General features: G+C 37.2%; 1 protein-coding gene across 4 annotated transcripts; it reads right to left on the bottom strand.

Moving 5' to 3' along the window:
* Positions 1-15,649: 15,649 nt before the first annotated feature.
* GRM3 (glutamate metabotropic receptor 3) lies at positions 15,650-238,873 on the bottom strand. Of its 4 annotated transcripts, XM_010370628.1 has the most exons (6): positions 238,391-238,709; positions 117,139-117,746; positions 93,529-94,384; positions 40,552-41,618; positions 30,027-30,201; positions 15,650-16,005 (listed from the first exon to the last, which is right to left on the bottom strand). In XM_010370628.1, the coding sequence occupies exons 2-6, from the start codon at positions 117,604-117,606 to the stop codon at positions 15,932-15,934; spliced, it is 2,640 nt and encodes an 879-aa protein (XP_010368930.1). In that variant the 5' UTR covers positions 117,607-117,746; positions 238,391-238,709; the 3' UTR covers positions 15,650-15,931. The 4 variants fall into 4 exon arrangements, with proteins under 4 accessions (XP_010368930.1, XP_010368931.1, XP_010368932.1 ...); XM_010370629.1 differs by lacking the exon at positions 117,139-117,746 and having other exon boundaries at positions 238,391-238,627; XM_010370630.1 differs by lacking the exons at positions 93,529-94,384; positions 117,139-117,746 and having other exon boundaries at positions 15,686-16,005; positions 238,391-238,873.
* Positions 238,874-241,510: the final 2,637 nt, after the last annotated feature.

The following is a 241,510-nucleotide window of genomic DNA, read 5'->3' as shown; positions in this document are numbered from 1 at the left end:
GCTTGCCTTATTTCATTTAACATGTTGTAGGTGTATCCATGTTGTCACAAATGATAGAATTTTCTATTTTTTAAAACAGGCTGAATAGTATTTCATTTGTGTGTGTGTGTGTGTGTGTGTGCATATGTATCACATTTAAAAAATCCATTTACCCATTGATGGGCACTTAGGTTGTTTACATATTGCGGCTATTGTGAATACTGCTGCAATAAACATGGAAGTGCAAATATCTCTTTGACATACTGATTTCATTTCCTTTGGGCATATACCCTGTGTGGGACTGCTGGATTATATGGTAATTCTAATTTTCACTTCCATACTGTTTTCCAAAATAGCTATACTAACTTACAGTACTACCAAAGTTCTCCTTTTCTCCACATCCTCACCAACACTTCTCTTTCATCTTTTTGCTAATAGCCAGGCCACCAGTGGTGAGGTGATATTTCATTGTGATTTTAATTTGCATTTCTCTTATAATTTGAGATATTGAGTATATTGGCCATTTGTATGTCTTCTTTTGAGAAATGTCTATTCAAGGCCTTTGTCCATTACTTTAATAGGGTTGTTTTCTTCTTGAGTAGTTTGAATTGCTTGCATATTTTGGATGTTAACCCCTATTCAATGAATAATTTGCAAATATTTGCTTCTAATCTGTGATTTTTCTCTTCACTGTATTAATTGTTACCTTTGTTGTGCAGAAGCTTTTAATTTGATGAATACAATTTGTCTATTTTTACTTTCATTGCCTATATTTTTGGGATTATATCCAAGAAATCACTGCTCAGACCAATGTCAAGGAACTTTCCCTCCATGCTTTCTTCTAGTAGTTTTACAGTTTCAGGTCTTAAATTTATGTTTTTTAAAAAATCTATTTTGAGTTGATTTTTGTATAAGAGGTGAGATAAGAGCCTAATTTCATTTTTCTGCATGTGGATATCCAGGTTTCCCTACACCATTTGTTGAAGAGACTGTCCTTTCCTCATGGTGTGTTCTTGGCACTTTTGTTGAAAAGTAAAAGACTGGAGGTGTGTGATTTCATTTCTGTAAATAGTCTCTCTATACTAATCTGTTGGCTGATGTGCCTGTTTTTATGCCAGTACCATGCCATTTTGATTACTACAGTTTTGTGCTATATTTTGAAATCATGTAGAGTGATTACTCCAACTTTGTTCTTTTTGGTCAAGATTTCTTTGGATAGTCTTTTGTGGTTTCATACAAATTTTAGAATTTTTTTTTTTTCTATTTCTGTGAAGAATGACATGGGAATTTTAGTGAGGATTGATCAAATCTGTAAATCGCGTTGGGTAGTATGAATATTTTGACAATACTTTTACAATCCATGAACACAGAATATCTTTCCATTTATTTGTGCCATCCTCAATTTTTTTCTTCAATGTTCTATAGTTTTCACTATGAACATCCTTCACTTCCTTGTCTAAATTTACTCCTAAGTATTTCACATTTTTCATGCTATTGTAAATGGAATTATTTTCTTAATTTCTTTTTTAGATAGTTCATTATTAGTATATAGAAACACTACTGATTTTTGTAAGTTGATTTTGTATCCTGCAACTTCACTTAATTCATTTATCAGTTCTAACAGTTTTTTTGGTGGAGTTTTTAGGATTTTCTATATGTAAGATCATTTCATCTGCAAATGGAGATACTTTCACTTCATCCTTTCCTGTTGAGATGCCTTTTCTTTCTTTTTCATAATTGCTCTGACTAGCATTTTCCAGTACTATGTAGAACAGAAGTGTTGAGAGTGGCCATCTTTGTGTTTTTCCTTATCACAAAGAAAAAGCCTTTTACTTTTTCACTGTTGAGTATGATGTTAGCTGTGAGTTTGTCATTTATGGCCTTTATTGTGTTGAGGAATATTTTTTAATTCTCTAATTTTTTTTCCAGCATATGTTGAGATGATCATATGGTTTTTGTCCTTGATTCTGTTAATATAGTGAATCACATTTATTGATTTGCCTACTTTAAATCATTCTTGCATTCGAGGGATAAATTCTACTTGATCATAGTAAAGTATCTTTTTAATATATTGTGAAATATGGTTTGCTAGTATTTTGTTGAGTATTTTTGCATCTAAGTTCATCAGTGATATTGGCCTGTAGTTTTCTTTTTTTGTAATGTCCTTCTCCAGCTTTAGTATCAGGATAATGCTGGCTTTATAGTACGGGGTTTGAAAATATTCCCTCCTGTTCTGTTTTCTTGCAAGAGTTTGAGAAATAACTGAAACTTAATTCCTTAAATGTTTGGTAGAATTCAGTTGTGAAACCATCTGGTTCTGGACTTTTCTTTGATGATAGATTTTAAATTACTGATTCAATCTCTTTACTCATTATTGGTCTGTTTGGATTTCAAATTTCTTTGTGATACAGTCTTGGGAGGTTATATGTTTCTAGGAATTTATTCATTTCTTCTAGATTGTTCAATTTGTTCATGTCTAATTGTTCATAGTAGCCTCTTAAGATCCATTGTATTCTGTGTTATCAGTTTTAAGATTTCCTCTTCTATTTCTGATTTTATTTATTTGAGTCTTATCTATTTTTTCTTAGCCTAAGTAAGGGTTTGTCAATTTTGTTTAGCTTTCCTAAATTTTTTCTACTGTTTTTCTAGTCTCTATTTCATTCATTTCTTCTCGATGTTTGTTATTTTCTTCCTTCTGCTAACTTTGGGCTTAGGGTTTTTGTTTTGTTTTGTTTTGTTTTTAAGTTCCTTGACGTGTAACATGGTTATTTATTTGAGATCTTTTTTCTTTTTTGATGTAGGTATTCATTGTTACAAACTTCCCTCTTAGAACTGCTTTTGCTGCATCCCTTAAGTTTTGGTATATTGTGTTTCCATTTTTGTCTGTCTCAAGATATACTTTTATTTCTTTATTATCATTATTTTTGAGATGGAGTCTCACTCTGTCATCCAGGCTGGAGTGCAGTGGCGCAGTCTCAGCTCACTACAACCCCACTCCCTGGGCTCAAGCAATCCTCCCACCTCAGCCTCCCAAGTAGCTGGGACCACAGATGCACACCACCACACCCAGCTGTTTTTGTATTTTTTGTAGACATGGGGTTTCACCACGTTGCCCAGGCTGGTCTCGAACTCCTGAGCTCAAGCTATCCGCCTGCCTCGGCCTCCCAAAGTGCTAGGATTACAGGCATGAGCCACTGTGTTGGGCCTCAAGGTATTTTTAAATTTCTCTTTTAATTGCTTCTTTGACCCAGTAGTTGTTCAGGAGCATATTGTTTAATTTCCACTTATTTGTTACATTTCTGTTATTCTTCCTATTATTGATTGTTAGTTTCATACTATTTTAGTCAGAAAAGATACTTGAAGTATCTTTTGTCAAGACACATTTTTTGGCCTAATATATGATCTAGCCTAGAATATGACCCATAAGATCAGTGTTCCATGCACACTTGGTAAGAATGTATATTCTGTTGTGGTTGGATGAAGTGTTTTGTATATGTCTTTTCAGTCCATTTGGTCTAAAATGTAGTTCAAGTCCAGTGTTTCCTTACTGATTTTCTTTTTGGATTACCTGTTTGATGTTGAAAGTGTGGTATTGACATCTCCTACTATTATTGTGTTGCAATCTATATTTCCCTTTAGATCTCTTAATGTTTGCTTTATATATGTATACATATATATTTTTTTAGGTGCTCTGATGTTGGGTGCATATATAATTGTTATATCCTCTTGATGAATTTACACCTTCATCACTATATAATGACCTTCTTTGCTCTTTTTCCAATTTTTAACCTAAAGTTCATTTTGTCTGAAATAAGTATAGCTATCACTGCTCTCTTTTTGTTTCCATTTATTTGGAATATCTTTTTCCATTCCTTCATTTTCAATTTATGAATATTCTTTTAAGGTGAAGTGAGTTTCTTGTGGGCAGCATATACTTGGGTCTTATTTTTTTAATCCATTCAGCCACTCTATGCCTTTTTATTGGAGAATTTAATCTATTTCCATTCAAAGTAATTACTGATAGATAACAACTTACTAGTGCCATTTTGTTCATTGTTTTGTAGGTTCTTTGTTCCTTTCATCATCTATTACTTTATTCCCTTGTGATTTGAGGACTTTTATAATGGTATGCTTTGCATCCTTTCTTTTGGCTTTGTGTATCTATTAGAGACTTTTGCTTTGTGGTTACCCTACGGATTTTATAAAACATCTTATAATGGCATATTTTAAGCTGATAAAATATAAATTTGATTGTATACACTTTTACTTCGCCTTCTGCCAACTTTTATGCTTGTGATATCATAAATTGTATTTTTAAAAATAGTTTTTATCTTTAACAAATTATTGTGGCTTTATTTTTAATAGTTTTGCCTTTTAATGTTTATACTAGAGATATAATTGTTTACCCACCATTATTACAGTTTTAGAGGGTTTTGAATTTTACAATGGACTTATCTTTACCAATGAGTTTTATACTTTCATATTTTTTTCATGTTACTAATTAACATCCTCTTCCTTCACCTGGGAGAACTCCTATTAGCATTTCTTGTAAGGCAGTTCTAATTGTGAGAAACTCTTAGCTTTTGTTTGTCTTAGAAAGTCTTTATCACCCTGTCATTTTTGAAAGATAAGATTGCTGAGTAGTGTATTTTTGAAATTTTTTTCCAGCATTTTGAATATCATTCTACTCCCTTCTGGTCTGCAAGATTTGTGCTAAAAAAAAATCCCCTGATAATCTGGGGGAGGTTCCCTTGTATGTAACAAATCACTTTCCCTTTGCTGCTTTCAGCACTCTGTTTTTGTCTTTAACTTTTATTTTATTTTTAATTTTTGTGAGTACATAGTAGATATATATATTTATGGGGTATATGAGATGTTTTGATACAGGCATGAAATGTAAAATAAGCACATCATGGAGAATGGGGTATCCACCCCCTCAAGCATTTACCCTTTTAGTCACAAATAATCCAATTATACGTTTAAAGTTATTTTAAAATATATTGTGTTCAACTTTTGATTATGATGTGTCTCAGTGTGGGTTTCTTTGGATTAGTTTATTTGGTATCCTTTGGACTTACTGGATCTATATTTCTATTTGTTTTCCCAGGCTTGGGAAGTTTTCTTCCATTATTTCTTTGAATATGTTTTCTTTCCCTTTCTCTGTGTCTTCTACTTTGGGTACACCATTAATCTGCAAGTTCTTACACTTGATGGTGTCCCCATAGTCTCTTAACCTATCCTCACTCTTTTAAATTTTTTTTTCTTTCTTTTTGCACCTCAGATTGTGCAAGTTCTCACTGATCCTTTCTTCTGCTTGATCTATTTTGCTATGAAATCCCTCTATTGAATTTTTTCAGTTCAGCAGTAGTATTCCTCAGCTCTTCTGATTTCTGTTTGGTAATTTTTTTTATTATTATTATACTTTAAGTTCTAGGGTACACGTGCACAACGTGCAGGTTTGTTACATATGTATGCTTGTGCCATGTTGGTGTGTTGCACCCATCAACTCGTCATTTACTTCAGGTATGACTCCCAATGCCATCCCTCCCCGCTCCCCCCTCCGCATAACAGGCCCCAGTGTGTGATGTTCCCCTTCCGGAGTCCAAGTGATCTCATCGTTCAATTCCCACCTATGAGTGAGAACATGCGGTGTTTGGTTTTCTGTTCTTGCGATAGTTTGCTAAGAATGATGGTTTCCAGCTGCATCCATGTCCCTACAAAGAACATAAACTCATCCTTTTTTATGGCTGCATAGTATTCCATGGTGTATATGTACCACATTTTCTTAATCCAGTCTGTCACTGATGGACATTTGGGTTGATTCCAAGTCTTTACTATCGTGAATAGTGCCGCAATAAACATATGTGTGCATGTGTCTTTATAGCAGCATGATTTATAATCCTTTGGGTATATACCCAGTAATGGGATGGCTGGGTCATACAGTATTTCTAGTTCCAGATCCTTGAGCAATTGCCATACTGTTTTCCACAATGGTTGAACTAGTTTATAATCCCACCAACAGTGTAAAAGTGTTCCTATTTCTCCACATCCTCTCCAGCACCTGTTGTTTCCTGACTTTTTAATGACTGCCATTCTAACTGGCGTGAGATGGTATCTCATTGTGGTTTTGAATTGTGTTTCTCTGATGGCCAGTGATGACAAGCATTTTTTCATGTGTCTGTTGGCTGCATGCATGTCCTCTTTTGAGAAATGTCTGTTCATATCCTTTGCCCACTTTTTGATGGGGTTGTTTGTTTTTTTCTTGTAAATTTGTTTGAGTTCTTTGTAGGTTCTGGATATTAGCCCTTTGTCAGATGAGTAGATTGCAAAAATTTTCTCCCATTCTGTATGTTGCCTGTTCACTCTGATGGTAGTTTCTTTTGCTGTGCAGAAGCTCTTTAGTTTAATTAGATCCCATTTGTCAATTTTGGTTTTTGTTGCCATTGCTTTTGGTGTTTTAGACATGAAGTCCTTGCCCATGCCTATGTCCTGAATGGTATTACCTAGGTTTTCTTCTAGGGTTTTTATGGTATTAGGTCTGACATTTAAGTCTCTAATCCATCTTGAATTAATTTTTGTATAAGGAGTAAGGAAAGGATCCAGTTTCAGCTTTCTACTTATGGCTAGCCAATTTTCCCAGCACCATTTATTAAATAGGGAATTCTTTTCCCATTTCTTGTTTTTGTCAGGTTTGTCAAAGATCAGATGGCTGTAGATGTGTGGTATTATTTCTGAGGACTCTGTTCTGTTCCATTGGTCTATATCTCTGTTTTGGTACCAGTACCATGCTGTTTTGGTTACTGTAGCCTTGTAGGATAGTTTGAAGTCAGGTAGTGTGACGCCTCCAGCTTTTTTCTTTTGACTTAGGATTGTGTTGGCAATAAGCGTTCTTTTTTGGTTCCATGTGAACTTTAAAGCAGTTTTTTTCAATTCTGTGAAGAAAGTCATTGGTAGCTTGATGGGGATGGCATTGAATCTATAAATTACCTTAGGCAGTATGGCCATTTTCACAATATTGATTCTTCCTATCCATGAGCATGGTATGTTCTTCCATTTGTTTGTGTCCTCTTTGATTTCACTGAGCAGTGGTTTGTAGTTCTCCTTGAAGAGGTCCTTTACATCCCTTGTAAGTTGGATTCCTAGGTATTTTATTCTCTTTGAAGCAATTGTGAATGGACGTGTATTCATGATTTGGCTCTCTGTTTGTCTGTTATTGGTGTATAAGAATGCTTGTGATTTTTGCACATTGATTTTGTATCCTGAGACTTTGTTGAAGTTGCTTATCAGCTTAAGGAGATTTTGGGCTGAGATGATGGGGTTTTCTAAATATCCGATCGTGTCATCTGCAAACAGGGACAATTTGACTTCTTCTTTTCCTAACTGGATACCCTTGATTTCTTTCTCTTGCCTGATTGCCCTAGCCAGAACTTCCAACACTATGTTGAATAGGAGTGGTGAGAGAGGGCATCCCTGTCTTGTGCCAGTTTTCAAAGGGAATGCTTCCAGTTTTTGCCCATTCAGTATGATATTGGCTGTGGGTTTGTCATAAATAGCTCTTATTATTTTGAGATATGTTCCATCAATACCAAATTTATTGAGAGTTTTTAGCATGAAGGGCTGTTGAATTTTGTCAAAAGCCTTTTCTGCATCTATTGAGATAATCATGTGGTTCTTGTCTTTGGTTCTGTTTATATGCTGGATTACCTTTATTGATTTGAGTATGTTGAACCAGCCTTGCATCCCAGGGATGAAGCCCACTTGATCATGATGGATAAGCTTTTTGATGTGCTGCTGTATTTGGTTTGCCAGTATTTTATTGAGGATTTTTGCATCGATGTTCATCAGGGATATTGGTCTAAAATTCTCTTTTCTTGTTGTGTCTCTGCCAGGCTTTGGTATCAGGATGATGTTGACCTCATAAAATGAGTTAGGGAGGATTCCCTCTTTTTCTATTGATTGGAATATTTTCGGAAGGAATAGTACCAACTCCTCCTTGTACCTCTGGTAGAATTCGGCTGTGAATCCGCCTGGTCCTGGACTTTTTTTGGTGGGTAGGCTATTAATTATTGCCTCAATTTCAGAGCCTGCTATTGGTCTATTCAGGGATTCAGTTTCTTCCTGGTTTAGTCTTGGGAGAGTGTAAGTGTCCAGGAAATTATCCATTTCTTCTAGGTTTTCTAGTTTATTTGCATACAGGTGTTTATAGTATTCTCTGATGCTAGTTTGTATTTCTGTGGGGTTGGTGGTGATATCCTCTTTATCATTTTTTACTGCATCTATTTGATTCTTCTCTCTTTTCTTCTTTATAAGTCTTGCTAGCGGTCTATCAATTTTGTTGATCTTTTCAAAAAACCAGCTCCTGGATTCATTGATTTTTTGGAGGGTTTTTTGTGTTTCTATCTCCTTCAGTTCTGCTCTGATCTTAGTTATTTCTTGCCTTCTGCTAGCTTTTGAATGTGTTTGCTCTTGCTTCTCTAGTTCTTTTAATTGTGACGTTAGGATGTCAATTTTGGATCTTTCCAGCTTTCTCTTGTGGGCATTTAGTGCTATAAATTTCCCTCCACGCACTGCTTTAAATGTGTCCCAGAGATTCTGATATGTTGTATCTTTGTTCTCATTGGTTTCAAAGAATATCTTTATTTCTGCCTTCATTTCGTTATGTACTCAGTAGTCATTCAGGAGCGGGTTGTTCAGTTTCCATGTAGTTGAGCGGTTTTGATTGAGTCTTAGTCCTGAGTTCTAGTTTGATGGCACTGTGGTCTGAGAGACAGTTTGTTATAATTTCTGTTCTTGTACATTTGCTGAGGAATGCTTTACTTCCAACTCTGTGGTCAATTTTGGAATAAGTACGATGTGGTGCTGAGAAGAATGTATATTCTGTTGATCTGGGGTGGAGAGTTCTGTAGATGTCTATTAGGTCTGCTTGGTGCAGAGTTGAGTTCAATTCCTGGTGAATCTGGCAATTATGTGTCTTGGAGTTGCTCTTCTCGAGGAGTATCTTTGTGGTGTTCTCTGTATTTCCTGAATTTGAATGTTGGCCTGCCCTACTAGGTTGGGGAAGTTCTCCTGGATGATATCCTGAAGAGCGTTTTCCAACTTGGTTCCATTTTCCCCCTCACTTTCAGGCACCCCAATCAGACGTAGATTTGGTCTTTTTACATAATCCCATACTTCTTGTAGGCTTTGTTCATTTCTTTTTCTTCTTTTTTCTTTTGGTTTCTCTTCTCGCTTCATTTCATTAATTTGATCCTCAATCGCTGATACTCTTTCTTCCAGTTGATCGAGTCGGTTACTGAAGCTTGTGCATTTGTCACGTATTTCTCATGTCATGGTTTTCATCTCTGTCATTTCGTTTATGACCTTCTCTGCATTAATTAGTCTAGCTATCAATTCTTCCACTCTTTTTTCAAGATTTTTAGTTTCTTTGCGCTGAGTACGTAATTCCTCCTTTAGCTCTGAGAAGTTTGATGGACTGAAGCCTTCTTCTCTCATCTCGTCAAAGTCATTCTCTGACCAGCTTCGATCCGTTGCTGGTGATGAGCTGCGTTCCTTTGGAGGAGGAGATGTGCTCTTATTTTTTGAATTTCCAGCTTTTCTGCCCTGCTTTTTCCCCATCTTTGTGGTTTTATCTGCCTTTGGTCTTTGATACTGGTGACGTACTGATGGGGTTTTGGTGTGGGCGTCCTTACTGTTTGTTAATTTTCTTTCTAACAGTCAGGACCGTCAACTGTAGGTCTGTTGGAGATTGGTTGAGGTCCACTCCAGACCCTGTTTGCCTGGGTATCAGCTGTGGAGGCTGCAGAAGATTGAATATTGCTGAACAGCGAGGGTTCCTGTCTGATTCTTGCTCTGGAAGCTTTGTCTCAGGGATGTACCCTGCCGTGTGAGGTGGGGGTGTCGGTCTGCAGCTAGTGGGGGATGTCTCCCAGTTAAGCTACTCAGGGGTCAGGGACCCACTTGAGCAGGCAGTCTGTCTGTTCTCAGATCTCAGCCTCCATGTTGGGAGATCCACTGCTCTCTTCAAAGCTGTCAGACAGTGTCTTTTACATCTGCAGAGGTTTCTGCTGCTTTTTGTTTACCTTAGCCCAGTCCCCAGAGGTGAAGTCTACAGAGACAGGCAGGCCTCCTTGAACTGCTGTGGGCTCCACCCAGTTCGAGCTTCCCTGTGGCTTTGTTTACTTAAGCCTCAGCAATGGCGGGGGGCCCCCCTCCCCCAGCCTAGCTGCTGCCTTGCAGTTAGATCTCAGACTGCCCTGCTAGCAGTGAGGGAGGCTTCATGGGTGTGGGACCCTCCCAGCCAGGTGTGGGATATAATCTCCTGGTGTGCTCTTTACTAAGAGCCTTGGTAAAGCACAGTATTAGGATGGGAGTTACCAGATTTTCCAGGTGTTGTGTGTCTCAGATTCCCTTGGCTTGGAAAAGGGATTCCCTTCCCCCTCACACTTCCCAGGTGAGGCGATGCCTCACCCTGCTTCAGCTCTTGCTGATTGGGCCACACCAGCTGACCAGCACCAATTATCCGGCACTCCCCAGTGAGATGAACCCTGTACCTCAGTTGAAAATGCAGAAATCACCCATCTTCTGTGTCGCTTGTGCTGGGAGCTAGAGGCTGGAGCTGTTTCTATTCAGCCATCTTGCTCCAGGACCCCTGTTTGGTAATTTTTAATATTTTCTATCTGTTTGTTGAAATTCTCAGTTTGTTCTTGCATTGTTCTCCTGTCATTAATGAGCATCTTTATGACTATTATTTTGAATTCTCTCTGTGGGTAAATCACATAGCTCCACTTCACTTGGGTCAGTTTCAGATGTATCTTGTTCTTTTATTTAGGATATATTCATCTTTACTTTTTTTTTTTTTTTTTTGACCCTCTGTGTTGGTATCTGTACATGAGATAAAACAACTATCTCTCCAAGTCTTGTCAAATTGGCTCTTGTAGAAGTACCTCACCAGTCCATCTAGCCAGAGATATTAAGTTACCTCTCAAATCTATGTGTTTGTCCAGACTGCTATTTCTGTTTCTGGTGGCCCCTGGAGCTTAGGATATGTCATATCCTGTCAGTACTCTGAGAAAAGTAAGTTAGAATCCAGACTCCCTAGATGTAGCTGGAAAGGTTGGGGTGTTGAATTTATGTTCCAGTTTTTTCTCTCTTCACTTTGAAGCTTGGCATGGATATTTATCTCCCACTCTTTCTGCAGTAAGCCAGGGAGAGGATCTGTGGCAAATGGTTGAACTCATATTCAGGCTGCACTCTCTGATTCTGGGGAGTTCGCTGCTGAAAGTGGGCCCATTGTATATTGACCATTTTCTTTTCTGTGGTTTAGGACCACTCATAAATGCAAATCCCCATTGGCTCCTAGAGCTGGATCATTAAGGAGACAGTAACTTGAGTGGGATATAGAAGTTGTGGCACTTGGTGCATGACCAAACTCCTTCCAAGAAGAATGAGTAGACCTGGATTTATTACTGGGTGAGCCAGAAGAAAGGCATATGAAGTTTCAAGCTTTGACTCTAGTTGTTGCTGAGGGCTGTTGTGTTTTTTTTCCCTGTTAACTCCCCAATGCAAGTTCATTAGAAGTCAGGCCATTAAGTGGCCACTGTCACTGTGTACGATAAGCCCCTTCTGAAGAGAAAATGGAAGCTGTATGTTCTCACCCTTTTCTGCATTGCTCCAAGGGGATGTAGCCCCTGAAAGTATTTGCATGCTCACTTAAAAACACTTCTTTATTCTGTGATCTATGGAATCTTGAATATGCCTGGTCCCTTTTCTTCCGCAGCTAAGAGGTTTAGAATGGAGTCCTTTGGGTGGTAGCTGTAAAAGCTGGGGCACTCAATGAAAGACATAAACCCCTTCCAGGAAGAAATAAAGACCTGCATATTTAGAGCCCCTTCTCTGCATTGCTTCTAGAGAATGAAGCCCCTGTAAGTGCTTACACATGTATATAAAATTGCCAGTTTTTTCTTTGGTCTAGGTAGACTCACATATACTTAGTACCCTCTGTTCCCAGAGGTAAGATGTTTAGGATGCAGTACCTTGGATAGAAGCTATAAAAGTGGGACACTCAATGTATGGACAAGCTCCTTCCAGGAAAAATTAATAGAACTGGAGTTAACACTGTGGTGAACTTGGAGAGAAGGTGCCAGAAGAGCCAGTGTGCTTCTCAGTCTGGTGATGGGTTAATATTTATCTGCCTCCTTAACTCCCTGATGCAAGTTAGTTGGAAGCCAAGCTGCCAGCTAGCCACTGGAAAAGTATGCTATAAACTGTTTCTTGAGAGAAACAGGGCTGAATTTAAGCCCCATTCTCTGCACTGCTCCTGTGAGACCAAGACTCTGGAAATGCTTGCATACTTTTATAAAACACTGCCTTTTTCCTGTGGTCCACAGAGACATATAAGCCAATCCCCGCTGCTCCCAGAGCTGGAAGGTTTAGGATGCAGTCCCTTGGGTGAAATCTGTAAAAGTTGGGGTGCTCAGTGTGTGAACAAATTCCTTCCAGGATAGATGAATAGACCTGGAGTTATTGCTGGTGTGAACTGAGGGGAAAACTGAAGAAATACTGGCCTGCTTCTCAGACTGCCAGTGAGCTATTTGTTCCTTTAACTCCCTGAAGCAAGTTAGTTACAAGTCAGACTGCCAAGTAAACACTGGGAGAATGTGTCCCTTCTAGGGAGACAAAGGGCTACATTTTTTAAGCCTCTTTTCTGCACCTCTCCTGGGGCATGAAGCCATTGGACGTGCTTGCCTGCTTGAGTAACACCGATGCTTTTTCACTGTGGTCTAGTGAGACTCTTATGTCTAATCCCTTCTGCTCCCAGAATTGGTGAATTTAGTGTCAAACCAAGGAAAATCTTAGAGTTAGGATGTTATATGTGGGTCCAAATCCTCCTCTCCACAGGGAGAAGCTGGGTGTTGGGGATTCCGTTCAAGATTTTATGGCTCAGTGCCTGGGGAGAGTCTGTGTCTGAGTGTGCTTCAGCTTTTCCTACTCGTTTGATGTGGGTGTTTTCTCAGTTGCCTGGTGGGTAGAAGTCTCTCAACTGGTATCTAACTTTCTCTCAGAGGGAATTGATCTGTGAATAGATGGTTTTTTTTTTTTTTTTTTTTTTTTTTTTTTTTGGTGGATTCGTGGGTAGAGGGAGAGGCAGGAGCTTCCTATTCTGCCATATTGCTGATGTCACCTTGATATTTTTTTTAATGAGTGGGATATATCATTTTGCTTGGGTTTCTTAAATTCAGGAAGTTTTTTGCAAAGATGGACTGGCTCAACCAGTTTTATATTGTGAACTGATGAAATGTTACTGGAGCAAAAAAATCAACCAAAAACCTATTTGCTTGAAATAGCTTATGTAAAAGATTTCATAGCTGCTATTTTTTGTACATATGTTGAATATTTTGAAAAATATTTCCAAAGATCACATGTTAGATGATGCACTTCCAATTGGAAATAAAGCTTGTGGCAAGGCAAAGGAAAATGACAAGAGCTGTCAGTTAATGCATGAAATTATATTTTCAGGGCATGAAATATAGTGTGCATAGATCAAAACCCAGCCCTCTCAAAAACAGAGTTTTCTGAAACTTGTATACAAATCTAATTGTCTTGTTTGAAAAGATACATAATCAGTTTGATTGTCTGAGGCATCAGCCATGTCTCTGCACAACCCATCTGATATTGCCTTCTTCAGACTGTCACATTCCATCAGAGGACTGAGTTTATTTTCTCTCCCATCAGCCTTGCCTCAGCCTTTATCCTGAGCAGATGCTCATTCTTAACACACTTATCTAGCACTCCTGTCAGTTTCAGTCACAGCAGAATTCATTTTTGTCATTTAGTGCTGTTGAATCTATTATCCAATCTAAGCCCCCCTCCCCAGATTCCAGGTTCTTATTTGAATATGGAAATTAGACACTGGTGAACACTATTGTTTTGAGCATCTGGTGAGTTTGGATTGCTTGATTAGGTTGCTGATTCAAATGCATCCAGAAGAAAGAGAAGAATTTCTAACATCTGACTCCTTTATTTCCTTCAAAGCCAGTCCTGTTGGCTTTTTGTGTACCTGTTACTTATTTTCAGGCATTTTAAAATAGTATAATTATGTTTGATTATTCAGGCCTTGACTGTTTAGCCTGTGGATACTTCATATCCTGATTCTCCTCATCTTTCCTCTCACTGTCTTCTTTGGGTCACAAACGTCCTCTCATCATAATATTTTCCAGTCTTTAAGCTTCTTAGAGGCAGGCACTACAACTTACTCATTTTTTTTTCTGTTGTGGGATAAAAAGTGGCCCCTAAAAGGATATGTCCACATCTTAATCCCTGGAACTTGAGAATGTTAATTTACTTGAAAAAAGGGCCTGTGCAGATATAATTAAGTATCCTGTGATGAACTCATCCTATAGTATCTACCTAGATTGGCCCTAAATCAAATGACTAGTGTCCTTGTAAGACACACGGGGGACAAAACTGACACAGAGGAGAAGATGATGTGATGATGGAGGCAGAGATTGGAGTGATATGGAGTGATATGGCCACAAGCCAAGGAAGCCGGCAACCACCAGAAACTAGAAGAGGCATGGAGTGAATTCTCCACTAGAGCCTCTGAGAGAGTGTGACCCTGCTGATGCTGACACTTCCCTTTCAGACTTTCAGCCTCCGTAACTATGCAAGAATAAATTTCTATTATTTTAAGAAACCCAGTTTGTGCTAATTCCTTATACCAGCCATAGGAAACTAAAGCACTCCTTAGCCGTGGCCCCAGCACAGAATCTAACACATAGATTCTCAGCAAATTTTCCTACATTCATAAATGATTTGTGAGTAAAAGGTTGATAAAAATAGGACACTATTTAGTAAGAATAAGCCAGTTTTAGCTTATCCGTGTTTTCCCTGTTCACTCCCTTACTTAGGTTAGTAAAATATTCAAGGTTAGTAACAAGCTGATGTGCCTGAGCATGGCTACTGAAAAACTGGAAAATAAGATATCCTGCATTTTATTGCCTCATTCAGCAGTGAATGGTGAGAGTGATTTTCTAATGGAATGAGGAGATACAATGCCAATTTCATAGTAATTAAGGTTGTTTTTGGAAATGAGAGCCATCAAATCTTCCCTGGCAGCCACAGTCTCTATATTCTGAACATAGCAACTCTCTTGTTGTCTCGTATCTCTATCTGGGCAATTCTTGGCTACCCCACAGATGTGGCTTTAGAAGATCAAAATGTGTATTGTTGCTGAAATGGTCTAATATATATGGTGTTGCTACCAGTCAATTTCTGATCATTGTGGACCACAGAGAAGTCTGACCCTGCACACAACTCTTCAGCAGGGTAACAACTTGAGTTTGAAGTATGTATAGATGTGAACAGAAACACAGTCAGACAGTTTCTTCTAAAATTAAATGTGGAAATGATTTGAAGTCATTCAAATTACCTTGAGTTATTCAAAAAGAACAAACCATTATCCACCATGCTGGAAAACCTTGAAGGTTTTATTCTCAGTATCTTTACATTAATACAGATGCTTTTTATTTTGTGCTGAGAAAATCAATGTTACACATAATGTAACTTTAATATACAACATAGAAACTCATCCTAAATTAGTTACAACAAGGACCTACAAAAAACTTCATAGGAAAAAAAGTTACGTAATATTGCCACCGAATTTTTTTTTTTTTTTTTTAGTAGACTGACCCTGTCAGACCCTGTCACCAATGCTTAGCTCTGTAAACAATGGTTATTTCCATGTTGTGGGGGAATTGTTAATAATAGGGGCACTAGAATCAGCCTAGAAAGTTCTAGCACATCACTATATACAGTCCTCAAAAATAATTTATCGTACTGTTTCTAAAAAAAGGTACTAAAGTTTTTCTCTTGCTCTGTTTCCATATTCTGGAGCTGCACATGAGCACTTTTGTCTAACAGTCTAAAAACACAAGAACTGAACTGCAATTCACAATCACAGAGATGAGGTGGTGGAGTCGAGGACTTCCCGCCCATTGCACACCGTTGGCACATACATGCTTGCAGAGGCTGGAAAACAAAGTGGGACAGAAAAGTTAGTCAAGTGGGACACAAAAATGGTGGCATGAAGGATACAACGGACTTTGGGGACTCAGGGGGAAAGGGTGGGAAGGAGGTGAGGGATAGAAGACTACAAGTTGGGGTTCAGTATATACTATCCAGGTGATGGGTGCACCAAAATATCACAGATCACCACTAAAGAACTTATTCATGTAACCAAATACCATCTATTCCCCAAAAACCCATGGAAATAAAAAATGTGAAAAAATAAAATTAAATTAAAAACTCATTTTAATTTAGCTTTGGAAAATGCTAAATGGTTAAAATGCTATTGTAGGTCAATTTCTAAATATGTTATGCTCAAAATTAGTTTGCAGCCTGGAACATACCTCCACTAATGTTATACCTCTTGGCGGAGAATTTATAAATATAATCATTGTTGAAGGAAGTCACTTGCAAGTTGAAAATTAGCTTTGGTAATCTATAAACTGATTAAAATACAATGTGTAAAATCAAAAGCTCACTGTAATTTTTATAGGTTACTAAATTATTTACCGTTTTCAGTACCTTAATTAGTTTTGTTCTATCTATACAGGGATGAGCCTTATATAGTCCGTGAGTCATCTGTGAACTCCACTGCCTTAGAGAATGGTTTGATATATTTTCATTGTTCAAGTGGATAACTTCAGTAAAAACACTAGTAAGGGCTGGGTTGCTAAGAGCTTCAATTTCATAACAGGTCTCAGAAAAGATATTCCAAATGGATGGTGCCCTTGTTAATGACAAATAGTGACAACAGTGTTATGGTATGGCCCTGATGATGCTTTCCTTTCACACTTGTAGCCTCCATAACTGTGAGAGAATAAATTTGCATTGTTTTAAGACACCCAGTTTGTGCTAATTCCTTATGCCAGTCATAGGAAACTACAGTACTTCCCAGCCATATTATATAGTATGGATTTATATTCATTCTTTTTATGGCACTCAGTTTTCTTAGATATAATTCTTAGCTATTAACTTGTTGTTGGTGAAGTTTTATTTCATGAGAAGTCTAGGTACAGATAAGTTATATATATTTCACCCTTAATGCTTTTTCTTTGCACTGAATGTGAACAAAAGCAAGGAGCCCCATTCTCCATGGAATGAAGCCATGTAGCCAAGAGAATAGGTTAAAGAGATGGTGTTCCATTACATTTAAGATATCTCTCATACAACTCCTTGGCCTGTCTATTTGTATATACTCTGACCAGTAGGAGCTGATCCTCTGGGGTACTTGATCACAGCTCAGATCAAATTGACCATCCATCTGTCCCATTCTTTAAGAGCATATCTCAAAGTAAACATGCAGATAAACTGGCTTCATGTTTGAATGTCCATGCTTGATAGTGGATATATAATTGACCCATACATTTTCATTATATTAGGCAAAATTCCTATTAAGTTCCTTAAACAGGAGCAACTATTTATGAAATATGAGATTATATGGCATTCAGTGGGGGAGCATTCACTATACTTGGGGCACTGAAGTCTATCAGCAGGTCCACCACTAGGGAATCTACAGCCCCTCAATTTTATGTTGATTACTTGGCTAGGTATGTAAGAAAATCTATGAAGTCAAGTTTGTATGGCTACCTCAAGTTACACTGGAGTCATGCGACATGCTAACTCTTTTGGAGATATTTTTTCATCTTATTAGGATCAGGTTCAATTTTCTTTACAATATGAGCCCATTAAAAGCTCTACAATGAAGAAATTGTTAACACAGTATGTGGCAGATAAATACTTGATGGAAAGTGGTCATAATCATAACTCCAAATGTGAGGGCTTTATTGTTTATAAATACTTTAATTAGAAAAATTATTTCCATATATTGTATCTAATTCCAGCTTCATCAAATGTAGGTAAGGTAAGAGAAAGGACAAGGCAAAGTGAGATTCAAAATAGGTTACTGGAAACCTAGGCGAGCACTCTAGGTCATTCAATATGTGCTTTTTCTGCAGCCTTTTGTATCCAACTGCCTACTTGACATCTTCATGTGGATGTTTAAAAGCCACTTCAAAATCAGTGACCAAAGCTGAACTCTTGATTCCCTAACCCGTCTCCATTTAGCTTTCCTTTCCTCAGTGAATGGTTTTGCCATCTGGCCAATTGCCCAAACCAAAAATCTAAAATGTATGTTTCATTCCTTTTTGTTTCAACCTTGCCCCATGTCAAACCTATCATCAGTTTCAGTCAACTCTAAATTTATGTCTAACTAGTTCTCTTTGCATCTACCACCCTGGGCAACCCACCATGATGTTTCTCCTGATCATTGCAAGAGCTGCGCCACTGGCCTGTCTGTTTCCACTTTTGCTTTTTTGCAATATATTCTCTATACAGCAGTGAGAGTATTTTAAAATATAAGTCACCTATATATGCACTTCCAGTGGCTTCCCTGTGTGCTCTAACTCTTTACTCTGGCTTATAAATCCCATCATAATTTGGACCATGTCTCTCTTTTTGTGTTCACCTCATTCCAAATTTTCTTTCCTTCTTTTTGCTTTTGTTCTCAAACACAGCAAGTCTATTTCTCAACTTTCTGCCCTTGCAGTAGCCTTTGCCTCTCTAGGAATGCTCTTCCCTCTGATCTACTCATGTCTGGCTCCTCCTTGTCATCCACATCTGAAATGTTACCTCAGAAAGGTAGTCATCAGCCCACTTAATTTAAAATAATAGCCAATCAGTTACTGTCACATCACCCAGTTTTGAAACTCAGCCTAGCCCAGTTGTTGCTGCCTGAGTTTTTTCTTGCTTATTATTATTTTTGGTGTATCATCCTATACCCTTGACTAGAAAATATGCCGGGGTTTTACTTATCTGTTTCATTATTTTATCCCTAGTGCTGGTCATGGAATAGACTGTCTATAAATATTTCCTGAATGATCATATAAATGTTTGCATTTCAAAGAATCAGGAAACCAATGGAAGTTTCAAGAAGGAAATAATCTTTTAAACTAAAGAAATGGCCAGCAAAGTGAGGCCTATGGGCAGTCTTATTTTGAGACAGGTGGGCTTTTGCTTCTCAAGCCACATTATGACAATGACTATCAACTACCCTTGCCAAGAGAACTGACTCAGGTTGTGAGCTCCCCATTCAGGCATGCTGCCTTTGACATTTTAACTAATCTCTTTATCTTTTCCAGGATCAAGTTGTATTATTTCTGTGCAGGATAAAAATGCAATTTTAGCGATTGAAGAGGAGTAATGTGTCACAGGGATAAGTCTAGCAGAACTAAGGCCTGAGATTCAAATACCCCCTCTTAAGTTTGTATCTGAAACCTACTCTGATGTTCCCTGTTCTCTTATGGAACTTGATGTAATGCTATTCTTTGGAGTGTACTCGTATAGTCAGCTTGCCTATTGCATTCTAATTTCTTGAAAATTAGGTAGCTCTTGCCTAGGTAAGAAGGACAGAGTCGCAAAAGATAGCTGCATGGAAAATCCTCAAGTTCTAATATAAAATAGTCATCTACTATGACCCCATGGACATCATTATGGAAGTTAACAGCACAGCTTTGTTTCATCTACCCCCTTCATAGGACATTCAAAGGAGCAACCTACGTCAGAATGTCTAAACTCTTTGAGAGGAAGATAATACAAATTCAAAGTCTTCTTACAAGAAATAGCAACAGCAAAAACCCACAAGACTCTTTCTGCAACTCCTTTTTCCCCTAAGTACTTTTTAATCTGTCGAAGGGAACTCTAACTTGTATTTTTCTGCTTCTCTTTTATTACTTCATCGGTAGCTTCTGCTGGTGCATTTTATTATGAGAAAAGTTCTCATTTTTGCACATGCTGTTGAATATAGTAAGGAAAATTATTGTTTTGTTGAGCTTACTATCTCAATTACTTTGCTTTTCATAAATATTTTACATATGCTTCCCATATTAGCCCATCTGTTATTCACCAAGGTAGTAAAATAGGTGGAAGGGCAAAGTACTATCATTTGTGTGTGTATGTTTGTGAGGAGCTTTTTCTATTATTCTGATGAAATACTCATGGGATTTTTAATGGCATAAGTTTAGCCCATTCTCTTAAGTGTGGTTAAGCAGATTTCTATAATCATCCTTTCTACCAGACATAAGAGGCATGTAGCCTTATTTCTGGCTTTCCTGGGACTTGGGGTAAGTAGCAACTATTGGATCCTCTAGGATAAGGTGTGCTTTTGCCATTCAAAGTGAAAATTTAAGGCAAATGGAAAAGGACCTTATAAATTCCACTATTGATCACAAAAGGGTAATTCACTGCTATCAAAAGGCATATTTTGCTTTACAAACTGGTGAAACATTGAAGATCAGTGTAACCAAGTGGCAGCTTTGTCTTGCTCCGTGAAATCCACTTCTCTTCCACCAGTAATGCATGGGCTAGGCAGACTTTGGAGAAAATTATTGTATTTTTTCAGGTAATTAGACCCTCAATCAATGCTAAATGTATTTATTTAATAGATTTTTATGGATGCCAAGTCTGTTAGTCAATTTCGTGGCTGAGACTGGTTGCTGAGAATCAGTATTACTTTAGCAGTGCTACTTTGCATCAGTCTCAGAAAAAAAAATAAACATTTCAACAGAACAGGCATTCCAGTTTGCTTCATCTGTTCCATTTCCTTGCTTCTGATGACCCCAAATAATTTTTTCCCAGGAAGTCTGTTTGTTTAGATATTTTACTATTATGGTTGTGAAATCCAGTTTCCACCAGCTGTTTGTTTTCTTGTGTCCTGCTTTGTCATTGAATCTGTTTTCTTACTCATCATCTTAATTTTACTTGTGCTAGGGTCCGTTGGTTCCATTTCAGGAGAACTGTATCTGGTAATTGATTAATAGATGTTATCTGGGCAGATGATGACACGACTACTACCCATTGGCTTTGTATTCTGGTTGTGTCAGAGATTTCACAGTGGAAGGCAAATAATTCATTATTAAGAAATATAGACTGGGCCTAGTGCAGTGGGTTGGGCCTGTAATCTCTGCAACTTGGGAGGCCAAAGTAGGAGGATCATTTGAGGCCAGTCAGGAGTTTGAGACCAGTCTGGGCAAGACCCCATGTCTAAAAAAATTTAGGTGGGCAGGATGGCATGTGCCTCAGGTGCTGAGGTGGGAAGATCACTTGAGCTGAGGAGTTTGAGGCTTCAGTGAGCTAGGATCATGTCACTGCACTGCAGCCTGGGTGACAGAATGAGACCCTGTCTGTCAAAAAAGGTCTCTTCAAAAAAAAAAAAAAAGAGGCCGGGCGTGGTGGTTCATTCCTGTAATCCCAGCACTTCTGGAGGCCGAGGCAGGTGGATCACGAGGTCAGGAGATGGAGACCATCCTGGCTAACACGGTGAAACCCCGTCTCTACTGAAAATACAAAAAATTAGCCGGGCGTGGTGGTGGGCGCCTGTAGTCCCAGCTATTTGGGAGGCTGAGGCAGGAGAATGGTGTGAACCTGGGAGGCGGAGCTTGCAGTGAGCTGAGATTGTGCCACTGCACTCCAGCCTGGGCAACAGAGCGAGACTCCATTTCAAAAAAAAAAGAAAAAAGAAAAAAAATATAGACTGAATTCTCAGTGACTGCTTTCTCTTTATGACCCAAGTAATGGTTTTAAATTGTTAACAGTAGATTTAAGATCATCATATTCATTATGCTATAGGATAAAAATCTGCAAATCCAAGATTTAGTTTCCAAATGGAGAGGTAGAACTGTATGAAAGTAATGACTTCTTCATTCAATGATTCTTTTCTTGTGAGACAAGATTTATGGAAAAAGAAGATATGTCATGACCCTTTTTAATGACCCATTACCTTACCAACAGAAATAGCACTTGGTCTTAGTCCATTTTCTGTTTCTGTGACAGAATATCACTTACTAGATAATTTATAAAGAATAAACATTTATTTAGCTCATAGTTCTGAAGGCTGGAAAGTCCAAGGGCATGGCACTGGGCATCTGGTGAGTGCCTTCCTGCTGTCTCAGGACATGGTGAGAGGCATCACATGGTGAGATAGAGTAAGTATCTAGTTCAGGTCTCTCTTTGTCTCCTGTTACAGCCATCAGTCCCACCATGGGGGCCCCACCCTGATCACCTTGTTTAATCCTAATTACCTTCCAAAGACACCACCTCCAATCAGGATACGAATTTGGAGATTAAGTTTCCAACACATGAAATTTGGAGGAAACATTCAAACCATCAGTCTTCAACTAAATACTTCCCTCCATTTTTGCCATATCATGTCACTTTAAAATATGTTCTTGGCCAGGCACAGTGACTCATGCCTGTAATCCCAGCACTTTGGGAGGATGAGGCGGGTGGATCACGAGGTCAGGAGATCGAGACCATCCTGGCTAACATGGTGAAACCCCATCTTTACTAAAAGTACAAAAAATTAGCCGGGCATGGTTGTGGGCGCCTGTAGTCTCAGATACTTGGAGGCTGAGGCAGGAGAATGGAGTGAACCCGGGAGGCAGAGCTTGTAGTGAGCCGAGATTTTGCCACTGCACTCCAGCCTGGGGGACAGAGTGAGATTCCATCTCAAAAAATAAAATAAAATAAAATAAAAATTTGCTCTCTTCTCCTTCCCTCAAAAAGTATGAAGAGGGATGCCCAATAAATATTGATAAATGAAAAGGTTCATTTTTCTGTGCTTTTCTACCAATTCTGCATTCTTTTCACTATCTTAGTTGGCCAACATCACTGGTTTTTCCTCTTTTCTATCAAAATATGTTTTCAAACAAGGATCAGAAACGTATTCACCCTGAGGCTCAGATAACTAATATGAGTTGCATGTGCTCCTATGCCTAGGGACAAAAGTCTAAACCAAAAGTGTTAAACTCTAGTAAAATTAGTTTTAGTCTCCTTTCTAGTGGAACTAACACTGTTAGTGTCACCATTAAATTATGTACAGTATCAGAACACTTTATTAGCTTCTACTGCTGTCTCTCACTCTGGTCTAAACCACCATCATTTGGACTATGCCTCCTAAATGATCTCTTTGACTGCTCCCTTTTATTTTGCCCACACAGCCAAAATTTATGCTTTTAAAGTCAGGTCATACCACAACTCTGATGAAACCCTTCTAGTGCTTTCTCATTTCTTTCAATCAAAGAGCAAATATCCTTATAATGACCTACATGATCTACTTCCTCTCTGCTCTCCTCTTATTTTCACCTTTATTCACCTTCCTCTACCAAATTCAAACCTAACTTGCTTGGCCAGGTTACTACGTAGTGTCATTATGGGACTCCATGAACATTATGAGACTACATGAACAAGTCTGTACCCAGGCTGATAGAACGAGATGCCATCAGGTATAGAGCTGAAAAGTAAGCTTTTAACTTAAAAAAAAAACAAAAAACAAACAAAAAAAACATTGAATTTGCAGATGCTAACATTCTCATTGTCAGAATAGTCTATGAACTGAATTTTGTAACTGAGCTGAGGCAGCAAATCCAGGGAGGCCAGAGGAGCCATACAGCAGCTTTTATAACTGCTGTATACCAAAATACAGCAGTTACCAAATTCCTAAAGTATCTCCAGTTACCAGATTCCTAAAGTATCTAGTAGATAGGGCCCTAGTTTTCTCATCTAGAAATGTGATTATTAGAATAAATGTTCCAAAGTGGCCCTCCCAGCTCTGACACTTGTGGTCACTGTTATTATAGAAGGTGGGCTATATTTACTTGGGGAAAACCTAGCAACATATTAGAGATAAAGAGAAAATGATTGAAGGGATGGAAAAAAGCAGTTGTGAGACAAACACAATGACAGTGTTAAACAGAAGAAAGAGGAACTAAACATCAATTCCCTAATACATGTAGAGTTACCTATTGTAGCTAGAGACTCTATTCTTCCATTGACAATGACAAAGGGAGAAAAAGGGGATGGAATGAGATTCTCAGGAGTGCTGTGGACTTTCTTTTTTTAACTTTTATTTTAGGTTTGGGGGTACATGTCTGTTACATAGGTAAAAGCATGTCACAGGGGTTTGCTATACAGATTTCAAGTGATGAAATAAGCCCAGTACCCAATAGTTATCTTTTCTGTGGACGGTTTTTTTTTTGTTTTTTTTGTTTTTTTTTTTTTTTTTGTGGAGGGCAATGGAGTCTTGCTGTCTCCCAGGCTGGAGTGCAGTGGCATGATCTCGGCTCACTGCAGCCTCCACCTCCTGGGTTCAAGCAATTCTCCTGTCTCAGCCTCATGAGTAGCTGGGATTACAGGTGCGCTCCACCATGCCTGGCTAATTTTTGTATTTTTTTAGTAGAGATGGGGTTTCGCCATATTGGCCACGCTGGTCTCGAACTGCTGACCTCAGGTGATCCACCTGCCTCGGCCTTCCAAAGTGCTGGGACTACAGGCATGAGTCACTGTGCCTGGCCTCTTTTCTGTGAAATTTCTAAAGGGAAAAATAGATTAACATTTATCTGGTTTGGATGCTTTGGGTATATTCTCCATGAAAGCAGCTGGCTTGACTTGCTGAATACTCTAGTTCTTCCTGCACTGCCCATTGAAGATTTATGTGTATGAGATACCTGTGGCAAGAAAGACCATCAATTCAGTCTGTATTGCTAAATACTTTGCTACTTTTCCTGGTCAGGCTAGTACATAGTGTCATGTGGGGCTCCCTGAACTTAGAGTACAGGCACATGATGCTGTTTTTCGGGAGTTGAACTGTAGAGAAGAAGCTTGGGCATTACGTGTTATGCTTTTATTTTATAAAGTCATATTTAGACTTCAACAATGGCTTGCCCCCTGTTAACTAGGCCATTGCCCCTTTTTAACTAGGCCAAAGTCTGGTCTCATGTGCTTGCTTTCTGTGGTTGTAGCTGTGTGGAAAATGATGCCATGACTCTAGAAGAGTGTTCACTTAATCTTTTTATACCATCACTTTCTTTTTATAATGTGAAGAAACTTTATGATAATAAGTAATTGTATTAATTGAACGGCTCACACATTACCACCTAAACAAGTGACTTTCTTGGCAGAGAAAATCAATCTCCATATCCCTACAACTCCTTGGGAACCAAAATCTGGGCATCATTACGTAGTTGAAGTTTCTGGACTGATTTTCATGATAATGACATACATACATCTGAACGATTGCCATGAGCAAGAGACACAAATCCTTGTAGGACCGAGTCTGGGTACATAATAGGTCTGAAGACTATGGGGCACACTTCATTTTTCACCTCTCTCTCCACAGTCTATGCTGATACAAAATCATATTAGTGTCAATATTCTCACCTGCATGACTGCTATAGGGTTTTATGCTATGTAACTTCGTGTGTACTTCCAGCTTTTCTCTTTAAATATTATGCAGTTCTACTTACATTCCCAACATATGTTATTGATTGCCTGTCCTTAGGAACTAGCTCTGGGAATCACTTTTGCTTCTAGAGCAGAAGAGAATAAAAATGACCTCTTTTTCATCCAGACACAAAGGATATTTGCTTATGTGTGTGGGTGTGGGAGTAGAATTAAAAGTACGAGTTTAGGATTTCAAGGTCTCTGAGTTATATTGCCATTAGAAAGAGCATGCCCACTTTTAGTAAATGTTTTCTGAGTGGCCAGGTTCTTCTATGCTGGAAATGCCTTCCCTGAAAGTTCCAGAGGGAGCCTGGGAAATCACTGCATGGGGATATGGCCATTGGCATTATGAAGCAAAGGGTGGAAATTCAGAATGCCACTCTGTCTCTGAAACCCTGCTTCCTCTTGATGGGCTAGAGAACCTCCCTGCACTGACTGCACTATCAGTGGATGAAGTAGACAAGGATGGTTTGGGTAGAGGTTCTCAAAATATTTCCCTTGGACCACTTCTATTGAAACAACTGGGGTATCTGTTATAAGCCAGATTTCTGGCCTTTGCCCCAGACCACATGAATCAGAATATCTACGGGTGGGACCAGGGCATCTCCATTTCAAAGGAGTTATTTTTCATACACAAATATCTGGGAATCATTGATCCATGGGTATTCTTAATGGAGAAAAATTAAGGTTTCATTTTTTTTTTTTACTCTTCTACTATCTACAGTTAATTAGGCACAACTTTAATTGTACTCTTACACATAGCAATATGTAAAACTTTTCAGTTTTCCAAGATGTTGTTAACCATGTTCATTCTTTCATGTCTGCTACTGAGTTTGGTCATGCTTTTCCAGTTTTTTTGGAGCAACCAGTCAGCTTTAAAAATTCAATACCAATACTCTTTCTGCTATCAACCACCTTGGCTGCCATCAGGAGGCTCTCCTAGGTTCCAAAGTAATGTGGTATTTCTCCTACTTTCTTGCCAGAGAACTAACTTGGAATTGATACGGTTGTACTTTCCAGTTGGGGTGACTTCTTGGTATCTACAGGATTGTGTCAAGTCACTGTAATTCTTGATAAGATGCAGTACTGGATTAATTGGGGATTTGGAAAGTGTGGCATAATTAAAATGGTCACAGACTCTTTGAGAGGTGGGGTCTATGCACCTCCCTTTGAATCTGAGCTTTGATAAGTAAGTATGGTACCAATTATGCTATACCAGTTTCCTGGCCAAGCCAGGTTTTACTTCCTTTTTTCATGGAATATGCTCTTTAGGAGCCAGCATGGACAGGCTTCCTGCCAGGATGCCAGGAATAAGAGTGAAAGCATCATGGCTCTTCCAGATCAGCTCCGTCTCTGCTTAAAACCATGGAAGAACCTCAGCCTCATGGAGCAGGTGAACCAAGCCCTGTCTGAATTCCTGACTTGTAAACTGTGAGAGATAATAATAAAAAGAGGTATTGTTTTAAGCCTTTAAGTTATGGAGACATTTGTTATACAGGAATAGATAAAGTGGAGGAAACGAGATAACCCTATTTCCGTATTAGCTTACTCTCATCTCTACAGTGGGTTGTTTTTACCTCTGAAGAGAAAGTCAGCAAACCAGCAGCAATATTAACAATCGACCAATGAAATAAAGTGCTAACATTATACTCACTGGAAGAACATAAATCGTGTACAACCCAAGAAAAACATATGCTTTATCTAATGAACTCAGAGCAGTTTAAGGAATGTTCTTGATTTCTAAAGCAACATACTTCCTAGTATTTAGGAGGGAAATGGATATAAATTGAACTGAATATACAATAGAGGAAACAGATACTAAGATATTAAATAATTGCTTCAATTCCTACCAAAGTGGGTCAGTAACATGTTCATACACAGAACTAAATTCTATAGACCACTGGCCTTTAAACATCTTTGATTGTGATCTATAGAAATAAATACATTTTACCCAGACCTGGTACACATATACATATAACTCTTCATGACTTACCTTTCATGCCTTACCTTTATTACATGTAATGCATTCTAAGATTTTCTATTTCTTTCTTTTAAAAAACACTGGCCAAAGATACTAGATTTCATGACCCAATAGTGGCTTACAGTCTACAGTATGAAAACCACTGTCCTAGACACCAGGCTTCATGGGGCCAGGGATTCTGTCCTATTCATTACTGTGTACACAGTGCTTAGAAATTTTTGGTGTGTAGTAGGTACTCAATAATTTAATGAATGAATAAATTTCTTGATATGAAATACTTCCAACTTATTAAAATGGGAAGGATTTTGATTGAAAGTCAGGAAATCCAGGGTCAACTCTTGACTCTTGTATCATTGTATATCCTTGAGAAGTAACTTCAATTCTCAATTTTCTTACCTATAAAATAGAACTTGTGATATCTGGTACTCATGAGGATAAAATGAATTCGTGAATATACAACTACTTTGAATAAAAGATGTAAAAATGCAAATAACAGGTGAATGTATTTGTTACTTATGCACGTTAAAATGCCAAGAGATGTTATATAAAATCTTCACTTTGTTACATGGTACTACTTCATTGATTTGGATTAATTAGGGAAATATTGCTGAAACAATGAGGTCTGAATGTAGACCTTTTTTAAAAAAAAAGTTTATAATTTTATTAACAAAACATTCCAAAAATGTTGTTCAAACACCTGTCTTCAAGTACTAATTGGGTCACTATCAGATTAGCATACTGAGTAATAGTTTAACAGTTCTGCTGTGGTTGCAGTACATTGGTTTTATGTAAATGGATATTTCTGAATTTCTAACAAGAGACCTGATTGGAGAAAGTGCCCTTGCTATCCCTTCTGGAATTTATTAATTCCCAGCATATGCATTAGAAAATTCTGCCATTTCTAAATTACTGAGGTCTGGATATATGCAATTTTGAATAATTTCTATATGGAAGACTTATGGACTCTGCTAAATTGTTCTAATAACAAGCAAAAGTTCTGAGCTAGCAATGAGACAATTTTGCTGGGATAACCTTCTTTTTATTCTCTCTGCAAAGTCTGCCAAGGACCTAGCATCAGGAGAACTTTTCCAGCTTGCTCTCTAGGAGAGGCTGCATGATACAGTGGTTAGATGCACTGGCTTTGAAATCACAGGAACTGACTCTAAATTCTGGTTCTGCCATTTTTAAAGTGTGTGACCCTGGGTGAGTTTCTTTACCTTAAGGGGTTAGGGCATTGAATAAAACAGCACACACATGCACACACGTGTGTAAAGTATTTAGCATGGTGCCCAGCATATGAAAAGCACTCAACAAATGAAAGTTCCTGTTAACTGTTGTTAATATTTTTATAAGTTATTGACAGTTCTCTCTGGTCTGGACTATGTAGCTGTTAAGATTAGTCTGCTAGAGAAGAGCTTTGTTTGCTCAAGAAATAAACATATTTTGCTAAGATCCGTGGAAAATGATCTCACAGGCTTTGCCATGCCCTGAAACTCAACTTTTATGACACGTTGGAGTTTAGCTGGAAAGACATGAAGGTGCAGCCTATCCCGGAACACATGCTCTCAGCCTGTCAGTCTTCCCTCAGTTTCCTGGGGGAAGGGCTGCCCTGTTAAATTCTGTACTTTGGTGGAGAAATTGGGGCACTTATGTGATTGCTGACCCTGTGATGCTGAGTTATTTTGAAGTATCCTTTCTAATCAACTCGAGGCAAAATTGTGAAGCAGTTATTTGTCTCTGTCACTTTCTGTCCTCCCTCCCCGTCTCATGGCTCCAGTTCTTTTCTTCCCCCTCATCCAGTGTCAGTGAATTGCTTCTACTTCATACCACAAGTTAGCTGAAAATGGCTTAAAAGGTTGTCCCCTTCAGGTACATTTGTGCTTTAGAGAACTCTAAAGAATTAAATCAATGATTCTCTGTGGATAGTGTTTCAGACATTTGCAGGCCAGTAGCAGAGAGAATTTGGGACTGGGAACTATTCTAGTATCCTTCAGTTCACACTGCCTTCTCAGCTGAGAAAACATTGTGTCATTGAAGTAGGAGGAAGATCTATTCCAGCATTTTCCAAGGTGTGTTCCACGGGATGTTAGTTTTACTGTGATAAAATATTTTAAAAAGTATTTTAACTTTGTTAATTTTTAACAAAGTTAAACAGGTTTTCTTGTGTAGAGATTCTCAAAACCTATAACACACTCATGTTAGAGGAAATGCTATAAACTTCCAAGGGGGAATTAGGAATGCAGCATTTTTCATTGTATTTTATTATCTTCCTCTTTTAATTTTTCATGAAGCTCCTTTGGCATCTGTGTGACATGGAATATACTTTATAAAACACCAATCTAGTCCAGTCCCCTATTTTAATTAGTAAAATGAGGCAGAAAGCAATAGAGTGACTTGTTCGAAGTTATCGATTAAATTGACTCCAGAACAGGACTAGAGACCAGGTTATCTAACCTCACAACATGGTCAAACCCCTAATCGCAGCTATGGATTTAATGTCTTTGTTCCCTGCTAGACTGTATGTACTGCCCAAACAGAAACTTTGACTTGTTTGCTCCTTACTGCATCCCCAGCACCTAGCACAATACCTGACTCACAGTGTTCAAATCCATACTTAGTAAAATCGAATTGAGATTGTTCACGGGGACAGACATGTGTTGCCTGTTCTTGGCAGGCTGGTCCTGACTACAGTGCTACATATGAAGGAGTTAGTGCTGAGTTCCATACTTACACTGAGAGTATGTGGTCCCAGTTCCACTGACACTGAACCTGTTGAGGTGCAGTCTGTGTGTGACAACATTCTTCTGGGGTTGAAACAGGATGATGTGAACCTTGGGTGCAAACAAACAGCCCAAGACCACAAAGCCACTCAGGCTGACAGAGATGCACATGGTTGTCGTCTGCACCTACAAGAGAAGGTTGGCTAGTAAGTGTCTGGCTGTACATTCAGTCAAATGGCCAACTAAAGAGAGTGCTGAAACAAGACCAAAATGAAAAACCCAGAATAATCGACAGCTCTATTCTGATTATAGCCAAATCAGCACAGAAATTATATTGAATCTTCTATGTTTGGGGTCTTGGAAATATTGCTTAGGATTTGTAAGCAAACACCATTTGTGTGGGGTGCTTTTGAATGCTTGCCAAGACTTCGCATGGATTTTGTTTGTTTTCTTTATATTTTTATAAAGATATTTCTGTAAAACCACAGAAGTTGGAATCTTAAATAGTAAAACATATTCAATGATGAAGTGGCCAGATTGCTGGTGATTTCAGTCTATGAACTTGGCTTTTTAAAGGTTTAAGGTTATTATAAACAAATTTGTTTTTCTTTTTTATATTTTTCTATCTCCCTTGCTTGCTGGAAGCTCTGCCTATCAAGTACTGGTTTACCCTATTCTTTGTTGGGGATCACTATCAGCTTTCTTCTGTGGTACCTTTGTTTTGCTTATCTTGTTGGCATCTCTCTGGAATTTTGATTCATCAGTACTCACTGTTCAATCTTCATGTTCTCTAGGCTTCTATACACCCATTCTTGACAGATAATTTTGACTTCTCCCTCACTGTTTTCCCTGAAAGTTCCCCAGAACCAGGGTTTATCATGTCTTCTCATTCTCATCCCAGAGTAACTTTAGATTTGTTTTCCTTTCCTCTTAGGCACATGCTATTATAAAGTAGCATAGTTTCAAATGCCCCAAATGACTTTAGGCATCTATGAAACATTTCTGTAAAGTCTCTGACCTTCCTCTCTAACCAAGGAAAGCTGAAGACTGAACACATAACTGGAGAAACCATATAATTTTAGAAGGCTTCATTTTACCTTTGATTTTTAAAAAAAATTCAGGTTGCCCTGTGGCATAATTCTTTAGACCTTGTTTGCTTTCAATCCTGAAAGCATAATCCATCCTCATCATTTTAAAGTTCTTGTCTCTCTTAACTATCCCAGTGCTCTCTGCCTTGGGGCCGCTAATCGCAGGCTCCTTTCTTGTCAGCTTCTCAGAAAACAAGCTGCTATCTGACTCTGTGATGCAAAAGCCTTCATAAATATGGGACAATTTGTTTTCTACATATATGTACAATATGATGTTAGAATTGTCCTCTTTCTGCCTCAGTTGCTGCCTCTGACTCTGAAGCCAGTGTGAAGGATATCAGAGATCATGGGAGGGGAAGACAAATCCAAATTTGCAAGATTTCCAGGAAATCTTTTCTGAAAGCATTTCTATAACCCTTGAAACTACTCACACACTTTAAGACATTACAAGAAGAGGTGAGAAGAGGCTTTTAGGAGGAGGGGATCTTGGGCAAAGCTGTACTGTGATTTTTGTCTCCTCACTGAAGCAAGGAATGCTTCAGTGTGGCCATTTACAAAAAGTCAGGTGTTTCTGCAGGAAGAGGATGCCCTGAATTGGGACCTGATTCCTGCCTTGGAAATCAAGAAGGTGGTGAAAAGGCTCATTGCTCTAGTGGCATTGCATAAAACTTTCAACTGTCTTGGGGTAGTCCTTTGTTCTGAGAATTTATCAAAGCAAAGGCTATGTGAATGGTATGCATGGACAAGATGGGCCACACAGGAGCCATTATGCATGGTCTTGGGCCTATGTCTTGGCCTGGAGACCTTCACAGAAAGAGGCTTGGGGTAGGATAGCTGGATGCCCTGAGAATGAGCATGGAGCCACCAGAGACAAATCACAAAAGAGAACTGCCTGTCAACTCACTCAAGGTCCTTCAGGGGAAAAGGCCAGAGGGTAACTTCTAAAGATCATGTGAAAAATGAAAACACCCTCTAGTTATCTTCCAGGCATCTGAAGGATGTATCTTTCCATGTGTGGACTTAGAGATCATAAAGTCATCTAGCCATGAAGAACTATCTTACTGCTTCCTTATTACTCTTTAATCAGGGCTGAGAGGGAAGTAGCAACTGGTGGATTGGGGAACATGAGCACCAAGGAAGATGCCAAGAGGACACAGTTTTGATTATTTTATAGGACTAGATATTTTAATTCCTTAATAAAGACAATTTTCAATTGAAAATGATGGTAGTACCGTATGTTACCTAAAAGCATATAAATTCATGGGTCTACCAAGGTCATGAACGTTTTTTCTCATTGTGCTATCCCCAGCACCAGAATGGAGCCTCGCATGTGGTGAACATTTGGTGTTTGAATATGTGCACAGGAATTTCCATCCCAGGGTGGGGGATGATTACCCTTGCTAAATACTGAAGAGATAACGGAAGGAGCATTAAAGTTGTATTTTTATCATAGTTTGTGCACCATGTTTATTCAGCATACCTGTTATAAATTTGAAATACCTTTTATTACAAAGCCCAAATATCAGTCTCATAGTTTCAGTTATCCAGTTCCATCAGTAAGTCACACTATTAAAAGTCTGCTTTTATCTGTAATTCTGTGTTCTGACCCTTTGAATACTACCAGCTCACGATGCTCTGTTTTCATCTTTGTCGAACTCACAGCAAAGTTAATCACTTCCTTCCTTTTGGATTCCTGGACACATCTTTCCCTTAGTGGTTGTTCTTTGTCTTAGTTATCTATTCTACTTGAACTTTAAGTGCTGGACTTCCCCAGAGCTCAGTTGTGAACTCTCTTTCTTCACCATCCCATTGAGTTTCATGGCTTAAATATTGATGATGTCCAAATTAATTATTACTGGTTTTGACCTATACTTTGGGCTTCTAGAATTAAATATTCAACTGCCATCATGACATATTACTTTGGTAATGAAATAGGCATATCATAATAATGTAATCCAAATTTGGTCCCTTTCCCCAAGTGTCACTGTTTGAGTAAGTGACACCAGATGCCACCCAGTGTGCAAGCCAAAGACCATCCTTGATTTTACCATTACACCCATACATCCAGTCCAACAGCAAATTCTGTTGGGAAATTATTCTACATGAGCTTCTCATGTTATTTTGTGAGCAAGGCTCTGCCTTTGTTCCAGAATGTCTTTTCAAGGATTCTGTGTAGCAAAGAGCTTTAGAAGATAGAGACAGTGACTACCTCTAGAACAAAGGGCAGCATACTATTCATTATAAAAGATTCAGGTTCCCTAGTCTCAGAGTTCCTCTCCTGTGATGTAACCCACTGATGGTACAGGGGTCACCTGGACTACTTTGTGTAGCCCTGTGAGAAGTGGCACTCAGGAAACCTGTGCAAATGCTGACACTCTGGCTACTACTATTGCTGTGAGTCATAAAATTCTTTTTGCTAGCATTAGTAAAACTGTGGTAGGCTAAGTTGTTGCCTTGTAAGTATAGTAAAATCTCAGGCACTACAGTCTTTGACAGTTTTGACAATGAGGAAAGAATGCCAAGAGACACATGGCTTTTTCAGAAAGAAAATATGAGGGCTTCAAGGACTGATTAAGAGGATTTGAGGAAGTACGTGGGAATCAGTAGCAAACATGTTGACCAAATTGTATGACTAAGCAGAATAAATACTGTTCCACTTTATTGCCTGTTAAGGAGGAGGATTTGGAGATGTGGTTGAAGGTTGAGTAACAGGAAGTAGGTTTAAACACAGCTCCTAGACTGATGCCCTGGCTGTCGTTAACTCTTCTTTGGAGGGTAGAGTGGGGTGAATTTCCTCCCCATTTGGATTCAGATCCACCTGATTCTAATAACTAGTACTAACATTTGTCCTAGGTAGGCATAAAATCCACTCTCTTTTACACAAAAATTGCAGAGACATGTACCTACGCTGAGCATTGAGAGACTTTCAGAGAAGGTAGAAGCCAGGTGAATCATTCGAACTTTGACTGGTTTCCTTGGGAGGTTGAGACATCAGGGGCACATATGCTTGTTAAGGAAGAATGGCAACAGCTGGGCCCTTGAAGGATTAATCCCCAGCTGTAGTCTCTTATTCCAAACTTAGATTCATTCCAAGATGACAGTCAAAGGATTCAGAGTTTTGTTTTGTTTTTCAGTGGAACTTAGCTTTCTGGGAAGCTATAGATGAGGCACTGATTTGTATTTGGGCACTTACTCACCTGGATTGGTTTACAGTGTTCACAAAGAATGAGAAAGGGAGGCAAAGAAATCTAGACAAATTCTTACCATCAGCGACAGCCCTGGAAAACTTCCCCAACCCTTATGCTAAAACAAGGCAAGACCCTAAGAGATATTATCATGATGAGAGAGCAAACGCCCTGTTAATTTTGTATCAAAAAGAAGCAAGTCACACTTGCTGTGTGAGTCAAGGCCAAATTAGTAAAGTGCACAAGCCGTGAGTTCCAGCCAGAAAGCTATAGGCTCTGGCTTTAGTCAATGGGTCACCAAAGTTGAAGCAAATAGTGACAGTAATGATGATCTTATTTCAAAATTTAGTCTTTTAGGTGCACAAAAATATTGGACCTTATATGGTTGAGCCATAGGTAGCTGCTGAGTGCTTAAAACTCAAAACAAATGTGTCTTATTTATTGGCAAGGAGCTGCTCTCTCACTGTGCTGCCCTACTCCCCTACCCCCTTCCTAATTTTAGCTGCTTTAAGGAAAATATTACTTAAGGTTAGATTAAAATTTCCCCATCCTGAAGGGTGGGTAAAGTCCATACACACCAGACTAAGTATGCTGAGGAACTTCAGAGAGGGGAGGAACTCAGAATTTTAAGCCTTGTTGGTGATAGACACCCAAATCACCATCCTAACCTATTAGGGGAAAGGCAGGGCTGGGGCTAGTGTAAAGCAAGTGAGGCACTTGCCTGAGATACAAATTTAAGGAGGCATCAAAAATGCATTAATCAAGACAATAATGCAATATTTAAAAAATCAAAAATAATGCTAAGTCCATGATGAACACAATGTCAACATTTTAAATAAGGATAGGATCAATAACAGCACTATGCTATTGTATATTTGATCCTAAGGCAAAAAGAAAATAAGTAACACTGATCCTCTTTTGAGTACTGCTTATGCAGGTGTCCTAGCCCACTCTGCACTGCCTTGTAGAAATCAGAACTTGGCTGGGTGTGGTGGCTCTTGTCAGCACTTTGGGAGGCTGAGGCGGGCAGATCACCTGAGGTCAGGAGTTCGAGACCAGCCTGGCTAACATGGTGAAACCCTGTCTCTACTAAAAATACAAAAATTAGCCCAGTGTGGTGGCACGCGCCTATAATCCCAGCTATTCGGGAGACTGAGGCAGGAGAATTGCTTGAACCCGAGAGGCAGAGGTTGCCTGAACCCAAGATCATGCCATTGACCTCTAGCCTGGGTGACAAGAGTGAAACTCTGTCTGGGGAAAAAAAAAAAAAGAAATCAGGACTCAAGGACCCTACACAAGTGTTGATACTCTGGGTACTGCTATGACTATGAGTAAGAAAGTTCTTTGTTTCTGAATCAGGAGTCTTATGTCTTCTGACACAAGGATTCTGAAACGGTGGCAGGCTAACCTGATAGATTGCAATGGGGTAAAAACCTTTCACAGTTCTTGACAGGTTCTACCTCTACTTCTAACCATCTCCATTGTTAACATCCTATTGTCAGATGGTTCTGACCCCAGTACCCACCTCAACTTCCTAACCAGTCTCCTCATTTATGCCTTTTTGCCGTATAGTAATAGAGTCTTTACAGCAGCCTGATTTTTTCTACTAAAATGTGAGATCGTAATCTCCCCTGCTTAAAAATCTTTCAGTGATTTTCCTTTCCATATAGAATAAAATATAAATTCTTTGCTATGGCTTATAAAGTCCTACATGATTTAACTCTCCTGCCTATTTCTCATATCAAATCACTCTTCCATTTAGTCATTAAACTGTAGCCATATGCTTTTCTTTTCTAAGATATTTTTGTTTAAGAGTGTTTGAACTTGCTGTTTCATCTGCATAGCACATAGAATTCCAATGTCTGGCTGCTTCCCTTCAGTGGAATTTTTTCTTCAGTGGAATATTATGAAATAGGTACCAGCAAAGTAGGGGTGACAAAAAATTGTTTAAAGAATTTGAGATATAATATATATTTTTGAATCTTCAAAATAGTCAGCATGGGAAAATAGGAATTTCTTTGTAAGTATTTGAACATTGTCAAAATTCTCGAGTCAATTTCCAAGACTCTGCCTACTGTAAGTAAATTGTTTCATGTGCTGCAACCCCCAAAAGAACCTAGAGTCTTGACACTCCAAGTATGGTCTTAGTCTAGTAGCATCTCCATTTCCTGGGAGCTTACTGATATGGAGATCCTTGGTCCCCATCCTTTCTTACTGAATCAGAATCTTTAGTTCAACAAGATCCCCAGGTGATTTGCATGCACAGTAAAATTTGAGATAAACTTCAGTAACCCACTTTTCAAGGCGATTTAAAAAAATCTCATTACAGCATTCACTACTGAATGAGCCTGCATTTTCATTCATTCATTATTTATGCTCCATCTCCATCTTCACCTTATTCCCACTAGACTGTAAGTTACAAAAGAGGAGAGACTTGCCTATGTTGATAACAGTATCTCCAAGGCCTATAATAAGTCCTCACATATTTTTTGGAAGACATGAACAAAACACTCAGTAATTACTATAAATGAATTTCTTTATGGATAACTTTCCACTCAAACATGGCTGAATTTTTATTTACACGATTTAAGCTATGTATTAGATCCCAATGACTCAGTGTTTGATTTTTAAACTATCTGAGAGTGGTTAGTTGCAATATAGCACGAGATGACTTGGATAGTTTCTCAAAAATCCTTTGAATTTTTTATTCTAACTGAATGTCTTGTTTGCTCTGTATTGAATTCCTATAATAGCTTCAATTAGTCCTCCTTGATCTAGACTCCACCCTTTCAAATTCATCCTTCATATTAAGGATACGTCTTTGTTACAGTATGAAGGGCATGGATTTGAATCAGAAAAAGTACTATTTCTTAACTGTGCCACCTGGGGAGTTCATTATCCTCTGTTTACTCATCTTTCTAATGGATAATAAAATTTGCTTCCAAATTTTATCAAATGAAGATAAGTGAGCTCATGTGTTTAAGCCATCTAGGAGAGTAAGTTGATCAGGAAGGTTTCTTTCCCTCTTGCCTTTCATCATGTCACTTTTTTGCCCAAGCAAATAACCAAAACAAAACAAACTCAAGACCTCAAAGCCCTTAAACATTATCTAAATGAACCAGCCCTGCCCCTGGCCCATTTTCCACCTGAGTAAGACTGATATGGCTTCCTTCTGGTTGGTTCATTCCTATCTAGTCTCCAGAATATTCCCTATATTCTCTAAATACCTTAGTTGTGTTTGCCCGCCAAGGTTATGGGGTAAAAATCCCGTCTTCAAGAAGTAATCCTGGAAAGATCGTGATCTTACCTATATAACTCTTATGGAGCCCACAGGTATTTAGAGTTTATCTCACCAATTTAATCATAAACTATTCTATTTTATAATTCTTGAATTCTTTCTTGTTTAATATCTTTCTTCCAGCTGAGATATAAACTTTGTGGACTGGAATCTTGCCTTATGTTTATTTATAACTCACAATGGGTGGCAAAGCACTGAGATATAAACATTGTTGACTGTTTGATGCTCAAAATTTTTTCAGCTGCTCCTCAATTATTGCTGCTGATTCTGTCTGAACCACATGATTTTCCTCTGGGAAATTTTAAATCTCAGTCTTGCTCTGGAATTTCTAGAGCAAGAGTCCCAAGTTCAAATGCTTGCAGGGTCTATGAAAGTTCGTAAGTGAAAGGGACCACGTGTGAGAATTCAGAGATTAGTGGGAGATAGGGGCAACAGGAGTAAGAGTGCTCTATCTTCAGGGGTGAGCACTGCTCAGGTCCAGCTAATTGTTGAGTGTAGGAATTTGGGCTCACGTTTTTACTTTGTTAAGAGAAACCGAGAATACGGATATTTATGTAAAGTTTCTCAAGTTTCTAACTTTGGTAAGTATTTCAAAAACAGTATAGGCCAAACTAGACATATTGGTGGGACAAGAAGAGCATGTGATTCATTAGGGCAGAGGTTTTCAATCCTGGCTGCAAATCAGGGTTACCTGGGAAGCTTTGAAAAATCCTGATGTCCAAGCCACAGGCCAGACCAATTAAATCAGAATCTCTGGGGCTGTGTCCCAGGTGTATTTTTTTTGATGCTACCCAGTTGATTCAATATGCAGCCAAATTTGAAAAACACTACATTGGAGGCTTCTGTCTTTCTCATTTCTTTTGTAAACTTAGGATTGGTATTATTTGTGAGGCTTCAGATGATCTTAGCGTCGCTGGATACCTTAATTATCACAGACCTTAAAAAACTCTATTCCACAACCTCTATCCCATTTCATTTGCCTTATGACTTCTTCTATGTGGTGAAAGCTTTGGTGTCTTCAGCCAATTCCATTCAGTCTGTTGTTCTACTCTATTGCTATCATGTAAAGAAGAAAGTCATTTTTTTGTGTGTCTTAGAAGTAAATGCTAATTCACTGAATAAAATTAAATTTTTATAATGTTATTTGTTTATTCTCAGTAGTATTTTCTGCTCTGTCATTTTTTTTAACCAGCTCTTTTGAGAATGAAGAATTTCAAATCATATGTCCAGGACAAAATAATTAGTATTACAACTATTTTGCCGTCTCAGTACTCCAAATCATGTCTGCTAAGGCTGGCTTCCTAAAAACTTAAAAAAAAAATCATGCAGATCTATGGGACTAGATGTATATATAAAGACAAAAGATAGAGATGGGGCATTACAATACATTAACTATAGTTCTCCATGTTAATCCCCAAATTCTAACACTCCAACTCCCCTGTGGTTCATATACTCTGCTCTTTGACTTTGCTGATCCAGCTCTGATGTTTCCTCTTCTTAAAATTTTCCAAAATTTTTATAGGTAGTCTTGCCCTACAACATTGAACTTAGGTTCTTCGTCGTTATTGTTCATCCCTTAATGTAGCCCATAGGTTTCAGTCACATGGTTGTGAATAATTTAGAGCGATTAGATACAATATAATTTGCCAACATCTTGATCCCATGCTTTAAACAGATTCGCCATTTTTTTTAACAAAAGTATTTATCTATTTTAATTGGCAAATAACAATTGTATACATTTATGTACAGCATGATGTTTTAAAATATGTATGCATTGTGGAATGGATAAATGGAGCTAATTAACATATGCATTACTTCACATACTTACCACTTTTTATGGTAAGAGCTCTTAAACATTGACCCTCAGTGATTTTCAAGAATACAATGTAGTCACCATGTTATACAACAGACCTCCTGAATTATTCTTCCTATCTAACTGAAATTTTATATCCACTCTGTCTTCTTTTTGGGCTGCAATTTTCTAGATTTTGGCAATGTAGGAATTGCTGGTAAACAACAGATTTGAGGATTTTTACAACCTATGGAGGCAATTCATTTTGTGAAATCATGGTGCAGCAAGTAAACCATTATGCTTCTGGAAAACTTGAATCTCTGACAAGTTAAGAAACATAGAGAATAAAAAACAAATGCCTGGAGAGAGAAACATTCTTATACTCACTCATTGTAAGGTACTGAAATCAGAATTATAAAATGCTACATTTTATGTAGCATTTTAACAATTTGGAATATTATAGTGGAATGATGAAGTTTCTTTCAAAAGAGATGGTAATTATAAGGGAGCCCAGAAATTTGAACTGTATATTACTAATAATTTGTTAATTAACATTAATTAGGTTACCTGGATATGCACAGTAAAATTTTTAACTATTTAAAGAAAAATATACATGTATATATAACTAAAGCTATAGAAAAGACAGCAAATTAACATTGTATTTTAATCTGTTTTAGAGAAGTAATGAAGCATGAGTAAAAGTTTCTATCTTTAAACTTATGCTGGCTTAATGTTGCAAGTGTATTTTAATTTACAGATTGATCCATGGTAGCCAAGTCCTCCTATATCTAATTTAAAGTATTCTCAAATAGATTCACAGTTAGATTCTTAGTTTAAGTCTTATTCTATTGTCAATCACTTTTTAAGTTTAATTAGTATTATGTGTACATGCATTACATTTTATATCCCACTAGATTATACATTGTGTAAATGTCCATATCATTTATATTTCTCTTCCCCTCTGTGCCTAGCACAGTGCTCTGTATGTGGTAGGTATGAATTAAATGCTCTCTACAGGTAGAATTAATTTTAACATATAATATACAGGCTCATCAGGGCATTTGAAATTACCCAACTCGTTGAGATGAAATAAAAGGAGTCTATTTTAAATACTACACAAGAAACACTGGCAGGAGAAAGAACAAGAAAAATAAGAAACAATCAAAGACTTACTCTGTAGTCACTTGATGTCACATAAAATATAGGGAGGAAGGCCAACCAGATGATGCACGTGGTGTACATGGTAAAACCTATGAACTTAGCTTCGTTGAAATTTTCTGGGCACTTCCGCGTTTTGAAGGCGTACACAGTGCATAAGATCACCAGGATCACATCGTAGGTAAGAGAGATCAACATGCTGGAATCTTTGACATTGCATTTTAGGATGACCGTTTCCCGCTTCTCTGCAAGGGTATACCTCCTGGTGCCTGGGGCCTCCAGGATGAGCCACACAGACACCATCACAATTTGCACCAGGATCAAACCCAGGCAGATGAAAACCTGAGAACTGGGGCTGATGAATTTTGGCCTCTGAGCGCCATTCTTGACCCCATCGAAGATGCGGGCAATGCAGTTTGTCTTGGTCAGCAGGGCTGAGTAACAGATAGCGAAGGAACTCCCCAGCCCAAGTCGGCGCAATGCACAGATGACTGGTGATGGCTTGGCAATGAAGAAGAATGTCATGCAGTATGACAGGCCAACCCCAAACAATAAGATGTAGCAGAGTTCTCGGCCCGATGCTTTGACCAAGGGTGTGTTGTTGTGCTTGATAAAAACAGTTATAACCATGCATGTACACATAAAACCCAGACAGGCAATGGTGACTGGGCCAATGGCCCAGGCGTCTTCCCACCTGATGTAGTCCTCAGGAAGGTCATAGCATCCAGTTAGGTCGGCAGTGGGCCACTGCCCAGGCCCACAATCCATACAGGTAAATTCATCAGCCAGGTATTCGTAGGATTCACAGGGGATGCAAATCCAGCAGCAGACATCCCCTGGTTGCATATTCTTCATTTCATTGGGGGCACAGGGGTCACTGCACTGGGAAGTGGGGACTGAGTTCCGGGACCAGTGGATAGAGTTGACATCTAGCGATAAGGTTTCCGCCCAGTGACCAACTTTCAAGTAGGAATACTTTCCACCTACATTTTGGAAATTGAACACGTTGTATCGCCCCATTCCATCTCCAAAAGTGTCAAACTTGACTATGCTATCTGCATCTTTATTTGGGTTGAATGGAGCTGTGATATGTAAAGTGAAAGAAAAAAAAAAGAACACTTGTTTAGGTGTCTTATGTGTGATAGTCAATTACTTTATGTCATACACTGAAATAACAGGAAATGGAGATTCAAGGCTGAAATAATTTATCAGTTACCATTGAAAGTTACACTTCAAAAGCTACTAAAGTGCTCATGCATTCATAAATTCATTCACTTACCATTACTGAGTGTCAAAGGGTGCCAAGTACCAGTAATAATCATGAATACAATACAATGCTTATTATGTAACAGTGGGATTTACAAACATGTGGTCATATGTTTTATGGTGGGCATGTATCCTCTTCTTGAAAGACTTCATGATAAGAATTGGACAAAATATTGTGTCTCATTGTTATTACATATTTATCTATATACAGCCAATAAAATGTTTCCCATCTTAAATATTTTCATGAAAACATAAAACAGGAAGAATTTTTCTCCTTCAAAATAAAGAACATTTTTTCATTACAGATGTATGATATGATTCTTTTCAAGTTCAGATGATTCAGAAAGAAAAAAATTTAAACTACCTATCATACTTCAACTCAATAGTTTAATATTTTGGATATTAAATTTAATATTGACATTAATTCTGACTACATATATGCATGTGTCTATATACAGCATGCTCATATTCATACAAATACATACAACCTAGCTGTATGTAGAATCTAGGTAAGCAGACTTTGAAATTTCCTAAGTGAACAGGGTCAGTAGCACTCAGTCAAATGGGTCACCCGCAACCCTGTCTCTTTCTTACAGCATTCTGCAAGTCCCTAAGAGCAGAAGCTCTCTGAGCATACATGCTTCCTCTCTTCCAGCTGCTGCTCATCATGTCTGTCTTTCCAACATACACCACCCCTCTGATCACCCATTTCTGTGCCACGTGCTCTGTTCTACTACTGTGTGCTTCTATTTCACTGCCGATCTTTACTCTTTTCTTAGAATTAGAAGACGAATGTTCCTGATACCTATGTGATACATAGAGAAATTCTATTACTCATGGTAGGCTTGCCTGTGTTGGTAAATGGACCCCAAACTGTTTATTTCTCCCTCATGTAGCAGTCTAAGATTTTGGTTGCTGGGTGTCTGTCCTTCACAGCGTGATTCAAAAACCAAGATTCCTTCCACCTTGAAGCTGTGCCACTGCTTAGCAAAGCTGTGCCACTGCCTAGGCCCTCCTCTTCATCAGCATCCACCCAGCAGAAGGAGAAAGAGAGTATAAAGAAGGTATGGCACATATTTCCATTCATACTTCATTGATTAGAAATTAGCCACAAGGACACACTCAACCTTAAAAGAGGCTGTAAAATGTAGTTTAGCTAATGTGCTCAGTTACTTCTGTACTGTGGAAAAAGAGACTGGAATTTAGAGGATGCTGCAGTGTCTGACCCTGTGAGTACTGGCTGTCTTTGTTGCCTCCCCTGTGAGCTTCATTCCACCTTCTCTGAGGTTCATTCAGGCTGCTCTCGTTTATAGGGAAACAATGTCCAGGAAACACTGTTTAGGGAAAACTGGATCCAGTTATTGTATGGGGTAAAATGATCCTTCAATGAATTACTTGGGCTCTTGGTAAAAGAGGACTTTATATTTTGCAAAATAGCCCTTTCTTGTCTGAAGGATATAGGTGCCCCTAGAGGACTGGGTTGGGTAGTTTACAATAAAACCTCATACCAGTTCTATTAGAAATATACTATGCCGAATTTATTATTCACTTATTGTTATTTATTTCTTTGTAGTGTTCTTGTTATCTCACCCTGCAATTTGACTTTACCAACCTCCACTTCCTTTCTGCCACATTTCACAAACCCATCACATATATCTGTTTCTGTCTGTGCTCCAGTTGTGAATTGGTTTCAAGTTAATTGTAAGAAAGGGTGATGTAGTAGTTGAGTGTGTAGTTTTGGGGTTAGATGGATTTTGTGTGATTCTTGTTTCTGTCTTTTAATAATTGTGTGTCCTTCAGCAAGGACCTTTCTGACTCTGTTTCCTAATTTTCAAATTGGGAATAAGAGTTCTATTGAAGATTTGATGAGATAAATCATATAACATGTTAAGCACAATGCCTGGCACACAGTAAGCACTTAACATATATGTTAGTGATAATGATAATAAAAATAATAAAAAGAACTTCATGGAAAAGGAAAGCTGCTTATAAAAGTGAGACCTACTGAGGGACAGGGAGGGAGAAGATGGGAGGAGAGAGATGTTATTCAATTCTACCTACTGCTTTATCCAGACCTCACTTCTGACCCAATCCAGACCCTGCTTCTCCATCCTTTACCCCACACTTCCATTAGTAAGCATGATTATACTTAGCTATTGTTTTGTAACGTATATTTGCAGTGAAACATTGAGAATTTTTTAAAAAAATTAATATCTTTCAATAAATTATCTTCATTTTCAATAGCTATATACTATTACCTTGTACATAAGTACTGAGCTACTTAAATATTCTTATAGTTTTAACATTTAGGTTGTTTCTAAGGTTTTCCCTTAATAAACCTCATTATCTAGTTATTTACTTAGAGCACATTCATAGAAGAAAAACTGTTGGGTCAAAGCGTAGGTTCTTTAAAAATTTAGCTACAGAGTACCGGCTTGCCAAGGAAAGGTGTTTTTTGTTTGTTGTTTGTTTTGTTTTGTTTTACCAACTAATACGCCCATGAACATTGTATGGGAATGTCCATTCTCCACAATCTTACTAACCTTGAGTATTTTTGTCTTTTTAATAATTGACAAACAGGAAACATATCTTATTTTAATCTTTATTTATTTCTTTGACTTTTAAAGGGTCTGGTTATGTTTTAATATTTTAAAAAATTATACATATTTATTTTGTGAATTTCTGGTTCACACATTCTTCACTGTTTTCTTTTGGGGTGTTTATATATTTTAAAAAATTAATATGTAGGCCAGGTGCGGTGGCTCACATCTGTTATCCCAGCACTTTGGGAGGCTGAGGTAGGTGGATCGCTTGAGCTTAGGAGTTCAGGACCAGCCTGGGCAATGTGATGAAACCTCTTCTCTACCAAACATACAAAAAGTTAGCGGGGTGTAGTGGCACATGCCTGTGGTCCCAGCTGCTCAAGAGGCTGAGGTGGGAGGATTATTTAAGCCTGGCAGGCAGAGGATGCAGTGAGCCAGGATTCTGTCACTGTACTCCAATCTGGGTGACAGAGTGAGATCCCATCTCAAAATTAAAAAGAAAAAAAGTAAGAGTTGTACATAAACTGAACATATTAACTGCTTGTCATATATGTACATATATGTTGGAAAGATTCTTCTAACTTTGTGCTTTTTCCCAGATTTCTAAAATCTTAGGTAACTGATTCAAACAATCTCTTTCTTATAACTACTAGTTTACTTATCAGTCCAAGAAATCCTTTCCTACTCCAAGATTATTAAAATATTTATCTAAACTTTTTTCTATTACTTTTATTGCTTTTTTTATATTGAAAAATTTAATGCACTTCAAATTTAAAGAATGAGTTAGGATTTCAATTCATTTTTTCTCAAATGGCTAACAATTTAAATACTAAATAAAATATAGTATAACTTTTAAAATGTATATTACCATACAATAATTTATAGGTGAAAATTATAAAGTACTAAATAAGTTAATCATTTTCCACTAATTTATAATACTTGTCATATATTAAATTCCCTGATAGTCAAATCTTTATACTATTTGTTGTTTCTCTTGGTCTCTTTCCACAGTTGTATGGTCATTTTACAACTACCACAGCATTATACTAAATTTTAGTATTGGTTAGGACAAGTGAACATAGGAGTTGAAACATTATTACTGTATTTTCAGGTATAGTGATCAATATCAGAATTCTCATGTCACATAAAACTAACTTTCTTTAATCTATGACTAGAGAAAGTTAATTAAGAATTTTAGGAACTCCTTTCATATGTTACAATAAGAAAAATATTGAATATTTTAACTCATTTTATATCAGATGTAAGAATAAGAACCCTCAGGTTCTTACTGTGTTACTAATTTAATTACTCTCAAGTATGCACCCAACCTCCACCAATGGTCAGTTGATGTTATTAGATAGTTTCTGGAAAACCCTTCTAAAGGAATATGTTTTATATCTTTAAATATTTCACTGTTCTCATATAAATTTTTGAATATAAAGTTCTTAAAATTAGTATATTTAACAAACAATAAAACTGATTGAAAGAGACTAAAACAACGAGAAAACTTAAAAAAAAGTGGAGAAAGCAGAGCAATGCAGGATGTGAAAGTCAAAGTCTTCAAAACACTAATATGCTCAAGAGAGATAAGTGAAGATATTGCATCCATGAGATAGGCACAAGATATCCTTAAAAATGAATATTCAGAGAACAAGAATGAGCTTTTGAAAGGGAAATAGCAGATATAGAAATTTAACATAAAGACTGAAAGATAAATTTGAGAAAAATCTCAAAGTTTGACCAAAATGCTGTGATGGCAAGAAGAAAATATAACAAGAAAATAATTACTCTGTGGAATGTCAACTTGTAACCAACAAAAGTTCCAGAAAGAGAAAATAGAGGGTGAACATTACTGAAAGGCAAATAAACACCAGTGAAGGGTAGACTTGGCTTAGGGAAGGGTGAAGCAAGAAACTTTTCTGATTTGTTATAAGTGTGTTATATTTATGTAAAAACTACATACGTGTATTATTTTGATAAAACACTAGTCCCAGCTACTCGGGAGGCTGAGGCAAGAGAATGGCGTGAACCCAGAAGGCGGAGCTTGCAGTGAACCTAGATCACGCCACTGCGCTCCAGCCTGGGTGACAGAGCAAGACTCTGTTTCAAAAAAAAAAAAGAAGAAAGAAATTATAAAGTTAAAATAATATAAGATAATTAAGCAAGGTCAGGCAGAGTAGCTTTAAAGTAAATAAATTACAAAAATAATGCTGCTGCAAATATTGGAACAACTGCTTGAAAAGTGAGTGGTGAATAAACAAATGCTACTTTTGGTGGAATTTTATTTTTTAATACATTTACCTTTTACTAAATTTGTTTTGTAAAATGTGTAAAATATGTAACAAAATTCAGTCTAGTTTCTAAATCCTTCAAACACATAAAACAAATTACTTCAAATGCATACATTACAAATTCTAAACAAAAAAAATCCATTTTTCAGAAGAAATGCCCTGCTCCTTGGCTTGTAATAAAGATCCTTAGGTTGCTGTGTCTGTACTAGAATGAGAAAGAATGAAATAAGAACCAAGAAGAAAAAGGTGAACCACAAATATTCCACATGTGAGAAAAATCCTGTTCTTGAATGGTTATTCTTATTGCAATGGCAATATTGACCTGGGTAATGAGGAGGCAAGTAAGAAAAGCAAGCTCTTAGGTGCTGCTGGAGTGGCTTCAAGTGGCAGAGAGCTTGAAGCTCTAGTGTATTGATGCTGTTGCCTTCCTGGTGCATTTAGAATTGCCTCTAAGTCAAATGACTCACTAGGAAAATAGAACCCAGTTAACCAAAACCATGATTCTCCAGCAATCAGCCGTATAGTTCTTTAGTGTGAAGAAACTTATTTGCTGTTTCTCAAGTTAAGTCTCACCATGGGAGTAAGCATCATTAGAAATGGAAAAATACATCACTTCACCTTTCATTGGTGTTGCAACAGCATGAAAGAACCCAAACTGGAAGGACAAAAAAAAAGAACAACCAGAAAGATGGAAGAATTTTTTATAAAGACTTACAACCTTCTCCAAAATCTAATTTCAAGCTCCTTGTCACTCGGGTGCTTCAAAATCAGGTCTCCACTTTCCGAAGGAATCAGATGTGGCCTTGGGTCAGGAGAATCGTTTCTCAGGTTAGCTCATTATCCAATTAGTTCTGACCCCAGTTTCAAATGGGAACTTGGCTTGAATACCAAGGTGACCAATCCTCCTAGGAATCATTTCATAGAGAGGCAGCAAGTCTATACCTTAAAAATATCATAGGTCAACAGGCAGGAGGAAATTAAATTCATTCTTTATTTTTTTCTTCTCAGACAGAAGTCCAATTAAGGTAAGAGAATAGTGTGACTCTTAGGCCTTCAGTAAAGGGAATATTGCCTCCACTGCTTGGATTCACATTCATAAACACTGATAAAGATTACAAAAGCTACTAGCAGTGACCAGGCACAGTGGCTGACTCCTGTAATCCCAGCACTTTGGGGGGCTGAGGCAGGCGGATCACTTGAGGTCAGGAGTTAGAGATCAGCCTGGCCAAAATGGTGAAGTCCCCGTCTCTACTAAAAATACAAAATATTACCTGGGTGTGGTGGCATGCCTGTAGTCCTAGCTGCTCAGGAGGCTGAGGCAGGAGAATCTCTTGAACCCGGGAGGCATAGGTTGCAGTGAGCTGAGATCGCGTCTTTGCACTCCAGCCTGGGCAACAAGAGCAAAACTCCAACTAAAAAAAAAAAAAAAAGCTACAAGCAGGAACATGGCTCCAGTTTTACAACTAGGGCCTTCTGTGAACTAATCTGATGAATCAGAATTAAGATATAGGTGAAAGATAGTGTCATCTCTCTGAAAAGACTGTGTTAGAAGTCAAGAGGTAAGGAAATCAAAATCTTTCAGTTAGAGCAAACAAAATCTTTTACAAGCTTCATGCAGCAAGAAGATAGGAAAGAAAAAGAATGAATCCCTGGCTGTCGGTAATTAGTTTACTTACTGATTAGGAACAAAATCACCGAAGCATTTCTCACAGTCATCAACTGAGTGTAACAGCTGGGACAAAGCACGACTTAGATGTCTTCGTTGCTCAGACTTATGTGTAGAAAACACTCAGTAAATACCTAACATGCCACAGTGAAAGTGAATGTTTGAGAAAAGATACTGAAATAGCTTTTTTCTTTTTTTTTTGTTTTTGTTTTTATGGTGCTATGACTTTTGCAGAGGACTCTCTTCAGTTCCTCTGAAATGTTAGCATGGCTAGTCTTCATTATAGATTTTACTGGTTTTCCTTTCTATATTCTATATATTATTGTTGAAATTGTCAATACTCCAGGCAACTCAGGAACAATCTACTCTCAGACTAAGAATGAAGAATGGGGAGGTAGGGGCATAGGGAAAACAGAAATGAGTGGAAATTATGAAGATTCCAATCCTCCTACCCGCAATTCAGGGGACAGGGCTAACTTGATTTATTTGAGCTGAAAGTCCATAGTGGTCATTGAATCTTTGCTTAGGGACCTTCTTTAATGTGAACTACAGATACTATCACATTTTTTTCATACCCTCTTTTCCCCAACTCTTGCCCTCTTCATTATGCAGTGTACTGCTTTTCTCTCATCTGCCCTAATAAGTGTTTAGATTTTTAAAAATTTTCATTGAATTTTAATGCATACTGAAAAAGTATTTTGAAAAAGTGGATTATTATCATGAAGTGAACACACACATGTAACGTTGTGACTGTTAAGAAACAGACCATTACCAGTTCACTTGTTCCTGTCCCTATCATTCCACCCTTCCTCAGCCCCAAAGGTAATCACCATCTTACTTGCTATAACCATTGTATTAGTTAGGGCTGCCATAATGAAGTACCACAAACTGGGTGACTTGAAATGACAGAGATTTATTGTGTCATGGTCTGCCTGAAATCAAGGTGTCAGCAAGGTTGGTTTCTTCTGAGGGCCGTGACAGAGAATCTCTCCCATGCCTCTCTCTTAGCTCCTGGTGGTACGCCAGCACTCTTCAGTGTTCCTTGGCTTGTTGATGCATTACTCTGATCTTCCACATTCACACAGTGTTCTCCCTGCGTCTCTGTGTTTATCTTTTCCCATTTTGTAAGAACACCAGCCATATTGGACTGGGGCCCATGCTAATGACTTTATTTTAACTTGGTTACCTGTATAAGCACTATTTCCAAATAAGGTCACATTGTGAGATACTAGGGTTATGACTTCAAAATATCTGTTTTTGGGGAACACAATTCAACCCATAAAAACCACAAACTATTTTGCCTGATATTGAACTTTATATTAATGTAGATGTGTATTATTTTGTCACCAACATCTTTTGCTCAAAATTAAGTTTTATAAAATTCAGTCATGTAGTGATGAGCTCTAGTTTATTTTTATTGATGCATAGTATTCTATCATATGATGGGCCACAACTTAGCCATTCTTTTGTTGATGAACTTTTAAAAAATTTTTTTCTTTCAATTTTTAGCTTATATAAACACTGTCTTTAGCTGGGTTATTCTAGAAGCAACCCCCAAGACTAAATTTAAGTTTGAGTAGTTGATTTGGGAGGTTATAGGGCAATGGAGAAATAAGACAAATAGGAATGAATCCAATACAGGATGTGTCAATGACCAAGTTACTGCTGAGGGCAAGTGGGTCTCAGCCTCACTGGGGCCCTGTGGGAGACAGTGGAATGGAAATTGGGAATTAAAACCCCAGCTTACTCATCAGCTCGGATGGGACAACTCTCGTTTGTCATTGGCTTATGGTAGAGTGGTAACTTCATGGCATTTTTGGTCTGTTCTCTATAGGCAGAGCCTGTCGGACCAGACAGAGCTCTCTGGCAGAGTCACAGATGCTTCTATTGAGAAGTTATTTGGCATGTCTGAGAATAGTGAGTGGTAAGAAGATACACGTGAAGCACTGACAGCATTTTCTGCATGCTACCTTGAAAATTCTTGTATATAAATGTTGGGATATACATATATAAGCATAGTTCATTTTATTGTACTTTGCTTTATTGTGCTTCACAGATATTACTTTTTTGTTTTGTTTTACAAATTGGAAGTTTGTAGCAACGCTGCAGCCAGCAAGTCTATCAGCACCATTTTTACAACAGCATGTGCTTACTTTCATGCGTCTGTGTCACTTTCTGGCAACTCCTCTTGCAATATTTCAACTTTTTCATTATTATTATATCTGTAATGGTGATCTGTGATCAGCGATCTTTGATGCTATTATTATAAATGTTTTCAGGTGCCAGATCAGATGGTGATCTTAATAAATGTTGTGATTGCTGATTCTGATTGCTTCACTGACTGGCCATTCCTCTATCTCTCTCCCTTGCCTCAGGCCTCCTATTCCCTGAGACACAACAATATTTACATTAGGCCAGTTAATGACCTTATGATGGTCTATAAGTGTTCAAGTGAAAGAAAGAATCGCTTAAAGTCAAAAGCTAGAGAGGAGTAAGTTTAGTCATGAAGGCCTGTGGAAAGCTGAGACAGGCTCAAAACTAGCCCTCTTGTACCAGTTAAGCAAGTTGTGAATGCAAAAGAAAAGTTATTGAAGGAAATTAAAAGTGCAACTCCAGAAAACACACAAATGGTAAGAAAGTGAAAGAGTCTTATTGCTGATATGGAGTAAGTTTTACTTGTATGGATAGAAGATCAAATCAGACACAAGATTCCCTTAAACCAAAGCCTATTCCAGCTCAAGGTCCTAATTATCTTCAATTACTTGAAACCTGAGAGAGGTGAGGGACCTGCAGAAGAAAAAGCTAGAAGAGGATGGTTCATGAGACTTTGAGGGGCCCAAGACTTTAGTGGAGGAAGTCACTGCAGATGAGGTAGAAATAGCAAAAGAACCAGAATGAGAAGTGGAGCCTGAAGATGTGGCTGAATTGCTGCAAACTAAATGATCAGACTAAAACAGATGAGGGGATGCTTTTTATGGATGAGCAAAGAAAGTGGTTTCATGAGATAGAATCCACACCTGGCAAAGAAACTGTGAACATTGTTGAAACGACAAGAGGATTTAGAATATTACATAAACTTAGTTGATAAAGCAGTGGCAGGATTTGAGAGAATTGACTCCAATTTTGAAAGTTCTATTGTGGGTAAAATGCTATCAAACAGTATCACACGCTACAGAGCAATCTTTTGCGAAAGGAAGATTCAATTATTGTGGCACACTTCATTGTTTTCTTATTTTCAGAAACTGCCACAGTCACCTCAGTCTTCAGCAACCACCACCCTAATCAGTGAGCAGCCATCAACACTGAGGCAAGACCGTCCATCAGCAAAAAGAGTATGGGCTTGCTAAAGGCTGAGATGATTGTTAGCATTTTTTAACAATGAAGTATTGTTAAATTAAGGCATATACATTGTTTTTAATACATAATGCTACTGTACACTTAATAAACTACAGTATAGTGTAAATATAACTTTTATATGCACTGAAAACCAAAAAAATTATATAACTTTCTTTATTGTGAATTTCGCTTTATTTCGATGGCCTAGAACTGAATTTAAAATATTTCTGAAATATGCCTGTATGTGTATGTGCACAAGTGTGTATATGTGTATATAGTGTGTATGTATTTGTATATAATAGTAAAATTGTATGTTTTAGTTGCTTCATATGCTTAATATTGATGTCATTTAATTTTAGATATTTGAGTGAAAATGTATTGGTATCTCATTGTGATTTTTTTGGTAGTTAATTTGCATTCCCCAATGCCTAATAATATTGAGCACCTTTTCATAAGTTAATCAAATGTCTAGAAGTAGTCTTTTGTAAAGTACCTTTTCCAGTCCACTTGTATTGAATTTTTCTTTTAAAAATTTGACGGCAGGCGTGGTGGCTCGTGCCTGTAATCCCAGCACTTTGGGAGGCGGAGACAGGCAGATCACCTGAGGTCAGGAGTTTGAGACCAGCCTGGCCAACATAGTGAAACCTCGTCTCTACTAAAAATACTAAAATTAGCTAGGCATGGTGGTGGGCACCTGTAAAAACAGCTACTCGGGAGGCTGGGGCAGGAGAATCGCTTGAACGCGGGAGGCAGAGGTTGCAGTGAGCCGAGATTGGGCCATTGCACTCCAGCCTGGGGGACAAGAGCGAAACTCTGTCTCAAAAAAAAAAAAAAAAAAAAAAAAGGTGATTTATAGGAGTTGTTTATATTTTCCAGATATGAGTAGTTTTCAGATATATGTGTTGTGAATATCTACTCTGTGGCTTACCTTTTCACCTGCTTCTTAGTTTTGTCCAATAAACATAAATTCTAAAATTTAATGCCTAGTACAGTCTTTATTTTTAATGCCCCCAAATTCTTAATTTTAATGCCCATTTCCAATTTATGAATTACTTACTTTATGGCTAAGACTTTTAGCATTCTGTTTAAGAAATCTTTACCTATTCTAAGGTTATAAATACATAATTCTAAAATGTGAGGATTTCAGGTACTGAAAAACATTTCAGAAGAATATTGTATCTTTAAGGCATCAGCTCTCCTTTTGTGCTGACGTAGTGTGCCGTGCATTTGACCTTAAGGAAATGGACTATAATATGTTGGAAAAATATTCAGTGTGTGCCCATCTCTTTGCTATTCCTAAGCCTCTCCAGAACAGGGATGATGTCTCATTCAACTTTGTACTCTCATTAAGGAACACTGGACACATACTAGGCATTAACTCTTTCCTAAACAATTAGACTCATTAGAATCATCTCAGGAACTTAAAAATCATGCTAATGCCTGAGTCATAATACAGGCCAATTAAATGTGAATCTTAAGGCCCTTGACACTTGTATATATTATTATGTAGCCAAGGGGGTGGGGGAATTGCAGCCTCTAGCGGGTGAGGCCAGGGATGTTGCTGAACATCCCACAATACGCAAGCCACACCCTCAGAACAAATACATATCTGGCCCAAAATGTCAACAGTGCTGAAGCTGAGAAACCTTGGTCTAGGGTAACAAATATTTGTATTTCTAGATATATTTTGAAAAGCTCAATCCTTTAGGAAAATGGAAAATATCTATGCCTGATAAATTCCTTATGGTGTCACCATATTGAGGTTACTATTACCTAGTCTTGTTTTCTCACCATAGTCATTTCCAGCTTATACACTTCCTTCAATATGTGGAGTCCTCTCCTTTCCCCATTCATCAGCTGTTTCAGTTAAATTTCACTCCTCCCACCTTACCCCAACAGTCACTACAGGCCCATTACACACAGATTTTCACAGTCTCCTTTTCTCCCCTTTTAAGAAACCAGTTACCCAGCTGCACATATTCTTCTCTTCAGTCACCTCTTAGGAAAGAAGCAAATTCTTGTCTGCAGCAGGAGCAGGAGAGATATAGTCTTCTAGAGCTAACGCATGAGCAAGAATATCTGTTATTAGTAAGAATTAAGTGAAGTCTGTATGCAAATTTTCTCCCTTTAAATTTCTATCCCCAGAACAAACCTGAGCACCCAAGAATACTATGTGACTTTGCAACCGTCTTCAAAATTTTCCAATTTTGTGAAGAGAAATTGTGAATTCTGACGACCAATTTAATCTGTTCTCATTTTTTTAATGTGACTGTCATATAGCACAGCATAGATTTTAAAATGTTTTAAAAAGGGGAAAAAAGGCTTTCTCCAAAGTTGGCTAGAAATGCATATCCATGACTTTTTAAAAAAGGCATAAGTATCCCATTGTTCTATCCTTAAATCACTTTTCCACCTGCTGTGCTAAAGATCTAAGTGCCGCAGAAGAGTGAAACGTGATATGGACAGAAGGTGTGAAAATGACTGGGAAAATCCCATTCAGAGATGCTCTCAGAAGCCAGCCGTGCAAACTATTAAAAAGTGCTTGAAAATTCGTACCAGGGTTAATATTCTGAAGAATGCAATCACAGTATCAAGGATACTTAATGAAACGAGCTTTCCTATGTTTAAGCAAACAAAAGACTTCTTTATATAAAGAAGCAGAACAGCAACATTTTATTCAGCCTTCAAGGATGAACTTTCCAAAGACAAGCACAGCAGCTAAGCATGCAGTAACTGAAATTTCCACGGGTAAGGCAAATTAATTTCTATTTTGTTGTTTTATGAATGCATGGACATGCATTTGACTTTCTGTGTAGTATCACGTAAAGACAATACAAGGTAAAATAAATGACTTCTCCTGCCAGCATGCTGGTCCATTGTTAAGTTGTCATGTGTTTCCTAAGCCACTGTAGCATAGCTTAGTCTTCTGTCTTCACAGAAAAGGCTGTGTTATTGAACCACAAGATTTCAAGTGACCTTGTCAAATCTTCAAGCATATCCACACATCGTTAAGAAATTCCAAAGCTACATCATCCTGCAAGGGTTTCTATTCCCCTGGAAATAATTAAGGTGATAAAATAAAATTAAAAAGTTATGATTTAAAAAATGTTCTCCTCTTTTTCTCCCTTTTAACGTAAGGGTTAATTTACTTAGAATAAACCAAACACCACATGTTCTCACTTATAAGTGAGAGCTAAACTTTGAGTACACATGGACACAAAGAGGGGAACAAGAGATACCAGGGTCTACTAGAAGGTGGAGGGTGGGAGGAGGGTGAGGATGAAATTCAAAAAAATGAAAAGAATAAAATTTTTCTCCTCTTCACCATAATTTCTATTTTGAACTAATCTGAAAATAATGTTGTTAAGGTTATGATAAACTGGTTATTTTGTCCCTTTGTAGAAAATCTCCCTGGAAATTGATCAACCCCAGAAATCATTTTAGCTCATATGTGTCTCACTATTCCTCCAACTGTGCTCAATTAATATGATAGATAAAATTAACTTGGTTATAGTACCCTAACATAATACCATATGGGTGTGTATATATATATGTGCATATATATATATATATATATACATAATATATATGTATATAAAATTTTGTTGCATAAATTTCCACGTTTCTCATATGATATTTTTACTGAAAAACCAGGAGATGGGGCATTGTTAACATCCAAAACTTCACCCACAGTCATCCTTGAAATAGATGGAGAAAGTTAGTAGTACATGTGAGAATTATGGTAATCACATATCCATCTAGGTGTGTAATCATGAAGTAGACACAGTTATCTTTAAGGCTCTTCCACTTTCTTTCCTAGCCTGCCTTGTTCCTGAGGCCCACTTCTCTCTTGTAACTCCAAGCAAAACAAATTCTCATCAAAGTACTACATACTGTATATGTTATCCCTTTCAGAAACAGTCATATTAAAAGATATCATAGTCAAAGGACAATATAAAATATAATCACAAATTAACTATTGATGATGGGATCTGATATCTCAGTGCAGAAAGAATTTTGGACAGGAGCTTTGTCTCGCTTTCCTAAAATGATATCTTTTGAAGAAGTAGGAATATTTTTGTTCTTAGATCAAGTTTTAGACTCAGTCCCACGGAAAGGGAAGTTTTGCTTCCTAACTTCCTTTTTTTCCCACCATCTTATTTTCCTTCCCCTCAGAGAAGCAGCAGGTCTGACTAGTGAATCTAACATTCACTGAACCTTCCTCCCTAATGGGCAGAATCATAGCTATTAAAAGATAAGGCAGGAGTTCTACCTTCACTGGCCGACTGACAGAGGAACTAACTTAGAACTGGCCTTGGTCATCTTCATGCACTCCTTTGCACTTCCAGTCTCCAGGCTATACAGGCTCTCTCTCCTCACTGCAACAGGTGGGGAAAGAAGATCTGCCATTCACTCCTCATACATAAGGACACCTGGGTAAGTAGGCTTGAAATCTGCTCTAAGGGAAACCAAAGCTTTCTTGGCTCCTAGCCTATGCTAGGGATCTAGCTGTCATATCAGAGAAGTCTTTTTAAGGGAGGGTGGTGGGAAAGATCAGGCATTAGTTCAGTTGTTAAGAAGAAATGAAATTTGTTTCCTCTTGGCTATTGATCCTTACATGTTTAGAACCCGGGAAAAGAAAAGGAAAAAGTAGGATTTGGGCACTAAATCCTACCCCACAGCCCCCAGCGCGCACCACCTACCCCCCCCCCCCCCCCCAAAAAAAAAAAAAAAACCTCACACAGCTAACCGCTGAATTTCTGTTAGTTCTAGCTAATAACATATCTTTCTAGAAAAGGGCAGAGAGCACTAAGATGAGGGGGATGAGATCACTTTTCAATAATTTGAAAAGTGATTTAGTGGCAGCATTCAAATTTCAAGTTTGTTTTCTTTTAAATTGGAGTTGTGGGGCATATGTACTAGGATTCAACAAAAGAAAAGCAGGGGTAGTAGAAAACAGAGAAGAGGAAAAAATGGAGATGAATCGCAGAGGCTGAGAGTGGGAATGGTGGATGCTGGCTTGTCCATCTTTGCCTCTCAACTAGATATTGATTGCTGCTATTATGCCAATTTTGGTTCTCATTACAAAACATATACAACATGAGCAGTACCTCAAATATGTCCAGCATATTGGCAGGTCTGTGTAATAGGAAGCCATTATTATTTCTATGGGCTATTGTGATAGCCTTGCAGCTGATTTTCTCTACCTAGTCTGTCCCCTTCTTCTCTGGTTCACAATTCTCTAAAAATGTCTAAGGTACCACAGATACCAGCATCCCATCACTTCACTGCATGAAGGTCTCAGTGGCTCTCCTGTTGCATTTAGTGATGTTGGCTGAAATTTCTGTCCTTAGGATAAAAACAAATGTTCTAAGAAAAGACAACAGTATAACAAGCTGGATTAACAAAGCTAAACAGTAACTTCATTACTGAATAGGGGTTAGTTCTTAGACTATCTACTTTGTGAGTCAGCTTTGAGGATCATCCAGAGATTGATATGGTAGGTAGCCTTCTCCAATTTTTGGACTATCAAATTTTATTTTAATTGATTTACTTTTAAAAAAGAAATCTAACATGTACTATATTGGTGTATCATGGAACTACATCCTACATAATAAAGTATCACTAAGTATGAATTTCACAGTCCCACAAAATCTGGCCCACTTCCCATTCACCATTCATATCTCTCGCTCTATCCCTTTGCAATCCATGACAGAACCTAAGTGCCCCCTTCCTCTTTGCTCACATGCAACATGCATTTTTTCCACTTGTGCTTTTTTTTTTGTTCTCTGCTTTATATGCCCTTTCTTCTCTGTACCATCTGTAAAATCACTCACATCCTTCAAGGCCAGCACAAATATTGCTTCTGCTTGCCCTTGTTCTGTCTCAGCTGAAATTGCTAACTGTGATCCCACATTCAATTTCTTTGGCATTTACTATCTTTCTCTCACATTATATGTATATTTTTTCTGTATATCTCTTACTATTACTATCTTCTTATCACTATATTGTAAGCCCCTTAAAGGCACAAATTGAACTTTATTATTTTTCAAACAGAAATTGTTACCTGGGAGCTATAAGTGAAATTCATCCTGAGAATTGTTTTGTTTATCCTGCACTGTATATTCATAATAGCTGTGTTAGTGTCCTTTAGTAAAATATTGAAAGAAAAAAATAGATGTCATTTTCTCTTGAAAGAGAGAAAGATCTGGTGCCACTGTGCTGAACACAGGCACAATCGGCATTGTAGTTAGCCTGGTCCCCACCTGAAGCAGACCAACCTGTTTGATGACTTATTTGAATTTTCACTTCTTTGAACAATGTTTTATACAAAATCTGTTCTCGAAAAAAAATGTTGTTCTAAGCCAGATGTAATTATTTCAAAAATATCAAGGAAGAGGGGAAAAATCCCATTAGTTAGAAAATTATGAAGGGAATGATTTTTAAATTTGATTTTCTTGTAAAAATGAGGAGAGAGGGAAAAAATTGAGGAAGTGTGGTGACAAAGAATGCTAGTAAACAAGTGATGCTTGACCATAAATAACCTCTTTTCTGGGATCTCAGGACCTTTGTTGTATACCTCCAGCAGAATATGATTCACTTTTGAGGAATCATTTATTTGCTCTGGGTCCCCCATCTAGACAGCGAGCTCCTTGAAGGCTGGGGCTGTCATGCATCATTTTACCCTGGAGTCCGACTGCTTGAGTTGGAATCTCAGCTTTACCATGTACTGTCCACTTCATTTTTTTGCATCTCATTTACCCATAGGGTTATTGTGAATGTTAAATTAAAAGGATTAGTCCAGTGTCTAATATGCAGAAAGTGTTTGAAAACTGTTAGCGTGACTGCTAGAGTACCTGCCATCTATCAGGTATTCAATAAATGTTTATTGAATGAAAGAGTTAATAAATGAGTGAGTGATTGAGTGACTCTGTGTCCACCACTGTGTAACCACTGTGCTGTTAGTCAGCTGGTTTTCTGAGCTTTGGTTAATGGTGTAGGTTCACAGAATTACATGAGCTATAGCAGTTCTTTATATTGCAGACTTCATTTACCTAAATTAGACTAAGTAAAATTAAACTGCATGTTTATGACATAATCTTTTTCTTTCTAGTTAAAAAAAAACTTTATTCCGCTTTTTTTCCGTGGAGCACATTATCTGCAATATTGTCCGTTTCCAACTTCTGCAAATCATTTGTGAATTAACTGAGCCCCACCCCAACCCCAAATTTTGCCTGACTACTACCTCTGCTACAGGGGTGTGTCAAAACACACACACAAGTAAAAAGCTATAAGTAGTGAAGAAGTATTGGAATTTGTCTGCAGGACATATTTTTGGCTTTGAAGTAAGAAATAAAGAACCTGTGACTTTGCATTTCTCCACCTTGGGGGTCATCTCTGCTGGAAGATGGGCACTGGGTGATGTTGAAGGGGAAAGAGCCTGGGAGGCTGGAAGCATTTACTTTGTTTCTGGTCTCAAGAAGCTTGAACAAGATTTTCTATTTCCTGTTGTTTTTAAAATTTTTTTATTTTATTTTTATCTTTTTTCCTCTCAGGGAACATAAAAGATTTTTGATAGCAGGGATTTTGTGTTGTTAATTTTAACTCTGGTGCCTAGCACTTAATAAATGTGTGCTGGAAGAATGAACAAAGGACTGAAAAAAAGAAAGAATGATTAATATGAGACTGAAGGCAAGGAACCTTCCTAAATATCAGCTGTTATTCTAAGTTAATAACATTTTTATAAAGATATAACACATTGTGCTATAAATATTATCATACCACTTTAAAGGGACCCAGTACCTCTGGGGTTAATACTACAAAGCTTTCATCTGAAAACTGAAAAACATTTGCAAGTGAAATAGATTGTCCACTTATATAAGGGACTCAATACATACTACCTGCTGCATTTATTTGAAATACTCAAGCTTAGGTACTCAGTTCTACTATCTCTTTAAAAATAATGACCTAGAGATAACAGTAATGTCCTCTCACCTCTCTACCCAGGCACTGTGATCCAAGATCCTGATGGAAGTCAAATGGTGCACCCTGTCTGTTGTAAATGCAAGGATGGGCTATTCCAACCATGAAAAGACATACTTACAGATATTTCTAGGCAAAAACATTCGATATTTGGGTTTCAAATAACCGGTCTCCTTTTCCACAACATTGCCATCCTTTCTATATGCTATGAGCCAGATGTCTTCTTTACATCAAAAACTGCCCACAAACTACAGTGTGATAATTGATTACAGAGACCAGAGTATAAACTTAAATCACTGTAAGAGGTCAAGTATAGGTTCAATTTGTACAAGTCTGAATTCATACTATCAAAAATGAAAGCTTTGTTCTAGTTAGTGGAATTTAATGTGGCCATCTGGGAACAGAAACTTTTTGGAAAGGTAGAAAGGATATATTCGAGGGTAGCAGAGAGTCTTCCCCATATCTAGGTTCACCTAGAATTTGGCAGACACCAACCTTACATATCCAACTTCTATTCCCCTTTTGTTTTGATTTCACAGTACCCTCTGTAAAGTGGAAAGATAATTTTTGACTATTTTCACTGTAGCAAGTGTTTTCACTTTTAGGACTAGGGACGGACAACTTTGGAAGGAGAAGGAGATGGTTTGTGATTCTGGCATTCATGGATTAGAACATTATATATCTTGAATCAAATGCCCCTGAGAAACTGCACTGCAGAAATTGCAGTTTTGACACAAATCCATTCTTTTGTTGCCGATCATAGCCATTGTGATGTGCTTGTGCCCCTAGTCCTGCTGGGCAGCATGGCATTAGCCTCAACTCGGGCTCTTCATCTCTGATTGTTGCTGCTACAGTGGCCAGTTTTCAGTACCTTCCTTCAAACAGTTTCAAAATTGTCCTTGGAGCACTTCTTTTGTTGGCTTTAGAATGTATGATTGTCCTTTTTGAATGTACTATATGGCAACTCATTTGAAACACAAGCAATAACAGTTTTAGGACATCAATTGGAATAAATGTAAAGTCCTTTTTTTCAAAGCTTTCCTTGATAATGTGTGATTTGAGAAGGAAGGAATTTGCAAAAACTTTGTTGCAGAATTAAGGAGAAAGGTGAAAAACGATTTTTTTCCATAGATTTATGACTTACCACACACCCACAAAGACATACAAACAATGATGGTTATTTCTTTCTTATTTTCATCCTATGAATTCAGCAAATGGCTTCAAGCATCTCTGGCTGTGATAATTGCAGTATAAAGGGAAGTACTCTTTCAAGTGAAGTAGTTGGAGCTGTTCAGGAGGACTCTGTGGGGATACATTTTACAAGCAGATTCATCTTACAATAAAGATGTCTGAGATGGAAGTTAGAGGTTCACTGTTTGACAATTGGGAAAGACATGAGGTTTCTCTGCCCAGTTCTGATCAGAGGTCTGGTCAGGGAGGTTTAAATTTGGAACCCAGAAAAGAAGTTTAAGGTCAACAGTGTACATCTGCATGTCCAGGAAATTGACCCACATCGTGTGGCATTGTTGGATTAGATATTTCTCTTCCCTTGCTAATTGTTGTATTTACTTTCTTGAATTTTGGGAATTTGGGGGATTTTGCTAGGAAGTAACTAAGACTGCAGGCATCTGCTGGCTATTGACACATTTGGTATATATGCACTTTAATTTTTTACTTAATAATGTCTTTAGTCTACTGGATACCTTCTCAGTTGTTCCTTCTAATCACATAAGGAATAAATCATAATGTATATTTATGATTATTGCTGCATATGCATCTACTTGAGTACCTACTATGTATCAGTGCTTGGGCTTTACATACATCATCTCATTTAACTTAACCCAATAAAATTGGTTCTTATTGATATTTTACAGATGGGAAAACTGAGCATACAAAAGGTAGAGCCATGTGACTAGTAAGTGAGTCTCAGAATCAAACTTAGGTCTGCATGACTCCAGCACTTGTGTTCTTAACTATGGTTGTTCTATTCTACCCTATTCTGATTCTTAGATCCCCCAGTCTAATTTATGTATTTGTTCCTAGTACTTCCATAGGCCCTAAGTGAGTTCATGTACCATAGTCATTATCACATGTTGATTTAGTTGACTTGAAGGTAGAGACCATGTTTTATTTATCATCAATATATAGCACAATAAGAGGCACATAGTAAGCATATTACAATTGCTTTGTGAATGAACAACTAGCAATGACAAGCAGAGCTAGTCTTTTAGGCAAAATAGATAAACGCAGTGTGATGTGAGGATTTCTGTAGATGGACCATTTGAGAAGGAATTCATTTTTCTTGTTACCACACAAAGCAGTGATCCAGACAAGAAGGAATGCCCTGGTCTGCAACATAAGATAATGTCTAAGGAGGTAGGCTCACGGTGTGTTGTGTATATGTGTGCATGTGTGTGTGCATGTATTGCACGATCTACTGCAGTAGATTCAAATTCTCTTTCTGCCTCTAAATTGCACCCCAGGTAGTTGCTTTTGTGGTATAAGTTGCTTCTGGATAGATTTAGTGGTGTTGTATTGATAATTTCATTTACCCATGTGTATTCCCTAATAAGATTGTAACTTCCATGACGGCAGAGCTGAAATCTTTCTAGTTTTAATATATGGTAGAAGGTATAGGGCCTCACATGTAGTATGTGCTTTAATATTACTGCATGAATAAATGAGTTCCGAAACCCAACCAGATGACAGCTGAGACTTGACAAGTCTCAGACAATCTGAGAAATATTTTCTCTTCTTTGCACTGATCTTCAGCCTTAGTTGTACTTTAAGTTTTCCATAATAGTTAACATGAAAAATGATCAAAAGCTAGTCCTAAACAGCTCATTGAATAGCATTCATTTAAAAAAAATAATGGACAACAAAACAGAGTTCTCTATATAGGATGGAACTGGGGAAAATGAGCTATATTTTGAGTTAATTTTGTATTCATAAATAAGATTGGAATTGTAGCCCAGCTTTGATCCACCTCATTGACAGTGAAAAGGGAGAACTGAGTATTGCCCCACAGGAAACTGAATACAGCATAGATGATAATGGTGTTTTTGCTTAACTTTCAATATAATTTTCAAATAAAACTTTCATTTTATAATTTAATAACAATTCTAGGGAGATAACATTAGAAGCAACACGTAAAGCATTTAGGGTTTCTTGGAGAAAGCTATTTATAATTTTTAAATTATTGTGATAATTATTGGATAATGAGGAAGATTAAAGTTACATCTGATCTACACCTTGACAAGCTTCATTTCCCCTAAACTCTGCCCGTATTCCCAAATTGGAGAAAATAACAAGATTATTTTTCTTTTCATTTTACTCTTACCATACCAACTGTTTTTTTTCAGTATCCTTGGCTGAGAATTTCTTCCTCTTATTTCTGAATGTGGAGAACCTCAGGGTTCTGTTCTGTGCCTTTTTCTTGTTCCTCTCTTCATCTTTTCCCTGAGTGATCTTAATCTATTTCCTGTAAGTTTAAATATACTGCTAATTCCCACACTTATCTCTAATTCAGAAATGGCCTTTCAAATACAGACTCATAAATCTTACTGCTTATTAGGCTGTAAATTCCTGAAGGTAGGAATTGATGTCTGCAGTAGCATAAAGACACATGAAAGCGTATGTTCATTGCAGCACTATTCACAGCAGTGAAGACCTGGAACCAACCTAAATGCCTATTAACAGTAGACTGGATAAAGAAAATGTGGTACATTTACATAATGGAATACTATGCAGTCATAAAAAGGAATGAGATTATATCCTTTGCAGTAATATGGATGGAGCTGGAGGCCATTATCCTAAGCAAACTAATGCAGAAACAGAGAGTCAAATATGCATGTTCTCACTTATAAGTGGGAGCTAAACATTGAGTACATATAGAACACAAAGAAGAAAACAACAGATACTTGGGCCTACTTGAGGGTGGACGCTGGGAGGAGGAAGAGGATCAAAAAACTACCTATTGAGTACTATGCTTATTACCTGGGTGATGAAATAACCTGTATGCCAAATCCCTGTAACATGCAATTTACCTGTGTGATAAATCTGCACATGTACTCTTGAACCTAAAATAAAGGTTAAAAAAAAAAAAAAAGCAACAAGTGCTTGATGCTTAGTAAGCTTCAAGGAATGTTTTTGAATGGCAATAATAGCCACTGGATGGGGGAGCACTATATTTTTCTTTGTTTACCTGTTTAATTTTTGAATGCTTCTGCCTTGGCTGGAGTGCCTACTCTGCAAATGCTACCTCTCTGTCAGTGCTTAATTCAGAGGGCACCTTCTCCACGGAACTATGTATTCTTCTAGCTAGAATGACTTATACCTTCTAGGTACTCATGAAACTTTACCTGGTCATTCTTATGGTACTTAACCATGGATGAATTAATATACGAATAATAGAATCAAATAATCTCAATGCTGAGCATATTTGCGATGAAAACCACATCTTACTCCTCACTGCTCCAGTCTGGAATCTTTCTGCTACACTGAATCATTTCATCTCTTTATGTTTGTTCTTCTGTAACATGAGTTGGCAGTAGATATAGACTAAGAGATGATTTCTGTTTCTGATATTTGATTACCTATAAATAAAGAGACATAAAATGAGGAGATAGGATAAAGTCTGGTTTGCCCAAGAAAATACTAGTTCATGCATGTTCTGGCATAATTATTCATAATGCTCCTTTTCACCCTCATAAGTGGCTGGGTTGGACGATAAAGTATATGTTCACTTAATCTATAAGGGTGTAGTAAAACACAGCCTGTGACAAATTTCAAGGTGCATTGTGTACTGAAAGTAAAAACAGACAATAGTAATATGAAATTGTGTATAATGTAAATAATTTCCCCAGAATTTGTATTTGCATATCATGGTAGAAACTTGACTACCCTTATTTTCTTTTGTATAACTTTGGGGAATGGTATTTATTTCCTTAACAATCTATGGTGTTACATTTGCAAAGGGAACATAGCTCAAAATCAAACATACCAGCCAAAGGTTATCTCTTGCATGGCTTGACAAAATCATCTAAGGGGGACATTGGCATTTGAATATGGTGTAGGTGTATTCACAGATGAGCTTCCATATATATCTCAGCCCTCTCATTGGTTTTGTCCTTATGAGGCTTCTAAAGCATTTTCCTAACGTGAAGGCAAGCTCCTGTAAGTAGATACGTGTTCTGTCCAGCAGATAGTGCATTTGCCGCAAATTGTTCTTTTTTCCATCCCCCGCCTCCTTTTCCCCCTAAGAAATTAACCACCAGGTTTCTGCCAGAACCTGCCATGTTCAGGGTGACATATGATGCTGTTAAAATAAAATATAAAGGTTAGAGAAAGATCAGTAATAAGTCCTAAATTGAACATAGATTTTAAGAAACTACCTCTAAAAGAGTCTAGAAATTAATAGTCCATAATATGATGAAAAACCCCAGCTGACATCAAATAAACCTCTTGCCTTCTTTTTAAAGAATTCTGTTTAATGCATAATTCACTGAGCCCATGAAACATTCTGGGAAACTTTTGGATGGATATCAGCCTTTTAATTCAAAATTATGCACTCTGGGAAATGACTGGCGCTGAAAGTGGCAAGCCTACTAGGTAATTTACACCAGCAATCAAATTGCAATTACAAAGAAATTAAAACATGACTTTAAAGAGCCTAACTCCACCCTCAGGGCTACTAGCTATTTGGTAAACATAGCAAAGGAGGCTGTAATTAAAGAAAATGTATAATTAAAAATTTTGACCCTCTTCAGCTTTGTTAGAGTGACACTATAAAATTCCAAGAAAAAGTGAAGAAAGCCTCATTTCAAAAAGTCCTTGGCAGTTAGCTTTGTATCTTCAAGAGAGTGTATTTCTTCTGATATTGTCTACCACATCTTCTACTAGTCTTTTTTTGAAGTTTATATTACCCTTGGTTTTTAGTTCTCACTGATATATAGGAGCTAAGCTATGAGGATGCGAAGGCATAAGAATGATACAATGGACTCTGGGGACTTGGGAGGAAGAGTGGGAGAAGGCAAGATATAAAAGACAACAAATATGGTGCAGTGTCTACTGCTGGGGTGATGGGTGCACCACGTTCTCACAAATCTCCACTAAAGAACTTACTCATGTAACCAAATACCACCAGTGCCCCAATAACTTACGGAAAAATAAAATTAAAGAAAAAGAATAGCTTGAAGTATTTTCAAATCCATCACTGGAGAACTGCATATACAGGAGGTGAGTACATTCAGACTGTGACCGCAGCAGAACCATTTAATTGGGGGTGCTAACTCCAAGGCATAGCCCTATGAAGAATCAGTGTCTTCTCTGTGTATCTTTTGATCGTGCTTGTAGATGATTTTTAGTCTACTTTCCTCCAAGTTTAAAAAGCTGTCTCGTCTGGAAAATTTGGGATTAGGGGATAAGCTCCAGGTAGGAAGCTAGCAAAATGATTTAGTGGGAAAGGTGATCTTAGCCTTTTCTCCTGGGTGCCAATTCCTCTACACACTGTCTCTGTATGCATCCTTTAGGTTCTTGCTCTCAGCAAGTCTTGTTCAATTGGGGTTCTAGCTGATAAAATGTCACCTCTCTTTGGAGGTCTTAAATTGCCAAGGTATTTTCCTTAAGAGAGGAATAAAATTAACATGACCGTATAGCAGGTGATGATGCCCAAGAGTTCTTGCCACCATGACCTATCCATACACATCTTACCTAACATCTGGAACATGAATAGGAACCAATGTGTGGCCTGTTAAACAACACATCTGTGTAGTATTATACATTTTTGCTGTAAACTTCCTTCAGTGCTTAATTCAATACTTCATTACTATCTTTGATTTCAACCAAACCAGCATGCTAAGGTGAACTCAGATGATCAGGCTAATGTTGACAATGATTTAAAAATAAAAGTTGATTAAAAATTCAACTGCTGTCCTCTGTATCCTGAAGTAAATGACTGATTAAATGATGAGAATATATAGGCTTCATTCCAAGGACATTTAACTCTGCTCCTTGTAGGAACTTGACTGGACTCTAAGCAGATTGAGAGATTAAGATATTTTGGATGATGTGCAAGATGTTTCATTTCTAAAGACCCATGAAGCTGGAAAAGTGTTTTCAGAGACTCCCAGAAACATAATTAATTACTGAGTTAGGCCCTTAGAGACAGGAACTGCTAAAAGACTGATATGAACCTTTTATCTAGTTAATTAGCTTTACGGGGAGAGTTTTGCACATTTAGCAGATGAGTACAGATTTTATTACTTGAAACACAATACAATTTATTTTTATGTTGTATTTTTAATATAGAAGATGAAAAACAATATTGGAACTCTGAAATAACTCTAGAAGATCTGATAACAATGAGGGGCACTGTGACTAGACATCATTCTCTCAATCATATTATGTCTCCGAAGGAAAACAAAAATTTAAGTGTAGTGCCCTCCAAATAGGCCAACTCATTCACGATAAGAAACTTGTGGTGTTACTGAGAAGTTTAGTTGTTCATTATGTAGAGCAAACTGGATCTCTAGATACGAACGAACTGGGCTCTAAAAAGCTATTCATATATTCCTTTGTTCCTAAGTCCTAAGGGATTGAGAGGAGTTTGTGCCAACCATCCTATCATTTCCACTGAAAATATGAAGTGATAAAATGACAATATTATTTTCTTCCCAAATAGACCAATTTTTCCACAAGCAAAATCTGCCAAGATAGAATTACCTTTGCTATGCCCAGCAAATGCTGTGAGGAATTTCTTAGCAGTTATATTCTCCTTCACAACCTCGATGCTCACTTTAATTCTGTTCAGATTCTAATGGGCTTTGAAACCACTGGATCATCAGTGGCTTGGAACGAAAGTCTCAGGAGTAATGTTTTTACTGAGAGTAGATTTTAAATTCTTAAAGTTAATCCTAACCTTTTTTTGGAATTAACACCTGGTTAACAGGCATCAGAGTTAATACTGATTCTGTAGCCACATACTCTAAAGTTTCTCCCTTTTTTTCAGTTGCTTTTCTTAATGCACAAGCATATCTGCACAATTTCATAGGCCTGTCCCACACTGTATCAGGCAATCCCTTGCCTTGCCTTGAGAATTAACTAAGCTCTCCAAAACTTAATCTAATATATGCATTGCAAAATTCATCACTTTTCTCAGCACTTAAAATTATTTCACATCTCTTTTCTCTGATAGTCATATGTATTTTCTTACTTGCAGTTTTAATAGTCTCATTACTTTTACCTCTCATAATGGGGTACATAATTTTCATAAAAACATTTCAAACTAACAAACTGCAATGGTTGTGAACACCATGACTACAGACAATTGCTCATGCCATCATTTGGTTCAGTCGAGTGGGTAGAATTTTTGTTCTTTATCATACTTTTGCTAAACTTAATAAAAATTACTAAGTGTGCAGTCTGTAAGTAGAGAAACTGCTATTATATAATTTCTATTATATATAAATTATAATCTATATATCAACAGATGATTATAAGTCTATTACATAAACTTTCTGTTACATGGATAGAAATATCACACTAGCTTTCTCATTTAACAAATGAGTACAATAGGTTGAGGAAGGGGAAGAGAAGAAAAAGAGGATTATACAGATGATTATCAAGGTATTCCACATCTGAATTCAATCAAAGCGACTCCACTTTTGATCAGATTTAAATGTTTTTATTCTTAATATAATATTGTGTAAGAAATAGTTATGTTACTTTAAAAAACAGATTGCAAACTTTGACTAAGTGATCTCTAAGATTCCTTTCAATTTTGCCCAAATATTTCATCCAATGAGCTCTTTGAAAGCCTCTCAGTGTATGGGGTCAGATGGATGTGAGGTTACAACAAGGACACAGTTTAGGCTTTGGGGAATGTTTGCCACTGGTGGTGGGGAAAATACTGTCATCTAAGCTGCTGCATCTCTATTCATCTATGCTGTATGGTACCCCTAGAGATGATACTTCCTGGTGAGTGGAGACATTGCAGGAAAGGAAAATCATACACCTAGGATGGAGAAAAACAAAATGGTCCATGAAGTGATTTAGTTGCTTTTATTGCTTCTTTTAGGGCTGGTCTAAAAATGGCTTAAGGTTCTAAAGTTGACTCTTTATATTAGCAATCTGAAAAAAAAAAAAAAAAGTGAAAAGAAATAAAGCTAAATGTTTTTTCCAGCCCTTCAGCAAAACTTTATTGTTGTTTCTTATCTTCAACTTTTACTCTAATGATGGTGTATGAAGCAATTGGATGACACCTCATGTGCTGTAAACAAAAATTTATGGTTCACATGAGTTGCTGTCAGTTCCTGCTCTGCCTTCCCTACTTTTTACCTGATGTTTCCCTTACAGAGAAATTCACATGAAAATTGATGTTTTGGGAAATTTTATTATGAACTTCAAACAAACAGGAAAAAATGACATTCTGGCCAGTGTCAATTAAAAATGGTCCCCCAGGTCAAGAAACATTATTGACTAGATGAAATTTTGATGAAGTGGGAAAAATGATCCATGGTGATTTTGTGAAAAAATATGGGAATTTATTTTATTGTGTATATTTGCATGCAATGTATACATGTAGATATGTCTATCACAAATGAGTATTTTAAACACAAATTTTCAAGAAAAACAAAATTCTTTTTAAGAAATATTCTTTCATTTGATAGATGGCATAATTGAGACCTAAATAACTTGAGTGACTTGCTAGTCAATATAACCATTTGGGGCAGACCTCACATCCCCTGATTCTCTGTCCAGTGTATTTTATTTATATTGCAATACTTGGGCTGCATGCAAGTTACCTTGAATTGGAGTTACCTCTATGCAAAGCCATTAAGCAAAGATTAGATTCAAGAAAGAATACAGTTTTAAACTTATAAAGGGAACGTTTTTGGTCAATATATTACGTGAAGTGGTTTCCAATTTGGAGGAACCATGTAAGATTACCTTGTTATTTTCAGTGAAGTGGAACAAAAGTATAAAACTCCTGATGACATGAGGTATATCAACATTTTTTTCAGAATAAAAGCAGTAACTATTCATGAATTGCTAGCAGAATGCCATCTTTTCATTTAATATTATATCCATGTTATTCTTAAAAAGTTTGTGGTTGCTATGTTCCTAAATATTAGTGATGACCACAACTATATAGTGGATTTCAATATTTTCTTTCTTTGGCAATATTGAACCAAAGTTTCTATTTTCTTGACCTTTTGACAAATAATGAGATTGAATAAACCATCCTGTGATAGAATTTATGTGGTTTTCTTTAGGAATAAAGACGATTTAAGGTCATCACAAACCAAAGAGCAGGAGGTCCCACCTTCGGGTGAAAAGGCAACAGTGCTAGTTTTGAGGATCATTAGAGTTTTCTACATTTTACACTTATGCAAATATTTATCCGATTAAAAAAAAATTTATCCATCACGTTCTTGTCATGAGGTCTTCCTTGAGCTACTCCTGTTCTTTCCTTAATCTTTAGTTGAAATTTACATTGCCTTTGACTACGTTTAAGAAGCATTGATTGGGAATGGTATAAATATCAAATAAGATGCTGTTTGTGAAAGAATTTTTTTTAAAATCTAAAGTACCAAACCGATGATTTTATTGCCCTAATAATCCTGTGACAGCTCGTAATGCATTCTGCATGTTACCTTTCAAAATACATGCTTGCCTTTCCCAGGAGACTAGCGCTTGTTGGAGGGTAGTCTCCTCAACAACCTTTTCCTTTGTACTTTTCCCAATATCTGACATAAGAGTGGTGCTTCAGTAATTGTTGTGAAATGACATAACACATTCATCAATGAAGCCCACAACGTTTCATGGTGGTTCTATCATTAATAATAAATTATTATGGGGAAAGAAGTAGGCCACCTTACTATCCCTATTATGAACAGGATGTGCAAGAGGCTAGAGCAACCCGAGGATTGCCTGAAGTCACACAATTAGATTAGAGACATTTCGCTGTGAGGAAGGCAGATTTACACAGAGAAGAATATCCTATTATCACCACGACATTCAGGGCTCAGCAAATATCCCTCAGTGAATTTTTAAAAACATGATCTGCAATTGTACGATGGGAAGTCTGGATAAGAAGTATACAAATTTCTATAGAAACACTTTATTATTTTGATAAGTACTGTATTTGAGTTTAGTTGAGTCTTGAATATAAAAATTACAATTTAACATGAGAAGTAACTTTACCTGTGCTTAATTTGGATTGTATAATAGAGAATTGATTATGGTTCTAGTTGAGTGGCTTGGAGACTTTAAAACATCTTATTCTCTCTGAAAATTTAAATGGCAGAGGAATCCTCAGTGTTTATAGAAGATATGTATTAGAATGTCAACATTGATAAGTCTCTTTAGGTTTCTTTATTAGCTTTTTCTGATACATAATCATAATTTTAAAATGTTCCTTATTAGAAATCTTTGATATTGTTCCTGTCACATCTCAGAGTCTCTCAGTGTCCAATCTCACTCGGAGTAAAGTCCAAAATCCTTACGAGGCTCTCAGCACTTCTCCGACCTCATCTCTTCTGTCTCTTCCATGCTAGCTCCATCCAGCCACACTCATCTCTTTACTTCCCCTTAAACATAATAAACAGGTAGCTCTCACCTTAGGCCTTGTTATTCCTTGCTGTAAAAGCTCCCTCCCATATTTCCTCATGGGTTGCTCCCTCACCTCCTCAGGTCTCTGTTCATTTGACCTCTGGCTCAAACTGTCAGTGAGGTTTCTTTTGATTACGTTATATAAAACATTAACCTTCTACCCCCTCCACCCCAGTTCTAACACACACACACACACACACACACACACACACACACACACACACACACAAACACACCCCTCTACCTGGGACTCCTTATTCCTCTTGGCATGCTATATTTTTCTTCATTGTATGGATCAGCATGTGACAATCTATATCTGTACTAGCTTATTTGTGGAAAAAAAAAAAGCTATAGAGGAGGGTGGGGCCATTGCTAGGTTTCACTGCTTAATTTTCAGAGTCTAGGGCTGGGACTTATGTAAAAAGGTCAGCAATACCCAACAAAAAAGTCCAGGACGAGACGAATTCACAGCCTAATTCTACCAAAGGTACAAAGAGGAGCTGGTACCATTCCTTCTGAAACTATTCAAATCAATAGAAAAAGAGGGAATTCTCCCTAACTCATTTTATGAGGCCAGCATCATCCTGATACCGAAGCCTGGCAGAGACACAACAACAACAAAAAAGAGAATTTTAGACCAATATCCCTGATGAACATCGATGCAAAAATCCTCAATAAAATTCTGGAAAACTGAATCCAGCAGCACTTCAAAAGCTTATCCACATGATCAAGTTGGCTTCATCCCTGGGATGCAAGGCTGGTTCAACATACACAAACCAATAAATGTAATCCATCATATAAACAGAACCAAAGACAAAAACCACATGATCATCTCAATAGATGCAGAAAAGGTCTTCAACAACATTCAACAGTCCTTCATGCTAAAAACTCTCAATAAACTAGGTATTAATGGGATGTACCTCAAAATAATAAGAGTTATTTATGACAAACACACAGCCAATATCATACTGAATGGGCAAAAACTGGAAGCATTTCCTTTGAAAACTGGCACAAGACAGGGATATCCTCTCTCACCACTCGTATTCAACATAGTGTTGGAAGTTCTGGCCACGGCAATCAGGCAGGAGAAAGAAATAAAGGGTATTCAATTAGGAAAAGAGGAAGTCAAATTGTCCCTGTTTGCAAATGACATGATTGTATATTTAGAAAACCCCATCGTCTCAGCTGCAAATCTCCTTAAGCTGATAAGCAACTTCAGAAAAGTAACTTAGGATACAAAATCAATGTACAAAAATCACAAGCATTCCTAAACACCAATAACTGACAAACAGAGAGCCAAATCATGAATGAACTTCCATTCACAATTGCATCAAAGAGAATAAAATACCTAGGAATCCAACTTACAAGGGATGTGAAGGACCTCTTCAAGGAGAACTACAAACCACTCCTCAATGAAATAAAAGAGGACACAAACAAATGGAAGAACATTCCATGCTCATGGATAGGAAGAATCAATATTGTGAAAATGGCCATACTGCCCAAGGTAGTTTATAGATTCAATGCCATCCCCATCAAGCTACCAATGACTTTCTTCACAGAATTGGAAAAAACTACTTTAAAGTTCATATGGAACCAAAAAAGAGCCTGCATTGCCAAGACCATCCTAAGCCAAAAGAACAAAGCCGGAAACATCACACTACCTGACTTCAAACCATACTACAAGGCTACAGTAACCAAAACAGCATGGTACTGGTACCAAAACAGAGATATAGACCAATGGAACAGAACAGAGCCCTCAGAAATAATACCACACATCTACAACCATCTAATCTTTGACAAACCTGACAAAAACAAGAAATGGGGGAAGGATTCCCTATTTAACAAATGGTGCTGGGAAAACTGGCTAGCCATATGTAGAAGGCTGAAACTGGATCCCTTCCTTACACCTTATACAAAAATTAATTCAAGATGGATTAAAGACTTAAATGTTAGACCTAAAGCCATAAAAATCCTAGAAGAAAACCTAGGTAATACCATTCAGGACATAGGCATGGGCAAGGACTTCATGACTAAAACACCAAACGCAATGGCAACAAAAGCCAAAATTGACAAATGGGATCTAATTAAACTAAAGAGCTTCTGCACAGCAAAAGAAACTACCATCAGAGTGAACAGGCAACCTGCAGAATGGGAGAAAATTTTTACAATCTACCCATCTGACAAAGGGCTAATATCCAGAATCTACAAAGAACTTAAAAAATTTACAAGAAAAAAAATCAAACAACCCCATCAAAAGTGGGTGAAGGATATGAACAGACACTTCTCAGAAGAAGACATTTACACAGCCAACAGACACATGAAAAAATGCTCATCATCACTGGCCATCAGAGAAATGCAAATCAAAACCACAATGAGATACCATCTCACACCAGTTAGAATGGTGATTATTAAAAAGTCAGGAAACAGCAGGTGCTGGAGAGGATGTGGAGAAATAGGAACACTTTTACACTGTTGGTGGGACTGTAAACTAGTTCAACCATTGTGGAAGACAGTGTGGCAATTCCTCAAGGATCTAGAACTAGAAATACCATTTGACCCAGCCATCCCATTACTGGATATATACCCAAAGGATTATAAATCATGCTGCTATAAAGACACACGCACACATATGTTTATTGAGGCACTATTCACAATAGCAAAGACTTGGAACCAATCCAGATGTCCATCAATGATGGACTGGATTAAGAAAATGTGGCACATATACACTATGGAATACTATATAGCCATAAAAAAGGATGAGTTCATGTCCTTTGTAGGGACTTGTAGGGACATGGATGAAGCTGGAAACCATCATTCTGAGTAAACTATCACAAGGACAGAAAAGCAAACACCACATATTCTCACTCATAGGTGGGAATTGAACAATAGAACACTTGGACACAGGGTGGGGAACATCACACACTGGCCTGTCATGGGGTTCAGGGGGGTGGGAGAGATAGCATTAGGAGTTATACCTAATGTAAATGATGAGTTAATGGGTGCAGCACACCAACATGGCACATGTACACATATGTAACAAATCTGCACATTGTGCATATGTACTCTAGAACTTAAAGTATAATAGTAATAATAATAATAAAAAGAAAAGATATGATGGAATCTTAAATGTGTATTGCTAATTGAAAGAAGAAAACTTGAAAAGGCTACATACTATATGACTACAGCTATATGTCATTCTGGAAAAGGCAAAACTGTAGAGACAGTAAAAAGATGAGTGGTTGCCAGGGGTTTGGGAGGAGGAAGAGATGAATAGGTGGAGCACAGGGGAGTCTTAGGGCAGTGAAACTATTTTCTGGTACTATAATGGTGAATGGATGTTATTTTACACTTTAAACCCATAGAATGTATAACACAAACAGTGGACCCTAATGTAAAACGTGAGCTTTGGTTGATAATGTGTCAATGTTGGTTCATTAACTGTAGCAAATGCACCACACTGATTGGGATGTTGATGGTGGGAAGGTTGTGTATATGTGGTCAGGAAGGAGTATGTGGGAACTCTCTGTGTTGTCCATTTAGTTTTGCTTTGAATCCAAAACTGCTCTAAAAAGAATAAAGTCTAGTTAAAAAAAAAAAAAAACAAAAAACAAAAAAACAGGTCTGCAATATATATTGAACAACTACATGAATTTTCCCTGGTTCTTCAAAGTCCATTTCTAATCCAATTTCCATTAGGAAATCTCATTGTGAGTGGAATGTATACGACCATCCTCTTTATTTTCTTTTCTACTTTTATTGGAGATAAGGTCTCACTCTGTGGCTCAGGCTGGAGTGCAGTGGTGTGATCATGACTGATTGCAGTCGCAACTTCCTGGGCTCAAGTGATCCTCCCACCTCAACCTCCCAGGTAGCTGGGACTACAGGCGGCTCCACCATGCCCAGTTAGTTTAAAAAAAAGTTTGTAGAGATGGGATCTCAATATGTTACCTAGGCTGGTCTTGAACTCTGAGCTTAAGCAATCTTCCAGCCTCAACTTCCCAAAGCATTGGGATTATAGGTATGAGCCACCACACTCCTACCTACCATCCTTTTTAAATACAGAAGGATATCCTATTATCACTAATAGAAATCAGCTCTATGCTTCCCCAGAAACAGAAATACCTGTCATATGAAAACCAAGGACAACAATACCACATGTGGGCTGGGCGTGGAAGTTGAAGGGACATATCACTGTGCAAGGATCAAAGAATGTGTATTCTACTCCAGGAGGGGTTCTTTTCCTTTGACCGTAGTTGAGTGACTCCACCTCATTCTCTATGTTCTCATCTATAAAATGGTAAATAATAATATCTGCTTGACCAGCTTCACAGGGTTGTGATAAAGATCAAATGACTGTGATCAGAAGCAATTTAAAAATGATAAAGTATTAAGTGACATACATCTTCACAACTATTACTAAAATTTTAGGATTCTGAACTTTTGACAATATCTTTATTTTAGCTTCATGACTGAGTGAGCTCTTGTGGTGGACCATCAAACATGAAGGACAAACAAACAAACACCTCTTGCCACACTGGGGCTTGGGATGCAAAGAAAGGGCTGTGCCTGAGCTCAGGGAATCATGCTAGTTAATTCGATCCTTAGCTAAGTAACTTGGATGACTTAAACTTAAACCGTAGGTGGCAGCAAAAAGTAGAAGGCTGGGAGGGCAGCCTCTTGTTTTCCTAGTTTTGTTGTCAAATTAATTACTCTTACTTTATTTCTAAAAGTGTCTATCAGCATCCTAAATATTGCTACGATATTTTAAATAAAACCATGAGATCATGCTCCCAAGAAAAACAAAACAAAGTATACTTTCCTGTTTCTTTTCTACAGTTTAGCCATTGGATTAATTCAGCCTTAAAAGACCCTTGCAACACAAAAAGGCAGAAAAGGAATTTGACAAATTTCTCTACTGAAAAGAAAGGATTCAAATTGAGGAAGGATTTGCCACAGGGGAAGTTTTAAGGGTGAATTGAGGTAGACAAAAGATAAGGAACTCATCTCTGGAAGTTGGCTTTACATTTAGACATATTTTGTTTATATATCTGTTGTTTAAAATATTGCTAAAGATTACACATAGTGAATGGAAATGAAGATATAAATGTCTTCTTTATCTAAAGGCTTGCTTTTTGATGACTGAGAAATGATAAATAAATTCTCTTTGTTTTCTACTTTTATTACAATTGAGATAATCATGGTTGAAGGTTTTATTAGACTATAAGCATTTAGGGATAGAGAAGATTTTGTTAAGTACCCCAAGAAACTGGTATATTGCTAAAATGTGATAATTGGTGATTGAGTACCTATCAACAGAACTTTGTGATAGAAAACTCAGAAGATGCTCTAACTTATGAAGGTATTAACTGCATTTAAAATTTTTAACGTGATTTGTGATGTGTGCTATAAAACAAACTACTGCTACCACCCCTTAACAACATGAACCCAACAAGAAAAGCTTTTAAACACGTTAAACAAACCCACAAAACTATTTTGATCTTGGATGGAAACCTGGAAGGGTTTCAGACCCAGTGTTTTTCTCATTTCTTCAATCTGTTTACTTTTAATTAAATACATGGAGGTTTGTAATTAGAGCGAGAGAATGGGGTGATAGGGAAGAGAAATGTGGTCTTCAACAGCACCAAAGACATGGTGATCTGTAGCCTGATTATTATTATTATTTTTTTCAATTTACTATTGATTCTCGGAAATAACAGTATGATATCGCAAATATTGATCTGATGCAATTTGATGCTCTCAGAGGAAGGAGTGAAGTATGTAGTTGGAGGCCTTTCCTATGAGTCATTCTTTATTAAGACATTATTGTAACAATTAATGAGTTAACAAATACCTTCTTGGATTATTAAGATTTTGAAACAATATTTTATTATTACTGCAAATGCACATAGGTAAGCTGAGCCCAATGGCAACGAGACTGCATCCTTTTTCTAAATACAAACCTTGTTTTTTTTATTTTCTGTTTAGGAAGCAGGAGCGGAAAATAATGTGTGAGTAGGAAACAGATAGACTTGGGTCTCCAAGTCGCTAAAGCCACTTAGTTTTGCAAATTGGAAAAAGACATTGAACACTTTTGAGACTCATTTAAATTCATAAAATAGAGGGAAATAATATTTACCCACCTGATGGATTTTTGTGAGAATTAATGAATAAAATACATAAAATGGTTATGTCAGGCCAGTGGCAATCAATAAATGCTAGTTTTCTTTTTTCTTCTTTTCCTTTCAGATTAAAATTTAATTGGTTTTAACTTAAATTCAGGGTGAAAATGATAGACCAATGATCACAGCCAATGTGGTTTTAGAGAAGTTTATATATTTTTTATACAAGGGGACTAAAACACACATTTTATATTTAATCTATAAAATCAAAACAACACTTTATGGTTTCAATTTAATTTTGAATTTCCCAAGGAATTCTGAATTTGTTAATGAAATCTTAATTGTATTCTAAAAATTACAACTTTTAGGAAGCCTTTTCTGACCCTCTGCTCACTGTGATCCCTCTTTTGTATCTAAATACTATGCAACTTATAGCTCTCTTAAGAGGCCAGTGATGAGCTATTGTGTATTGTAAAAGTTATATTCTCTTATTGCCCTTACTAGTTGCTAAGATACTTGATGGCTGAAAGAATTTTTTACTCTTTTTATCTCATCTTTTGTAGTACCTGACACTGTTTCACACTGAATACTAAAGATTCTCTGAAAAGTTTCATAATTATAGCATTGTGTTGTTTTTTCTATGTACGTATGTCACCATTGCCCACAAATCCTCTTCATATTAAAAAGGAAAATTCTCTAGCAGCGCTAGTTCTAAAACACTGAATTCCAAATTCTGTCTTTGCTTTATCATGAAGAACAAATTTGTAAGAAGTTTGCTATGGTGACTGTGCACACTGGCTCACACCTATAATCCCAGCACTTTGGGAGGCTGAGGTGGGCAGATCATGAGGTCAGTAGGTCAAGACCAGACTGGCCAACATAGTGGAACCCCGTCTCTACTAAAAATACAAAAATTTGCTGGGCATGGTGGCATGAACTTGTAGTCCCAGCTACTTGAAAGGCTGAGGCAGGAGAACTGCTTGAACTCGAGAGGCAGAGGTTGCAGTGAGCTGAGATCATGCCACTGCACTCCAGTCTATGTGGCAGGGCAAGACTCTGTCTCAAAAAAACCCAAAAAACCAAAAAAACAAAGAAAAGAAGTTTGCTATGGTAAAACATAAAACAAGAGACTAGTTGCTAGCCAACTTGTTTACTATAGCGGTAGAAAGTATAATCTTGTCTCAAAGTGCAATTTAAATAACTTAAATAACTTAGACAGTGGCAGATATGCTTTTTGATGTGCTGCTGGATTAGGTTTGCCAACATTTTATTGAGGATTTTTGCATCAATGTTTTTCAGGAATATTGGCCTAAAGTTTTCTATTTTTGTTGTATCTCTGCCAGGTTTTTGTAACAGGATGTGCTGGCTTCATAAAATGAGTTAGGGTGAAGTCCTTCCTTTTCAATTGTTTGGAATAGTTTCAGAAAAAAATGATACCAGCTCCTCTTTGTACCTCTGGTAGAATTCAGCTGTAAATATATCTAGTCCTGGTCTTTCTTTAGTGGGTAGGCTGTTTATCACTTCCTCAATTTCAGAACATGTTATTGGTCTATTCAGCAATTCAACTTCCTCCTTGTTCAGCCTTGGGAAAATGTATGTGTCCAGGAATTTATCCATTTCTTTTGTATTTTCTAGTTTAGCTGCATAGAGATGTTTATAGTATTCTCTGATGGTTGTTTGTATTTCTGTGGGGTCAGTGGCGATATCCCCTTTATCATTTTTTTATTGTGTCTATTTGATTCTTCTCTCTTTTCTTTACTAGTCTAGCTAGCAGTCTATCTATTTAATTATTTTTTCCTGAAAACCAACTCATGGATTCATTGATATTTTGACTGGTATTTTTTGTCTTTATCTCCTTCAGTTCCTCTCTGATCTCCGTTATTTCTTGTCTTCTGATAGCTTTTGGGGTTTGGTTGCTCTCGGTTCTTTAGTTTTTAGTTGCAATATTAGGGTGTTGATTTGAGATCTTTATAGCTTTTTGATGTGGGAATTTAGTGCTATAAATTTCCCTCTTAAAACTGCTTTATCTACATCACAGAGATTCTGGCAGATTGTCTCTTTGTTCTCATTGGTTTCAAAGAACTTTTTGATTTCTGCCTTAATTTCATTATTTACCCAGGAGTCAGTCGGGAGCAGGTCGTTCAATTTCTATGTAGTTGTGTGGTTTTGAGTGAGTTTCTTAATCTCCTGGGATGCGAGCCTGGTTCAGCATATACAAATCAATAAGCATAATTCATCACATAAACAGAACTAAAGACAAAAAACACATGATTATCTCAACAGACATAGAAAAGGCCTTCAATATAATTCAAAATCCCTTCAGGTTAAAAACTCTCAATAAACTAGGTATTGATGGAACATACCTCAAAATAAGATCCACTTATTATAGACCCACAGGCAATATCCTACTGAATGGGCAAAAGCTGGAAGCATTCCCTTTGAAAACCGGTGCAAGACAAGGATGCTCTCTCTGTCTACTCCTATCCAACATATTATTGGAAGTTCTGGCCAGGGCAATCATTCAAGAGAGAGGAATAAAGGGTATTCAAATAGGAAGAGAGGAAGTCAAACTTTCTCTGTTTGCAGATGCCATGATCTTTAAAAAACCTCATCATCTCAGCCCAAAAGCTTTTTAAGCTGATAAGCAACTTTGGCAAAGTATCAGAATACAAAATCAGTGTGTAAAAATCACAGGCATTCCTATACACCAACAATAGATGAGCAGAGAGCCAAATCATGAATGAATTTCCGTTCACAATTGCTAGGAAGAGAATAAAATACCTAGGAATACAGCTAACAAAGGAAATGAAGGACCTCTTCAAGGAGAATGTATTGTCTGCTCTCACTCTGCTAATAAAGACATACCCAAGACTAGGTAATTTATAAAGGAAAGAGGTTTACAGACTCAGAGTTCCACATGGCTGGGAGGCCTCAATCATGGCAGGAGGTGAATGAGGACCAAAGTCACACAAACACGGTGACAGGCAAGAAGAGGGGAATTCTCCTTTATAAAACCATCAGATCTTGTGAGACTTACTCATTATTAGGCGAACAGCATGGGAAGGATCTGCCCCCATGATTCAATTATCTCCCACTGGGTCCCACCCATGACATGTGGGAATTATAGGAGCTACAATTCAAGATAAGATTTGGGTGGAGACACAACCAAACCATATCAATCCACCCCTGGCCCCTCCCAAATCTCATGGCCTAACATTTCAAAACCAATCATGCCTTTCCAAGAGTCCCCCAAAGTCTTAACTCATTTCAGCATTAACTGAAAAGTTCACAGTCTAAAGTCTCATCTGAGACAAGGCAAGTCCCTTTGCCTATGAGCCTGTAAAATCAAAAGTACATTAGTTACTTCCTATATACAGTGGGGGTACAGGCATTGGGTATACACACCTATTTCAAATGGGAAAAATAGGCCAAAATGAAGGGGCTATAGGACCCATGCAAGTCCAAAATCCAGCAGGGCAGTCAAATCTTAAAGTTCCAAAATGATCTCCTTTGTCTCCATGTCTCACATCCAGGTCAAGCTCATATAAGAGGTGGGTTCCCATGGTCTTGGGCAGCTCCACCCCTCTGGCTTTGTAGGGTATAACTCCCCTCCTGGCTGCTTTCATGGGCTGTGTTTTCTGTGGCTTTTTCAGGTACACAGTGCAAGCTGTAGGTGGATCTACCATCCTCAGTTCTGGAGGATGGTGGCCCTCTTATCACAGCTCCACCAGGCAGTCCTCAGATCTGAAGGTTTTATAAAAGAGCCAGTCCCCTGTGAATGTTCTCTTGCCTGCTGCCATGTAAGATATGCCTTTGCTCCTCTTTTGCCTTCTGTGTTGATTGTGAGATTTCCTTAGCCATGTGGAATTGTGAGTCCATTTTTCTTTATAATTATCCGGTCTCAGGTGTGTCATTATTAGCAGAGTGAAAATGAACTAATACAATAAATTGGTACCAGTAGAGAGGGGTGTTGCTCTAAAGATACTTGAAAATGTGGCAGCGACTTTGGAACTGGGTAACAGGCAGAGGTTGGAACAGTTTGGAGGGCTCAGAAGAAGACAGGAAAATGTGGGAAAGTTTGGAACTTCCTAGAAACTTGTTGAACAGTTTGACCAAAATGCTGATAATGATATGGACAATGAAGTCCAAGCTGAATTGGTCTCAGGTGGAGATGAGGAACTTGTTGGGAACTGTAGCAAAGGCAACTCTTGTTATGTTTTAGCAAAGAGACTGGTAGCATTTTGTCCCTGCCCTAGAGATTTGTGGAGCTTTGAACTTGAGAGAGATGATTTAGGGTATCTGGCAGAAGAAATTTCTAAGCAGCAAAACATTCAGAATGTGACTTGGGTGCTGTTAAAGGCATTCAGTTTTATGTACTCACAAAGGTATGTATTGGAATTGAAACTTACGTTTAAAAGAGGAGAGTATAAAATTTGGAAAATTTGCAGCCTGACAATGCGATAAAAAAGAAAAACCCATTTTCTAAATAGAAGTCCAAGCCGGCTGCATACATCTGCGTAAGTAGTGAGCAGCCAAATGTTAATTGCTAAGACAATCGGGAAAATGTCTCCAGGACATGTCAGAGACCTTCACAGAATCCCCTCCCATCACAACATCCCCTCCCATCACAACCCAGAAGGCCTAGGAGGAAAAAATCGGTTTTCTGGGCTAGGCCTAGGGCCTCAGTGCTTTGTGCAGTCTCAGCACTTCATGCCCTGCATCCCAACTGTGGCTAAAAGGGGCCAAAATAGAGCTCAGGCTTTTGCTTCAGAGGGTGCAAGCCCCAAGACTTGGTGAATCTGTGTGGGGGCTCACACTCCACTTTTTCCTTCTCCACTGCCCTAGAGGAGGTTCTCCATGAGGGCTCCACCCCGTAACATACCTCTCCCTGGATACCCAGGTGTTTCCATACATCCTCTGAAATCCAGGCTGAGGTTCCCAAACCTCAATTATTGTCTTCTGTGCACATGCAGGCCCAACATCATGTGTAAGTCACCAAGTCTTGGGGCTTGCACCCTCTGAAGCAAAAGCCTGAGCTCTATTTTGGCCCCTTTTAGCCACAGTTGGGATGCAGGGCATGAAGTGCCGAGACTGCACAAAGCACTGAGGCCCTAGGCCTAGCCCAGAAAACCGATTTTTTCCTCCTAGGCCTTCTGGGTTGTGATGGGAGGGGATGTTGTGATGGGAGGGGATTCTGTGAAGGTCTCTGACATGTCCTGGAGACATTTTCCCGATTGTCTTAGCAATTAACATTTGGCTGCTCACTACTTACGCAGATGTATGCAGCTGGCTTGAACTTCTATTTAGAAAATGGGTTTTTTTTTTTTTTTTTTTTTTTTTGAGGCGGAGTCTCACTCTGTCGCCCGGACTGGAGTGCAGTGGCCAGATCTCAGCTCACTGCAAGCTCCGCCTCCCGGGTTTACGCCATTCTCCTGCCTCAGCCTCCCGAGTAGCTGGGACTACAGGCGCCTGCCACCTCGCCCGGCTAGTTTTTGTATTTTTAGTAGAGACGGGGTTTCACCGTGTTAGCCAGGATGGTCTCGATCTCCTGACCTCGTGATCCGCCCGTCTCGGCCTCCCAAAGTGCTGGGATTACAAGCTTGAGCCACCGTGCCCGGCCGGGTTTTTCTTTTTTATCGCATTGTCAGGCTGCAAATTTTCCAAATTTTATACTCTCCTCTTTTAAACGTAAGTTTCAATTCCAATACATACCTTTGTGAGTACATAAAACTGAATGCCTTTAACAGCACCCAAGTCACATTCTGAATGTTTTGCTGCTTAGAAATTTCTTCTGCCAGATACCCTAAATCATCTCTCTCAAGTTCAAAGCTCCACAAATCTCTAGGGCAGGGACAAAATGCTACCAGTCTCTTTGCTAAAACATAACAAGAGTTGCCTTTGCTACAGTTCCCAACAAGTTCCTCATCTCCACCTGAGACCAATTCAGCTTGGACTTCATTGTCCATATCATTATCAGCATTTTGGTCAAACTGTTCAACAAGTTTCTAGGAAGTTCCAAACTTTCCCACATTTTCCTGTCTTCTTCTGAGCCCTCCAAACTGTTCCAACCTCTGCCTGTTACCCAGTTCCAAAGTCGCTGCCACATTTTCAAGTATCTTTAGAGCAACACCCCTCTCTACTGGTACCAATTTATTGTATTAGTTCATTTTCACTCTGCTAATAATGACACACCTGAGACCGGATAATTATAAAGAAAAATGGACTCACAATTCCACATGGCTAAGGAAATCTCACAATCAACACAGAAGGCAAAGGAGGAGCAAAGGCATATCTTACATGGCAGCAGGCAAGAGAACATTCACAGGGGACTGGCTCTTTTATAAAACCTTCAGATCTCGTGAGACTTATTCACTATCATGACAACAGCATGGAAAAGACCTGCCCCCATGATTCAATTGCTTCCCATTGAGTCCCTCTCATGACACATGAAAATTATAGAGCTATAATTTAAGATGAGATTTGGTGAGGACACAGCCAAACCATATCAGAGAACTACAAACTACTACTCAAGGAAATAAAAGAGAGCACAAACAAATGAAAAAACATTCCATGCTTATGGATAGGAAGAATCAGTATCATGAAAATGACCCCACTGCCCAAAGTAATTTATAGATTCAGTGCTTTTCCCATTAAATTACCATTGACATTCTTCACAGAATTAGAAAAAACTACTTTAAAATTCATATGGAACCAAAAAAGAGCCCATATAGCCAAGACAGTCCTAAGCAAAAAAAAAAAAAAAAAAAAAAAACAAAGATGGCAGCATCATGTTATCTGACTTCAAACTATACTACAAGGCTACAGTAACCCAAACAGCATAGTACTAGTACAAAAACAGACACATAGACCAATGGAACAGGATAGAGATCTCAGAAATAAGACCATACATCAACAATCATCTGATCTTTAATGAACCTGACAACATGCAATGGGGAAAGGAGTCCCTATTTAATAAATGGTGCTGGGAAAACTGGCTAGTCATATGCATAAAATTAAAATAGGATCCCTTCCTTGTACCTTATACAAAAATTAACTCAAGATGGATTAAATACTTTGATGTAAACCCCAAAACTATAAGAACCCTATAAGGAAAACTAGGCAATGCAATTCAGGACATAGGCATGAGCAAAGATTTCATGATTAAAGCATCAAAAGCAATTGCCACAAAAGCAAAAATTGACAAATGAGATCTAATTAAACTAAAGAGATTCTGCACAGCAAAAGAGACTATTCTCAAAGTGAACAACCAAACGAAATGGGAGAAAAATTTTGCAGTCTATTCATCTGACAAAGCCAGAATCTACAAGGAACTTAAACTTATTAATAAGCATTATTTAAAAGTCAAGAAACAACAGATGGTGGCAAGGCTTTGGAGAAATAGGAATGCTTTTACACTGTTGGTGGGAATGTAAATTGGATCAACCATTGTGGAAGACAGTGTGGCAATTCCTCAAAGACCTTGAACCAGAAATACCATTTGACCCAGCAATCTCATTACTGGGTATATATCCAAAGGAATGTAAATCATTCTGTCCATTGCAGCACTATTCACTATAGCAAAGACATGGAACCAATCCAAATGCCCATCAATGATAGACTGGATAAAGGAAATGTGGTACATATACACCATGGAATACTATGCAGCCAAAAAATGGAATGAGATCATGTCCTTTGCAGGGATATGGTTGGAGCTGGAAGCCATCATCCTCAGCAGACAAACACAGGAAGAGGAAACCAAACACCACATGTTCTCAGTTATAAGTGGCAGCTGAACAATGAGAACACATGGACACAGGGAGAAGAATAACACACACTGGGGCCTGTCAGGGATGTGGGGGGAGGGAGAACAGCAGGATCAATAGCTAATGCATGCGGGGCTTAATACCTAGGTGATGCATTGATAGGTGGGGCAACCCACCATGACACACATTTACCTATGCAAGAAACCTGTACGTTCTGCACATGTATCCTGGAACATAAAATAATAAATAACCTAGTCCAATGGCTCTTAAACTATCCTCCTATACTTCAGTTCTGTGTGTGTCAACCCCACTCTAAAACTAAAAGAGAAACAATCATCTTTTCCAAAGTGGCTGATTAAAGTAATACATTAAACTGCCTTAATTTAAAAAAAAAAGATACATTTGAGAAACTTCTGTTACTTTACTTCTTGTGTGCTAGGAAGAATGAATTGGACAAGTAGTAGGTTAATATTAGTGGAAGTCTTAGAATATCTAATCATACTTGGTCCAGCAGCTTTGTGTGTATGAATATGATTTTGTAGTTGGTAGTTGAGATGTTAATTTGTAAATTGAAGTTATGGTCAACTCTGTGCTGGTAAAATTGTTTATTTTTTTAAAAAGAAAAAAGAGAATGGAATCTTTGAATATTCTGGAATGTTATTACTATAACTTTGGAGGAGTTTGCCACGTTAACAAATTCTAAAATACTTTAGACAGTAGAAGCAATCCTTTGATTATCATAGTTTGGAGTGTAGGTACAGTAGCCCCAGGAACAGTGCTAGGGGTTCAGGGAAGAAACATAAAGACTGACTAGCTAACCTTGCTTGCTGATGTCACATGAAGTGATAAGGAGCATTGTGGACCCCTGCTAAGTGTTTATGGTAAGAGGCAGGTGAAAATGGTGACTAGTTTTCAAATTCTTTCGCCATCCTTCTCAATGCCTGTTCCTCAGAGTATAACATCAGCATCCTTAATCTTTAGGATGTATGCTCATTGTTCAGGCATTATGAAAATTTTACTAAGTTTCTGTGAAGGCTTACTAAACTCAACTTTAGGATAGACTTCCCATACTCTCATGTTCCATTAGATAATTGTATAATCTTTTAAATTTCTTTAGAGAACATTCCTCTATTTCAGTATGTGATTGCTATCCTGGTGAGTACAGCAATCTGATAGCTTTTCTGACACACTGAAAATACTTCCTTTCTGTATGTTGGCTTCTCAGTGTCCTGCTCAGGATGAGTAATAACCATAAAGGTATACAGAAGTGGAAAAAACATATGTTTTCAACTCTACTATGATGAAGTTTCCAGAGTTTAGAAACCTTTAGAAGATTATGTTGTTGGGATAATACAAGCTATCTTGAGAGGAACATAGATAAGGTAAACTGATTTCTAAACAGGATTTTAGTTACATTAAAAAAATACTTAGAATATTTTTTTTCCAATCTCCAGATACCTTTGCAAGTGATATTCCTGTAAATATACCACAGTGTGCAAAAAAGTCTGGAAACAACAAGGAAATAGTATATTATACTTTTTTCTGACTAGCCGGTTGGTATGATCCATTTCTTTCATACTTCATTGGGGATGATTACTTTTTTCTGCCTCACACACAGGATGTTTAAATGATTCATAGTAAATTAAGGATTATTAAATAATAAAGACAATAATAATAGCAACTATAATGATAATAGTAAAAATAACAAGCAGCAGCAGCAGCAGCAGCAGCAGCAGCAGCAGCAGCAGAAAGCACAGGCCTAAGTGGAAAATTAGGTTTCCTAGAGGCTCCTGTTCTCCACTGCATGACCTTAAAATGGGAATCATTTCTCAAGCCTCTAAGACACCAAAGCACAGATGCACGGTGCATAAACAAATAAGTGACCACATTAGTGGTGCCCTTTGGGGGTTTAAATCTTATTCTTGTGACCCCAGGAAGCTGACCAGAGAGAAAGGGGAAGAAAGAAGTACAGGATATTTATCTTTACATTTGGGAAATGTTTTTGATCAGTAGAGCTGGAACAAGTTTCTGTGCTTTTGTGGGAACTACAAATGTTCCAGGGGAGGAAGCAAGATCAAGAGCAGTTTGCTCTTTCAGGGACTTCAAAGCCCATTCATCTAAAGATGTGGCCATTACCATTTTGGCTTCCTCACTGTGCCTTGGATGGCCCTGTACTTTTCAAGAGGAGAGACTTGCTGGGTTGGGGCCAGCTAAAACGTTATTCCTTGGAGTGCAGTGTCCCAGAAAATCTGCCCTTCCTGGCCTGTGCTCTGTGATTATAGTCCCAACCAGGAGTGATCCTTGTTCCTATTGGATGAATCAGACACAGAGGTGAGTAGGGTGGCAAGGCTGGACTACCCATTTTCTGCCTCTTCTCCTCTTCCAGGTGTAGAGAATTGTAAAAATAAGAAGGTGGCTGGACTGTCTCCACCAGGCTCTAGGTCTCTGATCTCAGTAGTCTGTCTCTTCACTGGTACCAAAAAAAAAAAAAAAAAAAAAAAAAAAAAAGGCAACCAACCAACTAACTAAGCCAACCAAGCAAACAAATATAAAAGAAAACCGTCTTAGCTTAGCTGTGCATACTATTCAGTCCTGTTATGGTCACCAGTCCATCAGTAACACGGAATTGTCCTCTTCACATATAAGTGAAGTCCTGGGAGTCAGATTTCTTCAGGGATCCTAGATCTTTTCTGGGCATAAGATACATTATAATTTCCCAATCCAAACCAAAGCAGAATAAAAATCCTAGGGCAACAACCTAACGTTGTAGGCCATAATAATCATGCTTTTATACCTTAGAATTGTTTTTGGTAGTTAAATGCTGGTGTAAGCTCTATGAAGCAGGAAATGCATCTGTCTTATTTACTGTTGGGTCCTCAGGTCCTAGCATGACATCTAAACGTATCCTTGAAATTAATGACTAAATCAGGACCTTGGCAGTTTACTCTGAAACCTATTCATTATGTGAACTTGGATGAATTTTCTTTTGTGTTAAGTTCTAAGTATCTCCATTCTCACACAGTTTAGCCTAACCCTGAGAACTGCAGAGAGGAATGGCATGAATGTTATTCCTGAGATAATGCCTACGTGACATTAGATGTGTCTTGGGGCACTTCTGGCAGTTATGTTTAGCAAATGGAAGCTCTTTTTTTTTTTCCTTCACACTGAGTGTACTTCAGTTACCACATCACCTTGACAGTTGAGTTCACTTTTGTGTGCTTCAGTAAGTGAAGATAATAATGCTGACATCCTGAATTTTCACCTCTGTCAAGTGAGAAGTAGGGGCAAGCTCATCTTTGAGGAAGGCCTTTTGTAACTCTATGATTTGATTCTATTCGACTTTCTGGAACTGGTTTCAGAATAAAAAGTGAGAGAGAATGTACTGTACTGTGAACACAATCAAGTGGTATCCCATTTCTTTAGATGTTTCACAGACCTCTCCACTTCCTTTTCCTTAACTGTATTGCATAGTTTAAGCTTTCTTTTACATCATAAACTCATGAAATTTTACTCAAAGTAAGTTTGAAAATTCACATGACACCAAACATAATTCTCATTTAAATATTTACTTAAGGATTCTGGATGACATCACTCTTACACATGGAAATATTTTTACTGAACAATTAAACATGATTTGAAGCTTTATTTATTTTTAAATATAGTAAGGTTTGGAATCCAAGGCTTAGCGTTCAAAGTTTGGCTGTTTGATGAACCACCTTTGCGTCAACTGAAAAAGTGGACCAGGAGCATTAAACATATCTTAAAAAGAAATAAGAAAAGGAAACATATTATAAACCTATTGGTTATCTTTCATTCTGTCAATAGCATTTCATTAATATTTAGAATGGATCAGAAACTGTGGTAGATGTTTGGGATCAAATACATCAATTTCCCACAGTCCTTGTGCACATACAAAAACAGCACTGGGTCAGGTGACATGAATTTCACCTGGACCCTGTTACTAACCAGCTAACAGTCCTGGCCCCTGTTGCTAACCAGCTGACTGACCTTGGGCAAATCACTTTCAATTCTTGGGATTCATCTGTAAAACAGTTATGGGTCTCTTCCAGCTTTAATGATATTTGGTCACATTTATCTCAAATGAAATGATAGAATATAACTAAAAGAGAGTACTTAGGTAAAAGCAAGTCACTCTAGAAGTCATAGCACTTTTCTTTCTTGACATTCATTTGTTAATAAAATTTATATGTTAAAATGTTTCCAAAGCAATCATATTATAAATCAATTGATTGATTGCTTTTTATAATTTCTCACTCCTTTAGTAAACATTTATACAGTGTCTGCTCTATGCCAGAAACCATGCTGAGTATTTGAGATCAGAGATGAAATATATGTACTATGCCTTGAAAGAGCCCACAATCTAGTAATAAAGATAGAGAAGAAAACATAAGTTTGGGTGTTAAGTGCTATTCAAAATCAACAAATATTTACTGAATGCCTATTATGCTTGGGATGCATTTGTGAACAAAATTGATAATGATTTCTGTTTTTGTGGAGCTTATATTCTAGTGTGAGGATCAAACAATAAAGAATAAATACGAAAGTAATAGATGATGTAGTATGATGGAAGGGGAAAACGTCATGGGGTAAAAAACCAAAAAGTAGAGCAGGTTACAAGGGAAATAGGGGCATCTGTAGTGGGCGTTGAGGGTAATGCATTGCGCTGTTAAAAATGGCCAGAGTAGGTCCCACTGAGAAGATAACATTTAAATGAAGACTTGAAAGAAGTAGGGAATGGATTAACCACAGAAATATCTGGGGTAGGGGCAATATAGGCAGAACTGGCAATGGAAAAGCCCTAATGTTGGAAACAAGGGTGGCTGGAGTGACGTGAGAAAGAAGGAGAGTAAAAGGTTAGGAAAGGAGAGCAGTCAGGATAGGTAGGGGCAGAGCAGGGGGGGCCTGCAGGACATTGTAAGGATGTTGACTTTCATTATGAGTGAAACAAGAGAACTCAAGTGTTTTTGGGTAGAGGAAGGACTTTGACTTAGATTTTAATAGGGCATCCTGGCTATCATGCAGATAATAGATTGTGGAGGCTAGGTTGGAGGTAGGCAAGAATAAATCAATTAGGAGGCTATCACAGAAATATAGGCTGGAGATGGTGGTGTGGACCAGGGTGGTAGCAGTTGAGATGATGATAAGTCATCAGATTCTGGATCTATTTTGAAGGTAGAGCCAACAAGAGATTTTGGTGGATTCGATATAAAGTATGAAGGAAGACAAAATCCCAGATGGATATGGGAATAAGAAGGGGCATTTATCTCAGTTTGGGAAGTATAGGAATGATTCCTAAAGGAACTGTCAATTAAATTGAATCTCGAAGAGACACAGGAATAACTGAAGATGCCAGATAAGGCAGGTGGGGTTGGAGAGAGAGTCTTCTAGATAAAGAAATAGCATTAAACAGGAAGTATGCAGGCAAAAATAGAGGCATGGCATGTTTGGGTCACTGCAAGCAGTGTTAATGGAAGGAAGAGTGAATGTGGAGCATACAGCAGGAAATGAGCCTAGAGACCTGGGCAGTGGTTAGCTCCTATGCCAGGAGAGATTACTATTTAGAAGAATTTTTAGCAAGGCATAGCTCTAAAAATCTGTTTTTCGAAAGGAATATTTAAATTGGGTTAGCTTCAAATAAGATCCATGTTGACCAATGCTGGAACTAGCTAGTGGGAACACATTTGAGTACCAGAGAGTATTTTAATCTATTTTAAAATTCTCAGGAGGCCTAGTTTTTTAATGCTATAATGATGAGAGCTATTGGGGAATTGGCTAAAAGTGTCCCTTGTCAGAAGAATCTTGGAGTAAATATATTGAGTACATGCAAATGGCCAGAAGAAGACTTTTTCAGCCTAAATGAACAGATTAACAGATTTAGTGTCTGCTAAGTGTGTAGTATTGTGCCTAGTTTATTGCCACAATATTCGAGTTAGAAAAACAATGATACTGTTTCAGAAAAAAAGTAAAACAAATCTGCTTTTCAATAGCTAGGAAAAAATATTCCATAGTGCATCTCAAGCTTAAAGCAGTAATAATGCATACATACTTATAATCTTTTACCTAGTTCTAAGTTAAAAATATACATATATTTAGTAATATACAGGTTACTGTAAACTGAAATCTGCATTCTATTATTATAGTCAGTTCTTTGACTTATTTTTTAAATGTACCAGTTAGCTAACTTAGCATTGTGGTATCCTCCCTTAGTAATGTATTTTCTTGCCCAATTCTCACTGCTAAGAATACTTACCTTGTGGCTGGTCTAAATTCCCTCTCTTTTATGTAGTTTAAATCTGTTTTTCACCCTCCTACTCTCTTCAGAGATGGAGAATGACTGGTAATGTCTGACAAATTGAGAAGGCTAAAATAGCACTTTGTGGTCAGGTTTGCACAGCCAAACTGAATGGTAGACTTGAAACGAGTAATTGAACAAGATAGACAAAAAGAAGATACTTTTGTTTTGTTTATCCAAATAATGCCCTTATTTCTTTACTTTTCTTTGCCTTTTAAGACCCAAGAAGTCACTGGAATGAAGGAACATGTTTTGGTTACATAAAACACCTTGCAAAGGCTCTCTGAATTCTAAGAGTTCCTTTTATTTTAGCTGCTGATGAGTGAATATATTTGTATATTTGCATACTAAAAAGTAAGAAATGAACTAGAATAACAAAGTTAATTAATATATGTGGTGAGTAAAGATAAATAATACCCTGAAGGGTAGTCTGATGGGGAGTATGTGCTGAATTCTTATTCATCTTTAAGTATTAAGTGCATTGCAGATGGCTTTTATGAATACCTGAGAGTTCATTTATTTTTAGAGTAAAGATATTCTTTTTTTACTGACTCCAAGGTCCATTCTCACTTTTTAGAGATGTCAATAGGAACTGACCTGGGATTTGAAGATGAATGCTGATTTATTACTCTATTTATTTATTTACTTATTTATTTGTTATTTCTATATGAAATACACTTATGGGAATACAGGGCACAGAAAAAGTTTAATCTTTACCACTTTTAGCAGTCATTCTAATGATAAGAAGTGGTATCCATCAGATGAATTGGAGGAATTACTGACATAATTGATTTTGACTACTTTTGGCCCTCTTTGGGGAAAGTAAAGAAGTTATGCAATATGCCGGCTGGTAATTATTTTGTGCTTATTTTCAAGGCTGCCTTGCAGGTAAGAATTATGGAATAGAAGCCAATGGTCATGAGGTCTTTTTTCATTACTACCTGTGATTTCATAGACCACTTGACTTCTGAGTGACCACTTATAAGGGAGATGTGAGAACTGCCATTTGTGCCAATGGTAGTATGATTTGAGCCTACAAACTTTCACATCTTGGATGATAATTCCATGGAAGCAGACTAGACATTGTGCAGACTGGAGCGATGCCTGAGTGGCATGAGAGGTATTAGTAATTTAGGCTGCTGAAAGCATTTTATCACTGTAATGTTTTTAGTATCGAAATCTTTGTGCCCCCAATTGTTACTTACTATTTTATGATTTGGGATTAAGCTATAGTTCCCAGAACAAGTGCTTTAATAAGCAGATATTCCATATACCCTAGTAGAGAATGTAGACCTAAAGATTTTGTGCTTTTTATGTAGTAATGCACTCAATGCAATACTAGAGTTAGAGAAATATTTAGACTGTATTTAGAAATAAATAAAGAGGCAGCAAAAGTCACTTTGAATACACCTTTGTATGCTGTTCACTATTGTATCAGAATGACTTCCATTAGTCTTCAACCTGCTTATACTCAAGCTTCCAGAAAAAGAGTTTCATTTCATATTTTGAGAAAATCCCTAACTACTAATAATATATAAATGTTTTGGTATAGCAGAAAAAGAAACTGAATGCCTAGAAATCACTGTGGTCTGGGTATCTTTTCTGTTTTGCCCCCAGTTAGGCTCTGGGAGAACAGTGACTATTTCTCTCTCTCTCTCTCTCACCCACTGTGAAAGTTATGAGATTCTTTTGCTCAAATCACTCACAAGGAAGGCTTGGAAGTTCATGTTCCCTAGAGAGTTGCCAATTCTGCTAAAGAAGATTAAATGCCCATATCACACATGCCATAATCCTGTAGCCAACAACAACAAAGAACTCAAATCTAGCCTGGTCCTAATCTAGGGAGCTACCACAGTGGGCTGTCAGACTCACCTGAGGCCCCTTTCATTGCCATGTCGTTTACCAGCCGAGACGTTCATTCAGAAATGAGTAAGAATATTAGAGAACCATCCTATCGCATCCTGGAATATTTGGTTAACAGTTTGAACCCTTTTATTGGCTCTGAAACAATTATTTCTGAGTTGGGCACAGAGGCATTTGGTTCCTATTTGATTTCACCTGTTTGCACCTGAGAAGATGTTTAAAGGCTGTTGGCTTACCCGTGAAGTTGATTTTCAGCAAGTAATCCTTGTACAACTTCTTCCCATCCAGGATCTTCATAGCATCACAAAGCTTGGTAGTGTTGGGACAGAGGGTGCGCTGCATTTTGTGCAAAGCGTGGGCCATGGCATACACCGCGTTCACCACAAACATGATCTTGGACTCTTGCTCGTAGTTGCTGCTGTCGATGGCCAGGTGCTTGTCGCAGACGCGCCTGTGGTTGCGCTTGTTCTGGAGGCTGCACTGGAACTTTTGCTCCCAGAAGTCCCGGAACCAGGGATTGCGGTGGTTGTTGTAGGGGTTGAGGCTCTGGAAGTAGCGGTCGAACTCGCGGACAGGCTGCGAGGCCAGCTCCAGGGTGATGGCGCCATAGGCCACATGCTCGCTGCCCTTGATGATGCTCTCCTGCGCGCCCCAGCCGTCGCTGGCCACCCAGGTGAAGGAGGCGTTGGCGCGGCTGGCGGCGGCAATGAGCTCCCGCGAGTCGTCGCTGCGCATGAAGAGGACTACCACGCGGGCGTTGGGCTTCTGCAGCAGTTCTCGGATCACGCTGTCGTAGGACTTGCGGATGTTGGAGCGGCCCACCTTCTCCGCTGTAGCGATGCAGATGTTGCGCAGGCGGGCTTCCTGCTCGAAGGCCTCGATCCCTGTCTCCCCGTAGTCACCCTCAGAGGCCACTGTGGAAACGTAGGTCCAGTTGAAGAAGCGAAGGATCTCGGCCATGGCTTTGGCCTGGTAGAAGTCGGGGGGCACGGTCCTGGCAAAATAATCATAGCGCGACTTGTCACTGAGTTTGGCGCTGGTGGATGCATAGCTGATCTGAGGGATCTGGAAGAGCCGCAGCAGGTTTGCCACCTGGGGGAGGGAGAAGAAGGACCTTTGTTAGAAACCCAGAGATAAGTGACTACATGAAAATGAATAATAGCATCCCCACCTTTTGCTGACTCCCTTTCCCCCTCTACTCTAGATGGCTACATTTTTCTGATAGTTCTCAAGATGAATACCAGATGCTTCCTTGGATTCTGTATTTCGGACACTGGGAAGCAGGTCTCACACGGGTAGTGTGTGCTTCAGGAAAGGACAGAGGAGAGAAATGAGAAGGGCACCACACTCTCTTCTATACTCTGTGTTAGACTCTAGACTAGGATAAACCTGTTCAGGGGCTCTCAGGTTGCTTTAAGTTTCTGGGGTCCTGCTATAGTTCAAGCAATGAACTACAGTGAATTGGCCAAACTCGGTTTTTGACTGCACTTGTATAGAAAGAGCAAGGGTGTTGTCTAATTCTCACTTCCCCCTCTTTTGCTAAAAACGGCAGTCACTGAAAGAGTTTAATTTGGAAACTGCATGCCACATGGGCAGTCCAGATTAGACATTTATCATCTAGGTTAAGCAAAAAAAAAAAAAAAAAAAAAAAAAATCAATTATATTTAGTCCACCACCCAACATTTTAGGCATACACTTTTCCAAACTCCTGAAAATCTTGACCAATATTTTCTTTACTTTCTTTTTCTTTTTAAAATATTTTTCTGCTTGGACTATGTGAAAAGAAATCATATAGAATTCTATTCTTATGTCATTTTTGAGTAAACAAATCAAATAAAAAGGTATTGAGGACCTTGTCAAGAACAGATCACCTACTTTCAAGTATTTAAACCTGAATCTGAATAAAATATTTAAATTTTTTATAATTGACCTATCAATATATTTATTGTTTTTATTTATTGTAGAATAAAAAGGAAAGTGACATTTGTTTATTGAGGAACATTTTATGCGTAGAGTATTTGCAGAGATATATATTTACAAATATCTAAACAGATTATATGCATACTGAATAATAAGGTTTTAAAAAGAATTTCTCCCGGCTACCTCATGTAGAAGAGTTCTTTCTCTATACTGACTTAAGTTAAATTATGTAACATACTAAGTAGATTTTAATCAGAAACGACATTGAATTTTACAGTATGCTTTATCTACATTGGCATGAATATTAGTACTTTGAAATTCTTCCTTTTGGAGATTGTGGTTTCACATTTATATTTGACATGTAGGAAGTACAGCTTGAAATAGGCAGCTGTTAGCAAAGAGCACAAGCAACATAAAACAACTGACATCTGAGCCCTGATTAATCATAATTTCATCTGGCAAGAGAAACCAACAGCCAAGTTCATACACAGCTACACAGCATGTTCTTGAATATCTGGCCTGCTATTAAAATCAATACTAGATATAGCCCAGAGCTATCAAAAATATTTCTGTATCTTTTCCAATCCTGCTACCTCTCAACCACAAATAAGACAGCTAGAAATCCAGGGCTTAACACATAATATAATGCAAAATTAAAACTCCAAATCTTGTTTGCATTTAGTATTCTTGAATCCGGGGGAATAGAGGTGAATGGGTGGATGAAGGGGTAAAGGCTAATATATTATTTATTTCTTCTCTTCTCAGGACTAGGAGACTCTGGACAAAATGGCCTATACTGACTTATTTAGGCATAGGGATATTGCTTCACTCAACCTGATTGAAGTGGCAGGTGTCACCAAACAGGTACTGTCATTACTTCTAGAATGAGTGCCTGGCTTCCACTGGATTTATGTACCACTATGGAAGGCTTGGTAATAGGAGCCCTGTCTGTGCATAGCTTGACTTTGTTAAGAGGTTTCTGGCTAGCACTGGAGACGCCATCTCTTCTTGATACAATAATTTTCTCATCTTCAAGTTATATTAATCAGGACCTGAACCCCTCAGGGAGACAGAATGAAAGGACCTAAAAAATATCTGGACATTATTTTCTGGCAGCGAAGAATCACAGTGAAACGATCCTAAACTGCTGAAATTTCCTCTCCCATAGGGGTAGGAGTAATGAGAAGCTGCTAAAAAATAAAAAAAAAAGTTCTTGTTTTTCAATGATAGGCTTCATGTCTAACTCTCCAGGATGTATGAGAATAATTTACAATCAAGGCAGGCTTTGCAAGAGAACGAACTAGCCATAGAATAACAGCAATGTGGAAAAGATTCTCTGCATTGGAAAGGGACACGATGAGCTGTAGCTTTGGGGAAGGCTGTGGGCTAGAATAAAACAACTATTGCCAGCATTTTAAGAATAATTTTATGATCCTCTGTGTGTATGTGTGTTTAATGAGGATACCACAACCGACTCTAGAAAAAGGAGGCACAGGCCGGGCGCGGTGGCTCAAGCCTGTAATCCCAGCACTTTCGGAGGCCAAGATGGGCGGATTACGAGGTCAGGAGATCGAGACCATCCTGGCTAACACGGTGAAACCCCGTCTCTACTAAAAAAAAAATACAAAAAACTAGCCGGGAGAGGTGGCGGGCACCTGTAGTCCCAGCTGCTGGGGCGGCTGAGGCAGGAGAATGGCGTAAACCCGGGAGGCGGAGCTTGCAGTCAGCTGAGATCCGGCCACTGCACTCCAGCCTGGGCGACAGAGTGAGACTCCGTCTCAAATTAAAAAAAAAAAAAAAAGAAAGAAAAAGGAGGCACATTTAGTGAGTTGAAACATGAGATTGGAACACAATAAGTATTATCTCAATTGTATCACCTATATTGAATAGCATGGGGTGATAATATAGTCAAGCTTCTGATATTCAGAGTTACATTAGAAACACATGTAATACAAATGAATGATGGAGTTAAGTGTTGAAGTAATTTTATCACAATGAGCTGCTCCTTTTAAAATTAGTTTATTTAGATTATAAGGGTTAAAAAGCTTAAAAGTAAATACCATGAGAGGCAGTAGGTAATAAGTCTCTCTCCTTTCTCTTTCTCATCCACCCCAGCCTTATCTGTACCGAAGAATGTTACTTTGGTTTATTCATTTAAAAAAAATGTGTTTATTCTGTTGTAAAGCCAGGTACCAATGTACTGGGTATGTACACACACACACACACACACACACACACACATATTTTGTTCTTTTGATAGTCACAATAACTTTTTATGGTGGATATTATCTCTAATTTAGATATGCAAAAACAGTTCTGCTAGGTGAAGAAACTTGTTCATAGTCATATGGTTAGAATGTGTGGGTGAAATCAAGGTGTAAAACCAGGTGTTTTGACTTCAAGTACTATGGCTATTCCCTGACAGCTTCCTCTCTAACTTCTACTGTGTGACTATAAACCTGAACCTTCAAACTCAGAAAGGCATCCAGGTAGAAAGAATAAGAGGAACAGAAGCAATATTATGGTATACACCATAGACTACCTAGTTGCTGTTAGCAGGAACTTTCTTTTTAACACAAATTTAAAACTAGGGTTGGGGAATATCCAGGTAGTTGTTAACTGGGTTCCTGTCTCATTTGTCTAAAGCTTGGTTCTGGTATATTCTTGACTCACTTTACTGGCCATATGGTTTCTCTGAGAAAGCATAAAGAAATAAAGGAACTCCTACATTGGACATCATTTTGAATGATAAAAGAAAAAATGTTTTAGAATGGAGAAGTAATGTAAAATTTTGGAAGAAAGTTACCCAATTATGTTATTATTAGATAGAGTGGAGGAAGGAAAAACAGGATGTAGTTATATATGCTTTGGAAAAAAATACTTTAAAAGAGATATGCTTCATATAAATTAAGACTCTAAAATGGAATACAGGAGGACTTAAAAAATAATTCATACAATACAGAATAGTCTCAATAAGAAAGAGAAGATGAAAACTCTAAAGAATCCCCTGGGTACTAGGCTACATTTTTGGGGATTTTGGTGTTAGAACTAGCAACACAGAAAGGGTGCTGTCTGTATGTAGGTTGGGGGTGTCCCCATATACAACATAAAAGATTGACATCAGCCTGTAAAAATAAGGGACACTAAAGCACAGAATGTGAAAATGCATCAACGTGATTTTTGTCATTGCTATTGCTTTGATTTGAAATTATGTTTCAGGAGAAGATGTGGCAGGAAGATATAGAATCATCAGATGGGAAAGTTGGTTCTATATGAGTAAAAGAAAGATGCTGCTCTATCCCTCTTGCTTTCTCATTCTCTCCATTGGGAATGATTTCTAACATGGAAATGGTAGCACAGATAATATGAAAAGGTTACCACACTCAAAAGTAGGAGAGAATACAAAAAAAAAAAAAAAAAAAAAAAAAAAAAACCAAAAAACAAAAAACAAACCCATAATCAGATGGATGGAGTTTGTCCACAGTAATGAATTCTGGAAGAAATTGCAGATGACGTTTTGAAATCACTATCAATAATCCTTGAAAAACACATAATGGGAGGACTCCCAGAGGGTGAAAGGGGAGGAGGAAGGGCAAATTTGGGATATATAAATCATGAAGAAATATAAATAAATAAGCATGATGTGCTTTGGTAATCTTCTAGAACAAAGTTTGCTAACAGAGAGCATGGAAACACTTAGAACTGAATGAGGAAAGTACTAGGAATCAGCATGGGTTTAATAAGGGTGAATTTTACGAGGGGGCCATCTTTACAACATTATATAAGGAAGAGTTGCAGCCTGGAGGACCATGACTTCATTAAGTTATTGGTGACATTACTTGGACTCTTGTGGAAAAGAGAAAGTGATAGGAGTTGGATAATACAGTTAAACATACTCAAAGACAGCAGCTTGGAAGAAAGTCTTATATTTGTTCCAAGTCTTTATATAAGTCTTATATAAAGTCTTATATTTCTTATATTCATAGTGGCCAAATAAAATTAAATTTGTATGAATGCCATTGAAAAAAGTATAAATAAGCAATAAGATCATTACATTGTAGAGATGAAAGAAACCATGAAGATGATCTAAACCTTCTGTTTTATATGTGAGGAAACAGAAGCTCACAGGATGAAGTATGGATAAGGCTGAAACTCAGAAAGTTTACATAACTTATCAAGCGAACACAGTAAGTGATAAAGCCAGACTTCATGACATAATTCCTTTGCTCTAATTGTGATGTTTCTACATTCGTTTATTCGAGAAGTGTTTATTGTCTGATAGGCACTTTTGATGTATCACTGAAAGTTACATTTCAGTGGATAGTATTAATGGCTAACATTTAGTGCTTCCAGTGTGCCAAGAACTGTTCTAAGAGTTTCCATATATTTGCTCATTTAATCCTCCTAACCACCCACTGAGAACAGATGTTGTTATTATCATCACCATTTTTAGGGTAAGGAAGCAAAGAAGCTAAGTATTTTGGCCAAACCACAAAGCTAATAAATATTAGAGTTAGCTGTAGAGTACTCGGCTTGAATCCTTGGCCAGTGCTTTATGCATTCTTCTATAACACATGCTACTGTATTTAGCAACAGTGATGATAAATGGGCCAAAGACTGGGAATCCAGGCATGAAAATTATCCTTTGGGATTCTGCATAGATGCTACCTTATACCTACAGTATTCTGAACTGAACCTGCTGTTGCTTCCTGGGGTCTCAGAGCTGTCATACCTCTTTCATTTAATACACCATAGGAGCGCGAAGGACAGCAGACTTATATCACTGGTGCTTAAACTTGGATGCATGCTGAAATCACCAAAACAGCTTAAAAAATATTGATGCCAGGGCCCTATATCCAGAGATTTTGATTTCATTAGTTAAAGATGTGGCCTGAGCTTCAATATTTAAAACATCTTCTCAGGTGACTCTAATATGCAGCCAAGTTTGAGAACCAATGACTTAGATCAATAGTTCTCAAAGTGTGTTCTACAGACTTCAAGAAAGTCCTTTCAGGGAGTCCATAATTTATTTTCATAATAATATGAAAATAAAAATTTTCATAAAAACATGGAAGCACTAGATTTCTTTTTGACTATGTTGACATTTGTACCGATAGCACAAAATCAATGGTGGATAAAAGCCCTGGTGCCTTAGCATGAAGCAAGGCTGCAACACCAATTTTTACAGGAACATTGTATTTTTCACTGCCACACAGTAAAAAAATCAGTTTTGTTGAAAAATTCCCTCAGTGAAGCAGTAAGAGATATTAATTTTATTAAACTTTGAACCTTGAGTATGTATCATTTACATATTCTGGGTGATGACATAAGAAGTATGTGTAAAGTACTCTGCTGCACATTGAAGTACAATTCTTGTCTTGGGGAAAAGCAGTTATGCAATTGTTTGCGTTGTGAGCTAAACCAGCATAGACTTTCTCTCTCTCTCTCTCTCTTTTTTTTTTTTTGTGGAACAGTATTTTTTACTTGGAAGTGTGACGGCCAGAAAAATTATGGTTGTTTAAACTTGGGTATTTGGCAGATATTTCCTCAAAAATGAACAAAGTAAGACTCTCCCTTTAGGGAAAACAACTGACAATTTTCCTTTGTTTGTTGCCAATAACAAAATTTCATCTTATAAGTGAAAATTAAAACTTGCATCTGCCACTGTGAGCTTGGCTGCTTCCTTATACTTAAAAACATTTCTGAAAGGGTCAATGGAAATATTTAAAAAGTGTTTTTTTGATAGTAGATAATGATATGTTAATATTCAAAACAATGAATCAACATTTTCTAAATGATTGATACATGATAGAAGATCATGCATGGGTTAAAGTTTCATTCAATGTGCAAGATAAACCAATAGATTTTAATGTAACACAGTATGATAAGCACAATGATATGTTTCTAGATTCCACAGCAATTAACCTGTAAGGAACCAACACTTGTTGAAATTTGGTGTAGTATCAAAGAAGACTATTCACAGTTCTCTGAAAAGACTATTAAAATACTTCTCCATTTTCCAGTTACATATCTGTAAAAGTTTTTCTTCATGTCCTTCAAATAAAGCAAAATATCCAAAGAAATTGAATGTAGAAATCAATGTGAGAATCCAAATGTATTCTTTTAAGTCAGATGTCATACCTCTTTCATTTAATACACCATAGGAATGTGAAAGACAGCAGACTTATATCACTGGTGCTTAAACTTGGATGCATGCTGAAATCACCAAAACAGCTTAAAAAATACTGATGCCAGGGCATCAGTATTTACAGATTAGAGAGATTTGCAAAAATGTAAAACACATTACTTTTTTCAAGTTTTATGTTTAGGGTTGGGCAATGTAGCTATTTTTCATAAGGATAATATGGAATAGATTTCTTGATTATTAAGTGAATAAATAAATCTGTTTAAATTAAAAAAAAATTTAGACAACCAATAGGCAGAAAGGCTAAGATTAGAGCTTAGTCTCTTGATTTCTCAGAGGACTAGGCTCCCTCTCTGGAAACAAGGTGATATTATATAGGAAGAGATGTAAATTGCTGAGTTTAAGTTAAAATTACACAGGTGAAGAAAGAAGAAAAAACTAGAAAAAATGAAATTTTAAATGCAAAATTCAATATTGCAGTTCAGCAAGTGCCAGAAATCTAAGGGTGGCTAAAGTCAAAGAATTATTATTAAGTGGTTTATCCTGTTTAGATTCCAATTCAGAATTCCTCAAAAGTGAACAAAGAAGAGCTATTTCAGTTTTCCTATTCTCTAAGTTACTGTTTTCAGACTACCTTTCTTGGGCAAGGCTTTTTTGGGGAAGCCTTTTAAAGATCCCTAGCATTTTCAATAGTCGTAATATTTTTGTGCCAGCTACTGTTCTAATTGTTGCAGATGTGTTTTCTTATTTAATCCTCATGGCATTCTTACAATATAGATACTACCGTTATCCCATTTTATAGCTTGAGAAATGAAGGTAAAGCGTGCATAGAGATCTTACTAAGGAACCCGTGAGTGGTAGGTATTCTGGGACCACTCACTATACTCACTTTTGTCCTATTTCTTCAGTCCGTTCTGCAATACAAGCTCGTAATGGATTCCTCTCACTATAATGATGCAATGATATATTTCAGGTTATAACGTTTGTCTGTTTTTTGTTCTGAAGCCATAAACTCTTTTATTTGAGGACCATGACCAATCATCCCTTGCTATCAAAAGTATGCTTTTCATTTGTCAGTCTATGCTTTGTGGTGACTCCATAAACATTTGTTTTCTGACTGGCCATCAACAGAGATAACAACGATAGTCTAAGAATCTACTGGGAAATTTCCATGCGGGGAATGAAAGCTTCAAGCTATAAATATCAGTGTCAGATTTGGCTTTATGATTTATGTGAGAAACACAATGACCTTAGAGCAGAACCCATTGGGCCTGAGAGGCTGCATGCAAGTAAGTGATGTTTAGCAGAAGCTCTTTCCATGTGTAGCATGTACTGTCATTTGATTTTCAATGTTCAAATACTATGAGGTACCCATTTTCTTGGTGGTTTGAATTTATCCAGGACTTAGGTGTTGCAATGTTTTCATTGCAGACTATCAAGTCACAGATGTGACTAATTTTGCTCAAGAAGAAATGCTGGACTTGGCCAGATACAATTATGTTTGCCAGCAGGTGCGATGTTATAAAATTAGTATTTTTGCCTTTTTCCCATTGTTGTAGTTGTAAGCTGGTGTAATTTAGAATGGGCTTTACTTGCAGTAGTTGTCCAACAAACCATTGTTAAATATTATTAAATATCTGCCACCATTTTCCCAATTTTTTTTTTCTTCCAAATAAACTCAACTTTATGGAGAATCTCTGACATACTATGATGTTCCTTCTGTCTAGAGTGACCTTTACTACTTGTCTGCTCAGCCAATCCATTCAAGGGCTTCTTCTCTAAGGAACCGTTCTTAATGCCTGACTTCAGAATGACTTGTGTGCCCATTCTCTGAACTTCTTTCATTCCCTCATGTGTTTCTCTCATGGTACTAATGAAAATATATGGTAATTTCTAGATTATTCACTAAGTTCTCCACTGGAGTGAGAACTCTTGTTAATCTCTGAATTCTCAATGCCTCACAGAGTATAGAGGTGCTCCATAATATTTGTTAAATGGATTGATGAGTGAATTGATATTTTGCTGCTCTACCATGTAATGTTTTCTAATTATAATGATGGGTTTATGTGTGTGTGTGCACGTGTGCACGTGCACACATGGGGGAAGCTGACCACCAGCAGGCAATATGAAGCTACTCTAAAATATGACTGAGAAACAATTTTATTGTGCAGTGTGGATCCTTAACTAATCGTATTCTTTTTTAATTAAAATGAGATGACACATAAGACAAGGATTGATTTAGACCCTCAGGAATCAACTAACACCACTTGCTCACTTATTCTTGCTTTGCGAATGTTTAAAACTTTATTTTTTTCCACAATCAATAGCCAGTTGTGGAATGATGCTGCTGTAGGCATCCAAGCCATACTCATTCACTGACGGGAATTTTTAGTTCAATACTAATTTATTTGGAAGTTTTATTTTCTCCTGATCTTTTCTAACAAGCCATGGAGCCTTCTTTTTAGGATCCCAGGTGCCATGCTTTATTTCAATGATGAGTGTGTGTGTGTGTGTGTGTGTGTGTGTGTGTATCCAAATTTTGCTTTTGTGTAAGAATACCAGTCATATTGAATTAGGAACCTACTCTACTTCAGTATGACCTCATCTTAACCTAAGTACATAAGCAATGACACCATTTTTCAATCAAGTCACATTCTAAGGTACTGGGGGTTGGAACTTCCCATATTATGTTGAATATAAACTTTCAGTCTTTTACCACTGAGTGTGACATTAGCTGTGAATTTTTAATATGTGGCTTTTTATTACATTGACATAGTGTTCTTCTATTTCTGTGTGTTGATTTATCACATGTTGTGCATTCCTTATCATGAAATATGCTGTGATCATGGGAGCAAAAGAATATAAGCTATGAGAAAGATCTCAGGCAGTTTACTCTATTCTTTTTGTGTTCTGAAAAAAGAGAATGTGAACTGGAAAATATCAGTCACTTGTGAGCCCCCACATCAGTTCCTCGTTTACTATTTCTACGCAGGTGTATCAATTTCATGATGTATCAATTTCAAACAGAGCTTTGTGCCTTCCATGCTGACACAATGCCAAATATTTTTTTTTAACAGAAGACAAAAGGACTGTAGACATGTAGAATCTGGTAGAAATAGGTTTCCCACTAAAGTGGTTTTTGTGCCATGAGAATTATTTTCAGAAGTTTTACAGTTATTGGCTTCTGAGTTTGTGCTAATACATTAAAGGGAACAATAATAAATAGTTTTTATGAGAATCTATACTTAGCTACAAAAATTCCAGATGGCAAAGAGGCATCAAATGCCCACTTCCAAGAAGAAAGCTATTTACAGAGCTGAACTACATACATTTAAAAAATAAACCATTGCTACTGTCCTGTAATCAGGAGACTTGATAATAACCTTCATGTTTATTCTCTGCTGTTCACCTATCTCTTTGGGGCTGTTTTCTAAGAATAAGTCTATACCTTTAATTGCTTTGTCACACATGCAGTACTGAATGTTTTGTTTAGTTCTTTTAATTAAATGCTTATATATGTGCCTGGAAGAGAATCATTGAGTTGCTGCACTTTGAACCATCTGTTACCTCACAGCACAGGTTATTACATAAAAATAAGTTCTAGAAGTTGTGATGTTTAGAGACCTCAGTGTCCCTCCTATTCAGCTTGTTCAAGTTGCATTATTAGCTGTACAAAATCCCAGACTGGCTTGTATTTTAAACTGGAACTAGGGGTGGTATATAGTTGACAAAACTGCCTGAGAAATTCGAGCTGTTCACATCATCTGAGTTATCTGCCCATAAAGGAGGCCAATCATATTGTTATTGCTAAAAGGATTAGTAACCTTTTTTGTTTTGTTTTGTTTTGACCACATTACCTGTAGCACATCTGGGAATATTATGCATGAAAACAATTGATGCCCGTCCCAAGACCAGGAATTAATGTTGATTTAAGAAATCGTGTAATGAAGAATAGCAAATACCAGTGTACGCAGTATAATCTGAAGAAGTCAACAACTCCTACATGCCATGGCCCCCAAAACACTTGAGTCAAAGATCCATATTGGTTATCACCATTCAACAGCATGGCTCAGTACCAATGATTTCACGTGGACATTCCAAACAAAGGACTCCCTAATCATAGTGGAAACCTTCAAAAATGGCTCAAAGTCACTCTGCTTTCCATCCCAAGTCTCTCTGGAAATCATTGCACTCAACTCCTGTGGTTTGTAACCAAGATTGTCACCCACTTTTATTTTCTTCATTTGAAACTGAAGGACTTCTTATTTAGTAAGGTTACTCATTTTGGCATTTTCATGACTCATCATTTAGGCTGAAATGATATGCAGACCACAAAGGATTCCTCGAATCCTATCATTTCAGGAGACTGGTATTATAAGACATGTCATTTGTCACCATCACAATGCTATTCCACGTCAAATACCTAGCTTGTTCCCTCACTAACAAGGAACTATCTCGGGAGTAAATTTCTTTCCATCCAGATTTAGCAGATACTTAGAAGACAAACGAGAAGGTATTTTGCCCACTGAATTAGTCTGCATCTGCTTTTTGCTGTCCTTTTCCCCCATGCATTAGTTTTCAGGAGAAATCACAGAAGTGAAGTGGTTCGTGTTCCAGTTCCTAACAACAGGATCAAAACATCTATGTCATACTGGGTGTCAAGTGTGTTTGTGTTTGCCAGCAACACCTGCAGAAACCTGACTTCCAGGGTGACTTGACATCAAAAGACTTGTTAGAAACACATTCTTTAGTGCCTCAGGTATTGATTTTTGACAATGTCTCTTGAAGTTTTAACAGAGCCACAAGTTGAACTAATCTATATTTCTCTGTGGTCCCTGAAGTCACTTGTATAAGAATAATACAAGAAATATGGCCTTATCAATAACAAAAAGCATGCCAGTCTTTGTCAGTTGTTAACCAAAGGACAAAAGCTGTTGGGTATGCTTGGGGATAGCTGAGGGCTATAGCCTAATATTTCCTTAAATGATTATCATTTACTTTTGAGGTCTTGGGGCAGTAATTTAGGGCAAAGTTATATTCACCATATTGTAGCAAACAGAATTGTGTTATTCATTGTTTTCTTATTAATTACTCTTTACTTCAATAGAGCTGTCAGTAAAGAAGCAAATGGTATTGAAGCAAAAGAAGCAAACAGTGCACAGGGTTGGAATCAGACAGGCCAGCATTGGAATCTCAGCTCCTCCTTTCACTAGCTGTGTGACCTTCAGCTAGTTATTTTAACTCCTTAAGCTGCAATTTCTTTATCTGTCAAAAGGAAAGGATAGTAATCTGTGGTTTAGGAAGTTATGTAAAGATTACATGAAAACATATGAAGCACTTAAGTCACCGATGGGCACATAGTAAATGCTCAATAAGCAATAGAGAACGTGATAATAGCTAATTCATCGTCACTCATTCAGCAAACTTTGACTGATGTCGATTATACAAGGCACTATTCTAAAATCTAGTTTTCTTTTTCTGGATGAGCAATGTACCCCTACAGTCCTCCAGGAAGGCGTAATTTGATGGGAGACAAAGAAACATAGCCAAGGATAAAATTTTAAGATATGTATGTATACAAACTTACACAAAAACACAGGTGAAGAGCAACTAATAACACTCAGATGAGTCATCACAGACCTCCATGTAGAGCTAACATATAGGCTTGATGCTGAAGAATAAGTGGAAGTTTTCCAGGCAGAGGAAGAGGAAAGGAGGTTTTTACATAGAAGAGAGAACACAAAGACAGAGATGAGAAAGTACATATTTGCTTTAATAGTATCAGGTAGTTCCCTATGTTCAGGGTACCCAGCGCCTCACAGGGATTAGTAGAAGGTAAAGAAGGATAGAGGGATGGTAGTTAAACCACTAAAGATTTTATATGCATTGTAAGTATTTTGAACTTTGTTCTTTAAGAGATAAAAAGCTATTAAAGTTTTTATTAAGGAAACGACATGACCAAAGTTATGTTTTAAAAAGACACAGTGGATGATATCCAACTTGAAAGGAATGAGTCAGGGAAGGGCAATCAGATGAACAAACTAGTCATTCTGACTTAGGCTACCGGTTCTTGAAAACTAGGAATGATGTCATCTCAATAATGCTGAATAAGTTGATAATATAAATATAAAGATTGGAGCTTTAAAACAAATGGAGCCTACTTAAAACCATTTTATTTCATTGGTAGTAATTACCCAAGTACTCATGTTTTTATTTGTTCTCCTCTTTGTGTCATTACAGGTCACCTTGAATCCTTCCTGGAAAAAAGCAGGTCATAAACAATAATGGTTGTTGGAGAAAGGTCTCTAGGAAAGATGAAGAACTTTTAAATTCCTAGAAGCATCTTAGAAAAGATAATACAAAAAAATTTATTTAATGTAAAAATAAGAGCTGAGAGTCAGTTAAATAGCCACTGGTAACAGTTGAAATTTTCTGGATGGTACCAACCTGCATTTATTGTTACTTTCCTTTACTTTTTAATTTAATTTAATTTTAGAGCAAGGAGATACATGTTCATATTTGTTACGTGGGTATATTGTGTGATGTTACATTCCTTTAAATCTTGTATAAATAATCTTTCTTAAAACTACTTTGTAAATGTAGGTAATGTAGACTTAATGCACATGTATATTTTTATTTAGATGGAATTTACTTTTAAATGAGAAACCTAGAACAAATTTCAGTTCATTTGTTCAACCACATCTGTTTTCCATATTGGAAAAGCTTAATTGCCTGGTTTGCATTCTATGAGGCCTCATTTGTGAACCTTATGGTATCTACCCAAATTGGAGGCCCTGTGCCTGGGAAAAAACTGCTAGTCCCTTGGGTAAACACCGTGACAATTCAACCCTATTAAGTGATGGCAAATCTGTCAAGATGCTTTGCCATTCTGACCACTTGGCAAGGAAATGTGGTCTATGTTTAAAATATAATTTTTGAAGGTGTTGCTTCTATTGAATTCTCCCCTGTATTGCAGTTCACTTTATTGGAATGTGAAGCCAAAGTGTTGGCAAGAATCAAACTTTGTTACTAGTAACAAAGAGATTTCCACAATATACCAGGTGGTGTTGTCAAAAATAGTTACACTACAGTTTTAGTGTTCAAAGTCCCACTGATAAACCTCCTGGAGTATCGTTTGCTTGGAGTTTAACTGCAGGTGTTTTTGGAACACTATTCTTAATTCTCAAAGTCCGCTAATTAGAAAGGTAATCTGTGAATTTTCAACTGCATTTTCCATAGATCAGTAGAAGTACTTATACTACATGAGATCCATGGACCTTCATTATTATAAACTGCTAACAATTGCTCTTTCCATATTGAAATACTGAAATTGTACATATCAATCCACAAAAAAGGCACATATTTAACGGTAATTTGGAAAGAGAACTTTGCGTCAGTAAGGCAAAATATCATAGGTTTAATCAGAAGTGTCAGGAGTCCTATTTCAATTAGTTTACCTATTAGTCTATAATCATTGCATAAAACACCGCTGTTATCTTAGGAATGTCTGAATGTCTGTATTCTTTGCTTTTCATTGCATGACCTCCATCATAGACACCTGACCTGCAGTGTAAGCCTGGTTCAGAGCATGGACCATCTATTGCCTTGTGAACAGTGGTCCTGATGGTAAGTTCTTATCTTTCACTAGAGTAGTTTCCAAATAAACACATGAAAGAAGGGGAATTAATTAAGAAACAAATTAACCCCAATGCGAAGGAAAAAAAATAGCATATCAGATAATTACTTCAGATGAGACATGTCTACAATGAAGCAATGCTAACAAAAGCATTTTTAATTGTTATTGCTGGTGCCTCCCTCCCTGTGATAAAGTCCTTGAATAGCACTGCCCTTTCTTGGAGGAGGTGAAGCAGGAGCAATGGAGGGAGGTTTCAAAACAATCAGCATTGTGAGATTGCTTTAGAATGAAACGTCTGGGAAGGAAATAAATGAAAAGATTCTGTCTGAGATAACTTTTGAGCCAGTTTTTTTCTGCAGCTTAGACTATGTGAGGTGGTGGTTGGTGTGGGAGGCAAGCTATCTGGATTCTCATGTTGATTCTGCTACTTTTAAAGTGATAGAAACTTGAACTCGGAACTTGACCTCTGAGTCTCAATTCCTCTTTAAACTGTTCCTTTTGGGCTGGAGATGTTGAAAGTAAAATAAATAAATAAATGAATGAATAAATAATAAAAGGTAATAGATAATAATATCTACTAAAATGTTGACTGCTAACTATACAAGGCACCATTTTCTCATTTTTCATGTATTTTCTTATTTAATTCCCGCAATAACCCAATGAGAGAGGTACTACGAATATCCCCATGTTACTGGGTACACATGTACATAAAGATGGCAACAGTAGACACTAGGAACTAATAGGGGGAGAAGTTAGGGAGGGGTTCAAGGGCTGAAAAGCTACCCACTGGATACTATGTTCATTATTTGGGTGCCAGGATCATTTGTACCCCAAACCTCAGCAACACACAATATTCTTAAGTAATAAACCTACATATGTGGCCCTTGAATCGAAAATAAAAGTTGAAATCATAAAAAAAATCTCAATGTTAGACATGAGTAAAGAGACAATGAGGGGTTAAGTGAATCCTATCAGTCTGCACAGTTTTAATCACTGTGTTGCAATTTTTCAAGAAAGGCACACTAAAAATGTACAATTGTAACGTATCCATGCTATAATCATTGTATGAAACTCCCTAAATGCAACTATCATTTTTACTATTCTAGTGATAGAGACACCGGTGATACAGTAGTGAATGGATTTCTAATACTGTCACTCTGCTTTTCTTGAGGATAGGATGATGTTCTCTTTGCCTTTGCATTAGCTACAAGCACAGCATCTGGCATAAAATGTTTCCCTGCATATTCTTCCTGTGGAGAGACTGCAGACAGCTAGACATGCTCTAACATTCGAAATGGCACTGACTGTCTAGTTGTGTTGAGCCTTGGATAGTCTTCTCTGGAATAGTTGGTCTAAGAACAATTGTAATGGAACCCCTAGAACTTCTCTCAGATCAAGGCATCTGTGGCACATGTGTAAAGAATGGGGGTGAGGACGATGGGGGCAATTTGGTCCCGTATGCTCGCCTTGCAACATCCTCTGTCTTTTATATCTAAACCAATCTTCCATTGCAGGAAAGTGCTTATTTCTCATTTATGAGCATCCAGACTGATCTAGAATAGGTGGGTGATGGTTGTGACCCTTCATTCAAGATTCCCGTAAAGATTTTCAGCCTTCTGGAAGTATAGCAGGTTAACATCCTTCAGTTCTTATCAATTGTACATAGGTAATCAATTCTTTCAATTCATTCAACAAAGACTTACTGTCTACCTGGTTGAGACATTATTCTAACTATCAGTAACATGAAGTAAAAAAGACGTCGTTCTTAAACTCAAGTGGTTTATAGTTCATGGAAGAATAAATATGCAAATGAACAGTTACATGTACTTAGTAATGGAGGTGCATGTATATGAGGTAAGTACTTGGGAAAGGGTTCTCACAAGGATAGGATTTGAGGGGAGGACTGAAGGAAAGTGGGATTTGCAAGGCATACAGACAGCTGAAGAACACTGCATTCTAGGTGGATGAAACACTATGTTCCCTCATATGTGAAAGACTGTGCAGATATCATCCTGTAGACTATGAGAAAGCAATTTTCCAGGAAGGCTTCAAAGGCAGGTTTTCTGTTTATGTATATCTAGGTCTTTCTCCTGTTCAATCCCATTCCTTTCTGCTCATTCTGTTCTCTTTCTGATCTCCCTCTACTTATGTTATCAATTGATACTCAGATTCTACACTTGGACCTGTTTTATGTATGGTCTTGATATTTCAATTTGCTTCTACATCCCTCAGAAGCTTGTAAGATGTCACTATTTTAAAATTTTATTTTACGTTCTCTCTACTCCATGTCAAGACTACATGATAATGTTCTATAAAATAATGTTCTTGCTGTGCTTAATATATACATGCTTAATAAATGCTTATTTTCTGATAAAAATGATTTTATATGAGAACCCTAGTTATAATATATAGGTAAATAAGATGCTTAATTCATGAAATTTGCAAAAATACTAATATAATCAAGTGAAATAACAATTGACTGGACTTCTGCTTCAAAGTGATCCTGATATAAAAGAGCCCATTATGTAAACTTTCTGCTCCATATTTTAAATACTTCCTTTGCAATGACTTCAACCCTAATCATAGAGTATTTTCATAGGGTAACATATAATTATAACATTCAGAAATACCTTTAAATGCCATGTAGCTCAAATACTAATATGTGGCTTCAGTCTCCTCAGTAACAGGCCAACTTTTGCTTGAATAACTACAGAAACAGAGGACTCACTTCCTTCAACCCCTCTCCTTCCAGGCTATTTCCTTTTTAAGAACTCTTCCTTATGTTGAATCTAAATATACCTTGCTCTAGATCAGTGATTCTCAGTGAGGAAAGGGAATAATTTTGTAACTTGCCAATGTATGGAAACATTTTTAGATGTCAAAGCTTGGGGTGCTGGTGGCATCTCATGGGTAGAGGCTGGTAATGCTACCAAACATCTTACCGTGTACAAGACAGCCCTATATCCAGCCCCAAACAGCAGTAGTGCCAAGTTTGAGAAACTCTGCTCTAGAGTCAACCAATTTGTCCACAGAGAGAGTGTACCTCTTTCCATTCAGCAGTCTATCAGATACTTGGAGACAGCTAACTATATGAAGGCTACTACACTCCCAAGTTCTGCAACTGTTTTTTCCTATGCTCCTATAAGAAAACTGGCAATTAATGTGTGACTTTTCCCCAAAACATTTGAATTTAAAGGAGGAATGAATCATTGAAAGAAACCAATGCTTAATACAAATTGACCAGCAGTGGTCCCCTTGAGCACTGTGGAGTTGAGTGGAGGGGGTATAATAGAGTGATGTCTTTATATGCTCTTCCCTCTTCCCCATATAGCTAAAACCTATTAAATTTACTGCAAGGGATTTAATTTCAGGAGTTAGTCTCCTCAGGGATATAATGTGAACAATGCGTGTCATGTCGTGATACACTATGTGATAATAACCATCTCCTGAGTTAGAGTGTTCCTGGGATGTGAATAGTGCTAGAAATCCTGGAAAATTTCTATACCAGGGGTGGGAAAGAGATAGGAACGTCCTTTCAAGGCTCTCTTCCGCACTTTCTATGAGCTTAACTTTTACATGCCATCTAAGCCAAATCTTCATTTGTTCCTGAAGTCACTTTAACACTCAGGGACAAAACAATAACTGGGTCAACTTGTATCTGCTATGTTCTAATTAAAATTGCTCCATCTAGGCAAGAAAGACTGAAGAAATGATGTGTTCTCTGGGAAGAGTGAGGGTCATTTCAAGGAACATTTTTGATTGAATAACTTAGCAGTTAACTACAGTCTATTTTAAATCGCAAGCATTATCATTGTTTCAAAACAAGTACCATGTAGACAATTGCCTAACGGCAACCAACTTGATGCTTTTCTTGAATAAATACTGTTTTCCCTGAAGTGGGTGGATTGCAGACTTATGGAGAAGAGCAGGATACAGTCTTAAAAATGCTTTGAAAGAAACTTATTCACCAGGGAGGGTGAATAGACTCCCACATATATTTGCTAATATAGAAGGATTTTGATGTTAGCTTTCATTGATTACTGAATTAAGAAATCAATACTGTTGTTTTATAAAAGGGACCACCACAGACTCGCTTGTTGTACTTAATAAGAGCATTGGGAAAATAAGTATCCAGTTTCTTCATCAATGGAGATACAGCTTAACCCAGCAAGTCATTAAGAATTCTACTCCATGCAGTTTTCCTATCAGCAAACGCTGCCTATTGTATGAACTAACACAGCAGGTGATATCTCCTGTGCTGCCTTCCGGAAAAATTTCTCTCCTTTAGTGGGAAGATAGGAAAAGAAGAGGAAGCTGGAGAGAAAGCACCTCCTGAGGCAATTCAGCAGAGAAATCCAGGCCCAAAAGGGGAGATTGCAATGTCTAAACTGACCCAACCACAAAAGGGAAGATGTACAAAATGCTGTCATTCTCTAAAGTTCTCTCTCAACAGGCAATTTGTAATGGAAAACCCTGAGCTCTGGTTTGGGACTAGATGTTATAATTAGACAGCAGGAATTTTTAAAATTATGTGACAGGTTCATACTCATTTATTTCTTCCACCCTCTTTTTTCCCCCGGCTCAGTTCAAGCAAAGACAATTTCCAGTACATATGTAGGAAGTCAAAAGTAGTTAAAAATGGATGGCAATGCTACAGGCTGCACACTGTCACCACGGTTACCACACACCAGGTGTATGACCAGAATCAGCCACAGGAGCAGGAGCATGTGAGTATGAGAGGTACCCAGAAAAATCCTCTCTCCAAAAATGTTTCCCTCATTAGTGTACAAGAGGGCCTTAAATTCACCATTAGGAATTTATGGCTTTGGATTACCATCGACTATATTTTTTAGAATTTTTATTAAAGGACATATATGTTTCAAAGGAATAATACACTTTAATTATTAGCTACATAACAGCCACCTAACACCTCTTATTATTCGTGATGCCTAGCTGAACACAGGACCCCGTATGGAAGGGTTCCTTGGAAGGGTGCCTGGGGGTCAGTGTATAGACTAATTGCTCCAACTCTTTGCTTGACTCGGCCTGGATGAATTTGTAGCCTAATCAGAGTCTGAGTAGTCAGGAAACATGGGAGCCGTGGAGGAGGGAATGGAGCCCTCTCTTCTGTCCCTTCTTACTCATGTCAAGGCCTTTATCCCCTTGTACAAGGACGTCTCCCACAATTTTCTGATTGGTTTCTTCAGATCCAGCATCTCATTTACACTGTCACCCTGTTAGCCTTTCTCCAATGCAACTTTCATTCTTACTCATCTTCAAAACCTTTCTAAAGGTCATTTCTTACTTTATGAGCTACATGAACATATTCTGAATTATAGTCACTGTTATTTCAGAGCACATTGTACCCATAGCCAGATTTTAAGTTTCTTGAGATCAGGGCTGTGTTCTATATGACTTTAGTGTTCCCTCTAACTTCTATCACAGTGCAGTACACACAGTAGGAGCTTAATAGAGACTGACTTGCTGATTTACCGTGTGGGAAATCAACAATGACTTCATGGGACTGCCTGGGCACCAGAGAAGTCCACATAATTGGCTTTAGATATGGCTTTCCACTGACCTGTCCTATAATTTTAGGGACATAAAGTTACCATTTATTGAATCTGTCAGTTTTTGGTAAGGCATTTCCATAGATTTTCTTAATTTATCCTCTCTCCAACTTTTTGAGGTAGACAATATTTTCTTCATTTTACAGATTTACCAGTAAACGGTGGAGCTGGAAATCAAATGCAGGTCTTTCTGGTGCCAAAATCTATACTCTTCCCATTATAGCATGATAGTTTGGGGTTTTTTATTTATGCTGTGAAGATAAGAACCTTATCAACATTTGTGACTTTATGGTGATACTGACCAGATAAATGAAATAATGAGATAGGTCTTTCAATGAGTATGAAGTGGCTTCTGCCCTTGGGAACTAACTAGTACAGGGTTTTAGTAGCCTGCATTTCTTCCTCTACACTAGTCTGTCTTCTTTCAGGGAATACATAGGTAGTAAAAGAGTAAAATTAGATTGTAAAAAGGCCATTTGCAGGGCACAGTTTCTCAATTACTTTGGATAAGTGGGATATTTACACATCTGCTGTAGAGTACCATTTATTGCACTAGGAGAAACTAAGGTGAGAAAAAGCATATATATATGTATGTATGTATGTATGTATGTGTGTATATATATATATATATATATATATATGCCCTTACTAGTGGTAATATTGAGTATAATATAAATTTGTGAAATGACTGGCATTCATTGGGAAATTATGATTGAAGTATAATAGACTATATAAAAACATATATAAAATCTGTCATACTTCATATATATATATATATTCTCTTTTCTCAAATAAAATAACATTTTTCATCTCTCTTGATCCAAGTATAGAAAGAGTGCCAAAATTAATATGATGTGCTTTCATATGTGCAATATTTTCTGTCCATCTAGTGAAATGTAAGGATGTTTATTTAAAACCAGTTATCCTAATTACTCATAATATGATGGTGTAATCTGAAGAAGGAAATAAATTTCACACAGCTTATAGAGAACCACACAGAATTATACCTAGAATTTTATTTTATGTATGTATCTATGTATTTATTATTATTTACATTTTTTTTTTTTTGAGATAAAGTCTTGCTCAGTTGCTCCAGGCTAGAGGGCAGTGGCCTGATCTTGGCTCACTGAAACCTCCGTCCCCGGGTTCAAGTAATTCTACTGCCTCAGCCTCCCGAGTAACTGGGAACACAGGTGTGTCCCACTATGCCCTGCTAACATTTTGTATTTTGGTAAAGGCAGGGTTTCACCATGTTTGCCAGGCTGGTCCCAAACTCCTGAACTAGGGTGATCTGCCTGCCTCAGCATCCCAAAGTGCTGGGATTACAGGCATGAGCCATAGCACCCAGCCTATACCTAGAATTTTAGATGCCACAAATGTGAGATAGAGAAAGAAGGTTATTCCAGTGCAAATATAGACAATTTAAGTGGTTCGTGACATAAAAAGATAACATGAGTATAGTATAGTTTCTTTTAGTGCTTGGGGTTTGATTATAGTAATTTAGTGGGAGGTGAAATGTATGACTCTTAGAATCATGGACTTTTATTACTGTGACATTAGTGCTCTCATCAGAAAAAATACTAAACTTAAAGTAACATATAAATATCACATGGGGTAGTTAAAAGAGCACAGAAGTACAAAAGATCTATCGGAGTTCCAGTTCTTGTGCTTTCTACCAGTGGGAATTTTCATGAAACCAATCTTTCTGGGGATTGGGAAAATTATAAAGTTGAGCTAGATGATTTCTCACTTATTTCCTTCTATAAAATGTATAACCTTGGAAGTAAGGATTGCAAGAGTTTACATATTTCTTCTTTCCAACAAAATTATGACAGCCAATTATTAGCTTTATATCTAGTTTAAGTTATGTGTTAAATGTTTCTTTTTTTTTTAATGGTAGCATCCTCTGGCTTCTCTGCATACATTTTTAGGTTTATATCCTGATGAATTATTTATATTTTATCTCTGAACAAAAAAATGCTTTAGTAAAAATTAGTGGGAATAATGGAGTTCCATGACATTATGCCTTCTTGTGTTTGATTGTATCAGTGGCTTCAAATTATTATTTCATTTTACCTTGACATTCTGTTATGTAACTGCAGTATTTGTCCTGTGGGCAGGGCATACTTACCAGCTTCTTCACTCTGGGTTGAGCCCTGTGAGTTGCTTTGGCTAATGGGATGTTAGCAGGTGTGAAGCAAGCAGAAACTTGAAGGAATTTCGTACAGCTGAGTTTGCATTCTCTTGCACCTCTGCCATCACTCAGAGAACATTCCTGGGCTCTATAGATGATCGATTCCAGGAGGAGGATAAGAGACAACCATAGCTGCCCCCAGTGAAACCCAGCCTCCATTTAATGTTGCAACAGCAAACTGATATGCTTCTAAACAATTTTCATTGGTAGAAAAATTTTCTGCCTGCAAACCTATATTCTCAAGTTATAACCAGAAAAAATGATAATTGCATTGTTGATATAATCCATTGATGAAGTTATTACGATATTTCCCTTTTGTTCCCCAAAAACATAAAAGCAAAGAGACACCAGCCTTTTAGCAATAGCGTTAGCTAATCTTACCTGTATGGAAACACTGCTGTAAGAGCCACCAATGACCCCTGCAATGAGAAGTGGGATGTTTTCTTGAATGGCATAGGATCCATCAGGACACATATACTCAGCTTCATCCACTTTTGTCAAAGATGCCCTGACAAACTCCAGTGATTGCTCTAATGCATAGGTATCCCTTGAACACGTATCCAAAATGTGAACACCCAGCTTCACTCCTGGTAGCAAGTAATCATCTTTGTTGATTTCATCGATAGCAAACAACATGGCTTCCAGGCGTTGAATCCCTCGGTCTTCATTGATTCGCCCACATTCTTCAGTTCCAGTGCCTTTTTCATTAATAGGAAATAGGCCCCCTAAAACAAGGTCACCTTCTATTTTAATCTCTCTCCTTAGAAAGTTATGGTCCCCTAAAGAGAGTAAAAATCCCTTTGAAAACAAAGCTAAGGTAAGAACTTGGAGTCTTGTCAACATCTTCATGAATCCTGTTTCTGTACCTCTGGGAGATATCAATGGTGGAGCCAATGTATCATGCTAGTCCTCTCTCATTTCCAAACTGGATCTTTGGCCTGTCCTTCAAATAAGGGAGGAACAGACTAACAGAGCCTGTCATCAAATTCCTAAAGAGATAAAAATTATATGAACAAAAATGGTAAAGAAAGCAACAGTGATTACATCGATCATGCCCAATCAGACCTTTAATGGGGTGACTCAGAAAACCATTTACCAAACACACAGTACACCACAGCACCAGGCACTCTCCCACAGGTATTCTCACCCCATCCTTACACTCTCTATGATGTAGTTCCTAGTGGTCCCATCTCACAGAAATGGGCACAGAGGGTCAAGGAGGTGACCTTACAAATTGTACTTATTGCAGGTTGGGTTTGGACTCCAATTTTTGTTTTTTCTTTTTAAAGCCAAATCCAGTACTCTCTCTACTGAGTCATTTACTTTGTTTTTGGTAGGTCAGCAATGTGGATATGAGTTTATATCCCTTCTCTTTAAGCTGCATTTGTAAACTTATCTTTTTTATGGATTCTTCCCCTTTCCATTTTAAACACAACAAAACACAATGAACTCTGTTACAATTTCACATTTCTACCACAGCATCTCTGTCCCGCCCCTTAACAGATGAACTCTTCTAGCCCACTGAGGTTAAGATTCTGCCTCAACTGCTCTAACAAAAGGGTTGTGGAAAAAGCTGCTACTAGTTTCTAAATTGAATAAACTATAAACTCACTGTAGTCTTCACTTTACTTGACCTTAATTGAAATCTTGACTATTCCTACCTATTACAACTTCCTAGTTTCTGTTCTCATGCTTCATCTTGACAACATCTCAAATTCCATTGTTTAACACCTGCCTTCCCTCATCGTCCCTCTACCTCTTCCTGGGCCAACTCATCTATTTTCATAGTTTCAGCTACCACTTAAATGAGCTCCATACTTCTTAGGTCAACTGCCTGCTAAACAGCTTTTCCCATACATCCCTTGGACACCTCAAAATTTATGTGGCTATGAATGGATCTTCTCTGTTTCCAGGCTCTCAAGCCAGAAGTCTGCACCCAAGAGTTTTCTCCACTTCACCCCCTGCTACTGTCTTTCAATTAGCCACTATGCCCTGCAGAATCTAACCACGTAGCATCTCCCAAAGCAACCACTTCTTCCTTATCCCCGCCATGCTGAGCTCTTGTAATTTGTAGCAGGACCCTAGCAATAAATTCCTAGAGAGCTGCTACCACCTCACAAAGCACCGTTTTGAACATTAGAAAAGGATATCCCCTTTAAAAGTATACAATTTCTCAACTTATTGTTGTATAACCTATACAACTATAGATGATGGGGCAAGTGTGATTGCTGGTGGTTGCCTCCCCTATTCAAAGTGAGGCAACTCCTCATTTTGTCCTCACATCTCAGGTAGTGCAATGAATGCTAGTGCTGGGGTGTACACAGTAGACTCTAGCTACTGTGAATTGAGCATCTTTTTACATTCTAGGCTAGAACACATGAATCTATTGAGAATCAGGCAAAGCCTTGCTGTGAGGCTCATGTTTTTGACAGTAGTCTGGGATCTTTCTAGAGAGCTTTCCAAAACTCTGGTGTGGAACAGTCTAGTTGCATGCACGCATGAACCCCTGTACCTGCTGTTGAATTCTCTGACACTCAGCTTTCTAGTACTAGAACAAACACTTGGTCAGCACATTCACCCTGCTTGCTTACTTCTATCTCCCTAGATAAGATGAACTTATTATTTTCAGAGTCAAGTGAGAGATGTGACCACATCGGGCTCCTGGAGCATTCTTCTGACAGGTTGCAGCCACATGCCCTTGTGTGTGCAGTGGAGCATGCCTGTCTTCTCTTCACCTTTCACGCATGATTGTGTGTTGGAAGGGTTTTATGAAGGAAGGGCTCTCCTAGCTAGTCCAAGACTCAATAAAGATGCCTGAAAGCCACATCATCCATGTGCTCTCAGATAAATTAGCAAATGTTAGCAATTTGAATGATGTCTCATTGGGGAAGACCCTCTAAGGCACAATCTCAATTACTATTCAGAGTAGCCCATCTTCTGTCAATGTATACTGACTTTCCCTTGCCCACAGGTTTAAGAATTAACTCATTATAAATCTCTTCTCAGTGCTTTATGATCTTGTCCCTGGCTAGCTCTAAAGCCCTACTGCTCACCATGCTCATCTGTGTAGGCCTACCTTTGCCTTCAGATCTTAAGCTGCAGATATATTGAACTATGTGCACTCAGTAGGTGTTTAGGATGTTGATGACCTCTTGCTTTTGCTCATGCTGTTCCCTTTTGCCAAGAATGTCCTTCTATACCAATTTCTCCAGCAAACAGCCACTTATCATTCAAGACTCAACAGTTACTGCCAGGAAAGACCAAGTATTCTGTCTTATCTCCCTTCCCCAATCAAATTGTTGACTTCTGGCTTTATATTCCTGTTGTAGTTTGTTCAAGAAATGTTTTCTATGGCTATTTTGATTTATATTTGTTTTCTTGTGTGCTCATTGGGAATTAATGAAATGGCACAGCATTTAGAATTTTTCAGGTGCCAAGGAAGAAAAAAACTCAATGAAACAAGCAAGACAGGAGCTAGTCCAGTATTTACTTCAACATTTTTGACATTTCTCCCTTTTCATATTAGCAGTGCCCTTTAAAACCCAGATTTCCACTTGCTTTCTGTTCCTTTCACATGCAGCGAATGATGGGCTGTTTTCCTGAGCCACACTGTCAGCTGGGGTATGTTTTGTCTGTTTGTTTAGGTGTGAATCTCAGCACTGATGGCAGCAGCCATTGGAATGTTCAGTATTAACTCAGAGCCTCCCTGAGAGATCTGCCACAGGGCAGCAGAAAGTCTAATATTAATAATTTTTTTAAAAAGTTGATACTGTAGTAGAATTTTTTTGTTTCATATCAATTTCTGGTCTCTTTGATCTTTATGCGCAATTCCCTTTGAAGCAAAACTGCCATGGAAGGCAAAAGACACTGTGATCATTATTGCTAATGATAAAGATGCTGAAATTTCTCTATAAAATAATTGTTTTATGTGCTTAGTAAAAGAGAATAGCTAATTAAAAGAAGGCCATCAACACAGGCTTACCATGTATCTTTGCAAAAAGTGTAGACATCTTTTGAATGTAAAGAAAGTTTGGCTACTCAAAGAGTAAAGATTACCTTTTAGTCTATAGAAAGCTTAATTCTCTTTTGGGAAAGGGCTCTTAGCCAGAAAAGACTTCAAATGAAACACTGCATTACAGTGAAAGTAACAGTCTTTCATGTCCAAACGGGATCTTTGGCCTGTCCTTCAAATAGGGAAGGAATAGATCAATAGAGCCTGTCACTGAATTCATAAAGAGATAAAAATTGTATGAACAAAAATGATAAAGAAAGCAACAGTGTCTATCAGTCTACCTGTTTCACAGGTAAAAACTGTGTTTTATTTCTCTTTGTTTGTCTATGTTCTGGCATAGTAGAATAATTCAATGAATGTTTCTTGAAGGAATATAGACATGTTATCTATGTTTGCACATGACTCTTCACTATTTTATTTATGGCATGGGAAATGGGAATTAAATAAGAAAATGCATTATTTTTGCTTCATTACCTACCTGGTCACATCAGATGCTTTTCCCCTATTGCACTCCTTTATGGTAGGATCACCAACAGGTATAAATATAGTAATGACTTTGTATTATGCAAGAAAAAATACTGCCTTTGTACTTGAATATTGCAACTGAGATTGGCATCTAGGAAGCCAGGAGAGATGTAGACCTGAACTGACTTACATTTACTGCTTAAGTTTTTGGTCAGGAGAATACTAAATAAGGAACATACACATTCTTCTATCTCAAAGCCTCAGAGATGCATTCACTTATGAAATATTTATTGAACACCTACTATGTGTGCACTAGGCTATGAGTTGGATACCCAGGATATATACTTTAGTTGTAAACAAATGAACATCATCCCTGCCGTCAAATAACATTCTCAATGCTTACACATTTTTATATAAAGAGTGATAGAAAAGTAAGGATCTCTGTTTTTACCAACTATTTTCATCATTAGTGAAAATATTGAAAGTTTGTAGACCATTGGTTTCCTTCAACATAATTGTTAAGTGCTATACTCAAAAACTGATTTATTCATACTGCTTGTGTTATATAAATTTAAAAATTAGATATGCAGACCATAAAAATAAGTTGGCTGATGATAATGTCATGTAAAATATTTTTTCCTTATAGCTCTCTGACAGGGCATATCTAAATAACATTCAATGCCTTCCTAGAGAATTACAAATCAAAAATCACTTAATGTTTAAATACACTATCTTTGTATTGTTATTTACTTTTTCTTTATAGCAGAACTTACAATGATTAATACTGTAGCACTATGCATGATTTAGAGACAATTAGCATTATTTAAAATGAAGCCCTAAGAAAGTAGAAAAAAAGTAACATTGAAAAATAGACAAACGTGTTTAATTCAATGCCACTGTTATCTCTTTGTAACAGTTTATTGGATTGTGTGAAAGGGCACCAACCACCTCTTTTCAGGTTCTTTTCATTATAAATCAGCAGCACATTCCTCAGATAAACAGGCTCCCTACTGCAGCCACATTCATATGCAGCTGGAGAATTGCATCTCTACAGTCAAAGTTCTCCATTCAGGGATGATGAGTGATGTGTCAACTATAAACAAGCATGTGTAACCCTCTCCGTAGGCAACCTGCTCATCAATGTTTTATTAATCAATGCATTAATAGAATCTCAGAGGTTTGCTGTGAATATAATCCCCAGAATATATGAACTCAAAGCATTTCTGTACTCTGCATATGCTAATATGTATTTTCGTCCACTCTTTGCTTGGGGACTTGGTGTCGGAAATGAAATGCACTTTCAGTCACTGTAAAAGTAGTTTACCCAGGGAAAGGAAAGGGTCTATCTGGGAGATAAAATGCCAGAAACCATACATACTCTTTCCCAGAAATAAATCCTTAAGTTACTGAAGGGTTTCGGAGAGTGCTCAAATCTTGCACACTCAATCAATCTGGAGCAAAGTTAGGGTTAGTCCTAGTGTGTGCAATTTGATTATGATTCTGTAATTTTTCAGCTGTCAGTATTATAGGCAACAAAAGGCATAACCCTTGCTCTTAGACTGCCATTTTCAGTTGGGTAAACAAACAGAAGCTGTAGCTATATTGGCATTTTTGGTAGGAGATATGCCATTGCATGACTGTAATTCTTTTACTAGAGAAAAAGGGTATTTTCCCCCACAAGCCTTAGGAAGCTATTATGAGTAGCTCATCATTTCAAACCCAATCATTTTTAGTGGATCTACCTTAAAATTTATTTTCCTTGTAGCCTTCCATGTTACTCCACTGTAAGAGGTTCCTTCATTTGCTAAATTCCCATATACTTTGTGCTATGTTTATCTTGAGGATCATATTTTGTCTTGTGTTTTACTTGCAAAGTTTTTAAATTGAAAATTATTCTTACTTTCCTATTAGTTTGTAAACTACTATATATCAAGGACCATATTCTAGATATTGTTGTATGTTCCACAGTGCCTCAGACACAGTTGTCAAAAGTTGGTTAAATAATAAATTCCAAGTAGCATGCAAGTTTTAGAAAGATTGATCAGGACATTGAAAACATAATTTGGAAATTTCATTCGGAGAACAAAGATCGCCAAAAAGATCTGTCATTTTCAAAATGATATTATACTAGGTCAAAATTCAACTTCGGCCCTAAATAAATTTGCCCCAAATATCTCTGATCTGACTTTGTGATGCTGAATTGTTGGTTGATTTTTTACAGGAAGAAAAACGTAAATTAAAACTGGAAAATTTGAGAGCATTTAGAGAAAAAATAATTAGAATACATGTTATGGGTCTGAGAGGGATTAGGAGGAATGGAAAGCAACACATCAAATGACAGGTTAAGTTCCTTCAAAGCATGAAGGATGGGGCAGAATAGAGGAGGCCAGACTTATGCACGAAGATTTAAAGTTAAGGAGAAGAGTTCTGCTTTCCTTCAAATTTTCTGAGTTTAAGGCTTTTTGAAATCCCACAATGTGTGTGAAATTTTAAACAACCAAAACTTTAGGTCCAATAGTGGGAATTAATTGATAAGGCCCTCTTATATAAACCTATTTTATTAATAGATAAAATGAAAACACCCAAGAACCCCGAGTTACCATGTTGAAGAGAGGGACATTGCCAGTCGGCATGTTGGAGCTGAGAAACGGATGGTGATGAGGCCAAAAGGAGAAAGGCCCACTTCACTATTTGACCTTGGACCAAAAATCTAAGTAAGGTAAATTAAAACATAAAAATCACATCTCCTATTCATCTCCTATTTTCTTTATCTTCTGAATTTAGAGGACAATGATTTTTATGAGGTAGGCAAACAGATTATGTTAAACTTTGGTGATTGCTGGTAATTTACTTCCCATCAATAGTATTCACTTGGTTGAGTGACTCAATATAGAATATATTGAAGGCCGGGCGCGGTGGCTCAAGCCTGTAATCCCAGCACTTTGGGAGGCCGAGACAGGCGGATCATGAGGTCAGGAGATCGAGACCATCCTGGCTAACACGGTGAAACCCCGTCTCTACTAAAAAATACAAAAAACTAGCCGGGCGAGGTGGCGGGCGCCTGTAGTCCCAGCTACTGGGAGGCTGAGGCAGGAGAATGGCGTAAACCCGGGAGGTGGAGCTTGCAGTGAGCTGAGATCCGGCCACTGCACTCCAGCCCAGGCGACAGAGCGAGACTCTGTCTCAAAAAAAAAAAAAAAAAAAAAAAAAAAAAGAATATATTGAAGATTTATTTGCTTCCCTTCAAAGTCAATCTTTATTTTCCTAAGCATCAAAGTGCACAGGATTTTCATGGTATGTGTGTGTGTCTGTGTGTGCATGTGCACGTGTGTGTGTTGCCATTTCAGCTGCTTTAGCATCCTCAAGTTCCTTACCCTCATTACAAAGCCTCTGAATTAGAGCCTCCCCAAATTCCCTGTGATCCAGCTTTGTCCTTTACCTCTTCAAAGGTGCAAAATCTAATAGAAGTTTTGGGTTTGTCACATAAACAGAATGTAGAAACTGGATTTGTCAAAAGCTTTCTCTCTAGCTCTGGACAAAACGGTGAAGGGGTAGAAATGGAGGAATACCATTTTTAGGAGGATATTTTTACTGACTGGCAATATGACCCATCAAGTGGCTATTATTAATAATTTCGTAGATGTATGCAGTACCTTTTTGTATAATTTCAGAGTATTCTGCATAGTGAATTAACTCTTCTATTTCCTGGTGAGAAAGAACTATATCATCTATTGCTAAGTAGAGAGTGAGAGAGGGACTGAGAGAGAGAGAAAGAGTAAAGCAAATTGCTCAAGATGGTAGTTGGTAGTAATAAATATAGAATTAGGATTTAGGAAGACTTTACCATTATTGCTCAAACAAGTCTACAAAACAGAACACATGTCACACACGTCTTTAACAAAATATCACTTTTATCATTCACATATTCCTGGTGACTATTCCTATGACATGGTCACTAGGAGAAGTCAGGTACAGATAATAGACTGTTACTGAATTTACCCTCCTGCTGAAAATAACTAGAAAATTGGAGAAAAAATATGAAGCAAACTATGATCTTTGAGAGGAAAAAAAACACATGAGGGAAACCCCATGGTTACCCCATAGATTCCCCAGTATTCTGCACAGGGTACTTTCCTGCCACGCAGCAGTGGCAGTCTTTCTGACTTGAGGAGGCAGGGATTATTTAATAGAATTCTAAGCTGCTAAAGTGGTTGCTGTTTGTGGGGCAGTGAGCTGCATGGAGTTGGTGGGCAAATCTGAGTGGTTATCCTTAGGGTGAGACTCAGTGAGGCCTGGCAGACATATCTGAGAGATATTAGAGTTCCAGGCCAGCCAGAGTGCAGAGATCAAACTAGGCACTTTGTGCTTTTTTATTATAACATTAGAAAGACTGGCTCTATTCTATTAGTAAAGGCCAAGCTCTGGAATTAGGGGCATGTCACAGGACTAAGTATAAAACAGACCTGCCCTTATAAAGAATGAAATTAAGTCTAACAAAAGTAAAATGATCCACCAGTATCTATTTACGTGCCACTTAGGACAAAACTCAAACTCTTAAAGAAAGATAACATAATTCAGACTGCCTACAAATACACATTCTATAATAACCAGCATATACGTATAAATTGCTTGACATATAAGAAAACAGAAAAACAGCACCCAGAGTCAAGAGAGAAAGCATAATTTGAAATAAGACCTGAAATGGTGCACATTTTGGAATTAACAGACAAGAACTTGGACTATTATAAATAAGTTTGAAAACATAACAAAATGAATGAATAGATGGGGAATCTCAGCAGAGAAGGGAAACTATAAAAATACTATATGGAGATTCTAGAACTCAGAAATACAATATTAAAATAAAGATTTAGGAGGCAACAGATTGGAGAGGCAAAACAATAAACTTAAAAAAGGACCAAAAGAAATTATCCAATCCAATCAGAGAGAAAGAGATGGAAAAGAAATTCAACAAATCTTCAGTGTACAGTTGGACAATATTTAGTAGTCTAACACATGTAAATTTAATGTTTCAGAAGGAGAGAAGAAAGAATGAAAGAAAATACTTGAAGTAATGGCCAGAAAATCCCCCAAATTTGGTGATAAACATAAGATTACGGGGGGGTGGAGCAAGATGGCCGAATAGGAACAGCTCCAGTCTCCAACTCCCAGCACGAGCAACACAGAAGACCGGTGATTTCTGCATTTTCAACTGAGGTACTGGGGTCATCTCACTAGGGAGTGCCGGACAATCGGTGCTGGTCAGCTGCTGCAGCCCGACCAGCGAGAGCTGAAGCAGGGCGAGGCATTGCCTCACCTGGGAAGTGCAAGGGGGAAAGGAATCCCTTTTCCTAGCCAGGGGAACTGAGACACACAACACCTGGAAAATCGGGTAATTCCCACCCCAATACTGTGCTTTAAGCAAACGGGCACACCAGGAGATTATACCCACACCTGGCCGAGAGGGTCCAACGGCCACGGAGCCTCCGTCATCGCTAGCACAGCAGTCTGCGATCTAACCCTAAGGCAGCAGCGAGGCTGGGGGAGGGGCACCAGCCATTGCTGACGCTTTAGTAGGTAAACAAAGCCACTGGGAAGCTCAAACTGGGTGGAGCTCACAGCAGCTCAAGGAAACCTGCCTGTTTCTGTAGACTCAACCTCTGGGGACAGGGCACAGCTAAATAACAACAACAACAAAAGCAGCAGAAACCTGTGCAGACGCAAACGACTCTGTCTGACAGCTTTGCAGAGAGCAGTGGATCTCCCAACATGGAGGTTGAGATCTGAGAATGGACAGACTGCCTGCTCAAGTGGGTCCCTGACCCCTGAGTAGCCTAACTGGGAGACATCCCCCATTAGGGGCAGTCTGACAGCCCACACCTCACACGGTGGAGTACACCCCTGAGAGGAAGCTTCCAAAGTAAGAATCAGACAGGTACACTCGCTGTTCAGCAATATTCTATCTTCTGTAACCTCTGCTGCTGATAGCCAGGCAAAAAGGGTCTGGAGTGGACCTCAAGCAATCTCCAACAGACCTACAGCTGAGGGTCCTGACTATTAGAAGGAAAACTATCAAACAGGAAGAACACCTATACCAAAACCCCATCAGTACGTCACCATCATCAAAGACCAGAGGCAGATAAAACCACAAAGATGGGGAAGAAGCAGGGCAGAAAAGCTGGAAATTCAAAAAATAAGAGCGCATCTCCCCCTGCAAAGGAGCGCAGCTCATCGCCAGCAACGGATCAAAGCTGGTCAGAGAATGACTTTCATGAGATGAGGGAAGAAGGCTTCAGTCCATCAAACTTCTCAGAGCTAAAGGAGGAATTACATACCCAGCGCAAAGAAACTAAAAATCTTGAAAAAAGAGTGGAAGAATTGATAGCTAGAATAATTAATGCAGAGAAGGTCATAAACGAAATGACAGAGATAAAACCATGACACAAGAAATACGTGACAAATCCACAAGCTTCAGTAACCGACTCGATCAACTGAAAGAAAGAGTATCAGCGATTGAGGATCAAATGAATGAAATGAAGCGAGAAGAGAAACCAAAAGAAAAAAGAAGAAAAAGAAATGAACAAAGCCTGCAAGAAGTGTGGGATTATGTAAAAAGACCAAATCTACGTCTGATTGGGGTGCCTGAAAGTGAGGGGGAAAATGGAACCAAGTTGGAAAACACTCTTCAGGATGTCATCCAGGAGAAATTCCCCAACCTAGTAGAGCAGGCCAACATTCAAATTCAGGAAATACAGAGAACACCACAAAGATACTCCTCGAGAAGAGCAACTCCAAGACACATAATTGCCAGATTCACCAAAGTTGAAATGAAGGAAAAAATCTTAAAGGCAGCCAGAGAGAAAGGTCGGGTTACCCACAAAGGGAAGCCCATCAGACTAACAGCAGACCTCTCGGTAGAAACTCTCCAAGCCAGAAGAGAGTGGGGGCCAATATTCAACATTCTTAAAGAAAAGAATTTTCAACCCAGAATTTCATATCCAACCAAACTAAGTTTCATAAGTGAAGGAGAAATAAAATCCTTTACAGATAAGCAAATGCTTAGAGATTTTGTCACCATCAGGCCTGCCTTACAAGAGACCCTGAAGGAAGCCCTAAACATGGAAAGGAACAACCGGTACCAGCCATTGCAAAAACATGCCAAAATGTAAAGACCATCGAGGCTAGGAAGAAACTGCATCAACTAACGAGCAAAATAACCAGTTAATATCATAATGGCAGGATCAAGTTCACACATAACAATATTAACCTTAAATGTTAATGGACTAAATGCTCCAATTAAAAGACACAGACTGGCAAACTGGATAAAGAGTCAAGACCCATCAGTCTGCTGTATTCAGGAGACCCATCTCACAGGCAGAGACATACATAGGCTCAAAATAAAGGGAGGGAGGAAGATCTACCAAGCAAATGGAGAACAAAAAAAAGCAGGGGTTGCAATCCTAGTCTCTGATAAAACAGACTTTAAACCATCAAAGATCAAAAGAGACAAAGAAGGCCAGTACATAATGGTAAAGGCATCAATTCAACAGGAAGAGCTAACTCTCCTAAATATATATGCACCCAATACAGGAGCACCCAGATTCATAAAGCAAGTTCTTAGAGACTTACAAAGGGACTTTCTCCCATACAATAATAATGGGAGACTTCAACACTCCACTGTCAACATTAGACAGATCAACGAGACAGAAAGTTAACAAGGACATCCAGGAATTGAACTCATCTCTGCACCAAGCAGACCTAATAGACATCTATAGAACTCTCCACCCTAAATCAACAGAATATACATTCTTCTCAGCACCACATCACACTTATTCCAAAATTGACCACATAATTGGAAGTAAAGCACTCCTCAGCAAATGTAAAAGAACAGAAATTATAACAAACTGTCGCTCAGACCACAGTGCAATCAAACTAGAACTCAGGACTAAGAAACTCAATCAAAACCGCTTAACTACATGGAAACTGAACAACCTGCTCCTGAATGACTACTGGGTACATAACGAAATGAAAGCAGAAATAAAGATGTTCTTTGAAACCAATGAGAACAAAGATACAACATACCAGAATCTCTGGGACACATTTAAAGCAGTGTGTAGAGGGAAATTTATAGCACTAAATGCCCACAAGAGAAAGCAGGAAAGATCTAAAATTGACACTCTAACATCACAATTAAAAGAACTAGAGAGGCAAGAGCAAACACATTCAAAAGCTAGCAGAAGGCAAGAAATAACTAAGATCAGAGCTGAACTGAAGGAGATAGAGACACAAAAAACCCTCCAAAAAATCAATGAATCCAGGAGTTGGTTTTTTGAAAAGATCAACAAAATTGACAGACTGCTAGCAAGACTAATAAAGAAGAAAAGAGAGAGGAATCAAATAGACGCAATAAAAAATGATAAAGGGGATATCACCACGGACCCCACAGAAATACAAACTACCATCAGAGAATACTATAAACACCTCTACGCAAATCAACTAGACAATCTAGAAGAAATGGATAATTTCCTGGACACTTACACTCTTCCAAGACTAAACCAGGAAGAAGTTGAATCCCTGAATAGACGAATAGTAGGCTCTGAAATTGAGGCAACAATTAATAGCCTACCCACCAAAAAAAGTCCAGGACCAGATGGATTCACAGCTGAATTCTACCAGAGGTACAAGGAGGAGCTGGTACCATTCCTTCTGAAACTATTCCAATCAATAGAAAAAGAGGGAATCCTCCCTAACTCATTTTATGAGGCCAACATCATTCTGATATTTATGACAAGCCCACAGCCAATATCATACTGAATGGGCAAAACCTGGAAAAATTCCCTTTGAAAACTGGCACAAGACTGGGATGCCCTCTCTCACCACTCCTATTCAACATAGTGTTGGAAGTTCTGGCTAGGGCAATCAGGCAAGAGAAAGAAATCAAGGGTATCCAGTTAGGAAAAGAAGAAGTCAAATTGTCCCTGTTTGCAGATGACATGATTGTATATTTAAAAAACCCCATTGTCTCAGCCCAAAATCTCCTTAAGCTGATAAGCAACTTCAGCAAAGTCTCAGGATACAAAATTAATGTGCAAAAATCACAAGCATTCTTATACACCAGTAACAGACAAGCAGAGAGCCAAATCAGGAATGAACTTCCATTCACAATTGCTTCAAAGAGAATAAAATACCTAGGAATCCAACTTACAAGGGATGTAAAGGACCTCTTCAAGGAGAACTACAAACCACTGCTCAGTGAAATCAAAGAGGACACTAACAAATGGAAGAACATACCATGCTCATGGATAGGAAGAATCAATATCGTGAAAATGGCCATACTCCCCAAGGTTATTTATAGATTCAATGCCATCCACATCAAGCTACCAATGAGTTTCTTCACAGAATTGGAAAAAACTGCTTTGAAGTTCATATGGAACCAAAAAAGAGCCCGCATTGCCAAGACAATCCTAAGTCAAAAGGACAAAGCTGGAGGCGTCACGCTACCTGACTTCAAACAATACTACAAGGCTACAGTAACCAAAACAGCATGGTACTGGTACCAAAACAGAGATATAGACCAATGGAACAGAACAGAGTCCTCAGAAATAATACCATACATCTACAGCCATCTGATCTTTGACAAACCTGAGAGAAACAAGAAATGGGGAAAGGATTCCCTATTTAATAAATGGTGCTGGGAAAATTGGCTAGCCATAAGTAGAAAGCTGAAACTGGATCCTTTCCTTACTCCTTATATGAAAATTAATTCAAGATGGATTAGAGACTTAAATGTTAGACCTAATACCATAAAAACCCCAGAAGAAAACCTAGGTAGTACCATTCAGGACATAGGCATGGGCAAGGACTCCATGTCTAAAACACCAAAAGCAACGGCAACAAAAGCCAAAATTGACAAATGGGATATGATTAAACTAAAGAGCTTCTGCACAGCAAAAGAAACTACCATCAGAGTGAACAGGCAACCTACAGAATGGGAGAAAATTTTTGCAATCTACTCATCTGACAAAGGGCTAATATCCAGAACCTACAAAGAACTCAAACAAATTTACAAGAAAAAACAAACAACCCCATCAAAAAGTGGGCAAAGGATATGAACAGACATTTCTCAAAAGAAGACATTCATACAGCCAACAGACACATGAAAAAATGCTCATCATCACTGGCCATCAGAGAAATGCAAATCAAAACCACAATGAGATACCATCTCACACCAGTTAGAATGGCAATCATTAAAAAGTCAGGAAACAACAGGTGCTGGAGAGGATGTGGACTTTTACAACTTTTACACTGTTGGTGGGATTGTAAACTAGTTCAACCATTATGGAAAACAGTGTGGCAATTCCTCAAGGATCTAGAACTAGATGTACCATATGACCCAGCCATCCCACTACTGGGTATATACCCAAAGGATTATAAATCATGCTGCTGTAAAGACACATGCACACGTATGTTTATTGTGGCACTATTCACAATGGCAAAGACTTGGAATCAACCCAAATGTCCATCTGTGACAGACTGGATTAAGAAAATGTGGCACATATACACCATGGAATATTATGCAGCCATAAAAAAGGATGAATTTGCGTCCTTTGTAGGGACATGGATGCAGCTGGAAACCATCATTCTTAGCAAACTATCACAAGAACAGAAAACCAAACACCGCATATTCTCACTCATAGGTGGGAACTGAACAATGACATCACTTGGACTCGGGAAGGGGAACATCACACATTGGGGCCTATCATGGGGAGGGGTGAGGGGGGAGGGATTGCATTGGGAGTTATACCTGATATAAATGACGAATTGATGGGTGCGGACGAGTTGATGGGTGCAGCACACCAACATGGCACAAGTGTACACATGTAACAAACCTGCACGTTATGCACATGTACCCTAGAACTTAAAGTATAATAAAAAAAATTTAAAAAAAAAGATTACAAAACCAAGGAGCCCAGCAATTCTTAAGCAGGATAAATATAAATAAAACCATATGTAGTTAAATCATACCCAAATTGGTAATACTAAAGATAAAGGAAAATCCTTGAAAACAATCAGAATAAAGCAGCACATATGTGTAATGTGACAACAATATTAATGATAGCTGACTTATTATCAGAAAAAATAACAGCCATAAGTTAATGAAATTGCATCTTTGAAGTTCCGTGGAAAAATTGGTCAAGCATCACAGAATTCTCTATCCAGTTAAGCTATACTTTAAGAAGGTGAAATAAAGACTTTTTAAAGGCAATTAGAACAGACATTTCATAATTAGTAGACTTACACAATCAGAAATGCTAGAGGAGGGCCGGGCGCAGTGGCTCATGTCTGTAATCCCAGCACTTTGGGAGGCCAAAGTGGGTGGATCACTTGAGGTCAGGAGTTCGAGACCAGCTTGGCCAACATGGTGAAACCCCGTCTTTACTAAAAAATACAAAAATTAGCTGGGCTTGGTGGCGGGCTACTAGGAGGCCGAGGCAGGAGAATCACTTGAACACAGGAGGTGGAGGTTGCAGTGAGCCAAGATCGCGCCGTTGGACTCCAGTCCAGGGCCACAGAAGTGAAACTCCATCTCAAAAAACAAAAACAAACAAACAAACAAACAAAAGAAATGCTACAGGAATTACTTCAAAGTAAGAGGAAACAACACCAGATGGAAAATCAAACCTATGAGAAGGAATGAACAGTACCAAAATGGTCCATATGTGGTTTAATATAAAGAAAATCTGTAAGTCTAGACATTAGATATTGTTAGCTTAATTTCATAAAAGCTATATTTGTCACAATTTTTTTTTAAAGTAAGAAAACTTCCACTACCATTTTGTTTATTTTATGGTTTGATTTCACTTCTCTTTATGTATATATGTTTGCCTTCATCCTGTTTGCTGGAAACCCCCTTGGGCCTTCTAGAAACTTCTACTAAAAGAGCCATCCCCATAATTCAACAGTCATGTTTCTGAAAGTAGCATTTGAGAGAATATTTTTCTTTAACTTTATTGCTGCTAATAGATTTAGTCAAAGCTGAAACCCAGCTGGCACACACTGGTACAGCCATACCAGTTGTTAAAATATTTAAATATTTCCTTCCAGTTGGTGAATAGCCAGTCCTACCAAGCCCCTTGAGCATTCCTGGCTATTCTGGTCCCCTCTCTGGCATATCTCTACCTACCCTCTCCCATCCTTAGCCACCAAATTTCCTCATGACCCAGCAACTAAAGTGTTAGATTCTGGCACAGTAGGGTCTTTAGGTTCCACTTCCACGGTTATGATTACTGCCCATTTTGATAACTTGATAGTAGTTGTTAAGCCTTTTAAATATCATCCCTGGATTGACTTGCTGAATAAGATGTTCAACATTTGGGAAAAGTTTCACTTTTAAGCAAAATCCCAATCAGCTAAAACAGAGTTGAATTTTCCCTTTTGGTCTGACAGATAAGCATCCGTTTCCTTTTTTTTTTTTTTTTTGTTCCTGGAAACCACACCACAGTTATCCTTTGGGAACCAACACATATGTTTCTAAAGTGAGGTGAATTCATTCCTGGCTTGATGGGTGGCTTGGTGACACACCTGATAAACAGAGTCAAGTGTCCCTGGCTATTGCAGTTGGTTAAGGAATGAGCCTGTCAAATCATTGCCAAGAAGGATGATTTAAGAACATTTTTCAGAATTACTAGGAGAAAAACATCCTCTCTCTGGTAGAGTGGCTTAAAAGAATGCATGTAAGCTCTTGTAAGTATGGGAGCTGCTAGTGGCCATCTTACCACCATGAGACAAATGCCTGTCTGAGAACAAACACACAGAATTGCAGAGTCAAGGAATGTGAATATAGTGAGACCCACGCTGCTTAATCCAGCTAAAATTTCCCAGTAATATGAGACAATAAATTCCCTTTTTGTTTTGCTAAAGTCAGTTTGAAATTGGTTTTATATAACTTGCCATTAAAAGATTCCTAAATAACCTCTCTCTGTCTTTCCAATACCCTTCACATTAAAGATAATAAAATTTACTGGGCACCTACTATGTGCTAAAACTATGGTTAATGTTCCACATAGATTATTTTATTTAATCCCATAACTTTTATCCCATTTATACCCTTACACAGATGCCATCTCAGATGGCCACAGGCTTCATGATGGCTCCCACTGTGCTACTGTATTAATGACAGGTCTTTCCAGAAATGCAATGACTCCAGAGTCATCTTTTCTTTATGCTATTATCAGCAGTCCCATCTTCTCAATTCTCTTACCACAATCAAGTCACCTGATATATTAAACCATCAGTTTTGGCACATTAATGCAAGTTAATTTGTTATCCACTTAGGGATGATCAAATTTTTGAATGGCCTAAAACACAGGGTTAAAACAATAAAGAGAGAAACATTTTTAATCATGGAATTTTAGATACCTTTGTGTACAGATAGTAAAGTATCAAGGCCTAATTGATGTTCTTCAAGTTATAGCATGTATGAACCCCATACTCAAATAGAAGTCAACTTGTATATATCAGATACTATGAGATTTCAGGCTTAGAATAATCCTGATCGCATCAGATAGACAATTAAATGCCATTGATAAGTTAAACCTGGCATAATGGAACTCTCCTATCATTTAAGTGACCTTAGAACATATGTTTTCAGTTCTGCCTAGCTGGAACATTTTGTGGACAATCATTAGTATGCTGTAGTTGGCTGGTACGATCTCTCAAAACCCAATTACACATATCTCTTCCCAAGTCTGTGTTCAGTGTCACCATGCTGGCAGCTTAAAATTGGCCATGGTGAGAGCGTTTACATCACAGAAATCAGCAAACACTAAAAATCAGTCCCTCCATAAGTTCCCAAGGTTTGATTGTTAAATATTTACCAGCACACCACTGGTGGTAAATTTAACAATGCTCTTATAAAATCCATTCCTAGAAAATCAAATAGAAATAGCCTGGGAAAGCAATATGGTATAATGCCTTAGATCAGAGTTTTTCTAACTGCAGATCAAATTTTCAGAACCTTATTCAAGTGTCATGATCCATATTAGCAAATCACAATGAGCATTTTAAAAGGAAATAGAAGAGTTTAAAATATGATAAAAATATCAAAATATGAATATAAGGCATTTATGTAGAAAGGGTGAATATTATTTTCTAAAACATTTTGGTGTGTATGCATGTATATATGAATATTTATTCTGGGTTACAATATAAAATAATTTCTCACTGGGACACGTTAAAAAACATTTTGAAAGCCACTGTGTTAGGGTGTGGCCTCTTTAGTGAAATGTTTGAATCTACTTCATGACGTCAGCACATGGCCACCTCTTTGTGTCTCATTTTATATACGTGTAAAATGAAGACAAGAATAATACCTATTTCATGGTTTTTTAGGATTAAATGAAACAAAATATAACATTAGCTCCGTAACTGTCAGCTGTTATTAAAATTGTTGGAGTGAGGATAATTTATCAATGACTCCAATGAAATTGGAGGTGTTCTGTACTCTCCACATGATCCCCATCAGCTAGCATTCTGCCTTTCTTCTTATTGAGGTGTAAGGTGATGTGTGATATTGGGGAACTGTTGGCTGTGTGGATGATGCAAGGAGGGAATCAAAGTTCCAAGGTGTCTAGTAAATTCTGGATTGTTCAGTGTTTATGGGTGCTAAATACCATAATATGCCAGGAGAAGATGGAAAGTGATCATCTCCTTCTTTGCAAAAAGACACATGTGCTCACACCCAGTTGATATATTCTGTTTCTCCAGAAAATGTTAGCATCCTTACTCCCTTGATCTTCTCCTGTTGTACTGAGTTTTGTTAGAAGGGGGCTGAGCACCTCTTATCCTGAATCAGTCTGGACTAGGACATTAACTGGCCCCTAATGTCAAAAGAAGAATATTTCCTAAAATTCTGGTGTCCAAGTTGTTTCTGACTTTAATTTTCACTATCCCATCATATTAGAGGCCTTAGTTACAGAGGGTTTGGGTCCTCTATAACGATTGTTAGTTTTTAAATTCCATGGCAACTACTGTGCCTGTGACAGTAAGTCTGGGCTGCCTTCTGCCCTCTTGTCCATGTCCTTCATGAGTTTCAGGGAATATTAACCCCTACTATCTTGTTGTACACATTCTAATGTAGGAAGCTCCCAACACATAGCTGTTAACTTGAGACAGATTTTCAATTAATAAGACTAAAGTATCTCTTGTATAACTTTCAACTTTTAAACTGGTTCTGATTTTACCTGTTCTTTAAAAAGACTACCACAAAGCCCTCATATAACACAGCTTCTAGGTTTGCTTTCCTTTCTTAGTGTTATACCCAAATTATGGTCATAAAATTATGGCATGCGTATGTTACACAAGGGCCCATTTCCCCGAGTAATAAAGGCAGAGCTAGGCACGAAAGAGTGCATATTACATGAATCCATTTATATAAAAGCCTAAACCATATCAAAGTTATCTATGGTATTATAAGGTCAGAGAGATTTTACTCTTGTGAATGTGAGAGGTTACTGACTTGTAGGAAGCCTGAGAGGGTTTCTTGAGTGCTGGTAAATTTGTGTTTCTTGATCCAGATTTTTGTTTCATGAGGTGTGTTCAGTTTGTGAAAAGTCATAAAGCTTCACAATTAAGACAATGCATTTTTCTGTATGTATATTACACTTTAATGAAAATTTAAAATGAAAAAAAAACGGGACTGAAGTGAAAAAGAATGGCTAGTGTGGCTATGCATTTTTAAAAAATGACAGTATATAGCAAATTAGTCACAGGGGTATTGACATAAATTTGCAACTGTGGGCTTACTAACAACACTAACTCTGATGAGAGAATCCTGCAATGCCTGGTGAGAAGTGCTAGTGGAAGCTGAGATCCCGTATCTCATCGCAAGTGAGTGATGGGCATACAGAGGCCTCTTTCTCATTATAATAGCAAGTCAGCCACTTTGTTATCCTTTCTGTACACAAGCAGAAGCCATGAGTCTGGGTGTAAATGACAAATACCACCAGTGACACACTGACTGACATTTGGAACTTGCAACTTTACAGTTCAGGCTGCATGGGAAGAGAAAGGTGAAGAGTGAGTTCCAATCAGAAGATTCTAAGTCAGGCAACTGTTACTTTCACAGTTTGAGTTCTGAAAAGTGAACAAAATTATCCTGTGGTTTTATTATGTTCCAGTGTTCAAAAAAATCTCTTCAATGATTTAAACAAAATTGCTTATTATGTCTATTATGTGCCAGGTCCTGTGGTAAGTTCTAAAGATACAAGGAGCAGTAGGACAGCATCTCTGCAAAATACAGTAAATGAGGTTTGTTGGGACTCTGATAACAATTAACAGCTAAACAAAACATAACTCAGATTTATTTTGGCAGCACACTCCAGTGTGACACATCTGAAGAGGGCCAAAGACTCCTCCTTCATTGCCGTAATTGGTTGCTTCTAGCCTGAAGGGTGGGATAGATTACATTTCCAATTGGATGGGCAAATTGCATGGCAGAGCTTAAGAGCTTCAGATTACTACTGCTCTTTCCAGATGCAGTTAACCTTTGAGTGTGGCTATCTTGCTCACTGTGATACTTGATGCCATTTCAGACAACGAGGAAATTGATGACAGCAGAGATCAACTCTAAGATGAAAATATCAATAGGTGGCAGCCATGAGAATATATTTCATATATCTACTTCTATTATTTTCCTTATGCCCTATATTTCTAGTTACAGTGGACTCTCATATTTAAAATGTTCGCAAATATTGTATTGAAAGTTGGTTTAAATTATCCTCTCTATCCCGACCTTTTAAGTATACATTCTTTTCTCTGTACTCCAGCTTTCACCAAGTCCTAGTTGCTATTTTGCTCACATTAGCTCCAAATTTGACTTTCTTTTCTCTGTTGCTATTTTTTAGATAACACCAATCTTTTATCAATCTTTGTTTCTGATTGCTGCAACCTTCTTCCATTCAGATTTCACACACTTTTTTTTTTTTAAATCTACTTTAGTCTATTTAAGATATTGCTCTAAACTTGTATTCTTCATCTGTGGTCACTTGAACAGATGCAAATATCTCTTGTTACTCTAAATTTCATCTTAGCAGCACCAGCTTCAATGATTTTATCCATTCACTTCTTTTCTCTTTTATGGCCCAATTTCTTTAGTGGCTAGGAAACACTAAGATAACTCCTCATGCTTTTTCTTTTCATTCCTAACACAGCATATGTTTCCAAGTCTGGGCAAGCTAATTCAGTTCGTTAGCCCATAGAACTAGTAAAGCCTACATCATTTGATTTGTCCAAGTTGCATTATTCTAGAGAAAACTGGTGTTACATATTTGGTCATAGTCTGTATTACACAAGCATGCTATTGGTCACAAAGTAAACTGTAGTGCAAGTTACCTGACAAGCTTTGTGTAAATTAGTCAGCATAGCTAAACTTGTGAGCTGCAGCAATTCTGTGTAGATTAGCATGATCTTTCTTTTTGACGTATAATGCATTGCCAGGCATATGTTAAGTGTGCAATAAATATTTGTTGACTAAATTAATGAATACATATTTTCTCCTTTTATCACTTTACAATAAATCTTAGCTTTCTTTTTCACTAGTTTCTTCATTGTTGAATGGGAAAAGTAAGCAGTATTTTTTTGAACTTGTATGCAAGTTGCTTTACATATGCTCATTTACTCTTTCCAAGATTTCTGTTATAAATAGATGAGTAAGACTAGCTTAGGGGCAAACTTAAGCACTACTTGCTCAGGACTCCTCAGTCACCGGGTAGTGGAATAGAATTATCTGATTCCCAGTTTTTTACTGGGGATAACTCCTTTGATAACTCCCATCTGTTGAGAATTGTGTCCTAATGTCTCAGAGAAGATGTGACAATCTAGGCACCTCCAGCGGCTTGTTTGTCTATCTGGTGCTTCTCTTTCCTCGAACATATTTGTGTTGGCTTAATTTAAATTCCTACATTATTATTGCCTCAAAAATATTTTTTTCTGAAGTGTATACATGCTCCATTTTAGTTTCAGGAGAACTTTTCTTCTAGGTCATGACACTTGGAAATGATCCTGCCTAGAGAGGGGACCTTTGAACATGAATTTGTTTCCACATCTGGCATCCATTAGCCTTCTCATCAAGGCCGTGTTTGGTGCTGATTCTATCCACTGTCCAGATGTTTCTTTTACTTGTGGCTTAGCACAAGACATTTACACTTTGCTGTTTAGCACACATATGGGGTAATAACCTTGGGGAATTTCAAAAGCCCTGAACTGCAATTCCTGTGAAACGTAGCCAAAATTATCTCAGTAGTGTAGATGCTGAACTACCCAAGCATCCTTCTCACAGCCTACCAGAAACCCATTTCACCATGGGAGGGCTGCCACTTTATAGGACCTGTGCTGGGGCACACAAGATGTCACCCAAAGGATGGTGTTTCACATGACACCCCGAGAAAAGCGGAAGATCAGGGGAAAAGCAGATTTTGTTTAAAAGCTATTTTTGTTAGCTCGAAAATCTATGCCAGTAGTAAGAATTAGAAAATAAGCCCTAATTTTTACAAGTGAAATATTACCTTATATTTTATTTTAAACTGTACAAAGAATAAGCACAAAAATTTCTTTAAATATTTCTAATATTGCCTCAACTTTGCATAAAATATCTTACTAGGATGTTAGCATCTGGGTGTGTTTTGAATGATCTTTGGGTATTGATTTAAACAAATTCTTATTCAGCACTTACCCTGGACCTCTGTCTTGGAATTCACTATTATTAACTGCGGAGGCTTAGCACATGGAATGTCAAGAACAATAACACTGTCTTCGACACAGGTGAGCCAAAAGGAGAAGATAAGTATTCTTTTGAGGACTTTGAGTTAATTTCATGACCATCAGTGAACAACAGGACAGTAGCCCTCTTCTATGAAAAATTTCACGGTATACCTTTCCATGTAATAGTTCCACTGCTCCGCTCTCTAAATAGCCACTCTCCCCTTCACTGTGACTAAATTTTTGTGTTTAAAATATGAGTATTTATAGATTATAAAATGGTTCAGTAAGAAAGCCTCTGGTATCATGCAGGCTGACCGCTGATCTTCTTAATTTTCTTATGAAATATTGGAGTCCCTGGGGAAGGAGATTATTCAGTATTTCTATTTTAGGGTCTTGCTTAAAATTTATTTAAAAGCTCTTGCCCTGGATGACATCTAGTCTGTATGTGGTGCCTATTTGGGAACATCTGTGGATGTAACATATTGTGCTTGGTTCTTCCAATATATATTTTTCTTCTAGTCAGAGACTTGTTACTTGCCTCCAAATGACTTCGAATTCCTGCAGCCGTTTTCCTTTCATTAGACAATATTCTTACTTCCTGAGAGGGACAGTTAGTTAAATAAAGAGTCAAGGGTACTGGTGTGGATGAGCCAAAACAAAAAATATATATATTCCATTGTTTAATAACAAGGATTGACTGTCAGCTGTAGGAAACATAAAGTATATATCAGCTGCATGCTGCTGCTCTGAGAACAATGGTGAAAAAGTGAAAGATTAAAACAAAAGCGAAAAGCAAAATAATAGGTATATCCACAAGCTATCTCCTGCCAGGTAAAGGGGAAAAAAAGAGTGTTTTCTTGTGAAAGGGAACAACTTTAGTCCACTGAGGTTTTGAAAAAAGAAGAAGTTAACCACAGGGAGACAAAAAACAACAGTGGAGGGAACTGAACTACGGAATACTAACTGTTCCCTGCACAAATGTTAGCTCCAGGCTGTGCTGTTTAGTGGGGTGTGAAATCACAATTAACAGAGCAAAGGTTCTGTAAGTGAGCCGAAGCTGCTTCAAATTACATCCTGCTATTAGCCGCTTTTAGAACAACCACATTGAACAACTCCATGTTTATTGGACTGTGATGTGTTCTTGAAGAAATCATTAATAAAAACAGCTGATTATAGTTACATTTACTCTGTTGGCATTTTAGATCTTAACCATTTTGGATGTTTACCAGTGTAAGGATGCAGAAGCAGGAAATGGGTTCAGTCGAACAGGCAACCAGAACTGATGGTGCCAAGGTATCCCAATTGAGTCTTCCCAAGGTCTTTATTGATCTGTTTGTGTACTTCTGGTGAAGATTATAACTGGAATCTGTTGAATGTATTTTAGGCAGAAGCTTAGAGAAAATACAAAACCTATAAGGAGAACAAAGGCTTTGATTTATGTAGAAGATTAAAGATATTAAATGTCTCCATTGCCCATGTAATAGCCTTTTTATAAAATAAAATGAGCTTATAGAAAATATGGCTTAAAATGTAAAAGATAAATCTCATCAATTTTCTCCTAAAATAATGACTTTGAAATCCCTTTTACCCTGAAGATATTAGAAAGTCTATTATCACTTCTGTTTTGATACATGTTAGTGAGGGTTTAGAAACCGCAATGAAGAGCACATTTTACAGATAAAACATTACTTTGTTGAGTAAACTGAAACAGTAAAGCCGATGTGTCAGCTAACTTTTCGCTGCATGGCTCAAGGCTTCTCTGCTTAAATTTCTCTCAGGCTAATTAAATGTATAAATGGGATCATGGACACTTATATGTGGAAGGGAACTTATGAAATGTCTCTTCCAATTCCTACGAGTGCTTAGAGCAGTGAATAGCCTTGTCTACATCTTTAAGTCACTTGATTACCAGGAAAAGAGCCAGGACTGGAGCCAACTTGATGATTCCCAAATCCTCTTTGAATATGTTGTCCATACTGAAAGGTGTCAATCATCTTTGCTACACATGATCTGCAAAATCAGAGTTGACTTTCAAATCTGAAGCCAGTATGAGGCCCTTGGCTTCTACTTTTTATCAGGCCATAGTGGTATTTGCCAACTCTATTATTCAAAAAAGCTGATTCCAAATGGGCTGCTGTACCCAAGAGTCACTAAAAATACCACTGCATCTCTGTCCAATATTTCTTCTGAGTGAAGTGATATACAAGCCCTTGAAATCAGCTTTCTTGAATTTTGGCGTTAGCAATGCATCGGACTAGGAATTTATGGAATTTTAAAAGGTGAGACAGAGGTGATGAAGGCCATGGCTGGATTCTGCTGAGCTATGTGGGCTTTGAATGCCCCCGAGCTTTAGTTTTTTGATTTGTAGAGTAAAGGCATTGAGCTGAATGATCTCTAAGGCATTCGCTAACTTGTACATGTTTTTTTTTTTTTTTTTTTTTTTTTTTTTTACATTCTAATTTTAGTATTGACAAATATTTCTGGAATTCTAGCAGTCTATCCATGTAAGTTCAAAACACTCCTGTCTCCTCTTAAATGCAGCGTAGAATTCTATTGAGGTGATTATATATATATACACACACACATATATACATGTATATATATGTATATGTATATACACACATATATATTTCATAACATGACTGACCCTCTATTAGTCATTTATTGAGTTTTGTTTCTCAGTGGCAGGGATATATTTGACCTATCCTGCCATTCTTTCTGACTTTTCCACTCACTGCCTCCACGTAAGAATAGAACATCAACAAAGTACTCGCAAAATAAAGATTATAGAACCAGATGAGGAAAACATTAGAAAAATCTGCTTAGGAAGTTAATACTATTAAAAGATATTTAATGCTTGATGCTTATCTGAAAGAAGCTTTGTATCTTTGGCAAAGTTGGATAAAAAGGAAGGGAGGAGAAAAGGGGAAACAAAGTACTTATCAAGAACCTATTTTGTTCTAGGCATGGGACTAGACACATCTGTTTAGTTTTAATTCTGTTCTCTCCATCATTACCTCATTAAAACAAATATTAATCTGTACACTTACATGCCAGACACTCAAGATACAGAGGTGAATGAGACAGATGCAGTCTTTGTCCTCAGTGAGCTTGTTTAATCAGGTAGATACTTTATCTTCAACTTCAGATGAAAGAAATTCCCGTGGTTTTGTAAAGCTTTAGGTTTCTTTTAGAAACTCTGGTGATGTGGCCCTTCCTTTAAAAATTTGTCCTAGCCATGAATGACAGAAAAATTAGGCATGCATACATTTTACTATAATGATAATATAGCATAATCTACCTAAAATTTTTCCACTCCAAAAGCCCAAAGCCCAATTTCTTAGTCTCCTAAGCTCTTGGTGAGCAGCTCTGCAGGAAGTCATTCACATTATGTTGTAATCAGAGGCTTAGCGAGACTATGTGACTTCTCCAAGGTCAGAGAGTGAGGTGGCGTTGAGCCCTGAATCGAAGCTATCTGAAGGTGACCAGAGAAGATTTCTACTTATATTGTTTTCGTCTTCCCAACTGTTTAAGTAAGATTTTTTTGATGACCATGTTTCTAGATTTGGAGGGTGATATTCTAAACCTGAGCCTTCCTTTTCCAAGGTGGGCTATGCTAAGATGAGAGAGGCTGCTATCTCTATCCTTTGGCCAATGTCACATTCCACTCAGCAGCACGGCTGTGAATAATTAGATAAAGCATACCTCCCACTGCCCTCAGGGGTTTCTGGCACATGTGCCAAGTCAAATAGGCTTTATCTCAGTCAAGCATTGCCTGCCCCTCCGCTGTGGCCAAACGCCCAGACATTTTGCTGCTGTTTAACAAAGCCAACTGGAGAAGAAAATGACCCACATGCCAGCTCTGGGAGTTATGAGATGGAAGGGAAATTTCCATAAGGTAAAATATGTAAATGTGAAATCCCAACTTTCTTTCACATTGTAAATCAACCATTTAGCACACTGGATCATGAAATGCCGAGACAACTAAGGTACCTAGATTTGACCACAGCAAAGGGAGCCAGTGTTGGGGAATCTTTGCTACTCCTGCCTTGAACCTCATGCTCCTGTGGACAGTATTTCCTCTTGATGGGGCCCAGTCTTGGAAAGTTCTTCATGATCTCCATTATATCTGCCACTCATGAGGGCAAGTGTTTCTGGCACTGCCTATCTGCTGTACACTCTTTCATGAAAAGCTTCCACATTCTCTAACATGGTGCTTGCATTAGCTTGTCATAAGTATCCTCTCAGAGGGGAGTGTGAGTTATACTGATGGTCAGGTACAAGACAGCAATGCCCAGACCTGGGTGGGGGATACTTCGTATAGTGGATTCATAAGGAGAAGAGCTAGATTAGAGAAGTAACATTGCCTATTTGCTTTAGGGTCTTGAACAGCTCTTTGTGTCTCCATTTTCTTATCTGTAAGATGATGCCAGTAATACCTACCCCAGAATGTCATTTGTGAACCTAGATGAGATCATGCTTGTGAATGTGCTTTGTAAAGGATATAAAACCTTTCAGTGTAATATCTTATTATCATAGTCTCACACAGCTCTCTTCTTGAGGAATTACATATGGAAGTGGTTTGAGTCAGACTTGAAATTAGTGCATTAGTGCATACATGATAGATTTGGAGGAGGGGCTGGACACTCTTTTCTAGCCCACAGGGATATTGCTCTCCAGTCATTCACTAGGTTTGCAATCCTACTCTTCTTTATATCCATGAGGCCCTTGTTGTAATGTAAATTCCTCTGACAAGTATAATATCAGAAACTTTTTTACTTCAATCAATACAGGACACTCTAGAATCTAGGAGGTATAAAAACCTATGTTGTCAATCTCACAATTTTTCCCTGGTCACAGGAATAGAGTTGGGTTAGGGTTTCAGATTAAATCTCAGAATAAGGACAATATATGCAGCTGCAAGGGAGAAGAAATATAAACCATGGTCCCTTATAGATAAATGTTTTAAAATAGAGAGGGAAGAAGGAAGGGCCATAAAATCTCCATACATTTTTCCCAGTTTATTGAGGTTTTCTTTCAGTTCTTCAGAGACTATGTTTATTGTGTTGCTTAGGTATGTTTCTGTGTGTGGCTGGGGTAGGATATATTGTGATATCATGGGATACAGCTGCCAACGTTCCAATTTCTCCCAAAAAGTCCTTATTGCGAGTTTAAATCAGACAGTATTATCTGAATCTTAACTGTTGCTTCCATTCTCCGTACCTGATATTGAAACCTATATATATTGAGTGATTACTACATTATTTGTATTTTTGCATAAAACATGCTATATAGTTTTCATCCTCAAAGTGATATGCTCATGTAATATAACATAGTGAGAAGAGTCCTTGCTTTGTAATCAGATAGACTTGGGTTTTAATAATAGCTTTGTGCATTATATGATATTTGACTTTGAGGCAATTATGTAATACTTCTGAGCTTCAGTCTCCACATCTGTAAAGTGAGAATAATAATAAGAATCTCCTATTGTTCTTATGATGCTTAAATAAAATAATGAACTAAAAACCCAGGTCACATATAGTAAATACCTCAACGTGCTTTCATTATCCTCATTTTAAAATTTATAACTATAGAAAATGTGAAAATGTCACAGAGAAGAATTAGAGCTCAGTGCTATAGGCCCGTGAAGTACTTTCCCTAAAGTGCTTTGCAAAGGTCACCTTTAATCACAATATACTTCTTATTGAGATATGATTCAATAAGAATTTTTTGCTAAGAAAAATCTTTACTCGAAACCATTCAATGGCTCAATTTCCTACCTAAATATATCTAAACTCTTCTGCCCGACTTTCAAGTTCTTTTACAATCTTATAAACTGTACCAATCCAGCCCAATTTCTTACTATCTCCATTATCCTTCCTCTTACATCTTCTATTTTATTTCTTGGTATGGCAAATTGTATTTTCCAAAAATGTTTCTCATTCCACATGTTCTTTCAGGACCTTATCACTCTCTTTAAGACAAGTGGTTGTACATCTTATATATAATTTTAAATTGTCAACTATGCCTCAACAAAGCAGTTAAAAAAGAGATAGAGTACATTTTCCTTCCCCTTGAAAGTGGACAAGACTTTTGATTTCCTCTTGAATAGAAGGAAGCAGAAGTGCCAGATGAATGTGAACTAGTGACCCCCCGTTGTCAAAAGCGTTGAGGCTTCCTGCTCCTGCTGCTTCTTTCTAAAGTGCTCACCTTTGGAACAAAAATGCCTTGAAGAAACTAAGCAACCACATAGAGAGGCACATATAAAAGTTTTAGCCAGCAGCACTAGCTGAGGTTCCATCAGACATCCAGCATCAATCACTAAACATGCTAGTGAACAAGCCTTTAGATGATTCCAGCCTCCAGTCTTGAGCTGCCCCAAGTGATGATGAGTGGGCTAGAGATGAGTTGTCTCCACCAAACCCTACCTGAATAGCAGATTCATGAGAAAATTAATGTTATCATTTTAAGCCATTAAATTTTGGTGTGGTATGTTACTAAGCAATGAACAACTGGAATGACTGAGAAGTACTACTTTCCATTTATGTTTAAAGTTTTTAAGGCTAAAAACCATATATTCTCTGCTCTTTATGTAAATAAAATATGAATGCTAGGTAAAAAACACATGCAACAAAAGTGGTCCTTAGCAATCATCTAATCCAGCAATTTACAAACTATTCCAGAGTTGAATTTTTTGAAAACAGATATGTTAGACCCTATTTCTTGAGATTCTGATTAAAAGTTCTGGAGTGATGTCGGAGCATTTTGGAAACATCTGATAAGTTTAATCCTTTAACCTTAAAGATGCGGAGAAAGACCCAGAGGCAGAAATTAACTTGTTTTGGGTAGCAAAGCAAATTAGCACAGCTGAAACTGGAACTCACCTCTTCAGTAGTTCACATCAGTTCATCATCTAAAACACGTGTCTTTAGATAACTCAATATAGTTGACTATAAATATTAACTTCTTCTACCACCTGTTCTTCAAGCTAACTCTATAGCCCATTTATCTCTGCCCCATGTGTGGAACACACACCTGAGAGCAATAACTTAAGAAATTAAAGTTGCCATGTGGAGGTTGCTGGGGGAGAGTGCTAAATGAAAGTGCTATATAAACTGAATGCTGTTTACAAGCACTTGTGGTTTTCCTGTCCGGCCCACTGTCACTGGAATGCCCTGTACGTAAGTTCCCCTCTATAAACCCTATATTTCATTCACTGGCTCCAGGTCTCTTCTTCAGCCTCTTGAACCTAGTACCCTCCATATTGGAGTTAGTAGAGGCCAAACACAACATCCCAAAACAGGGACTCTATTTTTTAAAGTTAATAAAATGTCTCCATGCTTTCATAAGGTCTGGTTGGAGACGGTCCAGGAAATCATTTTATATAGGACAACATTTTGCTCTGATTTTACTTCTCTTAAGTTTCCAAAAGGTGCATTCAGGTTGTCTTATTAAAATAGCGCTCAAACTTAAGCAGGATTAGAATCACCTGGAAGGCTTGTTCAACTACTAATTGGTGGGCTCCACCCACAGAATTTCTAATTAAGGAGATTGGGGCGGGCTTTATAAATTTGCATTTCCAGCAAGTTCCCAGCTGATGTGAATGCTGCTGGTCTGGAACAATTCTGAGAACCACTGATTTAGTTCATTCCCTTCAGGTAGAGGTAAGGCCTTTCTACGTAGCTAATTCCATCCAAAAGTAACAAGTTTATATATTTCAATCAGGCACAGAAATACAAATAATCTTACCTATATGTGGAATCTAAAAAAGTTGAATTCACAGAAGCAGAGAGTAGAATGGTGTTTGCTGGAGGGAGGGGGATGAAGGTTGGGAAGATGCTGGTCAAAGGCTACAAAATTTCAGTTAGGTAGAAGGAATAATTTCCAGAGACCTGTTGTAGACTGGGTGTGGTGGCTCATACCTGTAATCATAGCACTTCGGGAGACCAAGGTGTGCAGATCACCTGACGTCAGGAGTTTGAGACAAACCTGACCAACATGGTGAAACCCCATCTCTACTAAAAATACAAAACTTAGCCAGGCATAATGGCGGTGCCTGTAGTCCCAGCTACTTGGGAGACTGAGGCAGGAGAATTGCTTAAACCCAGGAGGCAGAGGTTGCAGGGAGCCAAGATGGCACTACTGCACTCCAGCCTGGGTGACAGAGTGAGTGAGACTATCTCAGAACAAAAAGAGACCTGTTGTACAACATGGTGATTATGGTTAATAACAATGTATTGTATTCTTGAGAACGAAGTAGACTTTAAGTGTTCTCACTACAAAAAAACAGGTATATGAGGTAATGGATATGTTAATTATCTCTATCTGATCATTTCACAGTGTATACGTATTTCAAAACTATATGTTGTGCATAATAATTTTTATCAATTAAAAAATATTTACTTGGGTTTAAGCTTCAATTTCATTTTCATTATACAAGTATCTCTTTTCATCAAGTCAGTACTAGTTCAAAAACCTTCCATTGCATCCCAATATCTACTGTATCAGAATTGATTCAGGGTAAAAATGATTTGAGCTTTGATGTTCATAAAGTGTGTGATCTTTGGCATGTCATTTAACTTGCCTAAGTGTCAGTTTCCTCATTTGTGACATGAGGAAATGGCATCTGCTTCACAGGAAACTTGTGAAGATTAAATAAGTTAAGTGAGATAATGTATTAAAGAGTAGAATATGGCTTTATATTTGACTTCCAAGTGCTGTCAATATCTGGCCCTCACAATTAATTCAGCTTTATATCTCACATCCTCCAAAGGGACTTCCGTCTCTGTCAGACTTTATTCCTCACAATCCTGTGAATATGCCATTCTGTTCTCCTTGACTTTGCTCAAAAGCATCAGTGCATTTTACTTGCTGAGCCATGTGTGAATCTGACGTCTTCCAGTATAGCTCCATTTTCTGTTCTTTCTGGGAGCAGAGGAGTTAGTTGAAGAAGGGAGATGACTGTGGATACACGGCCTAAGTTAAATCATTAAATCACTAGTTCCTGAATCAGTTTGTGGTCCATCCCTATGGTGGGCACAGAGCATCCCAAAGAAATAAATATATGGCCCCTTCCTGCCCATCTCTCCTCGTCATTCAACCAGGGCCGGTAACTGTGTGGCCACACTGCTGCCTACAAAATGTCCCCAGCAGAGTGAAACCTCTAAATCTGGCAAATGCTCTCATGTCAAATCTGGCAAAGGAACATCTAAATGGTGAAGGGAATGTGCACAATAGATTTCACATAGATCTAATTGGGGCATGCTAAAATCATAAGAGTATTTATCCTTCTTGTCTGACACCTTATAGATTGATAGATGGGATTTTTCATTATGAATTTGCCATTATATTTCATTCCTTTTTTTGCTGCTTTACAGATCATATTTATTTTATATTAGATTCTGCCCCTGCAGAGGCTATATAAATCCTTATTAATCACTAGCAATGCCGCCCTTTGGTAAATTTCTGGAGATATGTGTCCAAAATGGATGTGTGGCAAACAGTATTTTTATTTTTTTCAGATGTATTTTTTGGAGGTAAACTATGGTAGACTAAAGCTCATATTGAGAAAATAGGTATTTAATATGTTTAATAATAACCATAACAAATTGAGGACTTCCTTATGTGCCTGGCACTGTGTTACGTTTCATTCATGCTGTCATTTACTGCTTGCAACAAATCTGAAAGGTATAATTCATGTTTTACAAATACACTAGCCAGTGTTCAGAGAGATTCAGTCAGTGCCAGAAACAGCATAGCACTGGAATATCAGACCTACGTCAGTCTACTTCTGTAACCTCTTGTGTTCTTGAAAGTGAAACAAATGTTAAACCTATTTCCTCACTCATAAAATTCACTCTAAGTTAATTTGTGAAGGTTAACTATGATAGTGCATGTGAAGGGCAAGCACTGAGTTTTGGCCCTTAGAAAGCACTTATTAAACATTAGCTATCACTAACAAAAGACACAGTGAGGATTCAGACCTGGGTCTTTATCTCCTATGTCCATCCCCTCAAGCTCAAGGTTTTGCTTATTTCTGTTTTCATGCTGAATTAAAATCTTGCCTAGCAGCTGAGTTTGGCCATTTATGAAGCGATCATACCAATGACCATTTTTGAAGTGGAGTTGGATGGTTTCTTTCCTTTATGGCCCCTAGGACTGGTGATGTAGGACTTCTGACACAATGGTAAAAATATATATATATGTTTTTTGATGAACCTGTCTGGAGAATCTCATTAGATATGGGTTAAATTTTAAGGAAACACACATCTGCAAATTTTAGTTTACAAAAGAGAGCACTATGAGCAGAGCTGTGGGAGAGTGTTAGATCTTCACTAAATCTGGTTTCTCTTCTTCAGTGCATGCAGCAAGATCATAGTTCCTTGCCTTCTTTACAAAGAGATGTGGCCTGATTCTGCCAGTGGGATATGAGCAGAATATGTCTCATGTAAACCTTCCCCTGGAAGGTTTCTTTGCTCTTTTTCTTTCCTGACTGAACTGCTGACAAGCGGAAGGCTTTGGAAACTACATGTGGAATATGGCAGAGTCATAGATGGAAAACACCTGGTCTCTTTGGATTATGCCTGAAGAATTGCTATTTTTCCCTTAAAAATACCCAAGTGGCACTCCAGCCTGGGCAATAGAGCAAGACTCTGTCTCAAAAAACAAAACAAAACAAAATCCCAGGTGGAATCTTCTTGAGCAAAATGTAACTTTCTTTTGTGTTGAGACATTATTTCTTCTGGGATTTGTTTGTTACAAACCAATAGAGAAATGTTTCATGAACTTTGGCAGCTACATTAATCACAATGACATTTAGTTGAATAAGTACTTCTTGCCTTTTTCACCCACTTTGAGTTAAGGCACACCACCTGCAGGAAGAATGAACCAGCATCTGGCCCCTGAAGATCACCTTGGATCTTTTCCTCCTTTGCCTACCTGCCTTCCCATGAGGCTATTGACACACCTTCCCCAACAATCACCATGTATCCATTAACTTTTCTCCCCTACACCAGCTGTCTCTGGTACCATATGAATATTTTTCTATATGTAGCAGTCAGTACATTTCAGACATAATTTGAAACACAGTTCAGCACTTCAAAGTTGACTGCTTCAAATACAGTGGTAAAAGTCAGCTGGGAAGACTCGGGGTTAGTTCTGGTCTCATTGCTTAATGACCATACAGCCTTGAGCAAGTCTACATTTCACTTGAACTCAGTTTTCTCATCTGCAAAATGTGATTAATTCCTGTGCTGCTTCTCTCAAATGCTTTGAGGATAGACATACAATTTGAGTGTTTTTAAAGAATTAGAAAGTGCTCTGCAGTGTATTATAACTTTATATAAACTAATAATGTGAATATTGAAGTCTTTATGGTAAAACGATACTTAGTCTCATTATAAAAGGCTTCTTTTTGTTTGTGAAAGACAGTGTTGTGTATTAAAACAAATTGGTAGACAGCTTTATTTGATCTTTCATCCACTTGTTGTGTGAACTAGTAGCTCCTTTACATGGTGTTTTTATTTATAAGTTTAGGACAATAGTTTCCACGTTACAGAGTTGTTATGAGAACCAAATGAGTGCCTGTAAATGGAGCACTGAAAAATTTAATATATTTAAAAAACTTGCTGGTCGGATCATTCCAGTATTTTTAACTGTTTGCATGCATATTAGCAAATATTTAACAATGGAGATAAGGGAGTAGACAAACTTAATAATGAAGAATTAGAAATCACAGTCAATTGGAGGTTAGATAAAGCTTCTTAGAAAGTATAATGCCAACAAGTGGGATTTTTTTTTGTCTGACTTCAAAAATTTCTACTTGATGTTACAAATTCCATGTGAGGTTTAGAACAAATGTGTTGCATAGAGCATTTACTTGTACTGAGGAGTGTGGAGATCTACAGCAGGTATATCTGCTGTTAAGTGAGGACTGAAGGCTGAAGTAGCAGGATAACAGCAAAGAAGATCCTGTCATCATTAACCACATCCAGTCGCTCTTTCCCATTCCAGTTATTTTAAGATAGTCTCTTCAAAGGCATGGTCTCTTGTGGATTAAGTTTAACTATCACATTAAAACTTTTATCCAGCTTCATATGCAAATAAAGACTATTCTCCTTGCTCCATTTATTGCCTTCCCTCCAACCATTTTAACAAAATGTGTGAGACCATTACTAATAGTAATAATGACAAACCTTCACATATTTGAAGTTTGAGAAAACTGTTTACAATATTTACGTATTCTCTGCCAAGTATAGTGGAAAAAATTGGGGTGTGTGTATAAAAGAAAAAATTGTGACTTCATTTGACTAAGCTGGTATATATGATGAAGGGGGAATGAGGAGGAGGAGGAGCGGACTACGGAAGTGGAAATGAAAATAAAAATGATAGGCCAGAGAAAGATACAGGAAAATAGGACAAGTGTAATAAGGGCTTCATCAGGTTTCTAAAACTAGCAGGGAATGGAAATACATCTGTCTGTGCATATGTTTGTGAAGGACATTTATGTTGTCAGAGGCCTTTGCTTGGTTTAAGGCTGCATACTGAGAGACTTCCTGTGTGACATTTATGGGAATATGAGGATATTTTTCTTTACAAGTAAATATTTGGATTATCTAACCCTAACATGTCTGAAGAGATTAGTGGCTTATGACTAATTCTATGTTATTGAAGGGCAGAAATAGGGAAGAGAGATGGTATCCAGAAGTAATCTCCAAATTTCATTTTAACCTATAGTTTCAAATGGCAGAATTGCTAATAAGTAGCAGAACTGATGGACTGAGTGTCGCCTAATACATCTCCCAGAAAAGGAACTAATTCAATAATGAATGGCCAAAATCAGCAGTGGGGATGATGGAGGGTTCAAAAGGGCTTAGAACAATATACACTGTATATTTATTGATGCTTAACTGATTTTCGACCCACTGTTTTTTCAATCTTGGACAGTTAGAAGTAGAGGAAAATACCTTTCCACTGTCTCAGGACTAAATATGGATCCTTATAACATATCAAGTATTCTTTGGAGTCCCCAATCTGATGTCTTTGTTTCCTCCTACTTTCTTTGGCTACTTTCCTAAATAAATACAGTCTCAGTAAAACTGGATACTCCCTGTAAGGAAAATGGATGCCCTGCAGTCAAGAATAGGCCAAGGCAGACATCTAGTTCAGCTTGACTCAGTGAGTTTGGAGTACAGGCCCACAGCTCTGCTCATTATGTAACTATGCCACTTGAGGCGTATTAGATGATCACCCATGTGAGCTTGTGCTTGACTCGGAGCCACTGTTGTAGGTAAACGGTATAATTACTCTGCTAACACTGTACATACAGCTTGTGTCCAGGCTTTTGTCTGGGTTTACTCACACCTAGGCTCGCTTGTGCCCAGAGAGAGGGTAAAGTCATGTTGAAACTGTCTACGATTCGAGTGTTTTTCCAGCTATCTGCCACTCACCCACTAACTCCCCCTAGATCTCAGTTAGAACCTGAAGCAGTTACTCAGTTGTAGGGCACCATGCCAGGACTTGTGAAGACTTCAGATCTGATACCTGATTTGCCTGGTTTAATTCATTGATTTACTTAACAGCCCCATTGCCTGGAGAAGGAAGGGATGAAGCTGAGCTGACTATAGTTTACTAAGTTCTTAAGACAGTCAAGCTTGTTAAAACTTTCTAGGAGACTAAGAAAATGATGGGTCAAAACTATGAATAGTTCAAATATATCTGACTTTGATGAATGTGTTTCTGTATATTCCATAGGATATGCCCCTCTGCCGCATATACTGTCATTGATAGTCTGTGGTTTACAAGATGAAGTGGGACTGTTAATGCTCCTGCCAATTACATTGTTGTCTTAATTCTAGGTTCCTAGAGGATATAGTCTAGACTCCTGTGCATGCTATTGTACAGCATCTGTTGTAAGAGACTAAGCAATGGGGGAGACAGGCATGGAGCTGAGCCTTGTATTAATGTGGTAATAAAAAATAGAGAGTACATGGAGGGATATTCATAGGAAAAAATGGTCTTTTTTGAGCCAATATAAATTATCTACAGAATATAATATACTATTAGCGACGATACACTTTATTCTAAATATTCCACCTCTTGATGTTTAGCTCATGGGTTGGCAAACTTTCTGTAATGGGTCAAATAATATTCTAAGTTTTGCAGGCCATATGGTTTCTGTATGAACTACTCAACTCTGGCCTAGTAGTATGAAAGCTGCCATTGAAAACACACAAACAAAGGAGTGTAGCTGTGTTCCATTACAAGTTTGTGTACAAAAGCAGATGACGGACCAGATTTGGTACAAAAGCCAAAGTTTGTGGACTCCTGGTTTAGTTCATACACATTTACACTCATACATATGGGGACTGAAAAACAGTAAGTTCTCACTGAATCTTCTTTCTTAAAATATTTCTCACTTGATCTGATTTCTGATTTGACTTCAGATTCTCATTCATATATTAAACATCTACTTGGCCAGTGCTATAATCTGTCAAGCATTGTACTAAACATACAAGGATAAAGATAAAAAAGGGTTTCTGCCCTCAAGAAATTTACTGGCTAGTGAAGAAGATGAGTATATATGATAAATACAAATGTTCTGTACTATGTGCCAGAAGAGTTTTATGCTCAGCTATAATAGGCTGACAGAAACAGAGACTTAGTCACTAATTCCCCTTTCTGAGAAAGAGATAACTGAAGGGCATCTTCAAGAACTTTTGGGATTTGGGAGTTAACCAGAGGAACACAGTAGATGGAACATACACGAATGGGGCTGGGGTGGGGGAACTGGGAGAGGAGCTACGGCTAGGGACTAGACCATAATGGACTTTGTATGTCTTTCTAAAGAGCTTGCTTTTCTCCTGAGGGATAGGGTCATATTTGGTTAAAATGACATTTCTTCCATTAAGATCTTCCACAAATTTCCTATAAATCTGTTGTCTCTTTTTGTGCTATATCATCTTCTGCCTTGTGTTGTAGTTATCTTATATTTATCTTCCTCCTGCCCATTTTATTTAATTTCCCCAGGAAAGAGAACTGTGTCTTATTCTAACTTGAATTGTCTCCTAATCTGTAGTTTCTATCCCTGGCTGGGTCTTGGGACCTTGCTTATTACTTGTATTTGATTCCCACTCAGATCTTTTCTCCCCCTGCCTCTATCCTGGCTGCAACATCAAAGTTGTCCATTTCACACTGGTTCCTTATTTCCAGTACTGAGACCTCTCCTGACAGATAGTTACGACTCTTGAATGACGGAGATTGACCAGTTCTGTAAAGAATAGTGTTACAAGAGGAACTGACTACATTAATTGGCAACAGATTCTCAGATTAGGTAAACAGTGAATACAAAGTTAATGGGACTTTGAAGGAATTCTTAGTGCTTTGTTTGTTTGTTTTTTGAGACGGAGTCTCGGTCTGCCACCCAGACTGGAGGTACAGTGGCGCGATCTCGGCTCACTGCAAGCTCTGCCTCCCAGGTTCACGCCACTCTCCTGCCTCAGCCTCACCAGTAGCTGGGACTACGGGTGCCCGCCACCATGCCTGGCTAATTTCTTGTAGTTTTTAGTAGAGACGGGGTTTTACCAGTTAGCCAGGATGGTCTCGATCTCCTGACCTCGTGATCCGCCTGCCTCAGCCTCCCAAAGTGCTGGGATTACAGGTGTGAGCCACCGTGCCTGGCCTAGTGCTTTCATTTTTAACTCTGTGCTTGAAAAGTAACTTATTTGAGGTGAGGAAAAAGTGAAAGGTGGTACTTCTTTGGTGGTGGTCTATATGGCTCTGAGTAATGGAAATAAGCTGTTAAAGGTCCAACTGGGGGAAATATGGGGGAAATGGTTAGTGATGGTGGACCAGATTCAGAAAAGAATCTGGAGTGGGAAGGAAGTTGTATGAGAACACAAAGGACTGAACTGAATTCATGAAACAGTATTGAGTACTAACTCTGAACTATATGATGCAATATAATTTCAATCTAGAAATGAGGATAATCAGAGTTAGGTCTCTTGCCATCAGGGAGCTTGCCATCATTTCCCCTTATCCAGAGAAATTAGATTGTATTCAGTCTCAGGAAGAAGAGCTGTTGTTTGCTTTAAAAAATCTCTGTAATGATCACAAGGTCCCATGACTGAAGGGGATAGCCTCTGCCCACACTTTGGGGTGAGGGCCAACACCTCGGTGAATATACTTAGTCATGATTGTAAACTAAGACCTGCTAGAGATGTTCTTGGACTAAGAGCTAGACATAGATACAATTAGTAAAAAGAGTGACCTCTGGAGGACCCAAGATCCAAGATAGTTTTTGCCAGCAAAGATAGTGAACAATGTCACTCTAGCACAACTATTTGGTAGATGCTATGGTCTAAATGTTTGTGACCCCAAAACTCACAGGTTGAAGCGTAATCCCCAGTGTGATGGTATTTGGAGGTGGGGCCTTTGGGAGGTAATTAGGCCATGAGGGCAGTGTCTTAGAAATGGGATTAGTGTTCTTCTAAGAAGAGAAAGGAACAGGATCCCTCCCTCTCCCCTTCCTCTTCTTCCCCCTTCCCCCTTCTTCTGCCATGTGAGGACATAACCAGGAGGATAACTCTTATAAGGACTTTAATTGACTGGAACCTTATTCTCAGATTCCCCAGTCTTCACAACCATGAGAAATAAGTTTCTGTTGTATAAGCTACCCATTCTATAGTAATACAACAGCCCAAGCCAACTAAGAGAAAGTTTTCAGTCCAAAAGGAGGAGAAAATTGTTTGCCTACTGTGGCTGACTTTGTTTTCCAAAGAGGGCTGTCCTACATGTTCTTCTACAGTGAGACTTTGCTCTGTACTGTTGATAGTGGGAGTCTGATTTTCCTACTCCTGACTATAGGAGGGCTTGCTGTAACCAATAGAATGTGGTGAGGGTGATGCTATGTGGCCTTTGAGGCTAAGTTATGAAAGATGCAGCCTTCCTCTGGCATTGTTATACTCCTGCTTGAAGCCTTGAGGTACCACATAAAAAGTCTGACTCCCTTGAGGCTATCATGCCCTTTCCAAATTCCTGGCTCTCAGAATCCATGGCATACTGTAAGATTGGTTATTCAACACCATTCAGATTGAGGTGATCTTTATGCAGCAATAGTAACTGGAACACCTACTATGTGTCAGGCACTGTTCTTAGGCTTCTATGTACGTTATTTTGCTGAATCCTCAATCCTTAAAGATTAGTATTGTTTCTTCAGTTTTCTAGATAAGAAAATCAAAGAAGAGAGAACTTAAGAAATTTGTCTCAAGTTATAGCCATGAAGTTAAAGAATGAGGATTCAAATCAAGGTCTTGGCAACTCCAATGCATATAACCCCTGTTAATACTAAGAAGTGTTTCCAGGCTAATGATAAGAATTATCTGGTAATGTTGGCCGGGCGCGGTGGCTCAAGCCTGTAATCCCAGCACTTTGGGAGGCCGAGATGGGCGGATCACAAGGTCAGGAGATCGAGACCATCCTGGCTAATACGGTGAAACCCCGTCTCTACTAAAGAATACAAAAAAAAACCTAGCCGGGCGACGAGGCGGGCGCCTGTAGTCCCAGCTACTTGGGAGGCGGAGGCAGGAGAATGGCGTGAACCTGGGAGGCGGAGCTTGCAGTGAGCTGAGATCCGGCCACCGCACTCCAGCCTGGGCGACAGAGCCAGACTCCGTCTCCAAAAAAAAAAAAAAAAAAAAAAAGAATTATCTGGTAATGCTAATGTCCAGGATCCACCTTAATTCCACAAAATCACCCTAAATAAACCTCAGGAGATCTTTCTTTTGTTGTTGTTTTATGGAGAAGTTTAGTAATACTATTAAACTCCACCACACAAACTGAAGTATATTCTATAAATAATATTGTAGTCTTTTAAGTGAGGCAACTTTGGAAGACCCCAAAGTGTTTGGCAAAGAATAAGTGATCATTAAATGAGTGCTAAACTGAATAGGCTTTTGCAAATGATCTAACCCTCCCCACTCAAGAGTGTGATTTATGAATCAGCAGCAGAGACATCAGTTAGGATTTCCTAGAAACACAGATGCTCAGGCTCCATCCCAGGCCTATTGAATCAGAATCTATAGTTTAAACAATATTACCAGGTGTTTCAGATGTTCATTAGAATGTGAGGAACACTGATTCAGCTGATTTTGGTACTCATTTAGGATAACTTTCCAACCATGGGACAGTTGGTCTACTTGCTACTGAGTTCCCCAGTGTATTACTGTAAAAAAAAAAAAAAGTAATGTAAAGAGCTCCTAGGAAAATGACTACAATATGGAAATTGATTCTTTAATTCAGGCCTTTTGGAAGCTGTAATGTTAGACAACATGAGCTGAAGTCTTGTGGTTACACTCTGCACTAATGAAAGTTCAATTCTACTATTAGTGCCTTGCCTGGAAAGTTATTTCCTAGCCCTTTCCCAGGTACTCCTATTGAGGAGTCCTCAGGAAGAAAGTAGTTTTATAGATGTCATGTTTGTAAAGGGAATCAGCAACCATCTATTTTATTTTCAAGAATGATAAGAACTTTCTATTTAACCTATTTATCTACACATCATCTTAGATACAGTTGATTTATACACAGTAGTGACTGTCTGCTCATGTTATTGGAAAGTGTTAATTGAAATATCAGTGATCCCACTTTTATCTTCTAAGTAATAGCTGCAAAGCCTGTGAAATGGTCACCAAAACACCTCTTCCAGGAAGTCTAGAAGACTGCATTTCTCCTCAGATTTACCTCATTTATAGTTAATGAGCCTGCAGTGTTTATAATTGTAAACACATGTTATTTAAAATGCATTCGTTACTACTATGTTCTTTAACACCAATCTTGCATTGTGCTTCAGCCAGGAGGGTTCAACAAACTACTACAGCTTAGTACAATCTGTGCCTCCTGTGATTCATATTAGTATGAGGGTGCAGCTGGGGAACAAGGTGAAGACTGCAACTAGGGGAAGAGAAATTCGTAAAGTCCTCAGAGTTCTCTTTGCTTAATTAAATGACATTTTGTAATTAGCTTTATTAAGTGTCCCAGGCAACACCATCACGCTCCCTCAAAGGACTGCCCTGTGGCCTCAGCCACTGAATAGTCTCACAACCTACATCATCACAATGAGCTGCAAATATATTTTAGTTTAGTTCTTTTTTTTTTTTTTTTAACTCCTTTGCTAAAAAATCATTTAGTGGATGACAATTCATCTTTGCTAATCAGATCATGTGTTTATCAACATTTTCTTACCATCAATTTAATTCTTTTCAAGTTTAGCTCAGAGAAAGAAATGAGTATCAGGCCCATTTAAAAATTTTTCTGGCAGTTAAAATCGGGCTCAGCCAGTCACCATTATGTATAATATTTCTCTATGTACTAGAAGAATATCATTTCCCAGCCTTCTCTAGAGTAGGTAATTCCAATTTCTGTTACCTTTTCTCACAGGTGTCATTTTCCTTCCTTTTAATCATCATTATATCTATCACCTGAGCTATATATATATTTTTTATAGATGTAGAACTCAAGAGGAGAGGTTATATTTCCTAGGGTTCTGCCCATATGGAGAATAATGGAATGAAATACCTTCTTGGGATTCATTCAGGAAACACAGTTTCCGTATTATCTATTAATTCTAATTGTCATTTAAAAAAACAAATTGTACCAGGCACAAAATCAAATTCCATAGTATGAATAATATTAATAGTTATATCATTTGGGGCTATTAGGGCTGCACTAAGAATGGTCAACTCCAGATATATTTGAAATGAGTGAAAAGGTGGAATAAATACATTATATTAAGATCAGAAATCCCAGTCCTCTAATTAGTGAGCTCGTGACCTTAGAACTAGCATGTTAAGACTACCAAAGGCTGCATGACGAATAAAGGACTGAATAGACAGAGTTCTTCCATCATAAAGAGGAATTGTTCTTGAATTAGCTAGATAAGTCATTTTTCTTTTTTTGCTTATATGTGGTTTTTTAAATTACACCTTAAGTTCTGGGATACATGTGCAGAACGTGCAGGTTTGTTACATACGTATACAGGTGCAATGGTGGTTTGCTGCACCCATCAACCACATTAGGTATTTCTCCTAATGCTATCCCTCTCCTAGCCCCCCACCCCTCGACAGTCCCTGGTGTGTGATGTCCCCCTGCCCTTCATGCCCATGTGTTCTCATTGTTCAACTCCTACTTATGAGTGAGAACATGCAGTGTTTGGTTTTCTGTTTTTGTGTTAGTTTGCTGAGAATGATGGTTTCCAGCTTCATCCATGTCCTGCAAAGGATATTAACTCATCCTTTTGTGTGGCTGCATAGTATTCCATGGTGTATATGTGCCACATTTTCTTTATCCTGTCTGTCATTTATGGGCATTTGGGTTGGTTCCAAGTCTTTGCTATTGTGAACAGTGCTCCAATAAACATATGTACGCATGTGTCTTTATAGTAGAATGATTTATAATCCTTTGGGTATATACCCAGTAATGGGATTGCTGGGTCAAATGGTATTTCATTTTTTAAAAATAGTTTTCTCAGAATAACCCAAGATATAATGAATCAAAGTTGCTGGTGGTGGGAAGAGGAAGGGGCTGGGAATCTGTATTTTTCAGAAGCCTCTCTGGGGTCTATTATGACTAATATTGAGAATTGTGCCCAATCTCAAAAGTTTCAGTTTTCAGTTTCTGTGTTCTAAAATACCTTTTCTCCCAGGGACCCAGTTTTCCTCAAGAAAGAGCCTTGACCTTCTGAACTTTAAGGTTCTGCCAATTCTAGTTCCAGGAGTCCATGTTACTCCTGGTATCTTCCATGCTTCCTAGTGATATTCCTTCTTCAAGGTGCCAATGACCTCACACTGCCTTGTCACAGTCTGTGGCATTTGCCACCTAAATCTGTTCTTCTTATAAAGTGCCTCCCAATGCTATCTCAGCCTTTCATTTTTGCCTCAAAATGCATTGGTGCTTGGTGTCATCCCTTTGACAAGGTAACAAGTACACTTTAATAGAGATCCTATGGAGATAACACTAAAACAAAGGTCTAGTGGTGAACATTTAATCCCTTTGGCTCAATGATAGAGAGATTTTGTGATTCCTCTCAGATCTTATTGTAAAGCATAGTCTTGGACTCCAACCCAAGTACTTACATATTTTTTCATGTTTAACTTTAGGATTAATCCAGTGGCCTAAGATCTGAATTACCAAATTGGAATTCCAGAATAATAATACAATTATCTATTATGAAATAGGTTATTCCTTCCATGGGAGAATATATGATATAGAAGTACTTAGGCATTATATGATGAAATTTCTTTTTTATTTGTGTCAGGGAAGGGTAAAAATTTCCAGGTTTTTAGGGGTCAAATGCTTTTTCTCTTACTTGGTATTTCATCCTAGAAGTCATGAGAAAGAAATTAAAAACTCGTCAACAAACCAGCGTGAGGGCTGGGATGCTAAAAGCTTTCATCTGTTAAATGCTATGCTCCTGTGCAACCCCTTTTGAACTCTTCTGCTCAGTAGATTAATTTGTTACCAACTTGGTTCTGAGCAATGGGGATTCTTGAGAGGACAGCTGTCTCTATCACCAGTGAGCAAGAGTGAGATTGCATAAGCAAGGTGTGTGTTAGCGGCCCAGGCACCTGATATGGTAGCGTGTTAGTTTCCCTTTGGGTCCTGAGGCAAGCAAAGGCTTGACCAAGCTACCTAAATCAGCTTCCTGTCTGCTCCTGTTACCTTGCTTGTTTCTCTCATGGCACACAGAGAACTCTCATCCTCTGTTTCTTGTTTGTTTACTGTTGTCTGATTATCTCTATCGCAATGTAAACTCTCAGAGGCAGAATTTGCTCACTTTTCTATCTCTAGTATTTAAAACAGTGCTTGCTCCATAGTTAGGTGCTTAATCAATATTTGTTGAACAAATGAATGAGTGAACACGTTCATACAAATTCTAATGAGTAGACGTATTTAAGACATTGAATATTTGTGATCTACACTGTGATACACTATGCTAGTTCATATTTAATTTACTTTGATGCTTTGCTCTGTGGGGCTCTCTGGCAGGATGCAAATTGAGAAGGGGATAAGTAGTAAGGGTATAGGGTAGATGAATTCAGAAGGAGGCTCTGGGCTCTGTCATACATATCTCATGGCATGGCCAAGTTATCCGGACTGTTGCCTCTCTTTCTCCAGTTTCCTGGTATTCTATATCAGTGTATGTAAATGTGTTTTACACTTTCAGTTTCAAGTTCACTCTTATCCATTCCCATGACTTTACTTATCTCTATTCCAACTTTCATTCATTTTCTGATGTCTAAAGCTATTTTAATTAACTGCTCAATGGCACCTTCATTTTAGTGTGTCACTGGCACCTCAAATACAACATGCCCTACATGGTAGTACACTTGATATTACCTCCTTTCCATCTGTAGTTTTCTTCCAGTAGCCTCTATCTCTGTGTCCTGCCAGATTCTCATTGAATAAACCCTGGAATTATCCTAATAGCCTCCTTTTTCTTTATCCCTTACATTCAATTATCAAGGCTTAATCTGTTTTCTGACTTATTTGACATATTCTTATCCTTGTTTCTACCATTTTAGTCCAGACCATCATCTCTCCTTTGGATTATTGTGATAACTGATCTCTTTCCGTGGTTGTTCTATCCCAATGTATTATCTGTAGGATGTTCCTGTGGCCTATGAGATCTTTCCAGATCTGGTGCTTGCTGACTTTTCTGATAGTTCATACTGCTTTTATCCTTGTGATCTACTCCACAGCCACCACATTCTTTAATGAGTTTTGTGAGCAAGCCATCCTTCCTCACACCTCATGACCTCAGTCATGCTAGTGTCATTAGCTTTACGACCAGCTAAGTCCTAGTCATCCTCCTTAAGGCAGCTTGAAAAGGTTTCATGGAATAGTCCTCTATGATTTCCCAGTCTAGCTAGATTGTCCTGTTAGATGCTCTTTTATCACTTCGTACTTCTCTTTTGCTTCACTCATCGATCTTAAATTACTTGCTCGGTATTTGTCTTCCTCACTCCTTGGCACATAGTCAGTGCTATGTCATACTGAAAGAATAGCATCCCCTTCTCCTTCCTTCCACAATTGGTTTATGATTTATTCTCAAGTTATAAAACGTTACGTGTTTAGAGAACTCTAGACCCAATAAGCCCACCTTAATCCATTCTTTGTGTTCCATTACATTTTGTATAAATGACTATCAAAACATGTATTACATTGCATAATAATTTCTTCACAGTTCTGCTTTCCTGGACTGTTGGCTCTTTAGGAGTAGGTCCACATTTTACTTATTTTTATATGCCTGGTACAGTGTCAGCAATATTTGAGATGATCAAAATTTTGCTAAATAGATATATGAAGAAATTTCCCTGAGAATGGAGAGTAGAAAAACTTTTTGTTTGTAGCCTACTGGTTTCTCAATTTTCAAGATACTGAAAATATTTAGGGACTTTGATTTTATACCAAAGAATTACTCATCCTCTGTTTCTGGAATTCGGTTTTTTCCTGTATATTTGTATTACCATAAATAAGGAAAGCAAGTATTTTTTCACTGCATTTTTTCCCCAGAATTGTTTGGATCAGAACCTTCTTTATATAGATGAGTAGTTTATTGAAATGTTTTCCTTGGTCAGTCCAAAGTAGAACAGCCTTGTTTATTAAAGGTATTGTTCCAAGGTCCAGGATATTAGTTTTCTTTCCGAATGAATTCAGAAATGTTTTCAATTCTACCTTGCCAGACAGTCAGTGTCATTCAGAGCTCAAAAGCAGTGGTGACTCAGTTTTAATCTCATTTATAAAATATAAGTGGGCCTCACTGTTTCTGCCAAGCACATTATTCTTGCCAGAGAAGTTTAGAATTGTCGGTTTTTTCCAGTAATGTTTATTTCAACTTTCTGTATTTAATATACGGTGCCAAGACTTTGAGGGGTTGAGTTGTCTTTGGCCACAAATTAAGTAATAAACATTAATGCTACTGTCACCCACGTGTTCTGATTTCTAGTTTGACATGCTTTTCTCTACACCATCTCTCCCACTACGCGGACTTGCCTTACAGAGGCAGGTGGTGACTGTGAGAGAATATTGGAACAACTGTGCTCAGCATCAGTGTCATTGGAAATAACACCCCTATCCTCCCCTAGCAAACCAGCAATTAGCTTCAAGTGTTTGGAAACAAAATGACTATTTCTAGTAGAAATGATGTCTGAGATTAACCAAGAAAAAGCAGAGTGTCCTTTCAAATCCTTCCTTTCCTCTCTCTCTCATACACATACATATACATACAACATGTATCATTCTTATTCAATGGGTCAGATTATAATAAATCTGAAAGCAAACAGTGTCCTGTTTTCCAGTGTTTGTTTAATTGACTAGGTCTTTACATTGAAATCTTAGGTGGTGGCTAGTTTAGATAAATTGTGATGTGGAATTCATGCATGGATGAGAGTGCTTGCTTTATGGTACCAAGATAAATGCCAGACTGAAATAATATCTTAAGGTCAGCTAGGCTCAAGCATGTAAATGGTAACATATTTACATTTCCATTTTTATAAAACCCTGCTAATAAGGCACATTTAAGGGCTAAAACATCACATTCAGCAATGAAGACATTAATTTTGCTTATACAACACTATTCACATTTGTAGGATTTCTGACAGTTTTAGGAACCCATGAGAATTAAGAGGCCTCTAGCAAATGAACACATATCAATAAAATACCCTTAGTGAGGCATTTGTTTTTTGAAAGCTGATACCATATTTCCTACTGAAAGTCACTGACAGTGGAGATTGTATGCGCAATGTTTCACAATGACTTTTTCATGTTTTCTTCCTGTTCTGAATATTCCCTTTGTGCTTTTGAAATCAATAGTGCTGCAGAGATTTACCTGTTCTTTAATATTTCAAAAGCCCTTTCCTCGATGCCCATCTTTTCACTTAGAGTTTAGTAAGCCTTGACAAACCCTTATGTTTCATGTCTTCAAGTAACACGGAGGATTTCCCACTTCTGTGGTTTGCCTTTAGAGCAAGACATTTAAAATGACTAACCACATACTACAATTTGCATAATTTCTAGGGAATTTGATACTTTTTTATTGTTTATTATTTTAAAGATACAATAAAGGCTTCAAAATACCTTTGTAATAGTCTCATAAATTTTTATCAGTGACAAAGGCAAAGATACTTGTTTGTAAAGAGAGATGGATGAAGAAAAGTGAACAGAAGAATAAAACAGGATCAAATGATACCCACTTGCTGATTATCATTCTGCTCTGTCCATATCTATCACATTGCAGGTAGTAAATGCCATTATGAATTTAAATAAAAGTCATTGCTCACACATACTTGAATGGAAGTAAGAGGGAGCAATTTGGTATATCTCATTGTGAGGACATGACATTTAAAAGCAATCAAGTTCATTTCTTTGGCAATGACATCTCTTTTTGATCAAAACCAAAATGAGTCCTATTTGTTGTGTGGAGGGTAACAAGACTGCATGGGCAGTTAGCACAGTCCAGTGATAAGAGAACCAGACTTAAAAACTGAGTGATGCATTTTGTAATGAGACAAATAGCTAACATTTATTTTGTACTTGCTGTATATTTGAACATTCTTAGACTCACTCAATCTTCATTATTATCTCCTGACACATATATTACTATTATACTCCATTTTACAGATGAGGGAACTGAGGCAGGAAGTATCAAACGATTAGCTCAAGGACACATAGTTAATAAGTAGAGGAGTCAGAGTTTGAAGCCAGGGAGTCCAACTCCAGAGTACTATGTTCTGGTGTCTACTTGCACTAGAAAAATCAGTCTTTAATCTATACTGAAATAGTCATTGATCCCTTTAACAGTGCTGAGGATATGAAGGTGAAACAAAATGTTTACTTTTCCTGCCTGTGATAGTTCAAACTATCACAACAAGGGAAATTGTTTTTCTTATAATCTTATGTAAATTATAAGACTCAAATTGGGCTTATAATTCTGTAATTAATAAAGAACAAGCAGAAACTATTTTTTTCTTTGCATATAAAAACTGGAATAGTGGCCAACTGGGTTACTGCACTTGGTGTTTCCTTCCATGATCTTGTTTGACTCACGTGTGCAGATGCCTGCATATGTGATGTGCTCACTCCCTCCTGGCATCTGATTCCTTTCATTACCTTGTGGATATCTTGTGGATAAGGATATTGGGATATCTTGAGCTCTAGAGTCAGGAAAACCTGGGTGTGAATTCCAAGTTTTTCACTTACCAGATGACTGATTTGGACAAACTTCTTAGCATTTTTCATCCTTAGTTTTCTTATGATAAATCCAAACCAAGGATTGATTTGAGATATTAAGTGGAATAATACACATACTATACTTAGTAACATAAGAACTCAGTAAATGTTTGCTTCTCTTTCACTCCTTTTTATCTCTCCTTCATCTTTCTCCTCTCTCCCATCTTTTTGTCGTATTCTGTCACAGATTTAACATTTTCTTCATATCATCTTATGATTAAAGAGGTCAACTGTGATGACCATAAACCCTGAGCCCCACCTTGACTTTCTTAGGAGTTTTCTGGATGACACTGGGAATACATTTAAGGGTCTCGATCTCAACTTATCCACCATCCACCTGTCAAATGACATCTGTGTACTTCATTTGCATGCAAAGAAGGTATGTTAATTGTTGATCCAGAGCTTTGAAGATGAAGAGTACCATGTAGCTTATTGCCACTATCATTTATTAATCTGTGCGTCAGGTGAGTTATTTTCTAAAGATGAAATCACCATTGCTTTCACATATTTTGTCTCTTATAATTTCCCTAGCTTTCCCATTGTCATACTCTACCCCACCCTTACTTTCCAGGCCTTTCATGTTTAAATGCCATTGCAAGAGGACAGATAGAAATTTTCTCTTTGTATTCTAAACTTGTGTGTATTGAGCTTTTAGAGTAAGCCGGCATTTTGGAATTAGGTTCAAGAGTTATTAGAATTGCTTTTATGAATATGGATTAAGGTCGTTTTGGTCCAGAAGGTTACCCATGTGAATTTGTATCTTTAGAGTCCACTATCTAGAGCATAAATAATTCATTAATTCATTATATTAATAATTATTAAACATCTATTTGTGTTAGGTACTGTGTCAGGTTCTGAGGATATATGACCTTAAGATGGGTCTGGAAGGAGCTGCCAGCCTGGCAAGGGAGATAGGCTTGTAATGATAGTAAAAGGCGTTTACTGAGCATCTACTTATAATGCAAGGCAACTTCCTTTAAAATGCCTCATTTAGTTCTCACAATAAATATCAAATAAGGAAACAGAGGCTCAGGGAGGTTAAGAAATGTGCCTATCGCTTGAGTCAGTAAGTGGTAGCATAGGATGTAAACCCAAATATGTCTTATGTTGAAGTCCATCTTTGCACTATTCTCTGCTACTTCATGCGTTAATAGAATATTTTGATATGTGCATGAGTGCAACCAAGGTAATGAAGAAATGGTAATTGGTGTTTGAGATTTTAACAACAGCCATTTCCCATTTATATTTGACCTTTATTATGACCCACTCCATTTCCTAATGTGGGTGTTTGACAAACATAGAATGACACCTGCCAGAAGGTGGAGATACGCTTGAGACCTTCTGTTCTAATTAGCCATTTCTGACCAATACAATCATAAGGGTCCTGACAGAGGGACACTCATTAAAAGCAATGCTTTTAAATCAAGAAAAATGTACAGGAATGAGTAGAGAGGTGAAATTTTTATTCAGAGTTGTTTTGTGACAATCACATGGTAAATGGTAGTCAGATGTTTAGAATCATTTTGAAGTTGGATCTTGGCTTAAATCAAACTCTTCTTTTTATAATTTTCACCTCTTTAAAGAGAGAATAGTGCCCTTTATTATCATAACCCATTGCCTGGCACAAGGTTGTTACTCACAAATGAATGAATGTCTGTAGCAGCAAAAATATTTTCCTGAATCATAGTTATGGATAATGTCCATGCTTATCCTATACTGTTTGGGAGCTGGGGACACTTTGGGATTAGCTGTGCAGATAATAAATTGAATCTTTATTACTTTTGAAATGGATGCAAAGATTTCAAACTTGTATCAACATATTTGATTTAGCAGGCCAATTACTTAGCAGCATAGTGTAGTGTTTAAAAAGATGTATTATATTCTGGACTTAGGTTTTACGGGTTTAAGTCCTGGCTCCATTGTTTTATTAACTGGGTGACTTGGGCAAGTTACTTTCTCTAAATCTCTTTTTTCATTTTGTATGGTGGGAATTATAGTCACATTTTTCTTATTGTGGACAAATGAGAAAGTGCACATACAGTAAAAGGTTAATTCTTGTTGTTATTAATATTACTATTATTTGAGCTTGTTGTTAAAGTAGTGACTAAAGCAAGGTTTCCATATCACAAAGTTTTTAAAAAATTCAGAAAAAAGTGTATAGTTGTGTCAAATTGGGTCAGTCCTGCTCTCCTTAGAGGCAGAGCCAAAATGGGATTAAATCTGTAAGTATTAGGGGAAGTATCTGTGTGAGAAAAATAGAGAGATACTTGGAGAAAGCTAGGAAAGCGTGAGAATGATGCCAGACATTGATAGGAAGAGCAGCAGTAAGGAAGAGGAGAGACTGATGTGTGGATGTGCCCTTGACTCTTGTGTGATGTAAGGAGGTGTCAGAGCATAGCTGTGTGTCAGAGTTGTCTGTCAGATAAGTCCCCTTGTCTCCTAGGAATGGACCTTCCTTAGTGTCCCTGTCACATCCCATTATGGGCTGGAAGGAGTTCTAAGAGGCATGACCCAGCACAAATGCAGCATAGAGCTCAGAACCCAGTAGCAGGGGCTCTCGGTCAATTATGTTCTTTATATTTGGAAGTCTGTGAGCCCCATTTTTTATTGTTCTCACATATACTAATTTGTTCAATATCTGGACATTTTCTATATACATAGAACTACTTTGCTAGAAGTTGTAAGAAACATAAAGATAGTTAAGACATATTTCTGCTGCCCTGGCCATATAACTCAAACAAGAGACTATATTTTGTACCAAATCAACTACAGAGAAAGGCATCCTACAAGAACAGGGAAACAAGCTCTAAATTGCGTTTTGCTTTGAAGGATAGGTGAGGTTTGACAAGGGTAGGGAGTGGCCTGGAGGTTGTGTCAGACTGAGACAATAACGTGAGCAAAGGTATGAAGGGAGAAAATATGGGGCTTTCATGAGGAAACTGTTAGCACAGAATATCTGGATATGTGGAAGAAGGTGATAGTTATATGAGACATGGGTTGAAAGTTGAACACAATTAACAAAGAGGAGTTAAGCTGTGGAGCACTTTGAATATGAGACTACAAGGGGCTCAAATAACTCAGTAGCAAAAAACATAATCTGACTTTAAAATGAGCAAAATATCTGAATATATATTTCTCAAAAGAAGACATACAAAAGGCTAACATGTATATGAAAAAATATACATCACTAATCATCAAAGAAATGCAAATTGAAACCAAAATGAGACGTCATCTCACTCCGGTTAAAACAGCTCTTATCAAAAAGTCACGGAATAACTAATAGATGCTGATGAGTATATATAAAAAGCAAAACCCTTGTACACTACTGGTGGAAATGTAAATTATTACAGATGCTATGGAGATAGTATAGAGTTTCCTCAAAAAGCTAAATATAGAATTACCATTTGATCCAACAATTCCACTCTTGGATATATATTCAAAAGGAAGGAAATCAGTGTATCAAAAATATCTGCATTTGTTTGTTTATTGCAGCACTATTCACAATAGCCAAAATATAAAATAAACTAAGTGCCCATCAATGAGTGAATTGATAAAGAAAATGTTATATAAACAATGAGATGTTATTCAGGCATGTAAAATAATGAAATTCTGTTATTTGCAGCAATATGGATAGAACTGGCGATCATGTTAAGTAAAATAAGACAAACACACAAAGACAAATATCACATGTTCTCGCTCATATGTGGGAGCTAGAAAGTTGATCTCCTGAAGACAGAGAATAGATTGGTTCCCAGAGGCTGGGAAGAGTAGAGAGGCAAGAGGTTGATGATGGATACAAATGTACAGTTTTAAAAAGAAATAGGACCTAGGGTTCTATAGATATGTGGGGTAACTATAGTTTACAATAATCTATTGTACATTTCAAAATACCTAGAAGGGAATAATTTAAATGTTTCTGGCATAAAGTCAAATATTCAAGGTGATGTATATGCCAGTTACCCTGATTTGATCTTTGTACATTATTGGAAAGAAATAAATTATCTCATGTATCTCCCCCCAAATATACTTTATTTTAAATGCAACTATTAAAGGTTTTTAAGTAGAGGAGTGATGAAGTGACATAACGCTAAAGGAGTTTTAGGAAGAGAACATTATGGCAGCAAACAGAATATACTGAAAATGATGCCAGGAGGAAGGAAGAATGACTTACAAATACAGCTACAGTGGTTCAGATGAAAAGTAATTAGAACCAATTCTAGAGAAGAGCAGGAGTGAAGAGGAGGTTAAGGGGCAAGTCAAAGTAAAGTAAGCAGAATCTGAGAACTAGACTTTGAGGAGAGAGACAACTTAAGACTACCTCTGAGGTTTTTCCCTGGAAGATCTGAATATTAGGATGCCACTAACAGAAAGAGCATACGAAAGTAGAAACAGGTTTTGTAGGAGGTGAATTCTGCTTTGACATGTTGAATTACACGTATTTTCTCAACATTCATGTAGAATGTCCAGAGGTTTGGAATTGAGTGTCTAGAATTCAGGATTACGTCAGGTTTAAGGTATATGTACCCTAATAGAAGAGATGGATCTAGGCTCCCTAAGTGTAAATAAAACAGTGAAATGAAAAGAGGACTGAGGACAGAACCTTGGGGAATTATATGTGTAATGGAGGTAGGTGGAAAAAGAGGAATCCAGAAAACCAAAAAGAGCTTTAGAGAGTGCCTGGCTTAGGACGGTGTATGTGTAATTAATTAACTATAAGTTGTGATGATGGTGAATAGTTATTGAGCACCCATTATGCATCATCTGCCATTCTCTGAAAAGCTAAGCCAGATGAAGACCAATAGAGACCAGTATATTTGGCAGCTAAAGAATATCAATGATCACGAATAGGGTAGTTGTTGTGCAATGATGGGAGTGGAACAGAGACTACAAGAGAAAGTAAAAAGAAAATGATGAAGGAATGTATTTTGGAAAAGTGTATAAAATGGTAGAAAAGTGCTTAGTATATTTAACATGCCACCAAATATTGTGGAAATGCTTTGCAAAAATAACTCAGGAAAATATGGCCTAATATATACATATACATTTATGTACATATATGCATGCAGTTATCTGTTGTACCATATTACTATTTGCTCTGCAAAGTTGTCCATTATTAAATGTTCACAAAAGCTGTGATATATATGTTTTACAGGCAACTGTTCTATCATTTTAAATTTTGAGAAGACAAATCATATTTATTGAGCCCCTACTATAAGAAATATATTTTATTATGGTCCCTACTTTATAGATGAGGAAAGTGGGGCTCAGAGTGAGTACTTGTCTAAGGCCACGCAACTACTAAATGGTAGAGCCAGGATTACAAGTTAAGTAAGGTGACGTGAAGACTGGTTTACAGCATGAATAATGGAGCCAGACAACCTGGATAGGAGGAACAGGGCCTTTAACACTTTTCTAACTCTGTGACTTTGGCGTATTACTGACCCTTTCTGTGCCTGAGTTTTCTAATCTGTAAAATGCAGATAATAATAACAATAATCTACCTTGTGGTTTATTGTTATATTTGACTGGCACATGGTAACACTTTAAAGACATGTTATTATCTAGTTGTAAGGTCCAAACTTTAGCCACTGGGCTATATTGTCTTCTACAGACTCTGAGAAAATACACTGTTTACTAGAGTTGAGAATTACAGAGAAAGAAACTTGACTTTTCTTCATTCCACTATAAATTTAGTATATTTTAAAAACTATTTTCCCCAAGTTATTGAAATCTCTCTCTCTCTCTCTCACACATACACACACACACACACACACACACACACCCATGTACTAGCAGTTTACTTTTGGATATAGAGATTCAGAAAAGCACATCAAATACTTCAATCTTCTATAGTTATTTTATATAATTTTTTTTAACTTTTCCTGGGCTATCTGCTTTCCCAGTAAATATAAAACATAAATGTAATTTATTCAAATGTGAAATTTCAGCACAACAGTCCATTTGTATTTGAAGACTTAGGAAAAACATGAAGAGGAATAACCACTTAGAATGGCAGAAGAGAGTGTAAGAATTCTAGAGTTGAAATGAAAAAAATTTAGACATTTTAAATTTAACTAAATTCAAAATTAGAGAGTGCATAGGAAAGAAATAAGTGGACTATATTACTTATATTTTTAATTGGTTATATTTGCATTATGAAAAAATGAAAAGATAAGACAATGGAAGTTGCATTTACAGCCTATTCTCATTATGAACAAGTATTCTCTTGATTATTGTGTGGCTATGGGTACAAAGTCATACTCAAAATTGGCTTTGAGATAGAAGAAAATGCTCGGTTTAATTTGAGCATAATGTGAAATGCTAGCTCCATTTTTTAACAGCAAGATATGCCATCATATTAGTTCCTCAAATAGGTTATTCCCATTGCTTAACTTTGCAACTGTCCCTACAAGAACTAATGTTTCCTTAAAGTCATCCAAAGATAATTCATACTTCTTGCATGCCTCTTTTCCACTTTTGTCTCCCTACATCTACTAAGTCTTATTATATACATTGATTTTGTTTAGTGACAGACATTTATGGTAAGAATCAGATAAGTATCCTAATTTTATAAATTTTAGCATTCCTAGATCTCTACAATTTATAGAACTTTGGTATATACTAATAGATACCATTTCAAGGTCTAAAATAACCCCTCAGGAAAGAAGAAATCTTGGGTCGCCGACAGGTATGAGCTGATAGCAGAGAATCTCAGGTGTCCATCTTTGGGAATGAGAGGAGAGTGGTTCCATTTGCCACCCCCACTCCCCTGAAGGTACCACAAGGCTGAGTCTGATGGAAGGGGTGTTTCTTACCTGAGGTTGAGAGAATGTTGAAATAAAGGGGTCATACAAAACTGACAAAGGGAAGCCTGGTTAGGTACATATGTAAGGGAATAAAATTTACTTGGGTCATTAGAATGAGGGTGCAGAAGCAGCCTCCTATAAGATCAGTGATTAGCTGGCTGAGGAGGAATTATGAAGCAGTGGGGTAGGATGGGTAGGGAGTAAGGTTGTCTGGGGAGAGCCATGGAGCAATGTGGTAGAGTTGGGTGAATTAGGGGAACTCATTGTGGTTACAGGGACCTTAAGGAAGGCAGAGAATTGGAATAACTGAAAAACTTAGGAATGCAAAATACAATTGAGATTAAAAACTCAAGGTCTGAAATTTCGAGTTCAGGGCCAAACTCAGCCCTCATTGCTACTGAAATGCACTCAAACAGGGGCACACTGGAAATCAAAGCTTGTAATTACTTGACTATAAGTGAAAGAAAGAGACCTTGAGTATGTAGGTTGTAATTTAGGTGTCAAAGTGAAATAACCTCTATAACTTTTTTCTGAGATTAAAAATAAGATTTTTTAACTGTGTGTGTGTGTGTGTGTGTGTATGTATGTATGTGTATGACAGAGATTTGAGCTGCTTAGCTAATTGTGAAGGAACTCTCCTACACCTTGCTTATATGCAGACATGAATCTTAAATAAAACCTAGTTGCTCAATACTTTAAACTTTAAAGGTATGCTCAGACTAGACTCTGGCCAGCCTTAGTTATGTTCTGGTCAGGAGGCCTCTCTAATGATGCATAATTAGGAGTTATGCCCTCATTACTTTGAAACTGATTTGCTTCTGGGTGAATTTCTTTAGCTCCATTCTTCCAGTAGTGGACTCAGTAAGCTCTTGCATAGCACCAAGGAGAAATGTGTTTAAATCCAGCTCTGGGGTGGATTAGCTGACCTGGCATCCCTCTGATCCTTTGCCAGATGTCTATCCCCAGCTGGCAAAGCTCTCCGCCTTCTTTTCAGTGGTTGTTGTCAATGCTGAGCTTCCTGCCAGCAGGGGCTGGTCTCTCCTCAATGGAGGGCAACATGCCCTCAATCAGCATTTAGATTCTTGTGTGAAGACACTCATGGATAAAACTCCCTGCTGCCTCTCATCTGCCTTCTGTTTTTGGAATTTCCCAGACATCTCCTGAACTGTTAGGCTTCTATGTATGACCACTGTAGGGTGTGTGTTGGGGAGGCGGGGGATTGGAGAACTGGTGATACAAACTGTAGGGACCACTGGGCATGGAGCCTGAATGTTTATAGGCCTTGTTCCCATAGATCTTCAAGTGTCAAGAAGGGGGTTTATGGTGCTTGGCATATGGCCCAGAAGGTAAATGAGTAAAGGGCCTACGGGTTGAAAGTTTTTCTTTCTTGGAAACCACACAGTGCCATAGTTAAGAGTGTAAGCTCTAGAGCCAGAGAGCCTGGCTTAGAATCTCAGTTCTATCTGTTGTTAGTACCGGAGTTGATTAATTGACATATAGTCTCTCAGTGATGCTGGGCTAATTATATAACCTTTTTGTAATTCATGCTGCTCATTTTTAAAAGTGGGAATCACGACAGTACCTTTTTCATAGGGTTCTTAATGAAAATTAAATGAACTATTTGTAAAGTGCTTGCATCAGTGCCTGGCATTTGGTAAATATTATATAATTGTTTGTTAAATAAACTAGGTTTATGTCTCCCAGGTTTAGTGGAATGAAAACAAACATTGATTAAGTGAGATGATAAAAGCGTTCTGCTTGAGTAAAAAGTAATATCTATAATTACCACTTACTGGCTGTTTACCATGATCTAAATACTATGCCAACCATTTTATGTAATAATAATGAACCCGTTCATAGCACATGCATCTGCCAGGCACAATTACAGGCCACTTTATCCACTTTACTCTTTTGTTCCCCACATCAACCCTGACAGGAGTACATATGTGTCTATTATTATCATCATCCTCATTGTTCTCATGAAGCAAGTTGATGTTAGATAACTTGCCCAAGGTCCCAGAGCCAGGAGTAGAACTAAATTTTGAATTTAGCCAAAATGGTCCCAGAGTCTCTGTTCTTAACCACAATCCATACTGTCTGTCGTGGAAGCCCTCCTTAATTCATCACAGCAATCTTAGGAGGAGGAATCATTATTTGCCTCGTTTTATAGAGGACAACACTAAGATTTAGAGAACTTAGCAAGTTGCCTAAGTTCACACTGCAAGTAAGTGAAGGATATCTGTGATCCAAACCAGTTTGCTAAAATTACAGAATAAAATTAATATATATCACAAAAATCTGATGTCTGATTGTACCAGTCGTGGAGAGGGGAGGACTACAGACCAAAATGTTATCAGGATTGGTCTGGAAAATTCAAGATGTAGAAAGTGTAGCTATGCTTAAGGACCTTCCAAACAAGTGTGTTTATAAAAACTCATCAAGAAATTACTTCTGTTTTTAGCTACTCTTGCTATCGGTCTAATTCAGTCTTCTAGAGAAGTATATTTCCTCAAAGAACACTTTAAAAAGCAGCAGAGATATGTTCGATGTTATAATGTTCACTGAAAAATATCTAAGTGCAAAATTGTATGACAACTTCTAGGTAAAAATATGCAGCCATATGGACAAATCCCTGGAAGGAAATACAAAGTAATAAAAATACTTGCTTTGTTAATATGATGAAATTGTGAATTATAAAATGTTTATTTTAATATTGCTATTTTTTGCTAATTAAAGTAAACATTAAAAAAATCAGCCCATTTTGTCAATATCAATCTATGGTCAGTGTTCTTAGTTCAAGATCATGTGCCTGGCATACTAGAGTAACCTCTCCTCTCTCCCTCATTCAACTGTGCACTTGGCTCTTAGCTCCCAGATCCATATGCTTCCATGTGAGCCTTGCACTCCTTTGACTCTACATTTCCATTAGTGTCATCTCCTTGATTTGTAGTGTCCTCTGTTTTACCACTTGCACATCAGCATACTGCCCACCACAAAGCCTTTCATAAAGCCTGTTTTGACTAACACCAACTGGAAGTGACCTCCCCTATTCTGAATGCTTATTATCTGTTGTTGCCATTTGACATATATGGCCTATTGTGTGTCTATCCTCTCTGTCCTTTTAAACTGTAAAGCTGAGATCCTGGTCTCTGCTGAATTCAGCATCTTGTATGATACTGTACAAATTTTCAATATAGCTTTGTTATGGAACAGAGGAAATGCTCAATATAGCTTTGTTTATGGAGATAACAATAAGTTGTAAAAGAGGAGGGGCTCTAGTCACCCTACTTTAAAACCCTAATGGATATTTTTAGCACTACACTGTGCCTTGACCTTCAGGGCTAAGGGAATATTCCAAACTATAGGAAAGTCAGAATTGAAAATGGTCTAATATTTCAATGAATTCATTATAAATTGTGTCTGTTAGTAATTTTCATTTATCCTTAGAATTAGAAATGTAGTATATATTATAAAATTTCTATTCAAATAGTCTACGGATTTGTAGAAACAAAGCACAAGTTTTATCATCCTAGACAGATTATCTGCAGATGGGCTAAAATCTGGTGCAGCATTTCTGGTGCTTTGACACTTTCGTGTTTACTTGCTATTATGAAATTGCCTTCCAAATTTTTTGATAAACTTCATCAGCATAATCTTGCTTTGTGATCTTTAAACATAACATAAAAATTAGTGGTTCAAAGACAAGTTTTTCCAAAGGGGAGAGATGAGACTGCTCCGGCAACATTTACATCCTATAAGCATGGTGATATAAAATTATTATTAGAGAGCCCAAGAATAAAAATTAGAACTTGACTAAACTATTTCTATTTATTTTTATTTTTGTTTGCAGCATTTGATCCAGAAAAGTACTTTTCAAAATTATGTATGCAAAACAAAGGAAAAGACCCTTGTGTTCTTTTTAATGCCAGATTTTATAGTGTATGCATACATGGGTTAGTAAGTTCACAAAGTTTTTAAAAAAGCTTCTAGAGCTTTGTCTACTTGTTCACAACTCAGCATGTAGATGACTTAAACCATGCAGGTAGTTTAGCCTCAGCTTCCTTTTTCAACAAAATGTCCTTTTGATTTTCAAATTACTTATTCATTGTGAAGAGTCTGTCTCAAAATTGAGAAACAGAGATAACTCTCTCAGTTCTCCAGTGAGGGAACCTATATATTGGTGCCAATCGACTGGCACTTCACCTCTCTGAGTTGTAATGAAAGCCATTCTTTGTGTTTCACTTTAATGGGAAAATAAGTGGTCCAAAGATTGAAAAATAAATGATATTGAAAGAAAAAGGCAGGTAATTTAAAAGAAAGAAGGAAGGAAGGAAAAAATGGAGAGCTGTTGGGAATGTCTCATTGGAATAGTTTTAGAATATTCATTTATGTTTTACCATTACCTACCAGATTCTATTTTCATATAAAAATATAACCTATATTATATATAAGTTCCCTTATTAAAACTGTCTTTGGATGTTCAGAAAAATGCTGCATCATAGAGGGAAGACCTATATGTGAATTAGATGCCTATGTCAGTATTGCCTGACGATACAGCATTCAACACCATTCTAAAGATTAAAGAAATTAGTTCATAGTTAACATTGGTTGAATTGTCCTTAGTTTCTAGATTTTTGCACACTTGAAGTTTCTCTAAACCCCAAGCCTTTGAGAATCTAAAGGAAAAGGAACTATATTAATGGATGTTTGATACAGTCTGAACTGAACAAGAAAAGGTAATCTCTAAAGAAATTTCAAAGAAACAGTAGAAAAGAATGTTAATTTCCATGTAAATGTATTCAGAGGCCTAGGTTTTTCAGTCTTTCAAGGTGTAAGAATTAATTACCAGTTTTCAAGAGCAAAATTTATTCATGGTAAGAACTATAGCAATCAGAATCCTCTAGGTATAAAATTCATGAAATTAATATTGAGCCAATTAAAGTTGAATAAATCATCATTCTTTCCTTTGGTGTATTGCAAACTTCCAAATGTTTGATGTTGTCTTTATGAACAGTATTTAAAGACTGCCGTATGAAGTGGACTTACAAAGGAAGATATTAAGTATGTTTTGGTTCGTAGAAAAAATGCATTGGAAAGGATAATTTCCTTTTGTGGTCCAATGTTAGGTTCTGAATCTTTAAAGAATTATTCAGGTGATAATGGAACAATATTAGTGTTGCTATCATTGATTATTAATGTATTCCTATGAATAAATTATGATAACTAGTTAACCCAAAAAGCATGTAATCAAAACTTAAGAATAATTCATTCTACTTTTCTTATCTGTACTGATAAAGAAGAGGCTTAGTTTAAAAATGTTTGAATGCCAATGAAGAAATGAGAAAAATGCTAGTACTTTTTATTAATGCATAATGTGAAAATACTTGCTTTTACTGTTTAAATGAGGCTGCCATGTGAAATATTAGCAGGGTCAGGACTAATAGACTAAGGGAATACATAAAAAACTTCAATCATTGCCTGAGGTGAGTAGAGAGATAATTTAAGACCAACAGAAAGAGATAAAATAATGGGATTAAGCAACTTTATTAATAGAGGCATATCTGAAACTTTTTGGGGAACGGGAGGCAACATTTCATAGATGTCTCAAAGCTTATTTTAATTTTAAAGGTCATCGAACATATGTCTGGTGTCTAGGACAGGTTTATTAGAAAGGACCTTAAAAAGTTATAAACCCATTTTACTGTTTCATTTGTTTTAATTAAAAGGGACTCAGGTTGTGTGTTTCAGTGGAACACACTCAATGGAACTCTGATGTTCTGACTGTGCCGTCAACTTTCCATTTCTTTTTTGATGAATCATTCCACTCGGCTGAGCTCTGGTTTAGTCAAAGGCAGATGGGGATGAATGAATAAATACACGTTCCTAGAGAACAAAGTGAAAATATCCCTTCTCATATACTTTTGGCAATTGTAATACAGGGTATGAGTATTACATAATCCTCATTTACACATCCATATGGATTTAGGCCCAAGGTCTTACTTAGACACTAACACACTCTTCTGATGTGTTTCAACGACCTTTGAATGCAAGCTACTTCTTCTAGTACACTTCTCCCCTGTCTACTCAATTTCTCTGCTCTTTTATGTGAGATTGAATTTCAAAGGTGTTCCTTCCAAAAAAAAGTCCTCAGAATATATAGAAATTCCATGAACGTTTCACACTAGATTTCATACCGGGAAGGTTCCCCCACCTCTTTGAGGTAGTAAGCAAGAGATCTTAGTGAGTTGGGATATTGTGAAATGGTCCTTAATAAACAAAAACTTTGCCTGTCTCTAGGATTTGTGCTTTGAATAAAGTTAGATATGATGATTATAAAATTTAAATTTAAATGAAAAACATTGACTTAAGAAATGTTCATATTCTAGAAATGTCTTAAGACATTTATCTGGGAAAAATGAAAAAAAAAATTATTTTGTCTCACTGTCGGGGTTTCCAGTGAGAAAAACCACAGGTAATCATTACTATGTGTCCTCAAAGTATGAAAACAAAACTTCATTTCTAGGATTATTTGTTTAACTGAAGAAAGTTTATACAGCTTGTGGGAAATCATCTCCTAGGACTCAACATGGGTGATTTGTTTTCTTTTATGTTTGTTTTGCCTATTTTTTCTCTTTAAGAGTGACTCTAACGTCTCAAAGATCAGCTACCTCTTGACACACAGGCTCACTGTTGAACCTGGCATTGTGTTCTTTCTCCTGGTCCAAATCAAGAACTGTGTTCAGGTGTTAGAACTGCTAGGTACTCAAATGTTTGCCAGGGTCAAAATTCTATGTTAAAAACAACAAAAAGAAAAATGAGTTAAACTGACGATAGAGATCATTTTGTTTACTCTTGCCTAGTCTTTGTTTCATTTGCAGTGTAAAGAAGGTAAAATTTTATAAAGAATAAGGACAAAAAGAGAATGATGGAATCATAATTGGATCTTTTAGGGATTCTAGAGCTGAACTTAAGCTCATGCTTCTGATCTTTATCAGAGCCTCATTGGAATATAAGCCATATACTCTTTTAAGCACTATTTTAGTATCTTAGATTCTTGAAAATGTGATAGCTCCGTATATTCTGTGATTTTAAATAGAGCTGGTTGTTGTGGGCATCTAGCGGGGATATGCAGCTACATGTGAAAGCCTGACTTAAGAACATCGTTCACTGTGTCCACAGAAGAAGCAGCGAGGGATGAAGAGATTCAGGCCTAACCAACCAGGCTGATCAACCCTGATGATCCACAGGGCTATGATGTTCCAGACAAGGTATAAAAGTGAAGGATTGAGATAATCCCCAGATAATCTAGGAAGGAATTTGTCTCCTATTCATTTTCTGTTGTTGTATGGCCTCACACTTATTTATACTCAGGTAAGCTTAGTATCTTCTGTTTAATAGAATGAGAATTTTAAGAAGGGCTTCTTAAGATGACCTAGGTCTAGTCTTGGCTCTCAAATATTTCCTGGCGTGTGGTCTTAGGACAAAGCACTGAATCTCTGCTTGTCAGTGTCTTCCTTAGTGTAATGAAGTAGGGATTGACTCTGATATGCTTACCTTAGAGTATTGTTGTAAAGGTCTGATGTGACAATCATATGTATAGAGAATTCTGAAATATGAGATTGTATCAGTTTTACATAAAATGAATGATACTTTCAAATTCAGGGAAGCCCAGCTTTGCCTCAGCTTTTGCCTAAATACCCTCAGAAAAGCCACTCTTAGAAATTATGAAATATTTATAGATGTATGAATTTTTATTTCCCACGAGAGTATTCCTTTTGGGTCTGAAACTTGAAGGTCAATAAATAAGTTTGAGTAGTTACAGTTGGATATCTTGTACCCTTTGAATAAATTAGATTTAAGAAAGAGAGCAAGAGGATAATATAGGTGGGCAAATTATGGATGATTCACAATGAATTACTTCAATTTAGTTTAAAACAAAGGAAATACATGTTGAAAATAAAGGAGAAACAGTTTTAGCAATATTGTATAATAAAACAAAACTTAAACTGCCTTAATCTTTAAAACTACCAGAAGAGATTTCTCAACTTTTTCATTATTGATATCTCTGCCAGCAGGAATTTGTCATACTTTCTCAAATTAACTTAGATTTTTACCTTTAATATTACGACTCTGTGTTGAGACCCCTAAATTTATTGTTTTGAATAACTTCTCAAGTACAGTAAAGTTTCTTTTACTTAATAGACTAGTAGGTTTTTTTCTGGTTATTATAATATTCTAGTTAATAGTTACCATGCATGATATTCAATAAATAAAAATGTAATAAAATGGTCTTCAGTTGGACATTGTTTATCTTTTTCAGGTTGTATTTAGCTTCTTATTAGGCTACAGGTTATTGTTATAAAAAAGAAGTACTAATGAAAATCTGTTTTCCAGTTTAATTCTGGATAACAGAATGCAATTGTGGTTTAAATAGTAGTAGAGCCTTGCTAATTTGGATTATGTTTCGGATTATGAAAATTTAAAAGTATAAAATATTTACATTTAGACGTTCATTAAAATTACAATGAACTTCAATTAATCTGTTTGAAATGATACATTTCAAATTAGTAGAAGGTAAGTTAATGGTATTGATGCTATTAACATAAGTTGAATGCTTATGAGTGTATCTCAGAACTTTAGTATTTCTTTTCCAGCCACCAAGTAGAACACATGACAGCAGAAACAGTTTCTTTGAAGTGACTGACCCCATTCACATTGCATTTTTATATAAATGACTTGTATTCTCTGTAAAACATCAGGAATAGTATCCTGATATGGCACTGCATTTCTCTTTCTGGCTTCCTTAATTGTGTTCTGTGTCAAGATATTGGGACATAACTAAGATAACTGTCTGACTTCGGTAATACTAGTGTAGGGCAATTTTTCTCATGCTAAAGAAGGTAGAAAACACTTTCCAAGACAGGTGCAGTGTTGTTAATTAAAATACGGTGCAAATTACAGTGAAAAATGAAAGTCATGGTTAGTGGTTGGGGACTGACGTGAGGCTTCTTCCAAGAATTTGAAAGTCAGATTGTAGGCTCTCATTTCACCTCACAATTAAAAATCAGAAATAAAATATCTCATATTGAATGCTTTAACAGAAACCAAAGGGCTTTCGGAGAGTGTTGGACAACTGCCTTTTTAATGAATTCCCTTAATTTTAGCTCTCAGTTCTAATTTTATGCTTTTCAAATTATTTTTTGATTATGAATTGGCTTCCTGTTTAGATCCGTCTAAAGTAAATAGTTGACTAGTTATGCAGATTTAGGTATTCCTATCTCCAAGATAATATTTCTTATTGCAAATCAATAAAATGGAATTCAGACTTTTATATATCAGTTCCATGAGCTTGGTTAATGACAATCTCACTGACAGATGGTTCTGTTCTCAGTGTGCTGGAAATATCTGAGGAATATTACCAGCCTCTGGAGTGTGGAAAATTCACAAAGTTTAAGAAGAGCATGCTGTGAAGCCTAGTGTGTGTTACCTCTTAATGATTCATTAACCAGAGATCTTTGTACAATAGACATTCATTAAGGTCTCTCAAAATTTTCAAATTTACATGGATGCAGGACAAATTTTTCTTTTCTTTTCTTTTCTTTTTTTTTTTTTTTGAGGCGAAGTCTCGCTCTGTCGCCCGGACTGGAGTGCAGTGGCCGGATCTCAGCTCACTGCAAGCTCCGCCTCCTGGGTTTACGCCATTCTCCTGCCTCAGCCTCCCCAGTAGCTGGGACTACAGGCGCCCGCCACCTCGCCCGGCTAGTTTTTGTATTTTTAGTAGAGACGGGGTTTCACCGTGTTAGCCAGGATGGTCTCGATCTCCTGACCTCGTGATCCGCCCGTCTAGGCCTCCCAAAGTGCTGGGATTACAGGCTTGAGCCACCGCGCCCGGCCGACAAATTTTTCTTATCTCAGAGCAAGGATAATGGTAATAACAAGTGTGACCTTTTATTTCCCCTTTATCTCCTGGGAAAAGCTAGTTCTCATTTCATGATGCATAACTTTTTCTCTGCGATGAATTTCCTCTTGACCAAGTTATTTCAAAACCATTTTGTTAATTTCTGGATTAACTAAATCTGTACCAAGATCTGTTGGCTTTCTATTTCAGTGTGTGATAGAAGGTATAAGTTATATTCATGGTAAAATTTTTTGTGATTGAATAAATAAGCCATGTTCAAAATGTGGAAAACCAAAGAATATTTTAAGAAAATACAAGTTCCCTATAATACCATGACCTGTAGGTATTCTGTGCTTTTTTGAAATATTGCTTGCTTCTTATGACTAGTGTTAAGTTTAATTGCTCTTATCAATATGTTTTGTCCATCAGTGGGAAATACAGTAAAGTTAGAAAAGAAGGTGATGTTTTAGGAATAGCCATTAAGAATAATAATTGCCAAGTTATTTAACTACCACAATAAACAGTGCAGGAACCATCCAGATTCTGTGTCTGGATTGACTTATAACTCACAAGGGGTGGATAGAAAAAACTTCAGGCTAATAGGTATTGTTTCTAATTTCCTATATAAGCTGGTAGGTGTTAACTTCTATTATTCAAAATAAATTGAGGGAATTTATTTTATTAAGGTAGCTGATCTGATTTCAGTGAATTTTCTCTTTCTGGATTTCAATCTTTCCTAATTAATAAGCTCAAGGGTCTCGCTCCTGAAACAATCTAATGGCTTCTCTCCCTATATTTCATTTTTTATGGTTAAACTATAATTTTTTACTTTAAAATCTCTGATTTTGTACAGGTGATTTAAGATCTTCAGAGACTTGTGGAAAATTTATTAATTACCCCTCTCTGGAGTATAGCCTCAACACGTGTGTAAAACTGAAGAGCTTTCTACATACTGCTAGTGGGGCCATGTTTTTCTAAACCTCATATTGTCTAAGACACATAGTTTAATGAGGAAGACAGGGCAGAATGTGAAATGGAACTGGCTTACAACACTCAGATGAGGCAGCTACTGCTACCATGGCCCTTTTCTGGGAAAGTGTTCTTAAGGGCTTTTCAGATTCACATGGGTAACCCGTTTTGTTCTCTGTATTAGATATTAACACATCAGCAGACATTCACCACTTTTCTAGTTTTTAAATAGAAAATTGAACTTGAAAGTTGTGCATTTGTGCATTGGGGTTCCAAGCATTTATTTTGTGTGTGTGTGTGTGTGTGTGTATGTATGTGTATGTGTGTATGTTTTTCATAATTCTCTCTTAAGGAAAAAAGCCTTTTCCATCCTCTGATAAACCAGGTCTGAACACCCCCGACAGTCAAGCGTCTCCAAAAACTGACCTTGCTTTGTTATTGTAAATATTTTCCATCCTTTCCTGTGTGTGTGTGTGTGTGTGTGTGTGTGTGTGTGTGTGTGCGTGTGTGTATTATACATGTATCTATCTCAAGACTTTTTAGACATGGGACTCTTACCAGGTAAAAGGACTGTAGAAAGAGAGGGGACATTTTTATTTGTGTTGGGGGGGGGGATTGAGGAAGATATTTATTATTTAGGTGCACCGGGCCAGTCAGATTAACATCTAAAGGACTGAGTCCCAAACAAGGAGTTAAGTTACCTTTTCAGGAGGGGACTTTTTAATAAGCTTTCTCTGAAAGGGTGCTTTGAGGCATCCTTTCCTCTCAGAATATTAACAGTAGATTGTGATGCAGGCACAGTTGTTCTTGGTCATAAGAATGTCAAGGTATCCTTGGTTCAAAGAGGTGAGGCCATTGAAACCTTGGTAAATCCCCCAGTTGAATTGCTTTTTCCATGTAATTGAAATGTTTGCTGCTATAGAAAATGGATGGATTAAAGGATATTATTGTTAAAATGTCTGTTTCAGTTTAATTCCTTGCCAATGAATAGACAACATTGTAGCTCAGACTGTTTTTCTATTTAATATCTGTAAGAACAGTCAACTTATTGAAGTTTTATGAGTCTTAGAGTTTTCATCTATAAAATGGAGATTAAAAATATTACCCCATAACATTTTCAGGATTAATGAGAAGACAGAGATAATGTAGCTAAAAGAGTTCAAGTCAGCAGGTCAGTTCCTTGCTTATCCATCTTCAAACATTTCCTACACCAGAGATGGGTTTTGGTATCTATTTTAGAAGAGCTTTGGAACACCAGGGAGGGAATTATTGCCTCTTAGAGCTGCGTAAATATGTAATACACTGTAAATAGTCTGTGAAAGTAAGTTTGCCAAGGGATTTCAATTTTTTTAGGGAAATCATTTCAAAATTAGTAATATTTATTACCTCTAGGTTACAAACTTAAAAATTTAGAATGGTTACTGAATTGTGTCAACATTTCTGAAAATTACCTTCATTTTGAAATTAATTCTAAACTTACACTTTTAGGAAAATTGATAATGTGGGGGGAAAAAAGCAAAAATTTCAGAAAAAAGTCTTCTGTTTTTCATAATTCTCTCTTAAGGAACAAAGCCTTTTCCATCCTCTGACAAATCAGGTCTGAACACCCCCTGACAGTCAAGCATCTCCAAAAACTGACCTTGCTTTATTATTGTAAATATTTTCCATCCTTTCCTAATTCAGATTTGATCCTTGGGTCAGGCTCGTCTTTTCACTGATTCTGTGTACGAACCATGTATATTTGTATCTTTTTTTATTATTATCTTTTTTTTTTTTTTGCCTATGTTTAATTATATACTATAATTGTTCTTTCTTCTCTTCCTCTATTCAAGATGTTCTCAACTTTCAAAGCCCCTGTTTGTGAGGAGACAACGAATTTGGGTATGTGGTTTCAAAGATTCTTCTCTCCAATCCCTCCCTATTTGTTTCTCTTTTTCCTACTTCCCTTCTCCTTCTCTATGTAGGCAGTTTCTTAATAGCTTTATTTCTTTTTTTTTTTTTTAACACATACCTATAAGTCAAAGCATTCTCTCTTTAGAAGAGCCTGCTTTGTATGAAACTAAGAAATAGGCATCTTTTACCACCCATATTCCCAATAGGATAGGAATCTGAGAACAAGGGAGAAAAGATGGGATAGGGTCAGGAGAGTCAGAATAGCAGAGTGGTTAAGACAATGGGCTTTGACAACAGATAGTTTTGGGTTGGAATCTTGGTCTTAGTTGTCTCATCTGTACAATGGGTTTAAGAGAGGTTCCCTCATAGCATAGAGTTGGGTAAGTACAAGAGACAATGTGGGTAAGACATCTAACCCAGTGTTTGACACATAGGCAGGAGCTGCTACCACCACCACCACCACCACCACCACTATTACTACTACTACCATTACTACAGAAGAACCAAAAGCAAAAAATACTCTTCAGCTTTATAAACAGATGAGCTATCAACAGCATAGAATGTACTGATGGTATATTAGTATGCTATTGCTGGTTTAACAGATTACCACAAATTTAGTGGTGTAAGAAGCTATTATATGAAGCTATTCTCTTACAGTTCTAGAGGTCACAAGTCTGAAATAAGTCCAGGGCTAAAACCAGTGTCAGCAGGGCTATCCTCTTTTTCTGGAGGCTCTAGGGGAAAATTTGTTTCATTTTTCTTCCAGCTTCTAGAGGTTTTAGGGATTCCTTAGTTTATGGCCTCATTCCCCCAATCTTTACTATTGTCACATTGTTTTCCCCACCCTCTGACCTTCCTGTGTGTCTCTTATAAGGAAACTTGTAATTGCTATGAGCCCACCTGGATAATGCAGGATAATCTCCCATCACTCTTTCTTAATTTAATCATACCTAAGTCTCTTTTGCCAGAGAAGGTAACAATTGCAGATTATGGGGATTAGGAGGTGAACGTCTTTTATAGGGGCATTATTCAGCCTTCCACAGACAGACTGAGCTCTTTGGTGCAAAGGAAACAGGCATGTTTAGAAAGCAATAGAAGGTCAGGAATTAACTTGCAGAAGAGCAGCAAGTGTTTACAGAAAGAATTGGTTAGCCAGCTTTGACAGGAAACAAAGTAAACTCCTACTCCAACTGGTTTGTTATTTATCAGTAAAAGCTAAGGGAAATTGTACTTTTCTAGACAATATATTTTCATATGAAAAGTTTTATTCATCATGAGTGATATCACTGTTTCTCTTAGGAGTTTCATTTTTACTTTACTACAACTTAAAAAGGCACCATCATTGTCTAAATGATATCTTCCTTAGATCCAGATATTGTGAGTTCTAGGGGAAGCGAGCCACCTTTTAAAAACGCCTAGTAAGTGTTAGAAAATTATTGATGTTATCTCCTTTAATATTCTTTATAGCTATTTGAGGTAGACATTGTTACTCTTACTTTTTTGTTGAGGAAACTAAAGTTTAGAAGCCTTAAGTAACTTACTTGCAGTTTCATAGCAAGTAAATGGGAGTTCATGATTTGAAGCCATGTGGTATCTGATGCCAAAGCTCAGCTTTCCCTTCCTTTAATGTTTGGCCTTAATAGAGTGGATGACTCGTTTACTTGTTACAGATTAAGTTGCTAATTAAGTAACAGCAGGACTAGGTTCTAGTCTAGGCTAGGTTCTAGCCTCTTTGTCCTATTCCCTATATTGGTGTTACTATATCAGATATAAGAAATATATATATATTTGAAACTGAACATTATAGAAAGATTTTAATTGTAGGTCTTATATAACTTTAATTTTCAGAATTGAAGCAGAATCTGCTCAAAAAGCTATCAAATCAGATATTCTTTTCATAATGAACACCTTTCTAAAATCTTAAATCTATTTATAGGAGAAAAGAAATAGATCATTTTCCATGACAACTTCTCTATTTTTAATCTACCGCAAGTTCATTGTCTTTTCTTGCCTACAGTTCAATGAACTTCAGTTGAGAAAGAAAGGGATAAATAAATCAGGAAGGTAATGGAAGTACATTTATGGACTTCTTTATTTTATGTGATTTGTCCAGGAATCAAGCAAATGACTACTTTTAAGGGCTTGATAAGCATTGGTACAAACCACTATTGCAAATGCTCTCTGATTGCAGTAATTAACTTTGTAGTCATGAAAGGGAACTCTTGATCTTCCTTCATTACCCAACAGAAGTGCTCTGAAAAGAATTAACATGAAAGTAGACTGTGAACAACATAATGTGTGAGGAAGTGAAGATAACAGTTATTTCTCCTTCAATCCATAGAACACCAGTCATTGTGTTGCTTGTCAAACAATGAGTACTGTCTTGGCATTAGCAGTTTTCCTCAGGAAGAGAGCACAACCTGAAAAATGACCTAACTTTCATGGCCAAATAAAAACGTCACTTGTTAAGTGAAACCAGATAGTTTAAAATAAATATACCATGGATCAGTATTTAATACCTTTTATATAATCCATTAAATGCTTTGTCATTTTTTTTCCCTCAAACTTCTAAAGGAAATGAGAATGAGGTTCCGTTTTGTCTTTTATTTTATTTACTTTATTTTTTTTGAGATGGAGTCTTGCTCTGTTGCCCAGGCTGGAGTGCAGTGGCGTGATCTCTGCTCACTGCAAGCTCCACCTCTCAGGTTCACACCATTCTCCTGCCTCAGCCTCCCGAGTGGCTGGGACTACAGGTGCCACCACCACGCCTGGCAAATTTTTTTGTATTTTTAGTAGAGACAGGGTTTCACCGTGGTCTCGATCTCCTGACCTCGTGATCTGCCCTCCTCAGCCTCCCAAAGTGCTGGGATTACAGGCATGAGCCACCGCACCTGGCCTTTCTGTTTGATTTTTAACGATGAGTTCATACTTTATTTCTGAGTGAGTTATTTGGTTAGTTGTTAGAGAGATTTCCCATTCTTATTTTCAAAACTGTATGCATCTAAGTGAGGGAAATAATTCTGGTGTCAATCCAAACAATTAAATTCTCACCTCCACAGTTCATACTGGGTTAACACTGGGTTGTCTTCTACAACCCAGTGTTAATGAAAAACTGTGGAATTAATAGTGTGGAACTGATTTATGAACTTAATACATAGTTGCCTGTGTGAAACATGAAATTGTAGTAAAAAGGAGATTATCTTTCATTTCCAGTGTAATGAGTTGAAAATAGGCAATGCAGTTACTACATGCTCTACTCTTCAAGTTCAAAGCTTTGCTGTGGTCAAAGGACTCAGAAGAGATAGTTTTTACTTTCTGGTACTTCCAGATCTAACACAGTATCCTGTAAAGAGTAGGTGTTCAATAAATACTCATTGCAATGAATTGAGTTTCTATAACAGTTGCTCTAACTCTCTTTTTGGACTCTTTCTTTTTGAGATAATCTCTCTGTTACCTGAGATAATCTCTCTCACACCATGAGACACTCCAGGGATCATTCTTGGTTATGGTTGTGAGATATTTCAGAAATTCTAAATTGCAATTGCATGTTAGCGTCAAGAAGGTTCTGCTCTAACATCATGCGTTGGTTTTTGTTAGTGAGCTTTTATGTTGTTCATTATGATTAACAACATAAAAATGTTCTCCATTTAAGATGCTGTTTTCTTATTTTCCTATGATTTGGCCATTTCTCCTGGCCCTGATGACTTTGGTAGCTAGAAGCTTGTCCTTTTTCTTTTAATCACCCAGTTTCACTGAGTTCTTCTGTTGAATCCTGTTCCGTGTGTCTTTGTTTCTGCAGTCTTTAGGTGGGCTTACTCATGTTAAAGCTTCCTACTTGAGCACCTATCTCCTGCTATGTTTGTGTTTGGGCAGGCATTGGGGAGCAGCAAAGATCAGTATTAGTGCGTGGGCTTGTAACTGACCCATGTCCTAAGTTAGGCTTTGCCACTTACTAATTGTATGCAACTTCTACTTCCTGAAGAAATGGTCTCCTTATTTAAAAGTAAGCCTTATACTATTTACCTCAAAGGGTTTTGATTGGGATTAAATGAGATGACATAGGTAAAGTGCCTGGTATGGAGCCTCACATAGAGCAAGCTATCAATGAATGATAGTGGTCTGCCCTGCAATTATCCTTATTCCATGTTCACCCTTTATGATGATATCCATTACCTACCTATTGCTAGACAATCCTTCTTGATGATAAAAATCCACCTATGTGGACCTGCTCATATTACCAGCATCTGAAAACTGCCTTTATTTTCTGCTATTTCATAATGGATCTGTCCAGTCTGTAGGTCTGGAATTGATGTGCTGCTTTCCCCTCCTCCCCAAAATAAAATGTCTTTTCATGTCCTGAGCCCCATACCTGACACCTGCTTTACTATTGGTTTTTAGAATTACTTCTTTAATTTTTTTCTCTAATAAAGTCAGAAATTATTTTAAGAAAACAGCATTTTCATTTTGAGATGTTAGTGTTTATGTACTTCAATTATTCAAAAATGTTTTATGTGCCTATTATGTACCAGGCACTGTTAAAAATAGCAGAGATAGCTTCAAGAATAAAACAGGTAAAAATTCATTAATATTTTAATAAAAGAGGTCAATAAAAACAAGTAGACACACAAAGAAAAACTATTGTGTCATACTATAAACTGTATGAAGAAAAGTGAAAAGTGATGGGATAGAGAGATGTGGCAGGTGCATAGGTGACTATGTGTGATTTGAGCAAATAACTGAATGATGTGAAGGCGTAAGTCATTGCTAAATCTGGTATAATAGCAGTAGGCAGTGAGAAAAGAGTAACGGGTCTGAAGGAGAACCTTGAATGTTTGAAGAACAGCAAGATCAGTGTGGTAGGATCATAATGATTGACGAGGATAGTAAAAATAGTCAGATGATTAAGGGCCAAATTATGTAGACAGACTCTACATATAGTCTATGATAGGAAATTTGTGTGTTATTCTAAGAGAAAAAATGTTTGAAAACAGAGGATTAGAAACTGACTTATGCTTGTTGAGAACAATTATGTACTTGGAAACAAGCCCAAAGTATGGCTATGTGTGTCATCCTTTATTATACTAGAACATTGTCTAATTGGCCCTTTCAAGAATTATTTAATTCTCTAGGGGAAAGTACCTTTGTTTGACATTCACTTTATTTTTGATTCAGGCACAGAGTCTGTGAAATCACATGTTAACTTGTAGATTTTGTCTGTTAGCAAGGCAAATCATTTCTAACTTATAGAAAAGATAGAAAAAAAAAACTCCAAAGGTTACAGTTTTATTGCCTGTAGGACATTAATCAGTTTGTCTCTTAGCATCTTAGTACATTTTGTGCTGCCATAACAGAATACCGTAGACTGGCTAATTTTTAACAAACAGAAATTTATTTCTCGCAGTTCTGGAGGCTGGGAAGTCCAAGATCAAGATGCCAGCATCTGACAAGGGTCTTCTTGCTAAGTCATTTCATGGCAGAAGGGCAAAGAGAGGGCAAGAGAGGCAAAAGGAGGCCGAGCTTATCCTTTCATAAGGAACCCACTCCTGTGATAACAAATCTACTTCCATGATAAAGGCATTAATCCGTTCACGAGAGCACTAATGCCTAATTACTTCTCCTTAGGCCCTGCTTCCTAACACTGTTGCTTTGGGGATTAAGTTTTCAAAACATGTTTTGAAGGACATATGCAACCATAGCACTCAACAAACTTATTTTAATATGCCTTTCCTCTATGCCCTATTTCTTTAATTATCCTTTGAACTAGTTTTACAATCCTTGTTGTTCTCTCATTGATGAGTTAAACATTTTTGACATGTCTTCTGTATTTACATAAGAGTTATGGTTTTAGCATTTGGGAAATTATATGCTTTGACATGCTAAAAAAGCCCACTTTGGCTGCTGAATGGAGAATGCAATGTGTGACAGTATGAGGGAGAATTTGCCAAGGTAGAAGCCGGAAGACAAATGAGGAGGATAATACAGAGATCCAGGCAGTGGCAATGGTCAAGATGGCCTGGGCAGGTTGTGGTGGTGGAGATTGTGAAAATTAAATTTTACATTTGATTTGTAGGTAAGGATAAGACTTGGTGATGAATTACTAGGGAATGTAAGATTGAATGGCTAGGGAATGTGAAATTCAGAGAAAATTCAGAGAAGAATTTAGGATTTCTGCTTGGGCAACTAGGAAATGGTGGTAGAGGAAAAGCAGAATTTTTAAAGAAACTTAAAAGATCTGTTTTGGATATGTTAATTTTAGACATAATGTATACCTCTTTGGCAAATTTCCTTATGATAAAGACGTTTATTTTTGCAACAACCAGGCAAATCTTAAATATGACAAATATCTGTAATTATGAATATGCTCTTTATACATCATGTCTTCTGAAATCCCTAGAATGATTTCTCATCTTATATGTGCAGTTAACTTCTTCAATCTTCCCCCTCAAACCTCCTCATTGTTAAATTTAACATTTTTCTCCAAAATTTTAAGTGTAATATGTCCAAAACAAGACTCTTGATTCCCACTCGGCAGAGCTGTCCTCTCTCTTGTTCTGTCACTACTAGCACTCTCAATCCCAGTAAATGGTGTCACTATCTACCCAGATAGACTTATGGGATCATCTTTATTTCTCCCTTGCCCCTGAACCCTTTATACACAATACATCAGTAAGGCAGATTTCCGACCTCTATATTTCACCTATGTCTGCTTTAATTTCATGGTGAAGGCTCACTCCGGTCCAGGCAAGCATTATCTCTCACCTTCTCACTGATCTTCTCACTTCACCTCTTTATCTCTTGTAAATTCACTCTTCATTTAACCAGCAGAAATCCTAAAATATAAAGCAGATCATGTCTGTTCTCTTCTTAGAACATTTCAACTACCATCTATTGTACTTACGATAATATTTAAGCTCCTCAGCCTGGCATCAAGACCTCACCTTCCTCACTGAATTCATCTGTTCCACTCCTTCTTTTGCTTCTACACGTTCAGGTCCCACAGGCCTCTTTCAGTTCTTGGAAGCTGTAATTTCCCTCCTAACTCCAGGCCTGATCCCTCTGATTGGAACTCTCCATACTCTTCTCACTTAAATGTCATCTCCTAAGTGAAGGCCCCTAGGACCCATCTGTCTAAAATAGGCCCCTTGCCTGCCATTGTTAGTTTGACGTGGGAACTTTTTTATCCTTCTATTTCCATTATTTTCATTTTATTTACTTTACTGGCAAAGCTAGTTAACCATTTTATTTCCAGCCTTTTGTTCAGTCCTAGAATAGGGAAGACCCTTAGTGAATGATTGCTGAAGGAATGGATGATGTATTTGCAAGGTATAGTCCAAATGATATTATTACAATTATTTATAAGCAAAAATTTACTTATAAGCAAATATATAGGGGATTTTATGAAAATCTAATAGACCAATGATAGACTTCTTAGAGAAAGCTAAATAAGTTTAAATTTCAACATTTTCTAATTTCTATTGTAATGTTTAGTTCATCAAGGTGTCCATGTAAAAGAATTCTTACTGCTCTTAATTCTTATCAGTATCCTTCTTTTAATTCACAAGTTACTTCTTATAGCTATTCACATTATTCTTGGCCAGTATCTTATATTTTCTTCAAATTCTATTTGTATTTTAGTACATCTGTCCTGAACTTTTTCTCTAAATAAGTGCAAAATATTAACATTATGCTGCTTCAGCAGAATTATTATGCTTGAAAACCTTCAAAGATAAAGTTACATGGCAAGGAAACACTTTCTTGAGAATAAAGAGAAATAACTTACTCCTTTTTCCATTAGGAATTTATCCTTAGGCTCTTCTTACTATTTATGATTAATTTTCCTGCTGTATTTCATTACTTTAATCTTATAATAGGATAACATTTGTCTGAAAATGGTACTAATTGTAGAGTAAATGAATTATCTATTTACTGCTTGCTGCCCCACACTTTAACCTCAGGAGCTTAGTAGTTTGTGGCAACTTTCTATATAGTGTAGCTAAAATGTACTCTCTCAGGATGGGGATAATGGCAATGACTCAGAATTATTTCCTAAGAATTCATGGTTTTGAATATATAATAAATATATAATTCTATATATGTAAAATAAATTAATTGATCAAGACTATGTCTCATGATACCACAGCCTTGAAAAGAATGACTTAAAACTTGTATTCCTTAACCCTTTGTGAACATCTAAGACTTAGGATCTTCATTTTAATTTTAAAGCCCTTAAAAAATCAACATGTGAATATATATATCATATATCATATATGTGATATATATATGATATATATACATGGTAAAGAGTGCTCTGCAGTTGTTGGATATAATGTTCTACAAGCCAAATCAGGTCAATTTGGTTAATAATGTCATTTTAGCTTCTATGTCCTTTTCTTTTGTATGCTTTTCCTATTAGTTACTGAAATTGGTCATAGCCTATGATTGTAGATTTGTATATGACTCCTTTAGTTCTTTCAACTTTTGCTTTATACAATTAAATTTTGTGCTAATTAGGTATTGAAAACTTTATGATTTTGTAGCTTGCTATGGACTTAACCCTTTTATGACTTTGAAATGTACATCTTTATATCTTGCACTTAAGATCTACTTTTTTCACTATTAATTTAATCATATAATTTTTCTTTTTGTTAATATATGGTAGACTTATTTTTGTCTTTATACCTTTAACTGTGTTCATACATATGCTTACACTGTTATTTTTGTAAATAGAATAAAACTGCATTTTTTTTTTAAGTCTGACAAATTCTGTGTTTTTAGGTACAATTTTATTTTTTACTTGGAATTCTCTTTCCATTTTGAGGTGTAATTGGCAAATTATATTCAAGGTGTAAAATGTTATGTTTTCATATACTTAAACTGAGTGAAATGCAGATTTTTTTTATTTTGAGAGTTGAGTCCATTTACTTTAAATATCACTGATTCAACTCTTTTACACATGTTATCTTGCTATTAATACTATTATACTGTTTTATCCTTTATTTCTCTTTTCTGGCTTCCTATTTATTCATAACATTATGACATTTCTATTTTAAAATGTTTAGATATTAATTTTGTATTTTATTGCTCTTCAGTGTTACATTATTACAATAATTTTTACTATGTAAACATGCAAAACATCATTTAATTTCATTGTTCCCTTCTGACCTTTTCTACTAGTCTTACAATATATTTTATTTATGTAGACTTCTATATGTTGTAAATTCTAAAAGATATTATATATTTTGTTTTACTAGCTTATATGCAATTAAGTTTACACCAGAATTTATCCTTTCTTTTCCATTGTTTCCTAAAGTTCTGTATTTCTATGAGATAATTTCCTTTCAACCTAAAGAAGTCCCTTTAGTATTTCTTGTAGTCTGCCCACAAAAACATTCCCGGCTTTTGTTTTTCTGAAAATGTCTATTTTGCTTTCATTTTTCTAAAAACATATTTTTACTTGTACAGAATTCTAGGTTGGTAATATTAGTTTTTTCTTTCAGGGATCTAAATATATCCATCCATTGTCTTCTTGTTTCTCTATTTTTCTGTTGAAGAATTGGTTGTCAAAATTAGTTTTTCTTAAACTGAAGATAACATGTACCCTGGCTACACCCCAGGCACTTTTTAAGTGCTCTTAGCTTTCTTTTTTTAAAATAATTTTACCATAATGTACCTAAGTGTGGTTTTATTCACCTTTATTGTGCTTAGTGTTTGGACACGTTTTTGGATCTTATGTATATAAAATTAGATACTTTTCATCAATTTTGAAAAATTTCTGGCCAGTATTTTTCAATTATTTATGTTGTAGCATTCTATCTTCTCTTTCTAGTGCTCTGATTACATGTATATCAGAACTTTTCGTGGAATCCTGTATTTCCCTGACTTTTTTCCTAGGTTTTCTACTTTTTCTTTTATAGGGATTAATCGTGGCACTTCTTATTGACATGTCTTTAGTTCACTAAATCATCTATTCTGATGTTTCCAATCTGTAATTAAGCCCATCTACTCAATTCTTAATTTCAATTTTTATATTTTCAGTTGCAGGATTTCAGTTTGATGCATTTACGAATTTCAGGTTTCCACTGAATTTCCATTCTTTCCTCTATCCATTTGCATATATTAATCACAGCTATTTAAAAATACCTGTTTTATAATTTTTGTATCTAAAATACCTAGGTATCTGTTTCTATCTTTTGTGTTATTTTCTTTGCTGATGAACTTGTCTCTGTTTTTAGCGAGCCTTGTATGTTTTGAATCATTGTGCACATTATAGACAACAAGTTAAACATCAAGTTTTTGTTTTGTTTTGTTTTTTGTCAGCTATAGCAGTAATGGTTTGTCTTGATCTTTTTGTTGGTTGCTTTTAGTCTTTGTTAGGGTTGATTACATCATAATTGCCCTTACTCTTGAGTGAGGCTTTATAGGCTCTCAACTGAAAGCTGGAAGTTTTTACCAAGCCTTTGTAATTTTGAGGCACTCAAATACTAACCTGTTTTTCCTTAAAACCATCTCTGAAATATCTTTGCAACCACCTGGTGATCTATACTGTTTCTTTTTTTGGAGTTTTGCCCTGTGTATCACATAAGAAAAATTTTGGAACCATATTTTAGAGTTCCCTCATCTGGGGCTACCTTCTTGCTTGAATTTTGCCCCTTCTCACTTTTCTGGCAGCTCTAAACTCTTACATTTGTCTCTTCAGTGAAGCAAGAGGCTTTCATTCTGATTGAGCTCAATTCTCCCATGCCAAACTGGAGAGTGTCTATAGAGAAATACCCACTTAAAGCATATCTCTTCCTTTAGGATCATAGCCCCTTAATTTGCTGCTTATTTTCATAGTTCTCCAGGGACTTCAATTTCAGTTTTTATATTTTGTCCAGAAGTTTAATGGTTTATAGTGTGAGAGTCTGACATAACTACTCTACCTTACTTATTATTTAAACTGATAATTATTATTTTAAGCTACATATATTAAGCATTCATTATTTGCCAGATATGGTGCTCAAGGATTTACTTGTATTATTTCATTGAATTCCCATGGTGGTCTTTGATGTAGTCATTCTTTTTTTTTTTTTTTTTTTTTTAGACAGAGTCTCACTCTGTTGCCCAGACTGGAGTGCAGTGGTGCAATCTCAGCTCACTGCAGCCTCTGCCTCCTGGTTCAAGAGATTCTCCTGCCTCAGCCTCATGAGTAGCTTGGACTACAGGTGCGCCCCACCATACCCAACTAATTTTTTGTATTTTTAGTAGAAACGGGGTTTCACCATGCTGTCCAGGATGGTCTCTATCTCCTGACATTGTGATCTGCCTGCTTCAGCCTCCCAAAGTGCTGGGATTACAGGCGTGAACCACTGTGCCCGGCCTCCATTTGTAGCTTTATAGATGAGGAAACTGAGAAAGCAGAATGTACTAGTCCAGGTCCCACTGGCTGCTTATCCAGATCTGTCTGACACTGAGGTGACATCATGCTGTTTCAAAAGTGAATGTCCTTTATCTTGAGCAAGAAAGAAAGCCCACTCGCTCACACACACAGGTGTCAGAGCTTGTTTCAGGTTCTTACCGAGGACACCAGGGCTTGCTTTTCTGTTTTTTTCTAATCGGTGATGCCTTGTCTACATAGACTTATTTTATTTCTGGTTAGAAACTGGTTTTACTGATAATATGATACAGCAGTTAAAAAAAAAAAACTTACTATGTTCTCAAAGCTTTATTTAGGAATATCTTTAAGGAAACAATGTATGCCATACCAACTGTCTTTGCTGCTTTAATTGATATTTGAAAACCTTCAGATAATTCAATACATCTTTAATTGTTTTCTATTTCATTTTTTGGAGTTCATTAATTGAGGCTGGAAGGCATGCTGCAATCATGAGGATACTGAGACATTTTAAATGATGAGAAATTGAACCTAGAAACAATTTTGAATCTATAAGAAAACAAAAGTAACAGTCTGAATAAACAAATAGGAAGCAATTAGTGATAACATGGATAGCATGCTTCCTTTATCTCAGTTACTATAAGTACTTTACACAATTAATCCTCATACCATCTCTCTGATACAGGTCGTCTTGTTATCCACATGTAACAGATGAGAAAACTGAGGCACAGGGAGGTCTAATAAATTGCTCATGGTCACAAAGCTAGAAAGTGGCAGAGATGAGATTTAAAATCTGGCTGTTGAACTCTTTATTTAATATTTGGTGAAATCTTAACCTGAATTCTTGAAGATTAGGATGCCATTATTCCTTGATTCTGTGATTAAACAGTTACCATATTTTCGATTTTAGCACTAGCTAGAAATTTTGCTAAGTTCACTTTGCAGTATATTCTTCAGATACTGCTAAAGAGCAAGAGAGATAATGGAAGACACATTTTCTTAGAATTTTAAGCTTTTAAGGGAAAGAGGGATATTATGGATATGGAAGATTACTAGTTATATAGGTTGTGAAAGTTTCAAGAATTATAAAGAAGTCTGAAAATTAGAAACATAGACTGGTTGCCATCTGATCATTCATTAAATCATTTATTCTGCAGACATTTACTACATTGTGCATTGAAAGAAAACTAACCATTGAATATTTACCATGTGCCAAATAATGTACTAGGTAGTTTTATAAACATTATCACATTTAATGCAACAGCCCTCTGTGGAATGTATTATTACTCCTATTTTCAGTTGAGGAAACTGTGTGGGTTAGTGGGCATTCATAATTTGTGCATTGTGGGAGGTAACGGCTGTGCAAGTGGCTGAGATGGGCTTTGAGTCGAAAACTAAATGACTCCAAGAGAAAGGCTATAAAGTTGCAGGGTGTGGGTCTAAGACTTGGGGAAGAGAGTGGCAGTTCCCAGAGGGTGAGAAACAGTTTCAGACCACAAAGAGCTTTACAATCTTATAGAGGGATTAAAAAAACAAAACAAAATAAAAAAAAAACCCAGCAAATATAAATCTAATAGTAAAAAGAATGCAATACATAATATTGATTGAGATATAATATTTAGAGCTTCAAAGGAAGGAGGGATTACTTTCTGTTGTGATAATTAAAAAACTATTCTTGGAAAGTGGTCATTTATGACTTGTAGGATATCATGTAAACTATACACTATGATCATGTGTCACGTAATCACTGTAGTATCACTTTTGTCCTGGATATGGAAATGGCTGTTCCCTACTCTTATTTAAACCTTTTATTAAAGGCACCTGGCACTTTCCAGTTCATATTGTGATTAAATTTGCATATGCTTTGTCTAAGACCTCCTTCAAGGTGGAGATATATTCCTTAATGGGTCCCCACCATGTCTGACTTGGTGCCTGTGACATAGCAGGGGCTTTTCAAGATCTCCTTTCCCTTGGTGTCGGTGATACCATGCTATCCTGGCTACTTTCAGTCTGTCTGGACACTCTTTAGGCTCTCTTAGGCAAGAAAGTGGAGTCCTTAATGTTCAATCTCTTGGCACCTGCCTCTCACATAGCACCTGTTGAAGGACTTCATGAAATCTCATAACTTCAGTGATGGTCCATGTGCTGATGCCTCTTCAATCAATAGATTCTTCTGAGCTCTGAATTGGTGTGTACAACATACCTCCATCTGTGTGGTGCACAGGCACTCTAATGTCAGCATGTCTCAAACTGAACTTGTTATTTCCTCTTCTCCAGACTCTCAGCTCTTCTACATGTTCTGTTTCAGTGAATGTTAAGAGCAGGACCATCCAGATACCCAGGTCACTTGACTCCTTCCTCTTCTCCTCTCTTTGTTTATCTACATCTACTCAGTCATGGAGTTCTGTCATAGTCGAGGAGATAGTTCTTCAACTTCTTTGCTCCCATAAATTTTCTTGGCCATTATTTGAGTTCAAAACCTACCATGTCTCATCTAGATCACCTCAGAGTCTCCTTGACTTCAGGCTTGCTCTCTTGTGATCCAGTTTTTTCAAACTGCTGTCCAGAATGATTTGTTCAGTTCAAATCTGAAAATGTTCTCCCTTTCAATATCTTGGCTCTTAATTCTTATTCAATTAAGTCCCTCAGCATGGCAAATATGGACAGCCTCTTTTTCTCTCCTTTATCTCTTGCTTGTCTTTGTTTCAAACCGATGTCCTGTCCATATTGCGTTGTGCTTTTCTGTTCCTTGGCATGTTCACTCTTACATGAATATTTTGAAAAAAGAAATCTTGCTTTCTATCTCTGAACCATAATAACTATCTCATTCTCTGGCACATTGCAAGAGCTCAATAAATAGTTGCTGAATGAATAGATTAAAAATGCTTGAAAAGTAACTAAAAACAAGGCTGAAAAGAAATAATTCACCTCTCTTAATGTGAAAATGGAAATTGGTAAGTTTTGGGGCATGCTGGATGATTTTCTACTTCATGACAATACACCTTCTGTTTCTTAATTTTCATCACTGCTCTGCCAGAATTATCTCCAAACAAAAAATAATACAAGTGTAAACCAAAACATAATGTAAAACCAATGATAATAAATATGCAGAATTTCTCTTAAGTATGTTCTAACATGAATCTAGTGGTCATCACTTTCTTTGTAATTTATTTTTATCTTACTGGGTACATAGACTTGGAACCCTACAAACTGGATTATTTAGTATTGCAGTGGCATTCACATAAAATGCAAGTGCTAATATATGTATAAGATTATGACACCTACTGTATTTTGCTTCTGTAATTTTTATGATAATATCAAATACTGCTCTATTGACATTTTTTATTTTACATGCTTATGATCCTTTGTGGAAGAAAAATTACGGAAACAATCAACTAGGTTGTACTGTGAAAAATCTGTATAAATATGTCTGTTGGTCTATCATCTGTCTATTTAATCTGATGGCATTATTCTCTCTCTGATTTGCAAATGCACTGTTTAAGGGTAAGAATTGTTTAACCTCTCCATGTGATTATTTGAAAAATCCAACACTGGAATCTCACGTTAGAATTAATGAATTAACTTCTGAAGGTGTAGGGTATATACTTTAGGCAATGTAACTGATCTACAAAGCTTGCTTTGTCAGTACCTGTCAATCCTCACTTCTAACACAGGGATGTGAATATTACACACCACCCACATATCACAAGAACTTTTTTCTCAGGAATACAACCTGAGTTTATATTTTAAGTGGGTTATTTCTTTGAAAATCAAGACTAGTCCCACACGCAGTTCATCTTTGTCAGTGTTTCTGCGCTTGTTGAAATCATGAAGATGAAATCTGAGTATGAAGAGATGATAGGGTTCAAACCAGGAAAACCCATATGTGAGATGTTACCTCAGCATTCAAATATATACCAGAGACATTGTACTATTTCCTCAGGCATAGTTGCTCCATCTGCTCATGATTGCCAGCTGCTGTTGACATTAATTCCACACCCCTCTTCACCCCCCAGTCACCAAAGTCTTTGCTAAATTAAAAACAGAGCCATTGATGAATAATGTAGATGCATTGAAAAAAGAGCATATTCATTCCTTATTAATGCTAGGACACAGTAATGTCTTATTCTATTTAATTTCATTAAAGTGACATGTTATAGAAAATAGAGAAAAAAGAAAATGTGAATGAGATATAGTATATTTTAATCTTAGAAACTGATGGCATATTAAAATTAACCTAGATGGCCCAACCCGCTTGGCCAGTATGGAGATCCCCTCTGAGACACTGAATTGTGGGTTCCATCACTTATGCTGAAAAACTCCATTGTTGAAGTTGCTATATCAGTTTTGTTACAGCTCTAATTGTTTGAAAATATTTTTCCTATTTCTTTTCCTTGTTTTATTGTGCTGGCCAAGACTTACAGTACAAGTTTAAATAAAAGGAGTGATAGTAGACATTCTCATTGTGTGTTTGCAAATAATGTGAGAAGAAAATCATCCTATTTACTGTGTGGGTATGTTGTTAATTCTGCTATAGAAATGCTGTGATAATTGTGCTGCTTTAAGGTATAATTGAACATTGAACTATATTGTGGATTGGGCCAGAGAGTAAGAAGGGAGATTCTAGCTGGAGAAGAGAAAGAACTTAGTGTCTCTTGATTTGGGCTGCCAAGGGGAACAGTACATTACATGTGGGCAGGCCAGGATTTAGGAATTGTGAGGGGTCAAAAAGAGACACCTATGAAATTGTGTTTGTCCTTGGTGGCTAAAGTGTAGCTGATATCTGAGAGCACGTGAAATGGGAAGGGGCTGGGAGCTCTGAGAACAGGTCAACTATGTGAGCCCTGAACCTTGGGCTTCTTTATACAGTTCTTGCACTGTCTGGGATAATTCTTCCCCTGCAATCATTTAGCATTTAACAAAGTCTTATTGAAAGCTTTAATTTGTCTAAATTATTCTATAGGGTACTAAGGACAAAAGATTTTGCCCAATATTGTACATTAAAGTGAGAGGTATTAAAATGGGAGAGAAAACCCAACCCTTGCATAGTAGAGGCAGCTGGCAACCAATAGTAGAGAACTTTGAAGGTAAGGTAAAACTTAAGAAGACAGAAGTAGTAGTGTTAGTTGTCTCAGTGTCTACAGGATAAAATCCTAGAAATTTGAGTTTTATTAAGGTATGCCATATTGTTTGAAAGTGTTCTTCACAACTTTCCTATGAGTTTTGTTCTTGAACACAAATTAATCGTTTTGGAAATATTGTGACTAAAGCCATTAAAAAATACACATCATGAGTCTTAAAATATGTTATTCCAATTTTAGTAGTCCTCTTAAATATTTTCTTTCAAAGGACCCTTGGTTCCTTCAGTAATCCTCATGCTTTGTGGTTTCTAGGCGCTTTATCATGATTGCTCCTTTCTAGAACCTCATGTGCCCTTCAAAATGTGACAGGCTGAACTTCTCAGCACACTCTAGCAAAGCAAGGGAACACTGCAAAGGACAGTCGGACCACCTGGTACATCCCTTGTTCTGTACACTTGATTTCAACTAGTGAAGGCTAAGTCTATATTTTGATTTATTTTTCCAGTTGGAATATAGAGAATTTCCTAAAGAATATTGTGATTGTCTTATTTGTAAACAAGAAAGAAAACAAAGGTCATGTTGAATATATTTTTATTTAAATGTATGGCTCTGAGTGAACAGATTAGAGATAAATTTTTCTGTACTGGGTATCTTGATCTAGCCATTGAAATGATTTGATTCCTATTTTTAGGTAACTGACCTCCCCAGGCAGTTTTTGGGAGTAATGACCCAATAAACTATAAGCTGTAGGGAAAGAGGACCCAGGGAAAAGACTCCATTTCTGATGGAGGTGATCAAGGGGATGAGTGAGGGAACGAGGAGGAATGAGGATAGGAATGGGTTGTGGGTGGCAGATGCCAATGAAGTTACCCCTATTTTCTTCCTAGTCTGATGTACATAATACAGAAATCTCTCTTCCTTTTTAAAACATTGGCTGTTTGCTGTGTTTAATTTTATTTGCCCATGTGAGTGTAGTAGGATTAGGCTAAGTGGCTAATTCCCTTTTATCCTCGAGTCCTCTGAATAACTCAGTGTGATCACCCAGAATGACTTTAGCTATATTGAACTTAGATAATGAAAATTAATAAGTCTTTTTTTTTCCAAGGGAAATGGTTTCTTCATCCTGTATTTGTCAAACTTATTCCTTTTAAAAGAGTAGTTCTCTATATTCAATCAAAATATATTTGTGTATGTATATTCAGTTTTATCACACAACTTATCAAAATCTTTTATAACCCAAATTCATTTACTTAAATCTTTCCTTCTACAAATTCATCACACCTACAGATATGATATGCCTGTCACCTATGTATTCATTATCCTGATCACTAATAAGATGGTCAGACAAGAGATTACAGCTCCATGGCAAATCACTGCAGAGAGAAAGATGAATCAAGGGTTACATGACATGTTAATCAATATGATATGGGCCATTTACCTAGCTATTAATATGTACTTCTAACCTATTCATCAATCTACACAGTCTATCTTGACAATAGTGATAATAAGACTTTTCCAAAAACTATGTGAAATCACAAAAACCCTTGCTATCACAAAATTCAAAATTAGAAGCTTAAAAACCATGTACCATAGCCTTCTCACCTTGGAAAAAATATTGGTGTACTAACTACTAACCTTATGAAAGCAGAAATGCCTTATACTGCAAATATGTTGACTCAAGAGCTCTGTATTACCTTCCAAGGGATCAACATTTCCTTAAAAGTCCATTCTGGAAATAAGTTAGGATCAGTAGATTAGTTTCACTAACACATCTCTATGTCCTTGTTGGAAAACTGGATACGTACTTGTCCATGTGCAGATTTTCCTCACCTTTCCTAATTGCCATGATTTCTCAGATACCATGTTTGAAATGCCATGATTATATCTGTTAATTCCTTCCAGACACTAGCATATAAATACCTTTGGCTTAAAGACACAAAATCATTTAACCTAATTATGTGCTCCTTTACAATATTCTTAGACACCCTGGAATCACCCTCAGACGTGTGTTCTACTTCCAATGTGATTTGCTCTGACAGAAAAAGAGAGGCAGCGTTAACATGACTTTTTCTCCTTGCAGGAATGGGGGTTAGTTCAGCCCATTCTTTTCTTCTTGTTTTAAATATAACTTTAAAAATTATTTTCATTTTTCTTAGCATTATTCATTATCCTGAGTTCTTATTTCTGCAATTCTGACATTCATAGTTGTGTGCTCTTTATGTATCTTTTGTAGGTGACTTTTAATCTTTTTTTCTGTTTATAAAAGATATATTTACTAAAGAAAATTTGAAAACCAGAGATCAGAGTATAAAGAATAAAACAAAAATTAATTCCATCACTTAGAAATAACTATTCATAGTCTGATATACTTCATTTTTATGCAGGTATATTTTTTAAAGTTAGAATCATATTCATATTTCTATCCTGAAGTTTTACTTTGTAAGATTTTTTTCATATGACATCCAATATTTTTATACAACAACATTTTAATTATTTCAAAATACTTTATTACATTTTAATTTATTTGCTAGTCTCCTTTTTGGGAAATTTAGGTTCTTCTAATTTTTTTGCTGTTACAAGTAAAATTGTGTTGAATAGTCTTATGCTTCAAATCTCCTTATCAGATGGTCCTCTAACCAGCTCCAATAATTTATTTAGATTATTCTTTCTCATATGATCATTAGCCATAATTTAATTTTAGTTTCCCATTCTTTGTAGGCCATTTTCTCCCATCTTAAAGGCTCCTTGCTATTTTTTGAACTTTTAGAAATCTTTGCTAGATTCTATTTATTTGGCTAGGTAGGCATATTTACCTTTTCCCAAGCCACCTGTCAATTTCCTAGTAAGTTCTTCTTAGCCAGACTGAAATTGAAAATAATAAAGCTTTAAGAATTAATAAAAATCGTAATTTTCTTTTATGATACTCCTGTTTTCAGGTAAATGTTACCTTTCTGTGGGCTTCTAAAAGAGCAAAGAAATAGCACGGTGACATATCTTGTACAGGTTTGGTGACCAAATATGCTTGACCTCAGCAGAAGACCAACAGGTCAAAGAGAAATCTGGAAGTAGAAAGCATGATTTGGACAGATGATGGGAACAGGGTCTCCAGAAGATGATGGTAGGGAAAATAGTATGATTCTGATCAGCTTATTAGACTTAGGCAGGACATCAGCTGGCAACTGGAAATCTAGAGTTCTGGAACTACTTCTCATAACAGACATCTTTTTAAAAAGGTGTCAAGGTGCCAAGTGGATTAGTGCTTAAGCTAGGAATCTTGTTCTAATTAACTAGGCCTTTAGTGATAATGGAAATTAAGTGGAAGTCAAGTCATATAAATGAGAAAATGCAGAATAGGCTGGTGAAGACTCAGGGATAATAAAGCAGGCAGATGCCTAGGGCTCCAACCAGGTATACCAACACAGGCCTTTGGGCTACTGGTGGGTTTGTATTTAATATACATGATGTGCCTCAATTAAGATTGGCTTAAAGACTATATGAGCCTTAGAATGCAGATTTAAGGTCTTGGCACCTACTGTTGCAAAGGACTAAACTGGAGAAAAGTTACGAATAACCAAAATCAAAGCATGACTATATTAAATCCTCTAATTTGGCCAAAATAAGTTTCTATAATAGCAGATGAAAAGATGGCTAAATACCATTGCTTTACCCCACCTCTGTTTAAGGGTCTATTGGAAAAGTTTTATTCATATACTTCATCTACATATATGGCCTACATGATTGCCCAACTTCCCACAGTATTTCTGCTTCTTTTCCTTTATGCTTATCTCCCAAATTTTGCTACTCTTCCACCAAATAAATTTGTTGTAGTTATGTTTATGATTTTTAGTGATCATTTGCATTTTCTTAAAACAGAGGCTAATATCGAGCCCATTTTAATGTTTTAACATAGATAACTTTTACGTATTTTAGTCACTGATTATACCACTAAAATTAGAATATACTTATGAGATTATATCTGCCTTAAAACACAATTTATTATGTCTATTAGATTATATTCTGTCTTTGTATATTAATTGGAGGATGTATTTTTCACAGTCCCCATATCCTGCTGCTTTTCTACAGAGAATTACTTGATATTTCCCCTTGTTATTAATTTTTTTGTTCGTAAATGAATTGTTTGTCATGATATTCAGTCTTACAGTTTTATTGAGATATTTTTGTCTTCCTCTGATCTTAATCTAAAATCTTCTTGATCAGATCAGCAATTCTTCTAGCAGATTTTTTTTCTAGGTTCTTGTGAGATGTACTTCATCCCTTGCCAGAAGCTACATCAAATACTTTGGTAATCTTTATAGAATTTCTTGGCTTGGAATTATATAAACATATTGATGAAATTCATGTATCTTCTGCTAAGAGGTTTAGATTGAGGGGGAAAAAAAAGCCTAAGGCTTAAGGTATTTTTTGTTGTTGTTTTCCCCTTATGGGACAATACACTGATGAATATAAGCATTTCCTTCTTTTGATATTTATTTCCTTATTTATTGTTCTTGCTGGGGTTTCTTACCACTTACCACTCACATTTTTCTTGTTATTGAAAGAATTAACAGAATAAAGATAGTTTTAAAGTTATTGAGAACTTACTTTAAAAAGTCTACACTGTGAATTATTCTTGGTATTTTTATTTCTTGAACATATTTCAGAGAAAAAAATTCTGAGACATTTGAATCCATGGAAAATTTTAAAATACATGCAATGCTTCTTTTAGCAAGAAGAATTTTGGTTTCCTCATTTTTATTTCGGATTTAAGTCTTTGCCTAGAAAATGGGGAAGACAAACTTGACTACAGATAAATCAGATCAATATTCTACTTGCAGTATAATTCTTTAGAATAATGGTTTCAGAGTATTGCTTTCAATAGTTCACCTTCATTCCTAACCCTATTTGCAAGTTCACCAACAACATGTTAAGTCCAGATCTGGCTATAGAACTAGGAACTTTATTCTCTGTGTTAGTGTTACTTTTTAAAGACAACTGGTAGGTTCTTTGCTCTCACTGTACTTGGATTTTGTTTGCTGGTTCTCAGGCTAGGATTACTTGAGTTTTAATTTCTGGCTGTCTTGAGGCTTCCAGCTAAAACAGACACAGAATACTTTGGAAGCAGGGATATGGTGTTTTCCATAAAGACATAACTAAGCATAGCTTATCACTTCTGACCTGCTATGGAAGATGTCCTGGGTCTATAAATCCTACTTAAAAATGGTGGTATCTTTCCAGAAAGAACTAAAGTGTATCTAGCAACTGTCAGACCACTTTGATTACACTACTGGTTCTCCAAGAAACCCTAAACATGAAATATGTCATGTATGTCATGAAAACGTAGATATGAAATTTGATTTGGGGCACTATCTTTTTTTTTTTTTTTTTTCAGAAGGAGTCTCACTGTGTCGCCCAGGCTGGAGTGCAGTGGCACTCTCTCGGCTCACTGCAAACTCCACCTCCCGGGTTCATGCCATTCTCCTGCCTCAGCCACCCGAGTAGCCGGGACGACAGGTGCCCGCCACCATGCCCAGCTAATTTTTTTTTTTTTTTTGTATTTTTAGTAGAGACAGGGTTTCACCATGTTAGCCAGGATGGTCTCGATCTCCAGACCTCATGATCCACCCTCCTCAGACTCCCAAAGTACTAGGATTACAGGCGTGAGGCACTGTGCCCGGCCAATTTGGGGCACTATTATAACTAGTGTTATGCTAATTTATATAAGAATACAAAATGAATAATATGTTGCCCTCAGTAAGCTTACAGCCAATTTGTGTAAAGAGAATATGTGCAAGTTATTGTAATAGAAAAGTTATTTTAAAGATATATTAGGAAGCAAGGAAGAGATGAGTCCTTGGCCTAGGGCTAGGAGTCATATTTCTGAGAAATCTTGTTAAGCAAAGGCGATAAATGCATTCGGACTTAATAGAGGAATATAATTTAGTCATTCATAGAGGGCAAAAAATTCTATGCAGAAAGTGTAGGTGTTAGAAAAATCTTGGGGTCCAGAAACAGTAGTATATAGTGAATAATAAGCAGTTTAGTGTTCTAGAAAATCATATATGAATAAGGAGTGATGGGGACTTAAAGTTGTAAACATACTCAGGGATCAGATTACTGAGTCTTCTGGCTATGTAAAGAAACTTTGACTATAACTGTGGATAATGGGAGATATCTTTTAGGTGTTCATTGAGATGACATTAATAGATTTATAGCTTTAATAGATTTTTCTGAAAGTTGTAAAGGATAGTGACTGTGGTGATTTTAATCTATTTGCAAGTTCTTTGATACTCCTTCTTTTAAAAGGTAGAGCCTAATTTCCTTCCCCTTGAATGTGGGCTAAACCTAATGACTCACTTCTAACAAAGAGAATAAAATGAAGTGACAGTGTATAACTTCAGAAACTAGATCACAGAAGTCACGCGGCTTTTTCTTTGTTCTCTTTCTGTTGGATCTCTGGCCCTGCAAGAGACAGCTGCCATGTAAGGACACTCAGAAAGACCTGTAGAGAGGCCTGTGTGGAAGGAATGGAGGCCTTCTACCAGTAGACATATGAAGAAAACGTCTTGGGGGTGAAATTTTGGTCCTGGTCAAGCCTCCAGATGACATCAGAGAAAGTCAACAGTTGGACTGCAATCTTTGGAGAGACCTGAGCCAGTATACCCAGCTAAGCTACGCCTGGATTCCTAATCATTAGAAACCATGAGGAAGAATAATAAATGCTTGTTTTAAATGGCTACATTTTGGTGCAATGTGTTAGACAACAGTAGATAATCAATATACTGGTTTTAGATGGGAACAGGTCTTCAGTGCAGGCAGATAAATTAGGAGCCTGCTATAGTTGGTGAGGTTAAAAGTCATGAAGGTCTAGTTTAGGGCAGGTAAAGGTGGGTAGGAGGCAAAATACATAAAAAAGTAGGAGTCAAAAATTTCTCGGACTTAGAGAATGATTAAATATGGAGATAGAGGAAGGAGTCTATGTTGATTCCCATGTTTCTGGCTTGGGTAACCGGGGTGAGAGTGTTGCTGATACACTGAGGAGGAGCATATTGGAGAGAGAATGGATTCAGTTTGGGACATCCAGTTTGAATTTTCTGAGATGTCCAGGTGAAATGTCTTGAATAGATGTACCAATGAAGAGATACGGATTAAGAAATCATCAGCACAGAGGAGGTAGTTGAAATGATAAACATATATATCATTTAGGGAAAGTATATAGAGTGAGAAAAACAGTTGTCTGAGGAAGCAACCTGGAAGCAGTTGGCATAAACAGGAAGATAGAAAGGAAACTAGAATAGGTAGTGACAGAAACTTGAAAATGTAGACAGAAGGCTTGGTTTTAGGCATTAGATAGGAAACTGCATTCTCTGACACTGGTGAGAAGGAGGAAAGAAATGGGTGTTCTGGTGAGTTTTGAAGTGGATAGATAATTGGATAATTGAGAGGAATCATTCTTGATAGTTCTAGTTTTCCAGATGAAGTAATAGGAGGAAAGATCGCTTGCTATACTTACTTCCCCCACAAATAAGGATGACCAGTTGAGTAGAGAGAAAGTCTTTGGCTATAAGGGAAGAATGAGGAACAAAGTAAGCAAGGACAATTAGGGAATGGATGGGTTGTGCTGAGTGCTCAGTCATGCCTTTGATGTAAGTGATACCAATATGGAAATATGATAATATATACACTTGGGGAATCTTTCTGTTTCAGATCACCTGGAGCCCTAAACCTGATAACAATCCCATAGATAACAGGTTATCTATGCAAGACGTACTGAAAGATTGTAAAATTTGTTGTGCAACCCTTAGTTCATCACCTTTTTTGGGTATAGAGAGGAGTTAATATTGATCTAAAAGATACTGAATAAGAAGTATTCTTTTAGAGAGCATTGGTTTTCTACATGTTCACCCCTTTCTGCACACTCATAGGGGAGGGGATGCTTTTGTGCATTTTTAGCAAAGTCAGAGAAAAGCATTTGTGAAAACTACCTGGAAAGCTTGACATGAGTCTTCTAAAGTTTAGGGGACATGGTTAAAAGTTAAGGTTCTGGCTGGAGCTGGCAGAACAACAAGACAATGTGATGCTTTGGGATCTAGTTGCATCTACCACTGGGGGGTTAAAGGTGTGTTTCCCACACACTGGATGTGTTACCCCACAAGGGAGCCAGCCATGGTCTCCTGAAAAAAAAAACCCTGCCCCAGGCAACCACTTGAGATGAGGTGGTATCTGGATGAAAGACACGGCTATATCTAGAAAATTATAAATATTCTTACTGCAAAGAGAGGGGAAGTTAGGCAAGAAGACAATATAAACATGCCCCATAAGTCACCTTTGGATATGTATTATGCACAGAAGGAACTGATGGAAGGTCACAACTGTGCCTGTCAAGATAGACTTTTATTGCCCATTTATCTCTTTTCTCAATATTCCCAATGGTGGAGGGGCCAAAGCAGTATCTACGGAATAGGGGAGAAGGCAAAGTGGGGAAAGATGTTAGTTTTAATCCCTTCTCCACTACAGTGGAGTCAATAGTTCCTGATCTGGAGAAAAACAAAAACAAAAAAATTTTACATTTGCCTAACTGATTTCCCACTAAACTAGACTGGATACTCTTTAGAATGGAGTGACTTTTTATCACCTGAGATTAATTTATGTGACCTGGCTGAGTTTTTATTCAGGAGTAGAAAAAAATAAAATAGTGGAAGCAACAATAAAAATAAAACCCCTAGAGAAGTGACAGCAACAGGCAAATTAGTTTCTTTTTGAGTTGAACCTGTTTAATAAAGAATAATGTGGGCTTCTTTGTGATTGGTTGGTTTCCAATAGCTCTACACTGACTGGATGTCCAATGGAGCTTTTTAATGTTAAGGTCGATAAACGGATAAGGAGACTGGGGAATTAAGGTCCCAGTAGAACTATGGTTCAGATAATTAAGGATAAAATTTAGATTGAGTAAAGAATCAAATGATGTGAGGTCAAAGCAGGACTAATTGTCTGAGAGAATAGAATCAAGGGTTGGAATGCCCAGGTAGTTGATGAGCAGTTGACATGAGAACCAGAAAGTGAGATAATCAAAAGCACTGGAGGTTGTGGTCAGACCTCTAGATTAAAGCAATTTCCAAGGTTGACACATTCTAAATTTTATCAAATAACTTTATATAATTCATTTCAGTAGATATTAATAGATATGTGGTAAGATGGTGGAACCTACTCATAAGTAGCTTGTTGGGAATACATATGCCTTTTATTGGAAACAAAATATGGGCACAGAAATTGGTAAATAAAATCATTGAGAGATATTCAATATTGTGCTTTTACTATGTGCTAGATGCTGTGCTAACTTCAGGGTACAAAGAATGAAAGAGAATAGTTACTTATCCTTGAATATTGAAACTTTGACAGAAAGGACAAACATCCAAACCATATTAGAGTCATACATGGAAATACATAATTACCATTCACTGAGGTAAGTAGGGCTATTAAAATGGTTGCAGAAATATATGGAAGAGCACATCTATGAAACTGGGGAAAACAAAAAACTTATCTTGGATTAGGTGGCATGGTGTCAGGCACCTGTAGTGCCAGTTGCTCAGGAGGCTGAGGCAAGAGAATCACTTGAACCTGGGAGGCAGAGGTTGCAGTGAGCGGAGATCGTGCCCGTTGCACTCCAGCCTGGGAGACAGAATGAGACTGTCCCCAAAACAGACTAACAAAAAATATTTCATATTTCAGTTAGTAGTTCAAACATATTTCATGAAAGCTACATTTGAGATAAAACTTCAAGGACAAGCAGGATTTTTGAAGGAATTGTTGGGAGAGAGTATACCTTGTCTTGGACGTACTATAAACAACATCTAAAGGTCAAGAAAACACAGTGTATCCTCTAAGAGTAGAGAGTTGTCCAGCTTTCAGTTTAGAGAATGTGTAAGAAATTAGAAGATGAGCCTGAAAATGTAAAGTAGAGCCACCCAGTGAAGGAGCTTAAAAGCCTGAATAATAAATTGGCAACTATGAAGGTTTTAAGCAGAGGAAAAACAAATTTAGAGTGGAAGCCTAGGAAGATTGATCTGACTGATGTGTACAAGATGATTAAGATGAAAAACACGAAAGGAAATCAGTCAGTTAGAGACTCCAGTAATACAACAGTCAAGAAGAAATCAAGTTCTGAAGCAAGATGGTGAATGTGAGGATTGAAAAGAGGAGAGGATTCAAAATGCCATTTGGAAATGGAACCAGATGGATTTGTGGACTCGAGATGTGCAGGCAGAAATTCTTTTGGCATTCCAAGGTCATGTTCCTGGATGTATAAGAAAATGAGAGTCCCATTAAAAGACATAAGAAATTGCCTGACAGGGGTTTGGAAATGTGAACTTGGAATTTGGGAAGATGATTAGAGGTAGAGCACTAGCTGTTACCTACTTAGATGTTGATAGATGTAGCCACATGAGTAGGAAAGATTCCTGTCTGAGTTTATCATGAGTTCTTTACCCTATTTGAGTTATGAACTCTTTTGTGAATATGATGAGAGTTATGCATTTCCTTGCCAGGAAAATGTGCAAACACACAGGCACAAATTTTTGTAGGCCTTAGTTTAAAATATCTTGGTATCAAAAGAAAAGAGAGCTGACAAAAGAACATTGTAAAATACTTACAGTAAGGAAACAGAATTAGGAAAAGATGACACAGTGATAGAAAACAAACCAGGGTAATGAGGGTGCTTTAGAAGATGCTTTGAAATATTTAGAGCTACAGAGTGTTTCAAGTGTCTGAGAACTGAGGAGAAGTTGTTGGATTTTGTGATCACTAGATTTGGAATGTGTTACTGATCTAGGACTAGGAAAATATTCAGTAGTCTGGTGGGGACAGAAATGAAACTACAGAGAGCATTAAGGAGTAAATAGATTGTGAGACTAAGTTGAGATACTACATTGAGAGACTAAGTATATTCTGTTCTTAAGCTTAATCATAAAGATAAGAAGATTTGAAGGAATATGCAGTCTTGGGAAGATTTTTTTTTTACATAATTAAAATATTGGGCATGTTTTTAGACAGAAGAGAAGGACTTGGAGCAAAATATATAAGAGAAAATAGTTGTTGCGAAATGTCAGTTATTTTCACATTCAGTGTTACTACCAACTATGGTTGCACGTTTGGAAAACAAAATACTCACTTCTACAATGAAGACAGGAACTCATAGCTAAGTCTTAAAAGGATTTACTTGTGAGATATAAGAAAACATTGAAAAATAGTACTGTGTGAAGAGTAGACAAATGTGAAGATTTTCCAGTCTTAAATCTGGCTGAAATCTTGTCACAGAAAAAGAGACATGATTATGGACATTGCTGAGCAGAGGCACTCTTGATAGCAGAAGCTAAGTATTGTGTTTCAGAGTTTTTAACACCTGATCTTTCCCTAGTTCTGAGTGTGGTGTTTCTCAATTGGCTGTCCCCTGGAATCATGTGAGAAGATTTGAAAAGTACTGATGACTGGGCCCCAGCCCTAGTGATTCTGATTTAATTGGAGTGGGGTGAGGTGTGGGCATGGAAAGTTTTTAAAGATGATGTTATATGCAGCCAATGTAGAGAACCACTGTTTTAGCACTTTCACTCTGGGCTTCGATTTGATTACACATTCCATCTAGTTAGTTTCTGTAGGTTGCTTGAGGAAGACATGGTCACCAGCCAAAGTCTTGAATCTTAGATGACTCCATGGAGAAATACTTACTATCTTGGAATAGTAAGACAGGAACTTTCCATTTATTTCTCCTTTTAAACAGCTCAGGCTTTTCACCCAGTTATGAGAAAGCGAACCCTAGCAGGAGCTTATTCTCTGGACATTTGTAAATTTCACGCCCAAGGGAAATCTAAGGATAAAGCAAGACTTCCAGAAGATAGCCTTCCTCCCATTTCTAAAATCAACACCTGATGATCAACCAAGCTGCAGAGAAAAGGACAATAGTTTGCTTTTGGTTGGGTAGACAGTCTATGCATGGCAGGTGGGAATGAGCCTCTTTTTCAGTGACAGTTACTCTTCCAGGGTAGGAGCAGTCAGCTCAATTCTATTTTCAGAATATATTTTTAGGTTAAGTCTGTATTAGGCAGTAACTCACTACCCTCTTCTCCTTCCCTCCAAGTTTCCCTGTTCTCTAAAGGCAGGGTCATTAGAAAGTGTGAGAATTGCCCTAGGATTATATGAAGTTGTGGTAGCTGAAGAGAATGCCTCATTAGCATGTGAGAGAAAAGCCCAAACAACACCATCAAAGGGTGTTAAATCAGTCCAATGGGGTGGAGAGAGGGGGTGGTTAGAATTAATTTAAATCACTTTTAAGCCAGTGTGAATAATTATTTCCCTAGTAGTTATTTGGCCTGCAAGTGAGTGAATGTATGTACGTTTTCATGTGAATATAGACTTGATTACCTAAATTTGTTCATAATGATGGCCTAAATAATAAAAAAATATTTTGACATTTCAGCTGTTCTTTGGAAACCAGAAGAATCCTAAGGAAGCAGGACAGGCTAAGGAGAATATCTGAAACAGTTTATTATAACACGCTACTGTTACTAGCGTCGTAACAATTGAAATAATGAAGATACTCAAAAACAGAGCAACGAGATTAGGCACACCTGAGTTAAGAATCTAATGAAGTCACTTTTAATTTGTATCCGTAAACTGGACAAAAGTTTCCCACCAAACAGGGTCAGGCTTGCAGGAGACTGGGGTGGAAGTGGGTAGGACGGAGAGCGGGAGAGAACTTCCATTAGCTACCCAAAATCTCCCTTTAAGTCAACAGTTTGGCTCCCTCCAATGTCTGCTTAAAGAGCCGTCTGTTCATTGAGTGGGTGAAAGTGACTAGAAGGCTTGGTAGGTAATTGTATTGGCTTGCAACCCAAAAGAAATGCCAGTTGGTATTACAGGATTTTGTGCCTTTGTGCACCAGCCAGCATTTCTCAAGAGTACACCACTAGAAGAGCCGAAAAGGTTCTTCAAAATTTCCTGGAGGTTGGGCCCGGGCAGAGGTGACTAATATAAAAGATTGGGGCCAATGCACAAGAATGATTGTTAGCCCTATTATGCTCTATTGCTACAGTTATGCTCTATTGCTAGAGCATACTCAGTTTTACCTTTGCTGTCCATCCCCACTCTAGGGAATATCTTGAGAACAAAATAATGCAGTGTGAACCCCCATTCTTCCCAAGAGTAGCTGGAATATGATGCTGTGACTATGTTGAAAACTTAGTCAGTAGAGAGATAATATGAGTAAAAGCTTTGCTTAGTGTTTATTGTAATAGCCTAACTCTACTTGATAAAATCAGAAAAATGCAGAGCTAAAAAACAATTCTAAAGGATAAATTGAGGTTCTTACTGTGATATACAATTTTATTGCTTAACTAAAAGCAAAGCAATCAATATATAATATCATATATCTTAAGCCACAGGTATTTCCCTTCTCTCTGCTTTAGGGACCTGGTTGAATCATCCACTATTCTATGCCCTTAATTCTGTAACAATCTGGGCCAGTCAGGCAACTCTACTATTTAGGTCAGATATGCAAGTACTGCATTGTTAGTTACCTGGTTTATGTAGAACATCAGTCATTTTACAAAATAATTTGCAGGGATTTTGACACTTGCAATAGAGAAGATCCACAAATCTTTGAAAAGTTGCTTCCTGCTGCTTCCTTCCTGTCAGAGGTACTGAGCTCGAAAATGAGATCAAACTTCCGGAAAGAAATATGCTTTATATAAATGTTCCTACTCATATTATTTCATAGTCGCCTATGACAACCTTAGCGTCAAAGATTTATTCTGGGTAGTTAAGTTATACAACAAAATATCTGATGTAAATTTTGGCAAGAAATTCACTAACTGGATAACTTGCCAGGAACAGGTATCCATATGGGATAAACAGAAGTCATGAGAATAGGTAAGAACCTGCTCACCAGGGGCTGCATCTCGAATTAGTTTCCTAATTTGTCCAAACAAAATATTATTAATCTCATCAGTGCCTCAATCTATCTTTTTAGTAAGATGTGCTTCATAAACAAGCTAATTTTCTTATTAAAAAAAATAGCTAGTTTGGATCCTACAATTCCTTAGAAAAAAAAAAAGGTTCTGAAACTTGAAGAACTATTTGGAGAATCTGAATAATGAAAACAAATAAACAATAAAAACATCTGGCTTTAAAAGACCAAGTTCTGTTTCATGTAACTTTCAGAGAGGGATAGCTACTTTTAAATATAAAATCCCTTACATAACGTCACTCGGGTTTTAGTTGATAAAATACCATAAACATATTCATGATTCCACATATTCATTCTAAGACTATTTTATCTTTAAGGTTAAGTGTGTTAATCCTGAAAAAGGTGATGCTTTGTACATGAAGTCAAGTTTTTGACTGTTAAAAAGGCAACATGGTTTCTTGAAGTATCATTCTATTTGCTTCTATGAGTAAGCTATTTTCCGAAGTTAATATTGAGAAAAGGGAAGCTAATCAGGTCATTTTCTGTAGTGAGATACAACATTTTTTCCCTCTGTAAAATGGGTTATTCCAAAAATTTTATCCTAGATTCTTCTGCTTATTAAGTGAAGTTTAAAACCTCTAAAGGATTATTTGACTTTCAATAGCTCATGCTTTTGTTAAAATGCATTTCAACTTGCTCCTGTAATTAAGATTAACATCTTATTTCTAACTTCATGACTCTCAGAAAGTTATGATTACAATATAACTTAGATAAAAATGATTAGAGGGTAAGAATATTCACAAAATGTGAATGACAGAAAATGTGTCTAACAGCCCACATTATTGTGTAGTCCTAAAACTTGTTCTTCCTAAGATTTTGCCTAATATAAGTAAACGTCTGACACTCTGAGTTAACATTTAAAAATATGCTTTAGTTTCATAATCACTGCAGTGCAGAAGTTATTAAAGCTACAACAGTTCAGCATAAAAGAAGCCAGGAAATTTTCTGCATTATTTGGCTTCCTTATAACACATGATAATTTATATAAAATTCTCATTTTCTTACTTTTAGATCACACATAGAATCTTTATAAACAGAAGAAGTATAACATATGGTTTATAGAGAAGACTACAATATGCATAGCAGGATCTATAAGGAAAATTCCATAAAAATAAGTAGAAAGCATTTGATTAATGGATACATTTTAATATCCACATGGGATTATGAAAGAGTTGAATTAATGAGATTGATAGTAAGATATTGTTACTACTAGGGCAAAGAAAAAGACATTTATGCCAGTGGATATTACTCTAGGTGCAGATTTGGTTTAGCATTGGTAGAATTCAGTTTATATTTAATGAGCACCTATCAAGGGCCAGAGCCTAGTCAGTACTTCTGTAGTTCATATTACAAATATATTTTTATACTTATATTTTCATGTGAGCAAGCAACATTGTGAGGTAGATACTATATTGAAGTCTGGAGAACTTTAATATGACTTTCAGGATAGTATAGCTTATAAGTGATAGAATTGAGATTCATAACACGTTCTCCCAGAGCATGTGCGATGTTCATCTACTTTACCTCATTTTCAAATATATTCAATTTGGTAACAGTGGAATAAAACAGAACTAAAAGAATAGATTTCTTTATGTAGCAGGTAATAGTTTGACTAATAAACTGTATCTCTCCAAGCAGACTTTCACAGCTACTACAATCAATAATTATAGCTAGAATAAAATTATTGTATTGCAAGACTAAAATTTAGCTATCCTCAGAATTGAGAAAAAGAAACAAGAAAGTTCATCTTTATAATATCTTAAAAGCAATCTCCTCACTGGTGTTTGAATAATGCTGGCCAGAACTTCTCAAGTTTAAGTTTGTCACTACCCTTTAGGCCTAGGAGGTTTAATTAAGAGTGAAATTAATGATATGTTTGACTTTGGATTTACTAGCACACGTGTCAAGAGGAGGCGGGTATGTAGTTCAATCTTGCAGTTGTGTTGGTGAATCACCCTCTATGGGCTTCTCAGCCAAGCATAACCATCATCTGCTTGCACCAGCGTTGTGCAAGCTGTACTGGGTAGAGAAAATTCTGTCATCTCTTTTGGATGAGACTAGTGTAGCTTCTGAATGGATTCTTTGTTACAAAATCCCTAGGATACAATAGAAATTCATCAACACTTGGCTTGTTTTTCTTAGTGTGTTAAAAACAATTGAGATAAACAATGTCTAGAATCTGATCTTTACTTCTGACACATAAATAATTTTGAGCTTTCCCTAAAAGGAAGGATATATTGACATAATAGTAGACACTCAAAATAAATCCTTATTATTGAGTCCTCAATTGATTTATTATATATGTCCTGAGCAACTGTAAACACATCAAGATGGTATATAATATTCCTAACCCATATACCAAGTCCTTGAAATTTTTAACTACTAAAATTTTTCTTTATTCACCTGTTATTTCAATGTCTGCCATCTTTGTCTAAGCTACCATCTTTTGTAGACAATACAAAAAATTCCCATAACTGGCCTACCTGGTCCATTCTGAACCTTCAACCCCCATCATTCTCCATCATTCTCCATATTCCAGTGAGGGTCTTTTTTTATTAAAAAAAATATGGATGCTCTTATTTCTACTTTAAGTACCAAAATGATTTTCTCTTGTTCTTGGATAAGAACAACCCCTGACATAATATAGTGCTGCTCACTGTTCTCAAGGTTCCAAGCCACATTGAACTTTCAGTTGCTCATACGTGCCATTATCTCTTCTTTCACAGTATCTGTGCTCATTTCACTGAATACAGCTTGATTTCTTTCTCTTCACTTAGTTTGCTCATCCTCTAGTTGTCATTTTTCCCATGAAAACCTGATGTCTCTGGTATCAAACTCCTTATTTTATGTTCCCACAACATTATCTCTTAATTTTAGCATGTATCGTAAGTTTAATTTAATATTTCTTTGAGCCATATGATTATTCTGTCTCCCTCACAAGATGATGAGTTTGGGCAGGTACTTAAGTGGTTTACCATTGCTCTGAGCCTAAAATCTTACAAACTTCTTGATGTATCTAAAGTCTTCTGATCTGCCCGCAAGACTACTTCTTCAGTCTCATCTCCAAAAAAAAAAAAAAAAAAAAAAAAAAGCAAGACATAATTCAGTTGAATTTAATAAATAATATAGATTCTCTTTTGACCCAAGTTTTCCTGCAGAATCCATTGGTTTGCCACAATTAGTGCAAAACTACACAAATTAGTAGTCACTATTTCTACTTAGAATCCAGTTTTCTCAGTTACCTCCAAAAAATTTGCCTCCTTACTACATAGCAACTTCCAATGGCTTACAAGATGTTAAAGACATTGATCACCTCAGTTTTTGGAATCAAGATTCTAAATGCCTGATATCATCAATTTTCTCATCTAACTTGCCCTCCGCAGCATCAGTAGAGTTCACCACTGCCTTGTTCTGGGAAAACTTTCTTCTCTTTATTTGCATGATGCCACTTTCTCTTGGCCTGCCTTTTACCTCATTGGCCACTACTGTTTCTTTGGATTGTAACTTCTAGGCATAACTATAAGTAGAAGTACCCTGGCGCTCAGCTTGAGATTCTCTATTCTCATGTATACCCTGAGAGATCTAGTAAAATGGTCTCTGCTACTAGATAATAGTTTATAAGTAATTTTGAATTTCTAGTAAAAGTTCATTCAGGATTTGCAAAAAAGTTTCATATTCATTAATTGTATTAAGATATATTTCTTTATACTGGCCTCAAATTTGGGGCAGTTTTTAAAAAATTTAATGTGCTGCTTTAACTCATCAGAGAAAAGACTACAAGAGAAATAAGCTATAGCAAAAAAAAATCTAAATGGAGAAGTTCACTTTAAAAACTCATGCTACATTTGGTGGCTCTCATCAGTATTTGGGATTAGGTATGCTGATGCTAAAGAATAAAGGCATGGATACACAAAAGTTTGAACGTGTTTGGAAAAATTACTAAAGAAGGTTGTGTTTCATATGAAATTCATAGCTTCAGAAATTGATCTCTAAAAGTTAAGTATTAAGGAGATGTATTACAGGCAATATCACGAAAATATTTGGTTACATGAGAAAAATGTTTGAGCCAATGACTGACATTACAAGACTCTTATAAATATGCAGACCTTAGATATACATAAAACCAAATATTAAAATAATTTATTATCTCTGAAATTTATTAATTTCCTCTTGGTGATAGAAAGGCAAACACTATAGAAGTATATTAAAATTTTATCACTGAACTATGGCAATATGCTCTGCTCATTATAATCTAATAAATATTTATTGAGGGTTCATTGTATCCAAGGTCTTTATTCCTTCATTCTTTCTTCTATTATTTTACTTATTCATTCAACAGTCATTATTTTTAAGGCACCATTATATATTCCAGTGATAAATAAATGACCAGGACTTGGCTATTCTTGCAGTAAATGTACAGAGGTTAATAAGATATCTTTCTTATTTTCAAGCAGGGATAATGAAAATATTGAAAGATAATTTGTGATTCTGGTAATGTGGTGTTTTCAAAGCATGTGATTTTGAACTTAAAAAAATACAGGAAATAGGAGAGTTTGTCTATCCATTTGTAGCAAAATAAAAAGCATTTAACAGTAAATTTGGTTAAGACATTTGCAATTATTTTTGGAATACTTAGTTTATAAGATAGGCAGTTTGTGTGCTTGCAACTAATAAGGTTTGTTTTTTAACCCTGATACCATTCATTTTAAGATTCACCATAAATATGAGTAGCTTTTTGGGAAAAAATATTATTATATAAGATGTGCAAATAAATTGAATTATGTCTCAATTACAGAAGCATTAAACTGTGAAAGTAAAGTGCCTATTATGCTTTATGGAAGAATTATAATAGATAGTAAATCAATTTACTAGCTAATGGTGGTTTCTAGCCTTGTTTGACTTATTGATTGGTTTCATGTTTTTTGATAAGTCATTTAAAAAACACATCTTGCAATTAATTTCAGAACAACATTGGCAGGAAAAATGTTTTTTATTCTGTTAAAATTGAATTGGTCCCATCTACATTTTCCAGTGCCATTTGATTCAGAGTACTTTTTTATTCTAAAAATTATCCAAGAATGTTTTGCTTCTATAATTATATATTTTTCTAACCTTAGGAAAAGAACATTGAAGATGTGGTTCTCTAAGTCTACATTCCATTGAGTACTTTGTGAATTTTTTAAAATCTGAAGCACAGGATCATTAATAAGTTAAACACTATTCCTAGCTTATTTTCTGTAAGTTCTGGACAACAGAACTATTAGCTACAGATTGACAGATCCTCAGCACCTACCACATGGCCCAACAAAACAAAAAGTGGTTAGTAAAAGTTTCTGGGAAGAATCAATGGGTGTACCAAAGTATACTAAGTTAAATTAAATGAAGACATTTTTACATGTATGAAGATATTAAGTACCCTACTCCCAGTGCATTCCCTAAATAATCATGATTGTGTCATACATTGCATCATTTTTTTTTTTTTTTCAAAAAGCATTAAGCAAATCTAATTACTAAGAGAATAGAAAAAGTACTTCGTTTGGGGTGATTCTTAGGCCTCTGTCCATGGTCTCGGGGAAGCCAAGAAGTCCATTCTCCTGTAGACTTTATTGACTAATTTCTACCTGAAATATTAGATAAGAGACCATGATGCTGTTTATACTCCATTTTCTAATCTTCAAATGTAGAGTTTTAAAACTGTAAAGAAAGATCTTTGAGGACAGGAATTATTTTTCATTTGTTGTTGGTTTTCTGCTTGCCATTCTATACTTAGTGTCTAGCATAATACCAAATTTAATATGCTCAATTAACACCTGTTGGATGAATGAATCAGAAATGGCATGGCTAAATAAAGGAAGCTATTGGAATTAAGATCATTAGGTCAACATTAACTAGCTAACTGAAGTAGTTTATATGTGCATGGGGATATCCAATTTGAGTATGCTTTAATTTTTACTATCAAAATCAATACTTAGCATCATGATTAATCTGCAAATTCTCAAACCGCCTCTTTGCTAGAACTGCATAGCCTAGGTGATATTCAAAATAGAAATAATTTTTACTAAGTGCTTTTTATCATTAAAGCAACTAATGAATCCTTGTAACCCACAAGCCTTATACATCTTCATGGATGAGCAAGTTTGGATATTGCAGTCAGACTTCTGATGTCACCAAGGATCTTTCTTTTGGATTATTTAAAACCAAATTATCAAAATAAAGATTATCAAGCATTCTGTTTTTTGTTTTCCTTTTGCTGGTGGATTATTTTGCTCACCTTTTCCTCTTTGTTTTGGGAATTAGGGTTTCCAATGAGCCCATGTGGTATTAAGAACCATCTCTAGATATTGAGTTTACATTACAAACAAGCAAAAATTCCCAGTCTATTAGAGATCTTCTCCTAGGATACAAGGAAAGGCAAAGTTCAGCTAAACTGTACAATTAATTCGCAATCATTTCTGAATAGAGAGAAAAGGTTGCTTTAAGCTGTTCTGTTCTCCTCCTAGGGATTTAAGGTCAGTTTCAAGAAGCAAAATTACTATTCTTTCAAAGTTGTCTCTCCTGATTTGTATTCCTGTAATTATCTCCTCAGGACCTCTTTCTTTTTGACTTGTAAACATAGCTTAATCAATTTGAGGATTAGCTACATGCAAATATACTATTCTGATAGCTGGATGGACAGGTAAAGGAATAAAGTAGGACAGTTTTCCTTCCTGACCAATGATTTTCAGCAATGTGTCAATTATTTTTTTTTACACAAAGGAATCTGAGACTTTGTTTCTGGGAAAAGTGATTTTTTGTTGTTTTTTGCTTCAAATTCAGACCCCCATTCTCTTTTAATGTGGAGATTAAAATATTATCTTCAAGCAGTGGACAAATTCTGGAGATCAAAAGAACAAATAGTTTGTAAAGAAATAAAGCCTTAAAATGTAATTATTATCATGACAGCTGACTTTCCAGCCATTGAAATGAGATGATTTTATGTTAAAATAAGAAGCGTAAGTAATTAGATACACTCTGATCAACAACCTATACAATATTTAACTATACTACTAACTTCTATTTCTAAAAAAGAGCTCAATGTCACTTCATTAACCCGTTTCTCATTTTCAAATCAAGGAATATAGGATGGTTATTCCAACTGTTTTTTGCATAGTTTACATTTTCGTTTTAGGATGCTTTCCTGAGAGAAGCAAATATAGTCAACTGGTCAAATTCTTGAGCTCTGGAGCCAAATGCCAGATCTAAATCCTGGCTGTCCTCTTACTGTGTTACCTTGTGTTAGTACCACACTTTCCTCTTCCATAGAATAGGGATCATAATAGCATCATCCTCATAGGGCTACCATGAAGATTAAATGAGTTGACATAGATAAAGCAAATGGAACGGTGCCTGGCATACGTAAACATTTCAATAAAAATTGTTATTCACAACATCTTCTCATTCTAAAAAGGGTATAGAGCATATGTGTTAAGCACATTCATTTTGAGAAATATTGCCACAAACTGCATTTAATGGAATACCTTGGGATGTTATTTACTGGCACTAGTAGGAATTAGTATTAACAAATGGTATTCAAGAATCCTCTTCTATGAAAGTGGCTGAAATGTTCTTTTACTAGAATTCAGAAAGGACAAAATCTGTCTTAAAGTTGACTTTCTTGGGGCATTTACTCAACTCTGTTTTTATGGTTATGTTTATATCCTTTTACTCATACCACATGACTTAAGGTGAACAGATAAAATATTTTCAAAATGAGGACAGGTTGAGGAATAACAAAACACATTTCTAGCATTATTATTAATAACCTTGCTATTAAACAGAAATTTAAATTTATAAATAAGACCTAATTACTTTTTTTTTTTTTTTGGTATAACAGGGTACTGATTCTGACTTGGGATGCTGAATTTTATCTTTAAGTTTACTTATAAAAATATATGGCTAAAAGGAATATAAAAAACAATACTCTAGTTTTAAATATGAGGAAAATTTGTTCCAGAGTGAGTTAATTAACCCCTGTTCAATTTACCCCATAAATAGCTATTGATTTTCTGTATGTGGTACTTACTCTGCTGGGTAATATACAACTGTAAGTGAGCAGGCATGACTTCTGTCTTTTTAGCCCTTATAGACTGTAGTGGGGAGACAGACAATTACAATAAAGTCTGATGAAGGAAAATAGGGGAGTACATAGCAAGAAGAACTAACCTACTATAGAAGATCAGAAGTAGTATAGAATTTAAACTGAGCCCTGAAGGGTTTGGAGTGGACCAGTGCACTGGGAAGTTTCACAGTCTATGGGAAGGCCTGAGGAGTGACAGGGAAAGATGGAACAAGAAGTATAAGGGAAAAGGGATGAGACATGAATCTCCACACATATGCAGATCACTGTGGGCCAGGTAAACCATGTTTCCATTATAGCAAGAGCAATGAAAAAATCTTTGGAGAGTTTTAAGCAAGGATGACATGCTTAGATTTATATTTCTTAAAGATAATTTTGACTGTAGCCAAGTGGATGAACTTTCAGGTGGTGTAAGATGATGGCCGGGCGCGGTGGCTCAAGCCTGTAATCCCAGCACTTTGGGAGGCCGAGACGGGCGGATCACGAGGTCAGGAGATCGAGACCATCCTGGCTAATACGGTGAAACCCTGTCTCTACTTAAAAATACAAAAAACTAGCCGGGCGACGAGGCGGGCGCCTGTAGTCCCAGCTACTCGGGAGGATGAGGCAGGAGAATGGCTTAAACCCGGGAGGCGGAGCTTGCAGTGAGCTGAGATCTGGCCACTGCACTCCAGCCTGGGTGGCAGAGCAAGACTCCGTCTCAAAAAAAAAAAAAAAAAAAAAAAAGACGAGGGTCAAGGAAGCCAGTAGGTGGCTCTTGCAGAGCCCTGGAGAGAGACTACGTTGGCTTAACCTCCCGTCTACAGATAAATGCAATCAAATCATAGCCACATAGAAAATATTGATTTGATTTCTAAGTCCTATTTTCAAAGAGTTAGAATTTTGATTGTTACATTTTCCTGTGATCCAAATTCATGAAAAATTGCTTAAAAGAAAGACAGCTCCCACATTTTCCATTATTAAACTAAGGATTTTATGCAGCATGTCCTTTTCTATTGTAGAAGAAGGAAAGTGATTAGCTTAATTGTTTTGGCTGGTATTTTTTTGCCCAGAAGCTAATTCCTACCTACCAGGCACTATTCATCTTTATGTCTGTTAGACTCATTCCATGTTTCTTATTCCCATTGCCACTGCCCTAGTTTAGGCCATCATTACCTCTCACCTGGACTGTTGCCATAACCTGCCAACTCATCTCTCTGCCTCCCAAACCTTTATTTCCTCCTATTTATCTTCACATTGTGCTTTCAGATTCCTCTGCTCAAATGCCTTCAGAGATTTTCCTCTGCCTACAGGAGAAATGTTAGCCATGATTGTATCTGCTCTGACAGCTTTATCTTCTGCCCTGACCCCCATGCACTCTAACCTTAAACTAAGCTAGGTTACATGATCCTCCTCAATTAAATCCCACATTCTAGCTCTCTGCTTTTGCATAGGTCTAGAATGAAATCCTCCACTTCCTGAAATCTTAAATTTTTAGAGCCCAGGACAGAAGTAAATTTTTCATGATATCTTCTACAGTTATGTCAAACAGAAGTATTATTATCCACTCAGGGGTCTCACAGCCAAGCTCCTGAATTTTCTTGTTACTGTAGGTACACATGCACTATCTCATCTCTCCTATAAGATTTTACATTCTAAGGGCAGACACAGTGTCTTATTCTTTTCTTTGTTCTCCTCAGTACCTTGCCCAGTGCCTTGAAAGTAGCAGATGCTCATTAAGGACTTATGTCATTAAGTTGATGTCACTTTTTAAAGATAAATTTTTAAATTTTTATATAAAGTTATTCTATTTAAGATCAAAAATGTCTTCAGAAAAATAGTACCATTTATGGATTAAAATTAAGATCATCACAATTTTTATTAATTGTGCAACATATTAATGGAAGATATTAACATAATTTATGTTTTCTCATTAAATATGTGTTAAATATTATGCTATATGCACTATTGTAGACTCTGCTAAAAATGACAGACAAGATCTTTATTCACTGGGAGCTAATTCTAGTCAGAGAAACCAGTAAATGTTTTAGCCACATCTTACATTATTTTGTAGACATTGATTCCTATAAGTCTTTATAACAGGTAGCCTCCTGTAGAAACATTTTTCTTGGTTATAAAAAGTAATTTTTTAAACTTAAGTTGTATTAGTTACTCATTGAATATATGAGTGTAATATCAATATATTAGAAACTAGGTACTTTGCTAAATCCTGGTGTTAGTCAAGTAGAAAACAACAGGTATCTAAGCAAGTGAGTGTATTACATTTCATATGTCCTGTAGTCCAAATATGTTCACAAAAATTGGAAATAATTATGTGTACCAAAGCATATAGCATCACAAAGCCCAGTTAAGGTGGCTGCTATCCCAGCACTTTGGGAGGCCAAGGCAGGTGGATCACCTGAAACCAGGAGTTCAAGACCAGCCTGGCCAACATGGTGAAACCCTATCTCTACTAAAAATACAAAAACTAGCCAGCCGTGGTGGTGCATGCCTGTAATTCGAATTACTCAGGAAGCTGAGGCATGAGAATTGCTTGAACCTGGGAGGCAGAGGTTGCAGCAGTGAGCTGAGATTGTGCCACTGCACTCCAGCCTGGGCAACACAGCAAGACTCTGTCTCAAAAAACAAAACAAAACAAAACAAAAAAATATAGCATCACAAAATGGGTTGGGCCTTACTCCAGGCTAGGAAATAATAAAGGATGAGAGAAGGACCAGCTAACTGCTTTGATGCTTTGGCAGGGAGCAGTGAAGATGAGAGATTGCTGCATTGGACTGGCCCACATGCTTAGAATTTTTTTCCTGAAATATTATGTCACTGTTTCCTGTGGACTGAAGGTCAGTCATTACTGAAGGGAATCAAACTAATTGAAAGGCCTGGAAGGGAAATGGGACCCTAAAAGTAAGAGTCTGTTGCAGTGAGCTGCTGAAAGAACAGGAAAAAGAAATGGTTAGGTGAAAGAAATGGTCAGGTGAAAGAAAATTTGTGTCAAGGAAACCGAGGTGACAGACCCTCAGCAATAGTGAGAGAAGTAAACACACACACACAGCCTTAAAAATCTTGAAGTCTAGTGTGAAGTTTGTCAGGTAGGAACTTTTTCCTATAACCATCCTGTTTTCACCTACCTTCCACCCGTAACTTTGGAGGATTCAGAACTTGAGTTAGTAAGAGTGACAAAGAAGGGTGGATGAAACCCATAAGACATTTAAGCTTTCTTTTTCAACTTCTTACCTGAAAGGGGCTCCTGCTGGGGATAGAGAAAAGATTCAACTTTAGTGTTCAAAGTTTCAATTATTATATTGGTCTAGGCACACTCATTTTTGAATTGAGACTGTTGGCAAGCTAAGGTTTATTGTTTTATTATGCAAATGTAATATATTTTACTGAATACCTTTTAAAGGGGCTATGAGAAATAAAAATAAATTTGCTTTTTTATTTGATTCCACAAGTTACTGTTCTACCTACCTGTTACTTACGCCAAAGCGATATTTTACTAATCAGGCCTACATACAGTAAGGACCACATGGATGTTTTGAATAAAAATTTCTTTGGTAGAACAGATAAAAAATCATTAGTATGAACTTAGATTAAGCAGGACTTTGAAGCTGGACTTAAATATAGGTTTGTAGAAAGGAGGAAGAAAACACATTCTAAATGAAATCATGACTACAAAGATACTTAGGTGTATATTTGGTGCAAATAGAAAGGTCTGGGTAGACTAGATGTTCATGTTGAGGATGACCTGGTTGTAAAAGGCCTTAATGGCCAAGCTGGGAAGTTACATTTAAGTGATATTTATATTTAATGCTTTTAACACCTGGGAATGGACTGGAAATATCAGTTATTCATCAAGTTTAACCTGGTAGCAATACTTACTTTTCCAGCTTCTCTCACTTTTGTATATCCCTCATTCTATTTTCTTCACACCCTATTTGTTCTCGTTTATTATCTATTTAATGTAAGCTGAATATAAAAACATTTTCTACATTATTGTTGTTCATGCTATAATATCTCTAGAACAGTGACTGAACACACAGTAGGCACTCATTAAATTTCTGATGAATAAATAATTGTATAAGGAGAGAGAGAATGAAGGAGATAAACAGTTAAAGATTGAGAGGACAGTGATAATAACCTGGGCTAAGATTTTGGCAGTGGTAGGAGAGAAAAGAAGTTGCCATATTACTTAAGAAGGAATCAACAGAGGACTAAACAGAAGAAAAACGTCATGGGCAGTTCCACAATTTTGAATGATTTTATGGAGAAATAATCACGTTTCTCTTAGAATCAGAAAATAAGGAAGATGCTGGTTGAGGGAGGGAGTGGGCTTTTGGCTTTGGATATGTAGAGACTGCTGTGTGAGTGGGACAGTCCAGTAGAAGTGACATCTTCAGGTAGAAGTACCGTAACCATCAGAGTGGTCAAGAAAGCCAGGCACTGCTGATACACGGTGTAACTTTTGACAGTTTAAGAGTTTCATCTCTGAGATGCCTGAGTCTTAAAAAATTCAAACCATTAAAATGTTTGGGAGAGTGGGGTGTGCTCTGTTTTTTATTGCTTTTCTCTTCATGAAGTCAGCTACTAAGTGTGGCATTCCCGTGAAGGCAAAGAGGGAGCAAAGAACTCCTGGGAGGTAAAGCTGGTGGCCCAGGCTGAGCCTCCCCCTCCCTGCTGCCAGTCCCTCACTTCCTCTTCGGCATTTTTTCCCGTGTGGCTCTGAACACTGCTTAGGAAACTATCTTTGGCAGTTTTTGTGAGGATTGCCAGCTTTAGCTAAGCAACCATTCACTTGAACGAAGTGGACGCTGAGTGAAGAATGTGTAAGTTGCCAAATGAGGTCCTTCCCCTGCCCCCACGCTGCAGATCTAGAGGGCAGTGGGGAGAGTTGTGACAGAAGTGTTCCCACATCTCCTAGCTCATAAGGGCATAGCTATAAAGACAATTTGAATTTTAAGAGTGCAGTTATCCAAATCGAGGAGAATTTCTAAGAAATCTTTTCATTTGATATTCTTCAAACACTAGTAACTTACCTTTCTAATATATTAATATAATGATAAAATACAGGATAAAAGATTTAAAATGAGAAGATTTTCTAATATCAGTAACTTCTTCAAACACCAGTAACTTCTTACTAATATATTGATATTAATATAATGATAAAATACAGGATTAAATATTAAAAATCAGGTTTCCTAATAAGAATATCCAAAAGATGTGTATTATTATATGTGTTTGCATATCTTATGGGAACTTACTATAGGTAACAGAGAAAAACTTCCTTTACAACAAAGATAATATGAGATTTCTAGAAAATCTATTCATACAACTTAAACTGTGCCTTATTAGTTGAGCTTAATTAGTACTCAGGCTTGTAGAATTTACTTTATACAACTGGTTAATCCAATTAGAATGAACTTGCTGTGGAGAGTAATTTGGTAAAAGAAATTCACTGGATATTCTGTGTATGACCATCATTCTATACGTAATGGTCATGGACTGAATATTTGTGTTGCTCCTAAATTCATGTGCTGAAGTCCTAGCTCCCAATGTGATTGTAATTACTAACAGGACCTTTGGGAGATGATCAGGCTTACAAAAGGCCATCAGAGTTTGGGCCTCATAATGGAATTCATGTATTTCTAAGAGGAGGAGGAGAGCCCAGAGCATCTTGTCTTCCTCCCAGCTGTGGGAGCACAGAGCAAAAAGAGGCCTGGGAAGAGGACTTGCACCAGGAACTGAATCTGCTGGCATCTTAATCATGGACTTCACAACATCCGCAACTGTGAAAAATGAATGTTTGTTGTTTAAGCTACCCAGTCTATGGTATTTCATTATAGCAGTCTGAGCAGACTAAGACAACAATGTTTCTCAAATACCAAGAATAATCAGAAGTTTATTTAGTATGCCGATTCCAAAACTTCAATCTATATGGTATTTGTTTCAATTAGCCTGGGATGCATGTGTCCCAACATTTTTCATTTTAAGTAAACTTCAAAGTGATTCTAAGCAGGCTCTTTGGGCAATAATTTCACACACTATTTACAGCAGAGGTAAGTAGATGATTTTTGTTGTTGTTGTTCAATACATGAGAGAGTGTAAAGGAAAGGGAGAGGTTAACTATTCTTTATTCTTCAATTTTCTTACCCTTTCGTACTTCAAGTATTCCAGCCTTTTCCATATAAGAAGCAGACCTAAAACTATCAGCTTATGGCCAGGCGCCATGGTTCACACTTGTAATCCCAGCATTTTTCCAGGCTGAGGCGGGAGGATCATGAGGTCAGGAGTTCGAGACTAGCCTGGCCAACGTGGTGAAACCCCGTCTCTGCTAAAAATATAAAAATTAGCTGAGCATGGTGGCAGGTGCCTGTAATCCCAGCTACTTGGGAGGCTGAGGCAGGAAAATCGCTTGAATCCGGGAGGCGGAGGTTGCAGTGAGCTGAGATTGTGGCACTGCACTCCAGCCTGGGCAACAGAGCTAGACTCCATCTCAAAAAAAGAACAACAACAACAACAACAAACCCAAAAAACAAATTATCAGCCTCCTTCCTGTCTTGTTATATCACATAGCAACAAACACAAATTTAGGACCTTTGAAGAAAAAAAAAAAGAGAGGATGAGCACTCTAATACTTCAATCTTTTTCCTAGCAGGGCTTCATTTGTTCAACGACTACAGAGAAGGCTTGTTTCCTTTCAAATTACTGCATTATGAGTGTTTAGGAAATCATAGCCAAGGAAGGGCTTGTCTTCGACAAAGTCATGAAGTAGGTAAAAGTTCAATAAATTAATGGTTCATTTTGCCTACTCCCTACCAAACTGGTAAAGTTATCTTTTCTGAAAAATGAGCCTATAAATTCAGAATGTGTTGGAGGGTTAGTACGCTATGTGGTTCTAGAAATATATATTCTTTAGTACTTCTTGGATGAAATACTTCAGTTTAAAATTTGGAATATTTTATGAACAAAGAAAGGTAGTGAAAAATATATTTTGGGGGTTGGGGGAAGTGGGACTTTTGGCATTCCTCAAAACATTTTTTCCAAGGGGAGGTCTTGAACAAAATCTATGGAAGAGATTTGTTAGATATCTAAGTTCATGTCTTGCCTACTAATCAATTTTGAAGTTAGGTACGGTCTGGCTACCAGTGTCCTAATGACCAACATAGTATGGACTGGTTAGCAGTCCATAGATGTGGATTCCACAGAAATCACTGGGATTAATGCATCAGCATGTAGAGGGTCTGCTTTTTCAGGAAAAACAAGATGTTCCAAAACATGAAAGTTAATTATATTCTCTAGTATCATTTTCTCCTTGAGGCAGATATAAATTCCAACCGTTTTTGACCTTGTAGTGCCATCTCTCAGATTGGCATGTATTCTGACATATTTTGTAAAAGCAGCTTCCATTATGTTGTATTCACAACACATGGTTCATTGAAACTGTTAAGCAAATATTACTAATAATCTATCTGCTATGTATTAACAATCAAAAGAAACAGGCTCCACCAGATGGAGGGGCAGATCTGTGATATCTGTTCCTTTTTTATGTCCATTAATTACTCTAGCACATATCACAAATCAGAGAAAGACCCTCAAGGAAAGACTTGTTTCAGCCCTTTGGTTGTGTGAAAAGAAGTGTAAGTTCATGCAATTAAGACAGCAGGTTTCCTGTCTGTGGGAAGGCACTGAGGTCAGAGAATAATGAGATGTGGGTTTTCCTGGAGCAGCACTACAAACTGAGTCTTTGGAATCTCCAGCAGGTCACTTTGCATCTCCTATTCTTCGTGTGTTTAAAATTCATAATCCCTGATTCCTTCCAGTTTCATGCTGTAGTATATATTATAGATAAATGTCCCAATGTGTAAAATGCTGAGAGTTTCCTAACATAAAGATGAACCATTACTACTTCAGCAGGGTAAAGAAATTTGAAAATTTTACTAGACTATGAAACCTTTTTAACAGCTTGTTTTCCTGGTGGGAAGTAGGTAGGTTGTAAGAGGAGAGTAACAGCAGCATTTTAGCCTCAGCTGAAATCCTTTTCACCTCTATCCTGGCTTTTTTGTGAGACTATATTCTTGACACTGTATTAAGATTTGGGAAGATAATGGTCATTGAAATCAGACTCCAAGAAATATATTTTCCTCACATTTTCAGACCTGGTGTTTATTTCTCAGCTTGTTAATCTATAATCTTCATAAACTTTTCTATTTTAAAATTTTGTCCTTAGTCCTAGTCAATTATAAATAATGTTTTAGTTTATTTCTTCCATTTGCATGTTTCTATCTCTCAGAAGGGACAGTGTCTGGAGTGGAGAAAGATCTCGAGCCTGGGGAATTCTATTCTAGACTCCCTTTCATTGATTATTGTTTGCCTTCCTTACCAAAGCATGTCCCTCTACTTGGAGCTCAGAAAATACTTGTTAAATGCAATGAAGCCTGGTAAAATAAATAAATAAATAAAAATAAATAAAATTGTGAGGCAATATTGGTAGTAAAGAAAATAGGTCTTAGAATAAGAAAGTAAGTTTTGAATTCCAGTTACAGACTTGCTAACTACCTGAACTTGGGCAAGTTACTTTATCTTGCTGGGCCTCCATCTCCTCTTCTGTATAAAATAAGGATCCCAGTACCTACTTCACAGAGTTCTTGTATAGCAGAGTTCTTAGCACAGAGTAGTTGGTTAATAATTATCATCTATTATTTTGATATATTATTAGTTTTGTCACCTCACAGCATACAACACTGTCTGCACAAGGCATCAAAATATATACATACATTTAATATCCTAAATATGAATGCATCTGTTAAATGAAGGAACAGACTGTTTCATTTGGTTGATAATTCTGGTAATATTTCCTCAAAAATTTCAAGTTTGATTTTTGCAGCACTCTCAACTTTACACATTTGTGAAACTTTGTGAACTTTTTTTTTGTGTTCCCACTGCATGTCCTATATTTTGTTTTGGTCAAAATAGGTACTTAATAAATATTTATTGACTAATTGTTTCCCTATTAGCTACCTTTTCTTTCTGATGGTAGATTCTTTCTTAGAGGAATCTTCTCAAATTTTATACTTTGAATATTCCCATGCTGCATATATAAGTTGTAAGTTTTTTTTTCAAACTATGTATCTAGCATCATGGTTTTGAATTATTTATCTGTTTAGATACCTGTACCCTTTCAACTGAATTTGCGAAAATGTGTGTGTGTGTGTGTGTGTGTGTGTGTGTGTGTGTGTAGTTGTACAGTCAATGATAGTGAAGTAGTGAAGTAAATCTGATAAGGAATTAAAGATCAGAGTTACTTTGGGCTTTTTGTGGAGGTGCCTTCTCTCTATATAGCTTTATTTTCAAACTGGTGCCTTAATCTATGCCTACGTAGATTATATCAGAATGTTTTCCAAGTTTATTTCTCTCCTTAAAGTACAGTGTACAATTTCCAGTTCCATAAAACGATTGCTCAATTTGATGAGGAAATATTTATTCTGTGTAGGCACAGATTCTTTGGATGCCTTGCTGTTCCAGAGAGAAGCTATAGGTATATTAATGGCCTACATTTTCTATACCAAGAAAATTGATTTTCCTTTTGTTTCTAAGGAAAATCATTTTGAGGTTGCTCACCACTATGTGATGAATAGCACTATAAAAATACTTTGGGACCTCAGGAGGGAGAGTACTTGTTTAAAAATTATTTATTTCATGCAGTCTAATTTTATTTGTTTAAAAATATATTAAGTTTTAGAAAGTTGTCTCCTCATTGATTCTTTAACCTAATCCACACGAGTGTTTCTATATACCATTGAAAGCTCAACAAGCAGTAAGTAAGACAGCACTAAATGGTGTTTTTAGATGCTGATTCACCTCCCTCTTAGTTTTATATTTTCTTGACTTGCTAAGTGTAACCTAGGAACTTATTTCCTGATTTATATCATTTACTCCTCTACTGTCTAGCAGAACTTGTATTTCAATGCCTGGAACTTAGAGAAACAATTGAGTGGGATGGTGAGTCTACCAAGATATTTGCTTAAGAATCTTAAAGAAGCCTACACACGGATGTCTTGGAACAAGATTTTAAGTGAACAAAGTGAAAACCTGTTTTTTTATATGTTTTTTTTTAGGCTTTACTATTTTTAAAGTAACCTTCACATATGGTACCTCCATATATATCGAAATACATTCCACATTGATATATGCATGATGTAAGCTTACTTTTCATAATGCAGCACGGTGAATAATTTGGCCTTAATTCTACTGGGTTTTTCAGATTGTTTCAGTATAAAGGGGCTATTGCCAATTCTAACAGAATTACTATGTTGTGTTAACATACACATCTAAACTATGTACACTATTACATTCCTAGCACATTCTATTAATTATGGAAATCACTTTCATTTCAATAGTGGAATTTACATGACAATAGCTTCTGGGGTTCAATGGCGCATCGGACCAGCATGTCACAAAATTCCCTTGTAGTGTGGGCGTTGACAGGGTTCTGTTGCAAACAAATTTGCAATGGAAATGTCTTATATTGTGCATCCACATAGAAATTACTCAGAAGGTATCACCTTAATATTCACATAGGTCATTAATGTCAGAGAAGGTAATTTCTTAACTCTTGCATTAGTAAATTATTAGGAACATAGTTATACACATATGTAAGTGTGTAAAAAATGTCTTAAACATTTAGCAAAGATGTCTGGAAATAGAATTGCCATCTTTGTGTTCTCTCCTGTAACTGTGTGAAGTTTTGTATTTTATAAGTCTTAGAGAAATGTCGGAGGAAGAATCTGAATCAGACAAGAGGATGAACTAGTCCAGAAGGCTTATAATAGGAATCAAGTAACAAGATAAAATAGAATCAGGGGAAAATTAAGCTGAATATCACAACAAAGTTCTTAATAGAGAGAACCATTAGACTGTGAAATAGTCTTTCAAAGACTCTGGAATAAGTCATTACGTGATCCATTTAAAGTCAGACTGGACTGAAGTACTCCAAAATAGAGTAGGCTATGGGGACCAAGCCTACATTAGAAGTAGAAGGAGGGGTATGAGCTAATCGTTTTTGCCGTCTCAGTGATTACTATGATGATACTCATTTTACGTGTTCAGACTTGGTAGATAATCTTCTATCATTTTATGCTCCTTCTCGGGAGCAATTTCAACAAATACATCTAATACAGTATTGGATCCCTTTAGTGGCGTCTCAAAAGATGTGAGAATGCACAATAAACTCAGTTTAAAATAGCAAAGTGAGACAACTGTGAGTAAACACGTACTTCTTGTTTCTGAGAATTACTCCTGGAGAAAACAAGTCTCACCCTGGAACTTTGGCCACATTCCAATGTGCGTAACTGAATCCTGCCCTCCTTGTTTTACAATAGTGATTAGGTATTAATTTTCATTTCTTTTGTTTAGTGGAATATTGAGATGTTTAGTGCTAGAAAACAAATGGAAAATTCACCCCCAAGCTAATGTGCTACATTTTGGCAGGAGGTAGCTAGTATCCTGGAAAAACATCATGTTTCATTTTGTGACTGATCACTATTAGAAGAATGGATAAGAAAGACAACGGTTTTATTTGAAAAAAAAAAAAAAAAGATAGTTTTACATGAAATAAAAATGAGGAAAATGTACCCAGGGAAGTTGTAAAAATGTTATTGCTGAGAGTCTTTCAAAATAAGACCATCTTCACTTGTGTGATTCCAGCTAACAACCTGTCACAGAGAAGTGAAGCAGTGACCTTTTGACAATTATCCCCATTATTTTATTAAATACAAATATTAATTTCAACTTAAACATAAAGATCAATTAATTTTATGTTATAGTTGCGTTTATTCAACTTAGCAATTTTAATTGCAGTGACATAAAATCCAAGATGAGCTCATCGTTTTGATATGTGTAATTGTGGGGTATATCATCTGATTTATACTCCTTTTCACATGTATACCACAACTTTTTAAAAAGTCCATTGTACAAAAATGAGTGGGTCACAGAGTATATTTTAGTTATTTATAATATTTTTTGTTTGTGTGGCTTTCCACACATTTTGTTACTGATCATATATTCCTGAAGTTTGAAAAATACCATTCAATTTAAATAAATAGAAAGGTATCTGTGTCCTTCAAACTCCAAAGTGTGGCCTATTCATTGTACTGGCATGATTTTCTATGATTTAGGTTTCATATTTCATTGGTAAGAGCCTAACTCATAAAACTACAGTTTTATACCTAAATATATAATATCTAGGAGCAGGTGGGGTTTCAATGCTAAAAGGTATTGTTGCCATATTCTTTTTCATCTAATAAAGGTAGATATTCTGGAATTTCATTGTTTTATTTGTTAAAGTATAGGTTTCAAGATTTCCTTTCCTCATTTTCCATCCTGAGCTCCTGTGTTACTCTGAACATAAGATAGCCTTTGGGCATGTTTATTCAAAATATCTATGTACTACTGCTGGGTGATCAAAACCCAGTAGGATGGACAGCTAAAGTCTACAGGTGTGAGAAATCTTTGTAAATATAAAAGATTTTATATTTAAAATCTACCCATTGTGAAAGGAAAAATATTACAATAATTTCTGGTGTACAATAGCTTCCAAATATATTCAAATTCTCTTGGGCTGTTTTTAGAAACAAGGTACATAGGAATATAGAATCATAATTATTCATTAGAGTGTCCTAAGCAACTTTGGTAGGAACTGTTATCCATAGTGCATAGTGCATAGTGGCAATGTAGATTATTTTAGTAATGCCTATATTGAATATACTTCTGCAAACAATTAGAATTCAGAGAAGAATCTTAAAATGTGTGATCAGATAAACCAAAACAGGCTCCACCCCCCAACCTCCCCTCCACCCACCACAAAGAAACATACTGTAGCTCTGCTGGACAGTTCTAAGAAATTCAAGGAAAGAAACTCTAAGGAACTATTGTTGGTACTTAACTCACACCTACCTCAACTCACATTAACTTCAACTTTGAATATTCCAATATGTACCTACATATAGACCCAAAACATATCTATTACTATTCAGATAATAATTGAAATATTTTATAAGCAAATTAGTTGAGTCCTTAACCAAAGGTCTTTAGAGGTGCACAGTTTTATTTGTTTTTAAAAATTTACAATATCTAAAATACTTAAAGTGGGAGAATGCTTCCTTAATATGTTTACCTGAAAGTGTTATACCTTTGAGAATTGTCCACCTTTGATAACCCAAGGAATAACTAGAAAGAAATTTAAATGAAATCCTTAAGAAACAAGCTTATTGGATATATCACCTAGTCTATTTTTGGATCGCAAATCTCCCGCCCTGAGTTATCTCACTGTCAGATAAGAAAATGGAACAGGACTGATGAAAAGATATGCTCCCTGCCTGGCTTTTCGATTTTTCACTCAGGTCAAAAGGAGCAAAGGGCAGCTAGTTAAGGCTCCTTTCCAACCATGCTCCCGGGAGGGCAAACCTCTGGCAGCCTCCGGCTTCGGAGCTTATCCGGGCTGCATGGACCAGGTCCTGCTGACCGTTGCCCACCTCTGCTGGCAACATCCACACCCACATGAAACCGCCCGTATGTCAGCCAGTCATCGCACGGATTCCTGTGCACAAAGCTTTAGGGAGCCCCCAAACAGAAACAAATTCTGAGCCCAGAGCTGAGATGGAGGTGGTTAGCTGATGAGACTGGTCTCTCTGGGGGTCTGCCAGTGCTAGTTCGTCCCTTCGCCTCTCGCACCCTGGCCACAGATATATGCCCTGAAATCTCCCTCCTCCCAGACACAGACGTGGGTGCACACACACAGACTCTCACTCATGCACACCCACATCGCCTCTGCCCTACACCCTTCCCACTCCAGGCAGGACTGTAGGGACTGGTCCATGCTCTGCCTCAACTTTCCCGGCTGCGCCTGCCCCACGCGGCACCCGAGCGTCCGCGCCCTGGCTGGGCGCCCTCCAGAGGGGCACGTTCTCCTCTGGCCCCTTACCTCGCACCGACAACTCCTGGCAGGAACTGGAGCTGACCGTGGTGGCAGCGGCGGCGGTGAGCCTGCACCCGGGCTCTGGCTCATGGTTGGTCCTCCTCATCCGACACAAAAGAGGTAGCTTGCTGGCTTTGTCCTTTCCAATTCCAAGGGAGAACTTATTTTGCCCTCGAAATGGCCAACTTGTGCGCGCAGCTTCCTGTCACAGTGCCCCCTGCCCCCGCCCCCTCCCGGCTGCACGCTGGACCACTGCCCGGTGGCAGAGCATCCAGGCATTCGAGTCAGTGGGGAGTGGGAAAACGGAGGGGTGGAGTAGAAGAGACGGAGGAGGTTGGGGAAAGGGGGGACCCAGTGGTCTTCCGCGGAGGGGAGGGGAGCACTTCCCAGCTGAGTCCCCTCCTCCTTCTCTTATCAGGCAAACCCACTTCCTAGGCGCGGAAGCAACTTTCCTTCACCTTGACCAGGCTGAAGCCGTCTCATCTATTTGGGACTCTCGGCAGAAGCACGGACCTCCTGGCATCCTCTCCTTTTCATTCTTTCCTCCCTCTCTCATTCTTCTTTTCCCTCACCCCCTCCCCCACTCTCCCCTATCCACCCTCCCCCATCCACCCTCCTTTTATAAGGGTATATCTGCAGAGTCTTCAGTGAGCCAGGGTACCTAGACGAGAGGATTTTTATATGAAAAGCCAGGGTAGCTTTGCCGACTGCTTTGCCTCACTCTGAAATCCTTAGGCAGTGCATGCAAAGGTCGGTGAATTTCCGAGTGGGGTGAAGGGGCATGGGGAGGTAGGGAGGGTGGCAGCTCCAACTTTAAAGCTCTGCTAGAGCGCTTGGCTTTCAGGTGAGCAGGGGCTAACAGTCAGTCCTTAGAAGAACTCTCCTGTGGTCCCTGGGCAGGGGGCTGACCGCATGCCAGAGGGGACTAGGAGAGCGGGAACAGAGAGGGTGTGTGAGAGCCAGGGAGGTCGGTGCGCAGCTCAGCCCTACTCGCGACTCAGCTACCCACTGAGAGCCCCTGGAGAGGGTTTGTGCAGAACAATCTCTCGGTCAGGCGGGAGGGAGATGCTCCTGTTTCCTAGCAACCCTTATCAATCTTCTTCCTCTGAAGGAATTCGATTGGACAGCCCCTAGAGAGAAGCCACGCCCATCCAGGAATGCTGGGCTGCTGCTTTTTCGTATTCTCCCAAATTTCTTGGGTGGAATAAGATTATAGGGGACTGCTGAATTATCTTCTTATCCTTTTGTGCTACCACCTCGCCTTCTTAAAGCTACCCCCAGCACCCCCCTCATTAGTCCTTCTCTAGTCCTACTATGGTTGTCAGATACAGTCAATGTTTCCTACAGAACCTCTTCTTTCTTCTTAAAATTAAATAAATAAATAGGAACCTTAAATCGATGACGTAGGCACAAAAGAGAAAAAGGCACGTGGAAATAGCTTTAATAGGCTGCAAGCTACAGATAAAATCCTAAAGGTAAAATTCCAGGCATCTCTCTATGTCTAGAAACACACACTGTTTAATTTCCAAAATGAAACTTCATTAATTTTTGTACTCTAATATACTAACTTTGTATTAACCAAAGACTGAATTATATGAAGCCAGACACAATTAAATGTAATGCTTTAAATGCTACATTTAGTCTTTAATATTTAATGTTTAATGTTGAGTTGTTTAACAATTGCTGTTTTTGTAACCTAGCCAGAACTTTTAAACTACAGAAATAGTTTTACCTACTGATTCTCCTAGAGGGATAGCAATATTTAAAAGACACATCTTCTTATATATATATATTTCATTGTGAACTACACTAAATCCAGAAATTTGAATATATTAAAAATTAAAGTGTTATTATATAGTAAAATGCTAAAAATTTAGAAGTCCCCCTTTCAACATTATTCTTTCTGGAATGGAATAGCATTGACCACATACAAGCATAATTCCTCTTCTTTGTGTTTCATTAGTATTTTCTAGCGTGTATTGTTCACCAGAAGATCTTTATAGGAATTTAATTTTAATTTTAAGAATTTATTTAATTTTAACAATGTCTGCCCAATAGACAACTGTATATCAAGTGGCGATTACATGAACATGAGGAAGATAAAGATTTATACACTGCAGGGCTTCAGATCCTCATGAAGCTGTGTGGGTAGATTTTGGTCTCTTTCAGAACGTTCCAGAAGACATCATTTTGCACTTCCATGACCTTATCAGAATTAGCTGGGATTGAGAGAAGCAGAAGAGAGCTGTTGTTTTTGTCTCACACACACAAAAGTAGCTAATGTTTGCACAAAGGAAAGTGCTGATAAACTGCATCTCCATAGTCTATATCTAGCTGTTAACTAAGGCTTGTGGTGAGTAGAGGCTGAAATGCTGAGGCAAATTATCAACTTGTTATCAGATATGGCCTGATGAGACACTTCTTTCCTCTCCCACACTATGCCATACACACAAAGAAATGAAGGAAAGGACTGCTCAGCCTGGTAGAAACAGATTACCTCAATGTGAATCCTGAATTTTCATCACTTCCTAACTGTGTGAACTTGGGCAAGTTTCTTAACCTCCTTACATCTCAGTTTCATCATCTGTAAAATGGGAATAACAATTGGTCATACCTCAGAATTATTTTGAGGAGTAGTAAATCCATGTAAGCAACATATAAATATTAGTTACTATTATAAATCCTTGGTTTATATAATAGTTAACTGATGGTATTTTAATTGTTGAGCATATTTAATTGAAAGCAATTAGTCTTCACTGTTTAAATTTGTCATTGATTGGGAATATAGATTAGCTTTTTTTTTTTTTTTTTTTTTTTGAGACGGAGTCTTGCTCTGTCGCCCAGGCTGGAGTACAGTGGCACGATCTCGGCTCACTGCAAGCTCCGCCTCCTGGGTTCACGCCATTCTCCTGCCTCAGCTTCCCGAGTAGCTGGGACTACAGGCGCCCGCCACCTCACCCAGCTAGTTTTTTGTATTTTTTTTTTAAGTAGAGACAGGGTTTCACCGGTTAGCCAGGATGGTCTCGATCTCCTGACCTCGTGATCCGCCCGTCTCGGCCTCCCAAAGTGCTGGGATTACAGGCTTGAGCCACCGCGCCCGGCCTAGATTAGCTTTTAATGTTTATT

Source organism: Rhinopithecus roxellana, chromosome 6 (assembly GCF_007565055.1).
Source record: "Rhinopithecus roxellana isolate Shanxi Qingling chromosome 6, ASM756505v1, whole genome shotgun sequence".
In the NCBI taxonomy this organism is placed as follows: domain Eukaryota; kingdom Metazoa; phylum Chordata; class Mammalia; order Primates; family Cercopithecidae; genus Rhinopithecus; species Rhinopithecus roxellana.
This window is presented reverse-complemented; position numbering and strand designations above follow the sequence as displayed.

What these genes read in the sequence shown, in the direction of transcription:
- GRM3 (XM_010370628.1), bottom strand. Translation starts at nt 117,606, where the DNA reads ATGAAGATGTTGACAAGACTCCAAGTTCTTACCTTAGCTTTGTTTTCA. An exon ending in GCTGAAAATCAACTTCACGG is followed by an intron (nt 41,619 to 93,528) that starts GTAAGCCAACAG and finishes TACATATCACAG; the next exon opens with CTCCATTCAACCCAAATAAA. An exon ending in TGGGACCACATACTCTCAGT is followed by an intron (nt 16,006 to 30,026) that starts GTAAGTATGGAA and finishes TTTGTTTTCCAG; the next exon opens with CCTCTGCAAGCATGTATGTG.